The 240,595-nt window shown below is 37.3% G+C and overlaps 6 protein-coding genes across 8 annotated transcripts; 3 read left to right on the top strand and 3 right to left on the bottom strand.

Moving 5' to 3' along the window:
- Window positions 1–6,751: 6,751 nt before the first annotated feature.
- VPS26C (VPS26 endosomal protein sorting factor C) lies at window positions 6,752–23,188 on the top strand. Its single transcript, XM_032219563.1, is given in 14 exon segments — window positions 6,752–7,918; window positions 12,773–12,828; window positions 12,830–12,914; window positions 16,872–16,896; window positions 16,899–17,020; window positions 18,304–18,333; window positions 18,335–18,385; window positions 19,042–19,054; window positions 19,057–19,116; window positions 20,232–20,299; window positions 20,301–20,379; window positions 20,882–20,914; window positions 20,917–21,033; window positions 22,219–23,188. Coding segments are annotated over 14 exon segments (879 nt in total). The 5' UTR covers window positions 6,752–7,861; the 3' UTR covers window positions 22,302–23,188.
- On the bottom strand, window positions 22,935–28,504 carry LOC116510715 (E3 ubiquitin-protein ligase DZIP3-like; the record flags this gene model as incomplete). Its single annotated transcript, XM_032220365.1, has 4 exons — window positions 22,935–24,529; window positions 26,091–26,177; window positions 27,312–27,543; window positions 28,482–28,504. Coding segments are annotated over 4 exons (456 nt in total), but the record flags the coding sequence as incomplete, so codon positions are not given.
- A 674-nt stretch (window positions 28,505–29,178) lies between these two features.
- TTC3 (tetratricopeptide repeat domain 3) lies at window positions 29,179–88,691 on the bottom strand. Its single transcript, XM_032220364.1, is given in 51 exon segments — window positions 29,179–29,900; window positions 30,741–30,845; window positions 34,024–34,111; window positions 34,984–35,084; window positions 37,108–37,204; window positions 37,935–38,003; window positions 39,133–39,272; window positions 40,050–40,199; window positions 41,004–41,069; window positions 42,792–43,622; window positions 44,139–44,268; window positions 45,513–45,668; window positions 46,715–46,791; window positions 47,349–47,365; window positions 47,367–47,403; window positions 47,981–48,027; window positions 49,153–49,422; window positions 52,565–52,641; window positions 52,643–52,704; window positions 52,707–52,766; window positions 52,768–52,853; window positions 52,965–53,092; window positions 56,413–56,474; window positions 57,411–57,510; window positions 58,285–58,343; window positions 58,345–58,380; window positions 58,497–58,616; window positions 60,061–60,187; window positions 61,038–61,069; window positions 61,071–61,151; window positions 61,844–61,873; window positions 61,876–61,927; window positions 63,853–63,857; window positions 65,410–65,485; window positions 66,353–66,455; window positions 66,803–66,869; window positions 70,785–70,893; window positions 72,091–72,139; window positions 72,288–72,450; window positions 73,374–73,428; window positions 77,757–77,819; window positions 79,053–79,147; window positions 80,975–81,060; window positions 82,779–82,905; window positions 84,397–84,450; window positions 84,959–85,043; window positions 85,514–85,649; window positions 85,851–85,896; window positions 86,793–86,879; window positions 87,736–87,857; window positions 88,290–88,691. Coding segments are annotated over 48 exon segments (5,019 nt in total). The 5' UTR covers window positions 86,793–86,879; window positions 87,736–87,857; window positions 88,290–88,691; the 3' UTR covers window positions 29,179–29,693.
- A 14-nt stretch (window positions 88,692–88,705) lies between these two features.
- PIGP (phosphatidylinositol glycan anchor biosynthesis class P) lies at window positions 88,706–94,781 on the top strand. Its single transcript, XM_032219564.1, has 5 exons — window positions 88,706–90,396; window position 90,606; window positions 91,955–92,027; window positions 93,339–93,457; window positions 93,937–94,781. The coding sequence occupies exons 1-5, from the start codon at window positions 90,316–90,318 to the stop codon at window positions 94,017–94,019; spliced, it is 357 nt and encodes a 118-aa protein (XP_032075455.1). The 5' UTR covers window positions 88,706–90,315; the 3' UTR covers window positions 94,020–94,781.
- Window positions 94,782–97,902: 3,121 nt separating this feature from the next.
- HLCS (holocarboxylase synthetase) lies at window positions 97,903–181,524 on the top strand. 3 transcript variants are annotated; one of them, XM_032219483.1, is made up of 9 exons: window positions 97,912–99,609; window positions 107,673–107,825; window positions 109,739–109,901; window positions 112,082–113,040; window positions 114,665–114,844; window positions 121,499–121,770; window positions 177,504–177,571; window positions 178,500–178,658; window positions 181,503–181,524. In XM_032219483.1, exons 1-8 carry the CDS (start codon window positions 99,328–99,330, stop codon window positions 178,637–178,639), a joined length of 2,217 nt encoding a protein of 738 aa, XP_032075374.1. In that variant the 5' UTR covers window positions 97,912–99,327; the 3' UTR covers window positions 178,640–178,658; window positions 181,503–181,524. The 3 variants fall into 3 exon arrangements, 2 of the variants coding, with proteins under 2 accessions (XP_032075375.1, XP_032075374.1); XR_004255611.1 differs by lacking the exons at window positions 178,500–178,658; window positions 181,503–181,524 and adding an exon at window positions 174,733–174,821 and having other exon boundaries at window positions 97,905–99,609; window positions 177,504–177,570; XM_032219484.1 differs by lacking the exons at window positions 121,499–121,770; window positions 177,504–177,571; window positions 178,500–178,658; window positions 181,503–181,524 and adding an exon at window positions 116,936–117,061 and having other exon boundaries at window positions 97,903–99,609.
- Window positions 181,525–194,059: 12,535 nt separating this feature from the next.
- On the bottom strand, window positions 194,060–231,341 carry SIM2 (SIM bHLH transcription factor 2). Its single transcript, XM_032220468.1, has 11 exons — window positions 231,167–231,341; window positions 217,022–217,104; window positions 215,820–215,909; window positions 214,008–214,116; window positions 210,280–210,365; window positions 205,874–206,073; window positions 203,110–203,216; window positions 200,123–200,270; window positions 199,399–199,567; window positions 197,584–197,989; window positions 194,060–194,775 (listed from the first exon to the last, which is right to left on the bottom strand). Exons 1-11 carry the CDS (start codon window positions 231,339–231,341, stop codon window positions 194,060–194,062), a joined length of 2,289 nt encoding a protein of 762 aa, XP_032076359.1.
- Window positions 231,342–240,595: the final 9,254 nt, after the last annotated feature.

The following is a 240,595-nucleotide window of genomic DNA, read 5'->3' as shown; positions in this document are numbered from 1 at the left end:
TGCTTTTGCTTCTGTGCATTGCGCAGAACATTTTTTATTGTACTGTGCATGCGTGCAGAGTGCGCATTAAGCGTGTGTGGGGGCGCAGGCCACAAGCAAACCAGCAGTAGTGACTGATGAACCCATTCCTGGACCACCTCGTTTCAAGCTTGTATAGTTATGCATGCTAGAGTTTCACCAGATAACCTCAAGGAGTAGTATTCCATTCCATCAGCTGTGGATTTTTTGCAACAGCAAGCTGGCTGCCCAAATACTGTTGAAACAGCAGCTAAAAGAGGCAAAGCAGTCATACGAGATTATCCATTTACCAAGGAAACCAGATTTATACCATAATAATGCCTGATTTCATGAAGAGTTCAAGCATGAGTTCATTTAGGATATTATTGCTTGTTAAAAATACTATTTTATTATTAGTTGTGAACTATTTTGGGTAGCTCAGAACAAAATGTTTACTTAGATCATTCTGCAAGAAAATATATTAACAAAGACTATAGTATATGTCAATAAAAATTTACAAATGGTGAAGGAGACATAAAAAACTGGGCAAAACTGGTTTATCAATGTTTTTATTTTAAATATAAGTAAGTACAGAAAAAATCAGGAATAGATACATAGAATTTAAGGGGATCAATCACAATACTGCAATGGTTATAAACATTTGTTTGGATTGGTTACAACCTAAAATATTTACTATTGTTAAAAATATTCTAAATTGTCTACATTTATGTCCACAATAAACTATTTATTTAAATTATTTTGGATGGGTTCACATTCCTTCATGCATCATTCTAGTTGACAGTTAATAATATGCACATTGCCATTTGGTTGGCTATATGTGTGGTGCTAAATCATGGTTCATTTTTATAATGATTTTCTGAACAAGACCAATTAGCAAGGTACTATACATAGACCATAGTAAGCCTATAACAATAAACAAGTATTTCACTCAGTCTCTATTTTAAAATGTAATCATTCCTGTCTCAATATCACCTATGTTATTAAAATTTATGGTATATTTAACATGATCTTTTTCTGGCGATAGCTTATTTGCCTCCTGCCATATTTGAGTAATAAACTCAGCCAGAAGGTCACTTGAGAAGATCAGCTGTTTAGCTTTATTTTTATCAGTCATTATGATTCTCTCAAAAGTGACCAAAATTACTTCATTTCTATAACCATCTAACAAGAAGAGGAAGGCTGTAAATAACTTTCTTATATTACATAGCTTATATTACAAAGACACCTGTACATGTAAACATAAAATAAGAACCTCAGTAAAATCCAGCAATACAAAATGTTAAAATTGTAATGATGATATATTATGATCAAAAACAATTTATTAGGACCTTATTCATTCTTATTCAGACAATCCTATAGTTAATTTTATTTCATATTTAATTCGAAGCTCTTGCTGCATTTGGAAAGTTGGTTTAAAAAGCACAATTCATTACTGATAATCATTGAATTATTTAATCCAGATTTTGATACCATATCCCATAATTTATGACAGCTATGAAACATTTTAAAATCCAGGGGGGGGGGCACTGAAATTATGTGTCTGAATCCAGTCTAACTAGCTGGGATTACATAATACTATTAAGCCATAAAATACTGATTATAACCACTAGAGTTCAAAAACACACTAAAACAAAAGGAGACTGACTCAGCATCAGTATCAGCCTAAAAAGGAGAAGGGAGACTGAAGTAGCAAGTGTTGTGAGAACCCTGGCAAGGGAGCTCTCTTCAGCAATATGCAAAGGTGTCAGCCCTTTACAGTAGACCAGGCTAGGAAACCAAAATCATACATGCTATATGTTTTATTATAAGGTTACATAAACAGAATCTTGCAAGTCAGGATATGCTTTCCCCCTCCCTTCGTTTATCTTCGTGAGAACTAGGTGGGTCTTGTCTGAGATGCTTATTCAAGTTAGAGAACTTCTGCCCTGCGTGCAGCCCTCTTTGACCCTTGTATTGAATGTTGCTCTTCTTCCATTTCAAGGTTATTCCTTCCGCTCATTAGCTAAAAACATTATCACATTGTGGGAAGTTATCATCCAGCCCTCTCCCAGAAAAATGAAATATCCTAGGAATATTGAAAAGGCAGAATATTTCTCTGGATGTGAAAAGAAGCATGATTTAAAAGACAGAATGGTTGCTTGTAGCTTCTTGCCCACCCCCACTTTGTCAATAGGCCCATTAAGACTAGCCAGGCTAGCCCACTTTACATAATAAAGACCTTCTCCACTGCAGCTGTAGGGGAAGGGATATTACTCAACTCTCCACATGGCATCTGAGAATTCATCTATGGATTCAAACACCTAGAGAGTAGCCCCCTGCATGGCACCATGGGAGCCTGACAACCAATCAGAATACATTTTCTTACACAGGAACAGGAAACAGAGAGGTGGGACTAAACAGGGTATAAAAAGCCTAGCAAGCCCCTTCCTCAGCCCTTTCTTCTCCACCTACATCAAAGCATGTGATCACCTTTTCTGGTCAGGGCTCAAGCCATGTGGCCCTGTCCAACAATAAACCATCTTACCAAGCAGCCTCCATGTCTCCAGTGTCTTCTTCCCCACTTGGAACTGAACCCAGAAGGACATTTCTTTCAACAACATAAATATGCTATGAAGATTGTCAAGACCAAGAATATGTCAGCAAGAGCTGTTTCTTGAGTTAATTATCTATCAGGCAAGGATACAATTCTTCTTGAATGGTCACTATTTGAAATGTGGACATTTCCTATTGGCAGGATCTATGAAAATAACAGAGGTAAAGCCTTGTGATGGTCAGGGTTTAATTTCACCCTTTGAATTCTGAGGAAGTGAATAGGGTACTGGATAGCAGAAGCTCAATCATATGACCTGGCTCCTTCAGCAGATGGAGGAATTAAGGCTGAATCTAGGAAATTGTCAGTGTTCATAAATAATGCCACCCATCTTGAAAAGTACCACCTTTGAACGAAGTGCATGGGACAACTATTAGCCAATAACAGTTCGAGTTTATTCTGCTTTGGTGAGACCCTTCTTTAATTTATAATATATTTTATAATAGTTTTGTTTTATTAGTTTTCTTAATGGATTTTACAATTCAATTAATATTTTGTCTCATAAGTTTAAACTACTTCAGATTGGAAGATTAGGCCACATATCTGCATCCAATGTATTGTTCTGAACTTTAGACCAATATCTTATTAAATGATTTCAAAATCCTCAGTTTTAAACACTATAAGGAATATTAATCACATTTAATTCATTCTGACCAGTCAAATATAATCGTAGCTGAACTAAAGAGAAGGCTGTTTTCCCTACTCCTATTACAGAAGAGAGTTAAGTTGATGTGAGGATATGTTCTGCCCTACCAGTCATTTATAACAACAGAAAAATCTGTGGGCATTATGTTTATATGGTTAAAGGACTAAAACATAATATTCAGGCTATTGTGTCAAACAAAAGTCTAACTTTGAAGTTATCTCTTTCTTATGATTGCCACTAATGGGAGGCTTGAGTATAGTTTACCAGACTTGGACTGAAAAATCCAGGAGACTACTAGATGGCAGCAAATTTCTATGATCTTCCAAATTTTTGCAGCCCAAATTTATACCTTAAAAAGATACCTTGCAAAATCAAGGATGTAGCCTTTCTTCCCTGCTACCCTAACGCTATTGTTATTTATGACCTACTCATTGTATCCAGATGATGTATGAAACAGGAACAGAAAATCTCCCTCTAAATCTCCCTCATGGTTCCTCAGATTTTTAGTTCACCATAACAATGCTATCTAAAAATAAGAAAGTGACATACTATACATAGGATAAAGGTAGCTTAGAAAACTATCAAAGATGGCTGCTGTCCAAATATATTTCTTTAAAAAAAATAACACCAGATCTCATTTGCTCATCTATTCCCACTGTGGCAAACACTGTAATGCCTAATCTTTGGCTGACCTAGCAAGATCCTTTCTGTGATCTTATTATACATTTGTGTGGTTTATTATAGGGTCTGTAACTTAAGTCTTCTGAGTTTTAGCTGATAACTTCCTTTAGAGATGGTAGTATGCACTGATTGGACAGGAAATTGTTTTACAGCATTAGCAATTGTGTGTGTGTGTATATATATATATATATAATGTTTGTATGTATGTGTGTGTGTGTGTGTGTGTGTGTGTGTGTGTGTTTCTGAGGTTTTCACGGGTGTTAGTATGTAGTTTTTGGTTATTCGGGTTTTCTCCCGCGTAAAATTGGAAGTGTCTTGGCAACATTTCGATGAAGTCTCATTCGTCATCTTCACCTGTCCAACACATACTTCATTTATAATGGACAAAAATACAAACAAATAGAAGGAGCACCCATGGGATCACCCCTCTCACCTGTCATTGCCACCCTCTACATGGAAAACTTTGAAACCCAAGCTCTAGAAAAATCTGATCACAAACCCAAACTCTGGCTCAGATATGTAGACGACACTTTCATAATCTGGCCACATGGGAAAGAACAACTGGACAACTTCCTTACATACCTCAACAGCCTACACCCCAAAATACAGTTCACCATGGAAACAGAAGTAAACAACCAACTCCCCTTCCTGGATGTCTTAGTCTACAAGAAATCTAATGGCTCCCTAGGACACACCATCTACCAGAAGAAAACACACACTAATCACTATCTGCACGCACTCTCACACCACCACCCAGCCCAGATCAACTCCGTAGCCAAGACACTCATCTCCAGAACAAAACACTTAGCTGATGACAACACCTAAAAACCGAACTACACACTCTGACTAATGTACTGACATTCAATGGATTCCAAAGAAATAAGATTACCAACCTAATCCAAAAGAAACCCCCTAAAATCCAGGACAGAGAACAAGAAAACGGAAAAGCCCTCCTCCCATACATAAAAGGCACCACAGACAGAATCAGCAAAATCCTCCACAAACACAACATCAAGACAGCATTCTGCACAAACCAAAAAATATCCACCATCCTAAGAAACCCCAAAGACAAAATTGAGTTAGAAAATCAAGCAGTGTATGAAATCCCATGCACCACCTGCCCCACCACATACATCGGATAAACCAACAGAAGAATAAGTGCATGCATTGAAGAACACAAGAACACAATCAGAAAAGAGGAACCAACTTCTTCCCTGGTCCAACACCTTAAAGCCACAGGACATAAAATTGACTTTAAAAAGACCAGAACTATTGCCAAAGCTGAACATTTTAACAACAGAATAATCAGAGAAGCCATCAAGATAGAAAAAACGTCCACACAGCATGAACAAATGAGATGATACCTCCCGCCTACCAGCCATTTGAAACCCGCCTTTATTGACAAACGAGTCCCTAACATGAGGAATGACACCAGACCCACACTGACAAGAGCCACACAGGATGTCACCACCAAACATCCATGCAGAAAGCAGACTAAAACCCACACTGATGATGAGGCACGACCAAGGACCAGAAGCCAGACCACAACTGCATCATTAGCCACTTTAAACTCCTCCAATCCTTACATGAAACACAAACCCCAACCAATCAGAACACACCTCCACCCAATCAGAACACAGCCAAGCTCCCACCCATCAGCTCAAACCCCCACTGGCAGTTAAAAGGAAGAAACAGCCAAGATCTCACATTGCTCCTGGAAGCACGAAGCCGAGCAAACAAGCCTGAAGATGACGAATGAGACTTCGTCGAGACGTCGCCAAGACACTTCCAATTTTACGCGGGAGAAAACCTGAATAACCAAAGACCTACATGTATGTATGATGTATGTATGTATGTATGTATGTATGTATGTAGTGTCACAACCCCTGGTATGCCCAAATATGGGAGGAAGTCTACTGCTTCCATTCTGTCTATCGGCTTGTCACAAGAGACCATCCAGACAGAAACCCAATATTTTTATTGTTGCCTTTGTTACATTTGTGTTGTATTGTGCTGATAAATAAATATGCCTAAAATGTAATACAGCACAGGTTCTAATCCCAGTAAGGGTATGGCTAGCTGATGAGAGCTAAATAGCTTGAAATAGATCTATACTAGTCTCCCTTTATTTCTTTATCAGCACAAATACAACACACACACACACACACACACACATATATGTACACACACACACACACACTCTTATATGTAAAAGCTGGATTGGTAAGGCGCTGTCATCCTTATATTTACTAAACTCAAGATTAATTACTATGTTTCAAGAACATACTAAATATATATTGTCTAATGAGTATGTATTATTCTAATCTTCTCTTAACACATTTGGAATTCAGGTATGTCATTTTTTTCAATACATAAACTGGTGTCATTTTAGAACATTCATTTAATTTAAAGCAGCCATCTCATCCCACTGAACTGTCCAACATGTCTTCTAATTTATATTCGATATTGCTAGAATATATTCTATCGCTGTTAAAAAGTTACACAGGTAGTCCTCGACATGACTACAATTGAGCCCAAAATTTCTGTTGCTAAATGAGACATCTGTTAATGATTTTGTCCCGTTTTATGACCTTTCTTACAATTGTTAAGTGAATCACTGCAGTTATTAAGCTAGTGACATGGTGGTTAAGTGAATCTGACTTCTCCATTGACTTCACCTGTTGAGATTACCAATGGTGATTACATAACCCCAGGACACTGCCACCATCATAAATATGAGTCAGCTGCCAAACATATGAATTTTGATCACGTGACCATGGGGATACTGCAACAGTTGCAAGTATGAAAAACGGTCATAAATCACTTTTTCAGTCCTGTTATAACTTTGGTCACTAAACAACATAACTCGAGAACTACCTGTATACATGCTGCTAGCAGCGGATTAGGAATAATGCACAAAGAACAGCAAAAGCCTAAAATTCAATTCGGTCAATCATCCAGAAAAGGTCTTTTCAGAAACTTACAATAAAATATAGGAATTAATCCAATCAGATTTCTGGAAAGAACAAAACGCAAAGGGATATTCTCAAATCCTTTAAAAGCATTTTAAAACAAATGTTTCCTTTAGGTTCCTTCCTGCATGAAGTAGCACACGTCGCAAAGGTTGCTTCTAGGTAACTCCGTATAAGGCTGCATCTATAGCTTCTTACAGGGCAACCCTGCCCACGATTACTGACGAAGAAATCTATTTTCAATAGACCCGCTTTTAAATATATTCTACGGTATTGTTATTTTGATAGCCACTGTTAGAATCCAAATGATGATGACCGTAGCACAGGTTTCCGGTTTGTTTTTAATTAAAAAAATAAGTACAGTTTTTAGCAGACAAAATCCTACATCAGCCGCCACTCACATATCGAAAAGTAAACGAAACGCTGGCATTCAGTGGGCGTAACCACCACCTACATCGCGCATGCGGGTCACATCGGGTAGGTTTAACTTCCTTTTCAATGCATGCTGGGAAATAGGGTTCCCTTGCCAAAGGGGTTTTCGGGGCGAAAATAGCAGCCTTGATTTCTTTCCCGCTGGCCTCCTTGCGTTCCCCATTTAGACTCTCCTGTTGCAATTCCAGGGGAGATAAGAGCGCCCGCGCACAAAATCCTCCACCTCTTCTTCTGGTTTGCTGCTAGGTAACCGAAACCCAGGCGGAGCGGAGGCGAGAGCTGAGCCTGAAAAAGAATGGCGCCTTAAGAACAACGGCATTGAGTCAGATGTGACAGTCGGTGCGCCCCGCCCTGTGACAGGGTGGAGTCAGCGGCGGCGAAAGGATCGGAGAAAACGGACTCCAGCCGTACAATCTTCTCCTATTTCCTTCCCCCCAAAAAGAATTGGCTGGAGTCACGTGGAAAGGGGCCGGTTGGGAAGGCACATGATCCGAGTGGCCCCAGAGGTTGGGAGTCGTCGCGATGGGTACCGCGCTGGACATCAAGATCAAGCGAGCTAACAAGGTGTACCACTGCGGGGTGAGCATTGTCTGCAGGTGCTGCTACACAAATCTGGCGATGTGGAGACGCTGGGATGTTAGGGAAGCTTTTGTTTGGGCGGAAAAGAGCGCTGCAACCTGGTTGCGATCTTCCTCGGGATTCACTCATTGCACTTCCGAAGACTTCGGCGCGTAAGAGTTTAAGGTGTTTTTTCAGCTCTCGTCCCCCCCACCCAGTCGGGGTTTTTTATACACACGCACACACGCAGGTCTTGGCGTATTCAGGTCTTTTCCCGCGTAAGATTGAGAGTATCTATATATCGTTTCGAAACGTCGCAAAGATAAACGTTTCGAAACGACGCCAAGACCTGCATACCTCTACCTGTGAAAATCTACGAAAACATATATGTGTGTGTTTGTGGAGCCGTGGGATCTGGGCGTCAGCATCTGGAACAGCGGATGAGATCGCGGTCGGTCGGATGATTCTGGAATCCTCCTGGGAGAGGGAGAGGAATGAAAAGAATGCCCGCCCTGACCAAACGGACACGTTCATGAGGGGAAAACAAAAAAAGAGAAGTCTTCCAGACATCTTGTGTGCAGGATTTTTTTCTGGACGTTTAGTTCCGTATGTAACCTCGCTACGTTCTAAAGGAGACTTTATACCACACCGCTTTGCCACCTGAATATCTGTTTCGTAAGAATTAGGTTATTCACATTTTTTAAAACTAGTAGTATTCTGGTATAGTTACAAAGTTGGGGATACCCTAACATTTTATAGGCTCTCTGTTTTCTACAGAGTCAGTGTTTGAATTTATGAAGTGCAGCAATGGCTTTGGAAGACAGGAGAACAACTCCTGTGTTCAAAGGGGGAAAACAGTACTTAGGAGTATTGGAGTTGAAGGCTTTGTTCCTGGTAATGTCAATGGTTCAAGATTTAGAAGATTAGAGTTGGAGCCCATTGTGTAAATCAGCGTTTCTCAACCTTGGCAACTTGAAACACTAAACTTTCAGAGCCCAGGATTCCTCAGTGAATAATCCCCACGAATCTTAGAAGTTGCCAAGATTGAGAAACACTGGCATTGAGTCTTGGTAAAAAGTAGCTATGTTTGCCTCTGTGCCAAGATGGAGTTGTGAAGGTTCGGACTACTCATACCCCCTGCAAATAAGAAAAAGACATAGTTGGGGAGATTGCTAATAATAATTGGGAGGGTCTAAAAAACTTTGGATTTTTTTTAAAAAAATCATGTTTTTAAAAAAAAATGCCATAAAAAGAAGGGTTCCTTTATCTTGTTCAAATATTTCTATTAACTTATAGCAAGAAGACATTTTACTTAGTGCACGAAGCACTATTTTCCCTGTTTAAAGGGCAAAATAGGGTGGTACTATTCTGCAATGCAAGGGGAAAATGCTTTCCTACCCTCAGCAGTCATTGGGCTTCTACCAAAGGAAGGAGGAGGATTCAGTGCCTGCTTTGTTTGGGATTTTTCTGTTGCTGAACTAGGGATTGGTGAATCTGCTTTTGACAAAGCTGAAAGAAAATAAACTGATTATTAACTGTTTATTAGATCTTGAACTTAATTTTTCCAAGCTTATCCAAACAATAAAATTGATACTTAGATTCTTAGAATCTTTAAGTTTGTAATTCCATTTATTAGAAAAAAATAAACATTTTAAATAAATAATTATTATGGTTTAAATAAATTATACTTTTATATTTAATAAATTCATTAACCATGATAATTGTGTGAGTAAATCAAATGCATGTTGCATTTGCATTCTTAAAATAATGTAACAAGATTACTACATGTAGTATAAAAGATGAATACTGCATATAGTTCAGCATCTTTGAAAATATATTTCCTCCCCAATAAAGCAATAAAGAAAATTCTCTTAAGGATACCTCTTTAGTGCCTCTAACTATTGAATCCCAGACTTTGTGGGCTGGCAAAAGAACCTAAAATTTCAATTCAAAATATTTCCTTGATAATTATTTACAGTACTATATTAATTTTTATATTAATTTATATTTTATATGTGAATAATATAGGAGCAGAACCTCAGAGTAAATTATTTATTGGGTTTTTATAGTTCTTTTACATTGAAATGCTATGCATGGTTTGTTAATATATAAACTATAGATTTGATCCAGTATATGGATTTGAATTTCATAGTTAATTCTCAGAACTATTCACTTCATTGCATTTGCATTCTAAAGTTTGCTGAAAATGTTGAATCATTTATGTTTGAATCATTTATATTAAGCACAACTATAATCTCTTATTAATTTGTTTTCAGGTATGCACTCGGTGTATTTTATAATCTATGTGATATTTTTCAAAAATTGTATTTGTTCTTGGCCAATAGTAAGGCATTGTCCTCACACAAATGTACACACATGTTCATGTCAGTGGCCAATACACTTTTAATTTCACAGGCGTTCTTTTAATATTTATTCATATGTACAATGAACAACCAAATGGACATCTTTGTAGTCTTGTTCAAATTTGAATGAGTCATTAAACATTCAATTATTCCCTTACATGCTTTCTTTCTATCACACATTGATCACTTTTACCTTGTTCAGGATTCATGCAAATCCTTCTATCATCAAGAATATTCATGTTATTGTATATTTTACTTTTCTGATCGAGAATTGTACAGTCAATTTTCTCAAATTCATATAGATCTCATTGCCACAGTTCCTGTAGCATAAAACCATATTGCATTTCTTAGATGATGTCCCCTCAGATATCTTTTCAATCCAAATATCACCAAACACTTGGATATGCCTGCTTTAACTAATTCTCTAGCAATTTTGCCATTCATGCATTTTACCTTTTTTAAAATAGGGAAATAAGAATGACATTCTTCCAAACATTAAGCTCATAAATGTTCATAAGCAAACCATTCTATATTTGATCATTTTCTAGTTATTCCATCTCTGTCTACAGTTTGCCATTTTCACAATATCTATTACTTCTTATTCAGAATCTATTTTCTTAGATACTTATAGCATTTATAGCATTCATTTCAACTCTTTTGATTTATTATTGTTTCCATACAAATTTTTCAATATTTTTTCATATTCATTATGTTAGTTCTACAGAAGGTTTCTTGTTTAAATTTTTTTCGCTCTCTTCCAAACAATTTTATTGTTTCGTTGTGGTTTTATTGTTTCGTTTCACTGTGGTTTTTAACTTTTCTCTTTTTATACTATATCATTTTTAAACAAAGATTCAGTTTTAATGCTCCCAGACAATCATCTTTCCTCTATTTAGAACTTTCATAAACCTTGTGGCCTCCACTAACTTTCTACATTTTTCATCATAAAGAATCAAACAGCCATACTTTTCTGTTCAGTCCTTTGTCTTCTATACACATAGATAAACTTAATTGATTAACATAGGAAGTCCTCAACTTATGACCACAATTGAGCCCAAAATTTCTGTTAAGTGAGGACATTTGTTAAGTAAGCTTTGCCTGATTTTACGGCCTTTCTGCCACAGTTGTTAAGTGAATCACTGCAGTTGATAAATTAATAATCCAGTTGTTAAGTGAATCTGGCTTCTCCATTGACTTTGCTTGCCAGAAGGTAGCAAAAGAGGATCACATGACCATGGACAGGATAGTGGTCATAAATATGAACCAGTTGCCAAGCATCTGGATTTTGATTACATGATCATGGGATGCTGCAAAGATCATGACTGAAAAACGGTCATGTCACTTTTTTCAGTGCTATTGTAATTTTGAATGGTCACTAAATGAATTGTTGTAAGTCGAGAACTATCTGTACCCCACCTTTGAACATACTTAATACTCCTTCCTCCTCCCATTTTCCCCTCAATAGCCCTGTGAGGTAGATTGCAGAGAGTGACTGACCCAAAGTCACCCAACTTGCTTTCATGCATAAGGCAGGACTTGAATTCATTATCCCCTGGATTCTAACCTGGTGTCTTAACTTTAAGACCAAACTACTATTTTAAAGACTTCTAAGTAAATGCATCAAATAATACAATTCTTATTCATTCTGAGGACTCCACACAACTCAATTCCTATTATCACCATACCTTGAATTATAATAAGCAATTGTCAACATCATATGAATTCCTATTTTAATATATATCCATAGCAATATAATTGGCACCAATCATACTGTCTTATATAATTTTATTCCTTTCATGCATAATTAAATCTGTCCTTTTACTCACATGCATGACCTCTTTATTACATATATTCTTGTGCTGCATAAGAATGATGTGACTAAATTCTATTGCATTCTCAGCCAATATCCCTCAACATTGTTATTGTGGTGAAAAATAGAGTGTACATTATGTATTCCCCCTTGAGTTTTTGAATAAAAAGGTGAAATATCCTCACTAATCAAATCCCAACATACATACATTTTTTCATTTTATTTGTTTATTTGTGCTCTTTACCACTTATCCTCTTGCATTCCAAGTTGCAATCTTACATATATTATTGTTCTCAACAAATGGATTAATATTAATCTACTATGTCATGCAAGAGGTTTCTGCATAAAAGTACTCTGATACAGTAAAGGAAGAGTAAACTACATGATCAGATTTAGATAGAGTCATGCCACAGGCAAAATTCTCTACTAATTGTAAAAATACAATGTTGGTAAGCTTTAGCACATTTTGGCCACTATTCTATGCAAACTAAGATATCTAAACTGAAGACTACCTTTGCAAGCCAACTTAATATTACGTACTTCCAACTAATCAGAAGGTCCATGCAGTATATTGACATATTAAGTGTACTGGTACTTCCTTGAGAATTATTGTATTGATATACTTAAATTATCATAATATATAAATGTAAGTAGTAGTATCAAAACTGATCTATATGATGTTCTCAATTTTTCCCCAATTAGGAAGTTCTCACTGGAGTGGTGGTCATAACAAGTAAAGATTCAATCCAGCATCAGGAATCTCATTAACAATGGAGGATCTGTAAATCTGCAGCTCAGTGCTAAAAGTGTTGGTGTGTTTGAAGCATTCTGCAATTCTGTTAAGGTACAAACAATAAAAAACATGCATTATGGAGACTTTTCTATCAGAGTATATGAGAAGAATATAAATATAGGGAGGCTGTTCTTATTAGATCAGTCCAGTCATGGTGACTGATGGACCCACAAGGGTTCCAGAGGATCTGGAGAGTGTTCCATAGGATCTACAGCAATGTCCATGACGGCCTTTAGTTGCTGTTTAGAACAAGAGGCCAGCTGTTGCCTTATATTGGATTGCACCATGCAGTCTCTCATTCCAATGGATCTCATCGTTCCCTGTGGTTTACGGAGATGCCAAAGGAGATGAAACGGGAGAGGAGACATCTAGAGTACTTCTGGATATCAACAAAGGACGAACTCAATCAAGCTAGATGAGAGTTGCTATAAGGATCCACTTTGTGGTGGTAATGAAATCACAATACTTTTGCTGTTATTGCGCCATAGCCTTTTTCTTGGTGACCTGAGCCCATTCAAATTTGTCCCCGGTTAGACTCCAGCGTTGGTGCAAGTTCTGGTGGAGATGCCTGGGAACGGTTTTGAGTCCAAGGGTCCTTACAACTGTGAGTTCAGCCATCTTGCTCTTCCTTGTTGACCATGGCTCCTTGGGAATAGGCCTTGCAGCATTTTTTTTGTCAAAAGTTTTTTTTTTTAACATACATATAATCCAAAGTATACCTTTACATCTTAACAAACATTTTTTGGGTATTCAATAATATATCAATTCCTTTTGCCATTAAGCCTCTTCAATTTTTATTTGCTCTTCTGCTTTCCATACACCATGTTATAGTCTATTTCATCTTCAGTTCTCCTCTTCTCCTCCCTGCCTTCTTCTTCCCTCTACCCTCTCTTTCTTCTCTACTTCCCTTGCTCTCTCCTTCTCCTCTCTTTCCACACCTTCCCTCTCTCCTGCTCCTGCAGTATTGAATTCATTCTTGAATGAGAGGTTGTTCCTTCATCTCTTACAGAGTGTTGGTTCATCTTCCCGCCCCCTTCCTCAAAAAGCCATTACTGGATCCCACCATACTGCACAATGTAGAGAAGCTGGCTGCCCAGCAGTTTCCACAGATTATTGGAACCCTTTCAGTCAGGATTCAAGCTCACACTTAATTATATTGGTTGTGCAATTGGATTATTCTGTCAGGAGTAAGATGGAGATAGTACATCCATTCTGGATGTCACTGATCTCTTGATGGCTTTCAGTACCATTGATCATGGTATTTTCCTGGATTGGCATTGGGGATTGGGAAAGGATTACACTAATTGTTCTGGTTCACTTCCTTCCTATGGGGCCAATAGCAGTCAGTCGTGGCCTGCCAACTGCCAGCAGGCTCGGACAGTGAGGAGGTTGGGAAGGAACTGGGCCAGCCGTGGAGTCTGGAGAAGGCTCTGATGGGTGTTCTGCTTTGGGAGACAGAGATGGGGCCAGGGTCATCCAACATTTATCAGCCGCTTTTGGAGTCTGAGATAAGAAGGGGGAAGAAGGACAGCTGAAGCCTCTTCCAGATGTGCGTATGCGCAGAGCTGCCAGGAGAAGGGAACAACTAAGGAACAGGGGTTGACTCAGAAGAAAAGGTGCAAGTGGATGCTGAATCCACTTGCACCGTTGATCTCTGGCAGGCCCGGGATAGGGGCTGTTCCTCTGTCCTGGTCCTATTAGACCTCTCAACGGTTTTCGATACCATCAACCATGGTATCCTACTGCGACGACTCGAGGGGTTGGGAGTGGGGGGCACCGTTTTACGGTGGTTATCCCCCTACCTGTTGGATCGATTGCAGTTTGTGTTGACTGGAGGGCAGAGATAGACCCCGAGGCACGTCACTTGTGGGGTGCCCCAGCGGTCGGTTCTCTCACCCCTCCTGTTCAACATATATATGAAACCACTGGGTGAGATCATCTGTGATTTTGGGGTACAGTATCATCAATTTTTTTTTTTTAAATATGCTGATGATACCCAACTTTTCATCTCTATCCCAACCACCCAAACGATGCCCTCGACGTGATGTCCTGATGCCTGAAGGCTGTGTGGATCTGGATGGGGAGGAACAGGCTCAAGCTCAATCCCTCCAAGACGAGTGGCTGTGGTTTCCATCATCCCATTTGTGCAGCTTGTTCCATCTTTGATGATAGGGGGAGAAATTTAGCCCCCTCAGAGAGGGCCCGCAATATGGGCGTCCTCCTGGATACGCGGCTTATGTTTAGAAGAACACCTGACAGCCGTGACCAGGGTGGCCTTTTATCAGGTTCACCTGGTACATCAGTTGCGCCCCTTTCTGGATCGGGATGCTCTGCACAGTCACTCATCCCCTCGTCCTTTTTCGCCTGGACTACTGTAATGCTCTCTACATGGGGCTGCCCTTGAAGAGCAGCCAGAAGCTTCAACTGGTCCAGAATGCGGCTGCACGGGTTGTCATGGGGGCACCAGGTACTCCCATGTTACACCCCTTTTAGGTGTCTTGCACTGGTTGCCGGTTGTCTTCCGGGTGTGATTCAAGGTACTAATTATGACCTTTAAAAGCGCTCCATGGCTTAGGCCCAGGGTACCTGCGAGACTACCTACTGCCACCGGTAGCCTCCCATCGTCCAGTGCGATCCCACAGAGTTGGCCTCCTCAGGGTCCTTGGGAGAAGGGCGGCATATAAATTGAATAAACATAAACTATACCAACAAACTCCCTACTTTTAAACCATTGTCCATTTCTTGAGGTTCTGTACTATACTTTCACCACAAAAGATAATGTTTAATTCCTAAAAATAGTGTTACGCCTACTATGTACAGTAGCTGTTTAATGTCTTTTTATTTTCTTTTAATGTATTTAAACATTTATTAGACTTCCATAGGTAAGATTTAAGTGTTGAAGTAGTTAAAGAGATACTTTTTCATTTTATATGATAGTCTTGATCTGACTAGTCATAATCTTGAAGTGGATGGGTGGACAGTTTTTTTAATTAGATATTGAGAGTGTTGAGCATTGAGCATGTCTTAATTTTCAGTTAGATTATGCAGGTTATTTCAGATGTAACAAGGCTTTTATTATTTTTACTATTTTGAAAGCAGTTCTAATACAAATGAAAAAGATTACATGAAATGCATGTGTGGTGTTTTTAAATTTTATTTATTTATTTTTTTGGGTAAACATTTTTTATTTTATAACATAAAAATTCCAATTTCAGTTGAACAGTGTGTTGTGTGGGTACAAGTAATTTAGAAAATAATAATCAAAATGTTTACAGCAATAGTAGTTACATTAACATTGATTCTATAGTGACAGTAATACTTGCTTAACCATTTTAACAAATCTCTTATAACATTAGGTCCTTTTCTTACATTTCCACATTTCTAACTTCTGTTTTTATTAGCCAACCATTGATAAAAAGAGTCCCATGTCGAAAATATTCAGTTTCTTCTTTTTCCTTAATTATCATGGTTAATCTATCCATTTCTTCACTTTCTAATATTTTTAAATTACATTTTCATCTGTCGGGATTTCTTCACTTTTCCTGTGTTTTTTAATTTATATGCTGTCTAACTGAGCAGTGTGCATATGTATGTATATATGTGTGTACACATACATAACACTTACATACATATACCCACAAACCATTTGGAGAGCTTTATAGACACAGGAGGCTCTCTGCTATCTATTCATGTCTCTGATGTATGAAAGGGAGGCAATGTTAACCAGAGCAAGTGGAAACAGAAAACTTCTGTGCATTCAGAAGAGCAGAGAATGCTTGTGCTGAGTTTAATGTAATGTGTAGACGTTGTCTAGAATTGTTTGCAATTGAGTGTACGCTATATTTCTGCAACTTCAAAGAGTGAACCTGAATGGACAGGATTGCGGCTCTATTTCTTATGATACATTTAAAAATGTGCATTTTCAGAAATTCGTAAGCTTTTTGTTTGCAACAAAAAATAAAGGACAATTAACAATTAAGTCTTTCTAATTTTTTATTCTTTTTGCAGCCTATCCAACTGATTAATAGTACGGTAGAATGGTAAAATCTGGAAAACTGCCTAGTGGTAAAACAGAAATTCCTTTTGAATTCCCACTGCAAGTAAAAGGAAGCAAAATTCTTTATGAAACTTACCATGGAGTTTTTGTCAATATCCAGGTGAGAACAGATGACAGTCTACAAAAACCTTACTCTTTATAGTGGATTGTACCAATTGCTTTAATTTTTTAAGATTAAGCGAAGGAAATTCCATTAAAGACGTTGTCTGATAGCATGAATTTCTTCTTTTATTCAGTTTAAAGAATCCCATAAGAGCTATAAAAAACTGCACCTTAACGTATTTTCTTCATATTTCCATTATTTAAAATGAAGCAAACTATAGATCCTAGCAAATCAGAAAAATATTGAAGAGGAGATTCTTCATAGAAATGTACAGACTTTTACATTGTCGGATTTTTAAAAAAAATGAGATTCATCTTACGTAACATAAGCTCAGATCACTATAAGCTCAGATCACCTCACCACCGTCCAGACCTTCCGCACAGCCCTTAAGACCTGGCTAGCCCGTCAGGGCCTGGGGACAAAGATAACTGTCCCCACCCGAATGATGAATGAATGTTGCTTACTATTTTACTTCTATGTATTGTTGTGTCTATTGTCTGTATACCCCCCCCCCCTGATTTTATGTAAGCCGCCCTGAGTCCCCTCAGGGAAAAGGGCGGCCTATAAGCATTAATAATACAAATACAAATACAATACTATAAATAAGTTTCTTTCTGTAAGCTGCAGTATAGCATAACAGAAGTGATCTGGCGTGTGGTTTTAATTCAGAATTGATATGGCTCAGTGTCTAATCTCTTTTATTGGTTAAACATGGGAGTTTAACTAACAAAACTCATTGGGATTTATGATGGAGGCTTCCTTTGAGCTAATGATGTACTGCAGAAATTTTTGTCTCAAACTATTTGCTTCCCTTCCTTTAGCAAATTATTCAAATCTATACAAGATATTAACATACCTAGTCTTATGAAAAACACTAGGCTTATTCTTCTTTTTTGGCAATGCTTTTTATTTCTAATCTTGAATAACATGGCTTTATTATTACTATAGTTTTAGGGAGATGACCATTGGATTTAGCCCAGTAGCAAAAAATGATGAAATCCTTATTTGCTTTGTGTTTTTAATTCCCTGCTTTGATTTGATTTGATTTTCAGCAGTGTGTCCAAAATATTTTTGAACTGGAAGATTTTTAGAATATATCTTTCTTTAAACTAAAAACATTTTGAAATGATGCCGTTCTAGGTAGAATTTCCATAGTAGATAAAAATTATAGTAACTATAAATAAAATACCAATTTACAAAATTAGAAATAATAGTAATAAATACTTATTTTTTAATTTCATGAGCAGAATAATACCTTTTTGTTTTGCATATTTGTATAGTATACTCTTCGATGTGATATGCGACGTTCTCGTCCTGGCCAAGGATTTGACAAAATCTTGTGAATTTATAGTCCATTCACCAGTAAGTTTGCTTTTAGGAAGAGAACTTGTGAATATATTCATTAGTTGTAGTTGGATTATATCGAGGTCCTGGATTAGAAGCAGGAAGATCTGAGTTGTCCACACTCAGCCAGAAAATGATGGAATAACTTTGGCCAAACATACTATCAGCCTATTCCACCACCAGGACTTTTGTTCTTATGAAAATAGGAGGAGGGAGTGGCATATATGTCACTTGGAGCTCCTGAATGAAAGCAGAACATAAATCTGATAAATAAAACAAGAATAGGAATTTGACCTTAATAATGAGTTCACTGTATAATATACTGTATGTATTTGCAGTTGCTGCTATAAGTGCCCTAAAATACTAGACTGGCCTTGGCTATAATATGAGTTTGCTCTTCATGATCATTAGATGGAATAGAAAATTTTCAAATGTTACTTTTTAGCTTAATTAGAGCATGCTTCAAATTATGGGATTAGAGCATGCTTCAAATCACGGGATGTTTGATTACCTTAATTGATCTTACCAAATTAATTTTCTTCCCAAGACTATTCTAGTAGTGATTTATTCTAGCTCTTCTAACACTTAAAAGTACATGATTTCAAATATTACTTTCTCAAAGTAATAAATGACTACTAGATTTATTTCTGAACTTTCTTTTCATTCTTTTATAGCCTCAGAAAGGTAACCAACTCCAAGCCCTGTAGATTTTACTATTACTCCTGAAACATTACAGAATTGTGAAAGAGGTAAGAACCATTTTAGAAAGCAGTTTGTGGAATGGTTAAGGCAACAGACTGGACACTTATGAGTTCTAGTTGCACCCTAGGCACAAAGGCAGCTGGGTGGTATTAGGTTAGTCACTTTTTTCTCAGTCCTAGGAAGGAGCCATGGCAAACCATTTCCAAAACCTTGTCAAGAAATGGCAGGGGGCTTGTCTAGACAATTGCAAAGAATCCACACTAACTTGAAGCACAAAAAGAAAAAGAAATGGTTTTAAAAAAGTTGAAGCTCCCAGAACAGTAGAAGAATAGGAGCACATGGATGAGGAAAGAAAATATTTCTATTAAAGGATGTATCTAAGAAATTCCTTCCGTTTACTTTTCAAAATGATTTTGGTGGCCGGAGGGGGGAGGGGGAGAAAAAATAGGTTCTTTCTCTGTGGGTGAAAAATCAGTTAAGCAAAACTAGATTTGAGAGAGCCAGCACTTTATAAAAGCCATCACTGCTTGGGGAGAAAATCCCAAAGGAGTTCCTTTTCAAAGGGTTCCCGATAGCTTGAAATGGATCTGGCTTTGGGAGGCAGGGCTTTGCTCATATCCTTTATATGTCATTGAGATTCCTGGAGAAGATATTGGGAGGTGTCTCTTAATTTTCAGTGATGAATGTGACCCTTTCTTTATTAAGGCTTATATAGGTGACTATTCTCAGTATTTTGCATCTTATGATAATTAATTTAAGTTTCGCTGATTTCAGTAGGCATGCTGTGAAGATGACTAAGTATAGATCCAACCATTCTTTATGAAGTGCATAGTTTTCTGTATATTATAGTTCAATTAACTGTACCTACAGATTTAACATCTGAGGAGTTAACTGCAGGTTACACTAAATATATGTTTAGAAAATCACCTGTTACTTACATATATTTCACTTCTATTTTGAAGAAAAGATACTGAATGGGATAAGGAGAGGTGATGAAAGAGTAAAACGTAATTTCTTCTCTCTTCCGCTATGAGCTAATGAGAATAAGAGGCAAAGAGCCATGCTATAAAATGAACATAATATGTGACAAGAACATTTTACAACTAGTATATAAATTCCCCCCCCCCCCACTCACTCACTCCCTCTCTTTGCTTTTAGAGAGCATTGCTTCCAAAATTTCTCATAAGAGGCCATCTCAATTCAACAAACTGCATCATAACACAACCTCTAAACAGGGGAACTGATAGTGGTGAACTCTGATGCTGCTGTTAAAAGCATTGAACTCCAGCTAGTACGAGTGGAAACCTGTGGTATGTCTTTATGTCTGCCGGTGCATAAATTGGTGTTGGAGAACAGAATTGGAAGTGTATTCTTGAGTTGTGACTGTGAAATGCTTCTGTCATTCCAGATATGATAGAGGGACAGTTAGGCCCTCATCCACATCCAAATGTTTCCTGTTGTGATAATGGTATTGGTGAATTTATTTGGCAGTTAACAATCTCATATACAAATAAATAAAACTTTGATGTAATTTTATTAATTCCAAAGTGAAACCATCTTTAGAAGTTTGAAATAAATGTTCCAGATCTGTGTAATACTAAATTAACTTCATTAATTTTTAATACAGTTCATATTTGAAGTTCCTCTTGCAGCTCTGAAGTGATTGGAACGGCTCCTCAAAGACATCCAACCTACATGAGTGACTCAGACATCTTGATGATGAATGGTTAATTATTAAACCTGCCTGCATTTGAATGTATTATTTAGTAAGTTGGGGGCTCTGAATGCCACTTGTCTCTCATTTTTGCAAAGGCTGTGCTGAAGGTTATGCTAGAGATGCCACTGAGATCAGAACATTCAGATTGCTGATGGCGACGTCTGCAGAAATCTTCCTATTCCAATCTACATGGTCTTTCCAAGATTATTTACATGTCCTACACTGGAAACTACAAACTTCAAAGTTGGTAAGAACGCATTTTAAACTGTTAAGACATACAAACAGTGGTGTTGCCCAATGCTTTATTTCCATTATGGTCACCCACACTTAGAACAAAAAACTATTGGTAGGATATCAGCTGTACAAACCTGTATCACGTTTTCCTTTACTTGACTTTTCCATTGAAATAGGTGTGATTTTGTTAACTTCTTTTTTTATAGTAGCGCTGGTTAACCATTTGGTTGTATTGTATCATCTTTTCTTGACAGCCTTTCCTTGGAAGAGTCATGATCATAATTACAGATTTTTGTAAAGACCTGAGATTGTTTGATACATTTTGTATACCACTGAATTCAGTTCATCTCCTAATAGTTAACCATAGATTAGAGTTTGCAGCAAATACCCATTCAGCAGAACTCAGAATCCAGAAGTAAAGAATCAGTAATCACAGAAACTATATAACTTTTTAAAGCCATTTTGCCCTCCCTAGGCTCCAGAGGCTTTATAGGAGCCTGGGGAGGGCGAAAACAGCCTTTCCACCCCCTCCAGAGGCTTCAGCAGCTTTCCTGAAGCCTCCAGAGGGCAAAAAACTGGCCCTATGGGCAAACCGGACATTCAGGAACGTTGCTCATTGGACTGTTTTTAGTTCTCCGGAGCCTTCAGGGAAGCCTCCGGAAGGCCCCTTAAGGCTGTGGAGGGCTTAAATCGACCCTATGAGCCAACCAGAAGTCCGTTCCTGAATTTCCAGTTTGCCCATAGGGCCGGATTTTGGGGCTCCAGAGGCTTCAGGAAAGCTTCTGAAGCCTCTGAAGGGCCTCCGGGAAGGCGGGGAAGGCTGTTTTCACCCTCCCCAGGCTCCTATAAAGGCTCTGGAGCCTGGGGAGGATGAAAAAAGCATGCTAAAAATGTGTTGCGCCTGTCATGCATGCATGCGTGCTGGGGGGGTCGCGTATTGCACATGACCCCCTGCGCTCCCCCCACATGCAAGCCAAAAAAGGTTTGCCATCGCTGTATTAAACATGAGTTTAGTTTAAGCAAAAGGAAAAGCTTGGATTGCTAGGTATATTTTAAAATATTTTTGAACAGTACTGATTTAATGTGTACTGCTTTACACTTTGCTATACTAACAACTTTATTTATATGTGCTACAGGTATCCCAGATGGTAGATCTAATAATCTGTGCTAATTCCAGAATATTTTCTTTTTTTCACAGAATTTGAAGTTAACATCGTTGTTCTCTTGCATGATGATCACTTAATCACAGAGAACTTTCCACTGAAACTTTGCAGAATGTGATTAGGTTTGCTTTACAATTATTATCAGACTAGATGCCTCCCATTTGTGGGGCATCAAAACAATTGGCATTGCAGGCACTAAGTAATATAGCTATGATTGAGCAGAATTTTAAGTTACAATAACAATGTTCTGACCCAATAAGTCAGTGTTTAATAAGCACTGATTCACATTTGTCTGTAATGCCATTGCAATGCAAGTGTTAATCTAAGTTAAAATGGGGCCTACATGGCCTACACTTCTGTCTATTCTTATTTGTTTATGAGAGTTCTGTGAGTAAGAAATTTAGACAGAGAAGAAGAGTTGCTTATAGCAATGTTTTGACCAAAATTATTTTGTATATATGTCTTAGCCTATTATACTAAAAAAATTCTACCTTAATTTTGGAAACTTTTGTATGTCCTATGAGATGTCCCTACAGTCATGAGAGATTAGAAATGCACTTATCAAAATATTTGACTGACATACTAAAACTATTCAAAACAAGTTGAATTTAGACATTCCTGTTTCCTCTGCTAGCATCTAAAGACTTAATTATCGTAGCTTAATTGGTAAAAATGTTGGTCTGACCTTAATAACTGATTGGAGGATTAGTCATAAGGAATAGTTATGATTCAGTGCTGGCATCTTGTTACCAGATTGATGTTACAAGGCAAAAATAATTTGAGGCAACATAGAGGAAAGAGCATGGTAAAGGCGGTAGAGGTAAATGAGAAGGTAAAATTATTGCACTTTTCCTACCATTGGAAGATGTTGAACTATATATTGAATACATTTCACTTTGATGTAGCATCAGCTTGGCAATACTGATAGAAAGTAAACTTTATCTAACACCTGATATATCTGATTGTTGATGTCAATAAATCATTCATATGTCCATCCAATGAGTACAATTAACTGTGATTCATTGATTTGCATAAAATACCTTAGAGTGTATTTTGTTCTTCATAAATACCCACTAGGATGTCTTAATTTAAGTGAGCCCGTTTTGCTATGCTTGCTGGTGCCCAGGCTTGGTATGTGTGGTTGTGCTTTGCTATTTGATTTTGTGAATCCAGCTAATGTGATCTATAATATAAAATAAGCCTTATGGTTTCAGGCATTGAAAGCATGTGTAACCAAATTATCATCAGTGAAGCTGATCATATGAACAAGCAAAAACAGACTAAAAAAACATTATTAGTTTATTTAAAAATGAGAAAAGAAGGAACTACAGGTAATCCTCGACTTATTTCCTTTAGTGAATATTTGAAGTTACAACACAACTGAAAAAAGTGACGTGGCCATTTTTCACACAACTTTTGCAGCATCCCATGAGCAAAATCCAGATACTTTTCAGTATCTATGAGTTTGTGTCTTGGAGTCATGTGATCACTTTTTGTGACCTTCTGACAAGCAAAGTTAATGGGAAGTCAGGTTCACTTCACTGTTTTACACAATTTTACACTGAAGTGACAAGAAAGGTCATAAAATGGGAAAATAAATTTAACAAGCATGTTGCTTACCAAAAGAAATTTTGGAGTCGTGTTACCTCTCTTGCACACTCACACATCGCATTAAATAATGACTTTAAATCATGGTGTATTGATTACATCCTAAACAATTTGTGAATTAAGATTACTTTCTAAAGAGGAGGTTATCTGTGAAAATCTAAAAGAATCGGGCTCCAAATGTACTGAATAGCATTGCTCACTAATAACTAATTGAAGGTATAAAGACTAAAGTCTTATAAACTAACAAGTAAAACTAAACAAATCTGTACTTGACAATTTTATTATGTTCTTTATTAAAGAGACAATATCTATTAGATATATTTTGTTAACTTTTTGAACTGCTCTACTGTAATATAGTAAAAATAGCTAATACAGATATATAAATTACATATTTCTGCCAAAAGTACAGACACAGATTAACAACAGGATATATATAATGTTGCACCATGTATCTTGACTCATTGGAAATGGCGGAACTAGCTAAATGTATATATTTTCCTCAAGCTACAGAGAGGTAATTTAAAATACAATATACTGGAAATAACTGGAACAGAATTAATATATAATTTTATTATCATGATTTTAAATAATCTAAATATCATTCTTGCTAATCTGTATATTGCATTATTTTAAGTTTTTTTGGTTTCGTCCAGGAAGCTCAGGATAATCTTCTCGCAAAAGTATGTGACGCCGACATGTTGGACATGTACTGTGCTCCTTAATCCATGGCCCAATACACTATATAAGACATAAAAAGATTGTACAAATATCTGATTAAAAATATAGGGCTATGAAATATGGGAAGAATCTGCTCTTAAAAAATAAAGTAAAATTGAACAAAATATTTTAAACCTCCAAAATTAATGTCTGCACCCCTGCAATCATATGAAAAAAAATTGGTGCTTAGCAGTCCACAAAGGTGCCTTAACTCCCCCCCCCCCCCCCAAATCTCTGCCTGCCCTTTTGGCTGCCCTGGACCGCAGAAATTCATGGCCAGTGTTGGAACTGAAATAGATCCCCAGGGCCTTCAGCAGTCTCAGCTAGTTGCCAACCACCCAGTCTTTACCTTAGGCCCAGCACCACTGCCACCTCATGCCCCGTGACTTGGCCAGCCATACCAGCAACACAATGCCATGCCTCAGCTGTTCCTACTCCCTCCAGGCTCTACTGTGTTCTGCATGCTGCTTTGCTGCCTTCCTCTCACTGCTGATGAAATGGGCCTGGCCTGAGCCTGTGCAAGGAAGCTACTAACCATGCCAGGATTTCTTCCTGAGGTAATTTGTGTCACCCTCCAAATAATGCACTGTTCTCACAATGCTTCAGAAGGTTTCTGAGGCCTGAAATCTTGCGAGAAGGCTGCACCACCATTCTCCAAATCATATACATCATTTTAGTGATTCTTTTTTGAGATTATGTTCAAAAAGTTTCCGGCACCAAGTACGTGTTTCACAGTTGCAATTTCTTGGTTTAAACCTCTGAATTCTCACCCTGTGGGCTGCTTTTTCTGCCACTTCCAAACAGACTGCTATTCCTCCTGTCTAATATGAAAAAAGCAATCCTTTCTTAAAGTGCCATCCCTGAACTGGTCATTTTAAATTACTATCATCCAGTCTCCAACATCCCAGTTTTAGGGAAGTTGAAGGATATCACTGACAGGGCTCTGGAAGAGAAGAAAACCTTGTACTTCCTTGAGGAATGTCAAGAATTACCAGTTTAAGAAACATTCTGCAGGTGAGGCTTTCAAAAAGAAATATTCTACTTTACTGGGCATTGTGGGATCTCAAGGAAAGTGGAGGATATTGTATTTTAGAGTCCACAAAGAAATGGTACAGAAAATTCACATTATTTAAGCATCTTTCTGCTCATAGTTTTTGGTGCTGATATGTGAAAGGCAACATATCCTATCCTATCCTAAGGAAAAGCAATACTGTAGCTATCTAAAAGTACAACTGCAATAATACATAATGCTATGGAAGCATTATATTTCCATACAATTATGGTATACCCATTTTTGAAATTGAAAAACTCATTTCTTAAGTGAGGTAGATCACATTAAACATACTAAAATATTTTTATGCTATACGTATCAGCCTGAGCAGTGAAAGACTGGTTCTGGAAACCAAGATGATTTCAACTTCCACAATATAATTTGTGTTTTTGCTCCCTAAGAGCAAGTTCCCTAAGTATATATTGCAAAGATTATGATTATATTAAAAATTGATGCAACACAGTAGCAATTATCTAGTCATTTACAAAGTTGCAAGGAACAAATAAAAATCTATGCTGATAATTCACTTACCAGTTTGTGAAATCTATGTCCACAATCCAGAACATGCAACAGATTTGAATTTAGCTCTTCATGACATATTACACATGGATCATTATCCTATAGAAAAATGCATTTGTCACTTCAAAACTACTTCAAAAATTATTGATTTGCTGTGCATTAACAGAAAATAAATACAGGCTCTCAAAAAAATTCCAAAAAGTAATTGCCATATCTAATATTTTACATGCATAAAAATCTCCATGATCTGCTGTTAAAGTGGCAGACTTAAGTCAGTGTGTGATCTCCTGAAAGCAGTTGATTCAGCAAGTCTGAACCAAATGGGCGGTTTGACTCAATTACCTTTTAAACAGAAATTTAGCAGCATCAAAATAAAAATGCATCATTCTAATCCATGAGGCTTTCCAAAATTTATTTACTTAAGTCTAGAATAAACGTTATAACCCAGTGTCAATAGATTAGAAAAAATATTGCATCCAGAGTTCTATAAGTGAATTCTGCTCATTAAAGAGCATAGGAAAAGACACGGGTTCAGAGAACCAATGAAGATTATGTACTTTACAATTATATGGCTCCCCCATTCCAATTCCTATAAAGTTATCTTTCATGCAACATATTATTTTTCTAATAACTATTTCATTTGTGGAAAAAATAGTGCTATATCATTATTGTTCAGTTATTCATTAAAATTTATATGAGATGACGAAGGTGGGATCATATGTGTCATTAGTATGGAATTGCAATGCTCCCACAAGAGACCCAAGTCCAGCCCCCCCTCCTTGAATTCCATTGACTATCTATCTAGCACCAATTTGCCTTGACCATTAGATCACATTCTTGTGTATGGATAGCATGTAAAAAATAGAAGTGCTTAGAACTAAACTTCTGTTCCTGGTTATTTCCACTTGACAAAACCTTTGAGAAAATTTTAATTCCAGTCTTTAATAAGATTTTGGAACCTCCCATGTCATATTGGTATGGAACAGTGTTCACTTTTACTCAATTCAACTTTGAAAAAAAATCTGAATTTTGAAAATTGATTAATTTAGCTCATTCTCTGATTTCTATATTAGACACTGCCTACATTTTGAAAACTATTCTAAGACCTTGAAAAATAAAAAGTTTATGTTTAAAAATTTTAAAGGGCTTTGGAAAGAATATATATGACATTTCTAAAATAACACCAATTATCTAAGTGATTTATCAAAACAATAGTTTTCATAGAAAACCTACAATGGCATCATTTGATTTTTTCCACTTTGATTTTGAAGTTTCACCAATATTTTTCCATGGCATCTGATTTGATTGAGGTGGAAGTCTAGTTTTATTTTTCTTTTCATTAGCAGCTTTAGATTTTGGTTTATTTTGTATCAATGTGTTTAATACTTTTTGAGTATGACTTCCATTTTCTCCTGAAGTACAAGAGGATAACTTTTCATTTTTTCCAGAAGAGGAAAGAACCTTTAAAAACATAATGGAGAAGTATTAGTAACATATTTTTAATTTATACTTTATTTTTGCATGTTTAGGCAGTTGACAAATATGCTGTATGAATTAAAAATAAATGATTATTTGAAGCAAAACCAAAAAGCAAACAAAAGAGAACATATCAGTAATAAGCATTCCAAAATAGCACCAAGATAAAAAATGTCTAAGCAAAAACAAAATCCCTCTGATAACACATACTGAATGCCAAATAAAAATGAAACATGAAAAACCTATACAGGTAGTCCTCAAGTTACAACAGTTCACTTAGTGACCAAAGTTATAGCAGATTTGAAAAAACTGACATGACCATTTTTCACACTTATGACTTGCAGTATCCTCATGGTCACATGAACAAAATTCAGATGCTTGGCAACTGACTCATTTATCACGATTGCAGTGTCTTGGGGTCATGTGATCACCTGTGACCTTTTTGACAAGTAAGTTAATGGGAAGCCAGGATTCACTTGACAACCATATTACTAACCTTAACACTTCAATGTTTCACTTAACTATGGCAAGAAAAGTTGCAAATGGGGCAAAATCAAAGACGTTTACTTAACAACAGAGATGGTGGCTCAGTTGTGGTGGTTAAGTCTATGACTACCTGTATAACTTGCTTGGGAAGCTATTCAGAGTCTTTTGAAGCTACAACAGAAAAAGACTTATTGTTTCACTTCTCTTTTGATATGATGCGACTTAACTACAGGGACTCGCCATACATATTCAGAATGAATGATAACCGACACAACCTAAATTTTTTCCCCACCTTAGGTAGAACATGAATGAGTCAATTTAGATTTTCTTTTGTGAATTTATCAATAGCAATTACAGTAGCATATATACCATAGTGTATCATATGTATTGTATGGGGGTTTCTTGATAGCTACCATAAACATTTTCTGGAAATTACCTTTTTTTGTGTTTGGATGATCCAAGAATAAATTCAGTTACCCTGTTTTAGGTACTCATCTGTGGCTCAACTTGTTTCGGTTTTTGACATGCCTTCTTTATAAAATTTTCTACATCTGAACTGCAGGAGAGAAGAAACACAGGTATTCAGATATTTTGCGGAAGATAAATACTGTACAAATATTTTAGAAAACCTGATTATCTACAAACTGAATTGCATTCTATGCCCCGGCCCCATTAGTATTCTCAAGAAAATATATATAATAGAATATTTAAAATAGCCACTTACTATTTCTTTACCTTAAAGCATTCCTAGAAACATTGAAACTTAAGAACATCCACAGGTCTTTAGATAAAACAAAGACTCCACTCTGAATTTAAGTGTTTAACTCATCCCATGAATACTTAGTTCCCACTCCTGTTTCCGAAGAATTGTGCAACAGGGTCACATATAACTGAACCCCAGGCAAGGACTCTAGATAATAATGATTTACTATACTGTTACTATTTTAAAAATATCCTAAGAATAGAATCTTAAGAAAAAATAGAAATGTAATAAGCAGCATGGTACAAAAAGCACTGTCCAGAGATGCGTTGCTCCCGGTTCGGCCCAGATCAGGCGAACTGGTAGTAGCGGCAGCGAGTGGCTCCGCCCATCCACCCCGGACACTTCTGGCATGTGCAGAAGCGTCGCCCATGCAAGCGAACTGGTAGTAAAAAAAACAGAAAACCCACCACTGGCACATTTAATTTTTGCCCATACTGAACCACAGTTCAAAACCCCCACAAATTTCAGGCAGTTAAAAATTGCTTAAGATAATGACAAGAAGAACCATTTCAAATTTTCTCTTAACTTTAAAATCATATTAGGACAAGCAAAAATAGTAACTATTTCTAAAAATTTGTGCCGGAGTACATTTAAATTATAATTGTACAATTCTAACTAGATTTTACACATGCACACAACATGATTTTTAACTACAGTGCGAGCTATCCCTTTTTTTCTACTGTAGATTAACCTTGTGTGGTATGGAAATATAATTCTAAGTTGGTCAATGATATTTTCAGATAGCTTTCTGAGGATTGGCTTGTTTAGAATTGTAGCAGAGTCCAATTCTGCCAGCTTCTTGCTCGTTCCTCTAAAATGCTATGCCAGTGGATGGATATTCTGAAGACGTCTTCCCTGAATTTCCTAGTGATTGAGGCAAGCATACTTTATCAGAAGTGAGCTTGTCTGCATTCAGCAGGCAAGTTCTCCAATGTCTTTATCTGAAGGAGCCTCTTGATTTTTATTGCCAGTGTGAGTTTTAGCTTTGGAAGATAAGGAGTAATTGTCATTAACATGTGAAAATGAGCAGACTGCGGAGCGGCAGCTGAACACATTATGATGGCTGGATCATTAATAGGAGACTTCTCAAGAGTTGCCTAAAGAGAAAAAATAGCACAAAGATCAGATATGATGAGAAAAAAGTATTCCAAGCATTCTAAAACTGTTTCTGCCACAACAAATAGCTTGAGATTGAAGTTTGTATTTATTTATAATTTAAAAACTGCTCAGACTATCAACCACTATCTACTCTGCATATGATTCAACACAGAAGAATATTAGCAGAATGGGGGCTGAGATTTTCTATCCAAATATTGTAACCTATCAGTCTTTATTGTTCATTGTTGAACAATGAATCTTATACTATCAAAGCCTTATTTTAATTTCAATCTCTGGGCATTCAAATGGTGTTTTATGACAGCAATTTAGACAAAAAGCTGAAGAATTCTCACAAATAAAGGTAAATATACCATGTCCCAGGATAATGATGCAGAATCCAATCTAAGTTGGTACAACGATCAATGACTTATAGCCAGCCACCATCACCCTAATTAACAACTAAAGCCACACAACAAGGACACCACATAATATTACACATAAATATTAGAGAGAGAGAAGTTTCCTGAGGATGGGCTCCAGCAAGAAAGCTTGGAAGACCAAAACTCTGGTCCTGGTGACTGACTCAGATTGGATCCTTAAGAATTATTGGTTTATGCCTCAGCCTTCCATTGTTCAAAACAGCTGGTAATGCCAGATACCTGTTTCTTGTTATTGTATATATTCCCACAGGAAAAAGAACTCTAGAGGTCCCAGTACATGAGGAAACTTCTCTGAAAAAATCTGAGTAGGTTACAGAACTGTAAACCTTCAAATGTGCAACTGTGATAATGCAGTGATCTGTTCATTTTGTATATAAAAATACTCATAAAATAACTTACTAGTGACAAACCAGTAGGTGGCTGAAGATCTCCAGTTTCTACTGGGGTGATACGATTTAGGAGATCACCGTTTTTTACTACATAAATCCTCTCTTCAAACTGACTCTGTGGAAAAGAGATATCTTTAATATTCTTAGATCAGAATTTTCTATCAAGAGTAGACTTACTTAGCTGAAAGCCCAAAATAAAATCTATCAGTAAAAACTATATAATGAACTCCTGACTCTTAGGCTAATTTCATAACACCTGGTTCCTAAATGATGTCATGACACATGCAAGACTCTTTTTATTAGTTAAAAAAGAGAGAAATTAATATCCCACAAAGTAAAGCACTAATCTCAACTGTTATTTATTATTATGATTAGGTTGCACAGTCTGCGAGATGTTTAGGACCTGAGGCAGATATTGATGTTTCATGGTGTCAGAGGTATTTGTTCCAGGATGTAAACTATTCTACTAAGTGTGTGTGTGTGTGTGTTTTATTTGTGCTGATAAATAAATAAAGGAGAGAGAGAAGTTAAAACACAAATAAAACACAAATATAACAAAGACAACAGTAAAAATATTGGGTTTCTGTCGTGATGGACTTTGTGACGAGCCGATTGACAGAGAATGGAAGCAGTTAGCTTCCTCCCATAATTGGGACATACCAGGGGTTGTGACTTTAAAATATATATATATAGCCAGCCCAGCACCGAGCGAGGAGGACGAGGAGAACAGCGGTGAGTCCTTGTGCTAGCCGGCCGGCCAGGCAGGGAGCAGGTCGGGCGGGGGGGGTGGGCTAGCTCCATCCAAGCTGCTTCTTGTCGCTGCCGCGCTCTGCCGCCTCGCCTCCCCGCCTCCTCCGACGAACAACCCTGTTGCCCCGGCCTGCAGCCAGCCCAGCACCGAGCGGGGGGGGAGGAGGAGGAGGAGGAGAAGAGCGGTGAATTTTTGTGCCGGCCGGCCGGCTGGCCAGGCAGGAAACAGGTCGGGTGGAGGGTGGGTGGGCTGGCTCCGTCCAAGCTGCTTCTCGCCGCCATCGCACTCCACCGCCTTGCTCCCCCCCGCCTCCTCCGACGAACAATCATCCGCTTTCTTCAGCTAAGACGGTGCCGGGACACCCAAGCTGCTGTCGGCAGTGGCGGGGACCATCTGAGCGGCCACCCCCCCGCCCGACCTGCTCCCCACCTGGCCAGCCGGCTGGCACAAGGACTCACTGCTCTTCTCCTCCTCCTCCTCCTCCCCGCTCGGTGCTGGGCTGGCTGCAGGCCAGGGGAGCGAGAATGTCGGCACTTGGCGGCTCCCGCGATGCAAAGTGCCAGGCAGGGCACTTTGCATTGCGGGAGCCACCAAGTCCCTGGTCTGCAGCAAAGGCGCCAAGCCGCCCAGTAGAAAATGCCGGGCAGAGAAGAAATTGCTGCTGAAGAAACAGCGGCTGGCGGCCCAGAGCAACCTCTCCAGAATCACCCTCGATGGAAACTGCTAGATTGCGCAGTCGCTCAAGTGCCCTTGCACAGGCATGATTCGCTGCTCCCAGATCAGGAGGCGGGAGAATCAGTGCCTCCTTTGCATACAAAATTGTTTGCTTTTTAACCCTGTCTTAACTTTTAAAAGGCGAAAAATTCCTTATGCAAAGGAGGCAGCGAGTTCTCTGGCTTCCTCCCATAGTTAACACTGAGCAGACACCAAGCCACTGTGACTTGGAATTTGGTAGCAACTACCCTGGCTTTAATTATTTTTAAAAAATTCTTTAAAATTCTTTTCTTTCCCTCAGGAGACTGGTGAGGCCCCGCCTCCCCTGCCTCTAGTGACTGCACGTCCCTGAGCCACACATATTATACTAACAACTCTGGCCAGAATACAACACAAGTAAACCCCTCCCCCCAAAAAAAACCCAAACCAAAAATGAAATTGACAAAAACACCACTGCATCCCAAGGCATCACTATCCCATGCATTTGTGCACTATGAAGCTGTACTATAGCATTATCCCATTTCAATACTTGTGAAAAAGCCACCTCGTCAGGCCTCCTGGAAGGCAAGGAGAGTGGGAGCCTGCCAGATCACTGAAGAAGGGTTTCTACAAGCAGAGGCAGGTACAGTGCATGCTTCCTAGACCCCACTAGATGACAACATTTAAGAGAGGGGACATGGAGCAAACCCACTCTATCTGACTTGGGACAGGCAGATACCCTCAGGGAGAGGAAGTCTTATAAGTAGCCTGGCCCTGTACTCTCTAAGCTTTAAAAGTGATAACCAGAAATTTAAATTGTACTTAGAAAAAAACTGGATGCCATTGCACCTTGTACAGCAGTGGTATAATTTGGGCAAAATATGGAACACCCATAACTGTGGCATTACTGCTACATTCTGGATGGTCTTCACTGGAAATCTGATGTAGAGTGCGATATAATAAACTGACCAAACATGAATGACTATGAGTCAGCCTCCTAATCCAGGAATGCACACAAATATCATACAAGATAGGTCTGTGCAACACTCCCTTGCTCCAGCCATGGCTGCTCCGTCTCCTCAAGCTGTGAATCCACAAAGACCTCAAAATTGTGTACCAGCTCTATCTGGGTTACTGCAGCCCTGGCACGACATTCTATCACAGCCAAGAAGAGGGAAAATCCAGAGTTACTCTTGTCTTGTATGGGTTGAGCTGAAGCCAATTTCTCCCCATCCAAATGCTTATTCCCTTCAGGAACTGAGTCAGTACTTGGCTAGCATCACTTGGTTGGTCAGGGGTGGAGATACACAACTGAATATCATCAGCATAAAGATATTGCACCACATGACAGCAAAAGACTACATCCAGCTGTCTCATGTAGATGAAACCACAGCATTATGAAAATGTATTGTTCAAACAGATAAAATAAGCATTGCAGTATTAAGTAATTTTTGCAAGGAGTAAGTTTACACATATCAGGTATGTCTGGACAGGTATCTGCATTACTCCTTCCTTTGTAAGCAGGATGACAAATAGAGAAGCCAAAACGGATAGCTTCCAGTTATATCTGAAACAAGTTTATTCGTTTTTAGAAAACTCTTGATATTAAATCATGGTTCTCAGCACGTATAATAGGCTACTTCCTTGAAGCCATTGTTTCAGTCTTTGAAGAGGATGCTATGATTGTGATTCCTGGTTTATTTTCCCATTTGTGTAAATGAAGGGGTGAAGAAACTACAGAGATATACAGAGCTTGTTTATATCTCTATTTTCTTATTTCAGATATGACTGCTCAACTATGGCACTACCAAAACACAATAATGAATAAAAAGTATCACAAGAGACTTACCTCTATTTTTTTCTTTTCTTCTCCAATATTGGAAATAAATGACTCCCAAGAATCAATCTGTAATTTTGACTGAGGTGTTGCAGAATGACTGAAAATGGTATAATTTAATTTATGTAGTTAATCTGATATTAATTCATTTATAAATTCATTTATAATCCTGATTTTTCATAATTAAAAATGATTCTAACCATGAAATGACAATTTGGTAATTCAAGCTATATAAGTACTGCTTAAAATATTGAAATTAGATTTTTCCCCCTGCATCCATTCCCAAATCATGTTTATGGGGTTGAAACATAAAAAGTAGATGCTGAAATTATTTGAAAAGCAAGACTTTTTGAAAGAAAACGAGTATCAAGGCTTTGTACTGTTACGTTTAAAACAAAATAACAGAGCATGGCCTAAGCAGAAAAATGGAAAATGTTGAATTACTTGGATTAAGCGAAGAAAAAGCAATACAATCCCTTTTGTCCTTTCAAGCATCAAAATGAGTTGTAACAGCTGTTGGATTTCAGAAAAAAATGGCCAATACAATTTGCTAACAAGTATTTTATCAATATTTTATCAATAATAAGTTCAATGAAGCAAATAATAATATGGATACATGGTTCACATGACACATTTTTTTCTATGTTGCAACTGTAACATGAAATTTTAGTAAGAGATATGATTTGTTAGGATTACAATCTAATGAATTAGAATTAGAATCTAATGCCAAAAGCTAATGGTGAGCTAAGTCATTGATGGCAGAGTTTCATCCCTTTTGAGACCATGGATTATGCTAGTAAAAATCAAATTTCTAATCAAGAAGCAAGACTGAATAGTAGAAAATCAGTTGCATTCAGATTAAAATGCTTTTTCACCATGGACACAATTTCAAAAACCTTGATTTATATTGCCATTCAGTATCCTTTCACAATAACCACATATGCAACAGAATATCTATATTGTAAACAATACCTGGTCATGAATTTTAGATATTTAAGATTGGCTTTGGCATTTGTTGATTTTCTGCTTAGTTTATAGAATTCTTTCTCTTTCCAGTTTTCAAGTACTGACACCTGAAATAATATTAATGTAAATCTAAGCACCAAGTTAGAGAAAATAGTCTATCACATTAATTTTATAGAAAATAACTACCGTATATACTCAAGTATAAGCCGAGTTTTTCAGCCCACTTTTTGGGCTGAAAAAAGCCGCCTCGGCTTATACTCGAGTCAGTGAAAAATTTGCCCGAAATGGAGGAGAAAAAAGGGGCGGGGCCATGTCGCTGGGTGATGCTCGTGAATGGCCCAGCGCCCCTGTGAGTTTCCCCTCCCTCTGTGTCAGTTTGCCGCGCAGCGCGCACCGCACCATCCCCCCTCCTCACGTTCTAATGTAATGCAGGGCTGTCTTACGATTCCCCTTCCTCCCCCTCCTGCCGCTCTGCAACGATGTCCCACCTCCTCCTTGTTATGGCAAGCAGCCACATAGCGATGTTCCACCTCCTCTGGTACAGTGATCCAATGATAGGAATCACTGTGCCGTGTGTCATAGGAGGCGGGACATCGCTCCCGCGGCTGCACGGGACATCATTACCGGTAGCTGCTGCATTTCCCACCCTAGGCTTATACTCGAGTCAATAACTTTTCCAGTTTTTTGTGGTAAAATTAGGTGCCTCGGCTTATTTCGGGTCGGCCTATACTCGAGTATATACGGTAATCACCAACACTTATGACGCTACTCTTTTTCATTACTGCACATTGTAATCTTAAAAATATAACAGTATAAATATATTTGAAAAATCAAGGTAGCAACAAACTAAAAACTAGAAGTTTACACTAAAGCTGTATGTGTGCTCTGAAACTTACTCTAAATTGTAACATTTTGACCCAAATGAAGGAAGAATGGACAGTTTGCCTCTTGCAATAGCCTTTAAGCATGTTGAATTTTGACTACCAAATTTCAGCAGAAAAACAGCTAGCTATATTTTAGATGGATGATTACAGTCATTTTCCATTGTAAAAATTGGAATGGTAGTTATTTGCTCCTCCTCCCCTTAAAGTACCAAAAATATTTTTAAATGGTCTTGAAAACAGGCCAATTTATTACATTTAATTAGTATTTATCAGTGAGAATGGTAGATGTTGATTTGCCCATATGTAATTATCAATTCTCTATTATTTCCCTCTTGAGTCAGTGTTGAGGGTTGCAGGAAGCCAGTTGGACCTCCATGCACTGCATCAAATAATATATTACAGTAATTTAGAGAGGCAGGAAGAAAAGCCATAACTTTAAACCTCAACATTTTGTGAATTATTGTAAGTTTATTACAGAGACTTAATAAAATGTTTGTATCTGGCAGCTATTCTAACTCTGAAAAGGAGGAGAACTTCATGAGGAGGAGTAAGAATGCATGAGCAATGAGGAAAAAAAGGTGTTTTTTCACTGAAAATGAGAGGAGAACTCTGAACTGGGGGAGGTTGCCCACAAAAAAGAAAAGGTACCAGGACTCACAAAAAGTCTAAAATGGAGAAAGTACTTGATGATGAAAAAATTGAGATGGAGGACACCTCTTCCTGCCACAGAAGTTCAGCAGAAAGAAGGGAAAGATACATAGGATCCTTCCAAATGTATGAGAGGGGGAATAGAAAATGGAAGGGAGAGTTGTGAGATTAAAATGGGGAACCAGTAGCTCCTGGCCAAAGATGCCATTATGCAAAGATATAACAATTACTCGGCTTTAAGACCAACTAGTACTGGGACAACTATCCATTCATTTGGAAGGATAAGAGGAAGAAGCCACAAATTAAAACCCAAAGACTACAAAATCATTTACATTTTTTCACTGTCAATGGACAACCAACTCATATAGGGCTTCCTTTTTATCTACAATAAAGTTTTCAGCTGGTCCAAGCTGCTTCTGCCAAGTTTGGCCAAGATACTAAATAAAGCCATGAAAAATCATGAGATATGTGATTTGCTAATAAATCCTAGTGGGTAGAGCCTGACAACAGTATTACATCACAAACATGATAAAATATTAAGATAATAAAACAGTTTGTAGGAATCAGCAATATGTTCAAATAGCACCATATATTTTACCTCAGCTGCTATTGCTCTTTTAACACATTCTTGCTGATAATCCTGGGTCTTCTTTATAGCTTCCTCCATTTTGATTTTTTCACATTCAAACCTATTGCTGTAAAGTAAAGTGAAAAACGATTAACATATGCTCAGATGTCTATGTGCCTGAATATCTGCAAAACAAAAATCAATTCCGCATACAATCTATACACCGGTAAAACTCTTGCATCAGTAAGCATTAACTAGCAAAACTGAATCACGGTAATTTTTTTTAAAATCAAAGTACGTCAAATGGACCCACTAACAAACCAGTTCCCATGACTCCCATGAAATTGAAAATTAGCAAATTTTATAAAACACTTTATGACATAAAAATTATAAAAATCATTTTATGGCATAATATAAAATGTCATAAAACATTTTCTGTGCTCATCTCCTAATGTTTGGCTGTGCTATACAATTCAACATCAGCTACAAGGCAGATGCAGAAGAGAGGAGGTTTCAACAGGGCTCTCCCAAGAGTTGTGAGGGGAGGGGAAACAGCATAAGGCGATATTATATGTGGAAAGAAGAATGACCCAATGGGTTCCAGGTTGCCTAGTTACTTATAAGTAGCAACAAATAATTTTAGCTTAATTAAACACAGCAAATATGTTCAGCTTGATTTATAAAGTGCCTTTTTCACTGTTAATTTTGGACAAGATTACAGTTTCTTCACTGTGGGTTTAACAATTGTGTTTTCCAGAAATTAATCCCTGAGTATTTAACAGACAGAATACATTTACCAAACCCATGAAACGATTTATGAAATATCGAGTTAAAGATTAAAGCAAATTTATGCCTACCTGATCTCTAGAAATTCATCCAAATACGCTTTGTACTGTTTATCCTTCTCATCAATAATTTTCATATATCTGTTTTATTACAGAGATGTTTACAAACAAGCAATATCATGTATATAAATATTGAATACAATATTTCTTAACTATATTACAATATTCAGGATTTTTCCCTTTCAGCCAACATTCAACATTAGATAACCATATTAAGCCATATAAGAAAATACACAGATCAGAACTGAATCATACAGAGAATAATATTCAACAATATGAATTGTGTATGTTGACTAGCATTTTTCAGAGACAAATCAGTATACCTAAAAGAAAATCATTCAGCCTATTTTTGACAACATCATTAACTATGTCGGTATATACTAACATTATTAGTTTTATTAATGCAACTCGTCCAATTGTTCTATAGATTGAGTTGGAGGTAGAATTACTAGCACAACTAACTTTTCTAGGATAAAAATATGAAGAAACAAGGAGCTTTTTGCAACTTTTCATTATTTTGTATGATAGAATATTGAAAATGTCTTAATATTTATTCAGCTAGAATACTATACCATTAAAGTGATTTGAGAATCAATTTTACTATAATGGTTAACCTGCTTGCAGAAAAACCAGGAGACTGTGAGTTCTAGACCTCCCTTATGCATAAAAATTTGCTGGAGGACTTTGGGCCAATCACTCACCTCTCAAGGTTATTGTTGTGGGAAAAGGACGCACCAGAAGAATTAGATACGTTTGTGCCTTGAGTTGAGCAAAAACATATCTATGCATGTGTGTTTGTTCATGTTGTTCAAGGAGAACTTACAATATATCCTCAGCCATCATAGGCAGCTGAAGTCATGTGATCATGATTTATGAAATTCCCTGCCACCTTCCCACAAGCAAAGTCAATGGGGAAGCTGGCAGGCAGTTTCAGTCCAGAGAAGACTTCATTTTATGATCCAAGTGGTCCTCCCTTTAACAATAGTAACTAGTGGAATTGCCCTCACTAAATGATGTGGTCATGTGGTGTTCTGTTTTATGATCACATCACTTAGCAATGGCAATTCTAGCTGCAATTGCCATTATAACCCAAGGACCACCTATATTCCGAAACAAACTATTTACAAAATATGTAAATCTAAAGTCTATTGTAATCCTAACTCTAACTTCTCACCACCTGAACATATTTTCATTTTCAGAATAAACTTACGTTTCATTGGTTTCTATCAGCTTTCTGACTTTATGTTTTCCTGTTTTTATTCCTTCTTGTTTTTCTTTTTTTTCTTGTTGCCATTTTTTAAAGTTCACTTCTGCATCTTGATGAAACCAATCCAATTCTCTCTTGCTGAGCTGTAAAACAAAAAATATTTAAACCCTCCCATGGAACATAATAGAATGCTTTCTTAAAACAAAATATCCAAGTTTGAATTTTAAAAAACAGTGTTTAGGAATTATTTGGATTAAAAAGAAAACCAGTGATATGTAAAATTATTATTGTACATCTGAAATACTCTCTCTCCCCCTCCCCCGTCTCAGCAAAGTGACTGTTTTTAGTCACTTTGCTGCATAACAAAAGAAATAACAACTCTTTAAGTATCCGATTTTCAGGATAATAGAAACTTTAACTACAGTAGTAACAGCAATAGCACTTGTATACCACTTCACAATGCTTTAGAGCCCTGTTTAAACTGTTTACAGAGTCCGCATATTGCCCCCAATAATCTAATATTATATTAATCTACTGACCTCAGAAGGATGGAAGAATGAGTCAATCTTGAGCCAGTGAGAATCAAACTGCTAGTAGCAGGCAATCAACAGAAGTAGCCTGCAGTACTGCATTCTAACCACTGCACCACCACAGCTCATTATAGTACACAGCTTAAGCAACTTTTTTTTCTTTTAAGATGTACATTAATAATTTAGTGTAACAATCTTCCATGTTGCAGTGAAAAAGGCTTTAAAACAATATTATTTCAAATACAGTTTGAATTATAATGGCAAAGTTTTTTTCAGCAAAAAAATTAAAAAAGGCACAAAATACAGCTGGCCATATAACTGTACAAATAATAGTGGCAACCATGATGGTTCCCTTTATATGTATAATTGCTAATGATGAAAAATAATTACCTTGTTTCCTTCAATAAGTAGTGATAACTCTTCCTCTAAAATACTGGTCTCTTTGGAACTTCGACGTTTAAGTTGTTCATACTTTTCAATTGCTTCTTTAAGTTGTTTTTGTAGTACATGATATTCTTTCTCCATACGTAACATATCTCCCTGCAACATATGTTACATCCTATATTCCTGCAATGCTTTAATCAGTTTGCATAACCATAAAAACACCAATAACTAATCTAAAATTATTATTGTGCCATAGATAAAAATTACTACAATCCTGGCACTCTAGTTTCTGAACTCTACAGGAGGATGTCAGTTCCCTGCATACAGAACTCCTGAAATGGAGGTTGAATGACAGTATCATAATCTAAGCTTCATTTCTCCACCCTTCCGAAGGAATTCAGCATCCCTTGGCAATTAGCTCTTTCAGCCACCCTTTAGAGACAATCCTTTCTGCTGACTCCATTAACTTTTTAGGGAAGCCAGAAGAGAAAATTGCAAATGTTAACACATGATCGCAGAGCACTGGGCAACCTGGCTGTGCCAACAGGTTGCCAAGCACCCAGATTGTGATTATATGACTCCAATAGCAATAGCACTTAGACTTATATAGACTTATATACAGTGCTTTCAGTCCTCTCTAAGCAGTTTACAGAGTCAACATATTGCCCCCAACAATCTGGGTCCTCATTTTACCAACCTCAGAAGGATGGAAGGCTGAGTCAACCTTGAGCCTGGTGAGATTCCAACTGCCAAATTGTAGGCAGCCAGCAGTCAGCAGAAGTAGCCTGTAGTACTGCATTCTAATCACTGTTCCACCATAACTCAATGTTTTACAAAAGCCAGTAATGTTTTCTGAGGTCATCACGACTTCAAATGGTTGTTAAACAATTGGTCAAAAGACAAGGATTACCAATAACCTCAATCTTGCTGGACACACTATATATCTGATAGTTTACTTACTTGTTGGCTTTCATAAGGATGAAGAGGTAAAGTATTAACTCCAGCATCTGTTTGTTCTTGATCCACCTATAAAGGCCCAAAAATACATTCAACAGAATGTTTGTGTACATATGTGTGTGTGTATGAGTATATACATACATACATACATACATACATATATACATACACATATTCAGAACTAAGTATGACACACAACATAAAGATAAGCAACTACATGACAAAGAGAATAGTTCTAATATTTACAAAGAAAAATAAGCTATTAAAGGAGTTGACAAATTACTGAAATATAATAACCCAGAAAGATGTCATTTGGTTTTTCAAGTAGTCCTCATTCTGAAAAGTAGAAAACAATGGAAAAAATGCACCATCACCAAATATTGGAGATATTAGAAAGATACTGGAAGGGATGGGCTGAGTTGGTACGTCCTGACTGATTTCAAATGTGCTCGCCATGGCTAAGGTACTTAAGGAAAATCAGGTGCAGGACTGGTTGTGGGAGCACAGAGTCCATGTGGTAAAGGGGCAGGAAAAAGAGGAAAAGCAATGTAAGCTTTTCCTATTCATCCTGGAACAACTCCTGATTTTTCCTGAGTCACACATAAGAAATTCCAAGCCACTGAGAACTGTCAGACTGACCTTCCTAGTTGCAGCTGTTGTTCTAAGCACAAAATATGTTTACATATTTCAGTAGTAGCTCCGACCCTTTGGAACGATCTCCCCGTGGAGATTCGTACCCTCACCACCGTCCAAACCTTCCGCACAGCCCTCAAGACCTGGCTATCCCACCAGGCCTGGGGATAAAAGTCACAATCCGTCCCCACCCGAATGATGAATGGTGTGTACTATTTTTTATTTATGTATTGTTTTATGTTTTATTGTCTTGTACTCCCCTCCCTATATATTGTAAGCCGCCCTGAGTCCCCTCAGGGAAAAGGGCGGCCTATAAATAATAATAAAACTAAAAACTAAACTAAATTATTGCTTTTGGTGCACTTTGATTATAATACTGAGCAGAAGAGATGTCAAAAGAACCCTAAGGTATCAAAGAAACTTGTATTTTATTCTACTTTGACAATGACCAGAAACACCAGATCTTTGGACTATGAAGGTACAGGGCTGTAGTTAGGGTTCTTTTTATGCTTCCTTCTGGACTAAGAATAAAGATTCTTCCTAGAAGAATGTTGAAGTGGAAGATGGGGTGGGCAGCATTTTAGCATATGGAATGAGAATGGAAACTTTCATTTGAGTTGAAGCCAATGTTCTCTGTGGAAAATGCATACCAACAGAGGAGCAAACGAAATATGGCTGAGACAAATCATCTTTTTCTTTTTGGAATCTCCTTGTATTCTGGCCTACCACCACCAAGATCTGACTCATCACTTCCGAAGAGCATTTGAAGCAGAATCACACAGTTTGTGTATACCAAAATGCAAAAAAAAATTCCAATACTTGAGCTGCACTTGATTTTTCAGTAATTAAGCATATGCAATTAGCCAATACATATGAGATGCATCAAAATCAAATCAATGTCTATCAGTATACTGTGCAAACTGATCCTTACAGATTCTGTTTTGTCTGAAACCCAAACATTCCATGTGTTGTTTGTCACACTATAACCATTCTAGAAGGGTTTGGTAAAATTTTGGCAAAATGAAGGAATGCTTCCAGTTTGAAACTAAGTATATTTTACCACTGTAGTACTGTACAGTATACACATTAAGTGGTCAAATCTAAAAAGGAAGAAAGTATTAGTTAATGAATATGCACAACATAATGTATTTTTCTCACCTGTATAGCAATCATCCTTGAACGGGGATTGTTTCTTGCTAGATATTTATTCTCTGTTTTTATTTTAGTAACAGAACTGCATTCAGCATCATTACAACCATGGTCCTCAGTCTGGTCAAGATTTTTTGTGCAAGTGTGAATGTCTGATTTCACTGTTATACAAGGACTGCTCTGAAATGTATGTACTTGATCAGCTGTGGTAAAGTTATCAACATTACACTTGTTATGTGTTGCTTCTGAATCAGCATCAAGATAAGTGTTACAATCTATATATATATAATTGGTTTCTTCAGAAATATCTGGCATAAATGGCACTGGAGATAGTCTCTCATTTACATATTCTGAATCAATTTCATTCATAAATATTGTATGATTGTCAGATACGGCTGGTGCAGTGTCAGTTTGACTAGAAAAGGAATATGAGGAAGCAAAAGGACTATAGGACTGGCTAATAGTCACATATTCTAAATTATCTGTAGATGTTGAAATATAAGGCTTATTAATAAAAGAGACAGGCTTAAATTCCTTAGCAGTTGGATTTAAACTGGAAATGCTATGGAAATTGTTTTCGTGGCAGTACGGGCTCTCTGAATAATTATTTTCATCCATTTCAATTACTTCTGTATTTTCCTGCAGCATAATTGCATGTTTCATCAATCCAATAAGATCATCCACCATAACAAAACGTAGAGATCCCAGAAGAAAAGATTTTAGACCACCGGCATTCTCCACTATCTTACGAGTGTCTGTGGGGAAATCTTCATATTCCCCAACTAATAGTGGATTATCAATTTCCATGGGACCATGTTCTTCCAAGATTTGAGAAAATAACTGTGAAAGTAATCAAAATATAATTTTAATACAAAAAAAAGCATTATAATCTGTTTATATGCAATTTGATTGCTCAAAAGTGTTTAGAACAACTGACATTTAGTAAGAAATGGGGAAATTCTCTCATTCTTATATTTCAAAGAAGCTGCATTCAGAAATATAGCAAATTATTCAAATAGATGGAGGCCAAAAAAAGTATTTGATTTGGAATGATGCAGCCATAAAGTCAACTGTTTGTTACTGATTTACCTTTTAAGTGCTTGTTGTTACAGGAGTAACACAGTGTGGAAATCTTAAGAATTCCAATTTGAAATATAAAAATATCTACAAATTAGAAAATAGACTTTATGTTATTTTGTATTAAACACTAACAGGGCTTTCCAAATATCACATGTTGCGGGAGAAGTTGGACAGTTTTTCTTGATACTGTAGCATTGTCTGAATGCATCCTGAAATACCCACACATTTGAAAGGAAGTGTTATAAATGAATGGCTCAAATCAAGTATTAAACAAACATGCAGAGATTTCAAGGAAGTAGTCATCTGGGACTGCCCCACTTCCCTTTCCATGTTGCTAGTAGAAACTTGGTCAAAAGAGAACTGTAAACAAAATGCAATGTTTGAAGCCATTACAATGCAACTTGTTCTATAAAGGCAATTTGCACCTTAAGGCAATTAGCAAACTTTGTATTAAATCCTGGTATGGGGAGCATCAGATACTTTCATATATAGGTGCCAAGCTACAACAGGTAAACATACCGTATTTTTGGCGTATAAGACGCTCTGAAGTATAAGACGCGCCTAGCTTTGGGGGAGGAAAACAAGGGAAAAAAATCTCCTCTGCTTCCCAGCAATTTGCCTCCTTGCAACAAACAGCAAACGTACAGATGGTATGCACTGTTTGTGGTGTTACATTTCAGACTATACTTGTACAGATGCTGTTAAAATTGATGTGTTTTTCTGGAAGTATAGTTATTCTCTGCTATTTAAATGAAGATACATAGCACTGGGTCTCTTCAGTTCAAGCATTTATTTGTTAGGTTTTCTAGAACAATAATAAAGCAGTCTTTAAAAAATAGTGTGAACATTCTATAGGTATTTATAGTTATTGACTTACCTTCTTGCAGCAAACTGCAAACTGCCTGATTAGCACAAGAAAAAAATATCTGCCTCTGCCTCCAAGCAATTTGCCTTATGCAGCATTCATGTAGCAAAATGCAAGTTTCACTTTCAATGAGCATGAGCCTCCTGGTCATCAGCTGTTTCAGGTGCAGGGATTGTCATAGTCTATTGCCGCCTCCGCAAGCCCCATTTTCCCCATTTGCTGCAAGGAGGTAAATTGCTGGAAGGCAGAGGCCAAGGGTGGGGGCCGGTGAGTGGCTGGGGCTACATTCAGTGTATAAGACACACTCAAATTTTCACCCTCTTTAGGGGGTGGGGGGGGGGAGGTGTGTCTTATAGTCTGAAAATACGGTAGTTGGGAGAAATACTTTACTGGCAATTTTAAAAAAAGTTCCAGCAAAAATAAGTTAATATAAACAGTAACTGGATTGACATAAAGGAAAATGAAATAAAGAACCATCTCACAAAGGGAGCATACAAGAAATAGAATGTTCCAAAGGATTCCAATAATGAATTATCTTAAAAGCTAAATTTGATCAACCATTGCTTTGCTTTAAAAAAAGAAAGTAAGGCACATTTGAAACAGATCCTTGGGAGGTTTCAATAAAAGTTTAGAAAGGAACGTCTTTTCATAAATTCTTCATAAATTTAGCAAAAATACAAATGGTTTAACTTGAAACAATTAACAATTATAATTCAATTGAACGCTTTCTCCAATCATTTGTTTAATAAGTAGCACTCAACTAAAAAGTGAAAATAAGAACATACTCATATAAGCTTTCACAAGTTGGATCTGGGTAATTGTCCAAAATTCTCTGATAACTGTTGTTAGAAGAAGCAGTATTATACAACGCTTCAAACATCATAACTTGTTCTTGAAGATCATCTGGGATTCTAAAAGGCTCATGTGGATTCATAAAACTTCTGTTGAGAAAAAAAACCATATAAAAAATAATGTACTGTAAACTATGGTGTGTCTAAATAGTTTAAATTGTTCGATCAGACCAGTACATTGAGAATTCTCAGTATGACAAAATGAAAATAGGCCAATAGTTTAGTATACTAGTTGCAAACTATGGTAATCCTAATTCCAATGTAGTTACATTATGAGCACTAACTAGAAAAGACACATGCACCTTTCCATTTCAATGGTGGAATGAAACCTTTTTAGCAGGTTCTTTTACAAACTTACTAGAACAGAGAATAATCAGGATTTTTTCACAATATTTGTGTGGGATATTGATGGGAGTTGAGTCTTATATATTCTAAGGACTTTCCTCAAGGTACAAGGAGAATTAAAAAATAATGATTTGATTGTATTTTCTGGTGCCTATCCAACAGTGAAGAACTGTTTGATCCAGCATAAATTTCCCTTAGCAAATAGAAAAGGAAGCAATATTTTGTTGATCCCCTCCCTCAAATCGAAGAGCTTTTCAGTGTCAAAGGGAAACACCTGCACATAAAATGGGATCATTTTGAGCCAAAAATGTATGTCTTACATTGGGTAGGGCACTGTATGTTTAAATATATATATAAAAATTCCCACACAATTTTTTTTTTTCTGAATCTAATTAAGGTTAGATTTTTTTTTTTTGAAAAATGCATAGGAGAGACATGATAGCAGTGTTCCAATATCTAAGGGGTTGCCACAAGGAAGAGGGAGTCAAACTATTCTCCAAGGCAACCGAGGGTAGAACAAGAAGCAATGGATGGAAACTAATCAAGGAGAGAAGCAACTTAGAACTGAGGAGAAATTTCCTGACAGTTAGAACAATTAATCAGTGGAACAGCTTGCCTCCAGAAGTTGTAAATGCTCCAACACTGGAAGTCTTTAAGAAGATGTTGGATAGCCATTTGTCTGGAATGGTATAGGATTTCCTGCCTAGGCAGGGGGTTGGACTAGAAGACCTCCACGGTCCCTTCCAACTCTGCTATTGTATTGTATTGTATTTTCATGCACCACAACTTACAACGTATTTTCTTCAGAAAATATATTGTCTTCTTCTTGAGCTACTGTACCAACTCCACCAGAGACAACTAAAATAGCCTAAATTAAGAACAGAAAAACTTGTTTAAAAATAAAAATCAGGCAACCGTAATCAAAATTGACTAGGCCTACTTGTATACTGCAAATACCTTTGAATACATGAGTAACAAATAGTATTTTATATCTGCAGAATTGATCAAAACTATTTATTTCTCAAAACTAAATATACATTTTAAGAAAAATGCCATTTGTTGTTCCTTCTGCACTGAATTTGGACATTATTTACAACTGCAGCCAACTTCAGTGGAACTTGGAACCCAAAAAGACTAAAATATTAATGATTGCTGTGGGGACTACTTTTAGCTAACTCTCCAGCTAACTATCTTGATGATTATTGATGACTATTAGGACAAGAATTTTGCTTCAAAATGCATTGAGCACCCAATTCAACAAATTTTGAAGCTGTCAAGTACTATTTCACATTGTTTTTGAAACACAAAATAAAACAAAACATAGAAAAATGGTCTCCAACCACTAAGCAGAAAGAAATGTAAAGAAAGCAAAGCAGATGATATTTGTTAGATTTAATATTGTGGATGTATTTTAAAACTATTTACCTTGGATTCTTTTGATTTTTTTCCGGTTTTTGTTTTTAACTTTGATAGCATTATTCTAGAAGAAAAAAGAAATTTAATGTTTAGCATTTACATGTCACACCAAAACATTATACAGAAAAAAACTGCTCTTTTTTCAGGCTAATAATTATATTTTTTTAAATTGGAACTGTTGGGAACATTATGTGCTTTGATTATTGATTATTGAACAATAATGAAAAAACCCAGTGATCACTGATGTCAAAACATTACAATTACATATGCGAAATAAAACAGACCCCGTATACTGGCTGTTTATTAATTGTGTAAATAAGAAAAAAAAGCCTTGAATATATAGATGAACTGTGCTGAATTTGGCCAAAGATCCAGCTGCCAGCATTCTGTTCCCAGAATAACCCATCAAATGCTCTTTGACCCTCATAATGTAAACACAAGTACATACTTCCTTTCTAATTTATTACATCTAAGACAAAACTGACAAAAGTTATTTGGGATTAGCTGTAAAATAATATATGCGACACCAAATCTAAAATTAATAGGAAGTTTAACATTGTCTATTTCTTCTAAACTTCTTAGAATTATTAATTCATTCACATTTTAATTGCAACTGAGATAAACAGAAAAAACAAACTCACTGAAGTAGTTTCAGTATATTCCTTCCTTAACACAATAAAAGGATTATCTATTGAAAAAATAAATTTTATTTATTGTAAGAAAATATACAAAAAGCACAAAATATTATAAAGTATTATTTCAAAAAATACTATATTCCAGGACTCACTCCACTCAGATAGCACTTTTGCTTTTATAGTCAGAATTAAAGAGTTATTGTTGTGAATTAAAGTCAAACAATAATTTCAATACAATATGCAAAATAGGCTTAAAGTTGGGATTCTCCACGCCTATGGCTACAGAAATCAATAAACCAGCAAACCTGCCATTATATACACAACAAACATACAACTAAATCATAGTCAAAGGAATACTGTATTTTTTGGAGCATAAGATGCACTGGAGTATAAGATGCACCAAGATTTTGAAGAGGTAAATTTTTTAAAAAAGTTTTTGCACTCTGCAGACATCTCAAACCCTCTGCACGCCTCATTTTTTGTGAAAAATGGGGCATGCAGAATTTGAGAGGCCTGCAAAGTGCTCCTGGGAGCTGGGGGCAAAAACAAGCAAAAAAAGACCTGTTTTTTGCTTGTTTTTGCCTTTTCCAGCCCCCAGGAGTACTTTGCAGGCCTCCCAAACCCTCTGCACGTCCATTTTGTGAAGGAGACGGGGTTTTGGGAGGCCAAAAATGATGTATTCAGCGTATAAGATGCATCCAGATTTTCACCCTCTTTTGGGGGGAAAAAGATGTGTCTTATACTCTGAAAATACGGTAATCAAAATAAACTTCCATTCCCATCAAACATATGCTGAGTTTATATACCCAACATTACCTATGCATTGCTACATTTTTCCTAATCTCTATATTTACATCATAATCTACCCCTCACCCAAAATATTACTATTTCTAATGTTATGTGGGAAAATCTTGAGAGGAAAAGCCACAGCCTAGGCAATGGTCTGATAAATGAAATGTGAAGTCAAAAGAAGGGCACTGAACCTTTTTCAGAAGAGACCTTCCCTCATGTTTGGGAGAGTAAAAGTGAGCGAAAGGAGAGTGTGGGTGCTTCCTGTCTAGCCTGACATTACCTTAAAAACCAGCTATTCCATTCTGCCAAGTTATTTCTGGGGATTTCTTTCAAATTGGTGACTAATATTTCATAAGAGTACTTTTTATGCATCCTTGCACACTTACCCAGGTTATCAAAATAGTCATCTAAACATTGATGAAGAAATGGGAAACACTTTCTATTTTCTTCTAATAACCATATTAAGCAGCGAAGTTCCATAAGTGACAACTTCTCTAAGCATGTTATTATTTCATGTACATCTTCAGATAAGCAAGTGAATGTTCTGCTGAGTTTAATACCATATTTCTCATTCCAGAGGACTGCTACTGATTTAAAATCAATCAATAGAATGTAAGTGAAATATTCTGAGAAAAAAAATTCAGTAGCTTTTAAACCTGAAAAATAATAATAAAATAATAATAATAATAGCATAGTAGTACTAATAAGGTTCATGTGAAGATTATAATTTATCATCTGGTTTACATCTCTCTCTCTCTCTCTCCCTCCCTCCCTCCCTCTGTTAATTATGCTGGAGATACTGTACATGCAGTACTATACAAAGTAAATAAAATAACTTTAATTTACATATAGTTTCTGGAAACATTCTGGTTTTAAATTAGTCATAATAAAAATGGCATAGATTTAAGGGAGAGAGGAAAATCACTAGAGTAAAACAAATGTGACAATTTCCATCTAATTCCTCTAGCTCCTGATCCTGCATTGCCATAAACAATTAAAAATCTATACAGAAAACTATTCTTAAATCTGTTGAAATCATGCCACTCTAAATAGCATATTATAACAAATTAGAAAGAATTTCTGACAAGAAACTTAAAATAAAAATTGGCAGCCAAGATAGATTCTAGTCCCTCAAAAGATTTAATGGGTCTTGTTGTATTCGGGTCTTTTCCCGTGTAAGATTGAGATTGTCTTGGCACTCTTTCAGCGAGGTCTCACTCGCCATCTTCAGGCTGGGTTTTGGGCCAGCTCCGATCACACTTTAAGCCCAAACCCCAGCCTGAAGATGGCGAGTGAGACCTCGCTGAAACGGTGCCAAGACAATCTCAAACTTACACAGGAAAAGACCCGAATACAAGACCAGCATACCTACACCTGTAAAAATCATACACACAGACACACACACACAGGGGCAAAAAAGTATTTAGTCAGCCACCAATTGTGCAAGTTCTCCCACTTACAAAGATGAGAAAGGCCTGTAATTGACATCATAGGTAGGCCTCAACTATGAGAGACAAAATGAGAAAACAAATCCAGACAATAACATTGTCTGATTTGGAAAGAATTTTTTGCAAATTATGGTGGAAAATAAGTATTTGGTCACCTACAAACAAGCAGGATTTCTGGCTCTCACAGACCTGCAACTTCTTCTTTAAGAGGCTCCTCTGTCCTCCACTCATTACCTGTATTAATGGCACCTGTCCACAACCTCAAACAGTCACACTCCAAACTCCACTATGGTGAAGACCAAAGAGCTGTCGAAGGACACCAGAAACCAAATTGTAGACCTGTGCCAGGCTGGAAGACTGAATCTGCAATAGGCAAGTAGCTTGGTGTGAAGAAATCAACTGTGGGAGCAATAATTAGAAAATGGAAGACATACAAGACCAGTGATAATCTCCCTCGATCTGGGCTCAACACAAGATCTCACCCTGTGGGGTCAAAATGATCACAAGAACGGTGAGCAAAAATCCCAGAACCACACGGAGGGACCTAGTGAAGGACCTGCAGAGAGCTGGGACCAATGTAACAAAGGCTACCATCAGTAACACATTACGCCACCAGGGACTCAGATCCTGCAGTGCCAGACATGTCCCCCCTGCTTAAGCCAGTACATGTCCGGGCCCGTCTGAAGTTTGCTAGAGAGCATTTGGATGATCCAGAAGAGGATTGGGAGAATGTCATATGGGGCAGATGAAACCAAAGTAGAACTGTTTGGTAGAAACACAACTCGTCGTGTTTGGAGGAGAGAGAATGCTGAGTTGTATCCAAAGAACACCATACCTACTGTGAAGCACGGGGGTGGCAACATCATGCTTTGGGGCTGTTTCTCTGCAAAGGGACCAGGACGACTGATCCGTGTACAGGAAAGAATGAATGGGCCATGTATCGTGAGATTTTGAATGCAAACCTCCTTCCATCAGCAAGGGCATTGAAGATGAAACATGGCTGGGTCTTTCAGCAGGACAATGATCCCAAACACACTGCCTGGGCAACGAAGGAGTGGTTTCGTAAGAAGCATTTCAAGGTCTTGGAGCGGCCTAGCCAGTCTCCAGATCTCAACCCCATAGTAAACCTTTGGAGGGAGTTGAAAGTCCGTGTTGCCCAGCGACAGCCCCAAAACATCACTGCTCTAGAGGAGATCTGCATGGAGGAATGGGCCACGTTTGACCTCTGTCATTGCCAACAAAGGATATATACAAAGTATTGAGATGAACTTTGATATTGACCAAATACTTATTTTCCACCGTAATTTGCAAAAAAAATTCTTTCCAAATCAGACAATGTGATTGTCTGGATTTGTTTTCTCAGTTTGTCTCTCATAGTTGAGGTCTACCTATGATGTCAATTACAGGCCTCTCTCATCTTTTTAAGTGGGAGAACTTGCACAATTGGTGCCTGACTAAATACTTTTTTGCCCCACTGTATGTGTATGTGTGTGTGTGTGTATGTATGTACACCCTAACTTACTACAATATTAGGCCTATGAAAGCTTTTAAGAGTCACTTCACAAAGCAGATTAGTAGAAATGAAGCTCCTTTCTTTGAAGCACTCCAGCAGTTGCACCCTTGCAAGGCCCATTTGGCTGCTCTGAAAGCTGTGCAGGATTATCTCTACATGCCTGTGTGTACATTAGGCACTTTGTTTTGCTGGCAATCCCAGTGCACAGCACTAGCAGGCTGCCCACTGAGGGAATACCTTTTCAAGATTCGCCTTTTCCTTTTATATTTAAATACAGGCAGTCTTACAACCAAAACTGAGCCCAAAATTTCTGTTGCTAAGCGGTACAGTTGTTAAGTAACTTTGCCCCATTTTATGAACTTGCCACAGTTGTCAAGCGAATCACTGTAGCTGTTAGTAACACAGTTGTTAAAAGAATGTGGCTTTCCCATTGACTTTGCTTGCCAGATCACGTGACCCCAGAACACTGTAACCATCATAAATAAGAATCAGTTGCCAAGCATCCGAATTTTGATCTTGTGACATGGGGATACTGTACAAAAGTGTGAAAAGCAGTCATAAGTCACTTTTTTCAGTGCCATTGTTACTTTGAAGGTCACTAACCAAATGGTTGTAAGTGGGGGACTACCTGTAATAATCTTAACTTTCATTAAGAACAAAGCATAAGGGAATTTGCAGGTCAGAATGAATAAGAATAGTTCCAAGTTTACAATAACTAAAAAAAGTCTCTTAAGATAACACAAACCTCATTCATAAATTCCACGAGCTACAGTACTTTTAGTCCTAGAGTGAAACAATAAAGGATTTATTACAGGATTATAGAAAACATGACCATACCATTATTATCAAGATGTTTCATCCAGTCATGTAGCTTAGGATCCACTTCTTCAAATGCACTTACAACTGTACAAAAATCTTGTCTTCACTCTATCATTTTTAGCAATTAAAAAGCTTATGACTGGTGTCCATTATTTCAGCCGGATGATAGACGACTTGTTGAAAAGAGTGCATAATCCTCTTCACTAAGTACCCACCATGAAAAGCAATTCAATCAGAAGTTTGAAGGCATCATGTACACCATCTTGTATGGTCATTTTATACCGTCCAATAAGTTGTAGATTGTATCCTCAACAAAAAAATATTCTTCGGAATATTTTCTAAGATAAAGCAAATACTGTGATGGACAAACTTTCGTGATATAAACAAAGCATCAATGTATAGATATATATTCAGATACCTTTAAAGCTATCATCTTTTGCCACAATGTTACTTCTGTGAAATACGTCAAGATTTCTGAAGGACACTGCTTCTTTTATAAATTTCCTTCTTAGTTTTTTTCTCCTCTTTACTTGTAACTTCCTAAAACTGATACAAAGCAATTAAGACTGAGCCTTACATTTAACAATATAAGCATATGTCACACTGAAAGTCAAAACCATTAATGCTTAAAATACATAAATTATATTGCCCAATTGCTGTTTGAGGAAAACAAAGAGGAACTAACCAAAGAGCTATGTGAGCGCAACAGGCATATGGACAGCTCTCAGTGAAGATGAAATTCAGAAGCACTTTGACAAGTAGGTGACATAATCTTTAAATATTAAAATGTGTCATAATTTATTAATTAAATTGTACATGAACTTTAGCAACCAGGATAATTGTCTGTAGCCTAATACAGGCTAATATGGACATTTAAGATTTACACAATTAATATATGCTTCATGAAATGACACATAAAATTCCAAAAGAACCAATTATAATGGCATCATTCCCACAAAGCTCTATTACATTCAACAAAATTAAGCATTTTAACTTTCCAGAGGCTGGTGAGAGGAGCTTCTGGCTGTGAATGGGGGAGACTGAGAGTAGTACAGAGGACAAAGTTAGCGGCCTGCATGAATCATATAACTATAAACCAAAAATAGCAATAATACATTCAGGGTTAGTGCCTTGAGATTGTGATTTTATTTTATTTCAAAATGACCTTAATTTTTGTCAGGCTTAGTTCAGTGTACTACTTGTTTTGCAGCTTTCTTTCACAATACTCTTTTTAAATTTGGATATTGTCCTCTCTGTAAACAAATTACTAGTCTACATGGACAGAATTACCTATGTAGAATCTTTAATCTGTGCTTTCCGAACAGGAAATTAGGTGCCCAATTCAACCCATCCATTCTATGAGCTGCCATGCTATCAGCCCCCCCTACCACAAAGATCCTGCAGGAAAAGGGCAGTATGGACAACCATGGAATCTGGCAAGGTGAGAGCTGTGAACTATAAACACAAAGGTTTTGCTGTGTCCCAGCATAACAGATACAGAGCCCTTGCTGACCTTAATATGAACACTAAAGTGACAGGTCAAAGTAGTTGTGATAATCATAACTCAAATAACTTACTTTGGAAAGGGGAAAGTGTAAATCAGGTATTATACATCAGTCACACAAGAAGAGCAAGGTATCCAAAAAGAGAAGCCACCTTCTGGTTGATGATTCAATTGTAAGGGATATAAATTTAGGAAAGGATACGGAGGTTCTGAAAGAGGTCAGGTATCTGCCAGATGCTACTGGCAGCAGAGACAAGAGGCGTATTCTTAAGATAGTCAAGAATGCCAGTAAGGACTGTGCTGATGCTATTATACATCTTGGCACAAATGATCTGTCCCAAAAAGATGTACTTTCTGTGCAGAATGATTTCCAGAGTGTGGGGTATGAACTTAGTAGTATAGGTTGTAGGCTTATATTTTCGGAGGTTTCACCAGTATATAAGAGACGAAAGGGAAAGGCCAGCATGTAGCGGATTTTAATGTGTGGCTAAAGGAGTGGTGTAAAAGGGAAGGCTTTGGTTTTATTAGTCATAATGTCTGCAGCTGGTCAATGAAAAACTGTACAAAAGAGATGGTTTGCACCCATCCAAGAAAGGGGCGGAGTTACTTGGCATTAAATTCACAGATTTTCTGGATAAACTGAACAGTGGGGACAGATAATTAATGGATACAGAACATTTCTGCCCCCAGCAATCTAAAATTCATAGGGTTATCAGTGCATGTAACATAGATATTTGTGCAAGTAAGATTATCAATCTTGCTGTCAAGCAAAACCAAGCATTTAATAGTGAGCACTATACCATGTGCACTAATCAGACAGGTGGCAAGGAAAGTAGGGGCAGTCAGGCACAACACAGGTTATGTAGACAGTAAAACCAGGGTTAATCAAAATGGACTCAAATGTTTATACACCAATGCACAGAGTATGAGGGTGAACAGGGTGAATTTGAAATTCAAGTAAATGAGGGCAGATATGATATTGTTGCCATTACGGAAACTTGGGGAATTGAAACACACAAATAGAACATACAGTTGGAGGAATTTAAATTATTTAAAAGAAATAGACCAAATAAAAGAGAACGTGGAGTTGCATTATATATAAGAAAATACTACATCTCTACAGAATAGAGCACAACAATGATGAAAATTATCTTGAATGCATTTGGGTGAATATTAAAGGGGGGAAATGACATTGCAATAGGTCTATACTATGGTCACCAAACCAAACAGAAGAAATAGATGAAGTTTTTGCTAGTCAGTTAACTAAGGTATCAACTGGGAGACAAACTGTGCACTAAGTGGAAGATTCCAACAGGTGCCTAGCAACACCTAGTAGACAACTTTGTTTCCCAAAAAGTAGAGAAGGGAACAAGGGGATCAGCCACATTGGACTTAATTCTCACTAACAGAGATGAATGATAGGTGTTGAAGCTACAGGAACCTTGGGGGGGGGGGGGAGTGATCATGCAATATTGAAATTATTCAGCATTATGCAAGCACAAGCAATTGAACGAAGTCAAACTAGAGTCTTGGATCTTAAGAGAGCTCATTTCAAATAAACTTAAAAGAGAGAGCTTGGAAAGGATTCCATGGATGAGAATCCTCAAGGGGAAAACAACTCAAGAAGCTTGGGAAATTTTGAAAATGAGGTTATAAAAGCCCAGTCTATCACAATACCAATGAAGAAGAAAAATAACAGCTCACAAAAGAAACCAGCATAGCTGCATAAAGAACTCTCTGACAAATTGAAAGACAAAAAGACAAGTACAAAAAGTGAAAAGAGGGGCAAATAACTAAGGCAGGATATCAGCAAATAGCCTGAGTCTGTAAAAACCTAAGGAAGCTAAGGCTCACAATGAACAAAGGCTTGTGACAAAAGTAAAAAATACCAAAAAAAGCTTCCTGTGACCTCCAAGGTCCCTTCCAACTCTGTTATTCTAAATTCTAAAACATGGTTCTACATTCTATGTAAATAATCATTAATAGAAGCCACAAATTTGTATGACTACTGATTGTATTTACAGTACTGTGGGCCATTCACAACCAATATTCTTTTCCAAGTGTAAATCTAATTAAAATTAAAATGTTGATAAATGCTGATTTGTACGGGGCTTAGAAACTTTTGAATATTATTACTCATTAGCTCAAAGTGACTTAGAGAAGTCCTATTAACCTTCATACGTAATTCAAGGCTGGGAGGATAAGAAATCAAAGTATTCACAGTTACCACGGGCAAACTATCAGCAATATCTTTGTATATCCCATTTTAAGAAATAGCATTTTAATGACATTGCTAGTTCATCTCTTCTTACTGGAAATATATTGTTAAAAAATTATTAACTGGAGAGTTTTGGAAACTTACCTCGAGCATTTCTGTTTTAGAACAGGCCTTGGAGGATTCTTGGTTATTATTTTATGTTCAAACTAGGGAAGCAAAAAATACCAGCTTCAAATATTCCTTTTCTTATTATGTTATTGTGGTTTTTAAAATAAAGGAGATGCTACTATGCTATTAAATTAATTCATATTAGTATGCTTTACTAGGACCACAAGCATTATTGGTAAAATAATTAAATATTATTTTATTCAATGTTACAATATAGCTATTCAGCAGATTCTTTTCATTTCAATGTTATCAGTGTTCTGCACTTCATCCATCATTTTTCTAGACTATCAAAATTAGCTGAAAATATTGTTATAAAGGTAGTTTTCATTAATGATGGTCATATTATCAATGGTTCGCATCAGAGTTTTTTGTCAATCCCTGCAGTTGGGGGAAAAAAAACCTACCAAGCTTGTTATCCATTGTAAGAGGTTTTGCATATCAACATTTTTGATAAGTGGTTTTGTTTAGAGGAGGACATTTGAAGTGGGCTTTTATGTGTGCATCCACAAAAGGTGGATAGGCATCTGCATGTGCAAGAACTACCCTTTTCAGAAATTCATCTACTGGAAGGGCATGATGCAGACAAAACCCACCTGTATAATTTTCAGCAACAACCTAATTTTTTTAACTATTCTTCCCAGCTAGTCTGAGGTTTAATAACACAGACTGCTACTCTTTGAATTGCATTTAAGTGATATGGGGCAAACTGCATGCATATGTATTTCTCTTCTTTATTGTTTGTCCATTCAGCATGAATTTCCCAACTGCCTTGGATGTTAACAGGAAGGAAGAAACTTTCTGCTTTAGAGAAATCAGGAGAACTCTGAAATCTACATTCTTGGATCCTTTCATTCATAACTGGCACAGCAAGCACAAATGACTAAATCAAAATTCTTGTCCGCAGCAAAATAATATCTCAACATTTTGATTCCACTGAAAGATTTCTTTAAAAAAAAACACCTATCAATACTTACTTCACATTTGACAATACCAGAAGAACTGAAGACAGTGATTTTAGAAATAAGGCCGCTACAATCTGGAGTGAAACACGTCTCTTGAAGAATATCCTGTGGACGTTAGGAGAAAATGTATCTGTGGACAGGATTTCATTGCAAGATTTGTGGAATTAACATATTACTTTTGAATTTACACTGAATATAACCGTTGTATAAATGATACATAGCTATGCCATTATTTATTATTTTGTTCTATTTCCTTTCAAATATTAATTTATACATTATTACTGCTGAATATTTACTGTAATGAATGGATCCATGTTTTTTATTATCATCCTTAGCAATTTGAATTCAAAGATTCATAACTGACTGAGTTCATTCAGGGTAGTTAAAATTTATTAGGTTATTTTGCAAACTGCAAACAAAATTCAATAAGGGAAGAATGCACAAGAAATAACTCCTTTTCATATAATGCTACATATATTGTAGTGGTTCAGTCTAGAAAGTGGGAGACTGGGAATGCTAGTTCCATCTTAGACACAAAGCCAACTGGGTGACCTTGGGCCTATCACTCTTTCTCAGCCCAAGAAAAGAGGCAATGGCAACCATTTCCAAAAAACTTTGCCGAGAAAACTGCAGGGACTTGTCCAAGGGGTCTCCAAGAATCAGACATGGCTGAATAAGAAAAAAAGATTCCCTTACATTCTTTGAATGATCTGAAGCTTATATAAACCTGAAGCTATAAATTTCCCTTATTATGGATGAAAACATCTTGATAACAAATAACGATCATACAGATGCATATCAAGCAAGCCTAACTTATGAAATTCAATTCTATTAAAAAAAACTAAGCACATTCACAAAGAAGAGAATTTCAAGAAGTTACCTTATCATTTTATCACAATATCTTGTAGCTTTTACTTTTTTCCAGCAGCTTAAATGAAATTCTACTATACCACTGTTTACAGCAGGCAATACGTATAAAACCCTGAAATTTGGAGAAAAATATTAACCCTGCAAAAATATGAAGCACAAATAAATAGTACTAGAAAAGTAATATGTTTTCCAAAAATGTCTACAACATAATTAAAATATAATACTTACCTTGAAAACTGGGTCATTAAAATATATTTTGACTTTATGTGCTTGGCATTGCTGATAACGACATACTGCATTTGGTTTTGGGGAAAACTTGCATTCTGTAATACAATCTTCCAATATAACCTAGACCCCCAAAAAATCAAAGTTGTATACTGTCACTTGTTCCATGGAGATTATGTATTGCTAAACACTGCTAACCTTAAGAACAATTTCGAAAGATGACATTTAAGGCAAAAGAACATCTGTGTACATCACACAAATATATAACTGTTAAATACACAGTACAATAAAACATCACATTAAGTGAGAGACTGAATATTTTAATTTCAATTTTTAATATAGAGATCTTTCTTCACCAATTAGAAAATCATTGTCTGAATTTGTCTACTACTATAGTAATTGTACAGTCAGTTAAGATTGACTCAAGGCTTTCAGCTTTATTAAAACAATGCAAGCTGCCTTCTGTACTACAACAGTAGCATGGATATTTTAAGCATTTTCTCAGTTAATTTATCAATTCAATCAGGTTAAAGACATTTAAAGCATCATTTTTTAATTGACAACATAACCATCCTGTTCTTCAGCTAACAAATGCTGATTTATTATGCATAGGAAATCTTTTACAATGTGTAGGAATTCCCTCTGAGCCCAATTTAAACTGCTGATTTCTGATCAGAATGCTAATAGATAACAACGACAAGACAGAACTACTCATTTGACACAGACTTATTCAGTAAAAAGGATAGACTCTGCCAGCCTATGAAGAACATTATGAAGTATGATTAAAGGATAAGATTGATAGAACTATGGTCAGGGAGTATCTATTGCCCTCAAAAAGTCTTGAATCTTCAGAGCCAGAGGCACTGCCTTATATAGTATTTGTTTAGTTTAAAAAAAATTATTGAGGACTTTAACAATACTAAAAGATAATACACTCTGAATTCAGGGAAAAAAAGAAAATAGAAATAAAAAAAAAACAGCCAGTTTGATCTAGTGGTTAGGGTACCTGGCTAGAAAATGAGAGAGTGTGAGTTCTAGTCCCACTTTAGCCATGAAAGCCAGCTGGGTGATCTTGGGCCAGTCACTCTCTCTCAGCCCAACTCACCTCAAAGGGTTGTTATTATGGGGAAAATTTGAGAAGGAAGGAGTATTTGATAAGTTCACTGCATTGAATTGTTTATGAAAACAATAAAGGTGGGATATACATAGCAATAGTACTTTGCAATAGCACTTAGACTTATATACCGCTTCATAGTACATTACAGCCCTGTCTAAGCAGTTTACAGAGACAGCATATTGCCCCCAACAATCTGGATCCTCATTTTACCCACCTAGGAAGGATGGAAGGCTGAGTCAAACCTTGAGCTGATAAGATTTGAACTGCCGAACTGCAGCTAGCAGTCAGCTGAAGTAGCCTAACTACTCTAACCACTGCACCACCTCGGCTCTTAGAATTCTGTTCATTTGCAATTGTCATAATGAGAAATATATTCCAGAAAGGCACCATGTCAGATTGCTTATAGAAATAAAAGTACAATAAAATGTACAAAAAAACATTGTGACTTACTTGTAATGCTTCTGACCTTGTCTCTTTTATTATTACTGACGTCGTAGGCCATGTCAGTACTCCAGGTACAATCTTAAGATTAACCATAGTTTTTGACTTCATGAATTGGTCTAGAGCTTCAGAAAATCTACATGCACATGAAAAGACTCATAGTTTATACAATTCCAAAAAAATGTAGGCTGTGTTCACATAACCTCCTAGTTAAAGTTTTAATTGACTGGATTGTGATTTAGTGTGTAATATACATCAGAAAAAAGTATTCATAAAGTAATTAAAAGGAGGAACATTATGGCAAATAGATTCCACTATCTAAACATATTTTTCCAGTTCTTTTATAGGACAGGCTTCTGGAATGTATAACTGTTACAGTGCATATAGAAAGTCTGCACACCCATTAAAATGCCAGGGTTTGGGGTATGCATACTATGCAACCACATTTATAGGTTTTTACTACCCAAGAGATTTCTGCTTCTTTTTCAGTTGAATTCTACTGGCTTATGTACTGTGTTAAAGGTAGAAAAAATTCTGAAGTGGTTTATTTTTCTATATCCACTGTACTGTTAAGATGCCCTGCACTTTAGTTAATCCTTTTTGCAGTGACAAGAGACAATGGATTAATTCTCCTGTTCCCAGGTTTTATTAGATGTCAGAAGATAGCACATCCTTCCTTAGAGAGAAAAGCAGCAAAGCAATGAGGAATAAAATATAGCAGGTCAAATCAATAGCGAAACCTGATTCAGACTTGTTTTTTGTCAGGAAATTCCAAATACTCTCCATTCCCTTTTTATTTTTATGTATACAGTGAACTGACTCCTTCTAGAGGCAAAGAGACAGAAAACAATGGGAGGAGAAAGGAGGTGCCTTGAATGGGCTATGAATTTGTCAAATAAAATAAATAGAAAAGCCCAAATGCTAATTAATCAGTCTGTATATGAATAAGTTCCAACCAATTATACCATTATCATGGTACTACTCACCGATTTTGTCTCAAATATACTTTTCCAATTCCATAATTGTGCCAAGCAGTTGAATCTCACTTTCTGATATTGCTCAATTATTTTATCAAAATGATATTTGGCTTTGCTTAGTTCCTGTGGAAGAAATGAAAAAGATCAAAAGCACTGTGCAAACATTCAGATATACAAATGCCATTTACAGTACAATTAATAAGTACAGATTGCAGGAGGCATATAGTTTGTTGTTTTCATTCTACTAATTAACACCAATTGATAAATTCTGCTTTTGAAAGTACTTATCTTAGCAGAAGAAATGCTATGATAAATAATAACAATAATAATAATATTGTGAGAGCAGTTCTATTATGTGTAGATTCCTCTGATGCACATTATTATCTAGGAGACAATAATAGAGTTTGAAAACTTTCAAACATCTTTCCATTATAGAAACCCGAACAATTAAGAAGAAACTGATTAAGATCATATTGTATGAACAACTATTATTAATAAAATAATGGAACACTTCTTTCACAAATGTTCAACTACTCAGCTACTTTAAATGATATCATAATAAATATAAGTATTAGTCAAATTTCATGCTAAGAATTATTGTCTTCCTTTCTCCTTTTTTCCCTAAGCAATATTTCAGTTTTGATTTAAAAAAAAAATAGCTGTAGAAAATCTGATGTAAGAAAGAGTCTGAAAAAAGCAAAGAGCTGACCTGAAAAGCTTTACTCAAACTAATATCATGCCCATTTAAAGCATCTTACATTCACACTTTTATGTTAGGTAGTAGTTGTAAAAAACATCATAGCTTGGAGCCTTACCTCAGGCTGTCCTATTCCTAGGAGAGCGCACTGGCATATCCATACATGATCACAACATAATCAACGAGAGCAAGGTTCAGGACACTGCAATTATTTAAAAAAATACTAGAAGATGTGCACATGTTTATTGTTACCATATTCTGGCAGAAATACAAGTTTGATCATAAACAATACTGAAGCATAATACAACTCTTTGCCTTTTGCTACTCTTTCATCCGTTCCTTTCTCCTGTAGCTTAGAACGGGATAAAAACTTGGCCATTATGAACAAATGTTTAGAACACCTTGAAGTAGCAATTAACACATCTGATATGAATTAATGGTGTCAAATGGATGTCTTGAAAAATATCTTAGTTATACTATTGAAAAGTGTGAAAGTATGGAGTCCTTGGTGCTCTCTGAGCATAATTGTTTTCTTGTGGATATCTCATTATGATTAGATAATATCTTTAATGCTAGAGGAGAGCAGGATTTGCTCTCCGTTTATATACAGTAACTTACCCTGTCACTGTTGATGTGGATGCTGAATGGTTCAGAAAAAACAGAACTACAATCTTCTATTGAAACGCTATTCACCAAAATGATTATTCTCATTCAGTTCATGTTTTTTTATCTGTACGTAATTTCCAACTGTGGCCAGGTATTTGTTAAGATATTAATTATCCTGCGTGTTACTACCTCATTCTTAAAAGTATCTAGACTTTCTGAAAACTTATTCTTTTAAATTATTTTGTCTTAATTTAAATACTAAAAATATCACTGAAATGGTTTTATTTCATCTGTAGAAAAAATACAAATTCTGGAAGAATGTATATATTAAATTAGTTGTCTTCCAAAGAATAGAACTTGTAATATCTCAAGACTTCCATCATATGGAAAAAAATATTAAGGCTGGTGAAGCAGCAACAAATGGCTCCAAGTTAGGGAGCCATTACATACTGACCTCCAATACATAAAGGGTTTTGCAAATATACATTAATTAATCCATTAATTTGGAAGCTTAGGAGAAAGAAGCCCATAGTTAAAATATAGCCATATATAAACTCTCTGACTTTTATGTATTGCAGTGGGCAATCGACTGCTAAGTTTGTGGCTATGTGCAAGTTAATGTTGCTGCATCTGCCTTTGACTTTATCTTAGTCATAATAGGGACCCATGAAGTAAATTCAGAGCTAAGTGTCTGGAGATTTAAAGCTAAATGATAGTATGCACTCTCACATTCAATTAAGAATTAGTTACTTGTTCTTACAATTTTTAGTCTATGGATTGACTACCTAATTTACAGAAAAAAATTAAACTCTTTGAGAACTATAGGAACTAGCTGTTATGCAGTTTCATTTTGTAGATAGTATCTATTCATAAAAGCACATAAATGCATTACATTTCTTTCGCAAAAGGTCAAAACAAGCAAATCCACGCATTCTGCTAAATATATCTAAATATATTCATTGTCAACTACCAGGAAGGAACGAATTCAAACAGTTGAGAGGTATCACATACAGATACTAATTATCATTAAGGAGCCACACGGGTGAGTGAAACACATTCAAACCATTTTTGAATTAAAATTACCTGCTTTCATCCAAATTGTCTACAAAGTTCTAGAGAAACAATAATTTGTTCCAAGCCTTTCTCATCCAGAACATTTTGAACTGTGTATGTTTTACATATTCTTCCTATAGATAATTTGTTCATGGACATAATTTTTTTTACCAATATCTAATTATATTTTTCTGGCATCAACATATTTAATATAGGAAACCATAAGCTTCTTTATAAATATAGTTTTAATAATAGCATTTTGGGAAAAATATACATAGCGTATTTCATTAAGGAAATAAACATTACTATAAGAAGATTATAAAATAATTTATGTTACCTGTAATTGAGATGGATCTACCATATTTAAGATAATGCAAATGATTGTTCAGCACTGTGAAAGCACTGATCTATTAAAGATGTGGATCCATTTTCCTATCTGTCTTCAACATTCTAATGAAGGTATTATACCTCTCCTACAAAATCCAAAAACAAGGATAGTTGTTTTTTTTTATATCAAAAAATACTTTGTAGTCTGATTAAGAAAAATCCTCTAGAAACTTAAACTATATCCTAGACAAGCAATAACACTTCAGCAGAATTTCAACCGCATTAGATTACTGCATGAAACAATAAGAATAGAAATTATAGTCTAATAATATAAACAGGTTCTGACATTGACCACTCCTACCCCAAATGTGATGACGCCAGTGCCATCGCACATACAACACCCTTATCTACTGACTGTCCCAAATTTTGAGGGGGGGGGTGTCACCAAAATCTCAAAAAACTAATCAAATTTCTACATTGTGGATCATCCCAGGAAAATTATTTATTTATTTAATTTTAATTTACGTTTTTTGTTGCTTTAATGTTAGACATTCACAATATAAATAGTCCCACTCCTATTGCATGGCATACACAAAGAAACTCCAATTATTCTTGAGTTAAGACCTACATTTTTTCTCGCAAATACGAGCAGATTCATTGAATGGTTTTATTTTTTCATCATGAATCAATTTCTGTTCTTTTATGTTTGAAAAGATTACTTGCTATATATCTTACAGGTCTACAAGGACTTTCTATCCAAATTTATTGCAGGCTAATATAAAGGCTGTTAGAATAAAATAGATGTAAGTGAAGTTGTCATTAAGCTACATGCCCACATGGACCACTTTGCTCAATGATCACAATCATCCCAGTTTTCCCAGTTGCAGTCATTTAGCAAAGTGGTCAGGTAGGCATCTAGCTTAATGACTTCATTCAAGATTCTGGTCCTAAGTTCAGGACTACCTGTATTTACCTACATCTATTTTATATTCTAATAGCCTTTATATTAAAAGAACCTGCTTTGTTTCTGAAGACTGAAGAAAATTTTCATCTCTACCCCACAATGCATGGAGGAAAGAGGAAATCCTTCAGCAGGTAGCAGCAGCTTTCAAACTTCCTTGCCACATTCACCATTAACTTTCTGGGGAAGTCGACAGAAAAGAATGCAAATAGCGATGGCATAATCGTGGGAGGCTTGACAACTAGTCGTAAGTGCAAGACCCCAGATCACGATCACATGACCATGGGTAATGTTTTATGATGGCCAGAAGCTCTTTCTGAGTTAGACTTCAGTAATTAAACAACTGGTTCCTAAATCAAAGACTACCTTTAAAACCTTAGGTAGTAAAGCTGACATTAGATGTTTTCTGACTTTTAAAAAAAGATGAAATCCCCTTTTTCTATAGAATATTTCTAAAGACTAGCTGGTCCAGAGAAACACACTGATCTATACTGAGCTTTACCTGAAATGAAATAGTTTTATTTATTTAATTTCTATATCAAAAAATTAGCAACCAAAATTTCCTAATATAAACATTAGCATTTTAATGATGGTCAAGATTATTGTACAACTCTATGCATATATTTCAGCAATTTAATAATCATATATTCTATCCAGCAACTTTTCCATAATCAGTAAATTCATATGCTTGCTATATTTCCCATATTTAAAAAATAATGTATTATTTATTATTTTACCTGTTGCACATTTCCACATTGTAAGTTATGTTTCTCTACAACTTTTTTAGAATCAGTTTTCAAATTCACTTGTTCTCTGCAATTAAAACAATTTAAGAATAATATCCTGGTTAAGAATCTTTCTCATCTCTGAAAAATGTATTTTTACAGACTATTGCATATTTCTCTCTTGGGATTTGAAAGAGATAGAAGTGATGTTGATGAAAAAGAATGCTGAAATAAATTTCTTAAAATTAAAGTATCTGAATATCAAACAAGAGATTTGGGAAATATATTAACGATATATGAAATATGGAATATTAATTCCTTAATTTACAGTTAAAGAATAATAAAACTTTTTTCTTAACTGACAACGTAATAACTACTGAGAAACTCTAAAAATAATTTATTTATTTTAGAATGTGAAGAAAGAAAAATCGTGGATCAGTCAATTAGTACTAACAATGAAATAAGGTCTTAAGGACACACTAAAATTACATTTAATTCTTCAGTGAATCATTTCACCTTGCTTACTTCAAGCATACTGTGGAGAAGCCAGGCATTATCTTTATTTCTTAAAGAAAAACTCTTAGGTGTACAGGTAAATTGGGTATATTGTGTTAATTCTAGATATAACATGTCACAGTATTTGATTCTGCAATGTACAATATTTGTGTTTTATTAAAAGATGCAAGGAAGAAGTTTTTACTTGAGGACAATTGCATTTTGTACGGAAGTTTGAAAATGCACTTCACAAATATAAACATATATGCAATTCTCTAAAGTAATTAACATTAAAAGATAACATTAATTTAATATTAATGTAGGACATTTCTACATGTGAACTTTCATTCCCTTTATTTGAATAACATTTACAAGTTTGTAGCTTGGCTTCATTTTTTTAAAAAAAAATAAGCTAGTTTAATAAACAAATATAAATAAAAGTTCTATGTGCCATTAGAGCAATGTTGCTGCATTGCTTTGACTACATAATACAAAAAGAACATTTACTTCAGCTTTCAGAATCATCCATTTGGCTTCTTTGCTTTTTTGGATTTCACTTACTTCTGTTAATAAATAAGGGAAAGAAATGCATATTGTTACTTATTTTAAAGGAATTACATAAAGATCACCTTTGCAACTATTATTCCCAAGAATATAAGCAGCAATATGGAAATAAGTGTGCAAAGAAACTAAGTACATAGAATCATCTAATCACATGGACAATTAGAAATCTTAATGCTTAGAAACATGAATATAATTGGTTTAAAGACACAGTATTTAACAGTGATCATATGCATTTTAGACCTACAATCTTATACCAACTGTTTTAAAATCTTTCAATTTCACTAGTTATTTATACTAGAAGTCTCTCAATCTAAGTACATACGACTTTAAAAATGTATTAACTTACCTGCTGGAAAAACTGATAAATGATCTATGTTTTCTCTACCAACTCTAGTTTTTATACTTCCAACCATCTGGCAATAAAAAAAAATGTTATTTTTTATTTATGTACCAAACACATCCAGACTAAAAGAATTTAATTCTAAGCATGAAACATTTTAATGCAAGTCGGGCCTTAATTTACAACAGTTCATTTAGTGACCATTCAAAGTGACAATGCCACTAAAAAAGGTGACTTATAACTGTTTTTCACATGACCATTATAGCATCCCTATGGTCAAAGGATCAAAATTCAGATGCATGGCAACTGACTCATATTTATGAAGATTGCAGTGTCCCAGGGTCATGTGATCATCTTTTGCAACTTTCTTACAAGCAAAGTCAATGGGGAAGCCAGATTCACTTAACAACCATATTACTAACGTAACAACTGAAGTAGTGCACTTAAGAACTGGCAAGAAAGGTCATAAAATGGAGCAAAATTCACAATATTGTGAATTTATTTACCAACTGAAATTTTGTGGTCAATTGTAATCGTAAGTCAAGGATACCTGTATTTTTATTTATTTATGGAAGACATCTTTCAGAGTTAAAATGATCCATTGATCTGCATTTTAAGCTTCCTAGATAAGTTAAAGTAATAAAAGTCTTCCTCTTATTAATAGGTACTGCCCCTAGGATAAAAATACAGTATTACTGCCTCCTTTATCTGGATGTAAAGGAAAGGGCAGCAAATGAGAATTGTTGGATATGCTGTTATGGATTCGGTTTTATTTGAAGAATAGTCAGGAAAAGTTTTTCTCAGAATCAGAGATCATAAATGTAGTATATCTGTACCATCTCTGTGTTTGGGATTCCAAAAAAAAAGATGCATGCTGATGGAAGACAAGTTTTGACATGCTACAATGAAGAACAGAAGTCACATTCCCAGTCATAGAAAGAAAATACTGAATATTTTGCAAAAAATGTCCAGAGTTTAGCAGTCCTTAGCCAACCAAATAGCAATCTGATTCTCAGGGGGAACATTCCTTCACATGAAGTCACTGGTGGTTATTGTTTTAAAATTCTAATGTGCTTCCACACACCCCTTTAAACTGAGGCAAAATTGGTATGGCTCTGCTACGAAATTTGTCTTCAGGTAGAGGAGGGGAAAGGAGTACAGGCAGAGACATTTAATGGCAGTTTTGGAAGATAAAAGCCCCTATGGCACCCATCCCCTACAGCCAGGTCACACATTCCCGAGGCACCTTTGATCCACTGGCAAATTCAAAATAAAGATACAAAGAAACCACTGAAACCTTTTTTCCATTTGTCTTCTATTTTTGGCATTTATACTTAAGACTGAAAATGATGAAGAGCACCTCACTGGCTCCATCAAGAAAGAGAATTTCCCCTCAAGATAAGGGGGGAAATCACAATTCCACATCAGACCCTCTCATAATAACTTTACACCTAAGGAGGCATCTACACATCTAAGGGCAATCCTCCTTCCTCACATATCCTCAGGGCAACATCTTAATATACACATCCTCATGATCAAAAGCCCAGGACAGGAGCACCTCAATCTGCACATCTAAAGACCGCTGGAAGTTCATTGAGGCTTTTTTATTGTGCTTTACTCTCTGTGGAAATAATCTACCAAAACACAACTCATTGTTTATTTCTATTTTTTCTGACATCATCAAAATAAGTCCACAGATGAAGAAGGAAGGACTCATGAGTGCAGATAATAAAAACAGTGGAGTTAAATAAACAAATTCTAAGGTACTATAATAGTGAAAAACAAAAGAGAGAAGAGATTATAAAAGTGAAGAAGAATACTTGAGATAATTGAAATAGAAAACAAGCTAGTGCCTGCTCTAAACAAATAAAGTGGAAGGAATAACAGATAATCTCACTGATACTTGATTCCTATTTTCCAAGCAAATGTAAAAAGTAATTCACCCTTGATGCTACAAGGATAAAGATTCATGCTTGTTATAACTGGTAAACATGGAAGGGTTTTAGAATTTTCTCTCTAAAAAGGTTCATTAATGGAGAATGCTGCTATGATGTAGAATCACATGAGATATTTTAGTTTCTGGATATTAAAGTTCATATAGGGTAAATGTAACCTTAGTCATCTGGCCCCAGTAATACAGGAACTTTAATTCTTTACTAGTACAGTGGGACATGGGAAAGCTGGAAAGCTCATCCAAACTAATAAATATTAAGCTCATAAGAATTTAATATTCTAAGAGTATCTAAAGTTTGAGTGTTAAGAGGTATGAGGAAAAACAAAATATATTCATGAGACCTGCAAAAGTCATATTCTCACAAGGGTAAAGTCTTGGAAAGTAGTACAAAGTTCTAGGAGATTGATGGTTACCAACTCTAAAATCCTTTTTTACTGCAATGATGATAAGAAATAAATACAATACAAGAACAGAAGCTTGAGAAAACAGATGAAGTTTGAAGTTTAATAACATTTGTATGCCGCCCAATCCCGTAGGACTCCGGGCGGCTTACAATACAACATAAATCAAAAAGAAAAGAAGAGAGGAAAAGATAGATTTAAAAAACATAGATTTAAAACACACCATGCACATAAGTGGGGCTGGACCGTATTTGGGGTCAACAGCCCCAGGCGTGCCAGGTTTTAGTGGCTTTACAGAAGGCCGAGAGAGTGGTAAGGGTCCGGATCTCTGCGGGTAGATCATTCCACAGGGCCAGGGCAGCTACAGAGAAAGATCTCCCCCAGATGTTCATATGGCCTAGCAGTTACAGCCTCAATAATACTATATAGGCTTTTCCACTGAATTCTATATTTTACAAGTTGGCTAAAAATGCCTTCCTTCTAGGAGCCATTTGTCGGTAGGATGAAATCCAGTTGAACACTAATTGATGAGATAAGGGCTGAAGATACTGACAAAATTTATCTGTACAAATATTCAATTATCATTTTATCTTTCACCAATCTGTCGGCAGGCCTGGGGGTGATGAGTTCCCTCCCCTCTCGACATGTATGGTTGTGCGACTGTTGCCTACTTTTATTATTTGTATTTTGTCTTTTATGTTCCCCCTTTTTTTCCCCTTTGAATTGTTCGCCGCCCTGAGTCCTCCCGGAGAAGGGCGGCATACAAATAATAAATACCAATACCAATACCAATACCAATCTGGTAAAGAAGAAAACACCTCTTTAATGAGGTAGTGACATACACATCTTTCCTATGGCACCAACAAATTATGATTCATAATAATCTCATAAATTATTTAAATATGGAACTTTCTAGACAAATAAGTTATGTTTATTGAACAACTGTTGACTACAGCTATATATGATGCCCATTTAATAGTGAAGTATCTAACAGCATAAATAGGGATTAGAGTAAAGAATGAGATCCTGCTACAATAAATGCATACCAAGTCCTACAGCTAAAAAAGTTGAGAATTTGGGACAACTGTGTACAGAATTAGCCAATATAATATAAGTAGAATCACTATGGCTGCATCAGACTTGACTATAGTTATATATGATTCCCATTTAGTAGTGAAGTATCTAATAGCATAAAATAGGGATTAGAGTAAAGAATGAGATCCTGCTACAGTAGATGCTGCATATTTCTCTGTGCAATATAGTCCTCTGACACATTTACAATTGGATGTTCTCCATAATCAGCTGAGTTAAACATATTTGTTCACAATCTTGTAGTCTGTAATGCCCTTCCAGCTTCCTTATTTTTGAAAGATAAAAATGAAATAAATTCCCCAGAATATTTGCCTAGCATAGTTCCTTAAGTTTCATTTGTAACACAAGGTTTTCAAGATTCTGTTATTTCACCATAGTGCAACAAATAGCATTCCTGAAATCCCTGCAACACCTCTATTTTTACCTTGCGAACATCAGTCTTGCAGTCTGTCTAAGTTTCTCTGTTTCGTTTTATATTTGACAAATTCGAGGTGGATTTTTTTTCCTATTTATTTCATTAATACATTGATTTATAACTTACATTTGTTTGCTTCTGCTGGCTAGGATGGTGATGAGAATCACATAGTTTTTTGTTTTCGTTGTGAGATTTTTTTGATTCTTGATTACCAACTGACACATACTCTGAAGAACTAATGGAATTAATCAAGCACAAATACATAACTAAACATAAATTTCAAAGATTGTTAAGGCAATTATTATTTTAATAATCTATAAATATACAATAGTATCATGAGGTATGTTACCAACCAGCAATATAATATAACCAATCTTTGTTAATAAAATAAATAATATTCAAACAGAGGAGTAAGTGATTCTCTTGGGTTGACTGAGTTCATGTTAATAAAATCTTTGATAAATATTTATTAAAATGGGGTGCACTGAGAAATTTTAAAACATGCAAATATTGATAGAAACATAAAAAGGATGTATTGTATATGGAGTATGCAACTAAAGAAAAAATGTAAATATATATTCATTCTGCTGACTTTGTTATACAGAAATGAGAATTGGGTAAACCCAGAGAGGGTAAAGAATGACATTATGAAATAAATACCAGTATAAGGAACTACTGATTATTATTTATATCCATCTTTATTATTTTTTATAAATAACTCAAGATGATGAGCACACACATTACTCCTTCCTCCTCCTATTTCTCCCACAAAAACCCTGGAAAATGGGTTGAGCTGAGTGTTTGGCCCAAGATTACCCAGCTAGTTTTCGTAGTTAAGATGGAACTAGAACTCACAGCCTCCTGCTTTCTAGCCTGGTGCCTTAACCATTAGGCCAAACTATCTCTCTTATAGAGAGAGAATGTTTTAGAGTTAAATTACAGAAGAAATATGTAAAGAGTAGGTGAATGGATCAAAAGGAAAAGATAGAAGGAAAAAAATCATGGCAGGGTGATGTTCAGGACATCTTCCAAAAAACAGAGTTAAAAAACAAAGGCAATTTATCAATTGGTTTATAGACCTAGTGGAAGCAAGGATGGTCCTCAAGAATAGAAAAGTATGGATATAGTAAATGGTGTGGGTGTAATATTAGATTCCCTTTCTCTTATCTCTTCCCTTTAATTACTTTTGTCCATTACTTATTTCTTTTTGACCATTGGTAAATATTGCTTACCCAAAGGGGATAAAATATATAAAGAATATATGTGTACACTTATAGGTTAAGTATGGGTATTAACACAAAAATTGGTCTGATAAAAAATTAATAATTTTATTTATTAAATTTGCCACCCATCTTGTTTTAAACAATTTGTTTCAAACAGTTATTATTAGGTTCTCATTTACTTAGAAATGTGAATTTTGAATTAAACTTACTTTTTCTGCAACAGTTGTTTCTTTAGTCTGTATTTATTTTGCTTTATACCTAAATGCAATAAAAAAATCTGAGTAACTCGTATCATACAGAATACACAATTTTAACTTTTATTTCACTAATTTTATTTTCATTCAATATTTATTTTATAAATTGAATTAATAATAAAAAGAAATACTTTAAACAAAGATATGGTTACCTCTAGCGTCTTCCATTTGGTTTTTAAGCTTCTCATGTTGCTCAATAAGACCCTTCACTCCTTCAGGATTCTCTCTGCACAGGATCTGACCTCTCTCATTGGCTTCTAATGCCTTCCTATGCTCACCCAAGAATGATAAAGCATCACAAAATCGATAATGTCCCTACAAAAAGTGGAAAAGTTTTAATGTCATTTTAAAATAAAAGGGTGTCAAATATTAACATTTCTTAATTTGCTAGTTACTTCATACTGCAACCCAATCCTATGTCACTGAGAGGAAAAAGAAATATGTTCAATATTATACACAGACATAAACTTGCACTAGACTGATGATTAAATGTTAACACTATTTCATTTACTCAGTTGCTATTCTAATAAAAATATTCAAGCATGTAAATGAAGGATTTGGGAGTATACCAAATGAAAAGTTATAGTTATATCGATCTTAGAGTGAGCTACAGAATACATACCGTTTCCCCGAAAATAAACCTCCCCAGATAATAAGCCCAATCGGGCTTTTGAGAGCATGCACTAAAATAAACCCCACCCTCAAAATAATCCCTCCCTGAAAATATTGCAACACACCAGCAGCCATGAGGTGACCATACTGGCCGCCTCCTGTACCTCAAAAATAATAAGACTTCCCCAAAAATAAGGCTAAAATCGGGAGTCAAAAGAAAATAAGACCCTGTCTTATTTTCAGGGAAACACAGTATCTACTATGGCATTTTATCATCTTTGCATTGGGGCAATTGGATTATTCAAGAATCTATAATAATCTCCAAATTATAATTGCTTTCTATGCTTCTTTCTTGGGGCCCCTCATTTAAAAAATCTGCAGATAAACAACCAACTGTTTTAATGATACTATTAATGATATCATCATTAATCATCAGGAGACATAATAATTCAGTATATTTTATTTTGCATGTCCTCATACTGCTAGAAATGGATTGCTCTCAGAACCCATAACTTCCAGAATTGACAGGATTAAATACAATGGAAACATCATTACTAAATTATTTTCATGTACAATCTCAAACTTGAATCATAACAAAACAAATTTATAGGATAAGTACAACTAACCTTAGGCCAAGAGGGCTTCAAAATAATTGCTCTCTTTCCATCACACAAGGCTTTTCTAAAACAAAAATATATTTGGCACAAACAATTTAGTAAAATGTTTTCATTCAAATTGAAAATATTTTCAAATGACAAAATTTTAATAAACCTGAGAAAAAATTGTCATTTATAAAGTTACATTTTGAGAGCTTTCAGGAAAAGCCATCTTCATGACTATAATAGTTTTCTGTTCTTCTGGAATATTCTAACTTCACTAAGACAGAAGATGGCTCTGCCTTCTCAAACCAACCTTGGAAGAATTAAAAGGCTTCATTCTTCTCATAGCGTAATAGTTTTTGAAGGGAAAAGATACTTAAGTTTCACTTTTTTCTTTTATTGTGAATATCAGTTCTGCTTGTATTTTTCAGAACATATCAAAACACAAATAAATTAATGGAAAACCAAATTAATTTCAATTAAAATTTTATTTGTAATGCAGTTTTCTATGTAATGCATTAGAGAATTAGGGCACAAAAACTAATTTAAGAATATTTTACATAACATGCAATTAAGAATATTCTAAACTCTAACACTGCCTTCCACACCAAAGCTGACCTAATATGATCATAATAGAAACCTGTCAATTGCAGTCGCAAGAATGATGTTTGTTAAGTGAAATGATCACGTGGTCGCTTCATTTAACAGTCCCCAACCTTGCTCACCCTGATAAGATACAGTAATCTTTATTGTCATTTTTTTCCTGTGGGCACTTTGGCACACATTAAAAATGAAATTCTGTTGACTGCTCTCAAAAGAGTACACATACATAACACACATATAGATATGCTATAATACATACATATGTATATATCTACACCCTAATGTATAAATATATATAAATACTAGCTGGATACCCATGCTTTGCAATGAAACTATATGATCGGGCAATGCAGGAGAAATCAGGTTCACTCCGGTTCATTCCGTTGGTTCAGTGGTGGTCAGCGATTGAAACACATGTCGGTGATTGAAACACATAAGGAAATATACCTCCTGGAGTCCAGAAGCAGTTCCATGGGTGGAAGGCGTAGACATTTTGGTGAGGTACCAGTGTTTAGTACTGTAAGGAACCCCAAACCGCTCCTGACTGTAGTGGAACATCTGCCCGTTTGAACTGAGGTAACGGAATGTGAGGTAACTGGCAGTTGGAACAGAGTTATTTTCAGGTGGGGAGGAGGAATAGAATTCCTTAGCACCAGAGCATGTTAATTACTGCATTAAAAATACTATCTGATGGTCATTTTGAAACATCCTTTCTTAGTGAGCACCTAGAAGCCAAGAGGAACATATGTAACAAATTTAAAGTTTGTAGGCTTTATGGTTCTGGAGATTTCGTGATGTGTGAATGATATTTGGCTTTTATATATATAGATTAATCACTATCCATCTTGAATACATAGCAGAAAGAGGAAGCTTGTGAGTTCACAAGGTTGATGCTGTATGGCAAAAAAACTGGCTGAATCTGGATGTTCTGCTTTGGATACTATAAAGCTTCCCCCCAGAGTTGTAACAAGGAAAACAAGGTTGTGAAGAGGATGTGTAGCATCCCAGACAATTCTGCGGACTGTCATTAAATGACCATGCAGGTCATTAAGCAGAGCAAAAGATTCCTCAGGGTGGGGAAAGTCCTGGGAGGCCAACCAGGCCGAGGTCTGCCTGCCCTCAGTCTCCCAAGGCCTCTCCCATCCCGAGACTCTGATTCCCATCCCTTGGGATCCCCCAAAAGCCCACTTTCTACTCACTTTCCCCCACCACCTATTGTTCACTTACATTTCAAAGATCTCAAGAGCTTTGGACTTTGTGTTGTGTGAGGGCAGGACACTCCACCCCATAGGGTCCCTGGGCCTTGTGGCTGTCCTGGATGCAGCTGCTATTTTCAGTGTGGCTGCAGGAAATTGTGCTGTTCCAATGCAGCCACATGGCCCAGGGACAAAGCTATGCAGACTGTGTTAGGAAAGCAGAGTGGGTTACATTGTCTCTGATATACATGGCTGCATCCCAGAAGTGGCCATTTTGACACAGTCATAAGGAATTGACTACTCTGAAAATGGTGGGCGCTTCTGAGATGCAGCCAAATGGCCCAGGGATACTGCGGGACAGAGTAGACTATCCTCCTTCCCCAACATGTAGTCTGGCACTCTGGAGATCTTCAAAAAGGTAAGTGTGAGATGTGTAATGGGTGGTAATTACAAACGTAGGGGACTCAGATGCTTGGGAAACAGGCTTAAGGCAGTGTGGGGAGTGAAGCTGGCCCAAGGACTGTGGGGACTCAGTGGGATGGGATGGTGGGATAACTGGGAGAGTCACTGAAGATTCTAAGTCGTAAAGATGAATGTTGTAACTTTCACCATCACTAAGTGACTGATTATAAGTAGAGGACTATCGGTACCTTCCTTTGAGAAGGTTATATGTTCCTGTTCATTCTCAATTTTTCAAAATTTTCCTTAGTCATCCAGATAGAAAAAGAAGCAATGTTCACCAGAAAAATATAGAAAAATAGCACAATCCTCCAGAACACCAATACAATTTCACATCAATAAAATTTACATGCTTTTTCCCCAAGTTGCCTTTGCTAATAGACATGTTTAATTTTGCAGTGTCTGATGAATGAGCACACTGGGGTCTGCAAAACATTTTAATTATCAAATTTCATGAAATATTGCAGCTTGAGTGCAAAACTGTGATTTCAAATAAGAAACAAGGTTTTCCAACATTTTGACTTTGAAACAAAGTTTTATTTACAGCGATAAGCAAGGGTGTGAAAAGATATAACTAGCAAAAGCTTTTTTGGCTTTGCTATATCTGTTGGAAATGTGTCTTGGATTTCCCTAGCTATCATTTAGTTGTTAGGCAAATCAGTTTCATCCTGCTGAGAACTGGATTTTGACAGAGTCTGACACAATATGATTAACACGCACTCATTGTTCTAGTACTGGTAGGTACTCTTTGTACCTAATTGCTGATATACTGTGTTCTGAATAATGGTAACTACAGTGTCCATGCTGTTTGTTCTGAGACAAATGTTTTTTGACAAAAACTTGCCAATAACCCCTTTACTTTGCCTGAAAGTTTTTTACTTTGATTGGATAAGGAAAGAAGAAATAGGGCAAGTAACTTAAACTGTCACCTAGATTTTTTCTTTTCTCTACTCTGCCAAGACTCAGATAAAGTGGCTTGGCTTTTATTCCCCTTCATTGAAGGCTGAAGGTTATAACATTCCATTTTGCCTTTCTCATAAAAGAAAGAGTTGGCTCCCTCAGCCAGATTTTTCAAGAATCAAAGGAGTTTGCAGCTTTTTAATCTACTTCCTTATCTTCCTTTCTGTCTGTCAATCCTATTTAAATCCCTACTTTTCCAGAAAGTTCCCAGCCACAGCAATTCAATTATGGAGGATGGTGTATAATTGACAGGGAGGCAGGGCTATACAAGGTCACCTTTAGATAAACTCACCAGCAGAAAACCTACTGTTTTGCTAAAGCAGTGTTGAAATTGGCCAACCATCCAAATATCTTTCTATTTTATATTTTTGTATATGTTTTTCAGCACTTCTTTCAAAATAGTAAATTCAACTAGTTCTGTAGTTTTGAATTCTAGTTATTGATATTTACTTTTTTGTCTCATTTATTGATAGACTAAAAAAGATAAATGCAACTTTTTTAAAAAGCAATAAACGATAATAATTATATTTATAAAGGCTTATTTATTGTTTTACACAATGGTCTCAATGAAGATTGACTATATTAATGGGATATTATTTTTTAAAGTGAATGCTGTCCTTTTTCACTGATAAACCCACGACATAAACCCTGAACATCTCTAAAATGTGAATTCTAGAATTAAACCTTTTTTAAAAGAGAACTATGGAGAAGAACATTTGTAGCTCAGGATTGAAATAAGGAGTCCTTGGTGATCTCTGAGCTTGGTTGTTTTCTTTCAGATGTTTTATTGCCCAAAGTAGATAACATCAATTGTGCACAGCTGTACTGCTGAGGTCTGGAGGAAAACAGCCAAGGTCTCAGAGCACCAAGGATTTTCATAGTCAGAGGGAACTTTCACAGATTACAAATGTAACTTATTATCTACAAAACATTCTTATTACATTTTTAAAAAAGTGACTTTTCTCTCCCTACTTCAAAATAGTTGTTAAATAATCTATGGTCTGAGTGCACTTTTCTCTATGCGCTGATTTAAACCACAGGCACAGAATATGTTGAATTACTCTGTAAAATAATGTAATTTTTGCAAATGAACAAACTGAACGTTTCTTTGCTATTACAATCATGGCAACATGATTTAAGAATATGTTCAAACCAGCAAATCTCTCAGTTGCAAGGGGGAAACCATACTTACCGATACTGTCCAATTCGGAGAAAACAGAGAGCTCGATTGCCATAAAGAAAGTGATTTTCAGGCCTTAAAAAAGGTTAGATAAAATTTAGCTTGTAAGCCATAAAGAAAAACATAAACAATTAGCCATAAATTATTTCAAATGAAATTTTAAGGTATCAAAATTTAATGTGTAAATTGAGTTTGAAGAAATACTCATCTTTTTTTAAAAAAAAAAAACATTATCTACAGAACAAATTTTATGAGAATTGACTCTAGACAGAATGCAAGTGGCATGGCTTTTAGTACTAGTCAACATGTGGCTAAATAGCAGAATTACAGCAGTTTGTATAAACTGATCTTGCTAACAACAGTGCATATATTGCTCATTCCTCAACAATTAATTCTTAATGGACAATCTACTTTTATGCTTTCTCTCCTGAGAAGACTGTTGAAATGAAAACGAAGGTGAATCAATATGAATATTGCATGTTTTTCTTTCCTTACAAACAGAGATGAGGGCTTAGGGTCAGGCTAGTTCCATTATGAAGTTAAGCCTAGAGAACATAATCATTTATGGGATCAGGATTACAAATATAAAGCAACTTTTGAAGGGCATGTCTTAACTTAGCAGTAAAGATTTATCAAAGCATGTTATGCATGCAGGCTCTAAAACTTTAACTCCCTTTAATTGTTAGCAAGCTGCTGGAAACAATGTGTTATTAATGGCACCATTCTCAATTTATCCTGGTTATCCATCTTGGACTGACTTGGAACTTCTGGGGATCCCCACTGTGTGTCTTTGTCAGTAGTCTGGTGCAAAACCTGAATATCTTATCCATCTACAGTGTGATGTACTTATCTCAGAATCCATCCACTGAATCATGGACACATATGTTTCAGTTAATTGAAGTAGCTGTCTATGTGTGTGCACGATCAAGTGAATTATGGCTATCAAGTGAAAAGACTGCATAAGTAATTCTTAATCCAGATGTAATCAGAAAACCAGTAATGTTATTCACTATCTGAAATGTTTAGAAATCCTTTGTGGGTTCTTAATAGTCCGAATAAATACTGGTCTCAACTAATATGGCCACAGCAATTATTTGAAAAGATGCTACTGACCGTAAGAGTTAAGAATTAGCCATCTGAAAGCAAGAATATACCTTTCATGTGAATGTCCTTATATTAGAAAGTTTTACAAATTAAAATGCTATATTCCTCCCTTTCTCCTTTATTACACTACTCTAATTACATTCTCCCAAACTTAATTTTTGGACATTAGCATGCTTTTGTATAGTAACATAATTTATCCCTTACCATAGTTCTATAGCTTTTGTATAGAAAGTGACTGCACTATCAAATTTATCCTTAGCAAATGCTTCATTTCCTCTTTTTTTCATATTCTCACTGTTCTGTAATAAAATATTACAAAATAAAATTAACAAGAAATAGAAATTATTTTCAAATTGCAATATACAAGATTTGGTCTGTAAAATCTCTATGAACAATGATGCTGTTATTAAATTATTTTAAGATTTTTGGCCTATGCAATGTAGAGCATTAGAAACATATCCGTAATAATCAAATAGCAACAACAAATAATAAATAATCATCTAGTAAATCATTTCAAAATTATGAGCATTCTCATTCTAATTTAAACATTAGTTTGCATGAAGTCATTTATTCTAGCAGTGATCAAGATACACAATGTAAAAAGACGGTACACTTTACTGAAATGAATGGAAAGAACCAAAGCCCACACTCTATGATTACATCAAATCTTATGCATAACGGTATCTAGCTTTGTTGTTTTTGAAATGTCTGTTTACATTCCATAATCATGTAAGGATTATGAGTCAGTGAAAGTGAGTTGGGCATCCACATACATTTTGTTAAAGAAACAAGAAAGTAAATAATGCAGAGATAATATATTTTATATACTAGCTGTACCCGGCCACGCGTTGCTGTGGCCCAGTCTGGGTGTAGTGGGATGGTAGGTGGTGCTGCTGTTAGTCAGGACTCGGGGCTGCTGGGCCGGGCGAGGCTGGTTGGGGGAGGCGGCGCCGGGGCTGTGGCCTCGTGGAAGTTGTTGGGCATCTCCTCGGAGGAGCTGCACTCGGGGTCCCCCAAGTTGGTTGGCCGGGAGAGTGAGACATCCAGGATCTCGGAGGAGGAGAAGTCCTCAGTGTGCCGCCTCACGGGGCACCCAGGGGCAGCCCCAGCCCCGCTGCACCTCAGGCTGACACTGCTGCCGCCACCCCATCAGAGCCGCCTTGGCGAGGCGTAGGGGCTTAGCTGTGAGGAGGGAGGGGTAGAGAGCATGCGCGAACGGCCGGCTGGCTGAGGGAGACGCTCCGCCTCTGCCTCCTCTGGAGCTCCGCTGGGCTGGCGGAGGTAGGCCAGCTTAAGGGCCAGGGGGAAGCGGCCGAGGGATGGCGCCCCGCTGCAGACAGCAAAAGCCCGGCGGAGGGAGGGGGAGAGGACGGGAGGGGGAGGCGAAGGGCTTTGGCTTCCCCTTGGAGGAAATGGCCAAAGTCATCAGAGGAGGTGCAGAAAGGGGAAAGGGCTCGGCCGCAGCCCAGCCACACATATAAAGGGACCGTCAGGACGAAGCTGGAGATGAGGCCGAACTAAATGAACACTATGGTAAATGACACAGCTCAATTCCTAGCAATGTCACACGAAATAAATCAAAATGCAAATAAATCAAAATCTATGAAATTCAATATAACAATTGCAATCGGAAACATTGAAATGGAATCATGAAATATTTAGTATCGCATGTGTTGCTTTTACGTCCACCAGATGGCACTGGAACATTGAAATGGAATCATGAAATATTTAGTATAGCGTGTGTTGCTTTTACATCCACCAGATGGCGCTGGTTTTCAAAAAAGCATGTTTTTATCTGTCACAGGTGTGATATCTATATACATATACGTATATAAAAGCATTCACGTATTTGAATGCAACGTTGTGTCAAATGTCAAGACAATCGGTGAATAACTTTCGGAGATTAGCGATTTTGAACAAACAACCATTACATTTTGATAGATAGATAGATAGATAGATAGAGCACAAAGACCAGAATCAAACCACCCAGAACCCCTCTCTGATGGAAATGGGCAAGTTAGAAGGGATGGGTGGATGGATGGATGGATGGAAGGAAGGATAGATGCATTTCCTTATTAAATTAGTCTTCAATTTTTGTGATATGTAATTTTTTTTAAAAAACTCACCATCATACAGTTGTCACAATAATAAGATTCAAAGGCTTCTACTAAATTGTAGTCCTCCAAAGTAACTTTACTTATATAATACTTATCTGTAATAAGAAATAAAATGCTCAATTAAGATAACTGCATTGATTGTTTGCTGCTAAGAGGTATAGTACTGAAATATATACAATCTCCTTTTAAGGACAAATGGCCTTAAGTTCTTCTTTATTTAAAATGAGTTAATAGGAAAGCTAAAGCCAGCATTCCTAAAGGCAGCAAATGGTGCTGTATTAATAACAATGGGAGACTAAAAGGCTTTCAGAGCTATGGGATGGAATGGAATAGAGTAGTAATGTCCAGAGGCCATACATCTACAAGTTTCACAGGGGGTAACACCACATGGGAGGTCCTGAGTTACGCATATGCTCCACTATTTAATCACACAAAGCTAATAAAGCTTTTGGGGCCCAGGATGTTCACAGCAATCCAGCACAACAGCAATTGCCCAATGGCAGAATTCCAGCTCATGTTCTGAAACACTCAACTGTTTTTCAGCTATGGTGCTTGCAGTATGGACAAACACTAATATTAGATGCTTTTTGCCCTTTGTGATTGGGCACTCCGCTTTTTCTCTGTCAAGATGTAATAAAAACAATTCAAGCAAATAGATGATTACATTAAGGTGAATCCCACTTACAGTATATCTTGAATAAAATACTCATAGAATTAAAAAAAAACATTCTATTTTCCAATAATGAATAAGAAAGCTTGCACAAGGTAACACTGGTTCCGAACTCTTATTCTACTCTATATTACTTAATAAAACATCCTGATGTATCTACATTGCTCAAAGGGAGCATTTCAATCCCTGGCAATGGAATTCTGCAGAAGAAAAGTGAGGCATTCTTTACAAATAATTCATACATGATGTAAAAAAATCCCGTTAAAAGTTGTTTTTTAAATTTTTTATTTATTAAATTTGCCGCCCATCTTGCTGCTATGAGGTAAAATGTAACAAAAGTTTACTCTGCCTGGTGGATCACCATGCATTAGATATGTTTTTGTTTGCTAATCCTCTATATAAAATAATTTGAAATAATTATAGATTCCAGCATCTATTTTATATATCTATAACCAAAATTTAACCATCCAATATATTTTTTATTTCATCTTTTAAAATTGTTTCAATTGAAAAAAGAGTAGAAATATTAAAGAGTTTATATCACTAATGATAATTGCAACTTCATTAGGCAAAACTAAGACTGGATCCAAATGCTAATGCTTGGGCAATACAGTGTTAATTTTTTAGCGTTTAACTAAAGAAAGATAAGAACTTGTTTTCCCCACTAACATTTTCATTATTACTTCTTAATCTGTGGTAACATGCAGTAGCATGTTATGTTTGTTTGATTGTAATGAGGTAGACACTAAATGAATCAGTACAAGAAGTAAGAGGATATGGAGTTAGATCCAGAAGTCTCTTGACAAGTGGGTGACAGAAATGGTATTTTCTCAGTATTTCCAAAGTTTCTCCTCAAGGTCAATTGCATAATGAGATATGATGCAGCATAGAGAGCTTAAGAGAAAATGGTATTTCCTTAGTCCTCTCTCAGGGGAAACTTTTGAAATGACTGACATCTATCAAAGACAGTAAGAGCCTTTCCTGTAATGGAACTCTGAATGAAAGCTGTAATATATAAGACAAGATTTACATTAACAACTAGCTTTTTATTTCACCTTAAGACTACAAAAATCCTCTTTCCTTTATAGAAAAAAAATGCTTCCTAAACTGATTATAGGAAGTTTAAATCATTTGTATACTTACATGCAGAAAAGAACAGTTTGAGGATAGACCAACAACAATAATCTGCAAGTTTCCTTAATTTCTGTAAAATGCCAATGTGATCTGCATATTTCATCCACTCTAAAACTTCAGAAGTTCTAAGTATTCCCTATTACAATTAAGGAAAATATCAGTATTATTTTAATTATCTTCGTAATTATATTCAGTATAATTAAATTTGAGCACATTTCACAAATGTGTTCCTTACTAACCTTGTCGTTACAGAAAGGAAAACACAATTCACATTTAACATATTAAACTAAGAAAATAGGCATTAAACTACTGTTTTAGAAAATCATTATTAGTTTATTGATTGAATCAATATAAGCAACATATTAAAATAATACAATACTACAACCTAACTAAATTATAGTTGCCACCATACATAAAACTAGCAAACCACAGAAATTAGCATATCCTATGCAACCACTTTTGCAAATCATTAATAGCAATATATTATCTAATACACTTTTACTAAAATATCAAAGGAATTCCTTCAGTAATACACTGCAGTAGACTTAGCAAAATCTTAAACAATACTTCCTGCACCAAGTAAGAATGGGCAACCTGCATTCCCCAAATCTAAATGTTTAATTACATTTTATTTATATCCTGCCTTTATTATTTTTTACAATTAACTCAGGCAGCAAATAAATCCAAGATATCTTCCTCCTCCTATTATCCTTACAAAACAACCCTGTGAAGTAGGTTAGACAGAGAGAAGTGACTAGCCCAAGGTCACCCAGTTGCCTTTCATGGCTAAGGCACAACTTAAATTCATGCTCTTTGTTTTCTAGCCTGGTGCCTTAACCATTAGACCAAACTGGTTCTCTTTAACATCTGTGGCAAAATGTAGTGATACAAGTTAATTTATATGATTATTTATATAATATTTAATTTATTCACATACAACTTAATAAGCTAATTAAATAATTAATAAGCAAAAACATTGATTTGCATGTAACTTTTAGCATGTATAAAAACTTAAAATAGCTGAAGTGAAGCACACAAAATAAGTGAGATTTGTTCAATGAATAATAACTGGGTAAGGATGTCAACCTGAGGAACTGCTTCTGATTATTATGAACAAGTAATAACAAAGGACATCAAAAGAAAGCTGCAAAAATGATACTAAAGATACTTTTCACAAGAAGCCTGGTTTCAACAAAAATTCCTCTGTGGCTTATGCAAGGTCTACTGAAATGAACAGGACGTTCTTGGACATTTATTGATAAGGAATCAGGAACATGAAGTCTCTGAGAGACTGACTCTTTGTAAGCAAAAGTGAAAGTCAGTTCACTATGTACAGTAAATGATTATACATGAGTACAGCATCTATGTCAGAAGTACAATACAACCTATAAATTTATAAGAACTATTAAGTGTTAAACTCTCTCTCTATTACGCATATGCATTATAAGTAAGCATGTGTACAAAACACTGGATTTATTTCTATCAAATTCATTATGACAGATAACGTATATGATTACTTTGGACTTTTATATTTGACATATGTATTTTAAATCATGACCAAGTCCCTTATGGGGAACAAAAAAGATACAAAGAGTTTATCTGAATAAATAGTTCAAACCAAACATACCTTCTCTAAATCAGTTTCAGTTGTCAATATTCCATTGATGAAAAGTTGATCATCCTGGAAGTAAGAGAAGAAAAAGCTTGTCAGCAAGAGCAATCATACACTTTCTTTCGGTTATAATGCCTCATTTATGTTACAGAGAGCAAGAATGCACAGTACTTAAGCTTGCAGAGCATAGATAGCTCCAGTGATACATGTTTTTGCATACCATAAACTCAGATATATAAATACAACTCTCCACTTTTATTTTTTTGGCTCAATAATTTTTTCAAACTTTCAATTTTTCAAAATAAAGCCATTGGAATATATTTTACAAACCTAAGACTTTCAAATATGCAAAGTCTAGAATAATCATATGATTTATTACAAGGTTAGAGCAATCATATGAGTTTTTTTTTAACTTCAACTAAACTTGGAAGTCTAAGAAAGACACTAATAACGGATAATTTTCTGAAACACACTGTTCTTTAAGAAATATGCAGCCACTTTATGTCATTCCTGTATAATGTAGATTAATGTAGCATTAAGATTTTGGACAGCTGAAAAAAATTAAAACAATACTTACAGCAAATTTTTTTACTATATCAGTAACATCTTCTAAAATCTCAATTTGAGAGCGTTTCTCCAAATTTAGCTCCTCAAATTGGCAACTGTTAAATGTAGAAAAAAGATGTTTAAAATCAATTAGGCATTATATTTATGAACTCTATCCGCTGGAAATATGTATTTTTTTTTAAAAAAAGGACATTACAACATATCGGATTTGCTCTATATTTGTATTTATGTCTGAAACCACAGGTATTCCTCATTCATTCAATAAGTCAAATACCTGCAATCAATCAGTGGAGGCAATCCACAGCATACCTGCTATGAAAGGATTGTATTCTGCGACTTAATGCATAATATCTTTAGAATTCGTGCTTCAAGCCACTGCCTGAAGTTGGTTTTTTACACAATACTCTTGGTCAATGTCACTCTGAATAACTGCTCCAATATATTTCTTGTTCATAATCTGTTAACTGTTTTTCATAAGATTTTTGTTAAACATATATATAGGTTTTCTGTGTTTAAACTTTTAAAAAACAATGGACAGACAGAATGCAAATAAATATTTGTTTACCTGGGATCATGGCATTTCTTAGTAGGATCACGATGAGGTATAAATAAAAGTGGTCTAAATGTGCATATTTTAATTATGTCACAGTATTTCTGCAGCTGAGAAATAGGTTTGCTGCACCACATTTGGCAGATATCACCTATGGCACAAAATTGGGGGAAAACGGGGCCGGGGGCAGAGAAAGACAAAATCAAAAACAAAGATCTGGTAATCCCTCCAAGCCCAGGGATCTAACTAGTGGGTGTCACATATTTGTCTTTGTACAGAAGATAACAAGGACTATTAAACAGAACCCAGATAAGAAACTATACAACAAAAAAAGCATTATCAGTTTAAATACCTTGTTCATGTTTCTTTGGAGAATATTCATGAAATGTTCCACGCATCTACAAACAAAGACATTATAAGTACCACTCTAAAAGTGTGAAGCAAAATGAAAAACAGCCCTGAGTTTTAAGCAATAGTGTTAATTCAAAAGTGGATGTTGAATGCTCTTCAACCAATACAAAACAAATAATAAAACTGTTCTCTCTTTGTAAACCATCTCCCTACCCACTTGGGTATCAAGGCAGACTAACAAAGGATCAGTATCCTGAAAGCTGATTTAATATTGCATAAGCCAGCAAATCTTTTGATTCTTTCTGGAGAAAGTTTTTTAAATGACCTTCTTCCTGGAAACAGGAAAAGAATAAACTCCCCTTCTCCAAAACTTTTGGTAAACACTAATAAGAAAATGCTGTATATAAAACACTTTCTGAAGTAAGCTATACGGCCTAGTGCTAGTCTTCCAATTAAGTCCTAATAAACCTTGCTTAGGTTTGGATCAAGACAAGTTCAGTTATATGCTGCCATATATGGTTTCTGAGAACCATTACCAATAGTCTAGTGTTCAAAATTACTAATATATTTAAATTCCTGGTTGCACAATTCACACCTGTGATGCCAAACTTCTATCAGAATATCTGTGCAGAATTCAAATAAAAGACATAACTGAATACACTATGCAATAGCATGACATATACCACTTCACACTGCTTCACAGCTCTCTTTAAGCAAATTTACAGTCAGCATATTGCCCCCAACAATCCTCATTTTATCGACCTCGGAAGGATGGAAGGCTGAGTCAACCTTGAGCCTGGTGAGAACTCAACTGCCCAATAGTCGGCTGTCAGCAGAATTAGCCTGCAATACTGCATCTAACCACTGTGCCACCACGGCTCTTAATAGAATTCTTCAACCAATAGTACATTCACACAGGTGTTATTTTTCATTAATTACTTACCAATTTCACAACATGGCCTGATGTAAGGACTATAAAGTGAGATGTACCTGATCTCTTCAAAAGTAGGATTTTCCCATACTGCGTGACCTTTAAAATGTAACAAAATGTTTAGAAAAATTGATTTAACAAAAATGCTAATTACCCATGTTTTAATGACTTTTAGTTAAAAGAAAAACAATTTGTTAAAAACAAAATTGAAAACATTGTTTTAGTAACTTATACAATAAAAAAATAAAATTAAAACAATTTAATTACTACATTAATTTTCGATCATCAGATATTTATCCAATCTGTACTTTCCTTGTACCAGTATATGACATACAAAAAATCCTATTGGTTAGGTTGTTGCAAAAATTGACAATTTTATGAAGGGAAATGAAGGGAAGAACCATCCTGCTGGATCAGGACAAGGACCATTTTATTTCAGTGTTTTGCTTCTCACAGTGGCCAGATGCTATGTAGTACTTGGGTACAAGAAACAATTTACATTCTCTCTTTCCACCATTGTTCTCTCCAATTAATATTTGGAAACTTGCTTCCTTCAACCTAAAAGTAAGTGAAATTGCAAGCATTTGAATATATAGTCTATGAATAGCAATAGCAGTTAGACTTATATACCGCTTCATAGGGCTTTCAGCCCTCTAAGCAGTTTACAGAGTCAGCATATTGCCCCCACAGTCTGGATCCTCATTTTACCCACCTCGGAAGGATGGAAGGCTGAGTCAACCTTGAGCCAGTGAGATTTGAACCGCCGAACTGCAGATAACAGTCAGCTGAAGTGGCTGCAGTACTGCTCTCTAACCACTGCGCCACCTCGGCTCTTAATATATATTTTGGCACCATTTTTACACTTGACCAATTCATTGACCCATAAATTGATCTCATCTATGAGCAAGTTAAAAAGCACTAGCCCTTACACACAATCTTGCTGGATTCCTCTTACCGCAATCCTCTTATTCCTTGAATCATAATTGAGGCCACTCAGAACACTGTCAGGTCATCGAGGGGAATCTGGGAGTCCAAAAAGGCAGCGGAAGCTGATCCAGCAGAAGACTTGTGCAGTTGCTAGAGATAATATCAGCGGAAAATAATGCCAGAGAGGAGAAGGAAGTGGCTGCCCTTACAAAATACGGAGCCTTCCCACGTCTTAGATGAGCTGCATCAGGGCATTCATCCGTACAGATTTACAGATTGGGCTATCTGGCAAAAACTGCAGTCCAACGCATTAGAAAAACGCCCAGGCTGCCTACATCGATCCCGAGCCAGAATTTGTGCACCAAATAAGTACATAAGGAAACACTGTTTAATGTACTGCCTGAAGGCGGGTCGCGGGGAAAGAGAACCCCACGAGACTCGTGGAGGCCCAGGAGCTCAGCCACAGAGAAGGCTGAACGACCGCGAAGTTTAATCAAAGTTGCCCGCGACCGCATCAATGCACGGAGCTTTTCTCTCACCGGGACTAAAGGCAAGTTTTATGAGACTCCCCGCTGCTCTTACCTTCACGCCGCCTTTTCTTTCCCCGAAAGGAACAATCACCACCTCACCACGTCACCACCATCCAACACGCTTCCGCCTTAGTCTGCCTCCTCATTGGTCCCTCACTGCATAGACCCTGGCTTTCAAAATAGGATGATAAACCATGCGCTTTCCGGACTGCGAACGTGACTTCCGGTACTTTACATCTTCCGCCATAGAGGAAAGCGGCGTTTTCAATAGAAAGGTGTATGTGGACAAGTCCGGTCATCTTGTAGTTCGCATACAGGAGATGAGGAAATTGTTACTTTTTTTAACTTAATCGGATGACTTGCGAAAAGTTCTCCAAATCGGATTTCTCCAATTCAAACCCTTCCATATATCTTGTTTGGACAGTTTTGGTATGGACGGTGGACCTACGCTTTGTTTGTAATTCTTATATTAACGGTGATGCAGTGATAATTTTACTTTTCTGTTATATAAATGTTCTAGTTAAAAATACGGCGATACGGAATTTTTTTAATAAAAAAATAACGAAATACAATACATTTTGGACACGTTCCATTATCAATTATCATGGAATATCCTATGTTATGATTATTGCAATAGTAGCATTGATAGTGGAGACAACGGTAGAAAAATGCAGAAAGCTGAGGTTAGCAAGCAGCGTACTGGAGCAGTTGAAAGGAAAAACACTTGAGTTTCCAATTGCTGTCATTTTGGGCATGAAACATTGGCAGGGAGGGGAACAGTTACAAAATGACTTTCAGAAGCTTGTAAACTTGACAAATGTGGTTAAATAGCAATGCTTTTGAACTAGGGATTGAATTTTAAATTCTGCTACATTACACATAAGGAGGTGTCTTAGTCTATAAGAATAATCTTGAAGAGCCAATATATACAAATAAACCAAATACAATACAATAATTTCAAGCTTTTGAGAAAATAAAAAATTTCAAAATAGCAGTGTGAGACTTCCAGCATAGGGTTTATTTCTTGTAAATGAATACAGATAATATCATTTGACCATAGTTCCCTATCTCTCTCTAACTTGATGCCTTGCAGATGTTTTGGAGATGTGACACAGCCTTCCATTCTTCTGACGGTTGAAATGAGGAACCAGATTGTTGAGAACAATATGGTTGCATTTGTAAACAGCTCAGAGAGTGCTGTAAAGCAATGTGGAGCCGTATATAAGTGCTATTGCTATTATAACAGCACCTCTACGAAGAAGTCGTCCATAGTTTGAAAGATTCAGTTAAATGTAATGGGGCTTTGGAAGAGTTTAACACAGTAATGAATCTTTTGCAAGATTGTCTATGAGGGCTTTGATGTTTGTTTTGGAAATCTTTATTCTAACCTTTATTGTTAACTATCATGACATTTACAGCTGGATTGTTTGTGTTTTGTTTTTAAAGATTTTACGACTTAGAATAAGCACAACATTGGCATTTTAAAACCTAGGAAAACTTTTCTCTCTCCACTCACCATCACAGTTCTCTGTTATTGGATATGATTAAAATTAAAGGTAATCTTAGAATAAAAGATAGAAAGGACTTTGTATTCATTCTCTGATGGCCAGTTACTTCAGTAAGAGCAATTTATTGCAGTGTGTCATCTGTGGCCTTATTTGATGTAAAAAAAACCCTCATAGAGTTCAGACCGTTATTTTAATTCAACAAATAACTTGTAGCCACAAGAGATTAAAACTGTAGTTTGCCAGAAAAAAAAACATTAGAGTAGCTAATCTATTGGAAATTGAAAATAGTAAATTACTTATGATTATTTATTATAAATTACTGAATTTGCAGCCAGTTGTCTTGCATGCAGCTAGACACAAAGCTAATTTCCAAATAGTTGATGGAGGGTGCTTGAAATTTGAAATGTTTATACCTAATTAAAGGGGATTAGTATCCATGTTGTATTTTTTGAATACCATAATTTCATTTTTGGCCACATAGAAGTGAAATTATTGATAACCATAGTTAGGTTAACTTAAGCTAATTGTTTTCCTTTTTCCCTTTTCTTTTTAATAAAATAAAGGCTCAGCATGGTTGAAAATCACCAGCCCCCATTGCCTGAAAGAGCTATATATGGTTTTGTTCTTTACTTGGGCTCCCATTTGCCTTTAGTAAGGTAACCACTAAACCTAATAGTTTGAATGTGATGATACAATATACAATATATCAAATTATATCACAAGCAAGATGTAGTATATGTATGTTGGCTGTTTCATTTCATTGTTGTCTTTTTAAATTGTCTATGCTGCAATTGCAAGGTTTCTAAAGTTTCAGAGAATTAAAGTGCAATGTTGCATGTGATACCCATACTGAAAATAAGAGTCATAGTCTGAAGGTGCTGCCACATGAGAGTAAATTATGTTGAATTAATTGCTGGATTAAAGATAAGAGAAGATCTCAATGGTCAAATGGCATGTTAGATGGCGGACAGAATATCTTATATGTATTTGTGTTTATTTAAAAGAAATTGATTACAGATAGTACATGCTTAATGTCTATTCATTAAGCAACTGTTCAGTTACCACAGCACTGAATGAAGGGACTTATACCCAGTCCTTGAAATTTAAAATACTGTAATTCAGCTGTGGTCACATGAACAACATTTGGGCCCACTTTACACTACTCCTTTGATGATGATCTTTTGGCCATCTGCCTATCTGCAGCTGCACCCACTTTACCATCTGCCACTACTGTAGAGGCCTTGTTTCACACTGATACAGCTGAGGCTTCTCTCTTGCCACACACAGGATCTTTTTCACATGCTAGGCATGTTTCATGAAGGCTCTGGGCAGGTCATGAATAGAGGCCCTGGACGATAAGAGAAATCTTTGCTAAAGTCTTGGCTGCACAGGCCCAAGAAAAGGCAGCATGAAAGAAGGTCCTGCCAATGCAGTAGTAGTGAAGTGGGTAGGCTGGCAACCAAAAGGGGAGGAGATAGGCAGGTGGAAGGAGTTCAAGTGGAAGTAGAGGAGGCAGTCCCTAACCTTGCTAAAGCTTGGGCTGGGAGGAATCAAGTATACACAATATTTAGAGAAATTAACTATATTAACAATAATACTGACATAAATATTGGCATAAAAATTAACCACTACCATTTTAAAACTTCTTCATGTATCCTGTGCATCCCCAGAAGCAAGATATTAGAAAGAGAGTAGCAATAATATTTTAAATCAGAAAGCCCTGAAGCAATAAAATTACACACTTTCCTCCTATATAATTCTAGGCAAAGATTTAGGCATACCTGGTCAAATTGCACGTTTGATGTATACCTAAATTAACTCCAAAATTGACTCAGCTTTTATATGGTAGACACTTAGACTGAATTCTTTCTGCAAAGTTGGATGCATACATACATATTATTTATCTTCATGTAATTGTAGATATGAACATGAAACAGCTATTTTCTGATGCACATCCATACAAAATATCCAACAATGACCAGAAATGCCCTAGATCAGAGATAAAATTAAATCAGCTGTTTTATTATGGCTGATAAACATGCTACTGAGAAGTTGCTAACTTACCTCCCTCAAACCAATTATGAATATGATTATTAAAATGAATCTTACATTATATGCTTGCCTTCTTTGTGGATATAATTCACCATTGTACTTAATTTTTTTTTGCTTTTTGTCTGCGTGCTGTATCTATATATATGGATATATGTAGTTCTGTATATTGTGTGGGCCTACATACCTGAATCCTGGCTGTTCTCGTTGGGCTTAACATACTGGCCTCAAAAGTAAGTTCTTTATAACTTTCATTAAAGGTTTTCCTATGAATTATTTTACAAATACTATGTATATTTTAACAATGGAGGTAATCCTCAACTTATAACAATTCATTTAGTGACCATTCGAAGTTACAATGCCACTAAAAAAAGTGACATGACTATTTTTTACATTTATGACATTGCGCTAGCCTCTGGTTACATGATCAAAATTCAGACACTTGGCAACTGATTGATATTTATGACAGTTGCAGTATCCTGGGGTGATGTGATCACCTTTTGTGACCTCCTGAATCAATGGGAAAAGCTAGATTTACTTAACAACTGTGTTAACTTAACAATTGCAATGATTCATTTAACAACTTTTAACAAGAAGGTCATAAAATGGGGCAAAACTCACTTAACAACTATCTCATTTAGCAACAGAAATTTTGGGCACAAATGTGATCATAAGTCAAGGATACCTGTATAACCTTGAAAAAGAATATCTCTGCTGATTCAGAAGAATCATCCATATAATTTACCATAATATTTCCAGTTGAATGTAAAGGTACTTGCCCCACTCCCATTCCCCCTCTTCATTATGTGTGTGGCTCCTGATTCAGGACTTATGTGAGATTTAAGGACATATATGATGTTGAACAGGCAAATCCGTGACCCTGAAAAGGAGAAAGATAACAAAAACTAGACTGTTGTCTATGATATAAAAAATAGCATATGGTCACAAATAATGCCAGGACATTGGTATTTAAAACAAGATTGATGTGGAGTCCTCCGTGTTCTCTGTGCTTGGTTGTTCACTTGCAGATGTTTTATTACATGACTAGGTAATAACCATGCATACAGAGCACCAGGAACTTCACTGTTCAACCCTGAGCTACATATATTTTCTTCTATCGGGACTGGCGATTGTAGAGGCAGATCATAGTAAGATTACCCCTTAAGTTTTATCTGACATAAAACTTGGATCTCCAGTTCTAGAACTCATAATATCATTTGTTATTTTCTTTATATTTATATATAACAATCCAAATATATATAATCTGTAACCTTGTGTTGTAGGGGCTCTTTTGCAGTCCTTTGATGGAAAGAATCTCTGTCCATTCAAAGTGTACTACTTGTATAGTTCTAACTAAATTTCATACTTTATCAGAATTTGAATTAAAGAGCCCTAGGATTTGAGACTTTTTTTCAAACTCATTCCCTTATCATGTTGCTAATACTCTTCTTTTCTACTATCTACGATATGTTGATAGTTGTTTTGTTGCATTTTCTCATATGTATGCACTAAAGCACTATTCAAGTGTTGTTTCTACTTCCTAGATTCTGGGCTGCTGCATTGCCTGTGTATCTTTTAGTTGCTGTGGGAATAGGCTATGTACTCCTCTTTGGTATTAACATGATCAGTACAGCTCCACTGAATTCTACAGAAACTATTACAGGTAAGCACAAAAACTACAAAAATATACCTAGAACTGTTTGCAATGTACCCATAACATTTATTGTGAGATGAGCATGCTAATCTCTCAAGTAGGTGGGTTTTTTGCTTTATATTGCATTTTTTGCATCATTACAGGTGGTTGTTGTGGGGAAAATAGGAGGTTGAAGATGTGTTAAATACATTTGCTGTCTCAGCATTTGTAAAAACAATAAAAGAGATATATAGAATGAATGAATGGCTTTTCAGAATAAAGTTTCCAAGGTGATAATGTACTGACTGTAATGGCAAATACAGACAGTAATGAACGTTATAAATGCAGGCACTGGTCAAAATTTAATTTTTCATCACCACTGTAATTGCAAATGGTTGGTGTCAGAGACAGTCTCTAACATATTTTTGCAATAAATAATTCTTGCATTTTTACTACATTTCATCTCATTAAACAAAAATGTATTTTTGATTTTAAAAAATCTTTTACAGATCATTATGCAAAAAATCAAAAACAGAAAATACCACAAGAAGAAGCAATTCCTGCATTAAGAGATATCCTATTAATGAAGTAAATAAATTTTTTTTTCTTAATAGCAAAGAGAATTAATCTAGAAGCTCATGTCAGAAAGTATGAAAGACAATATAGAAATATTGACAATAGGGTGCCTAAACACTTGACTTCAGACTGCTTACATAATTAGCCCTAAAATATAACTGTAATAGTTAAACAGCATTTTAAGGATTAGGTGGAGCCTCTTGGGGCATTGTATTTCCAAAACTTTATTCATTCATCCTAGTCTATGTTGCTTTTTTCTTATACATTGCAGATAAAGTTTTCATTTGTTCTCTCCTACAGCTGATAACTGTATTCTAAATTATTTGAGAAAAGTAATTACCCCTGTGAAGTTCTGTTGACAAATCCTGTTATGTATTTCTCTCTTTATGTCAATATAGGTAGTATATTACATGACAGTGAATTGAGCCACTTCTCAGTTGTGTTCTGTTTTGTATATTAACTGGACTATGTATTATTTAAGGATATGTTCCAAGAGCTAATACATAAAACTACCAAATGTGGTGGCTGTTTCTTTTAACAAGGTATACCATGTAAAATTATGATCATGTTTATAAAGCAGCTTAGATAAGTGCATAATAGAAAAGTTATGCTGGATCTGGCCCAGAATCATTACCCTTAGACATTTAGATGTGATTTTTCTTCCATGTGCATAGAAACATTAGCAGCTAAAGTAAACAAGATTCAGATTTTTAAATTTATAGATACTGAATGTATTCCAATGTGAAGTAATACTATAAATAATTTCAATTGAAATGCAGACCTAAGTCTTGAATGCAATTATTTCATAACTAGTCATAATATTTATATGCATGCTACATATAAATATTTTCCTTACTCGCTGTATACATTTATTCGAGTTTTATTCTTCAGCATGGTTAAATAAATTCTGGCATGTCACAAGAAATTGTAGATCATTGCAGTGAATTGGTATATAACTTTAAGCAAAAAGTTTGGAACACTGATTCTTATTTCCTTTTAGCTTTGTATATTGGTATATAATAATAGACAGCATAATTCTGTTTACAATTCTGTGTGGGTCTACACAGATGAATTATATTCCTAGATAAATGGTTCTAGAATTACAATCTTAACACCTAAGGGAACATAAAAGAGATGAGAGAAAAAATGGAGTTATAATACCCTACCCAAGGTAAGAAAAGGTAAAGGTTACCATAGCACATATGTGCTAGTCATTCCCAATTCTAGTGGCAGTGCTCATCTCCATTTCAAAGCTGAAAAGCCAGCGTATCCAAAGATGTCTCTGTAGTCATGTGGCCGGCATGACTAAATGCCAAAAGTGCACAGAATGCTGTTACCTTCCCACCAAAGTGGTCCCTATTTTTCTACTTGCATTTTACATGCTTTTGAACTGCTAGGTTGGCAGAAGTTGGGACAAGTAACAGGAGCTCACTCTGTTACATGGCGCTAGTGGATTCGAACCACCAAACTACCAATCTTTCTGATCGACAACTCAGCATCTTAGCCAATGAGCCACCATGTCCCTTACCCGACCCAAAGTTGCGTAGGGTAAGGTCGATATTACCCTACCAAAGTTGACTGCAAAAATAGGTCATTTAGCTACAAGAGCAAAAATACTTAGAATGTAATAGTTAAACTGGTTTTTCTATCCTAAACATGTAGTCTAGAATCAGAGTTGGAATGCAGCTTTGGGGTTATCTAATCCAGTCCTTTAGTCAGTGCAGGTTCCAATAGACCTTTTGACAGATCACTCAGTCTTTGTCTAAAAAATCTTTAAAAAAGGAAAACTCACTTTTTAACTGGACAGATGTTCCACTGATTCAATTCAATCACAAACCTCCTCCTGATGTTTTGCCTGAACCTTCTCTGTTGTACTTTTATCTCATTTCTACTAGGGCAATAGAAATAAATCTTTCCTCTGGGAGATATCTGTGTGATAACTCTTTAAGATTATTTTTCTATTTATGAATATATACTATTTGAAGAGTGCTATCATTTTTCCCTTTGTATTTTCTGTAGGCTAATACTGTATTCCCAGATCTTTTAATCACAGGCCTTAGTTTCTAGACTCTTCACCATCTTGGTAACCATCTTCAATTTTTTTCCAATTTGTCAGTGTTCATTCTAATGTCTAAATCCTTTCACAGTATTCCAAATGGGTTCTGACCAAGGTAGAATAGGGGGACAAATTTGATATAAGGTTAAAAAGACATATGTACTGATTTAACATAAGGAATTTGGATATAAATTGCAAACAATGACTTGGGAGAAAAGGCTTAGAAATTTTGTTAATTAATCCTTATTTTGAATATGTTATAAGGTGTATGTTATTGGATATATGAAAGTTGATAAGTTGATAACAAAAAATAACTAAGTTTTATAATTAGTAAGTAGTAATTTAGTAACTTTTAGATTATGTTAAATAAATAATTGATAATGGCAATAAGGTACACATATGTGTTGGTTTGATGAGAAGAAAATGGATATAAACAGTATAGGATCTTCTGTTAACCAATATTAATTATAACAACTAATAATGGAATGATAAGGGATACAGTTAATTATATATATATATATATATATATATATATATATATATATATATATATATATATATATATATATATGTTGTATTGTGCTGATAAATAAATAAGCAGTGAACTTCCTCCCATATTTAGGCATACCAGGGGTTGTGACTATATATATACATTCATACATACATACATACATACATACATATATATACACACACACACACACACACACACACACACACACACACACATATATATATATATATATATATATATATATATATATATATATAATTATACATCATTATACATACACACACACACACCACACACACACCACACTCTACCATAACAAAAGGTATCTGGACACACAAATTGTAACAGTGACTTGGGGGAAAAAGGCTTAGGAACTTTGTCAACTCATCTTTTTTAGAATATGTTACAAAGGCTTAAGGTTATTGGATGATTTTGTAATAACTAATGAAATGCCATCAGGTGGTTGTGTTTTTAACTATGGATTATTTTAGGCAAAAGGACACTAAAACAACTTCAGTCAAATGAGAACTATGCTATGTTGATAGTAAGATTCATTAAGAATCTTTGACATCTGATATGAATATAAGTAATGACTGTGGAAGAGATGCACGAAAGCTAATTGTAACCAATTGACACACTTTCTACAAGATGTAATGTAAGATGATGATTGTTTTGTGTTGTCTGCTTAATAAAAATAAAAAATTCTTGCAAAAAAAGATTCAAATTTGTTGTTTTAAAGGAGAAAATAGCCATAAGAAATGTTTAAGATATCTTTTCCACCAATATAATCACAATTATTTCTTCTGGAAAAGTTATAAATTAGCAGGAATGAAATATATTTTGATTATAAGTGGTTTTCTTCTTGATTTTTAATTCATGTTAAAAGCTGTGGCTTATTTCCAATGCATTTTCTTCATTGAAAAAGTCTATTGTTGGCAACTTGTTGTGAAGCTATTTCTCAACAAAAGCACATTTTGATAACTTATTCTGTCAAAAACCTGCCTCTGGATCCATTTTTTGCAGCCTTCCATCTATGCTGAAAAACCAGCTTCAGTAGGGGACCTTCACTTTTCTTGTCTTTATTTATATATCATTAAAACTTGTATTTTTCTGTTTATATCATAATGTATGAATTAAGGTACCTAAAATCTGCTAACTTAATGCATAAAACATCCAGGGCCCACTACTTATGTGGAATTAAAATTTCCACAATGTTCATATCAGTTTTGCTCACAAAATTGTGATTGTTGCAGCATCCCCATGATATCTGATCATGATTTCTAATGCTCCTTGCCACCTTCCCACAAGCAAAGTCAATGGGGAAGCTAATGGGAAGTTGGAAGTTCCTCTCGCTCTTGCTATTGTTTTTGCACGTCTGTGGTCATTTTTCTGTTTATCTGTTTAGGTAAGTAAATATTAACTTTTATTGAAGTTCATTGCAACAATTTTCTATTTATGAAATATACTCAGATGACCATGGAACCATTCAGCATCATGTAAGAAAAATATGGTCAGCCTAAACATTAATATTCATTCTGGTCACATCAGATTACACTACCTTTCTTTTAAAGAATGAGCCAATGGGTCATAGGGTTGACTAGTTCTATAGATAGTTGCAAAGGTGAGGCCAAAAGCAAAGTCTTTCTTACCAATACTCAGAACTTTAATTTCAGATGATTGTGATAAGCCCTTTATTGGCATAAATGTAAAGTAATGCTATATCTTTATGACAATCTTAAACATGAAAATGCCTTCCAGATGAAAACAGCATTAACTGAATATTTTGCTTTTGCAACAGGGTGTGAGTGGAAAAAAATCTATAACATTTATTTTAAAAAGTTAACAGTGGTACTCAGCTGAGTTGGTTTTTGCTATTCTGTGGATAAATGAGAAATCTGCTCGGAAAGAAACAGGAAAGGAACTTCTGGTATCACACTAGCAAATGATGATAATGTGCAGAATAACACATTACATTCCCTCTGATATGGTTTGGTTCTTTGGCATTTGCATAGATTATGTTTCATGTCCTGAAAACCAACTGCCAATTTTTATTTAAAACTTTAAATAACTTTAACTTCACAAATTGAATAAATATAAACAAGTTTTGTCTGTTTGGGGGCTTGTAACGTTCATTGCTTTTGAGAGTATAGTATTCTTACAATACATAAAGTGTTCCCCCTGGAAGAATGTTTGGCTGCATTTTTATTTATTTACGTTTCTATGCGTCCATCTCCTCTACAAGATAACTCCGGGCGGCATTAATTCTCGGTCCCTCAGGTTTGCGCCTTCTAAATCAAAATAGCCAGTTATATACACTGCAACACAAGGCTCGCTCGTTGACAAAGGTGAAAGGAATCTTAATATGTACCAATAAGGTTAAGGCAGAGACAGTAAAACGAAAGAGAAACTGGGAAAGTGCTAGCAAGGAAATCGCCGTCTCTAAGTACTCCTACCCACCTCCCTTTCGAAACGGGAGACTTTCCCCCCCCTGCGGAGCACACCCACCAAACGCAGCAAAAAAAAAATCGAGCCCGGAGGAACCTCTCGGCTGACCCAAGCAGAGTGGGAGGAATGCGATTTCTGACCAATCAGCACCGCCTTAGTCTTCGCGTGAGGAAGAGCAAGAGAACCAATGGGGAAGCGGTGGCGCGGCTCCACCGCCGTTCTTCACTTGGCCGAGAAGTTGCCGGTGCAGGAATGGGAATCCGGCCGTGAGCGGCCTTTCGCAGTCGGCGGCGGCTCACCCCTCGCGTCATGCTCATCACGCTGTGCTACTTATACCTGTGGGCGCGCTGGAGGCCTTGTTCCGCTGGGCTCATCCGGCGCACAGTGCGCCGGCTGTACCGAACCAGGTGTTCGTTTACGTTCTGCTCTTCCTCCGGCTGCGGCTCCTGCTCCAGCTTCGGGTGTACTCGCTTCACGTTGCACCAGCAGGTCCCCCACCTTCCGCTTTGCAAACAGGAGGTGCCCGGCCTCTCCGACGAGGTCGTTTACCTCAGGGTGGGCGACAAGGTTTTCTTCACTGGCGAGACTCAGGTGTGATATGCAATGGCAGAGAGCCGGCCAGGGAGGGCTGGGGCTGGGCCTATCGTACGTTGCGTGGAAAGGGAGGTTGTGGGTGTGGATATGCGAGGGTGAGGGAAGTATTGTTGCCTCACGCCTGCATTTATTAGAGAGGCTGAAAACTTTCACTCGTGGGAATAGCTGTTCCTTGGACAGGTCCGAGGTAAGCAGGAGATACCAGATGAAGCTGAATGTGTGGCACGAGCCACTGATACTTTATTAACTGTTCAATGTATGGTTTCAGCTTGCCTGTTTTCTTGCTTTAAAAATTTCCCAAGACAGCTTGCACCTGGATGTACCGGTGTCATAATTTAGGAGCACTTGCTATTAAACAAGTGAAGAGGTATCAGAATTTAAAATGTAACAGTAAGTGCCAATATGTATTTTTTAGAGTAATGATGTGGAATGGCTTTCCTTTACAATCCTTGGCTATTGAAAACATCAATTTTTTTTACAGATTGCATGATAACAATGTTCTCTATTCCCATTGGTATATGTACCTAATAACTATGTAGTCATAAATATGCTTGTGTACATGTGTGTTTTATGTATCTGTTAGTGTAGAATGTCTATGTTAAATGTGTAATGTGTGAACTTCCCATGATATTTCTGATAGAGTAAAAAGTTAGTCTTCTAACCTGATAAACCAGAAATGTTGATCTCCAATTCCCATAATTAGCATCCCACGTTTTATTGCTAGTGGAATGTGGAAAGAAGTACAATGTGTGTGGGAAGAGTACAATAGGTATTGAACAGAACACTGAGTTAGTATTCCAAATATATTTTCCTTATCATGGGAAAATATTTTGCATCATGAATATTCATAAATAATGCATAGCAAACAAAAACAATCAAAGACATTACAATTATATCATGTCCCTACTCTTCCCAGAAGATGCAATAATTCTGGTTTGGCATATCCTAGGAACTTGTAGGTAATAATGATGTTGTTTTCACAAGATCAACGTATAAATGTATGTACAAGTATACATTTAAAATACATAAATTGGAATGTTATTAATCACAATTATAGACGTATTTGTTATTTCCAAAAATTCATGCATTGAATTACAACTTGGTTTTGTATTTACCACTTTCTCCCAAAATTTAAATCCAGAGATCTCATGCTTGATAGAAACTGCAACTTCCTTAACAATGGTAAATTGCAGAAAAGATAGAAGGTTTTCAAAGGTTATAGTTCACGTCTATATTTGGTCAACTATAATATATATACAAATATAAAAATTGGTTGAGATTATTCATATTACATAGCAGTATACTAGATGTAACAGTGGTGACAGTAATATTGTGAAAAGTAGCTCAATAAAGCAATAAAATATTGTGATTCAATGTACTAATAATAATGTAGCTAAAAGCCAAGAATAAATTGTAGAGTTACCAGAGTATTAGATTAATTCTAATAAATTGTGTAAGTTTGAAGAGTTCAGGGATATATTAAGGTTACCTGTTCTGTCCAAAACCTCTACAATATATACGGATGCAGACTTAGCTGTCTGCCACAACTAACGAGGGAGATAAGCAACCCCGTGGCTGGGACCCCAGAAAGCTATCTCTATGAAACATGGCTTGAACTCACAAAATTCTCCCAATCATTCTCTACGGCTGGATCAGTAAATTATTGTTTCCTGAAAAATTCCCCTCCCGTCGCTCCACCTATAAGCTCTCAGGGAGGGGCCAATCAGTAGCCGCCTGTTCCTATTTCCTTCTGTGACCCTTTTTCCAAAGCTGCTCCCTCCTCGCAGCCCTACGTATACATACATCAGGGACAGCCTCCCTCTGTTCTTCTTCACTGTTCCCTGACTCAGACACCACCTGGTGGCCAACAGGCCTTTCTAGTCCCTGCTGTGACTCTGAACACCCCCCAGAGTCTTCCTCAGCCTCTAGAGCAGTCCCATAGTGTTCATCGCTGTTAGATTCCACCAACAATTCAGCCGGCGACTGTTCGGCCACAACACTATCCCTCACCGCAGGGCCCTTCCCCCGGATCTGACGCTCAGGGTGTGGCCTAGATGGGAATTGATCATGGAAGGCCTGCACCAAAGGAGGTGCGTGCACAGAGGTTGCATCCTCCCAGGTAAAATCCTCCGGCCCATATCCCTTCCATTCAATCAGGTATTGGAACCGTCTTTCAGCCATCGGGAATCCCGGATACTGGCAACTTCGTACTTGGGCGGCTCCTCATCGACACAAGGTTCTGCCTGGGGATGATCTGGTTGGCAAAGAAGAGAAGCCGGCCGTTCAGGAACAAGGAGAGATCGATGAAAGACCAGATAGATTCACATTGAATGTGGCAATGTCAGGTGATAGGCGACTGGATTGATGACTGCTTCAACAGGAAACGTGCCAAGGTAATGATGGTCTAACTTCTTGATCGGCCAGTCTGACGGAAGGTGTCTAGTGGACAGCCACACTTGATCCCCCACAGTCAATGCTGGCGTTGCATGCCGAGACTTGTCTGTGACTCTCTTATAGTACTCCTTGGCTTTATCTAGATATTGTCGCACCAGCTTAGCTGCGGGGACCGGTGAATTGATTGGTGTGAGGGGAAAGAACCGAGGATGATACCTTACATTGGCCAAAAAGGGTGTCATTTCCGTGGATGTGTGCTGTGAGGTATTGAACGCAAACTCCGCCACTGCCAGGTAATCCACCCAATCATTTTGCTGCTGATTCACAAAACACCTCAGGTACTGCTCCAAGATCCTGCTCACTTTCTCCATTCCTCCGTCGGTTTCTGGATGGTGCGCCGAGGACAAGCAGATTTTTACATCCAAGGCATTCATCGGCCCTTTCCAAAACTGGGCTGTAAATTGTGCTCCCCTGTCCAACATGACCCTGTCAGGCCGTACAGCCTGAAAACATGTTGGATAAACGTGGGTGGCGCGGCCTGTCGGTAATCCCCGACACGTGATAAAATGTGCCATCTTCGTCAGTATGTCTACCACTACAAACACCGTGGTAAATTCAGAAGACGGAGGCAATTCCGTCAAGAAGTCCATAGAAATGGCCTCCCAGGGTCTCTTCAGTGTTGGCAATGGCTGGAGCAGCCCTGGAGGGGGGGGGGAAGGCTCCCATCGCTGACTTGACCTACCAACACCATACACAAGACATGACATAATATTGTACATCATGCCGTAATCAGGGCCACCAGAAAGTACGGGAGACCAGGTTCAAGGTCTTGAAGAGGCCAAAGTGCCCCACCGCAGGATTATCATGGCACTGGGATAGAATAAGTCCCTGAAGTGGCCCCACTGGCACGTAGAGTCTGTCTCGATACCACAAGAGTTAATCGGTGAATGCCCATGGGGAGGCAGGCCCCATCTCTGCCTTCCATTTTTCCACCCAATCATCATGCCACTGGGCTTTCCGTATCTGAGGCCCTACGTCCACAGGCTCATGAACCACGGAGAAGGACTCTACAGGCAAAACTGTCTGGGGTGGAATCTGGTCTTTGGTACAAGAATACTTGGATTTCCGCAAGAGTGCATCTGCCCTTTGGTTGCGCGCACTGGGGATGTATGTCATGCGGAAATTAAACCGTGCAAAGAAGAGGGACCACCGAATCTGGTGCTGGTTCAATTTTCCTGCGGTCTTGCAAAATTCCAAATTTCTATGGTCCATCTGGACTTCAATTTGATGTCTGGCCCCCTCTAAATGATGCCTCCATGCCTCAAACGCCACCTTAATGGCTAGTAACTCCTTCTCCCAAATGGTATAATTGTGCTCAGAAGAATTGAGTTTCCGCAAATAAGTGCAAGGGAAGAGGGTACTGCTGGAGGGGTGACCCTGAAGTAATACCGCTCCAACAGTGATATTTGATATATCCGCCTCCACTACAAATGGACAGTGTGGGTCAGGATGCTTCAAGACGGACTCTTTCATGAAGGCCTGCTTCAAGGCCTGGAACGCTTGTTGCTCAGGGGCACTCCAGTGAAACAGAACTTTCTTCTGAAGGAGCTGTATGAGGGGTGCAGTCAGGAAAGCAAAGCCGGGGATAAAGGTCCGATAATAGTTGGCAAACCTGAGGAGTCACTGGACATCCTTCGTTCTCCGAGGAGGTTGCCAATTATGCAGACTCTACCTTGCCCGGCTCCATCGCAATGCCTTCAGGAGAGATACGATGCCCCAGGAACTCGATGGTGGACTACCAAAACTGGCACCTCCAGTTTTGCATACAAGCGCTTCTCACAGAGCCATTGTAGGACCAGGCGTAGGTGCTGCCGATGACTCTCCCAGGAGGATGAGTAAATTAGAATGTCATCTAGATAAATAACAACAAACTGGTCGAAAAGGTCCCAGAAGATGTCATTCATAAAATGTTGGAAGACTGCAGGGGCATTGGTCAGCCCAAAAGGCATGACTGTATACACAAAATGCCTGTACCTGGTGCCGAATGCTGTCTTCCATTCATCCCTGGGCCGGATCTGGACAACATTATAGGCTCCACGCAGATCCAATTTTGTGAAAACTATAGCCTCTCTGAGCCGCTCCAACAGTTTAGGAATAAGGGGCAGAGGATATCAATTGTGCACCGTGATAGAATTAAGTTTACGGTAGTCACAACATAGTCTCAAATCTCCGGTCTTCTTTTTGATGAACAAGACTGGGGCAAACAGTGGCAAAGACGAGAGTCAGATAAAACCCCTAGCTAGGTTTTTGTCCAAAAAGTCCCAAATCCGACATCGAATACAAATGACCCACAGGAAGCGGTGCGTCCGGAATCAAATTGATGGGGCAATCATATGGACGGTGCAGTGGCAATTGGTCTACTTCTTGTTCACTGAACATGTCTGCAAAATCTGCTATGTCGGAAGGTGAGGACATCCCAGGTGGACTCAGCAACTGGCCTGCACAAACTTGACAGGTGTGGTCCACACATTGCAAGACTGGAAAAGTGACAAGGTTCTGGGACCAGTAGATCTGTGGCTCATGCGCCCGCAGCCAAGACCACAGGGAAATGCAGGCCAGAGGTAATGTATAACTGGATAGCTTCCTCATGAGCCCTGATGACCAGGCGCAAGGGTTGCGTGGTGGCCTTGATAGGCCCAGACAGAAGCACCTAGCCATCAATGGTCTCCACAAGCATAGGAGGATCTATCGGACACAGGGACTGCATACTTGGTCGCAAACACCTCGTCCATGAAGTTTGTTGTAGCCCTGGAGTCAACCAGAGCATGTGCCGGAATTCCCTGCAGACTACTGGGCAGGACTATTCATGATGCCAGAAGCAGGTGTTGGGGAGGCCCGCAAGTCACTGTCTCTGAGCGTGGCTCTGAATTGGTATGCGCCCAACCCAAGGTCTCCCTTAGATCGGGCTTGGGGTGTTTCCCGACAAAATGTTCTAGGGCTGGAGGGTAGGTCCAGTAACTGATGCCCCTTGACTCTTCTTGGGGGAAAAGGCTGCCATGTGCCCAGATTCCCCACAATAAAAACACAACCCCCCTGAGCGCCATCTGTTTTTCACCGTTATCAACAAGCGGGGTTTGGCTGCACTTAATTCCATGGGCCCCACCCATGGAGTTGGAATCTCATGTATAGCTGGAACTACCCTGTTCTCCTGGGATGTGCGGCGACTTTCCCGCATCTGCAACCGAGCATCAATTCGGAGACACAGATGAACCAGTGTGTTGACATTTGGTGGCCTATCCACACACACCAGCTCATTCTGCAATTCTTCCAACAACCCATTCTAAAATGTGTCCACGAGGGCTGCCTCATTCCAAGCCGAATCCTGGCTAAGTAGCCTAAACTTACTGATGTATTTCTGCAAGGAACGTCGGCCCTGCTTCAGAGTCTTCAGACATCAGGTAGTCTCCGTCTTAATGGGGTCCTCATACATTAACTTGAGGTCACAGGAACCCCTGAAGTCATCCAGCAAAAGGCTAGCCTGGACCAGTAGTGAGGTAGCACAACGAGATACAGACCCGGAGAAATGGCTAATCATAAACCTCACTTTATCTCAGTCAATGGGGAAATCCTCTGCTCACAAGCTGATAAATGGCTGGCATTGTCCCCAAAAAGCCGGAAGCATGGCTTGGTTGCCATCCAATTTATCAGGCACTGCAACTGGGCATTTCCTCCAAGGCGGTGGTGGAGCAGTGTGAACTTGGAGTTGAGCCACTTGGGCAGCCAGCATAGCTACCTGTTGCATGAGCTGCGCATTCTCTGCACGAAGCTGCTCCATTTTAAATTATATTTAAATCTGTTTTAGAGGGCAGGAAACAAACTGTTCTGTCCCAAGCCTCAGACTTGACTGTCTGCCACAACTAAGGAGACGCAGACGCAGACTTGGCTGTCTGCCACAACTAAGGAGGGAGATAAGCAACCCCTTGGCTGGGAGTCCAGAAAGCTCTCTATGAAACAAAGTTTGAACTCACAAAATTCTCCCAATCTTTCTCTACGGCTGGATCAGTAAATTGTTGTTTCCTGCAAAATTCCCCTCCCGTTGCCCCACCTATAAGCTCTCCGGGAGGGGCCAATCAGTAGCCGCCTGTTCCTATTTCCTTCTGTGACTCTTTTTCCAAAGCTGCTCCCTCCTCCTCACAGCCCTACACATATGTGCCTCAGGGACAGCTTCCCTCTGTTCTTTCTCACTGCTCCCTGATTCAGATGTCACCTGTTGGCCAACAGGCCTCTTTAGTCCCTGCTGTGACTCCGAACACCCCCCAGAGTCTTCCTCAGCCTCCAGGGCAGTCCCATAGTGTTCATCGCTGTCAGATTCCACCAACAGTTCAGCCGGCCGCTGTTGGGCCACAACATTACCATCTTTAATACATTTAGATTGAGAAAAGGATTAAAACAAAATCTAGAGGATTAGAAATTCCTGTTCCTACTTTAAATGTGTCTTTTTTTCTGCCCCAATTTTTTTTTTTCATCTTCATGTTTTTCTTGCTCGTGTGATTTATTTTCCATCTTAGGTTATATCGTTGGCTTAATGTTTGTATCACATGGTTGCAAAATCACTGCACTCACTTAATTCTTAAAGCAAAGCTATTGATGAATGGTTTAACCAAGTTTTGTTTGTTTGTTGCCACTTTGTCTCTGACTCTAACACTGATTAGGGCTGAAAGGGAGTGACCAACCTAAGGTCCCTCTAGTGGCATTCATGTTAATGGAGACCTAGAAATTGGATCTTCCCATACTTAGTCCAGTCAGCAGTCATCTCTTCCCCAAAAGACTAAATAATTTATGTTCCCACAAAGGTACTATTTTATTTTAATTATTTCAAAAGCAGCAAAAGTCTTAATATTTCAAATTTGAATTTTTTTAAAAAATAAGTTAAATTCTTATCCAAATTTTTGCTGTTCACTTTATGTATTTTAAATTCCTTAGGATAATTAATTATTTGCTTTATTATAGGATGAAGAATCACTCATTAGATAGCTTTTCCTGAACTGTTGCTCAGAAGTTCTTTTTTAGCTTTAAATTGTCATTTGATAAAATTAGAAGAATAAGAAATCGGAGACTTGTATGTTTTTAAGGACATGTTTGATAAGCATCTGTGAAACAGATAATGTTCAGAAGTAAATCACACTGTAGTTCATTAGGTTTTACTCCCTAGTTAGTAGATACACTTTTATTTGCAACCAAGTCTTTATTTCTAAGTAAACAGGAATTATTTAAAATTAGAAATATTTTAGAGAAATAGTGGTAAAGGAAATGAAAGGGTTGCTACAAAGATGTGTAATCTACCCCAAACTATATTGGTAGTATTAATATTGAACTATTTCACACTGTTATTTGGCAGTGGCAAAACAGAAAACATCTATCTGGTATACTTAAATATTGACCATTCAGAATGGGTTTGATTTTAACATTTTCCTTGCATATGAAATCTATTCTTGATTAAAATTGATTCTCATCTTTCTAAGGTCAGCATTTAAACTGCTATAAAAGATGTCTTCCTGAATAGATACTTCAGGAATAGGACAAGATCCAGATTTTGTAAAGTATAATACACGTTGCATTTTTCTAAAATTATATAGTTGATTTAAGCCACCTTTTTTTCTTTTCAGTCCCTTGATGATTTAAACAAATGGACATTATTTATTGTATCACATTTTAATTATTTGGAACAAGTAGTTGAAGATGAACATATTACATTTGTAACTGAAGGTATTTTCATTCAAACAAGTAGTTCACAAGCTATAACTTGCTCAGCAAATAAGGTACGTTTTCTTTAAAATACTTTTGCTAATAAGTTTTTAAACTACTGTATTTTTCACTCCATACGATGCTCCAGACCATAAGCTTTTGGGGAGGAAAAAAAAGAAAACAAAAAAAATGTTTTGTTTCAACTACAAAAATCATGCACGGCTTTGTCTACACCTTTTATGACTTATCTTCGATTGCCTCTTGTAATATGGTGTTATACAGAATAAGAGCTGGAAGGGACCTTGGAGATCTTCTAGTCCAACCCCCTGCTCAGGCAGGAAATGCTATATTGTTTCACTCAAAAGTTCTTGAAGCTACGGAAGAAATTTCCCGTAGGTGAGATTGTCCCTACAATGGATTTTTTCTTATGGACCAGGGTCTATTCTGTTACTGCTGCCACCGCTCACCACCACTGCTCTCTGCTTATCTTTTTTTTTTTTTAAATATATTTTATTCATTTTTCACATTCCATTTGCAATCACTTATATACAGGGTATTTACTATAAGAAAAGAAAAAAAAGAAAAAGGGAATAAAACGAACAAATAAAAAGGAAACACAACTCATCATTCACAACCCCACCTAACCCTTCCATCCTCCATACACCCCATCTACCCCCTCCAACTTTCCTTTCTCCCTCTAACACTCCCCTCCTACTTCCCTTTCCCCACAAACCTTTCTCCCCTTACTCCCCAGACACCCTCCTTACATTCCCCTTACTCCTTCCTTACTCCTCCCTCTTCTTTCCCTCTACCTCCCTCCTTGGTGTATGCCTTTATTCGAGTGTTGTTTGATCTGATAAAAGTAAAAGGAACCAAGGGAAAAAAAAAATTAAAAGAAAGAAAAAACCACCGTATATAAATACATTCTTATTCTTATTAAGACTATTTTAACACCCCCCCACCCCACCCCACAAATCCCCATCCCCAATCCTCCCGACTTCCCAGGGCCCACACCTGGCACTACCTTCTGTCTAAAATATCTTGTATACATATGGATTAAAAAGTAAAAGTAATATGTCAAAAGAAAGAAAAACAGAAAAAAAAAGAAGAGAGAAAAAAAAAAGAGAAAAGAAAAAAGAAGAAAAAAAGAAAAAGAAACCACTCTTTGTGTTGATCTCAGCCCCCCATCTTTATCTATGCTTAAATAGTATAAATCATTCTATCTATATTTTATTCTCGTCTACTGCTCTCTGCTTATCACCACCACCTATCAGCAATTGGATCAGCCTCCAGGAATACTGCCGATCAGCTGTTCCAGGCGGCAGGGATCGCCATCATCTGGAATAGCTGATTGGTGGTATTCCAGGTGGTTGATCTAACCGCCAATAGGCAGCAGCGCCAATAGGCTGTTCACCGCCACTGTCTGTCACTGCCGCCACACTAATTCCTTCCGCCGCGGCCCGGTCTGTGATGCAATATTCACTCCATAAGATGCACAGACATTTCCACTGAAATGGAAGGGGGGGGGAGTGCGTAATTTGGTAATTTGAAGTACTGACTTTTGTTTTTTATAGCCAGTTCCTTAAATGGAAGGTAATGTGTCTAAATTATAACTATTCCCCAGTTCAAAAATATCCAGGATCTCCATAAAAACTTTATAATAGCTTTTTGCATAGCTTTTATATAAGATGAGTTAAGCCTCCATTATAAATTTAAAGGTCTGTTAATTCCTAATCCCATATTTCCTTCTTTGTTCTTTATTTTTTAATTTATCATGATCAATATTAATTTGAATTTATTATTCTTCCCATTGGTTTTTCATTAACCATGGATATATAGAACATGACTTGGTAGATGTATTTATCTCTTTTAACTTAATTTAGAAACTACATTAATGGTAGGAATATTAACTTAATTTTACAATGCATTTCAATATTCTAACTGTACATGCTTTAATGTCAAAATTATTCTGTGAATCTTTCTTCAGATTGTGAAATGGTCAGATTTTTGTTCTCCTTTGGCCTTTAAAACTGGAAAGCCTTACATATTATTTGCTGAAGCCAGCATAGATAATTTTAGTAGCCTTGGGATAGCATTCTTGGAAAACAGACTCCAAATGGATAATGGAATGGTGCCTCAAAAAATTGTCTGTAAGTACACCCATTTGCCTATCTTCAACAAAAGTATATATTTAAATGGCATATAAACTATTCTCAAATTCAAAGCTTCATCATTCTTTGCAAATTCATCTTTGATGCCTGTCAATTAGAAGTCCATCTGATGGTATCCTCTTCTCACCCTCACCCTCCCCTCCAGAAATTTGCAATAGGCATGGAAAGTATAGAAAAAAGACCATTTGTGTAACACTGAATTCATTATGACTAATATTTATCATATGTATGTGGTTATGCATTTAAGACTTAGTCTTGACTGCTATTGCTCTGGAATATGTGACCACCTTCAGCAGAATTTGCCTGTGACATGATTCTTCATCATCCCAGGGGGAACATACCAACCAAATAATGGGATTAACTTTTGATTTGGAATTTGAATTTTTTAGCTATATCATAATATATATTAGGTTGTGGAGTGCTTCTTAAACAAAAAGCACTGCTTAATAAAAAGTGTCTTTGCCAGTTGCTGGTCCAGAAGGTCTCCTCCTGCCAAATTTATGAAGCACACTTAAATGATGCCTAATTCCAGGATCAAATATGCTTACTTTCCATGCTCCTTTTGACTTGTACAATGATTGAAGGCAGCGTAACATAGGTTGACGTTTTTCTTTACTGTTTCTTCCTTGAGTTGCAGTATACCCACTTTAGTATGGGTGGGTGTTTGCTCATTTCTCCCGAGTTATTATCCCCTGTGAACAGACTTGAGTGGGGATAATTGTACCTGATCTTTCAATTTATAGATTATTAATGGAGGGGAGTATGTTAACTGAGTGAAGATACAGCACCACAGTCTCCTCGTTGAACTAGGAAAGAAACTCTGCCTCCAAATAAGGTCATTCCATACCTGATGCAGGGCCATATTTTCTACAGTGCCAGTTGATAATACTGCTTGATGCGGAGCAGGCATATGAATGAAATCCAGTCTTTTCCCAGTTGTTCAACTCTTGAATAATAAAATCTGGCCTAGAAACCCCTTTTTCTGTCTCCACCCTTCTGATTACTTCTTTGCTTCATCTACTCGTGTTTTTTTTAAGGGTGGGATATTTACAATTGTCAAACTTGAAATGATTTGTCCTTAATTTGTTGAGTTCACAAAATATATTAAGTCAAAACCAAACAAATCAGGTAATGTGATGGTATGGTTCAAGTTTTGGATTTGAGCCTGGGAAGATTCAGATTCAAATCTGTCCACAGTTATAATGTTTTGGGCTAGTTGCTCTCTCTTAGCCAACCTATCTTATAGGATTGTTATGGGAAAAATGGAGAAAGGAGTGCTAAATACATCTTCAGCTCCCAGAGGAAAGACAAGATATAACACGACAAGAGCCGAGGTGGCGCAGTGGTTAAATGCAGCACTGCAGGCTATTTCAGCTGACTGCAGTTCTGCAGTTCGGCTGTTCAAATCTCACCGGCTCAGGGTTGACTCAGCCTTCCATCCTTCCGAGGTGGGTAAAATGAGGACCTGGATTGTTGTTGGGGGGCAATATGCTGACTCTGTAAACCGCTTAGAGAGGGCTGAAAGCCCTATGAAGCGGTATATAAGTCTAACTGCTATTGCTATATAAAATAATCAATTAAACATAATTATGGGACAAAAAGCAGTATATAACCCCAGTCTATTTGTAAATAAATAACATAATTTTATGAAACATTTTATCTAAGCCTAGAGTGCAGATAAAACAATTGATCAGGAATATAAAATTTCAGAGAACTCCAGAACGTTCCATCTCTCTTAGGACCATACTAAACATCTCTCTAAATCATCTTTTTCTGGAAGCACCAGTGATTTCCAGAAATAAATCATCCACCCCAGATAACTCCTGGTCTACCCTGAACAACTTCAATTTCAGATAAATTTAGGAATATATCTGCTGAATAGGAGAGTTCAGAGTTTTAGTATGTCCCATTCATAAATTGAGGGATGTGATACATTCATATCTCTGCATAATTCAAAGGAGAAAAAAATTAACTAAATTAAACATTTGCAGAAATGTAATGTTAAGTTACATTACAAGCATGCAAGAAGTAAAATGCACTCAGGTCTACACAATGTATTTTAAGATTGGATTATCAGTTGAAATTTATATTGAAGGCAGAATTATTTCGTGCTGCTATGTTTGTATGTTTTGTTTAACAACTTACTTAACATGTATTAGCTGTGAACCTGAAGAAATCGGCCTTGAAAGAATTAAAACTGGCTCCAGGTACCAAAGAGGAGGAGAAGTCTGGTCATATACAGACTAGTGAACTGCCACAAGACTCACTTTTTGAAAATATTGATAAATCTCAGGTGGAAACTGCTGAATTTACAGGAAGTGGTGATCAAGAAATGCACCAAGAGAAATGCAGACTGCAGAAAACAAATGGATATCATGAGGAATCTGAGCAATTATCTGAAAAGGAAGGAGATGCTTCAGAACATCATCACCTACATCTTTCAAGCTGCCATGAATGTTTGGAACTGGAGAACAGTACAATTGAGTCAGTTAAATTTGCCTCAGCAGAAAACATCCCAGAACTTCCGGATGATTATAGTGGCAGTGTAGAAGAAGTTAGTGGTGACTATATAACAGGAAATATGCAAAGAGTAAACTTGACTGGAAAGCCTCCTAATATTTTAATTTATCTTGGGTCTGATTCTAAAAAAATAAAATTTGAAGAAATAAAATCAATCATCATGGATTGTGTTGATATTAATGCTTACACCATCTACCAGTTGTTAGAGAAACAAGTTCTGACTGTTCCTTGGGTTGACAATGCATTGCTTCTGATCATTGCTGAATCAGAACCCATTTCAGATGCTGTGTCTAAACAATTTCTAGCTTTCATGTCAAAAGGTGGGAAGATTTTGGGACTTTCTGCCTCTTTCACATTTGGTGGTGTAAAACTAAAGAGTAAGAATGAAATAATGGACACTATACGAACAGTAGTTTTTTCAAAAGATAACAATGAAATTAAATTAAATGCTCTTGCTAGTGGAAAAATTTTTGAAGTGGACATTTCAGAAAAACTTAATCCCATAAAGCCACTTGGTTATTTTGATGGTCCAGATAAAGATATGATGATTGTTCATTTATCATATGGAAATAATGGAGGAGAAGCAATTCTTTCTCAGGTACAGTATAAACAAGTTCTATTTTGTTTGTTATTTTTCAGATATTTCTTAAATAATGCTGTTTGCAGAATGGTGGTAAATGGTAGGCACAACGTTGGGTAACAGCCTATGCAAGCTAGTGTTAAATATTAGAAATTTGGTGAACAATGGTTTGTATTCAAAGTACCTTTCCATAAATCAAAAGCACTTCATTGTTTCAAAATAAATGAGAAACATGTCACTGACCTGTTTGGCTGTGGGTCTTTGTATATCTTGTTATTCTGAAGAGTCCCTTAATTCATGGTGGTAATTTGGAAGTTGAAATAGATTATAATGAGAGGAGAGATTGAAAAGCCTTATCATGTATGTATATATGTATGGAGGGACGGAGAGAGTGAGAGAGAGAGTTCTTTGGAAATTTAAAGTAATTTTAAGGTAAGTGGAAGTCTGTTATAGTGTGTCATTCCCATTTATTATTCTTTCATGGTAGGATTGTATGCTGAATTTTCAGCTGATAAAAAGATGGTATTTCAGTAGCATGATTTAGGTAGTGAATTTTATATAGAGATGGCCTACACTATCCCCATTTTCATGTGACATAATTGATAGAGATCAAACCTCAATATATATTAAAAGGTTTCCATCGATCTATAACTTGAGCCTTATTTTTATCTTGGCCCAAAATTGCGGATAGACTTTGGTACTTTTGTAAAGTATTTTGTTTAATTTTTAGTTTAAATTATACAATGCAGCAAAGAAATCAGTGTGAGGCACATGATGAACAACTTGCTCTGAATAAGGCCAACTGCTGCTAGGAATCCATTTAGAGCCCTACAACTGGGAACACCTAGCTAGTTAAATATATTATTCCAATCATTAACCAGTATGAAAGAAATCTTTATGCAAAATCTTCATCTGGGAAGACAAAAAGGAACAAATGCAGATGACTACTTTGGGAAGAAGACAGCACCATAGGCTCTGGAACCTAACTCCATAATTCTTACAGACAGTTTCTCATTATTTGTAATTTTGTTCTTCCTTGTTTTTCACTAGAATGGAACCTCACAAATAATTAGGACCACTGTAATGTTTTAAGTGGATTCTAGTTAAATTGAGGCAACAGTGTTATTTTTTTTAAACAAAAAACAGTGATGCTATTACTTTTCATAAGATTATTGCTGTTGCTTTTTATATTCCCTCAATGTTCAGATGCAATTCAATTAATAATGTTTTATTAATAGTTTTATTTAGTTATCTTATATACTTGTGGATAAACTGAGAATTTTAGGTGCCAAAATATACTCAAAACATTAGATTAGATTTATCCACTAATATATAAGTTAATACTTTTTAAAGTACCATTATATTCCATATATATTCCTATATAAACCCATCCATAGATAAGACAACTCTGAAATTTTTAATAAAAATATCATAAAAAATTACAGCTAGCTGATCTACAAATGGGGTAATATGTGAGTATATACAATACATTTAATACTTAGTTATTTAATAATTGAAGTGTCACAAAACAAGAAATTGATTTCAAAATAATTCTAAGATATTTGACCAAATAGATAATTATTGATCATAGTTTTATAAAAGTGTTTTCAATAAAAAATATTTTTCTGCCTTGCCTTTATAGGCACATTTGGAAGTGAATATCAAAAGTTTATGTCGACCTAAGGATGACTTCAATCTGCTCAAAATAAGCAACACCAAAAGATATGATGTACTTGTTGAAATCCTGAAGCTATTGGGGTTGAGCTGTGAATTAAGTACTATTCCTTCTTTAACACCCCTCTATCTACTTTCATTTGATAAGGTAGGTTTTAGTTTAAATAAATAAGAACACCAGCAGGGCCCTGCTGGACTGGACCATTGGCCCACCTACTCCAAAGTCTTTTCTCATAATAGCCAACCATCTGCTGAGACACTAGTGTCTCAGCAGATAGCCTTCAAAGTCATCATCAAAGCTAACAGTTGTTGATCCCTAATCATTTCCATGATTTGGTCCAATCCTTGTCCAGACAGCTTCACATCTTGTGGTAGCAAATTCCAAAATTTAATTTGCACGGGGGGAAGCCATTTTATCTTTTCTTACTCTTCCAGTGTTCAATGTCATTTACCCCTGGTTCTATTATTGTGGAAAGGGGAAAATAACTTCTCCTTATCCACTTTATCCACACCATTCACAATTTTGTGTGCCTCAATCATCTCCTTTCTCATTTGTCTCTTCTAAACCAAAAAGCCCCAAATGTCACAACCTTTCTTATAGGGAAACTGCTCCACCCCAGAAGTTGCTATCTTCTGAACTTTCTCTAGCTCCATTGTATCCTTTTTGCAGTAGAGCTTAGAACTGTGTGCAATATTGCAGATACATTTACACCATTGATTTAATATAAGGGCATTATATTATTGGCATTCTTATTTTTAATACCATTATTAAAATTTTTATTATCCTTGATATGTTATTGGCTTTTCTTTCTTTTTTTTCAGTGGATATATACTATGGCAACACTTTCATTGAATTGTTTCCCATTTTCCAAGATAACTTTCTTCATTAGCTTCTATGAGTAGTTGAGATTTTTGGCACCAATGTGCTTTACTTTACCTTTGTTCACATCTGCCATTTTAACCTCCATTCTCCTAATGTGCAGAGATCCCTTTGGAGCTCTTCACAGTTCTTTGTTCTTCTTACCAGTAAGGCTGCCTGAAGCTGCCCAGACCAGAAAACTAGAAAGTGCTAAAAAGAGGAGTTAAGTGTGAGATTTTTAAAAGATTTGTCTGTGTGAGTTTTCTGAAATGTTTTTCTGACTGCAGCTACCTACTGGGCCACCTGTTCCCTAGCAGCCAGCATGTGGAATCAGCCCCTGAGAGGGATGAAAAATTGAACTTAAAATAGGAGCCCCCATGCCTAATGGCACACAGCCTAAAAAGACAAAAAATAGAATTGATCTCCAAACTATATTTAAACTATCAGACAAACCACGGATTAGATTTAAATAGCTTTTATGTGTCTCCTGATATCCTAACTCTCAATTCTATATAACAAAATGAACAAAAACATAGTTGTATGCATATCTGTTTTGCTTCTTTCAATAATCACTCCTTACAACAAAATTATTTATACTATTCATTACTTTTCAATCTGCACCTGTGTATTTTAACAATTACTCCATCCATTTCCCCATCTTTTGTAAACATAGTTAATAAAGATTTGTTTGAAAGAACTATATTGCAGAATACATTTATGAGCTATAGAAGCCATTGTTAATAAGAAGAATTTATTTTTGGAAATTATGAATAAGCAATTTTGTGACACAAATTCCCGAACTATATCATTAAATTGACTTTACATCAGCTGAAACAGATTTTAATCTGTAAAAACATATGCCTGAGTATTTTTGAAAGATGCAGCATTACTTGACTATCCATTTTAAAAAATATTTTATTAGTTTTACATATTTTATGTTATTGTTAAGAAATTTATAATATATATGATTGGAATTTAAGCAGTTCATACACATTCAAAAAGTTATTGTGTTTGTTGAAAACAATTACCACAAGATGGCACTTCTGAGCTGCTTTACAATATAATTCTATGTTGTATATGTATGTTTAAAATAACTAATCTCTGCAATTAGATTTAGTTTTAATATTATTATTATTTAAAAAATAGTATTTAATCAGTCATTGCATTTACAGTTTTGAAAGTTGTAAGTAGCTCAAAATTTTTAGAAAATATTTAAATTAAACAACACTACACGCTATGTTACATAGTCTTAGGGACTTTTCATAATAAATAAAAAGGGTTCTGTAATTAAATGATTGAATCTACAAGAACCTGGAGTTCTAAACTTTTACTCTGAAAAGCCATCTGGGTGTTCACACTTAGTCCTACCTTTTGCTTTAGACTGGTGGTTTGCAGTTTCTATTGCCATCATCTGTCTTCTGGAGGCACCTCACCTAGTGTCCTTCCATAAACCTGGTGTTTGAGAAAGAGATTTCATATCCTTTGCTGCCTATTTGTTATTAAAAAATGAATGAAATGAAATATTTAATAAATGGCACTACACTGCCATGTAATAAAGGCATGTTACTACAAGATTATCATGGAGAGATAAACCAGTATCACCAGAGATTAACAAAATCACAATTTATTCATAAAATTATATGGGAATGAAACTGGAAAGTTTTAGAGCAGATTAGGTCTATATATGTTTTTGAAATAATGTAAAGATGTAGCTTCTAAGGATGGTACCTTATCTTGAGAATCATAATTTGCTCCTGATATTTTTTTAAGATGAGATTAGGATGTTTTTTCCTTGATCTCTGGAAAGTAGATCAGTTGACTGCAAGGTATAAGTATGGCACTGAGCTACTGTAGAGGTTATAGATTATGTTTGACTGAAGCTACTGATTGCTTCCACTTCTGGAAGTGATCTTCTCCAGCTTTGCTCAAGATGGATCTGTTCATTGAAAAAACAAAAATAACAGGATTTTTTAAAAAATATTTTATTATTTTATTTCTTTTCACCAAATTTTCAGACATTGGGATAAATTTCATCAGGAAAAGTGATTAAAAAACAAATGAAAAGAAAGTTGATTAATGTTTAAATTAGTTCTGTATGGAACATGTAAACATGTAATTTGACTGCAAGATGTTGTTAACTGTAGATATGACAATAGGTTGCTTTAAAGTCTCCCAAACTGAGATAGGAAGAATAAAGTTACTTATTTGCCACGTTTTTTAAAACATAACATCCAGTGAAACTTGCCAATAAGAAAAAAACCTAAGTTGTCAGAGCAGATCAAGTGTTTATAACTATTGCCATGCCCCCCAAAAAATCTGAAAGTGAAATACAAAGTAGGAAGAATAGATCAAAGAATGGTTTATACAGGTTTTCAAATTGTGGTTGTTTTGGTACTGTTGATTTAATGGACCATGGAAGGAAGATCTATCTGTTATCCTTGAATACTAATAAATACAAAAATGCATCATTTAAGAGCCATGGTGTTGCAGTGGTTAGAATGCAGTATTGCAGGCTAATTCTGATGACTGCCAGCAGTTGAATTCTCACTGTCTCAAGGTTGACTCAGCCTTCCATCCTTCCAAGGTCGGTAAAATAAGTCCTGGATTATTGGGAGCAACCTGCTGACTCTTTAAACTTCTTAGAGAGGGTCATAAAGTACTTATGAAGTGGTATATAAGTCTAAGTGCTATTGCTACCATATTTATACTGATTTATACCATTTCTGCCCTGAGCTATTATATAAATGATATATGGATAATCCTCACTTAATGATCCTGATTGGGATCAGCAACTTTATTGCTAAGCAATATGGTCACTAAGCAAAAATACCATGTGACTGCTATGCTTACTGACAGCAGTTCCAGCAATCCTACTTGCTATTACTGAGTAACTTCCATGCAGTAGTTATGCAAGGAGCCACTGAAAAACCAAGCTATGGAAAAAGCTACGGGACTGCTTCCACTTCAACCCCTCTTTACCCATCTCTGCCCCATCTTTGCTAGTTTTGCTATCCATTCACCCACTGCTGCCAGCTCAGTGGTGGGTTTTAATACATTTTACTACCAGTTTGCGTGCACTTGCGCACACAAGCGACACTTCTGCACCTGCGCAGAAGCATCCAGGCAGGTGAATGGAGCTACCTGCCACTGCCATTACCAGTTCGCCCAATCTGGGACAAACCAGCAGAAACCCACCTCTGTGCCAGTTGCTCCTGCTGCCGAGCCTTGCATGCCACTACCTTGCCCTTTGCACAGCATGCTATTACCATACCAGAGGTGCCTTTCACATGCTAGCTGAATTCTTTTGCAAAAGAAGGCCCTAACTTGCACGTAAGAGAAGACTCTGCCCCAGCTGCCCTAGTATGAAAGCAGGCAGTTTGGAAGAAGGCCCCAGCTAGTGTAGTAACCTTAACCCTCACCATTATTACACCAGCTAAGGCCTTCTTCCAAACTGCCTGCTTTCATAATGGTAATGGCAATGGCAGGCAGGGCTGGGTAATAGAGTCAGCTGGTGGTAGCAAGTAGCCAGGCTGCCTGAATTCAGGTGGGCTTAAATTTTGTGAACATGACTATGGGAGCAATGCAAGAGCATTGCAACTTTGAGGAGTTGTGTGTTCCTTTCTTCAGCAATGTCATAACTTCAAATAGTTGCTGAACAAATGGGCATTAAACAAGGACTGCCTGTAAACTGAAATAAATAATTTCAACAGACATAAATTTAAGTGTCTTGCCCAGAATATTTTGAAATCAATTAAGTTATCTGTTTTGTTGCTAAGATGTCCAGGTGAAACTTTCTCATATTGTTCTTAAGGTCTCCTAAATGCGAGATCCATTCCATCAGAGTTTACTATATTGTGCAATGCTATTTAGTTTGGCTGAAATGGTTATGGTAATCTTGAACTTATAGAGTGGAATTCTGCAATCTTTGTAACTAAAAGTCAGCTGAAACTGTTAACTGCTAAAATCCAAAATCAAAGTTTCTTTTCAAACATAAGACATAGGCATAGTGCTATTTTATTTTGATTACCCGAGGACAATATAAAATACTGAAAATAAGTTAATAGCAGTTACAGTTTGTTCCAGTAAATCAAATGGAACATATTTCAGTAGGTTTTAAGCATTTCTGTGAAAATGCAACATGTGAAATACTATCATAATACAGTATTTCTATTTCATATTGTGTGTTTTCGGCTTATGACAATGTTTAGCCTTTGCCCTAACCACTTTCTTAAAATAAACTATTTGTTGGTGAGAGCAGCTGCTGAAGAGATTGTTTCCAGATTGCTTTCATAGCACTAACTGACAGAAAGTAAACTAGAGTGTCCCTTAGAAAACCTGAGGATTGCAAATTCACCTGTAACATAGTTGCCCTATATTTCTATCACATGCACATGCCATGTCTTTCATGTTTGAAAAGATGTTTTTAATAAGAGCATAAAACTGAAATAAAACCTAGAAGCAGTTGCAGTTTGACTGTGATAAATGTTGAATGATTTTTCTCTCTTAAAAGTCTAAATATTTTAGAAAAGGTTGGGAATCTCTTAGCCATAGATGTTGCTGAAATGTAGGCTCAGCTTCCCACAATAAATATCCAATAATAAGAAATATTAAGATTTGTAAAAGTAGTAAAATTTGGAAGGACACAGGCTCCTCATCCCTGCTAAGACAGAGTGGGGACAAGTTGAAGTATTATATTTGAGATATAGATATTTATTAAAATCATTGTCCTCTGTGTTGGCTTCTGTTTGTATTAATTTTTATTTTAATTGTGACTTTAATAATAGTGTATCATAAGTGGCAGTGGCAGTAAAATAATATCCATAGTTTGTTATATGTGATAAATAATATACTTATAAATGACATTTACAGCTACCATACCATACCTTAATCACAAACCATGGTCAAAGCATCCATTCCATCCGCCAAATTTTGCAATATAAAATCTCATAAGCTTTTATGCGATCTTGACCATCAATTCGATTGGCGACCACCCGAAGGAGGGCCTTCTCTGTGGCTGCTCCGGCCCTTTGGAACGAACTCCCCGCAGAGATCTGGACCCTCACCTCCCTTTAGGCTTTCCGTAAAGCCGTTAAAACCTGGCTGTTCCAGCAGGCCTGGGGTTGATGAGTTCCCTTCCCCGCTCGAACTGTGTGACTGTTGATTGTTTTTAAATTTTCTCTGTATCCTGTTTGTTGTTTGCCTTGTTTGCATTACCCCCCTCCCCTGGGTTTGTTAGCCGCCCTGAGTCCCTCCGGGAATAGGGCGGCATATAAATGAAATAAACCTATAACCTAATTTTTATTTATTTAATTATATAGAATTTATTTATATAGAATTTAAATGGCTGCCCACTCACTTTCAGAAACTGTAGATGCTTATATTTTAATTTATTTATAAAATTTTAGAACCACCCATTTTTGAGGTACTCAAAGACAGTTATACTCCAGACTTTTTGAATTTAAATCAACATAATAGCAAGATTTTATTTGGAGGTAATATTGGAATACCTTTCAAAACATAAGATGAAGGACAGTGTTAATTTTAATAACATAATTTTTGTCTCCACAAATTAATAATTATTAATTCACCTAAAACATGCAAATCAATATTTTCTCAAACATTTATCATATTTATTTCCATATACAGTATTTACACATATTTTTGATAATATAAAATTCTAAGTAATTAATATCAGTAGAAATTACAAAACCCATTTTAATAATTGGATTATATATTTAAGCCCAGAGGAAGTAAATGGGACATCCTGATTAATCAGGTGGGCCAAATGCTTTCCAAAATGCATTCATATAAAATTAAGCGGAGACATCAAATACTTATTAAGAAGTTATTGTGGATTCACGTCTTTCTAGAGAACAGAAATGAAGTCTTAGTTTTGATATGTGTATTTTATATTGTCTTATAATTTTATTTTATATCAAACAGATTCTCCACAATACTTTTTTAGAATGGCTCAGAAGAAATACAATCACAGAAGGATTAATCACATCCAGCAAGATGTCTCTTAAGTTTGTATCATCTTGCACTGAAAATATGGAAATAACACCTTTGCTCATTCCAGTAGTTACTGATACAGAAGCATTCTCATCTGAAAATTTTAGTTTTGAGAGATATAAACAAAACCTTGGTTCCAGAATCTTGGGGAAAATAGTCTTGTTTTCTGAAGTTACATCAACTACAATGAATCTTCTTGATGGGTAAGAAATTGCAGTAACATTAATTTCACTAAAATTTTGACTGAATTGATCCCTTATCTCTTATATTGTTTTTTAAAATATGTAACATATCAGCCATGTTTTTTCTTTACTGTTTGTATTATACTAGGTTTCTTTGACTTTTTATTAGTATGATTGGATATATTTTTGATTGGTCAAATACAATTAAAATGCTGTAATTATGAATGTGCATTATACAGTTTTCAGGATAAACCATTCCACAATGCAGTCCAACTGATGGACAAGTGAACATTGCGAATATTGCTGTTTTAATATCAAATTTCAGTTTTCTCATACTGTATGTTTGTGTGATTATATTAAAATCATATTAAAGCATATATTTAATTATTTGTTATGCTGAAAGCTGTCCTGAAGTGCATAAGATAATTAGAACACATTTATTTGATTGCTTGGAAATGAAGATCAGAGATTTACTAATTATGCCACCATAGTTTATGGCTGATTATCATCTTGCATTTTGTGTATGGATGAGAGCACAGTTGAATGTTAAATTCAAAGTTGAATTCTCTTAACTCCCTCTATGTCTATAGAAATAACCCATTTATTATTTTGTTTGATATTTGATACAATGGTAAAGATTTTTTTCTACAGATTCTCTAAATCAGTGTTTTTCAACCACTGTGCCGCGGCACACTAGTGTGCCGTGACATAGTGTAAGGTGTGCCGTGGGAAAATTACTTTATATATAGTCAATATAGGCACAGAGTTAATTTTTTTAAACATTTTCTAATGGTGGTGTGCCTCGTGATTTTTTTCATGAAAAAAGTGTGCCTTTGCACAAAAAGGTTGAAAAACACTGCTCTAAATGACCAAGTTAAATAACAAATGCAACATTTTCTTAAATAAAAAATGTCAGTTACTCATAAAGGGGTGGCTGAGGTATGATTAAGATTTTAAAAAGTGCTCATATCATCCATAATTTCAAACTGAAGATTGGCATCTATAAAGTTTTTAAAATGTGGGGGAAAGTCCTAGAAAATAATTAAGGGCTCTAACTCTTAAATACCTGAGGACTAGTTTATAGGGCAGCAGCATCCATAGGAAAATCAGGAAGTCAAATGATGATTGCAGCAGCATGATCAAAGATACGCATGTGTATGCACATACACACAATATGTACATATGATAGCAGCACTTCAACCTAGGTGCTGGGACCCCCATTTTATCTTATTTAGCCCCTCCCCTATGTTGCTGAAAAAAGTTGCGGTGGCATAGTGGTTAGAATGCAGTATTGCAACCTATCTTTGCATTCCATTGCCAGGCGTTTGATCCTGACTGGCTCAAGGTTGACTCAGTCTTTCATACTTCTGAGATCAGTAAAATGAGGATCCAGCTTGTTTAGGGCAATGTGTTGACTCTGTAAACCACTTAGAGAGGTCTGTAAAGCACTGTGAAGTGGTATATAAGTCTAAGTGCTAATGCTAAAAGAGTAATTGAACATAGCACCACAAGAACTGAAGGAAATGGCTTGACAAAACTATTTAGACAATCTGGAGCAGAGCATTACAAATGAAAAATGCAGCAACAAGAAACAGGAAAGTAAATCTATCAAAATCTCTTATAAACCTATTATGCAACCCAAGGTTTTTTTTTTATGTTGTCTAGCTTCATAATGAAATGTCTGCAAAAAGACAACCAAGCACCCCGCAATTCAATCCTGAATTACAAATATTCTCTTCCATTGATATACAGATTTTTACTGTAATGCTGAGATGCAATAGAAGGCTTGATTATTTAATTATCTGCAGCAGAAAAGGCAAGATGCATCAAAACATTGCTGGAATTATTGGTTATTAATAAGTAGGGTGAACAACTGTTTATTTAACTTTTATTGCTAAATGGGTTAATTTTATATATTTACATAAAGCTATCATTCTGTAAAATAGTAACTTTATGGATGCAAGCAACAGTCTTAATATTGATAAAAATATAGAAATTTGTGAAATAATTTTAAAGAGGGTATGTTTGGCTACCTTATTACTTATTTCTACCTATTAAATTGTTTTTATTCAAAATATACTTGGTTAAAATATGTAAGGATAATAATGAATTGGTTGGTAGGTTTCACAGACTCATTGTTTTATATTTATACTATTTTGTTCCTAAGGAATTATTTGCTAAGAAAAAAAAAATTTCTGATTTTTAAAATACATTGCTTTATTATCATGGGAGACTAGAACTTAAAGAAAATAATATACTTTTCAATTTGTTTAAACTAGTTCAAAAGTAACTGATTACTTTATAATCATTAATTAAATTTATCCTAGTCAACTAGTTGAGTCGCTAGCTATGAAACATTCTTGAATGGTATATTCATTTGAATTATCATGATTGTGACATGTTCATATATTTGCATTTTATTTATAGGTTATTAACTTTATTTTGTAGTTGTTGAAGTGGTTTAAACATTACTGTTAAAGTATCTTGCTGCTTTGTGCCCTTGATTTTGACTGTTGGATTTTATTTGTTTGTTTTCTTTGAACATCAGGACACCTGGATCTTTGAAAGCACTATCAACTTTTAAACATAGTTTATTTATTCTGTCAAGGGGATTACACTTTGCCTTTTCACTTTTAACCCTAAGCGGCTAAGCATTACACCCAAACACTAAACTATAGTTAACTTTAAGTACTATAGAAGAAAAATAGGTCAGTTTTCAAAACTTGTGAAAAATTGTTTTACTTAAAATTAAATATAATATGTTCTAGCAAGCTCTAATTAATCTAAAACAGAAAGAAAAGCTTCTAAATTTATGCTCCTCATAGTAAATCCAAATTTAAAGAGCCAGAGTGTATATGAACCCAAGGCTTGCAGTACTATTAGTATAAACTATAAATATAAACTATCCTTATAATTGTTAATCATATGAAATGAGATTTTTGAAATCATACTAGCATATATCACAATTTTATTTCAGTGTGGTTTAAAAAATTAAGGTACGCTGCCTTTAATATTTTAAATGACTTATAAACCTTTAAAAAAAACAATACTTTTAAATATGATTATTCTCTAATTAAGTTGTAAGCAATTATGACGAAAACATATTTTTAAAGTTTAAGTTTATGTCACTTAATAACTAATGAACTTATGTAAATTAATAAACATTGTAATAAAATTTTACTTGAGATTGACATAGATATTTAATATTAAATTACCTATATTATAGCTATGGATGATAAGCCTCCAAATCCTTTTACAAGCTGAACATAAATCCTTCCATCCCAGTCCTCTAACATTATATATCTTTCAAAATTAAGACTTAGCAAAAGTGGGCTGGAACTAATTTAATGGCTGAGTGATCTCACAGTAGAGAAACAGCCAGAGTGTAATAGGGTTCTTTGTCTATATTTCCACCCTAGCTGGTAACTTGCCAGTCAAAAGTCAAACCAGAGAAACAGGTGGGAGCTATTAGACCTGTCATAAAGTTTGAAAAATTGATTCTGGAGTCTAAATGATTAGATTGAACTTGACAGTGTTGTCCTAAAGATTCTAAGAAAAATTCTATAGTTTAATTTGGAGTCCCTTGATTATTCATTAGTTCTCCAGATGGCCTGTTTTGATGTATCACATATTATTATACAAGCTCTATTATTGTTGGCATATATTTACATGTACAACTAACAAGTAAACTAAGTAGCACATCTAGTCCCTGTAAATTAAGGAGTACAGAATTAATTAAATTGTAGAATAGAGATTTATTTAAATATTAAATAACTTAACTTTATGACTTTTACTTTGGAATACTTTAAATTCATTGAGGTTATCATTGTGGAATAATCCCTTCAAAGTTGTCATAGTCGTGACTGTTGAGGATATTGAAAGCACAATTTCTATAATTTACAAGAAATAAGATTTTTTAGATAGCTTCCATAACTTCTATAGTTCTCTTCATGGTCTCTAAGCATATAATTAGAATAGTACAACACTTGGAAGTTTAGAAATAATTTAAGGAATAAATCAAGTGCTAAGATGAATGGCTTGAAAGAAAATCTGTTTAAATCAGTGAAATTAATTGCTATTAAAGTAAAGATGAAAGAAGCACAATTTCATTTACTAAATAAAAAATTGTGATTTCATACTTGCCCACAATAGGGAATCCTGTAAAATGCACTTGCTTGTATCAAAAACAAGTCATTACACTGACTGGGAATATTTTTTAAAACATGACTTGCAATATAATATGAATTTGTGGATGGCCAAGAGATCTGCCTGTGCAAGGAACCTTATTCCTGACAGCTCAATTAAAAACAAACCCACTGAAAATATTATAGTACATTTCATATCACAATTGTTTTTAAAGTATCTGAACAAAATAGTTAATAATATAATTGTTATCGAGCAGTAGATGTTTTGAAGAAGACTGCATTTAAAGTTTCATAAACTATCAAGAACTGATTCTTGATTATTTGCATCCTGATATTTCTTTGCCTAAAATAAAAAGGGAAATTATGTTTTTGACCTCTCTATAAACAGAACTTTGAATAGATCCAAAGTTGTGCAGTAGGAAACATACTTATGCAATAAATATTCTTACCCCTGCACAATTTTAAAATCCCCCTCAAAAAGATCTTTTGCTGTCAGCTTTGTAGTGATGTGGCAGTAGAGATACAATATGAACTCATGAGGAACAGATAAGAATTAAAATTATCAATTTCTTTTTTCCGAAGTCTCTTTTTACTGCAATCCCTTGCATCTCGTTCTTGATATCCAAGGATGTTTTAAAACAGGTGTGTCAAACTCAATTTCATTGAGGGCCATATCAGGGCTGTGGTTGACCTCAGGGGACTGAGTGGGCATGGCCAACCAGGTGGGTGTACCAGTTTGACACCACTCCGCAAACTGCTAGCATGTTTCCTCTTCACATTGGGTAGATTGGTCCTATGCTACACTGGCCTGATCTTTCCTCTTTTCAATGGGTAAACCAGGACGGCCCCATGGGGCCAGCGCTGACCACATCACAGGCCTTGAGTTTGACACCCCTGTTTTAAAACATTCAGGAGGAGATGGTAGTATTAAAAAATAAGTTGTGTTAGCAACCTTCTGCATAGGTATATAGAGGCATGGTAGCGCAATGATTAGAATTAGAATGATTAGGCTACTTCTTCTGACTGCTGGCTACCAGCAGTTTGACAGTTCAATTCTGATTGGATCATGGTTAACTCAGCCTTCCATCCTTCCGAGGTCAGTAAAATGAGGACCTAGACTGTTGGGGGCAAAATGCTGACTCTGTAAACCAATTAGAAATGCTGTAAAACACTGTGAAGTGGTATATAAGTCTAAATGCTATTGCTATATGTAGTCCCAAGGATATCAGAAAAATTGTTAGTATAAATATTAGAGAATAGAGAAACTGAATAATCTCTGATCTTGATCTTTCCAGAACCATCTAAATCTTGGCTTGATAAATCTGTTTATAAATTTACAGCATGTACTCGTGTAGTTCAAGTAGATGGAATCAGATAATCCATGCCCTTTTCAAATTTTATCCTGCTTTATTATAATTTTTACTATAGGCCAATGGCAGCAACCTAATATTCTCTATTTCCGAGGTGCTTTTTCAAAAGGAAAAATGAAGTCCAGTTGCCTTTTGAAAAACATCCTTTGGCACAACCATACCCTGGAGGACAGACTCTCTATAGACATCTAATATTCTCTAGATATTTTGAATGGTAAATAGTCCAAAATCCACCTTTAAAAACTATTGCTTTAAACATCATTTAAAAACCTACTGTTTAAGAACACAAGAAAGTTTTGTTAAAAGCTGGCAAATAAGGGGAGGGGTCAGGAAAAAGTGCATGAACACACATTTTGGATTTAATTCAAAAGGCCAAGTTTGGATATTGAACCAAGTCCAAAATTGGACTAAATAGGACTAAATCATTACATCTGCAATGGGCCTCAGCCTGGAATTTTATCCTACAACTTGTAGCTAATCACCCTTTGCATGACAATTTTTCTTTGGAAAAGAGACAAACATTCAACACATGATTACATTAGATTTAGTCATAATATCAATAAGTATCCCTGAGGCCCAGCTCTGCAAATGGCAGCATCTAACAAACCACAAAAGTTTCTGGCGTGGTCAATTTAATATGTTGCATAAACAGTCTGTTTTTACCAGTTAGGCAAATCAGATTAGTTTCTTTGTTTATATCAGTGGTAGTCAACCTGGTCCCTACCACCCATTAGTGGGTGTTCCAGCTTTCATGGTGAGTGGTAGGGGTTTTGTCCGATATTGAACCACTTTCCTTTTTTAAATTTCATTGACTTTTAAAAAAAGTTCATAGCATTATTTAAAAACATTTTCATTAGGTTTTCATAAAATCACCATTACTGTGGAACTGGTGGGCGGTTACAAAATTTTACTACTAATAGAGATACAAAAATGGGCAGTAGGTATAAAAAGGTTGACTACCTCCAGTTTATATTGTTACTCTTAAAATGCAACAATATCCAGTTAATATAATTAGCTAAATGTTCCATGATCAGAACCATTTGCTAACTGCAATTGGAGTATGGAATAAGATTGAAATTATGATGCTTAACAAGATAAACCATATTAATGCTTAATGTAACATTTCTCAAATGTTAGGCAAAACTCTGTGTCAGCCTCTGTTTTGCTGCTTGCTTTCGGCTGCCATTGAAACGGGGAGGGGGGGCATTGTTTGTGGGTGGGGAAGTGTCAGCACTGGAGAGACTGAATAAAGGGAGGTGTTCTCATCATCTACTACGCATGCTGCAGATAAAGGATTTGCCGCCCAGACCAACTGTCCGGCATACCAGCATGATGATGTTTTTTGAAGATGTCTCCTACATGACACCTGTGGAATGTACTGATTGGACTATGGACTAAGGTTACCAGGGGGAGGGGGTTGGGTCACGTATTGATATCTATGATTATGCACGCTTTTGCCTCAGACCTCGCTTTGCTTAGCTACTATCTACTTATGACCAGTAAAAGTACTCTTAATTCTGAAAAATGGAGTTGGGGGGTTTCTTTCTTGGTTACTGAGTGAAGTAACCTTGACATTCTGGCCTTCTTGCTCCACCCTGGTTCCTATTATCACAAGTATTGCTTTAGACAGTATCTTTTTCTACTCACTTTTATTTAAGCATTTTACAATATAAATTTAAAGAAAAAAGATAGTAAAGAAAAGGAAAACTGATAATAAATAGAAAATAAATGAAAGAATAAGAAAAAAATATAAAGAAGTGACTTCTGATGTTCTTAACAGCAATAATAAATGCATTTATATTTTATCCTCTCTCTCTAAGGTTACATCATAATTTCCTTCTTTCCATAATCTACCTTTTCCAATCATCAAATCCAAAAACCACAAATTCATTTTTTTGTACTGATAGAGGAGACTATTCGTAGCTCAGGATTCAAATGAGGGGCCCTTGCAGAAGTGGGTTGCTCCCGGTTCAATCCGGATTGGGCGAACTGGTAGTAGAAGCGGCGGAAGGCTCTGCACACTGGCCCGGAAGCTTCTGCGCATGCAGGAGCGCGTGCGGGAGCATTCCCGGACCAGTAGTAAAAAAATTGGCAACCTACCACTAGGCCCTTGGTAGTCTTGAAGCTTGGTTGTTTCCTTGCAAATATTTCTTTATCAAAACTGGGTAACATCGTCCTTTTTTCAACAAAATGTCCTTAAGGGATTTCCAGTCACTAATAAGTACAGTAGAAATAGAAATGAAAAAAGTGGGATGAAAAACATTGCTGCATACTAGGTACTCAGAGTTTTTTAAAAAAATATTAGAAATAACAAGTGAATACTTTTTTTGTTGCCAGTTCTATTATAAAGATCATATATGCAGCAAAAGATGAACAAATATAATGTTGTATTCATAGTCTGATAGGGATTCAGGCAGCAGTTGGGTAATACTGGCACCAGTATATTCTTTACTTGTCTGAGAATAGGCAACTAGCCCAACGATTAAGAGAGGAAGTATTAGAAATAAAGTGAAATATGCCCTCACAGATAGATTGCATTCTAAAATGGAAATAATTCTGTTAGAATTTCTACAGCCTAACCTATTTACCTTTTAATAAATCATGTTGGAAAAGACCTGGTGAAAATCTTGGCCTTGAATAAAGTTAGTTGCAGAGAGGCTGAAAGAGAATTTCCCAAGAATTGGAAGAAAGTTTGGGGCTGTTTTGTATCTGGAAAAGTACATTGTCTACTAGCATTCTGGCTATGTTGTAGCCTAGATTTTTCTTATTGTAATACAGGCAATAAATGTGTTTTGAAGTCCACCTGTGCAAGGGAGACTTTATGTGGTTTGGGAGAGTACATGGATTGTACTCTATATTTTGATTTGAAGACGAGATTTACATTGCATTCTGTTATTTATTGAGTAGTGTTACAGTGCATTTTAATTTTTATGTACGTAATTTGGTTACTAGATTTAGGAAGTGTAATTGTGTTTCATTATAATGTATATATCAAATTTGATTAGATTTTAAAATATTTATTTTAAATATGGTCTCTCTCTCTATTTTTATCTTTAATATCATTTGTTGAATACTTTTTTTCTATCCTGGAAAAAATGAAATAAAACTTACCCTGTAATTTTTTAAAAACAATGTTACTAAAAATCCTGAAGACATTAAGCAAATTATTTAATGAGGGATTTAGGATACAAGAAAAATGATTGATGGTTAATGGTCACCTGTTTGTTACATTTTCTGCGATGTATGTTATGCTCCAGGAATGCATTTTGATAGGAATACTGTAAATCTAAATTAATTAGACTATAACTATTCTTGGATTACTATTCTTGGAGTAATAATAATTGTTTTGCTTTTTTAAAGAATTAAGATAAATGATTATGTGCCAGTTTTTAAGAAAGGAAATTATATAGATGATCATATTTATATGAACATAGTCAACTCACAGTTGAAATTATGTACACTTAGAACAGGAATGTAGAATTGTTGGTGACTGAAGAACTAATTAGTATTTGAGATACACTTCATTGTGTGAGACAATAATGCAAAGTGAGAGGGAGGAAAGAATAACTATTTAAATATACAGTCAAAATGTTTAGAAGGAAGTAGTAATTTCAATAGGCTGAGTCAATAGTATTTGCTCCAGCAATAACTTAGCCCAGTGGTGGCGAAACTTTTTTGACTCGGGTGCCAAAATTGGGGGGAGCACAGGGGGGGTTGTGTGCAGGCATACTACACCCATAATGCAATACGCGACCCCCAGCATGCATGTGCACATGACCAGTGCTTGCCCGCATTTTGTTCATGCTTTTTTTGCCCTCCCCAGGCTCCAGAGTCTTTATAGGAGCCTGGGGAGGGCGGAAACAAAGTGCCCCCCTCGAGGCCCTCCAGAGGCTTCAGGAGCTTCCCTGAAGCCTCCGGAGCGCAAAAAACCAGGCCTACGGGCAAACCGGAAGTTCGGGAACTGACTTCCGGTTGTTTGTAGGGCCAGTTTTAGTCCTCCCTTCAGGAGGCTTCCCTGAAGGCTCTGGAGGACAAAAAAACGACCCTACGAGCAAACCAAAGTCACCTCCGGTTTGTCCATAGGGCCGTTTTTACTCCTCTGGAGCATTCAGGGACCTTCAGGAGTCTTCCGTTCCCAAACTTTCAGTTTGCCTGTAGAAACGTTTTTTTGCACTCCTGAGACTTCAGGGAAGCTCTTCAGGGTGGAGGAGGCTGTTTTCACCCTCCCCAGGCTTCTCTAAAGCCTCTGGAGCCTGGGGAGGATGAAAATGGCCTCAAAAAAAGGCTGAAGTCAGCTGGCCAGCCCACGCATGCGCGCTGGCCAGCTCACAGGGCAGCAACTCATTCCCCTGACAAATGGCTCCACGTGCCATGCGTGCCATAGGTTTGCCATCCCAGGCTTAGCCCTTTGCTTAAATTAACATCAGATTTTTAATCTAAATAAATTATTGTTATAAGGGAAAATCTAACCAAAAATAATAGGAAAATATTGATCAACTTAAAATGTTCATTAAAAAAACCTGATATTTCATGTAAATACATTATTTTCTAGAAAATGTATCAATTTGTACATTATTTCAGAAGTGAGCCGTATTAGGAAAGATCTCAAAAGGTGTTTATTTTGTGATAAATAGCTTAGTTGGCAAAATAAGGAATAGAACATATGTGGACTCCCTCATGTGTATGTTACAGAAACATCTCAGTATGAAGGAGGAGCATCAGTCTTAACTTTCTCCTCTTCTTTGTTCAAGTATTATGGAATTATTTCCATCTTTTTAAAACCCTTATTTTTAGGATTCAGGGCAACTTCATGTAATCAGTGCCCAATAACTAATTGCCATATTCTCTCTCTTATGTTTTTATTTAGAAAGATTGGTAGGAGACTGTAGAATTTATTCAAATAGCAGAAAGAATACGGAAAGATTTTAAGAATTTTCAGATTGTGTAAAGTCTAATTCTGTTTTTTGTTCAGCAGGAGTAGAAACAAATTCTTACTAATTGAATAAACCTTATTACAATTTAAGGATAAGCTAAAAATAAACATTGCATTGTTTAATTATAATTTTTATCATTTATCACTTGTTTTTAATCGTGTAAATTATTTTATTATAATCTTTATAAGACTTCCAAAGTTATTAAATTAACCCTATAGAACAGAGTTGTCAAACTCAAGGCCCAGCGGGGTGCTTAGATCTGGCCCGCAGTTGCCTTTGCCAGTGAAATTGGACATTGCGAGGGCCATATGCGGCCCTGCTCCATTTTCACTGGCAGAGGGTTGCAGGAGGCCATCACAGCCAAAAACGGAGCTCGGGAGCCTGTTTTCTCTGGCTGAGTACTCAGGTCACAACAGGCGCCCTTGATATGGCCACACTCCCCAAGATCAAGCACAATCCTGAAGCGGCCCTCAATGAAATTGAGTTTGACACCTCTACTCTAGAACACCAAATATGATAGAATTCAGAATAATTGATATATCCATTCAATAAATTAATGCTTGATGATAATGTTTGAAAAATGCCAGTTTAGTGGGAAGTTAGAAACTGGGAGACATTGTGTTCTAATCCCACTTTAGTTACAAAGCCAACTGGGTGGCTTTATTGATTTATTCAGTTTGTAAAGCCTTGGATCAGTTGCTCTCTTGCAGCCCTAGAGCAAGGCAATGGTAAACAAGTTCAAAATATGTTGCCAAACAAACAGCATGAGATTCGTGACTGATTTGAAGGTATACATACTGTAATCCAATAAAAGTTAGCTTGATGATCGACTTTAAATTTTGGTTCTGACAAACGTTCTGGCAAACTTTCTTTTACATCATGCAAAACCCTTGGTGAGGTATTAATTTTACTGCACTTATTTCTCCCAACTTACTCCATCTTAAAATAACTGTCATTATGTTTTCCAGTAACATCAGGAGTGAGTAATTACCGTATTTTTCAGAGTATAAGATGCACCTTTTTTCTTCAAAAAAAGGTTGAAAATCTGGGTACATCTTATACACCAAATACAGAATTTTTTGCCTCCTGAAGCCCCGCCCCTTCACCAAAATGGCTGTGCATACCCTTATGGAGGCTTTCAGAGAGCTCCTGGGGGCTGGGGAGGGCAGAAATGAGCAAAAAATGGGTTTTTTGCTCCCCCAGCCCCCAGCAGCACTCTATAAGCCTCCATAAGGTTATGCATGCAATTTGTTTGACAAAAAACGAGCCTGTTTTCACGAAAAATTAACCATTTTGTTTTTGTTTTTGCCCCCACCCCACCCCCAGGAGCACTCTGCAAAGCCCCCCCAAGGCTATTCATGCCTTTTTTTTTTTACTAAAAAAATGGGCCTGTTTTCGTGAAAAACAGGCTGTTTTGGGGAGATTTGCAGAGTGCAAAAACTTTTTTTCCTTCTGGAAAGGTCTTTAACTGATTGATGAATCAGAATTACATTGATCAAGTGCTGTGCCAGCAGAAACACCTACCTATCTACTGTATTTCTCTCTATCTCTATTTCTCTCTCTCTCTCTGTCCCTCTACCTACCTACCTACACACATACACTCTCTATCTCTTTACTACCTACCTACCTAACTACTCTCTCTCTCTCCCTACCTACCTATTGTATTTCTCTCTCTTTTTCTCCCTCTCTATCCCTCCATCTCCCTTCCTACTTTTTTTTAATTTGCCTCTTCAAAACCTTGGTGCATCTTATACTCCGAAAAATAAGGTAATACCACAGGACTGTGAGTTTTAGTCTTATTTTAGGCATAAAAGCCAGCTAAGTGACTTTCAACCAGTCACTCAAACTCAGTCCAACCCACCTCAAGGGTTGTGGGGGGAAATAGGAAGAGGAAGAAGTATTAGTTATGTTTTCCATTTTGAGTTATTTATTAAAATAATAAATGAATGATATAAATAAATAAACAAAAAACAAAGTATACATAATTATTCTTAAGTCTATTTTATTAGTCAGTTAGTTTTTTAATATGGTCAGTGATCAGAATTCACTTATAGAATGTAGAGATTAAATCCTTTAAAATAAAATAAAATGATTTATTTCATTCCTTTATTAAATTATGTTAGGTAAATTTCCAGGTGAATGTCCAGGTGTGTGTGTGTGTGTGTGTGTGCGTGTGTGTGTTTTCTGAGGTTTTCGCAGGTGTTAGTATGTAGGTCTTTGGTTATTCGGGGTTTTTTTGCTCCTGGAAGCCCGAAGCCGAGCAAACAAACCTGAAGATGATGAATGAGACTTCGTCGAAACGTCACCAAGACACTTCCAATTTTACGCGGGAGAAATATATATATTGTTTGTGAAGAATTTTGCTGATTTTATGTGTGGTGCCTTTGATGTAAGGGAGGAGGGCGATGGCGTTGTCCTGTTCATCAAAGGCACCACAGATAAAATCAGCAAAATTTTCCATAAACACAATAACAAGACAGCTTTCGGCACTGACCAAAAAATAGCCAACATCTTAAGAAACCCCAAAGACAAGATCCAGCTAGAAAACCAAGGAGTCTATTAAATACCACGCAAAATCTGCCCAGCCACATACATTGGACAAACTAATAGGAGAATAAATGCACGCATTGCAGAACACAAGAACGCAGTCAGAAAAGAAGAAAAAACTTCCTCCCTTTTCCAGCACCTTAAAGCAACAGGACATGAAATTGATTTTGAAGGAACCAAATTACACTCCAAAACTGAACACTTCAACAAGGGAATAATTATGGAAGCCATCGAAATAGAAAAACACCCCACAACATGAATAAACGTGATTATACCTCCCGCCTACCAGACATCTGGAAACTAGCCCTAGTCAACAAACAAGTCCCAGCCATGAAAACTGACACCAGACCCAGAACAACATAGGATGCCACCACCAATCACTCTCACCTGGTTCAAACCCAACCCAACCCAACCCATATACGAAATGCAATCACCATCCAGAAACCAAACCACGGCGGCGGCATCACCAACTGCTGCACCCCCCTCCGACCCCCACACAAAGCAAACTGACACATGCCATGAACACATGGCCAGACCACAAACTCAGAGCCAAAGCCCGGGATGTTACATCACAGCCATCTGCTCAGGACATTACATTACATCACAGAACTTGGGAGGTTACAACGCGAAGGCTCAGGATGTTACAATACAGCCAACCTCTCAGGATTTTGCAGCACAGGACTCAGGATATCACGACACTAGAGCTCAGGATGTCATCACACAGCCCATTACCCAGGTCGTTACAACACAAAAGACTAATGGGCACACAGCTACTACCTCAGCCACACAGGATGTTACGAAACAGCTGACTAATTTGCATACATCAACTCCATCAACTAATCAAGATGTAACAACACAGCCAACCAAACACTTACAACAACAAAGCCAGCACTCCACACACACACACCAATATTTATAGAAAGACGGCAGCTTCGATCATGCTTTGCTCGCACAAGCACGAAGCTGAAGGCACCAGCCTGAAGATGGCAAGTGGGACCTCATCGAAACGTCGCCAAGATACTCTCAATCTTACATGGGAAAAGACCCGAATATGCTAAGACGTGCATACCTGTACCCGGGAAAATCTATATTCATATAGCCAAATCCACTCATCACGAAATCTCCAGAACTGTAAAGCCTACAAACTTGAAATTTGGCACTCATGTTCTTCTTGACTTCTAGGTGCTTGCTAAGAAAGGATTTTTTGAAATGACCATCAGATCATTAGTATTTCTTATACAGTATTGGATGGATGGATGGATGGATGGATTAACTTGCTCTTATGCTAAGAAATTAGACATTCTACTCTCTTTCCCCACCTGAAAAACACTCTGACACTAAGGAGAGACTGAGAGAGAAAAGGTAATAGGATAGAAGAGGATTCTGTTGGGCAAGCCTGAGGGAGAGAAGGGGATAGGAGAGGATCAATGGGTCAAGCTTATGGGAAAGAAGGGGATAAGATATGAGAGGCCTCTGTGGGGCCAGCCTTAGGGAAAGAAGGGGAGAGGAGAGGATCAATGGGGCCAACCTGAGGTAGAGAAGGGGAGAGGAGAAAATTCTGTGGCGCAAGCCTGTGGGAGAGAAGGGGATAATGTATCCAGGACTTTTTCCCCCTTTGCTAAACTGCATCCGGATTTTTCTCAATAGAGAATCCATGCATGGGTTAACACTCCGTTCTCTGATTGGACTGAGTCTGATTAATAATTAATTAACAATCTTTATAACCTGCCCCTGTGAGTGACTCCACCCAGCTTTTGACTCAGTCCACTCTCGACAGTCATGTTATCCAGTGTCTCCTATACTTGGACTTTAGTTGAAATCTCACAAATCATGGAGCTGCTGAGGTAGCAGCACGTCGAGAATAGCTGCGAGGGTGGGCAATTGGTACTTCCCCTCACAACAGCGATTTAAGCCTTGAGGCTGCAGAAAAAGGCGCGAGTGGCCATTTTGAACTCCTTTGAGCTCCGGAAGGCCTCACAGACAGCAGAAAAAGGCACAAGTGGCCATTTTGAACTGCTTTAAGCTCCGGAAGGCCTCACAGACAGCAGGAAAAGGCGTGAGTGGCCATTTTGAACTGCCTGGGGCACAAAAATCAGCGTGGCTGCCATTTTGATTGCCCCAGTCATCTGTAACACAAAGATAATGGATAGCAGCGTGGCGCACCCTCTCCCTGAACTGAATAGGGGGATCCAAGAGGCAGGCCCTGGTTTGCTCTCCCTAGCGAGGGGGCCCGATCCTCCTACCTTACTTTCCACTTTTCAGGGATGTAGTGCCACCACATCCCATGATAAGAGCTCTAAGTCTACCAGCAAGAGCTCCAAATCAAAAAAGACCACTAGGTCTGCTGGCAAAGAGACTACTCCCTAGACCAAGACTGTCCTCCCTCACCACTCTACTACCTCCAGGGAGGATTGCGCCTTCCTAGGCAGCGCCCGCTCGGGTCATATCTCCCCATTGCAGTTGGAGGCTGGCCCCGGACCATTTAGCCCAATCCTGCCTATTAATACGGCTGGGCTGTGGGGGCAAGCTATAGAGACTCCAAGCCTCCTAGAGCCACGCCCACCTGCAGGCGTGTAGAGGCCACCTTCACGCTCACTGCAGCAGGACTCCACCCCAAGTATCCAGTACCTACTATGCCTCCTGATTATCAGACTATCATAGCGGAGGCCATCAAACGGGGCATTGTGGCTTGACTGCAGGAACGTGCCCAAACAATCCCTCTACTGGCCCCTTCTGCACCTACCCAAAGGGAAATGGCCTCGGGACTGGGGGAAGACCAATCTCCTTGTCATTCCCATAGCAGTCACTCCCCTGCCTCTGAGGAAGGGGAGATCAGGGAGGCTGATCTATCGGAGGAGGAATATGCAACCCCTGACAACCCTGTCGCTGCAGGGCTTTTTCCATTGGCCCTATTCAAGCCATTGTTGACCAAGGCTAAGACTGCAGCCGAGATGGAGGGACAGATGGAGGTTCCCTCAGTCCCTGGGCCAGCCAAGTCAGCCAGTGCATGGTTTACAGAACATAAATTGGAGGCAGATACCATACCTGCCCCCCAGCTATTTGTGGACATTGTACAGAGACAGTGGGCTACACCTATATCCGGCCCAGCTCCCTTCAGTGCTGATAGATGTTTTTACAATGTTGCAGACGGGCTTGACAAGTTACTGCTATGGCCAACAGTGGATGCTCTGATATCGGCCCTCTATTCCAATACTACGCTGCCCTGCTCCCAAGAAGAGGTCCTCAAGCCGAAGGATAGGAAGGTGGACCAGACCCTCCAGCATGGTCTCCAGCGGCAGCCTGAGCAGTCCGGGCCTCTGCAGCAGCATCTTTTTTCTCATGTTCTAGCCTTTGTTGGCTACAGCAACTACAGGAAAGGATCCCAGCCAGTGATTTCAGAGCTCACCAAGACCTTAATAAGATTGTGGTTGCAGTTCAATTTTCTGCCGATGCCACCCTGAGTGCCACAAGGTTCGCTTCACGAGCCATGGCATCCTCCATGGCTTCATGCAGACTCCTGTGGTTACGCCAGTGGCAGACTGACTTGAGGCACAAATGGTGCCTGACATCCGAGCCATACAAAGAGGGGGGGTTCTCTTTGGGGATTCCCTCACACCGTTATTAATAGAAGGAAAAGATAAGTGTAAGGTTTTACCTAAAAATTACAAGAAAGGGTCTTACCACCCTGGCCCCTACCCCAGGAGACAACCCTTTATGCAGCAGGAATACGGGGGTTCCTTCCGAAATCCAGATTATAACTCCCCCAGTTTCAGATTGCAAGGGGGATTTGGCCAATGCCACAGCAGCAACCCTACCAACAGCAGAGGGACAATCAGGCCAAACGGCCCTTTCAAGGTGGGGGGAACCAATATTACCGTAAACCATGATCAGCCTCAGGATTGGTTCCCCATTGGTAGAGGTTGCTGCATTTTACAGATCAGTGGGATTCCAGTACTTCTGACTGTTAGGTCAGATCCACAGTTAGGGCAGGTTTAGCCCTTGAGTTCCTCTCCTCTCCCCCGAGTTTTTTCATTCCCCAGTTTCAAATAAGAGGCAGCGGCAGCTCTTGATAAGCTCAGCCATTCAGCACCTTTTGGATATCGAGGCCATCCAAAAGATGCCAGACGACCAACGTCATCTGGGTTTCTATTCTGTTCGTTATCCCCAAGTCCGGGGGGGGGGGCTGGAGGGCTATTTTGGATTTAAAGCAGCTCAATAAATACTTGAAATACTGAAGATTTAGAATGCACCCATTGCAATCAATATTGGAAAGGGTCAGACAAGGGGATTATCTTACGTCTATTGACCTAACAGAGGCGTACTTGCATGTACCTATCCTCCAAGGTCACCGGCAATTTCTGCACTTTTGCTATGACAACTGTCATTACAGGGCCTTGCCCTTTGGTCTCTCTTTAGCCCTCTAAGCCTTTACAAAGATTTTAGCCACCCTGACAGCACATCTGAGGACCGTACCCATTCAGATACTGTGTTATCTCAATGACATTTTGTTAATATCACATTCTGTGGACAGGGCCAGGTTCGATCTAGATATCCACTATTCAGGCGCTCCAATCACATGGATTTTCCATTAATAGAGACAAGAATCACTTTACTCCCACCACTTGGATCATGCACCTGGGGGCTTGGATTGACACGAGGGTGGGACAGGTTTTTCTCTCTGAGGAGAGGCGGGACAGTCTACATCACCTGGTAGCCCAGGTAGAGAGGGAGAGTAGGGTATCACTGGCCACTCTATCTAAGCTGCTGGGGAAGATGGTATCAACCATTTCTATTGTACTCTGGGCTAGGCTACACATCAAGGACATGCAATGGTTCCTCCTGCCCTTCCAAAATAAGCAGAAAACCACTTCCCTAGCTAGAGTAACCTTGCCAAGGGAGGTTATTCATTCCTTGCATTGGTGGAAGTCCCCTGCAGTTACTAAAGGGTGCCACTTTAGGGTGGAAGATAGACTCACAATCACCACACATGCAAGTCTCCGTGGTTGGGGCATCTACCTGGACACGCATATAGCACAGGGCCAGTGGACCACAGAGGAAGCTGCCCAAAGTATTAACCTGCTGGAGCTCAGGGCCATACCCCTCACCCTCCAACACTGCCCACTTCATCAGGGGGCAGCATGTCCTATTTTTGACCGATAATATAACAGTCAAAGCACATGCGAACTGGTACGGGGGCACCAATCAAGGCAGCTAAAGAGGGAGGCATGCAAACTGGGTCGCTGGGTGGAGATAACCTCCTTCCCATCTCAGCTAAGCACATTTCTGGGGTTGAAAATATTAGAGCTGATTGGTTCAGTCAGTCCACACTTGACCAGGCAGAATGGAGACTGCGCCCTTCTCTCTTCCAGGAGATCACACACCACTTCAGGGTTCCGGTCATGGACCTGTTCACCTCTCCAGCCAATTCACAGCTAGCCAGGTACTTTAGGAGGTTCCCCATGGCAGGCGCAGAGGGGATGGATGCCCTTTGTTGGCCCTGGCCTCGGGGGCTTTTGTACGCTTTTCCACTGCTCTCGCTGTTAACCAGGGACATGCGCAAGATCATCTTGTCCAAAGCAGAGGTCATCATTGCCCCGCATTGGCCACGGCGGCCATGGTTTGCAGGCCTTTAGACATTGTCTGTGGAGAGACCCTGGAGGATCTCATCGGACAAGGTGTCTCAGTCAGGGGTCACTGGAGGACCCGGACCCTCAGTGGCTCCAGTTGACCGCCTGGCGATTGAGTGGGACAATCTAAGACTGGACAGGTTTTCAGCCAGGGTCATCAACATTATACAGGCATCCAGACGGCCTTCCACGGACTGTATTTATAATGCAACCTGGCGGGTTTTCTGTGCCTGGTGCTCTGATAAGGACATAACAACTACCTCTTTGTCAGTTCCCCAAGTCCTGGAGTTTCTCCAGGATGGTTTGGACAAGGGGTTGTCACCCAATACACTTAGGAGGCAGGTTGCGACCCTGACTATCCTATTGTCTTGGGGAGAGGGTCAATCACTTATCACATCACCCAGTGATCTGGAGGTTTTTGAAGGGGGCTACCAACCTCAAACCACCACGTGGGATTTGTCAAAGGTTCTCACAGCCCTCACTAAGTCACCATTCGAACTACTCCGAACGATTCCACTCCAATTTCTCACCCTGAAAGTCTCATTCCTGGTTGTCATCACCTCCACCAGGTGGATATCCGAAATTCAGGCCCTATCCGTTAGAGAGGACTTGTGTACCTTTCATGAGGACAGAGTGGTGCCCAGGCTGGACCCCTCATTTTGGCCCAATGTTAGCATGTGGTTCCATCGGGCACAAGAGATTGTATTGCCGAATTTCTGTCCGTCCCTGACCAGGCCATTGGAGAAACAGTGGCACAAGCTCAATGTCCAGCATGCCCTTAAAATCTATATTCACCGGACATCGGAGTTTCGGAAAACCGAAAGTATCTTTGTTTCCTTCCAGTCCACCTCCCTGGGACAGAAGGTATCAGTCACTACCATAGGCAGGTGGGTTAGGACGTGCATCGCCATTGCCTACTCCTCTAATCAGGAGCCGGTCCCTCAGGGGGTCACTGCCCACTCAACCAGGAGCTCTGCCACCTCTGCAGCGTGGAATACACAGGCTTCCCTGGGGTAGATCTGCAGGGTGGCTGCATGGGTATCACTCTCGTCCTTTATCAACAATTATAAACTAGACAAATTTTACTCGGATGCAGCCTTTGGCCGTAGAGTTCTACAAGTGGTACATTCTGACAGGTAGAACAAACTAGTCTCCTCCCTCCTGACGAGACCAAGCTTGGCTATGTCCCATGCATGGATGCTATCTCCACCTCTATTGAGAAAGGGCGTTAGTACCTACCTGATATGCCTCTTCTAATAGAGTGGAGATAGCATCCAGCCCCACCCTGTAGGGAGACTGGTCCGTTTTACCAAGCGGGGAGGTTACCCTGTCGGTATGTGTATATAGTTCTATTTGCTTCTCTTGTTTGACACTACATTGATAATTACTAAAGTTGAAGTTTGGATAACACGCTGAGTCTGTGTGTCTTTTCTTCGCCGAAAGCTGGGTGGAGTTACTCACAGGGGCGGGTTATAAAGGTTGTTAGTTAATTATTAATCAGACTCACTCCAATCAGAGAACAGACAATGTTAACCCATGCATGCTATCTTCACTCTATTAGAAGAGGCGTATCAGGTAGATACCAACGCCCTTTTTCCCCTTTGCTAAACCAGGCAGGGGCAGAGCCAGCCCATGGGCTGCGAGTTTGAAACCCCTGGGCTAGATGTAATTTGATATCTGAGGAAGCTCACCATTAATTGCTTCTGGGGTGGCTATGATGAAATTATCCCAAGTTTCTTGAAATTTCCTGAGAGAATTTTCTTGAACTCTATGTGTTGTTCGTTCCAATGCACTGCAGTTGCATTGCAGGTTTTGGGCCATTCCCCACTTAAAGAACTTTGCCTTAGTTCTGGCATGACCTGTCTTGCTTCTATTCAGGTTCCATGTTTTTTGGGACAACTGCATTCCTGGAAGTAGTTTAGTTGAACCTATGTGATCTGTTTGGTTATGGTTATTAAAGGATGCCCATTTTAATTGCTATACTTCATCTAAATCATAAGACTGGTATGTTATTCCAAATTGGTTTCCTAGAGTTAAGCATGATGTGAGACTAATGTTTTATGTATCAGTAGATCTTTAGGAATTGATGGCGTTTTTATTTTATCCCACTCTCAATCTGTCTGTTCAAAATTATCAGTTTTTCTCCACATCAAAGAGAATCATAATCATTTTTATATAAACAGCATTCAGAATATATCTGTTATTATTTCAGATATATTTCATAGGGACAAATCCATTCTGATCAGGATGTATCAAACTAGCTAAAAGGCCATTCAGCCTCTGAGTATTTAACTATGACAAGCTTATGATTTACATTCAGTAAAACGATATGCTGTACAACTCTGAAGAAATTGGGTCAATGCATATGTTGTGGTCATGTGAGCCCTCATGTAATGACTCACATGGATCTCACTTAATGACAACATTGGGGACTGCCAAGATTGCAATGTAATCATGTGATGTCATGCTTTAGAACTCCATTGCTTAGTGATGGAAATGTTGGTCCCAATTGCTCTTGTAACCTTGCAGACTCTTAATTCTGAGATATCAAAATTCAATTAGTGAATTAAAAAAAATATATTGGGAGGGAAGAAATTCATACAGATGAAATAACCTGTAATCAAAACTTTTAAAAGAATGTAATTTATAGAATAAAGATTGGTAACTCTTGAGTATGATAGGTACAGTTTTTATTGAAAATATAGAAATATAAAAAAGAATCTTTAAATTTGGAACAGATTACTATCAGTTATCTTTATAACAAACAATATAAATTTGCGTTTTTACAGAAAAAGGCGGCTGGAAAATAGACTGACTTTAAAAGATATCCTTGCTAATAAGTTACAGGCAAGATAGATGATGTACTAAGTTTTCAAAGTGACATTGGAGTAAGCTGAGTAAAGACAACACCTAATTGATGTGAATGCATTCTGAGACTTCTGATGTTTGCTTTCAGATTTAACTGGTCAAGAAGCCTTACATTTCTCATTTAGAAGTCAGTGAATATAGTTTCAAGGTTACAGTGGGGTAGAAATAAGGATCTTGTAAGATGGTTGTCAGTATTTATTTCAGATATTCAATAGACCTTCATATTTAGGGCATATCATTTTTATGCCACTTCTGATTTATACAGAAGTGCGTTGCTTTGGTTTAGAAAATGTATTTATGAATGTATGGGAATGCAAATGTACACATGTCTGTAATTAATTAAAGCATGTGCATCTCCTTCTATGATTCTATTGTTGCTGCACAAAATTCACAATTCTTAGAATAGCAATATTTTAAATCATGTCAAGAACATAGAGGTATGCAAAATTACATATTGAGTGCAATCTGTCAGATTTCCTTCATTGTTTGGACTGGAAACAGTTAATCCAATAAATAAAAATTCAATAATTCTCTTTAATAGCATTTGTTAGAAGGAAGCTAATGATGTCAACAATGAGAATTTCAGAGAGTATTCTGCTTTCAAGTGAGAAACATATATATAAGTAATTTGGGCAACAAAAGTCTTGTTCATTTCTTCCCACTTGTATAGAAGACTGGAAAAATTCTTCTTTTGTGAAGTCAAACCAGTTTACATGTGTGATGATGTTTTTTCCTGTGATGATGTTTTTTCCTGTTATCAGTAGAAAAAAACTCTGATTAAGAATCACTTTGTGTTGCATAGAACTTAGTTTTGGAAGTCTACCATGTACCATGATTGGTACATTCTAGAAGAGCAAGACATTTTAACCTTAACTTTGACTGATCTCTGACATGTATAGTCAGCTGGGTGTGTGGAGGGTGTCTGTGTATCTGCCATTGATTGTTGCATAATTAGAGAAAATAGACCTTACTTAGTTTGCAGGAGTCAACAAAGAGATAAGAGCACAAATTAGGGTAAGTCCATCAAATACTTGGCATTATAGTATGGTGATACTGACAGATGAAGTACAATAAACTTTTTTTTAAAGAAATCTGATTTTTCCGGAAAGGAAGCTATGATTCATTTTTCCCCCTTATATATTTTGCCATCTAAGAATTTCTGCCATTTTAGGGGAAGATGATACACCTCTTCCAAATCTCTTACCAATAGGCATAATGTCAGATATGTGCTAGTTTTCAAACCATATTTAATTTTCAATTTCCTCTTGACCTGGAGTAGCTAACATACTATCCTCCGAATAAGTATAACCTAGTGGTATCATGGAAAAAAGAATACTTTTATTTTTGTATATTCATTTATTGGTTTCCAACCAGAGGAAGAGGACTGTGGGAGAAAACAATAACATTTCATGGATTCTGAAAAATCAGGATTAAAATAAAAATCTCAGCAATTGAGCAATTTCTTTTGATCATCCATCTGCAATATATATTGGTTAAATTTGTTTTGGAGTGGTGTAGATTATGAAAGTATAATATTCTAGTTATAGAAGAGCACATTTGAAGAGTCTTGGAATATTTCAAATCTGATTATGTGGAAATTAAGCATTTATTTATGAAAATCAATTTATTATGACACTTTTACCACATCTTAGTGCACTTGGCAGTGTGCTGTAGGTATGAAGGAAATGAAGGAAGGAAAATGGGTTACTTGCTAAAGTTCAGGGCATGTAATCATTGTTTGTTGTTATATAAAATCACAATCAAAATTGACAAAGCTGCTATTAAATACTATTTCCTGTGCTAAAAAGAGTCAGCATAAGCTTAAAAAAACCTGCAGCAGTAGATTTGCACATAGACCTTAATTGGCACAATTGACCTTCTGTGCTGTATTTACATTTGCTTTCAAATTGTAAGCAGATGTTTGAAAAACTTTCATTAATAGGTTACAAACATCTGTTTCACCCATAATATTGCCCACAAAGCAGCTGTAATTATATAGACATTTCATTTTTTTAATCAGCCTTAGATATTTTCAGAATTTTTAAAAAGAATCTTGTTAGCATTTTTACATAATATGTATCATTTCTCTAAATACAGTTAATGAACTTTCAGCTGTTTTGCACCAGATTCATTTTGCATGTAGCAGAATTAAAGTAATCATAATTTATTAGGTCAGCAGTAATTTCATATTGCCAATGTACATATTTTAGAACATACTATTTTAAAAGAAAATTAAACAATTTTACATTATCCATTGCAGACTTTTTGTGCTATCCTGTACGTTTATGTGTATGAGGTGTTGATGGTGCTCTCTGAACTTGCACATTTTCTTTCAGACATTTCATTACCCAAACTAGGTAACATCATCACTGATAGTAAGTAGTGTGATTTGCTATCAGTTTATATTCTAGTGCCTTGTCCTGTCAGTGTTGATGGGGGGAGAGTTAATTTCTGTAGTAATTCATATGAAGTTCATATAAAATGTGTGTGTGTGTGTGTGTGTGTGTGTGTGTGTTGCATTTGTGCTGATAAATAAACAAAAGCAACAGTAAAAATAATGGCTTTCTGTCTGGATGGTCTCTTTTGATGAGCCGATAGACAGAGAAAGGAAGCAGTATGCTTCCTCCCATATTTGGGCATACCAGGGGTTGTGACACTATACATATATATATATACATATACACATACACACACACACACACACACACATATATATATATGCATATATACATACACACATACACACACACACATATACATACATACATATAGGCTGAAACTGCATGATGCTTGAACCTGTATCTATAGTAGATAATTTTATATTTATATATTGGGTAATATATTTATACAATCAATAATGGAGCATTGAACAAATCAGCCCAGAGTTCTAACACAAATGATCAGGCTTAAATTATTCTATTTCTGTCATATTATGTGAAGACCTAGCTCTCTGGAAATTACTTTAAAGCTGGGTTGGATGGAAAGAAAGAATAGGACAATGACCAGTGCCTGGACTCAGTTATGATGGTGATGAGAACATCACTGGGAGACTGTTAGGGTTAAATTGTCATGGAGAAGATCTGTATGTAGTCACTTAAAATTAAGAATGACTTGATGGAACATATTTTTTAAAAGTAAGATTTATTTCCAATGGATTTCATTCTGCAGAAAAGGATTTGATTCTTGCACAGTATTCTATCCATGTAACCCATCTATAAAGGATTGTATATTATGAGAAGTATCCATTTCTATCTTTCCATCATCTCCCAGATTTCTAAATCAAATTTAGACATGTTTTAATATTGCTGAAAAGAAGAGCAGTGGCCAAAATGCCTTTCTTCCCATCCTCAAAATTAAAGATCCTGGACTTCCGGGGGAGGGGCTCGCCGTCGTCGGCAGCTCAACTGAGCTGCCCCCAGAGTTCTGGTTCGTATATCTACTTAACATCTATAGATATCTCTTTTTTCAGGCAAGAAAAAAGCAGGGAGGGACCCAGGCGGCTAGATCCTTCTTTGTAGTTTGCAGTTTGTTTTTTTGGCTGTAAACGGAGAAGGAGGATCGCCTTAAGCTGAGTCATTTACTCCGGCCAGATCTTCTCAGCTGTTTTTTTTTTTCAGCTCAAGGCGAGGAAACCCCCCCCCAGGACATTCTTTTGAAACTAAGCCATTGAAAATAAATACGAGCAGAGACCAAACCTGTGAACTTTTCTTTATTTTTTTTTCTATCAAAATACCAGCTTCAATGTTATAAAAAACTCCTTTGTTTAATTGTTTTTAAAATGGCGACTTTTTAGTTTCCGCATTTGCTATAACGATATATCTCCAACTTCCTGGCACAGAATCAAAGGAATAATTTCTCATAATTTAATTAGCCCCCTTGAAGATCTTTTCTTATCAACCTCTAAAAATTTACTGAAATTATATTATCTGAAATCAACGCGAGCAGAGACTTTGTTTGCTTCCTTTCTATAATGGCACCAAAATCAAAGTTGGCGAGACGTTCTCTTAGCAATACATCTCAGGCATTTGCTACAAAGTCGCAGCCCTTACCTTCTACGCCCCCTACTGGAGATTTGTTAACGAAAGAATTTCTTTTCGAGACTCTTAAAGAATTTAGAGAGGAGATGAAGCAACTTATTACAGACTTATGTGATAAGCTTGATACCAAGATTGCTCAAACAAAGGAGGATATGGTAGGACTTGTAACTGTTTTGACAGATTATGTTGCTGGAATGGAAGATAAGTTGGAACTCCTGGAGGAAGCCAACACCAACCTGACATCTAAAATTGAAGTGCTGCAACAGAAAGTTGAAAACGCAGAAAAACAACTTGTTATGACAAATTACAAAAAGATGGAGCTTGCATTAAGAGTTAGGGGATTGCGTGAAAACGAACAGGAGAATTTGAAACAGATTTTTTCAGAGGCTTTCAGTCGTTTGGTGGAAGTCCGGGACTCAACTTTGATTGGCAGATCCAAAAAATTTACCGTCATAATTCGTGGGTGGCGAAACAGAGACAGCTTCCGAGAGATGTAGTTATATATTTTGCTACAAGAGAATCCAGAAATGCGATATTACAAGAGTTTTATAATACCAGGCTGCGAATTGACGGACAGGACTTGATTGTTTTCAAGGAAATACCACCCCAAATGTTAAGAGCTAGGAGAGACTATGCCTTTTTAGTTAAAGAACTCAGAAATCGTCAAATACAGTATAGATGGGATGCGCCATTTGGTATTATAATTACATTCGGTGAGCAAAAATATCGTCTCAACTCTGTATGGGAAGCCCGAGATTTTTATTATAAGACCCTAAAGGCGGGACATCCTGTACCACCTGGACCCGGAGAAAGACAAAGAGAAGGACAAGAGAAACAACAAAACACACAATCACAAGACAGGAAGTATTGCTTTCCCCTCCCGGAAGAGCAGAAGACCAGAGAACAAGGACCTAGCCGTGCTCCCAGCCGAATGGAAAATAAGGTGGATCGCAGCAACATCTATGATTATCAGCCATTGATTAAGGAGATATCTACGAAACCATTATAAAAGAGAAAGTAAACATCTTGCTATATCAAACAGCTCAAAAACGATATAACTTCTCTGTAAAAAATTATACTAAATTAACTGATCCAAAATATTTGCTTAACTTTGAACTAGGTCAATATTTTGTGACTTTTGTTTTGCATAAAATGGTATAGTTGTATATCGATGAAAAGACATTAAGGCTGAAAGAACTGATGCTGATCTCTTTGGAAGATATATTGTATGGGATCTAAAAAGACTTGATGGATAATTTTGAATTTTTATATTAATTACTGATGACTTATTTTCCAGGGTGAGGAGGGTGGAGATCGTGGTGATTTTTCTGGATCGCGGCTCAGTTCGGATGGAGTTGGGAGGTGTGGTGTAGACGGCAGGGTAGTAGAGGTCGAATGAGAGCTTATTTTGAGATGGAAACCTTATTGATGTTTGTAAAAATTGTTATCTGAATATACTGTTTGGAAGTTTACATCCAGGGAGTTTGCAGGAGATCTAGGCGGAGCATATATGAGAGGAGCACGGATGAATATAAAACATATGTATGTGTATGTATATGTGTGTGTATATATATATATATATATATATATATATATATATATATATATATATATATATATATACATACATACATACATACATACATACATACATACATACATACATATATATATGTGTGTGTATGTGTATATATATGGATATGGATACGGACAGAGGCAGGGACGAGAAGAGCTGGAAGAGGAAATTGAGAGAAGAATTCGAGATGTGTTTAAATTGTGTCATAGAGGAAGGAGGCATAAAAGGGACAAATTAAGGGTTTGGAAACAGACAGATATTTAGATAAAGAGATAAGGCCTCTAGCTAGAGAAGAATTCTACTTGGTTAACTTACTTGGTTTTAACATAGTCTGAAAACCTGCAAGTAATTAATTAATTGAGATTAGGACTGTTTAACTTTTTGTAGTGATAAGAAGCTGAGCTCAAAGCAGAGAGTTTATTGACTTTTTTTCTTTCTTATTCTTCTTTTCTTTTACTCTTTTTTTTTCTTTTAACTTTTAACTTACTTGGTTCTAATATACTCCAGACTGTGTTTGATAAAAAGTTATACCGGGTATGGAATCTGGGAAGTCGGAAGGGGGGAAGGGAGGGGGGATCAGAGGGGGGAGGGGGGAGGGGGGAAATATAGTTTATGTCAATTTTTAAAACAATAAGAAAGCACTTGTATACTGTTGCTTTTTTTTTCTTTTAATTTTAGTATAAAATAAGAAGCCAAATACATTGATGAATAGTAGAAATACACCGAAGTGAGGAGTAGAGGGAAAGAAGAGGGAGGGGCAGAGAGGGAGTGAGAGGGGAATGGAAGGAGGGTGAGATGGAAGGGAGGGGGAGAAAGGAATGTTAGAGGGGGAGGGGAAGTAGAAGAGGGGAATGTTGAAGGGGAGAAAGGAAAGTTGGAGGGGGGAGAAAGAAAGGGTGTATGGAGGGTTGAAGCGTTATGTTGGTTTTGTACTTTGGAATATAAGAAGAGTTATGTTTATTGCTTAATGTTATATGGCCTCAATCTTGCACAGTATATATGTGATTATATAAAATGAAAATGAAAATGAATAAAAATATTTTAAAACGAAAAAAATTAAAGATCCTGCTTCTATCAACAGAAGAAAAACTGACTGGATACAATTCAGTCTGCACTTATGAGGCCACATGAGGCCTGGGAACTAGGGTGAATCAGTGAGATACTGTTTTACATCATGACTCCAGTATAGTTTTGGACTTAAGACTGCCCAATTAGGAATCAACACTTTATCAACTTTGAGCTGGAAAACTGAGCAGGGAGAGACCTGGTTGGTACTTGAATATCCATACTGTTGCCAAGAAAAGTGCATATATGGCTCAGCTCAGAAGATAATTGTCCTTTATGCTTAAGTTTATACTATATAAATGGCTTAGAAAGATATGGCAAATTGATTTTCTGAACAACATAACGTATTTGTGACTTAGCATAAGTTGTTCTTCCAACATTTCTCCCAGGAATCAATATTTAATCATTGCTTATTCACTTATCTATATTCCATCTCAGTGAACTACTTCTCTTTCTCCATCCCTTCTAATCTTTATATGCACACATGTCACTTTCTCCCCATCTGCACTCTAGAAGGAGCTGTTGTTGAAGAACATCCACAAGCTTGTTTGGTTCATTTTTGTTTTAGCTGTCCACAGTTACTGTTGTCAGATAGTTATATAAATTGGCTGAAATAAATCTTGATGAGCAACTACCTTGCTTTCTGCAGTGCTTCCCATCTTAGAACTAGAATTCTTTATTGGCCAAATGTGATTGGACACACAAGGAATTTGTCTTTGGTGCATTTCTTTTCCATCCCTAGTCTCTTCTTGTCCATCTCTGGTTATTTCAGGTGGGGGAGTCTTTGGACAAATTAGTATCCATGTCATAATTTTGTTCATTATTGACTGAAAGGTCTATCCCTGGTAACCCTGTAATATGTTATTCTTGCTATTCATAATGCCACAAACTGGTCCATGAGACGGTGTGTGTGCTAAGGCTTTACATATTATTTGATGAAAGATTTGATGTATACCCAAAGACACATCCACAATTCCCAAGAAAATCCCAAATGTGATTAGATAAAATCTTTAAAACATTTTGCATTGCTTTTTTCTTTTGGGGAGGGTTGGGAGGGGGGGTATAACTATTTGTTTTAAAATATATATTTATTTAACTAATTATTGTTCATAGAATTTTAATAGGCTGTGTAACAGAGGTAGCAGTCATCATAGCTTGACCAAATATCCATGATTGTAGATAACTTGCAGACTTGTCTGAAATTGTACTTTAGTTAGGAAAACACTTCCATCAATGTAAAAAAAAATCCACCCATTTCTGTCATTTTGATCTTTATTGATCTTTTTAATATCTAGTTACTTTCACATGTTATAGTTTTGCTGGGAAGTAGAAAAGTCTTTAAAAACGTAGCTTTTTGTTTGGACAATTAATTTTTTTTATTGTTATGTATCTCCAGCGGTTAACAGTAGGTAAAGAGGGTGCTTTTAGTATCATACTTAACATTTTTTTTCTCCTTCACATCTATAGAAAATGGACTGCACAGATTTTGCATTATAAAATTGCTAGAATTTAATCATACATTAAAATAATACAAATGGGTAGTTCATATATTATTTTAATTAATGAATGCAACTTAAAATGAATGGAAATAAGAATAAAAGTTAAATTCTTGGCTGCATCCATAAAAGTGTAAATTCAAGTATATGTGCTGTATTTGGGCAAAATGGGTAATTACATAAATTTGATTAATAAATGAATAGAATTTTTTTATTTTAAAAAGCCTGGCAACAGAAATACTTAGCTTGCATAAATGAAATTATACTGACAGAAAATTGCTTCTCTTTTTTACACAGTTTATATTGTACTACTTAATGTTACTGTAGTTTATGTTTGAAAGAATGGCTTAAATGTTTACTTTTGAACAAAATTTGTATATTGAGCTAGTTTGAAGATGCACTAACAGCAGTAAGAATTCTACTGTTCGTGCAAGCTGAGATGTGCTCTTAGAGTAATTAACACCTCTTGAATAAGATAATGTTTAGGTCTTTGGCCTTTTAATGCAGTTCAACTATTGCTCTCTTTTACCTAAATTGAAACAAAAAAAATTAGCTTGTTACAGCCAATGCTAAGGATGCCCTGAATTAGTAAGGGAGTAAGTTCTTTGGGGATTGCATCAGAAGCCAGGCAAGATTCTCAGCTTGAGAATTGCCTGCCTAATTTAGGAATTTAGATCCTAGGTGTATAATTATTATTATTATTATTATTATTATTATTATTATTATTATTATTTTAAAAAAACAACAACTACCAAACAGCCAAAGAAGCTGACAAAATTTCGCATTTACTATATATGGATGATTTGAAACTCTATGGAAAGTCAGAAATAGAAATCCAATCATTGATAAACACAGTCCGAGTATTCAGCACCGATATTTCAATGCAGTTTGGCATGGAAAAATGTGCCAGTGTATCCATAAAAAGGGGCAAAATCACTGCATGTGAGGGAATTGAAATGCCCAATGGCCAACTAATTAAATGCAAGTAAAATGAAGCCTACAAATACTTAGGCATTCTGCAGTTGGATAACATCAAGAATGGAGAAGTAAAAACTATTGTCAGGCGAGAGTACACCAACAGAGTTAGGAAAATTTTGAAATCTAAATTGAATGGTGGAAATACAATCAAGGCCATAAATACCTGGGCAATACCAGTTATAAGATACACAGCTGGTATAGTTAACTGGACACAAGCTGATTTGGACATTTTGGACCGAAAAACCAGGAAACTAATGACAATGCACTACAGTTTACATCCACGTGGTGATACTGATAGACTATACCTGCCCCGAAAATCAGGTGGCAGAGGATTATTACAAGTGAAGCAAACAGTTGAAGAAGAAAAACATGCACTGGCTGATTATTTAAAATAAAGTCAAGAACATCTATTAATCGAAGTAAAGAACAAAAAACCACTGAAAGCCCAACAGACGAAACAAGAATACAGAAAAGATATGATAAAATCAAGAATGGAGAGTTGGCAGAACAAAGCACTGCATGGCCAATTTCTGGAAAAAATAAAAGATAAAGTGGACAGTGAACAAACTTGGTTATGGTTAACAACAGGTACATTAAAGAAAGAAACAGAGTCACTAATCCTGGTTACACAAGAACAAGCTATCCGCACAAATGCCATTAAGGCCAAAATCGAAAAATCCTCTGATGATGCCAAATGCAGACTTTGCAAAGAAGCTGATGAAACTGTTGATCACATACTCAGCTGCTGTAAAAAAATTGCGCAGACTGATTATAAATTGCGGCACAATTCAGTAGCCCAAATGATCCATTGGAATTTGTGCAAAAATTATAATATTAAAACAGCAACAAACTGGTGGGAACATCAGCCTGAAAAATCACCGAAAATCAGATGGTCAAGATCTTGTGGGATTTTCGCATATAAAGAGACAAAATACTGGTGCATCAGACATCACACTGGTTGAGAAAAACAAGGTCACAATCATAGACATTGCAATACCAGGTGATAGCAGGGTCGCCGAGAAGGAACATGAAAAAAATCGCAAAATACCAGGACTTAAAAATCGAAATTCAACGACTATGGTACAAACCAGCAGTGGTAATTCCAGTGGTAGTTGGCACACTGGGTGCTATTCCAAAAGCACTGGAATTACATTTAAAACAGTTAAAAATTGACAAAATCACCATCAGTCAAATGCAAAAAGCCGCACTGCTTGGATCTGCACGCATATTACGAAAATACGTTACGATGTCCTAGGCCCCTGGGTGAGGCCCGACTAGTAACCAATGTCAAATCCGGCGAAACAACTGGCCGCTGTGATACAATTTTAAAATAATAATAATAATAATAATAATAAGTAGTAGTAGTAGTAGTAGTAGTAGTAGTAGTAGTAGTAGTAGTAGTAGTAATTGAGAAGCGAGCTGAAAATTGGAAAAACAAAGCTATGCCTAACCAATACTTGAAAAATATTGAAGGCAAAGCTGACCAAAAGCTAACTTGGAACTGGTTAAGATCAGGAGCACTGAAAAAAGAAACAGAAGGCTTTATTTTGGCAGTTCAAGAACAAGCCTTAGCCACAAACCACATGAAGGCAAAAATTCAACATTTTACCACCAACAGCAAATGTCACCTCTATAATGAGAAAGACGAGACCATCGACCTTGTGGGATTTCAGAATTCAGACTGACAGGCACTTGGCCTACACCACACCTGACATAACAATAGTTGAAAAGAAAAAAGTTTGATTCATTGACATTGCAGTACCTGGTGATGCGCGAATTGAAGATAAGCAGCAAAAAAAAAATCACAAAGTACTGGGACTTGCAAATTGAAATTGAGCGACTGGAAAAAGAAATCACGTGTTGTCCCAATTGTAATTGGAGCCCTTGGAGCAATATCTAAAGGGCTACCTCGCTATTTGGAGATTTTAAATTTATCGGACTTGAACATTCTGATTCTACAAAAAACTACCCTACTTGGAACAACTTATATCCTCCGACGTTACCTTAACAGTTCCTAGGTCCTTGGTTAGGACTCGAGCTGTTGAGCTACCAACCAGCTGCAAAGGCTGTGAATCTCACTAAAGATTAACCAATAATAATAATAATCAATGTGTCTACCTCTGCACAATCATAACCCAAAGACTTTTCATAAACCTGCCTTAACAGCTTCTGAGCTGCTGTCTGTCACAAAGGAAACAGTTGAAACAGTTGTGTGAAACATGGACCCACATAATCTGCTGTCTGTCATGATCAAGAATCAAGGGTGTGACAGAATAATTTCCAATATTTATCAATATACTAACAATTATTGTTTCTTCATATGGGAACAAAAATGTTGCAAAAAACACTTTCAACCATACTATGCTTTAATTTTAAATTCTAGGAACAAAGCACCACATTCTACTCTAATCCATTTTTCTAGTCCATCAAAAAAGGAAAAGAAGACTAATGCATGTTAATGACTACCAATGTTGGGGGGAGAAATTTTGCTTATTTGAATGACTGCTGACATGACTGCTGACATTTAAACTGAACAGCGGGGACAGAGAATTAATTGATACAGAACATTTCTGTCCCCAGCAATCTAAAATTCATAGGGTTATCAGTGCATGTAACATAGATGTTTGTGCGGGTAAGATTATCACTCCTGCTGTCAAGCAAAATCAAGCATTTAATAGTGAGTGCCATACCTTGTGCATGAATCATACAGGTGGCAAGAAAATAGGGGCAGTCAGGCATAACACAGGTTATGTAGACAGTAAACACGGGGTCAATCAAAATGGACTCAAATGTCTATACACCAATGCACAGAAGTATGAGGAATAAACAGGGTGAATTAGACATTCAAGTAAATGAGGGCAGATACGATGTTGCCATTACAGAAACTTGGTGGGATCAAACCCACAAATGGAACATACAGCTGGAAGGATTTAAATTATTTAAAAGAAATAGACCAAATAAAAGAGGAGGTGGAGTTGCTTTATATATAAGAAATAACTACATCTCTACAGAAATAGAGCACAACAATGATGAGAACTATCAAATGCATTTGGGGCAATATTAAAGGTTGTGGGGGGAATTACATTGCCATAGGTTTATACTCCAGGTCACCCAACCAAGCAGAGGAAGTAGATGAACTTTTTGCTAGTCAGCTAACTAAGGTATGTAGGAAGCACACCACAATAGTAATGAGGGATTTTAACTACCCTGACATCAATTGGGAAACAAACTCTACACCAAGTGGAAGATCCAACAGGTTCCTAACGAACCTAGCAGACAACTTTGTTTCCCAAAAAGTAGAGAAGGGAACAAGGGGATTGGCCATATTGGACTTAATTCTCACTAACAGAGAGGAAGTGATAGAAGGTGTTGAAGCCACAGGAACCGTGGGGGCAAGTGACCATGCAGTATTGGAATTCAACATTATGCAAAAACAAGTAGTAGAACAAAGTCAAACTAGAGTCTTGGACTTTAAGAGAGCTAATGTCAATAAACTTAGAGAGAGCTTGGGAAGAATTCCATGGGTGAGAATCCTCAAGGGGAAAACAACTCAAGAAGCTTGGGAAATTTTGAAAAATGAGATTACAAAAGCCCAGTCTCGCACAATACCAATGAAGAAGAAAAATAACAGCTCCCAAAAGAAACCAGCATGGCTGCATAAAGAACTCTCTGACAAATTGAAAGACAAAAAATATAAGTATAAAAAGTGGAAAGAGGAGGACATAACTAAGGCAGAATATCAGCAAATAGCCCGAGCCTGTAAAGATGAAGTGAGGAAAGCTAAGGCTCACAATGAAGAAAGGCTTGCGACAAAAGTAAAAAATAACAAAAAAAGCTTCTTCCAACATGTTAAAAACTAGAAAAAAGTTAAGGAAACAATTGCTCCACTGCTGGGAGAAAGTGACAAGAAGGTGACAAGCAACAGGAAGAAAGCAGAACTATTTAACTCATTTGTTGCATCTGTCTTTATACAAAGGGATAAAACAGTCCAACCTATCAAAAACAGTACCACAAAAATCAGATTAGGAACACAAGTTGAAATAGGGAAGAAAATGGTAAGTGAGCACTTGTCTACCCTAGACGAGTTCAAATCACCAGGACTGGATGGATTAGCTCTTTTTCAGTCCCCTGGCAGTTCTGGCAGATAAGATCTCAGAACCACTGAACTATATCTTTCAGAGATCCTGGAGCACTGGGGAACTGCCAGAGGACTGGAAAAGAGCTGATGCGGTTCCCATCTTCAAAAAAGGGGAAAAAAATAGATCTGGGAAACTACAGACCTATCAGCCTGATCTCAATATCAGGAAAGATTCTGGGAAAGATAATCAAGCAACGGATTAGTAAACACCTAGAAGTAGACAAATTAATACCCAAAAGCCAACATGGGTTTGTCAAAAACAGATCATGCTAGACTAATCTTATTGCATTCTTTGACAAAGTGACAAAATTAGTGGACCAGAAGAATGCCGTTGATATAGTTTACTTGGATTTCAGTAAGGCATTTGATAAGGTAGACCATAACCTACTACTAGATAAAGTAGAAAAATGTGGGTTAGACAGCATCACCATCAGATGGATTCGTAACTGGCTGACCAACCGCACTCAACGTGTAGTCCTCAATGGAACTGCATCTACATGGAGGGAGGTATGCAGTGGAGTACCCCAAGCTCTGTTTTAGGTCCAGTACTCTTCAACATCTTCATCAATGATTTGGATGAAGGAATAAATGGGGAACTCATCAAATTTGCAGATGACACCAAGCTGGCAGGAACAGCCAATACTCCAGAAGATAGGCTTAAGATACAGAAGGATCTCGACAAACTTGAACATTGGGCAATATCTAATAAAATGAAATTCAATGGTAAAAAGAGTAAGGTTCTACATTTAGACAAGAAAAACTAAATGCACGGGTACAGTATAGGTAGTACCTTGCTCAATAGTAGTAACTGTGAGAGGGATCTTGGAGTCCTAGTGGACAACCATTTAAATATGAGCCAGCAGTGTGCAGCAGCTGCCAAAAAAGCCAACACAGTTCTAGGCTACATAAACAGAAGGATAGAATCAAGATCACATGAAGTGTTAATATCACTTTATAATGCCTTGGTAAGGCCACACTTGGAATACTGCGTTCAGTTTTGGTCACCACGATGTAGAAAAGATGTGGAGATTCTAGAAAGAGTGCAGAGATGATTAGGGGACTGGAGCAACAAAGATGATTAGGGGACTGGAGATTAAAGCATATGAAGAATGGTTGCAGGAACTGGGTATGTCTAGTTTAATGAAAAGAAGGATTAGAGGAGACATGATAACAGTGTTCCAATATCTCAGGGGTTACCACAAAGAAGAGGGAGTCAAACTATTCTCCAAGGCACCTGAGTGTAGAACAAGAAGCAATGGGTGGAAACTAATCAAGAAGAGAAGCAACTTAGAACTGAGGAGAAATTTCATGACAGTTAGAAAAATTAATCAGTGGAACAGCTTGCCTCCAGAAGTTGTGTATGCCCCAACATACACAAGTCTTTAAGAAGATGTTGGATAGCCATTTGTCTGAAATGGTATAAGGTTTCCTGCCTAGGCAGGGGGTTGGACTAGAAGACTTCCAAGGTCCCTTCCAACTCTGCTATTGTATTGTATGAGATGGGTTGCATTTCACAGGTATTGAGAAATATATGTTTGGTCAAAGCACTGTGTTTGATTAGAAGATTTTTAATCTGAATCCAGTGGAACCTCAGATGAACCTCCAGTGTCTTATAGTTCAAAAAATACAGTACATTCTGCCTTTTGTTTTGGAGCATTTTTTAATTAAAATATAACATTTTTGGATTGTGGTAGATTTTCCTTTTTGAGAGTATGTATAGATTAGTGGTTATTTAACTAGATCCTGGATTCATTACAAAAACAAAAAAATGATTCAATGTGTCCAGATATGCCCAGATGACTCCAGAATACCCAGGTTAAGAACCACTGTATTGCCCTTTTCATAAAAAGACTACAATATTGAGTGTAGCTTATCTCAAAATATCAGTTTACTGAAAGGCAAAACAGCCCTCCAGGATGTTGTTTAAATGTGTAATGAGATTTCTGTGAGGCCCAAATGCATTCTTTCAAATAGGCTGCTACAGACTCGTGCTTTGCATCGTTCCAATATGCAATTTTTCTTTTTCTTTTTTTTTACTAAAATAATATTTCTGAGAGCCAGAGACCCTGTTGCCTACTTATTGCTGAAGAAACTTTTAGTTTTATGAGTTTAATAACTGTCCATTAAAAACTCACTGATCAATGAAAACATGATACTTAGCCAGTCAGTTGCATATTTGTTTGACCTTAATTCCACCATTCCACCTTTAATTACTTACCTAACCTAACTCATGATAACTAACATACATAATATTCCTTCTGTTTCATGTTTTCCTCACAACAACCCCATAAGATGGGTTGGGGAGATGGAGAGAGTGATTGGCCCAAAGTCACCAGCTGGCTTTCATGCCTAAAGTGAGGCTAAAACTCACAGTTTCCCAGTTTCTAGGCCACCAACTTCACTCTTTACTAGTCTAATTTCATGCAAAATGCATATGCATATATGTATTTGTATCTTAATTCACACAACCCAGTTTCTTTTATTTAGTTTTAAGTTTAGCATAATCTATATATCCAACATTTTGGCTTGCATGAACCTAAGTGAAGAGGCCATATATAAAATATATAATATAGTTAAATTATATTAATACATGTTAAAAGTTTGCAAGCTTGTGGGGGCCACATTGCTACCTGTTCAGAGTTGGACATACTTGATCTACATACTAACAATATTTCAGATTATTGGGTAGTATAAGATTTTGTGCTCACGTGATTGGAATTATTATATATAGAATCATTTATGCTTTCATACTGTTATTGTGCAAAATTTGTGTAAAATTGCAGTTGCTACATTTGTAAACTTTTTCTAACTATAAAAGACATCTCAGACAATATACTTTTTAATATAAATAAAGGTGAAATTTATAAAAAATGCACAAATATAGAATAATTTTGTACGCTTTCAGCAATGAACATAGATATTCATTCAAAGAAAAATTGGTTGTTTCTTAAGCTTGTTTAATAATTAAAGATATAAGATATTTTTGTAAATTATGCTTATTCTTACTGCTGCAAATGAGATTTACTCTTATCAGATTTACAGATAGGCTCTTTATTGATCACTTCTTTTTTATGATGAAGGTCAGCAGTAATGTACTTTAAAACTTTACTTTTTGATCCTTTTAAAAATATAGCATTGATTGGTTTAATCCTTGCTAATATGGGATTTAAATTGGTGTGTGTGTGTGTGTGTGTGAATTAATTTATGATCTAACTACTAAATGCATTTATAGAAATAAACAGAGTAGGCAATTGAATTTGCACTAAGAATAGTAGCAAATGGATGAATTACTAAAAAAATAATAATATAAGAGTTTTTCATTTATAAATGAATGCAGGTTTTATATAGCTTGTCCTCATAACAATTACAAATTTAAATTAGTTTTTATTAATCAAGAAATAATACAAATAATTATAAGAAGAGTAAGACTGTAAAATATGGATAAAAACATATTTCCCTCTGAGTTTTATTTCAAGACAAAAAATATTATGCTTTAAGTGAAATTTGACAATTTGCATTTCATTTTTGAAAAAAAAAATGGATCTCTACTATGATTATAGAATTTGTATGGCTTCCTAAATTTAATTCAGTTATTCTTCCATGGCTTGTATCCAAAATCATCGTAAAACTATATTTCTGTTCACAGAATTTAGGATTAAAGGTTCACTTGCTCATTCATCTCCATTATACACTGTTCCCTAGTATTCTTTGCATCTAGACAGCCAGGACTGGCTTTTTGTTTGGAGAGGGGCAGGGAGGGCTGTGGGCAAAGAAAAAGAAAAATCTGCACACCTGATTCTGCAAACACAGTTCAACTTACTTCATCAAAATCAAATCAAGTGATATCAATTGAGAAGAGCGATGTTTTGCAGGAAAACCAGGGGTAAATGTAAAGTTGGAAAATGTGCACTAAAATAATTCACTTTAAAAACTCTGCTTAGGATGAAGTTTTGCATAAATACTGAAACTGGAAAGTTTCATAAAAAGCTTTATCAACACATAGTTTTTCATTTCTTGTCTGTTCATGGAAGGCAGTACAAGAACATTTAACTTATAGGTTATGGTGACCCTTTCCTTAGCCACTCTGAATGTAGCATCATTCTCTAATTGGCTTACTTTGGCATTGAATTATTGATATTCTCTTATTGAAAATTAAGTGCAAACTCTGCTCCATTCAAGAAGTTATGCAAATGTAATATGACTGTACAGCATTTCTACTTCAAAAAAATAGGTGCTTCAGAGCAGGCCTAGGCATGCATGTAGCATCTTGTCAGCCATATAAGGTAGGCCAAATCAAAAAACTAATATCAAAACTACTTTTATTGGAACAGCTATAGTGACAGCATCTTGTAAGTCTGAATGTTCTTTACCTTTCTCTTACTTTATCTTCATTTGAATCCAGGAGGGGGTTTGTCTGAAACTTTTTCTTAGATTGGTTTCTTAGAAAGGACTCAGGCCCCACTTACCTGATTATTGCGTAGAGGCTTTTTCTTCTGTCTTTTCAGGGCCTCTCCTTATGCTGTCTACATCATCCATGAGCAACTTCTTAAACCAAATACACATTTTCTGGGATTACACTAAAGTTGTGATGAAAATTTTTCTTAAGAAGTATATTTATACTTAAGAAAAAATTTCAAAAATCAAGTCCGGTTCTGTAGGATCAACTTATGACCATAACACCCACATTCCAGGCTCTATTGTGGTTGTAGGTCAAGGATTACCTGTAAATAGAACATATTTAATTATTGTAAAGGTAATCCTTGATTTACAACTACAATGGAGCCCAGAATGTGGGTCATAGGTTGTTATGATCATAAGTTGACACTACATGACTGGACTTGATTTTACAATCATTTTACAACAGTCAAACAATGAGTCATAAGTCTGTCTATGATACATCTGTTCATTCATATGAAATATTTGGAGTGGAGATTTTGGTAGAAAACTCTCCCCAGCTTTTGGCAGGCACCTTAGATACAGCTACTCCGTCATATGCTTCTGTTTTAATCACTTCAGCAATAAGGAAGAGCCTTTTTTAATTGATTTTAGTAACATTTTTCAAGTTATTTTCATTTTTATTCCATATGATAATTTTTTTCTACAACAATCAATTTATGAAAATATAAAGTTGGTTTTAACCAGCTAATTAAAATCTCAGGCAAATCACATTGTTTTTAATTGGTATGTAGATTGACTTGTTCCAATCATATAGTATTAATCTCGCAATTTGCTGGCATGGATTAGAATCTTCATTGATTCTTACTCTTATTATATTATTATTATAATGTTATGCTGCCTACATTACATTTTAATAACTCAAGATGGCTGTTACTAATATTTTTGTAGCTACTAATAGCAATAACACTTAGACATATAGAACTCCATAGTGTTTTACACCACTCTCTAAGCTGGGGATGGTGAACCTATGGCACACATGCCACTGGTGGCACGCGGAGTCATATCTGCCGGCATGTGAGCCATCAGCTCCGGCGCACAGATTTTCAGCCTTCCAGAGGGCCGGGGTGGCTGTTTTCGCCCTCCCCAGGCTTCAGGAAAACCTCCGGAACCTGAGGAGGGCAAAAACAGCTTCCCCCGGATGAAACACCAACCTCAGCTCGGAGGCGAGCATGTGGGGGAGAGAGCGTGGGGAGGAGTTTGTGCACGCATGCGCATGTTGGGTGCACTTTGCATTATTGGTGCCGGCACGTGCACACGCTATAGTGCGTGTGCACTCAACATTTTCAGCACCCAACAACAAAAAGGTTAGTCATCACTGCTCTAAGCAGTTTACAAAGACACCTTATTACAACAATCTGAGTCCTCATTTCCCATTATAATTTTCCCATTTTTATATTTTTGCCCTTTTTTGTGTAATATAACTGTGAAACAGTAAATCACATGAAATATAACAATAATAATAATAATAATAATAATAATAATAATAATAATAATAATGTTGATCACATACTCAGCTGCTGTAAAAAAATCACGCAGACTGATTATAAATTGCGGCACAATTCAGTAGCACAAATGATCCATTGGAATCTGTGCAAAAATTATAATATTAAAACAGCAACAAACTGGTGGGAACATCAGCCTGAAAAAGTCACCGAAAATCAGATGGTCAAGATCTTGTGGGATTTCCGTATACAAACCGACAAAATACTGGCGCATAATACACCAGACATCACACTGGTTGAGAAAAACAAGGTCACAATCATAGACATCGCAATACCAGGGGATAGCAGGGTCGCCGAGAAGGAACATGAAAAAAATCGCAAGATACCAGGACTTAAAAATCGAAATTCAACGACTATGGCACAAACCAGCAGTGGTAATTCCAGTGGTAATTGGCACACTGGGTGCTATTCCAAAAGCACTGGAATTACATTTAAAACAGTTAAAATTGACAAAATCACCATCAGTCAAATGCAAAAAGCCGCACTGCTTGGATCTGCACGCATATTAAGAAAATACGTTACGACGTCCTAGGCCCCTGGGTGGGGCCCGACTAGTAACCAATGCCAAATCCGGCGAAACAACTGGCCGCTGTGATACAATTGTACAACAACAACAACAACAATAATAATAATAATAATAATAATAATAATAATAAATGATGAACTAACTCAAAAACAAAAAGAATTGAAGGATAAGATCATGGAGCATTTTCTGCTTAATGAGGAAAGGCAACATTTACCATCCCTAAAAACTGTGCCTAAGAAAATTTTGGCCCCTATCATGAAAATGGTTAATGCAGTGTTTTCAACAATTGAATCGGGATCCATCTTGGAAACGAACCAGTTAATGTACAGTGCAGCTGTAATAGTCACTAATGAACTAGGCATTAAAATCAAAGAACCTAGTCACACAACAGAAAAAGCATCAAAGCCAAAGTGGAAAATCCGATTAGAACAAAAAGTCAAAAAATTAAGGGCAGATGCTAGTAACTTAAAGAACATGCATGAGCAACCGCTTAAAAACAACAAAATCGACTTCCGGTTTGAGATTTCTTGCTGACGGGAGCTGGTCATTTCGGCTCCAGAATCTTGGACACGTTTAACTGTCAGATGAGCCATCTATCAGTCATCTGACAGTTTGATTAGGTGAGCTTTTTTTGCCGGGCATTGTGCCAGCCAAAGCCTTGCAGATTGCTTCTGGGAGGGGGGGGTGACCAGCCGATGGCAGAATTGTCTCCGTGCCAGGAATTCCAAAGCAAGACTCAAATCCTCAGAACAAAAGTTGATTTATTGATTTCAAGACGAGCGGACCCCATACATGTGGATTTTTAATTGTTTGTATCATTTCTTAGCTTCAGTTTTTTGTTTTTATAAGAATTCCTTCTGATATCTTGCTTTCTAAAGAGATATCCAAAATGACGCCGAGCAGCTTCGTAACACTGCTTGAGCTTGTGAATTTCTATGGAGTTTAAAACCTCAAAGGGAAGGAGTGATTTAATACTAAATTAATCAGTAACAGCTGCACAAACTAGCACAGACTTATTAATTGGTTGAAGAAGATTAAGACCTGGAATGGCTTCTAAACAGAACCCCCCACCTGGGCTGCAAAGGTTCGTCTGTCCCTGGCACGAAACTACAGTCTCCATTTTCTCCCCCCACAGGCGAGCTACTGACTAAAGAATTCTTTCAGAATGAGCTGGCCAAGGCATTTGAAAACTTTGCAGTTACGATGGAAATAAAACTTAAGGAAAACTTTAAGGAAGAGATATTGGTTGCGCATAAAGATCTGTCTGATAAATTTGAGACTCGGGTTCGAAAGATCAGGGATGATATGGTGGGGGTTGTTAATTTGTTAACAGAATATGTCTCGGAAATTGAAGACAGAAGATTTTAATGATGCCAAAACTAATATGATCTCAAAAATAGACGTGATGCAACAAAAAGTTGGAAATGCTGAAAAAGAAATTATTATGCTACAATATAGACAAATGGAGTTTGCTTTAAGAATAAGAGGTTTGTGTGAAAACAGTCAGGAGGATTTGAAACAGACTCTCTCAGAAGCCTTTGATAATCTGTTGGGAAGGCCAGGAGGAAATTATGATTGGCAAATTGATAAGGTTTATCGTCCTAACTTCTGGCTGGCGAAACAGAAGCAGCTCCCAAGGGACATTGTGGTTTACTTTACTACAAGAGACATGAGTAATATGATATTGCAAGAGTCCTATAAAACTAAACTTCAAATTGGGGGCCAGGAAGTGATTGTTCTGAAAGAGCTTACACCTCAAATGTTAAGATCCAGGAAAGACTGGTTTTTTAGTTGAAGAGCTTAGAAATTGTCAGCTACAGTTCAGATGGGAGGTACCAGTTGGACTTTCATTCATCTTTGAGGGGCAAAGATACTGTCTTAAATCAGTAGGGGAAGCTTGGGACTTTTACCATAATATCTTGAAGGCTGGACATCCTGCCCCACCTGGATCCAGAGAAAGAGAACGAGAAGAACAAGATAGACAGCAAACTACACAACTAGCAACAAGGATGGATCATCTCTCTTCCTCAGAAGTTCAAGGCGCCAAAGAACAAAGTCAAAACCGTGTGATTACCAGATGAATGGATCAACAATTAAAAAAAACAAAAACAATCAACTAATTACCAATGATTTTTTTTCCTAGAGTGATGAAGATAAAGATATGTGCCAGATTTTCATCAGTTCATAACCCAGTTGGGATGGAGTTGGGATGGGTGATGTAATCAAGAAGGGGATGGGAGACTGAATGAAAATTTATTTAGACATGAGAAATATATTAATGAATGTAAAAATTGTTAGGAGAATACTTTGTTTTTGATATGACTAATGATACATTCATGGACTGAATGTACAGCTGTAGAGATTAATTTGACTTTGCACTTAATAACTTTAGTTAGATTGTCGGTGGTGCAATAATGGAAGAAGGAAGACTTGCCTATAATTCAAGAAAGGTCACTGAAAGTCATAAATTTAGCCGAGATGGCTAAAATACCTGCATATCTTAAGCACCAATTAAACGAGAGATATAAATGAGACTGGGCAAAATGGATTGATTATATACAAAATAAATATGGATAAACGAGATGGGGAAAAACGGACTGATTATACTCAAAATAAACACGAGACTAAGAAATTCCAGATAGCTTATGATTAACACCAGGACTGATATAAATTGTTTGAAGTTAGTTTAGCAAGGAGGAGCTAAGCTCAATGTAAAGAAGTTATCAAATTTTTTTTTTGTTTTGTTTTGTTTTTGTTACTCTTTTTTCCAATATATTTTAGACTGTTTTTGTTAAAGATTTACACCATGTATGGGTTCTGGGAAGCCGGGGGAGGGAAGGCTCGGGGAGGTTGGGGGGGAGGGTAGGAAGGAGGTTTTACGAGGTGTGTTAGACTTTAACGTAATATGATTGCACATGTATACTGTTCTCTCTTATTTTTTCTTTATAACTATGATATGTTAAGTATACTGTTATGGAAGTATAAATACTATCAACATAGATTGGAGTTTGCTCAGAAGCAGAAATACACCAATGAGAGGAAGAGTGGGAAATAGAGGGGAGATGGGAAGAGGGGGTGGGGAGAGAGTGAGGAGGGAAGATGAAGAGGATAAGGAGGAGTGGAAAGAAAGATGGGAAGAGAGGGATAGGAGAGAGGGTGAGGGGGGAGGATGAGGAGGATGAGGATAGGGAGGAGTGGAATGTAGGGAGGGGAGAGGGGAAGGGGAAGTAGAGAGGGAAGGGATGTTGGAGGGAAGATAGGAAGTAGGAGAGAGGTAGAAGAGGGAGGTGTATGGAGAGCAGAAGAGCTAATAAGATGACAAGAGGAACAGATGTCATCATTATTTGTTACTATATGATACTGGCTATGTATAGTATACATGTGATTGTATGTTGTGAAAATGGAAATTAAAAAATATCTTTTTTAAAAAAATCATAGATCAGCTAATCAGAAGATATAGATTGGATACAAGAAACATCAATGAAGCTGTAGAGATTGTAAAACAGCAGATAACAGCAACAGCTAGAAAAATTGAAAGATATGAGGCACGAATCATCCAATATAAACAAAATCAGCAATTTCGATCAGACCAACGGCGTTTTTATCAAAGTCTTAATGTGAATGGTGACACCAAAAGTGAAAAACCAGAAAAGCAGGCCACAGTTGAATTCTGGAAAGAATTGTGGGAAAATGCAAAGGACTACAATAAGGAAGCAAAGTGAATACATGACTTTGAGAAAAGCATTGGCAAAAAACAAATTCAAGTATTAGAAATAACAACTGAGATGGTCAAAAATTGAGTAAAAAGGGTAAAGATTTGGACATCACCTGGAAAGGACCAATTACATGGCTTCTGGCTCAAATATCTGACCAGTTTACATGGAATATTGGCCAGGCAATTGAATGAAATTTTATAAAAGGGCCAAATTGATGAATGGTTGACAACTGGAAAAACATACTTGATTCAGAAAGATGCAACTAAAGGAACAACACCTGAAAACTACAGACCAATAACATGCTTGCCAACAACCTTCAAATTACTCACAGGCATTATTGCAGATAACATGATGGATTATTTGGAAACAAACAACATCTTGCCAGTAGAGCAAAAAGGCAACAAAAGAAGGAGCAGGGGCACAAAAGATCAGCTTCTAATTGATAAAATGATATTAGAAAATTGTAAGAACAGAAAAACGAACTTGAATATGGTCTGGATTGATTACAAAAAGGCATTGACTCACTGCCACATAGTTGGATCATAAAATGCTTAGAAACAACTGGCATTAGCAAAAATATTACATCCTTTACTGAAAAGACGATGAAACAATGGAGAACTGAATTGGCAGTAGGGAATGAGATCTACGGAATTTTTTTTTTTAAATATAATTTTTATTAAACATTATTACCTTTAAAAAACAGAAAGAAAAATACAACAGCATAAGAAAGACAAATCATACATAAAGTAAATATACAGCCTTTTGTATCGGCATTCATTAGTTATACATTTTTTTTAAGCGTAAAACATACAGATACAAATACCGTTTTAAACATACAACCCCCCCTCCCCCCCACGGTGACAGTCATTCACAGCCCAACTTTTTCTTTCCTTCCTCATTGTTAGGTCTCTAAGCCACATCTTCTCATTGCAAAGTTCAGGGATCTATTACAGTACCCATGTTAACTTTCCCCATTTTAAGTCCCTGCTGTTCTCCTTGTCGCCCACATATACCATAGGTTCCAGCTAAGATAATGTTCCGTTTCTCCTTTGTCCCTCAGCCAACCCGTCATTCTGTCCATTTCTGCACATTCATAGATCTTTTTAATTATAGCATCTTCCGGAATGGTTAATATCAAGCGAGGAATTTTCCAGGGTGATTCACTTTCACCTCTTCTCTTCATCATCGCAATGATCCCACTATCAGTCATCTTTTAAAAAATGAAATTAGGCTACCAAACAGCCAAAGAAGCTGAAAAAATTTTGCATTTACTATATATGGATGATTTGAAACTCTATGGAAAGTCAGAAATAGAAATCCAATCATTGACAAACACAGTCCGAGAATTCAGCACCGATATTTCAATGCAGTTTGGCATGGAAAAATGCACCACTGTATCCATAAAAAGGGGCAAACACTGCATGTGAGGGAATTGAAATGCCCAATGGCCAACTAATTAAATGCAACAAAATGAAGCCTACAAATACTTAGGCATTCTGCAGTTGGATAACATCAAGCATGGAGAAGTAAAAACTATTGTCAGGCGAGAGTACACCAACAGCGTTAGGAAAATTTTGAAATCTAAATTGAATGGTGGAAATACAATCAAGGCCATAAATACCTGGGCAATACCAGTTATAAGATACACAGCTGGTATAGTTAACTGGACACAAGCTGATTGGACATTTTGGACCGAAAAACCAGGAAACTAATGACAATGCACTACAGTTTACATCCACGTGGTGATACTGATAGACTGTACCTGCCCCGAAAATCAGGTGGCAGAGGATTATTACAAGTGAAGCAAACAGTTGAAGAAGAAAAACATGCACTGGCTGATTATTTCAAAGAAAATCAAGAACATCTATTAATTGAAGTAAAGAACAAAAAACCACTGAAGGCCCAACAGACAAAACAAGATACAGAAAAGATGTTGATAAAATCAAGAATGGAGAGTTGGCAGAACAAAGCACTGCATGGCCAATTTCTGGAAAAAATAAAAGATAAAGTGGACAGTGAACAAACTTGGTTATGGTTAACAACAGGTACATTAAAGAAAGAAACAGAGTCACTAATCCTGGCTGCGCAAGAACAAGCTATCCGCACAAATGCCATTAAGGCCAAAATCGAAAAATCCTCTGATGATGCCAAATGCAGACTTTGCAAAGAAGCTGATGAAACTGTTGATCACATACTCAGCTGCTGTAAAAAAATTGCGCAGACTGATTATAAATTGCGGCACAATTCAATAGCACAAATGATTCATTGGAATTTGTGCAAAAATTAGAATATTAAAACAGCAACAAACTGTGGGAACATCAGCCTGAAAAGTCACCGAAAATCAGATGGTCAAGATCTTGTGGGATTTCCGTATACAAACGGATAAAATACTGGCGCATAATACACCAGACATCACACTGGTTGAGAAAAACAAGGTCACAATCATAGACATCGCAATACCAGGTGATAGCAGGGTCGCCGAGAAGGAACATGAAAAAATCGCAAAATACCAGGACTTAAAAATCGAAATTCAACGACTATGGCACAAACCAGCAGTGGTAATTCCAGTGGTAATTGGCACACTGGGTGCTATTCCAAAAGCACTGGAATTACATTTAAAACAGTTAAAAATTGACAAAATCACCATCAGTGAAATGCAAAAAGCCGCACTGCTTGGATCTGCAACCATATTACGAAAATACGTTACCATGTCCTAGGCCCCTGGGTGGGGTCCGACTAGTAACCAATGCCAAATCCGGCGAAACAACTGGCCGCTGTGATACAATTGTATAATAATAATAATAATACCATGCTTTATGCAAATGTGTAGGTTTGGGGTTGAAAATGCGGTAGCAGTGCAATGTTCATAATGTACACATTTTATTGTAGTCTAATTTCTTAATTAACTTTGAAAATAACTTTTATACACACACACACACACTGAATCTAATTTCTGTTTGTTTGTTTGTTTATTCATTGATCAGGCTTATATTGCAGCTTCATTTGCAAACTGACTCAAAGTTTCAAATATATCAGTCCAGTAAACTAGGAAACAATTCCAACTACTGTACTCCAAGAAATAATTATACCTAAATAACTTTTATTTACTGCAGCGAATTATACAATTTATTAGTATATATACTTTTATTTCAAGTTCCTGTCTACTCTTTTTGTTACAGTTTCCACATCAATATTTTTCTATCAAACATAAGTAAACCGATACTCTAAAACCTTGCACTTCAGAATCCAATAGTGTGCCTTTTGTAATGTTCAGAATTTTAATGCATTTTAGTACTAATTCAGCACGGCCTATGTACTCCTCAGGGAAGGTCTTTAAAAATAGGATTAACTTCTAGAGAATGCATTAACAATGCCATAGAAATAGGCAAAGCTCTAACTTGCCTAATAGATTGTGCCATGATTCAAATCCTCCTAACATCCCCTCCCTTTTTTATTGACAGCTTTTCATTGAACGTCTAGAAGCATTCGTGTGTTTAAGAGTTAGATGATTTGCATAAACCTAGGCTGATCTCATATTCACTTTCTGAAATTAATTCAACACTGATTTACATGTTAACCCACAACGGATTGATTTTAGAAAGGTCAGAGCAGTCTCAGAAAATGAAAAAAACTCCATTTAAAACAACTCATTTCAGCTCTCAGAACAACATATAGCTTCTTTTTCATCATGGCACTTATCCAGCTATAGAAGACTTGTTCCTCCCACGGAATATATCAAACAACATTGTTTGATGTGAGCCACAGAAAGTTGAACTAATTAAATTTAGCTTCATTAATCAATTGCAGTTTGCAAATTGCTATATTTGGAAAGCCTGCAAGATAATAGACTCTTTTGGACCATAAGTCTTAATAGCCAAACAATTCTTCAGGGGCAATATAAGCAGAGGTTCACAAAAATTCAATTTTGTGGTTTTTCTATTATTTAGATACATAGTTGCTAATACAGAAAATAGTTATTTCCTACAAGTACACAATATGCTCCAAGTGGATATTGATTCATTAAATATTCTTTTCAGATATAGAACAGTTAACAATGATGGGGAGGAGGTCACGAATAACAATATTGCTGCAAATGTGTAGTAATTTAATAAAATAAAACAATAGAACTAATCCATTCTATTTGTATGTATGCTTAAAAATAAATGTTTATTCAGGGAAACTGAGCAAATTGGAGGAGGAAAATAAATTGGATATGTTTGCCATCTTGAGTTATTTCTAAAAATAATAAAGGTGGGATACAAATAAATCAATGTTTTAAATACTTAATTTACAAATTAATCATATCCAAGGAACTTACATGGATAGTTATTTGTGTTTCTTCGCTAGTGAATATACATTGTTTTTTGTGTGTATATATTCATAGTTATTTTTACAAAACAATAACCTAGCATATTCTTGAGCATGGATTTTCACACATGTCTCATACCTATTTCCAACTACCATATAATGGAAATGTTTATTGTTCATAAAGTATCTGGAGGTATTTACCTGTTAGACTAGTCACTATTGAAAACAAAATGCTGAATTAAATTGCAGTACTTTTCCTTTGATCGCATGTCCATTTTAATACTTCATAAAGTATATTGATTATGCATAATCACTTTTTAATTATTTATTGCAAATAAGTATTAATGGAATATAATATTGGTGCTTATAAAAAAGTTTGGAATGATTGGCATGAAATTTAATTGAGAAGATATCAAATGAAGGCTGTCATTCTTTAAAAGTGATAAGTAAGGCTTGAATCTATAAAAAAACTAGTATTTTGACTTTGTAAAACTGAAGAAAATACCATTCTTATCTATTTGTATCAGAAAGAAAAAAATAGTTAATTGCACTGTATGAGAGCATGTTATCATCCTGAGGTTGACCATCTATAGCAGTGATGGCCAACTTTTTTGTTGTTGGGTGCTGAAAATGTGAGAGAGCTCACACAATAGTGTGCGCCCGTGCTGGCACCCATAATGCAAAGTGTGCCCCTCATGCACATGCATGCACAAACCCCTCCCCAAGCTCTCCCCACATACACACATGCGCCTCCAAGATGAGCTTCATATTTCCTCCAGGGGACTGGGGGAGGCTGTTTCCGCCCTCCCCAGGCTCCAGGAAAGCCTCTGGCGCCTGGGGAGGGCGAAAAATGGGTCCAACAGACCTACAGAAGTTCGGATCTGTTTCCGGCTTCCAGAGGTCCTCCAGATGGCCAGGGAAGCTGTTTTCGCCCTACCCAGGCTCTCTCACATTTTCGGCACCCAACAACAAAAAAGTTGGCCATCACTGCTATAGATGGTCAACCTCAGGTTGATAACATGCTCTCAGGCTTATACTTTTCAGATATTGTTCTATGTACAATCCTTGTTTTATTGATTGCGTGTAATATTCTAATTTTCTGAGATTGTGGATTTGGGGTTTTTATGAGCTGCCATACTGAATATGTAATAGATATAAGGTTGTGTCCAAAAAGAAAAATGATAAGTAAACACAAACAGCTAACTTAGTGTGATACATTAGAATTTTACTAAGAAGATTGTAAAATAAAATCAATTCTCCCTGACACTACTTCAAATTAAGAGTTTACATGGCCATAAAAAGACATTAATGTAAAATAAAAGCAAGAGATATGATGGCAGAAGAATACACTTATCAATGGTTTGCTTACGTACAGTTATTAGACAGATTCACAGAAAGGAACTTTGGTTTTGAACAGGGTAAGACTGAAGTAGAACTGTGAATAAACGATGAAATGTTACTGCTAAAATAAATAAATTTCTATTGAAATTTGACTCAGAAGAACAAGCGAAAGAATGTATGGTAAAGTGGGCTAAAATTGGTAGCAGTATACAAATGGAACAGAGGGAGAATATATGAATGAATGATTGAAATTTACATTATAATTCTAAAGATAATTTCTATAGAAAGATGCATTGTTTGTATATGTCATCAGAGAAACTATCTAGAATGTATAAAGTTATAAATTTATATTAGAAATGTTATACAAGAGAGGAAATTTATTATGCTTGGTAGAGATGCAGAAAAGCTAGAAAATATTGGACTCAATTATATATACTACAACTAGACACAATAACAGTTTTTCTCAAACGCCATCACTCTGCTAAACAAATAATTCCCTCAACACTGTCAAACTATTTACTAAGTCTGCATTACTATTACTATAAATCTTCTCATTGTTCCTATCACCCATCTCCTCTCACTTATGACTGTATGACTATAACTTTGTTGCTTGTATCCTTACGATTTATATTGATTGTTTCCTAGTATGATTTGATTGCTTATTTGTACCCTATGACTATCATTAAGTATTGTACCTTATGATTCGTGATGAATCATGATGTATCTTTTCTTTTATGTTCACTGAGAGCTTATACAACCAAAGACTTGTGTGTCCAATCACACTTGGCCAATAAAGAATTTGTTCTATTCTATTCTATAAAAGAAAAGATTTAAATATTAATATTTAATTGAAACCAGAAGGTTTTCTTTTAGCACTGATTTATAAACATTGGGAAAAAGTCACGGAACTTTATTTTTATACTTGACAATGTACCAATTACTAATGCAAATTCAGTCTTAGTAGTATGCAGCTTTCAGCTCTTCTGCTTATGCAATATCATCTTTTTGCTTTCTCATTGTTCAGAGCGCTACAAATTTGGCTCACAAGGAAACTTTCCTGGGTCTACAGATAGTGAAGTAAAAGGCAGCATATTTCTGGTCTCAACAATTGTCCAAGACCAAGGGTTATTGGAAACTATATATCCTATCCCTCAGGAAGGTATCCTGAAAAAAGGAAGAGCATTTGACTTCTTACAATATCAGAGAAAGAACAGCTTCAAAGAAAATATTTCACTCTCCTTGCCTTCTAAAGACAATTGCCCTCAGAGTGCCAGGTTATTCTGTCCAAATATATTAATCAAAGAAGAGTCACCAATCCCACTTCAGTCCAGCACATTAGTAGGGAAGATCAGTCTAATCCCACAAAAATATAACGAAGAAGTCTTGTCTTTTCTCTACATTCCTTCCTTGAATAATTGTCTTTGTGGTTTTTAAGTTCCTTTTCTATTTATTGCTGGGAGTAAATAAACAATAAATGAGATAATTATGTGGCACATATATAATAAATGGCAGGCTTTTAAAAAGAAGTGAAAGCAGCTTTTAATTTTGCCTTAAAAAGATCAAGTGGAACGTATTCATCATTGTCTTTTTTATGTTTATAAATTACAGTTAGAGGGGACTAACATGGCCAACATCAAAAGTATGATTTATTACCTGCTCCTGTTAGTCTAACTCACTATGCAACCATTTCATTCTACTGCTTGTATTGCTCAGGTCACTGCTTTAAAACTACAGTATTTATGATTCAGAAACTAAATAAAATCAGAATTGATTCTTCATGAAAACATTGTAATAAAATGTTTCAGTAAAATTAGATTTTTATCTAATTTTATAAGTTTGTAACTCATTTATACTGGATATTATTGGCAAAAAATGATATAGAATAACTCAATCCTACCTCTTTTGTTTGGTTCTATCTCTATAGTCCCCAGCCTGCATTATCTAATCCCAATGAAGAAAATTAAGTCAATGTAAAACTATACTGTTTTTTTACAGAGAGGTCACGAATAGTCTGTCTTCCCTTGGTAGCCACCAGTATTCCTATTACACTTCATTTATATAGTTGAAGGACTCAGGAGAACCAGCTGGGCTCCCTGTCTGTGCTCATCAAGTGTTAATTTCTGAAAGAGGTATTGCTGTCATGAACAAGTGCTGAAGGTACTCTGGTGGTCCTGCCAAACAACAAGAGCTCTTAATTAGTGCCAATGTTCAATCAGGCTGCTTAACCTGCCACAGAGCTGAGAAGGTCATGTTCCTTCCTTCAGCACTGCCAACAGAAAATACCCAAGAATAGCCCCCAAGTGTTTCTTTTACTTTAAAAATAAGTTGCTAAAGTAACACTTTTTTTTTAGGATGATGCACAAAGAATAATACATGTTTTGGAAAACAAATTCCTACTGTAAATTTTTCAGAGGAATGTTTTTTCTACTTCGTTATCATTGTAAGTGCATTTTTTTCTCAGCTACTTCTGATTTAATTTTGAATATTTAAGTGAACAAATATATGTTAGTTGCTGAGCATTATTTTGCTCCTGTTTGTAGACAATTATAGAATTAAAACAGTAAATATTTTTTCTGAGAAATTATTTGTATCTTTACAAATTAATGTATTTTATCATATCATATGAAGGGGGGGTTAGGTTGTAAAAGTTAATAACCTCATAGGAATAAGCTTTTCCCATAATGAATTTAGAACTGTGGCACACTAGTATTATTTACTTTGAGGGCAAAAATTCTCTTTCCACTTTCCTAAAATTACCATTTATCTATAGGTATTTGTACAGGAAAACTAAATTTTATGGTAAAAACTTTCTTTCAACAGAGATTTAATAAATTTAATTTTAAGGAGTTTGAGGTTTAACCAGCAACTAAGGGGGAAATGTTAATGTGTGTGAGAGGGAGTGTTTTTTTCTTTTTTATAAAATGAAAGGACTGAACCAAGAGCATTTATGTTCTTTTTAAATTCATAGAGAAGAAATATTTGGGTACATATTATTTGTGGCTTATTTTCCTGAGAGAGAGAGGGAGAGAGGGAGAGGGAAAGAGAGAGACTAGAAATATCCAATACAGTATATACAATTTAAGTATTTTAATTAAAATATCATTACTACGAGATGAAAATCAGATATTTAATTAATAAATACATTCAGTCAAAGTTTATATATATGATTCCTGTAAGGAATTACTGTTTTGATACCTTCACAGACATAATACCATGTTAAACCTAGAATAGATGATTGCTTAATTCAATTGTTTAATTGCTCAATTCAGTTAAAAACTAGTTTTGGAAATAATAGTCGATGGTAGATAATCTCAATAAGCATATCAGGATAGCCAAGAGTCTGTTTAACACCAGAACATTTTGCAATTGCTTAGAAAAATTATTCCAATTAATATTTGCACTGGCGTAAGAAAACATTGCAATACTACTTCTATAGCTCAGTTATTCAGTCCTTTTATAGTTATGTAAAAAACAGAGGCATGCTGAAGACACATTCAAAATCATTTTGAGCATGTGCTATATGCTTTACCTGTCTTTTATCTAGTCTGTTATCATAAAACATCACTCTTTAGACCTGTTACATATAAAACATCACTCTTTAGACCTGTTAGTTATAAAACATCACCTTTTTCTAAATTTTCTAAAACTCAGAGATTATTTGTGTACCATTCTAGTTTATTATTGAGTGCCAGTTGGGTGTAATGGTTAAGACAACAAAAAGACGGTGAGTTCTAGTCTGTTGTAAGGTCCTGCCTCAGCTATCTTCTCAGGAAAGCATGATTCTTGAAACAATGGGCATTTCAAAATGACCTTTTACTGAGAGAAAGTGATTGCAGAGAAGTCAGGTGGAGTCTGAAATTCGTGCGCGAAATGTTAGGCTAATTTTTTCGTTCAACCTTCACCCCAATACCCCATGTCCAGTGATGGCTAAAGGGATGCCGCAAAGGAATTTTTAGAACTCCAAGGTGGGGTAATGATAATAGGTCTTCCGCAGGCACCGCCACCTTGGTAAGAGGCTGGAACCGGCTGAGAGGGAGATTCTGTCCAGATGGTCCATTCCCCTTCCCTAATTCCCAAGCAGTTACAGCCAAAGCAGAAGCATGCAAAGCATTCAACCCACAAAGCCTCCCCTCCTTCCCCTTCAGAATGGCAGTATTCTGACAGGGACCTAACATCTGCCTTAGGAACAAAGTCAGCTGAGTGACCTTAGATCAGTTACTTTCTTTCAGCCTTAGGAACGAGGTAATGGCAAACAATCTTGCCAATCTTGCCAAGAAAACTGCAGGCCCAATATTATAAGACACAACTGAACAGAAGGAAAAAGATAGTTTATTGTATGCATCTCTTGCGTTAAATTGTATACATTTTTGTGTGAAAATGGGGTTTTCAGTTTTTCATAATTTAAGTCTCCCTGGTATATCTAGCAACAGTTTTTTTCTATTAAATAAATTTTATTTTCTCTCCAGTTTAAAGATTAAAGTATATTATGAAAGCTTAGTATTACTCAGATACTATCATATTACTTAAAAGAATATTTTCATAAGCATATTTGCTTAAATTAATATTGATTCATTTGTGTCTGAATTCACGTTAGAATTCATTGATTCATTTTGTGGCCTGAATTCACATTAGCTTCTACCTATCTGTCAAAGGAAAGCTGGAGGGCTATTCCTAAATAGAGAGCAGAAGCCCAAAATTAAGCAGTATTCTCTAGTATTCTCAGAAGGTGTAGATTTATTCACTACAATTAAACCATAATTATTTTTCAAGGGACTGTCTCTTTTCACCTGCTTTATGGCAGCCTGCTGGTTTTCTGAAATTGCTGCTGTTCAAGTGTATAGCAATGAGATTTCTTAAGTAGAAATTGTTTGTTTGAAATTGCCAGTTGTCACTCAAAGAAAGCAGTGATGCATATTAGAATGAATGGTTCAAAATTAAATGGAGGAAGTATGGTACATGTGTACTATATCGTAATGATATTTTGTCTGTCATATTTTCATTTGAATGTTTTATGTGATACTTTTGACCTAAAGTTCAAGCACTATAAAAACCTGTGTTTCTTTTTTAAAAAATCCATACAGCATACAAACAATAATTCACTTTTTAACATTGTATTTTGTAGATTGATGTACAAGACGCCACAGAAAATGGGTCTTATAGCAATTTCAGTTCAACAAATTCAGGGAAAGGGTAAGTTGATACAACTGCAATTCAAGGGGAAAAATGGTATTAGGCAATACTATTCATAAAGGTATTATGTAATAGTAACCACATTCATACTAATTATGGCCATGCAATTGGGTAATTATTCTGTCTATATGGAAATCTATCCTCACTTTTTGTATAATAACAAAACAATCATCTGTAATATTGTAACATCAGCTGTAATATTGAGTAATTAAGATATGCCCACATTGTCAGTAGGAATTGAATTTCTACTCATGGGGAGATTACAGTTAAAATAATCAGATCTGATGAATAAAACCATCATAAATTAATAGAGAAAATCTTTAAGCTTGTGGTTATAGGTTTTTTACAACCTTTAATTAAGTTGTATTTTTTCATAATCATCCTTGTATGCAAAACTACTATGATAAAAACTACATACAGAATTGGTAACGTATCAAACATTTGACTTTTCTCTAGCTAACTCCTAAAATATCAGAACAAGTTACTAAACTTTAATTTTCATTAAATGATGTTTTCAAGCCATGACTTGGAATCCTATATTGTAAATGAAATCCTTAGGATGATATATACAACCCTCTGTTTTGAATTAATACTGTTCATGATATCAACAAACTTTTTTCTGGACATACAGAGATCTCCTTTAATCCATGTGTGAAGATATAGTTCAGCATTTTATTTTTGCCTTAAATGTAAAACAAAGTCACCAGTATAAACTTTCCATAGATCAAAATAGTAAACCTTTGAATACTTTTATAAATCTTAGACAGATTTCTTTGTAATCTTTGCAGGTTACTTTTTAAAACTTTTGGTTTGGTTTTTGCTTCCTTACTTCACCAGATTTTCTTAATCTTCTGATTAAATATTTTCCATTTGGTAAACGTTACTTGTGTGTATACAATATTTAATCTATGATTCCTTTTTTTTTAAGGACGAGGTGGAAATACCTGGTTGAGTCCTGTGGGAGCTGCTCTATCACATTGCATGTTATCATTCCTTGAGTTCAAAATTGGGCCAAAGGATTCCATTTATTCAACATTTGGTGTCTCTAGCAATTGTGGAAGCTGTTAGATCCATACCTGGGTATCAGGTATTGTATTTTTTGTTTCTTTTTCATTATAGTTCTTTGAAATGAAGTATATGATATTTCCTAAGCCTCAATTTATAGCAAGAATTCTGGATGGGACTGAGAAATCATCTTGCCCAATTATCTGGAAAGAGTTCACCTGGTTCGCTCTAAGGAAATGGACAGAGTCTGTGGACTGTGATCTCTGGTACCTGTGTTTTTGGTCTATGTCCCTATATACCCCTTTACCACTATTAATTATTAACATATATATAATAACCTCTTGAGGTTATTACCTAGTGCCTAGAAAGTGTGATGGTCCAGATATGAACAAACAGGTTGCAGCTCAGCCTTGGTAAGGTTCAATAGCTCTGAGATCTTTGGTTCCCTGGATCCAGTGCTTTTTTTCCTTTTAAATTTGTTCATTACCTTAACATACCCGCAAAGTTGTTGCATAATCTAAGAGCTCTCCTGGATTTAGAGTTTGAAGAATAGGTAACAGCCAAAGCCAAGTCGTCCTTTGCATAGATTCATTTTGTGCACCAGTTGCACCCGCTCATGGGCTCTGTCTAAGTCACTTCCCACTTGGATTGCGCTACATGGGCTTCCCTTAAAGAACATTTGGAACCTTCAATTGGTACAAAATGTAGTGACATGTTCAGTGGTGTGTCAGTGTTCACTCATCTAAGACCACTGTTAATGCCTTTAGCTTCCAGTAAGTTTCTGGATGTATTTAATTTATTAAATATGCATTGTAACAAATTTGCTATCTAGAATTACTATAATCAAAATGGATATGTGGTTTGATTGAACCTTTGAGCACACTTTATTTTGGTCATAAAACTGACAAGAAGAAAAAACTAAATATGAGAATGCTTGAGAAGTTTATTGAAGAAACTTCAGTGCCCACTTGTTCCATTTTAAAATGATTTTTTTACATAACTTGTTTAATGTTGACAATGTTATGCTGAGTTCTAAAGAAAGAGGCTATCATATTTCTCCAGAGAAAAATCAGATTATTAGTGTCTCTTATACTTCAATCTTCTTTAATACTCCCCTATTCTTTTGAATGTAAGCAATCTCATTATTGGCAAACTTATTTTATGGTGGCACAGCGGTTAGAGTGCGTACTGCAGGCTACTTCTGCGCATCACCGGCTGCCAGCAGTTTGCAGTTGAATCTCACCAGGCTCAAGGTGACTCAGCCTTCCATCCTTCCAAGGTGGACCCAGATTGTTGTGAGCAATATGCTGACTCTGTAAACTGCTTAGAGACTGCTGTAAAGCACTGTGAAGCGGTATATAAGTCTAAATGCTATTGCTATTATTGGATTAGTTGATGCAAACTTACATTACCATCTTTTATATATATATAGTCCAATTAGGTTAAGCAGAATGGGCATGCTGCAGATCCTGTCAGCAAAGAATGTTGGCTGGTGGAGAGCAGAAGACGAGCTATTTCTGCAGTGGCTCCATTCTATGGAATATCCTCCCTTCAGACATCAGATTTAGTTTCAAGTATAATAGTGTTCTGTGATTTAGAAGGTTAATGTAAAAGTCTGTTTGAAGAGAGAGAAAGATTAATACCTTTCAGCAGTTTCCTGACTCTTTTGAGTGGGTGGATGACTTGGAATTTTAAGAACACACTGCTGTTTCTCAAGCAAAATGATTAAATCCATTATGACTAGGGTTGCATGGATTAGGGTTACAAAATGAGTTGCTGGGAGGTATCTGTTCCCCTTTATTCTCCTTTCTGAACAAGGTTCCCTACCATCATTTATTCTTCTTTTTTTCTGGGCAGGGTACATTTGAACAAAGTATTGGCTTCAATGTCCTTCCTTTCTCCCTTTCTATTTTCTTGAGGGAAATTGGAGAGATCCATTTGGAATCCAGAGACATTCTTGGAATTAAAAATGTTTACAGCAAGCTATCTTTTCCTGCCTGTCCGCTTTTCTATCTTTCTGCAAAAAAATGTAAAAAGGTCATTTGGGGGAGAAAATAATCTTTGAAACTATATTGAGTGCTATTTGAGGACATTTCTTTACAGGAGTGTCTCAAATTTCTGTCTTGCTATACTACATATTTCTAAATTTGCAATAGCTGTAGTTAAATGTGATACACAGAGAAATATATTTATGTAGTCTCTTACTTTTAGACTATTAATACCCTTGCTTGTTTTGCAACCACAATCCCTTCCAGCAACTTGGTCATTGAGTGAACATTGACAGAGACTGTGAAGATTGCTAAATGCTGTTGGTTCATTCCTGTATATTGTCTTGTATCTGACCCATTTTTGTCCCTTTCTTTTACCCTTGAAGGGTAGAGAGATTGCTTAAATAAATTATCTTTTCCTTAGCTGTTCTTCTCCACAACCTAATGTTTGTTTAAACCACAAGTTGGTGTTTTTGACCTTGATTAGAATCCTCCACCTGGCTGTGATGCTGCCTGAAACTGACTAAAACTTGATCAATTTCACACTAAAGGTTTTTGTTTTTGTTGCCAGGCACTTTAAAATTTGTTCATAAATAGTGCATTGGTGAGAAAATGATTTTTTTTATTACCATAGTATTTGTGAATAGTCACTTATCAGGGTAGTCACTAAATGAAGAGTGGGTATGTTTTACCTATAGAATTTTGACTCCATAAAATAGCAAAATAAAAAATGCATCAAATTGTAGTCAAGCATATTTGGAAGCATATCAGGTAAAATGCCTGGGTGTTTTGATTGCCCTTGTTTTCTTCAAAAACTTTTACGAAGCAATTAATTTGCATATGATTTCCTCCTTTTTAAGAGGTGTAAGCTGTGAATAATGGATAAGCCATCTTGTAACTTCAAAGATATTTACCAATATGCACATTTCATTTTGTAGGAAATAGATCTTCGGTTGAAATGGCCAAATGATATATACTACAGTGACCTTATGAAACTTGGTGGTGTTTTAGTAAATTCCACATTAACAGGAGATACGTTCCATATACTTATTGGGAAGAATATCAAAATTTCCATTATTGGTGTTTATAATATAACCTATTTTTGACATATAGTAGAAAATTGAACAACATTATGATAATCCCCTATAACTATAATGAATATGTGTCCCGCAATATTTCTATCCCAACACATAATTGCAAGAGAATTTATTTATCTGATTGTTTTGTGCCAAAGTCCTGTGGGATAAAGCCAATAAAATGTTTCTCAACCTCAGAAAAGCTCTAACTTAACACCATGTATCAGGTTTTTGCTATTCTAGTTCACCAGTTTTTTTTTCAGCAAGTCTTGTATTATGACCAGTTCCTTGTTTTAAGGTGGGGAATATATTGTTAACAATTAGCACTGTAGTCTTCTTTTGTGAGTAATTAATTAAGTAAAATAATTTATATGGTTATGTTGTTTGTCTTTAAAAAAAGAAATGGGTTTCAAATTATCTGATCTTATGTCATCTTACATCATTAGAAAGAGTAATATCTTAAAAACTCTGTAAAAGGATTTTTATATCTGTCTAAATGATTTGAAATGAAATGTATTACCATAATAAATAAATAATTTTACAGATATACATGACATTTTATATACTTTTTTTTCCAATGACTTATTCCTCCTCAGGATTTGTATTAATGTTAATAATAGCAACCCAACTGTATGTATCAATGATCTCATTGTGGAGTACAATAAGAAAATGAATACAACTTTAGAGCCATTAATGCTGACTCCCTGATTGCAAGAAGTGTAACATGTACTGGAAAATCTGATCAACATCTTTCAGGAGAAGGGACCAAATGGAATTCTTCCCATCTACTATAATACTGGGTGCATAGGTGATTAAATTTATTATTCTCAATTAACTATAAGTCTTCTTAAGCCAATAGTGACTGACCAGGTTACGTTTTATTATTTATCATAGTTTGCTTAGTAGGTTATGTATAGACATATTTAATTAAAAATTGTGTTTAGCACATATAATTCAAAATATATTAGAATGTCAAAATTTGATTCATAAAGTCCTAATTTTTGGCTACTACATCAAAACCTAAAAACAGACTAGAAATTATAAATTAGCATTGAAAAACTCTAGAAAAATATATCTATTCTCTACTCTACTCTGGAGTAGGAAATTCTCATGCTATTATTCATTCTGATTATTATTTTCTTCTGTTCAATCTTGTTTTATTCTTGGAGATGGTCTGGTCAAGTCCCTGAAGTTTTCTTGGCAAACTTTTTCAGAAGTTGTTTGCCACTGCCCCTTCCTTAGGGCTGAGAAAAAGTAACGTTGTAAAGTTTGATACTTTAACCATCATCCCAACTGCTCTCCATTATTATGATAAGCAATTAATGAATTCCATATGAATCTTACATAGAATCCCTATGTATTTGTTAATAATTATTTTCCCAAAGTATATATTTAATACATAATACCGGTAAGTTCCTTGGAACAGTGACTTATCATGCTTATATGGATATTTGTTGATCAATGAATGAAATACATTGTTATATGTAGATGTTTACACAAAGTGAAGGTACTAATGATACTTTGCAGAGAGGGATTCATTATTAATGGAATAGTCAAATGGAAATTTCATATATGTTGTATTAATCAAATAATTTGTTTTCCGTTTCAGTGGTAAACAAGTCCGACTCGGAAATGATGAGGACCATTGTATGGATCGTTGGGATAGATGATTCTGGGTTCCTTCAGGTTTATGAGGAAGGCAAAGATGTTATCACTGTGCACCCAGATGGCAATTCTTTTGATATGCTAAAAAATCTTATAATTCCTAAACAATAGTTTTTCAGTATGGTAAAACATTAATTTAGCAGACTGTTTTGTATTCAGCACTTATTATGAGTGCTGAGCTAGAGGCAGTATCAACATTTTTCTTCTTTTTGAAGCAGGAAAATAACAATAGTACTGTATGTATCAAGCAAAAGAAATAACTATTTGTTTGTAAGGTTCTCTTCTTAGTAAGCTGAGATGGTATTTGGAAGCTTTTCCTGTTTCTCTTCTTTTCTTTCAGAATTGTGTACAAATGTGAAAAAAAACATTGCAATAAGTATTAAAATCAATAATAACTCATTTTTGACATGGATCATTTGGAATTTTACAAAAGAAACTGTTATGTGATGATGTATATTCTCCAAACTTCTGCTTATAGTAACTGTTAAGACTAATCATCATGCAATTTGTATTCTTTGTATTTTTGACAAGGAAAAGTTTTTCAGCAAATATTAAAATAATGCATCAACTGATTTTAATTAAGGAGTAGATGGGCTATATTACTTTTCGAACTTAAATAAATGATCAAAAGTGAATACTAGCTTTCCGAAAGGGATTTGTCTAGGTTATATTGGAGCTAAGCTTTCCACAGTTTTTTGTACATTCAAGTTTTAAAGCTAAACATTAGAGATAGAATTCCACTAATTAACAGAACTTTACAGGTCCTTTTTGTTTTCAATATTTTCTGGCTTCTTTTCTTTAGGTCAGCTTAGAGTAAAACTAGTCTGGGCAAATAGGATTAATTTATTATATTTTTAAGACTCTCTTTAGACACAGTGGTTAACAGAACCAATAGTGCAACAGAATTTGCTGTAGCTTACTTTCAGGGACGTGCAGGCAGGGGAGGCAGGGGAGGCCGGGGCCTCACCAGTGTCATGAGGAAAAGAAAGAAAAATAAAAGGAAAAAGGCTAAGGTAGTTGCTGTCAGACTCCAGAGTCACAATGGATGACTCTGAGTCTGCTTAGTGCTAACTGCAGGGGGAGGCGAGAGAACTACGGGCCTCCTTTGCATAAGGAATTTTTCGCCTTTTAACCCTTGCTCAGAGTTAAACAAGGGTTAAAAGGCGAAAAATTCCTTATGCAAAGGAGGCACATGGTTCTCTGCCTCCTGATCCGAGACGCAAGACGCCTGGCCTGTCGGACACAGTGGTGGGGTCGGAGGAGGCGGGGGGGGCGAGGCGGCAGAGCGCGGCAGCGGAAGGGACGTTCTCGCCGCTGTGTCCCGCAGGCGTCTCACGTTAATGTCCGCCATAAACGCGAGACACCTGGCCTGTCGGACACAGCGGCGGGGACATTGCTTCTTGCCGCTGCCGCGCTCTTGCCTCACCAACCATAATCCTCACCACACCTCACTGCTTACTTTGTATCATTTCTCATTCATCCTTTATTCAGTAAGGTTCTGCTGATCTACTTGATGCTATTTTCATATCCAAATAAGATGGTTCGGTGATAGTTTCATCCTCAAAGATACTTTTCAAAATCTCAATGCATAATGTACTTTAACGGATTGATTTTGGTTTTGTAATTTACACAAACACCCATCTAAATTTTAAAACAATTCAACTTACTAGGAATTGAGTTAGCATGTCCTCCTTATTAACACTGTAGGCTTAAAAATACTCTCCTTTTGTCAGAAAGTTCTGCCCCAACATGCAGACTTAAGCAGAATTGTCTAAGATTCACTTTACAAAGAATCTAAAAATATGTTTATTGGCTTCATTATGAGTCCAAGAAGGCCTAAAGCAAGCAAGTATGCTAATCTGTAATGAAAGTGGTATCTTGCATTTTGGAGACTAGATAATTTGTCTATTTATTATTGGATATTAAATTGTCCATTCATTGAAGATGAAAATTTTAACCTTTGGTACTTAATGCTTTCCATACTGATATTGACAATTCTTTAAACTTCATTTTGCTTAATGTGTTTCTATCTAACATTTTTTAAAAGAATAAAATAATTGCATTAATTTATGTGACTTTTTAAATCCCCGATTTAAATTATGTGAAGTAATTATTTGTATACCTGTCTGGTACTAACTTTTTTTAAAAAGAAGTCTATTTACCTACTCTATGGAGACAAATCCCAAGGAGGTCTCCAAATATCCTCATCCCCTGTGGTCAACTTGCTCCAGAGGTAGGGTCAGTATTTTTTATGCTGGGAAGGAATAGCTCATCCCCAGTTGCTGCCTGTCTTGTCCTCCAGAGCCTGCATCCCTGAAAGCTCCATCAGCATCCATGCAACCCAGTATGCCTTATATGAGAGTTTGCTCTTGCACAGGGTCTACAGAGATTCTCAATCATCCAGGTCATGGTTGTCCCAAAGCTGCTTTTCAAAAGGCAACTGGACTTTCTTGTGCTTTTTCCTTGAAAATATTTTGCTTCTGTCTAAGAAGCTTCTTCAATTCTGAGTGGACTGAAGTTGGATGAGAAACAAAACATTTTTTAAGGAAAATCAAGAAAGGGAGCATAACAAACCATTATGGCCCAGGACTTGCTTGAAAAGCCAAATCTACAAATGTCCTTCCTTTTCCCAGACTAATCCCACCACCCCAGAATTGATGATTTAATAATGAAATTGGTAATGGCAGTTAATCACAGTCTGTTAGAGGACTCATAGCCTCTGAGGACTAATAACAGAGGACTAATAGCCATATCTTCCATTTTCAAATCATTAGCCATCTGTTCTGAAGAGAAAATTAGATCCATGTGTTCTCCTACCATATTTGAGTCAGATACTAAATGAAACAAGAACATCATTGCCATGTGGGCCATAAATTTCCAAATCATGAAGATTAAAATTTCCCAACATCATTAATCGGAGAGAATCCAAATGACCTATGATGATATACAGTGGTTCGGGAGAGGGAATGCTGGGCAATAAAAAAAGCAAAATACCAGAGGATCTGTGTCTTGTCCCTGCCACCCCAGTTTCAGGTATAGAGACTTCTCTCCAACTATTTGTGAAGCAGGATGTCCAGTAATAACCAGCATCTGACATGAGGTTTATTATCACTCTCCCACTCCTGGCCTTTAAGTCATTGCTGTTGTAGGATCCCAAATACTGTTGGGCAGATTTTCATTATGAGTCATTCAACCATCTCTGGCCACTTGGTCTCAGTGATATGTGTCATGACTATCCATTACTCACAATCAAGTCATAAAAGCATGGTTTTATTACAGATAGACCTACGCTTTATCATCAAGTTCAGGGTTCAGTTCCCATATTCGCTTCATGCATGATTTACCTTAATCCACAATTCAATATTGCTCGTCCTCCCTCTTTTCAAAACAGTGCTCTCCTTAAGGCTTCTCCAAATTCCCATTAGATTCACAGTTGCATTCATTTACCTGAGACTTTTCAGTCTATTCCATTTTGTCCTACAGGTAGTCCTTGACTTTTGACCACAATTGGAACTGAATTTTCAGTTGTGAGTCATTGCAGCCGTAAAGTCTCCTCATGGCAAATGGGCAGGAAACAAATGTAATGTTGAATTTAAAAAATAATAATAAATTGAGGCGCCCATGTGAGCACTTCACTCAACAAGTGCAATCCTGGAAGTCCCTGGCTGTTGTGGTCATTAAGTGATCATAGAAGAGGGTTGCATGAGAATTCTTGACTTGCAACAATTCATTTAGCAACTGTTTGACGTTACAACAGCACTGAAAAGAATGACATGACCAGTCCTTGCACTTCCAACTGTTGTAGCATTCCCCATGGTCATATGATCAAAATTTGGGTGCTTGGCAACTGGCATATATTTATAATGGTTGCAGCATCCTGAGTTCATGTGATCATCATTTGCGACCTTGGAGGAAAGTCAGATTTGCTTAATAATCATGTAATTCAATTAAAAGCTGCAGTGATTCACTTAACAACCATGGCAAAAAGGTCATAAAATTCACTTAACAAGTTGGAACCTTAATTTATTTGCAGTTAACTATTTCTGTTGAAATTCTCTACAGTTTTCTTTTTAGAGGTTTGTTCCAAACTGAATGTTTGCTGTACTGCTTCCTTTAGATGCACAACACATTTTCATTTCCTTTAACCATATCAGTGAGGGAACAGTATATCAATGTTATATGGCCCAATTTTTAAATAGTATACATCGTCCAGTTTTTTTCCACTTTCATGCAGCGCAGTTATTTCCAGGACAATGACATGAATGGTGTCGGTGCTTTCTGAACTTTATATGAATTAAATATGCCTATACACTATCATAGTTATAGTTTCGTTCTCTCTTATTCTCTTTTTTTCACAGTTATGTTTAATTAGTTTGGGACATATCCCACTACTAGTAATTCGCTCTCATCAATAAGAATAGATCGCAGAATCACAGAATTGGGAAGGTGGAAGAGACGACAAAGCCAATCTAGTTAAACCGCCGTTATTGGTACTAAAAGCAAAGAACCATCTTTAAGAGCTGGCTTTCCTGCCTCGTTTTTAAAACCTGAAAAAACCACCTCTATAGGTCAACTGTTTCACTGCTAGACATTTTTAATTTTTAGTGACAAAAAGAAACATTAAATGGCTTGAGGGTTATTAATAAGCATGCCTAAAACAAAAATAACTAGCTTATTCTGTTGACAATATTTTATTTAACTTCTTAATCTTACATAATAAATAAGCATAAGAAATATACAGTTTAATGGAGTAAATATTCTTCAACAATCATAAACTTTTATTTATTTTTTTCCTTTACATCCTGAATGCTAAGTAATTGGGGTTTTTTTTCATTACATATAAAAGCAACTCTATAATTCCAGAACAGAATTGTGTTGCTTGTAATTTTGAACTAGTAGAAGAATTGTAAAATATTCCAACCTAATATACAGATCCAGATAGATGACAACAGTGTGGAAGTAGCTTATTATTGCCTCCTTCAATTATAGTTTACTTTCCAATCTAGCCTACAATCTTGGGATTTACATCTGTATCCTAAAGCATATTTGTGTTTTACTTGATTAAAATACACTATTAATTAGGACTGTGAAAGGATTGTTGAATCCATTTTATTACAAGATTTACACATCTGTATGATGCTTTAGATCTGTGAAGGCGAACCTATGATATGGGTGTCACAGGTGGCACATGGAGCCATATCTGCCAGCACATGAGCCGTCAGCTCCAGCGTAAACCAGCCAGCTGATTTTTGGCCTTCTGGAGGGCTGAGGAAGGCTGTTTTCGCCCTCACCAGGCTTCAGAAAAGCCTCCAGAGCCTGGGTAGGACGAAAAGCAGGCCCAACAGGCCTATCGGAAGTTCAGAAACTATCCATTTCCAGCTTCCAGAGGGCCTCCAGAGGAAGGTGTTTTCATTATGGGTACTGGCACACACACACGCACGCAATTGCGTTCGCACTTGCATTTTTGGCACCCAACAACAAAAACGTTAGCCATCACTGCTTTAGATCAATTAGTGGCACAGTCAGGAAAATAGTCAGTCCAGTGCATTCAGATTCCATTAAGTAGAAAAAATATATCCCTATCCTTATTATCTGACATGAGGAAAATAAATGGATATTAAAAAACTAAAAATCAGAAATGAAATTTATATGGATGTTATAAGTGAAGAAGCATGGCAAGTTTCATAGCTCTTGAAACATAGCATAGGCTTCAGAACTATAGACCTAAACCCGCTTTTTATAAGGGATATGGCTTTTTAATTTTCACAACAAAATTTATATGAAAGTTAGAATTTAAATTTACCAAATATCGAAGTTGCTGCAAAGGTTTTCAAACTTTGCTTCTATATCAGTTCACATTATAAATATTTGTAACATTTTTGTTTTGAGATCAAATATAATAAAAGCAATACAAATGGAATATTGAGGAATAACTGCAAATAGACTCATGGGATCTTGTGCAACAAGGAAAATGCTGGAAAGGAATGATGAAGCCCCTTCTTGTATTCATCAGAATTCAACAGAACTATTGATTGAGAGCAGAAAATATTAAAATCCAGTCATCATTCCCTCTCTCAATTATCCATCCACCACCCATCCATCTTGTGTAAGCCACTGAAATACAGTAGTTGCTACCGCTTCTTTCTTCTGTGGATGACAGGTGGGGCACAGAAAAGATCCTTTCTGAAACACTTTATATTACTCACAAGACTTTGCGACTGGACAAGAGAAAGTAGTTTGATCACAAGATTCACCCTGGTTTAAGGTAGAGTTGTCAGTATTTTCTCTCCTCCTTTCCTACCAAGGTGTTTTAAAAAGCAAGAATCAAAAAACTTGTTTTAAACAGCTTCTTGACACACAGCAAGTTTCTGGCATGGCATATTGGAGACGCAAATTAATAGAAAATTCATTAATTGGGGATCAAACAAGCTAAAAATGAGCCTGAAATGCCAAGACATTTTTATATGACTGGGGCCATGTGATTGTTAGGAGAGCAAGTGTAACTATGTCATGGTGCACTAGCAATAGCACTTAGACTTATATACTGCTTCACATGCTTTACAGCCCTCTCTAAGCAGTTTACAAAGTCAGCATATTGACCCCAACAATCTGGATCCTCATTTTACCAATCTGGGATGGAAGGCTGAGTCAACCTTGAGCCTGATGAGATTCTATCTGCCAAGCTGCTGCCAGCTGGTGATCAGCAGAAGTAGCCTGCAGTACTGCACTCTAACCACTGTACCACCACGGCTCATCATCATGTACATGTGTGATGCAATTTAATTTCTGTGACAATATCACCATGGCTAAAATCAACATAATCTGCTGGGAAATTCACAATTTGTCCTAAATTAGTGCACAGCGCTAGAATCTATAAAGCTTACTAAACAGAGGCTTCTTAAGAAACATGAAAGTGGTTTTTGTATCAATATGATTCAGACATACTTAGGTTTTCCTATTCCATTTTCCATACTTTTTTACCCAAATTATACCATATGGGTTATAAATAACGAGTAAAAGTCTATTTAAGGTCTCTCTCACTTTATAAATATGCAGTATAAACTTCATTCTTGTACAGATGTAGCAATTCCATGTTTTTTATTATTGAAAGTTTATAAGCTGACACTAGTCAAATTCTGAAGGCAGAATTCTCTATTTAAATTCCAAGTATGAACATACCACACTATAGTAAGTATATAACTGAGCATTTTTCCTGAATATAATTTTTCATTAGATTAGATTAATTTGCTATAGAATATGCAGAAGCATGACAGAATATCCCTCTCTATATTCACTTTAAAAAGATCGCATAGAGCAATAGGATTACTTGAACCATAGTGGACCATGTATTACAATTACAATATGATGGTTCCTGATACTTTCCTTTACTGCAAGACAGTGTGCACAAAGGCATTTTAGAAAAAAAGGTAAAATATTACTATACAGTTATCTATTAGATTTATTTTTATGAGGCAGTTAACAACCAGAGTTGCAATAGGAAACACATTTTAATATAACAAAATAAAAATGCATGTTTTAGCATAAATACACTTTTCAAGAACATTACCTAAATTAATATAGAAATAGGCACTGGTTTAAAAGATAGTAAATTATATTTGATAATACAGTCTTGTAATGTTAATACTACTGGATTTACCAACCAGTGCTTTTTTCAGCAATATTGACTTCAGGAAAAGCATAATAATTTGCAGCTTGTTATTTTAACTGGTTAATAGGGGAAAAATCATTTCACTCAACATTATTGCAATATATAAATGTAACTGATGAGTTTAAATTGCCTGAGTAACCTGAGTAAATTAATTAACATATTTCCAACTTAGTAGTTTGGAAAATGGTGCAGTTGGGATTTTGGTGCAGTAGCAAACAATTATTCTGATATTACTAACACAGGCAACATCTTAAAACTCTGGACATGATTTCTTAAAAAGTTTCATGAAAATCAGGCTTCTGCTTCAAAATCAAATGAAAACCTAGGTTGGGGTGGACAAGGCCATTCCTTACATTTTTATCATAACATTGATTTTGCAAGTAGTCAACCTGACTAACACTGTTAATGACACTGTTGATTTTGAATACTAAACCTATAACAATAAGCTAACCATCTAATTTCCAATGTACACGTTTTCTACTTTAAATGAACATTTCAGAAACCATCTGAATTTGGGCTGATTTCATGTATGTCATTTGGGGATGATTTATGCATATGTCTGTTTTCCTCTTTTAATAATAAGAGATATATCTCTGCTGGTTACTCAGATTTTCTAGTCACACACTCCAAAAATATGCTAATTGTTATCTTCCAACAGAAATTTCCAGCATGATGAGAAGATCCAAACTGCACACACAAAATGCACATAGTAATTTAAAACCATGAAGTTTGTTTGGCCTCTTTAACACTGAAAGCAATGCCTTTTTCCAAATACAAAGAATGTTACCTAATTCTTTCTAAAAGCATTCACTTTTTTAGATTTGAAAGATCAAAATTGCAAAGGAAAGGAACAAGGCCCAAAAAATTAATACTTGCTCACAAAAGGAAAATCCAATGTTCCATATTTCAAACTTGAAATGAAAAAACAATTTGACCACTAATAATGAAGGATGGGCCCCAGTAAAACGGTTTTGTGAATTCCTAGAACAGTCTTCACCATTTTGGAACCATGAACTTCAGCTTTATCCCTATTTGAAATTTGAAGCTCCCTACTTTGACACTGTAAAAATAAAAGTGCATTCTCAATGATTTGATAGGATAATACTGAGAACAAAAATTCCTTTAACACAATCTTCCTTCTCCACAGTGGCAAATGTTTCTAACATCAAAAAGCAAATAAAGTGTATTTCAGGAAAAGTGGTTTAAAAAAATGTCTATTATGTTTATTTGATGTATAACAAGGTGCAATCAGTGAGGTTGTTTTGTTTATTGCACAAGATAACAAGACTTCACAGAAATAACCTTATAATGATTCTGGCTGCACTTAGAGCATTCACAATACTGCTTTTTGTTTGAAAACTGACTTGTTTTAGGGAGGCAAAAATAAGTCAATTAAAATTAAATTGTACAGGTAGTTCTCAACTTACAACAGTTCATTTAGTGACTGTTCAAAGTTACAACAGCACTGAAGAAAGGGACCTGACTGTTTTTCACACTTACAACCATCACAGTATCCCCATGGTTACGTGATCAAAATTCAGACATTTGACAAGTAACGCATATTTATGACAGATGCAGCATCCCAGCGTCATGTGATCACCTTTTGTGACTTCTGACAAGCAAAATCAATGGGAAAGCAAGATTCACTTAACAACCATGTTACTAACTTAATGACTGCAGTGATTCACTTCACTGTGGCAGAAAAGGTGTAAAATGGGGCTAACTCACATAAAAAATGTCTCACTTAACAAGAGAAATTTTGGGCTCAACTATGGTCATAAGTCAATGACTACCTGTATTGTTATATGTCAGTATATATTATACACACATACAGGTATGTATCTATTGGGGATTTTTTTGTTATGTTATTAAAATAGGAAAATGTATTTCAATAGTTACATCCAGCTAATAGTAGCATATTCCAGTAATTGCATGCAGATGATTTCTTATCCACACAATAATTTCTATTATCCGCAATCAGCAATAGGAGGAGGAACACATTAGTATTGTCTCCTTTGAGCGTATGCTGGAGTGCCCCCAAACAGGGATGTGAAGAGAACTTACTGTGAATACTAACAACATAAATACGTATCTGTATGTGTTCAGACTCTGTTGTTATCCAGATTCAGTATTATAGGTTAAAAAAATCAATGTAATATGTATTCTACTAAAAATCCAAACTAAATTCTACAGGCCTGAGAAGTGTTAGATTATCATTAGTTCCTTCTGTGAATGCATTTTATCATCGCTTAACAATAACAAGTGCCACAATGTGCTGGATTAAACACACATACACACACACACACGCACACACACCCTCTGGAAAAGGATTACTGCTGAAATGAATCGAAATCTCATTATCAAAGCAAAATGAACAGAATACAGCTTCTCTACTTCCTTTGATCAGAATTAAAAGAAAAGTTGGATCCATTCTTTTATCTATAAGTTGCACTTGAAATAGAAAAACTCTTCTCGGTTTTCAGAGATTCTTTAAAAAGGTTCATATCATACTTTACTACAGTGTGAAAGTCATCAACTCTTTGGTAAATATTTCAAACAGTAAGCATGGAGTTTTTCATTGTTCAAAGATGCATAGTTGTCATGCAGGATGGCAATTCTTGAGTGCCTTGATAAAATGTATTAAAGTCAGAGGCATTAAAATGAATGATTTGTAAACATCAATGTTCCCAGGATATTGAATAAAGATTATTTGGAAAAAAAACCTGCCATAAATAATTGTATCCATTTGGCAGCTATGTTAACATATTAAAATTGTAGAATTGAAGTTGATAAGAAAACCATCTTTGTACTGATACTTGTAAAATCTAAGGGATAAACTCTAAGAATAATAAAAATTATTGGTTACATGGCTTCTTGATGGCAGAGTCAACCTGCAGAGATTAAGTAGTAATAAAACAACACTGAAGTTTTCTGTTTCCTGACTGTAAATGTGTTACTTTACATGGCTAACCTACAAGTTGTCCCCACTGACCTTCAACTTTCCTTACTGGCTACAGCCATGCATATACATGCTCTCTGGAAACTATCCCAATTTATTTTAATTTAATAACAGGCTCAATTATTGTTACCTTCCACTAGCTATTATTACAGAAGTTCCAATATAATGAGGAAGTGTGGATTCTTTGTGAGTTTCGGGGGAAGAAGCTGATGAGGGGCTTTGGTTTTTGTAAAACATATTTACATCCTCAGAATTGTGTCCATAATTTTCTGTTATGTGGCCTGTCGCCATGCATGAAGATGTGCCATGTTTGGCTAAAACTCGGTGATAGTTCAGAAAGACAAGCGGAACTTGTCCTGCCTGTCTTACATCCACTGTATGGTCAGTTTCAGGGTCACCATCAAGCTTTGCAACCATTCTGTCCTCAGATTCCAGTTCACTTAAATTTGCAGCAAGATGAGCAATATTTTCATATTTTGGTTCTTTCATATAAATTCTTCTTGCTTGTTCATATACGGTTGGAACTGGGACAAAGTGACTTAACTGTCCAATTGATTTACTTTGGAAAGATTCTGATTTTGATAAAAATGTATTGGAGAAGGAGTTTGAAAAGGCCTTTTCACTAGTGCTGTTTTTTTCTTGCAAGTCTCTGTTAAAAACTACTTTATTCTCTTCTTTAATGAGATTGTGTGCTGGACATGTTCTATTTTCTGTTTTGTTCTGTTTTATAATGCCAGAATCATAGATTTCTTCTTTGTATTTGCTATTGGGTATTAAGCTGGCACAACTTGTAAAACCTTCAGAGATTGTTTCATGGTTGTATCGTCTATGTGGTAGTGGCACTTAGAGGGAAAAAAGAAATGCATTAGATGGACTAGATTCAAAAGATGAAGACAAAATAAAAATCACAATTTCTACATCTGAATATAAATCATTGAATTGAATTGAATTGAATTGAATTGAATAAATTTATAGGCCGCCCAATCCCGAAGGGCTCCGGGCGGGTTACAGAAAACAAACTTCAAAAAATAAAAAAATAAAAACAGAGGAAATAGTTTAAAAACCACATCATACATCCACTCTGGTCGGGGCTGGACCTCAGTCATGAGGTCAACAGCCCCAGGCCTGCCGGAAAAGCCAGGTTTTGATAGCCTTTCGGAAGGCCATGAGAGTGGGTAGGGTCCGGATCTCTGGGGGTAGTTCATTCCATAGGGTCAGAGCAGCTACAGAGAAGGCCCTCCCCCGGGGAGCCGCCAGCCGACATTGTCTGGCTGACGGCACCTGGAGAAGGCCCACCCTGTGCGATCTTATCAGCCGTTGGGAGGTATGCGGCAGAAGACGGTCTCGTCCTAGGCCATGTAGGGCTTTAAAGGTAATAACCAGCACCTTGAATCGCGTTCGGAGACCGATAGGAAGCCAGTGCAGCTCGCGGAGGATAGGTGTAACGTGGGTGTATCTTGGTACACCCAGTATCGCTCGCACGGCTGCATTCTGAACTAATTGTAATCTCCAAACACTTTTCAGGGGCAGCCCCATGTAGAGCGCATTACAGTAGTCAAGTCTTGAGGTGATGAGGGTGTGAGTGATCGTTTGAAGTGCCTCCCGATCCAAATATGGGCGCAACTGATGCACCAGACGAACCTGGGCAAAGGCACCCCTGGTCACAGCCGACAGGTGATGTTCTAATGTCAGCTGCAGATCCAGGAGGACTCCCAAGTTGCAGACCCTCTCTGAGGGGTGTAAATTTTCACCCCCCAGGCTTAGGGATGGAGTATCTGGGCTGTCCTTGGGGGGCAGCTTCCACAGCCACTCGGTCTTGTCAGGATTGAGTGCAAGTTTGTTCATTCCCATCCAGACCCTGACAGCTTCCAGGCACTGGAACATCACTTCCACCGCTACGCTGAGCTGGCACGGGGTGGAGAGATACAGCTGTGTATTATCTGCATATTGATGGTATTTGATCCCGTGCCGACGAATGATCTCACCCAGTGGCTTCATGTAGATATTGAATAGGAGGGGGGAAAAGACCGAGCCCTGCGACACCCCGTATTTAAGGGGCCTAGGGGTCGACCTTTGCCCTCCAACCAACACCGACTGCGACCTGTCGGAGAGGTAAGAGGAGAACCAGCGTAAGACGGTGCCTCCCACTCCCATCTCTTCCAGCTGTCGCAGAAGGATACCATGGTCGATGGTATCGAAGGCCACTGAGAGGTCAAGGAGCACTAGGATAGAGGAATGTCCTCTATCCCTGGCCCGCCAGAGATCATCGGTCAGCGCAACCAAAGCGGTTTTGGTGCAGTATCCAGGCCTGAAATCAGACTGAAAGGAGTCTAGATAATCTGCTTCATCCAAGGTCAGTCGGAGTTGAAGGGCCACCACCTTCTCAACAACCTTCCCCAAAAAAGGGAGGTTGGAGACCGGACAGTAGTTCCTAAGAATAGCTGGGTCCAGGCTTCTTGAGGAGGGGTCTTACCACCGCTTCCTTCAGAGGTTGCAGGAAAGATCCTTCCTGCAAAGAAGTGTTCGTGATCATCTGGAGCCAGCCTCGTGTTACCTCCCTGCTGGTCAAGACCAGCCAGGAGGGACACGGGTCCAGTAAGCAGGTGGAGGCACTCATCGTTCCCATGGCCTTGTCCACTTCCTCAGGGGTGACAAGCTGGAACTCATTCCAGGAAATCTGATCAAGACCGTGTACAAGTGGGTACACTTGTCATTAGTTTTAGAATAAAAAAGTTTTTAGAATAAAAAGCTGCTGGCATTTATATTAAAAGAAATGAATAAGCAGCTACACTACACTCAGGTGCACTCAGGTACACTCAAGAGGAAAAGGAACACTGCTCCATACCAAATTGTAAGATGAAGTTGAAGCAGCTTCTCAGAGTGAAATTATTAATAAAGTGAACCTGAATTGTACTCACAATTGTAATTCATATCAAATATGTCAAATTTAAAAGATGAAAATATTTTGTTTATACTCCTCTGCTGTGTTTTTTTCTATTTTGTAGGAAACTGCAAAATAAACGTCTCCAGTTTTATTTGCATTTAAATTATATTAATTTTAAGAATTCTTTTCTTTCATGAAATCTTCAACTTTGACAGTTAATATTGTGAGGATATGGTATTCTAATGCCTTCACTACAATATATAATTATCAGGAAGCCCTCTTCATAGAATGAGAAGTTCAGATCTATGGGTGAATTCTATAAAAAATAAATGCAATCTATGGGGTTTTTTGTTAAACTTTTATGTTAGGTTTATATTGGCTGTACTGTACTGTACTGTACTGTAATAGATATAGAAAAATATACCATTATTACAAATGTGGATGCCAATATCCAGGTGCAAAATACAGAAATTGGTGCAACAAAATTTGCCAATGACTTAAAGGATTCTTAAATCTAGGGTTTTTGTCTCTCAGACTCTAGATTTAATATGACCACCACTGACTTCCAGGAGTTCAATCACAACTATATAATGAGAATAACTATAAATCCTATAAAGAAATACTGTATATAAGGATCTGATAATTTAATCTAAAGTTGGTTAAGTTATCAAATCTTTTATCCAAATGTTCTCTATGACACGTTATTAGAATTTTAAAATGGTTTAAAATCTAAACATTATTCTTAAATTGCCTGAATAATACCCACCTTCATAATTTTGTAAGAGATTATGGCGTACATTACATGCTGACTGATCAGGACTTTTACATGGTGATTGACTCCCTGGTACAAGAGAATTGGCGTAGTGCCACTGGCACTCTCCACTTGTCTGCAATGAACTTAGGAAGAACCGTGCTACTTCGCAAGGTGCTCCTTGAGGCTGGCCAAATTTAGAAGGCAGCATTTGTTTTTTGCTACTAAATACATGAGAGTCTACAGGAAAGTGGCCATAATGATATGAGAAAGGTAAGCTGTATGATGGAGTGTATAAAAGTTCACTGTTTTCTGAATGAAAGGCTTGTTCTTGGATGGTGGCAGAGTTTGCTATGGAGCTGGATCTCCAGCTTCCAACTTGGCCACATTCCAGCTTCTCTGTCTGGAAGGAACCATATTGCTGAAAACGAAAAGAAAAGAAAATGTTTAATAGTGGACTCTGAAATCTATCAATATTGCAGAGTACCAGAATGCATGCAGCCAAGTAATCACCTTGAAACACTGAGACACTAAATGAAACAGGCTTAACAAGACTTTATTTCTAAAGAGAGGAACCTTTATCAAGCTTTTCTGGGTCTCCTTTCATTGCCTCTGAAAACCCTGCTCTTTAATCCTAGATGTTCAAAACAAGCTATGATAATTAGTACAGGTAGGTAGTCCTTGATCTATGACCACAATTGCAGATTTTTTTTAAAAAAAAAATCAGTAAGGATGCTATCTAAACTGTTTTGTCAAATAGCATTTGAATCATTTAGATTTTAAACTTTTTATCTTAGGATAAAAAAATGAGGGCTAAAAAAACCTTACATGATTTGAAACAGACCAGAGAATAATAAACATCAGTTCGGTTAGGCCATTTTTTCTGACTATTTTTAATGCACAGTAGTGCAATCTTCATAGCATCATCAACTAAGGCAGTGTTTCTCAACGTTGGCGACTTTAAGTCCTGTGGACTTCAACTCCCAGAATTCCCTAGCTAGCTATGCTGGCTGGGGGATTTTGGGAGTTGAAGTCCACAGGATTTAAAGTCACCAAGGTTGAGAAAAACTGAACTAAGATATTATGAGAAATTGTGCTGATGGCACCAGAAATGATGGTGTCTAAAAATCAGCATTTGATGAGGTGTCTAAAAATCAGCATTTGATGAGGTGTGCAGTAAATGAAGAAATGAGGAAATATTTAACCCTGGCTAGTGCCAATGTCCAAAAGAAAAATACAATAATTATCACAAGAGTACATGTTATTGATATAATATGCCACTGTGATATTAAAAATTATACATAACAGAGTAATAACAAAGATCAATAGAGTAATGACACTACAGCAGTTCTTACTCTTGTCCCTGAATATTTATGGATCAGTATGTCCACTTGTAGATTATAAAAGCTGCAAATATTTACAATTTGAATAGCAGAGAAATTCTAGTGACTATTCCTAAAGCACTAATTGCAAAGCTAGTATACCCACACCTCCTTTAATAACCGTGTGCTATTCCAGAAATCAGGTGGTGAAGTGAAATGGTCTTTACGTGAACTTGTGAGAAAGAAAGACACTGCACCTTTTCCAGTCTCATACAGCTACGTCTGTGTTATTTTTATTCTGATACGCATTTTGCCTGACTCACAAAATTTGGTTGTAGATGGATGCATCGGTCAAAAAGTGATTTTTTTTATTATTGCTTTAACCATTATATTCGTAAATGGTCACTAACTGATGTAGTCGCTAAACAAGGAGTGGCTCTATTGCATCAAGGCTGTCATGCTATATAATATATGAACAGTTTTGTCCAAAGGGAAAGGAAAAAAATACCTGCTGTGGATAAGGAGTTGTTCTGAGTTTCATCTTCATTTTATTACTCCTTGGTTTTGTTGCTTTTCTTGTTTCTTGTGAGGTAGACATCAAATTTCTGCATGAAAATTGTGATTTAGAAACGGCAATTTGGTCCAGTGACAATGGAAGTTCCTTATATTCTATATCTCTGCAAGACAACATTATAGCAACAGGTTGATTACAATTTATTTCTCATCTAGTTTTGCCAAGAACCCATCCATATAAACACAATTTTAAATGTTTTATTCAAAAACCATGTATTAAAATGAAATTCCATACAAAAGGAATGTAATAGATTGCCTTGAAATTTGAAACTTTTTTATTTGCTTTGCTGTGTTACTAAAACAAAAAAAATCATGAGATACTTGGAGTGTTGTATATTAATAAGACATTGAGGATGCACAAAATCCTTCCACCTATTAAAAAAAAGTGAAGATGTATCTAAAGGAAAAGGGAGGTGGGAACAAGATAGGGAGGGAAGGAAGGAAGGTCAACCCTACAGTGAATGAAATGACACATGTTAGTTCATAAAGTGAACTAATGTGATAATAGAACCAAAAATGGTTTATTATCATTCCCATATATTGTCCCATGACAATATAATGTATTTTTAATTATCAACCCTTTAGCAAATGAAAACAAGATGAAAAGGAGCTATAGTTATACATTTGTCAGTATCTAATTACAAGAAATGACAACTTACGTTAGGACATAATTGACACTCACTATGCAGTGAGGTCTTGATGAGCGGCTATTATGTACAATAGTGGCATAGCTCTGGACCCAAACCCAGCCACCATTTTTTGACAGCAACCGATAATACTTGGTTGTGACTTGTCCTTTCACCAACACTATGAAAACATTAAAGAGGTGTAATTATATTTATGTTCTGCCTGGTCCAAAGCCTCTTGGCTTTTGTAAAATTACAGAAATTGTAACTTTTCAAGTAAGATTGTTCTTGTTTTTTAAGAAGAGAATTGAATGTACATAGGAGAACTGTTTCAAGTAAGAAAAGGAACATAATATTCTATTTTAGTTTTTACATATGAATATTTCCTTTGCCCAAATCTTCTAACACAAAATCCACTGTGTAATTAATATAATAATTCTATATATGTTTACTCTTAAGTCACATGCCGTATGATTACTTTAGGTTACCTTGATAACTTCTTTTATAGCTTATTTTCTATATGTATAAAACACAGTTTCAGCCAATATTTTGGTCATCACAGAACTTACTATTAACATTCCACATATATTATTGACCTAAAATATGAAGTCATAGCAAAGGAAAAAAAAATGGATTACATATCCTCATAATGCTCATATAACAAAAACAGAAATGTTGTGTTTGGAATTTTTTGACATAAAATATATTGAGGGGAGAAAAACCTGAAATAATACATTTGTGGCTGCAGAAAATTTAAGTTTAACACATTTTATTATCTTCTCACCCTCATTCCCATTTGTCGGATGCAACATAATTAAATTCATAGTAATCTTCCAGGAATCCACATCCTTCTCAAAAAGAGTAGTTTTGTTATGATCTAAGTTTTTCATTAAAAATAAGTTGACCAGATGAGAAATCTCAAGTATATTTTTCTAGAAAAAATCTTCCTTTGTATGCTGACCAACATTTTTGAAATCTTTAAATTAACTGGTCAGACTTTGTTAATCCTTGACATAGATACATGTAAGTCAGTGATGAAATCCAAAAATTTTCCCTACCAGTTCTGTGGGTGTGGCTTGGTGGTCATGTGACCAGGTGGGCATGGCCAACTTGTAAAATGTGGTGAAACTCACTTAGTAACGCTCTTGCTTAACAACCAAAATTTTGGGCTCAATTGTGGTCATAGGTTCTTTCTTTCTGTTTCTTTATCTTTCTCTCTTTCCTTCTTTTTTCTTTCTTTCCTCTCTCCTTTCCTCTCTCTTTTCTCTTTCTCGATTCCTTTCACTTTCTTTCTTTCTTTCTTTCTTTCTTTACTCTCTTCTCTTCTTTCTTTCTCTCTTTTTCTTTCTTTCCTTCTTTCTCTTTCTTGATTCCTTTCTCTTTCTTTCTTTTCTCTTCCCTTCTTTCTTTCTCTCTTTTTCTTTCTTTCCTTCTTTCTCTTTCGTTTCCCCCCCCCTCTCTCACACACACACATCTGGGCACAAAGACGGAGCCCTTCCCAGGGAGTTCCCCTGCGCAGACGCGCCTGGCAGCAGCAGTGGCAGTAGCAGCAGAGGTTGCCTGAGCTCTCCACCGCGCCAGGGAGTTCTCCTGCACAAATGTGTGTGGCAGTGGCAGCAGCAGCGGCAGAGCACACCCTGCCCTTCGGGGGCCTGTTTCCCCAGCTGGATCAACCGAAGCGGCACCAATGGATGGTGGGATGTTCTTTCTTTCAGTGGCGGGAGAAGGAAGAAAGTGCTCTGGGACGGCAGGTGCTGCACATGTGCAGCACCCCTGGAACATCCGCCTGGCACCTACCCTCCTGGAGTGCCACCGCCACTGCCCCTCTCAGCCCCAGATCAGCGACTGCGTCTTCACCAAGGGTCGCTCACCCACTGACTGGCTGGGCCAGGCTGGATGCTGACCTCAGAAGGCAAGCAGGCGTGGGGGAAGGCCTCATGGAAGGCAGGCAAGCGTGGCAGGACTGCAGGGAAAGGAGTAGGCTGCTAGCTCCCTTCCCTGTGGCCGGACGGCCCCAACATGCTTGCCTACCTTCCACGCAGCCTTCTGGTTACCTGCCTTTGCAAGGTGGCCACAGGAACACTGGGAAGGCCGCGTGGAAGGCAAGCAAGCGTGGCAGGGCTGTGGGCCACAGGAAAGGCAATAGGGGAGACAGGCTGGGATGGTAGAAAGCAGGGACTAGGCTGGGCAGGGCGGGATGAATGAGGGGCAACCAGGGGACCAGTTTGAGGATGTGGCCAACCAGTGGTCCCTACCGGTTCGGCAACCCAGGCCCAATGTTCGCTACTGGTTCTCCTGAACTGGTCCAAACCAGGATTTCACCCCTGATGTAAGTCTTTTCAAAAAATCTTTATATTCCTTTGTTTTGAGAAGAAAAAGAACAGGAGTTTGATGGTTCTCCCCTCCATTATAAGGGTGGAGCAGTGAAGAAGCTATCAGCACTGTATCTTATAAGGAGTCTAACTCTGTGGTCCAGAATATGATGAAAAAATTCTCTTGGAGAATTCCAATATGTTGGACAGTGTTGTATGGACGTTTCTTCACTGCCATTGCTTCTATTCAAAAGACTACTAAATTTATTAATATGTTCCATCAACCCACTTTTCTTAATTAACTCCAGTTCCTAATATACCATGAGATTATTAAATGGACTGTTCTTATGAGACAGGCTACTTCAACTGTTTTCTTTAGATTTTAATTCAACAGGCATGTGACCCACTGCTTGAGAATTCTTAGTAATTCCTATTAATCCTTCTCTCTCCAAAAACAGACTGTTTTAAGCTAATAAGATATCATTGCTTCACATCATTGATTGTTAAAGATTGTGCTCAGAACATAACATCTCATGTACAAATTGAGAATATAAGAGGGTAGAAATCAGAGGCAGAATTGGTAGCAATTATGTATTTCACATGTAATTTTTTTGAATGGCATGTATGAAAATATCCATGACATATACATTCAACTGAAAACCCATCTACATCAACATTGTACATTATTATTTGCTTCCTATTACTTACAAAGGTGGTGAGCATATCGTAAATGAAACACATCACATCCATGCACATGGTGGTAAAGAGTTTTCTCTATCAAATCTTGAGGCTCATATCCAGTTAATTCAGTGACTCTAAAAGAGAAAATATATCCAAGAAGCATTACAGGTAGTCCTCAACCTATGACCATAACTGAACCCAAAACTTTCATTGTTAAGTGAAACATTTGTTAAATGGATTTTGCCCCACTTTATGACTTTTCTTGCCAGAGTTATTAAATGAATCACTGCAGTTGGTAAATTAATAACCCAGTGGTTAAGTGAATCTGGCTTCCCCATCGACTTTGCTGGTCAGAAGATCGCAAAAGGTGATCACATGACTCAGACATTGCAAACATCATAAATATGAGTTAATTGCCAAACATTTGCATTTTGAACTACCTGTACTTTTGCAAACAAGTTATCATTTGTTCCAGATATCTAGAAACTGAAGTAGAGGTAGTCCTCACTGACCGTAATTGGGACTGGCAACTCCATCCATTTGCCTTCTATCAAGTTGCTCAACTAACAGGTCTTAGATTCAGAAATCGTGCTAAACCTATGTTTAACATTAATCTGGCTGATTAATGCATAAAATAGGGGAATGGAATGAAGTGAAAGGGAACGATCAATCAGGAACAAGCTCTGTCTAACAACCCCTCCCCCCCAAAAAACAATAAAAATATATAGCAACATCAATTCTTTGTTGATAACAGCAAGCCTGTAATGCATTCAGTAATGTTAGAATCAGCAACATATATTGTAGCTGCAGAACATGTATCTTTTTCCTAGCTCAAATCAACCCAGATCTAGTAACTTTTCAAACGTGCTAAAATAGTACCTAAAAGGAGCTGTTATGGATTCCTCCACTGTTTCTGAAACTAAAGAAGAGAATCTAGACTAATTCTGACCTGGAATTCAAGAGGCAATAGGCTGTCAGCCACATAGAAGCAATGAATGTGATTCAGTGCAGCTGGCCACTGATCCCAACAGTAGCAAGTCAGAGCCAGACATTAGAAGACCATCTAGGTCTACATCACATGCCAGCTCAAGGGGGCCAAGCAGCAAAGGTCACCATGGCTTCTTGAGAATGGCGTTAACTTTTCTAATTGAGCACAGCCAGGAATTCTATTTAAGAGCATACTCCAGATCTCCTCCCCTTGTTGGAACAATTTCCCTGTCTCTAGATCTGTTGCCCTGCTGCAGATACCTTATAATCTGTTGCCCTGCTGCAGATACCTTATAATCCTTGTTCTATGATGGGAATTTCAGCTTGATATTTAGATTGGCTCTTATGGATCTCTCTGAAGTTTGATCCTATCTTGAACAATTGCCTCATCGGTCATCTGCCCATACTCTTCTGGTTCAACTTGTCTTGCATGGACAGGAGTTCATGTAAGAGAGGACGTGTGTTTTGGAAATCACTGATTGGGCAATATGTGGGTAGCTAGCAGTCGGTGCTGTCTTGCAACAGACATCAAAATCACCATGGAGAGCAATGCCTAGTGACTGAAGTGGAAGAGTGTTTTCACAGCAGCCTAAAACAGCCAATAAAGGCTGGACAGATCATAATCCTGACTACATAATCAACTGCATTATAAATAAAATATGCTAAATTATGTTCATGATAAAATTGTTTTGGGAGAAGACAAAATGCTACTTTAAAACTAGAACAGCTAAAGATGATTTAAAGCTCCTGAGTTGTGGGCTGAAGATGAAGACATCATAAAGACATGAAATATAAAAAATAGTTGCATTAGCATATTCATGCATTAAGTAGTTGGATGGGAGATAGAATTCTGCATGTGATATGAAATATTTTTTTAAATGCCTAAGTCAGCTAACAAGACTCTCACTCAAGATGGCAATAGAGTCACAGCTCTAAAATGAGCTGATTTTTTATTCATTTTAGTTTTTATATTTTTATTTAGTTTATTACTGGTAGTATTGTTATTTATATAATACTATATATAGATTTAGTAAGAATCAAGAACTTTTAGTATTTTTCTTCATTTTTCTTAATTCTTTATCTCCATTTTACTTTTAGTTTTTTTTTAATAATTTTAATATTCTAAATTATTATTTTAGTAATCAGAAATAAGATTTTCTGGATGCACAGAACGTTGTACACAATTTCAAATACTGAGGATGCAAAATAATAAAACAATATGACATTGCATATTTAATAGTTTGCAGACAATTTTGGCAAATATTTGTGGCAAATTCATTTTAGCTTTTCAAATGTTTTAACTTTTAACAATTGGTTCTCTCAAAATCTAAAGCTCCCTTCCATACCGTTATGAGTGAACTGTCCGTCATTATTTCTAAATTATGTTAATGTGGGAGCAATTCAAAACAATGTGCAGTGAATTTAAATGTATAGTGAACTCAAGTAAACTCAGGATAGATATACTGTTAACTGTGCTTTTACACCTATAAAAGTGAAGACATTCAGTTTCTCTTATGTTAGCTGCTAAAAAGCAGTCATGGGTATTAAATGGGTAACTCATTTTCCTATCAAGAAACCTTAAATGTTTCCTATCAATAAACAATTATTATTAAAACAATTTGATTTAGTAAGTAAATGTTAGTATGTAAGTAAATCAATCAATCCAAGCGGAACATTACTTCTTCAATTTTGTATACATTGTATTGTTTCTTTATATTGTTTAACTTTTATGTTTTAAACTGTCTTTTGGAAGTTAAGATGATGCAAAATTAGAGTAGTCATGTTTCAAAAACTTTCTACTTACCTGGAATCTAGAAAGATAAGCTTTAAGTCCAGACTTGCTCTGAACATAAACATATTACTATGAAGTTTGATCTCAGTAATTGCGCTTGGAGGTAGTGATTGACCTACAGCAACCAATCCCACAATTTGGTAACAGGTGTCATACAAAGATATATCCAGCATATACTGCCGTATCTTCAAATAGCCACTGCAATGGATCACCTAGTATGGACAAAAATAACATTTGTAAAGAGAGAAAAAATAGCTAGCTTCTTGATGACACTGAATCAAAATCCAGTGTTTTTCTCTTTATTATGTTGATTTTTGCTGTCCAGTTTGTTAAAATGTCTGCTGCAAAAAACTATTAATTTTTAGGCAATGTTGAATAAATATATTGCATGATATTAAATTAACATTAATGTTAAATTAATTTATAATTATTAAATTGGAATATAAATTGGTATTAATTTAACAATAAACTGTGAAAACCCTAACTCAATATAGTTGCATTTAGTTACTGCATGTTGACTTTTAAAATTCCAATTTGTTGTTATTTTAACCGTTCAGTTGTGTCTGACTCTTGGTGACTTTCTAGGCAAATGCTCTCCTTGTCAAGCAGCTTCCTTCAGTTATTGGATTTTCATCTCTGTGTCAGATTTGATGTTATCAAGCCAGCATGTTCTTTGCTTGCCCCTTCTTCTTGTTCCACTAACCATTCCTAGCATCATTGCCTTCTCCAATGAATTTGGATGCATGACGTGGCCAAAGTAAATCAGACATAGACTTATGATTTTAGCTTCTAGTGATGTGTATGGTTTTTTTATTTAGCACCTCTCTGTTAATTACTCTGGCTGTCCATGGTATACACAATAACTTACGGCAACACAATAACTTACACCAGCATACCAAACCATCAATTCTTCTTCGATCAGCCATTCTTAGGGTCCAACTCTCAAATCCATACATCATTATAGGGAAGACTATTTACTCTAACTAGCCTGCTTTTTGTACTTGTATCAATATCTTTGCTTTTCCAGATCTTATTCAGACTAACTATTGCAGTGCAGCTTAAGGTTATCCTGTGTTTTATTTTAGGAGTAGAACTACCATTGTGAACAATTTTTGATCCGAGGAAGATAAATTCTCAAACTAATTCAGTTTTCTCCATGTTGATTTTAAACATCTCATGTCCACCTGCAGCTGTTGTTATTATCTTTGTTTTCCTAATATTAAGACTCCAGTCCTACATGTTCACTTTCATTGTTGATTTTCCAGATCATTTTTCCAGGTCTTCCTTCTTTACAGCCAATAGTGTTGCATCATCTGCATACCTCAAATTATTTATGGTTCTTCCCCCAATCTTCACTCCAACATCAGGCAGTTCCAGATCTAATTTCCGCATGATCACCTCTCCATACAGGTTGAACAAAAATGGTGATAAAATACATCCCTGTCTAACTCCTTTACTGATCCTGAACCAATCTGTGCACCAGAAAGTACTCTCACTGTCACCTACAGTGATCAGATAAGCCTGATCAGGTGGATTGGGACACCAAGATCATACAAAGCCACCCTTAGCCTATTGTGTCTACGCAGTCAAAAGCTTTTTAATAATTGATAAAACACATATATAGATCCTTTTGATATTCAAATTCCAATTTATTTTATTGCTAATAAAGACAGATGTATGTTCAGTGTTTCTGAATATTATATTACTTAGTACGTGTTCTAATACAAAATGGAGAGGCATATGCAAACTTATTGAAGCTTTTGTATAAAAAGTAATACATTATCAAGATGTTTCATAATGTATACTGTGAAAACATATCTGTGAAAATATATACAGACCCCTCACATCCTGGACATAAATTGTTTCAACTTCAACCCTCAAAACAACGCTATAGAGCATTGCACATCACAACAACTAGACACAAGGACAGCTTCACACACACCCATGCCATCATGCTGCTAAACAACTAATTCCCACAACATTGTCAAAATATTTACTATTATTCTTCCCATCCTTCCTATTACCTATCTCCTTTCTACTTATACTTATAACCTTCTTGCTTGTATCTTTACAATTTATATTGTTTTATTTAGTTTCCTAGTATAATTTTGATTGCTTATTTAGTATCCTTTGACTATCACTAAGTGTTGTATCTTATGATTCTTAATGGATGTATTTTTTACGTATGCAATCACACTTGGCCAATACAGAATTCTATTCTATTCTAGTAAGATATTAAGAACAGTAGATAAAGATTTATGCAATATTAAAGGACATGGAAATTTTATGATAATTTTATTACATCATCATAACTCAAAAATAAACTTCATGGCCTTCATTATTTATAACTAAGAATACAGGATATAAGAAAAATGTGCTTCAAAGTACAGGGTTTGAAGACAAAGACAAAAATTATTCAATAGGTGTAACAGAAATATGATATTTTCCATGATTGAACTGGAAAAACTATTTTCCTTAATAGAACGTTTAATAGAATTGTGCCATATGTCAAAATATTAACACTTGCTTAGGAATCCAAGTAAATGAACTTAGTAACATTGCAGAGAACATCTAAATTCAATAAATGGAGGAAGAATAATAGCAATGGTGTTAGTGTCCATTACCTGCCCAATCAATGAGAAAATGCAAATAATGCTTTCCAAAAACAACTGACATTCTTTCAAACAGCAAAGAGGAATGAAATGATAGTGATGATGGGCTTTATCCTGGTGTTCCAACATCCAAGTGTTCCTGGTTATCCTACTGAAAACTTTCACCAACAGGGATGGAGGGAGGCACAAAAGGATCAACTAACCTGGACTTGATAATAATCAGTTGGAAAAATGTGGGGCTTATTCTGTCAAGTTGCCCTTGTGAAAAATAAGAGCTAGCAATCATTTCTGGAGAGCAAGGACACATCCTATCATTTCTGGAGAGCAAGGACACATCCTATTGCCCTATACTTCCCCATTACCTTCCCTTAATGCCATCATTAGGCAGGTATTCCTCTTTCCACTTTCTAAGCAGTGTTGGTTCAGGCAATGCTGCCTGGTTTGGCTGCTGTGAGCACTTTCTTCCAGGCCAATCCTTGCAATTTGACTACTTTGCAAAGGCAGGATAACCACACTTTCCCAGCTTTTCCTGAATGATAGTCTACTGCTATAGAAGGTTTTTCCCATTAGCATGATATGAATAATATTTCCTTGATAGGAAAAATGCTTTGAATTCTAGCAGGAATGTTGGGGGGTGTTGTGTTATTACAATTTTCTTTCTCTGGGAGTTATTTATATTTCTACCCGTTTCCAGTCAAGGGAAGAAAGAAGGAAGCCTAGCAAGAAAGTAGGTTGTTTAGGAAAAGAAAACAAATCTAAATGTTTCTGCTACATTTTGAATTTGGAATATTTTGCATGCCAGAGAAACAACTGTACTTATGAGAAAGACTTCCTATAATAGTAGCTGTAGGAAAGATGTATGAAAACTGTTTATGTTGAAGCTTGTTGCTATGTCTTCATATGTCACCATTTTGCTTTAACTTTATATCTAAGCATTTGTATACATTTGTGTAGGGTAGTAAGAAAGACTGTCACATTTATAGCTAAAGCCATTTAAATAACAGCTTCCTATTTATATCAGATTTGCTAAGGGGATAATATGACCTGATTACTTCATCAATACTTTTATATTATATTTTTATTTATTAGTCTAAACAATAAACTAAAGTATCTGAATATCTATCTATCTATCTATCCAGAAAAATCCACTAACTGAAAGGAAAGAAACTGCCAATGGGACAATATGGTAACACACAATTTGGCCTAACTACCTTGCAAGCCAGTATCCAAATCTGAAAGGGTTTTCTTAAATCAATTTAGAGCCAAGCCAGCATGAGCACAGGAGAGGAGCAGCTTAAGTGTGGATATGCCCTTATAGAGGAATCAGCCAGAATACTGGAGAAAAATAGCCATGTCATGCTGGAATTCTTGGTCCTAATGGAAATTAGATCTTAAGTGCAATTGAATGCTTTTCTCAGCTTAAGTGTTGATAGGTAGAATTCTATGGCAGAACAAATCAGAAAAAAAAGAGTAACTGGAGATCTTGTGAAGATGTTAAAAACAGATAATTACCAACAAAGGAGGTATAGTAAGTACCAAAACCGAACAATTCCAATTAGAAATAGATCAAACAAAGAAATCAAGAAAGAGTACAGAGAGAATTTCTGATTGCAGAAATATTTTACCTCATTTCTTAAATCCCCCAACTATAATCAGAATGAGGGAGAATTTCACAGTGGATTTTGTTTCACAGTATCACTACCCAAAATTGTTTTAACTCAGCCTCCCCTGGCCCACTATTTTTTATTGATGTAGATGAATGTATGAAATTAAATATTCTGAGGACAATGGGAAACTGTGCTTTACCTTATAACCATTACTTGTTAATCCTGCATTTCGCTTGGCCAAGACACACTTCATTCGTAGGAAAAAAGATCTCTCTAGTTCATATTCTGGAAATAAAATATAAAGAATTAAAATACAAACATTTAAGTTTCTTAAGTTTCTCCCTTGGCCACTTCCCATGTATTTGAAAATATTTTCTTACCATTCTTATATATATTTAAATTTTTTAATTAATAATGAAAATCATTAATAAAATAACTTTATTTTACTTTAAAGATACTTTAACATTTTAAATTCTAATATTTCAACAAAAGTAAATGCTATTAAATTTAATTATTGGCCTTATAATGTTAAAAAAATCACTTGGGATTTATGATTTTTAGTAATGTGTGTATATGCATGAAAGTAAATATTTCAGGAAATACACTTCCAAATTAAATATTCTTGGTACAGATGTAGAAAGTATCACATTCCATGAGGATTAATAACTACATGTTCTTTGTTATCTGGATAATTTACAGTACAATCCTATGAAGATTTGCTTAAAAATAGTTCCAATGCTTTCAATTGATGCTTGTAACTACATACAAGATTTCAGTTATACCTTACCTTTATCTTGGGATACAATGCTGATATAATTATTGAATAAATATGAACGCAGAGATACATTTTGGTAGCTTAACTTGAAATCAAATCCAATACATCCTATATTCTGCAGCTGTACAATTGAAGGCTATCCCAAATCCCTCCTGTTGCATATTCAATATGCAAATACCAGCTGCGACCTGATTGGTTGGTCGTTTTGACAGTTGAATCGCTTGTCACCTGTGTTATAATAAAGATCTGTCTTGCACATGGCTCCTGCGTGTCAATTCCCTCACAACAACAACCCACATGTTTACAATACTGGCGACGAAGGTGGGATTGATATGCGATTCCCGCAGAGCCTAACAACATCAGCCAACGTGAACGCAGGAAAAAAAAAAAATTCTTTCCTACATTGAGGGCCTGTCAGGGCCGCCGCTATGGCCAGCAAGCGACATCAACAGCAGCCTCCGGTTGTAGCCAACCTCAGTAAGCTCCAGGCGCGGCCTCCATCCGTCCGAGGGACGGGCTTCCTACGCTTAACCTCGACTGGAGCCGCCGCCGCTACTCAGGGACGAGCTATGGACCGTGATGGCTAAACTGCGCCAGCTGTGCCTGCCTGCCTGCCTGCCACCAGCTGTTCCTACGGCATGCCTGCCACCAGCTGTTCCTACGGCACTCCAACCGCCTCGTTCCAACCGCTGCGTTCAACAACAGCCTCGTTCTCCAAGCTGCCACCTAGCACCACCGGCTACGCTCTCTCAGCCTGTCTAAAGCCTCTCCAACACTAGCACACTCACAACATACACCAGACTGTCCTCTACACCATGAGCCTCCTTCCGCTGCAAAGGCCACCGCTTGCCTCCCTAAAACCAACGAGAGCCTTCCTACAACACAACGAGAGCCTCCCTGCTGCAAAGATTCCAAAGGACCTGTTTTTTTTTCCTGGTTCTAAAATTTAGCTACGAAGGACTCACCACCATCTTGAAACAGCAGAACTGGGGGGAAGGAGAGAGATTGAATATGCAAATACCAGCTGCGACGTGATTGGCTGGTCATTTGGTCTTTAGAACTGGGGGGAAGGAGTGTTGCATACCTCCCTTCCCAACTTTAGATATTGTGTACAAAAATAGGCTATTTCACTGTGATTGTTTGATTCATAGCATTTCTCCTCAAAATAAGACCCCATGTTCACAATTCAAGCATTAAGAGAAAGAAATTAGTTCAAAATATTTGTGTTCTGTACATTAGTTGTGCAAGTCTTCCAGGACCATTCGAAGCTCTACTGAATATGTCAATGGAGAAAAGTTTGAAAATACATCCATGCAGGAGTAGCTATACATAAAAAATAGACAAAGTGTATTGTGTCTATCATCTTGATTTTTTACCGTATCCTGGGGATAACCTCATGTACTCATGTAAAAAGTAGTCCTTTCATTCGGCTCCCATGTTGCCTACTCAGAATGAGCAAGCAGCAATGCACAATTATATGATTAAAAATAGAAATGATTTAATAAGACATGCAAAGGAAAATACCAATGGCATCAGAAAAAAGATCATGGCAATATAATGCTATAATCTCCCATATATCCATTTAACTTCAGAAGTGAAGTAATATCTCATGGAGGGAACTTTAGCTAGGTATAAGAGAAGTGCCTACATCTGTTAAAAATCACCCTCTTCAAACAGACCGTCCCTTTTGGCAATATCTCTCTGTGTATTTGTGTATGTTATATGCTGGAATTTTAAAGTTTAAAATGTTTTCAATGTAATTTGTTTTATATTTCAATAGTTATTTTAATTAAACATTGTACACTGTCAAGGAACAGGGTAAAATAAAATAAAATTATCTATAGATTACATAGTTCTAAAATAACAATATCTCCCCAGATATATTTCATTGTATTTATTTTGTACAATGACAATAAAGACTATACTATATATCATGCTATTGATTTAACAGGATAGTTTCTGCAAGATATAATCATAGATAATACTTTTGCCTTTCCTTCCTTCTTGATAGACATATATACAGTACATTGGCCATAAGGCCCAGTTATAAGTTAGGAGTGTTCCAGTCTTCTTATTTAAACTTCATGCGATACTCAGATATAAAGTTAGAATAACAGCAGATATATTTCTATCCATACCACTTTTTGTCAACTTGATTCAAATCTACAAATCAAATTGAAGGTTTGTGTTTTATCTGAAGACTATATAATCCAGGAAAGAAATTCAAATATCTATTTTTTTAAAGGAATTACTTGTTTTTATCAAACAATTCTAAAATGAAATCTCAATCTCTCTCTCTCTCTCTCCTCCCTCTCTCTCTCTCTCTCTCTATATATATATATATATATATATATATATATATATATATATATATATATATATATATATAGATATATATTCTGTTCTGTTATATTTCATGGTATATAAAAAAGAGGCATGGCTATTTTTTATAATGAATTGTATTTATTCACTCAGATTGCACATGACTATTAAACAAGATTCTATATACACTTCTGTGAAATTACATTTGTGCCTTTAAGGACCATACACTCATCCCTGAGATGATGGGATGAAATCAATCTTTCTTGCTCTCTTCCATCTTTTATGTGTTATGTGTTTTCATACATTTTTTCTGTGGCCCTTTTGTAATTCTATCCTGTAAATAATTGTTCTACAGAACAGAGTCTTTATTATTGGATTGCATATTGTAGTTTATAATCTTAAAATTGCACTTAAATATTCAAGTAAATTTGGATACAAACTTACAAACAATATCAGTTTTAGGCAAAATTATCAAATTTTGGCAGAAGAAGGGTGCTATTACAGTATAGAACAGGGGTAGTCAACCTTTTTATACCTACTGCCCACTTTTGTATCTCTGTTAGTAGTAAAATTTTCTAACTGCCCACCGGTTCCACAGTAATGGTGATTTATAAAGTAGGGAAGTAACTTTATTTTATAAAATTTATAAAGCAGAGTTACAGCAAACCCCTACCGCCCACCATGGAAGCTGGAACGCCCACTAATGGGCAGTAGGGACCGAGTTGGCTACCACTAGTATAGACCTTGGCTATTTTAGCATAAAAGCACAAAAGCTCAGCTTCATATTTTATCATCTTTTTATTTAAACATTTAAGTAATTCATAAAATACCTTGTAAAAGATGGGGATGAAGTGGTTGGTGAGCTGTTAAAATGGCTGTCATTTCATCATGATCTGAGGGATGTATATATTCATAAATGCTATTGCCAGTTAGTTCTACCTGCCACAAAAACAGATAACAAAAACAGAATTACTTAAAGTTATCTTTTAATATGATACTTCAGAAATCCATATAAATTACATGTATGATTTACATATAATTTACTACATCTTTTCTAATGTGAGTTGTTACTTAAAACAAAAGCAACTGTTGACCAAAAACTATATTGCCTACTTAATTCTAATTATGGCAGTTCTAAAGTTCTAACTAATTCACGAAAGATGGTCTGAAGATTATGGTATATATCTACATTGATAATATCTTTTTTAATGTTAAGAATCTCTACAGTCATTTTTCATACAGCTATTATTTTTATTTCCCATTCTTCACAAGGGAAATTAGTTTAAAAAGCATATCAGCTTTTTTTACACTTCTTTATAGCTAATTAGCAGGATGTGACATTTCAAATTAGCTATACTCATTCAATTCTGGATATAAGACATGGCTTGAAAATTGTGTACACTCTGCACAGTTTCACTAAGATTGGTATTTCTACTAGAAAACTTGCAGCCAAAGATTCAAAAAACAGCTCAATAAGATACTTTTATTGCCAATAATGCAAAAATAGCAAAAAATCCTAGACTCAAATGTTATATATAAATGCAATGGTTCTCCAAGTATTCATTTGCAACTTCCTCCATCCATTCTGGTTTAGAAAAACAGTGTCCATCCAATTGTTGTTAATGAATTACATCTGCCAGTTGTTACAACTAATTATGCTAGTTGGCATAGTTGTGAATCACACCTGATAGACATTGTTCACCTCTAAATCCAGCCAATCTTCATTATCTTACATTTAGTTTTGATTTATTAATGCTAAAGAACATAAAAGTTGTTTGCAAGTCTCCCAGCAATAGATATAAGTTACAAAAAACTATGAAGTAATTTCTCTATACTAGTGACTATGCCATCTTCACAAGACATATTGAACCACCTCAACAACATTCTGCAATTCCAAATCTAGGTATATCCAGATTAGGAGGATACTTGTTACCTTGTTATTTTAACCTTAAAATTTGTATGAAGATAGTTGCACTGATGCGATCTCTTTATTTCCAGAACAGAAATACAATGCTAGTGTGATCTACTAAAATGAGATTGCTCCAGCTACCATATTTATATCATTTATCTCACTAAAGGAGATTCTGAACCCATTTAGACAGGATTTTGGTTGGGTTGCATTTTTGAATTGTGAGCTATAAAATGGGGAGGAGAGCCATTTTGTTCTACAATGACATAAAGACAGAAGAAGCCTGTAGAACTTTTGCTTACTAACATATTTTATTAAAAGGCAGCTCATTTCATCAGATGCATATTTCCTAACCTTGGCAATTTTTTGGCTGAGGAGCTGAAGTCCACGCATCTTAAAATTGCCACGGCTGATAAACATTGGTCTAGACTGATGCAGGATTTAAATTGGGATGGGGATGTGAGAACTATGGGAAAGTTTGGTTGTATAGATGCAGGTTACATGAGAGACAAATTACAAGCACCTTATCAGTTAACAATGGATACCCCATTTTAACCAGAGCTGTTCTTAAGTTCTTTTTTCAGCTGGTGGCTGATAGCTGAACAATTTTGCTTGTTTAGGGAAAAAAACGCCTAAAATCAAGCAAGGCAGGATACTGTATATTTCTGGCAAGATAATATTAGATGACTTTCCAACATCAGCATTCAATAGAGGGACAGAAACTTATTCCTACCTGGGATAAACCTAGATGAACAGAAGCTGTTTCTGAGATATACATTATTTTGCCATCAGACGCTACCACAAAAACAAACCCATCCAGAGTCTGTAAAAGAAAAAGAAATAGAGCAAACACTTACCACTTACAATTACAATCAAGTTCCTTGTGAGAAGTTTTTAATTTTCCACTACAGAAGAACATATATTAAAAAAAATTACTGATATAGGCCTGATGAAGTCTATTATGCACTCATTATTTAAAAATCACATTTAAATCATTCTGTTTTTAGGTATGATAATGTTGCATAGGCAGCAATTAAATGTATCAAGATGATAAAGTTTAAAATGTTTTTTCACACAAGTTCTATTATGGTATTCTCAAGAGATAAAAATCCCAATTCATTGGCTGGAAGAATTTTTCATAGTTACAAATGTTATTTTAGCTTGAGGGAATTTTTATGTTCTTCTGACTTTATTTTTTAAATTAAAGTCTTTATAAATGGGGGATTCTTTGAAAAATGGAGTCTTGGAAAATTGGGCATAAAATTAAAATACCTAGAAGTTTTTTTATTAAAGTATGAATTATAATTTCCAAAAATATAACATGGAAATTATTTAAACATTAAAATTATAAATATGGCTATAAAATACTCTTTTGACCTATTTCAAAATGCTTGTTTGAGGCCTCCCAAATATAATTTTAAAATAACCAGTATAAATAAGGTAATTTTCTAGTTTAAAATACCAAGTCTAACAAATTCAAATAAAATCAACTTTAAAAATTTAAACTGCTTTAAAACACTAAAGTAATATTCCATCATATTCCATTCCAAACCCAAAAATGGGTATTTGGAAGCAGTCTTAGAGGAAGGTAATCCAGTGGCATAACATTTGCTTGGAATGCTGAAGGTTTTAGATTCAATTCTTGAAAGTACAAATTAAAATTTTATCTTATCAAACCATTACTCTATTCTGACTGACAGTGTTGTTCCACATTCTCAAGCAAATATTTTGTACCTTTATTGAGATGTGTATTTCTTAAATATTTTTAAAGACTAAAAAATGTTGCTTGAAAAATAGTGAAATTACCAGTTCAGTGGCAGAAAACTTGCCATGCTCCTTTTTCCATTGCAATGCATCAGATGCCAAATATGGGAAAAACCCATTTAAGCCTTTAGAAGCCATTGTTTACCAGAGAAGACATCCCAAAGATTTTACCTGAAGTAAATGTGAACCTAGCTCCTTTGCAATGTTATCGAAGGGGCCTAATCTGTTTGGCTGGCCCCAGGCATCTCCCAAACCTGGAAAAAAAATCAAGAAGCTTCAATCATAGGTGACAATATTTCAAGTCATGGCTAAAAACCAATTTGCCTCAACAGAGAACGTGTGTAAAAAAGAGAATGATGGGATTTGCTAGGTGAGAGAGTCCCCTCTATTGTGCCTAATCTGGCTAGGTGGCCTTTTCTTCTAGAACATTAAATCTGTGATTCCTGTTGTTCAGTTGCTAAATTGTGTCCGACTTTTTGCATCCCCATAGACTATAGCACCCCAGTCCCCTCATGACCTCCATTGTCTCCTGAAGTTTGCCAAAATTCATGTTCATTGCATGGATGACACTATCTAACCACCCCATCTCCTGTCACCCCCTTCTCCTTTTACCTTTACATGTTCCTCGGAATTCAATTGTTATTTAAAGGATAATTTCACATAACACACACAAGTCTCCCTCAAATTGGCCAACAAAACCTGACTAAATGCACTTTCAAAAGAGGTGGGTTTTTTAAAAAATCTTCTCAGAATTTCCAGATATCTACAAAAAGGAAAACTACCACAGGCCTCGTTAACTCTGGGGTATAGGAAAAGCAACAGCAGTCAAAATGATCTACTCTCTTTGCTCAAATTGTGATTGCTTCGGTAGATTTATTGTATTCCTTCTACAAGTTTCTCTTTTTGTCCTTATAAACTGCAACTTCAGACAAAAACAGGACAATCACAACAGTTGATGCCTCAATGTAAAGATTTTTCACCTATTCTGCCTTTTTCCCTTCACAATATTCTCTGCTACCATATGCCACCCCTCCCCTAAACCTCCTATCACAGTTTTCCATGAAAGTACAAATGCCACTAGTTTATTTATTTATTTATTGGAATTTGTCAAACAAAAACGAGAACAAGAATAAGACGATAGGTACTTTTAGTGCACTTATGCACACCCCCTCTACTGACCACTTAAGTAATTCACTTGATTCTGGGAACAACCTTACAGAACAATCACATTCTTAATAAACAATCTGCCAAAACCTCTAACACTCAGTAATTCATGGTGGGTTTTTTTTGAAGCCTAATTGTTCTGGCCATTAGAAATACCACACCTAGCCATCATCTGGATAGCATAAATCCCACTCTCTTCCCTAAACAAAGCACTTGCCACATATATTGTCTGAAGAATCTAGACCATTAATTCATTCTGGTTTCTTAAATTGTGACCTATATTCTGAAATTATGTCCTTACATATAAGAAACAAAATGGGTGGATTCGTTCAAAGCACTGCAGTTCCATAGCATTCCTAAAACAATTTTCCTTTTACTTCGGTATTTTCATCTGGAAGACATATTCAGATTCTATCTCCACCCTTGGAAAACATTCAGAAGTAAGCTTCCTTTTGTGAACTGAAAGACACCAGAAATCAGCCTCCCACCTTCTTTTATTGAAGCATGTGGGAACTCGAGCTGCCTACTATAGACATCATCTAGCCCCCAAACAGCAGGAATTTGCCACACCAAATCTTGAAGGCAAAGGGGGCCAAACTGTCACATTGTACATGTTTGGGAGCTTTGTGAATTGAAAAGAGACTTTCATAATTTATTTACTGACCAAACTTGACAGTGACAATCTGTTCCCAGTGGGGGTCTTTTGTTCAGTTTTGATTTGGACATAGTACTAGCATGACATAAGGCAAAGCATTTGCAATCATTGATCCCTTTCTGCTGCCATCTAGCATTTATCTGTATTATTGCAACCAGATTTTATAAGCATGGCTAAATGCATTTTATACATAAGCTAATTTTTCTATTTGTTCCCTTTCCCACCTGACTACTAAAAGCATTGCTGTCATTTGGGACAGTTGCACAGTTGCTTGATTTGAGCAGTAACCCAAGTTATTATATTTTTTGTTATTTTCAATTCTTTGTATTCTGCCTATGATATTCCTTTCCTCTGATGTCCTGCTTCTGCAACAGAATTGCTCTTCAGTGCCATTCTATTAAGCTATGTACAAGACATCTTTTTTTTCGATTGTCCGCCAATCTAATTTGATTCTCATAATTCAGCTAGTGTTGCTTCATTCTTATTGTTATATTTGAAACATGAAATACTGCACATCACCAAACTGTTAGCATGCTGGAAAAAAAATCTTCTGGAGCCAGGTTTAGCATCTGGTTCAATGAAGCAGAACCAGTAGGCAACTCACCCAGCTGGTAGTGTGATTGTGGCCCACAATCACAAGAGTTAAATTACAATAGTGCAATTCTACCCACAACATGGAAAACAATTTATAATCTCATTTTCTAGGTTCACAACCTCAACGCAATATTCACCTTTAACTAATATCAGCCATTTCATAATGGAGTAACAACATTCTTCTTTTTGCCCACCCCTTTACCATGATGCTGCCCCAGGCTTAATCATCTCCACCTAACCAGCTTGGACTATTGAACTTTTGTTCCTTGAACTTTTGTTTCTGCTAGGTAATTGCTTCAGAGCAATGCTGAGGTAATTTGTGGGTTCCATTCTTATTTATTTATTTCGTTTTTATTTAAATTTTTAAAAAATCCCTTTTAATTTTATCTATTTTAACCAGAATTCTTGGAACCGGATTTTTGAGTTTAATTGCACACTCTTGATTGCAAACTGCCCACAGACTGGTGATTAGGGAGTTCATATTCATAAGCTGCTCGGAAAGAAACAAAGGGAATATATGACCTGGTCCATTCTGCCAGAAGAGGGGGCGGTTGTGGTGTATGTCAGGGAAATCCACACGGGGCCGCGATATAAAACAGCCGAAGGAGATTCCCGTAGCAGTGAGGAGGAAGCGCGCTCGCGGGGCCCTCAACTGCAGTCTTGCGCCGGCTCCCCCCGCATCTCCCGGCATGCAAAGCGCTCCATCGCTCTCCTGCCATTCCCAGGCCAAAGCGGGGAAGCTCCAGGAGAGCCCTCCTTTCCTTCTCCGTCCTCAGTCCGCCATGCGCGTTCCCTTAAATCACGGAAAGCCCAATGGCGAGGCATTTCCCCTGAGGGTTTGGGTTAGCTCCTGTTGCGGTCGGGGTCTTCCTTTTCCCCCAAGGGGATTCCCTACACGTGCGCTTCAGCAGAGTCTGGGCTGGCAGGCCGCGCCCAACTCCACTGCTAAAATGGCTTTGAAGTCCTAACCCAACGAGGACTCCCCACCCGCTTCTGCGGAGGTGCAACCCTGTGTTAAATCATTAGAAGAAATAAATGGGCTTCAAATGGTTGCTTTGAGAGGAGCGGGCGTCTAAACGTTCAGCTGTTGCAGTCGTTAATCTTCTACATGACTTTAACAAGTTTGCGGGTTGCGGCTTTGCTAATTTTGTTTGGAAAATGCTAATCCAGACGGAGAAGATCAAGCGGCTTGCCTAAACCGTCCCGTCTTTAGAACAGAGGAACTAAGCCTTTGTTCCCTGGATTTGCAGGGCTGCATGGCAGGCACCCGCGGTCTGGAGATGGGGCTGCGCGGGCGCCTCCTAATGAAACAAGCTCATGCAGAACATGAACTCTGGGCGTCTCTCTCCCTCTCTCTCTCCCCCCCTTTTAGTAACATGGGAGCCGTCTACAAAGCAGCGTGGGAGTGAGGAGGGGAAAGAAGACGACCTTGCTTTTAAAAACACATCGAACTACTTTTTCCTGCAAAACTATAGATACGAAGATATATTTTAAGTCTGAAACGAGATACACCGGCATCAGAGCAAGTTTGATAAAATGAAACAAGTATGTCTCTATCGAGTCGATTTCGGACCGAACGTCCAAATAACGGAAACAGGAGATAAATCCGGCCTGGATAAGGAGAGCTCCACTTTGATTAATTAACGAACTAAATTTTTCAATAATGGTGGCCGGGGGAGGGGTTGACTTCACTATCTAAGGAAGTTTCCCCTTGAGCAACTTCAGCTAATATTCATTAATATAGCCAAAATCTATACATTTCTTGAATAACGGTAACCTGGCTTTGCATATGCCAGTTCAGATTTTTTTCCCTACGAGTTTTAAGAAAAAACGGGATCGATTTGTATGAGATGCAAATCCATATTTGTGTTTCTTAAGAAAAAGAACGCAGTTTGACTTGTGGCTCCTCTTTTTGGTTCAAGGTTTTCTCCTGATGAATCTGAAGCCTTATTCCTTCTCTTGGTGTCTTTCTCTATTGAAAATACTGTCTCATTCCGGAAAGAGAAATATTTCAAAATATTACAAACCCATGATTTATATCTTGCTTCGCTATTGCATTAAATCAAAAATCAGCTGTTCAAACGTAAGCTGAAGCTCCTTCATTATCAAGAACAATTCAGACAATGAAATGGATTGTTTAAAGATAGGCAATTGCTCCGATAAAATTGTGTCTGCTGACAAATTTGCTCTTTGAGCTAAGCGGCAGAATGTATTAGAAGGCTCGCTTTGATATTATTTTGCAGTAATTGTAGCGGGATTTTAAGAGTTGCAAGACTCATTAAGTCTGGATGAAATCTAAAACTGAAATCCTTTAGCCACATTCACTGTTGTAATCCCACCAGTGAAGCCAAGTGCCTGCAGCTCAAGAGAGCCTGGGCCCCAAAACAATAGATTTAATTGATGGAATCAGCGGCTTAAAAGCAACTTTATCCACCGGTCCTCTGCAGAGTGAGCCTGTGGAGCTTTCTCCTAAGCCGTTCAGTTTAGATTTTTTGTCATTGGGCGCATTTGAATTATTTCTTTACATTGCCAATTGGGCTAACAACATATTACTCGAAATAAGAATGATTATGATTTAATAAGTATATTGCCAAGTTCGCTTAAGATCACCACCAAGAGGTCCCTCTCCAGAACCCCTTCTTTCTATCAGAATTTATATAACTTGAATTGTAGTTGAATTCCATTTTTTAAAATGTATTTCTGTATTTCTCTCTCTTCGAATTCCCTAGTTTACATAACTTTAGGTAAAATATATTTAGGCAGCATCTCGAGTGGAGATTTTTGTCCCAGATAAACATTACAGAGGGAAATTGTGAGAGTTCCTTACATTTTTTCACAGAGAGTGGAAAACAACAACAATACCTCGCACAAGCTGTCCTAAACCACAGAATCAAAGCGGTTTGCAGATTTAGCGCGTCCGAGCACTTTCAATGTCGCGGTTGGCATTTAGTCGCAGAAAAGGTACGTGAGGAAGGTGCTTCGCTACGCCTCGATCTCCAATCTGGGCAGAATCTCTGCCGGTTGCTGGCGGGGACCCCGTGACGGGGAAGGACCCTTAAAACTCTTCCATTCGAAAAGTATTCTACCAGGCAGAAAACAAAGCGATTTCCCTTGGCATTAGCTTTTTATGTTCAGGTCTCATACAAAAGAGGATTTCATTATAAAATTCCCTTTTTATGGTGAATAAAGAATAAAAGTCTAGAAATTTCTCTACGGCCTGGCCTTATCGTCGCTGCCAAAATAGATGCAACTACTTCAACAAAATAACTTCTTCCCATTACATGGTAATCTGAATTATTATTTTTCCTTCCTTTCCTCCTTGTATAAGTCTTACTACCTCATTGTCTCCACTCCTGGCGTATTAGGAGCGCCTAATAAATAGTACTGAATGCCTGTTATAAAAGAATGAGTCGGGTTTCTGTCAACGGCAATTCAGTGACTCCATGAAAATCACTACAGCTGGCAATTTTGAAAGGAAAACTACTGAATAAAAGTGCAAGTAAGAAAACCGGGACGGGGCTATGGTCTGGAAACACATTACTATCTGCTTACCACTTGAAATGGTTGCAGATTCCTGGGCCTTAAACTCATCGGAACCAAAGAAGTTTAAACCGCGAAGCTTTCAAGAGGCATTTTAAATCATTTCCGCAGAGTTCCTCCTAATACCCGAGTATTGTAGTCTGAACGGCAGATAATCGAGGCGAGAATATACACCCTTCACCAACCTGAAGCCAGTTTTAATCCAATCATCTCTCCCTTTAATGCTAATGCAGCGCCGGTCTTCTTTGGAAGAGACAGTCCGTTTTGGGGCAATGGGCTGCGAGGGACTCCTCCGAAGGGCTATTCTTGGGAGCCTCTCAGTTCCGCCTGGCTGTTAAAAACCAGCGGCAGCTCAGCGATCCTTACTGAATTCCACTCTCTCTACTGAGCGGGAGGCGGGGGGAGAACAGGAGCAGCCAAAGTCAGGTCGGAGAGCTCCCGGGAATTGTGGGGTCACAAGAACAGGCCCTCCGCAGCCAGACGAACGGCGCGCAGTCCAGGAGGTCCATTCAACCATTCCAATCGCCATTTCTGAACCTGTGTTCTTGGGAAGCTTTGAGGAGAATTGGGTTCAACTCCATTATAACGTCCCAGCCCAAACCTAGGACGCCCGGGACTTGGGTCTCTTGGAGAATGAGCCTATCCCAAATCAGCCTGTCTCAGAAAATCTCAGAAATAGGAAGGTTCCTCCTCTGAAACCTTAAACAGTGGCACAAAACCAGTGGGAAAAATCTCCCTCTGCTCTGCTGCCTAGTATATAGGCAGATGGAAGGTAGCCACCTAAAGAGAAGAAAGTGTTATGACAAAAGGGCCCAGAACATGAGCCCTGGGAATAATGTAGTGCTTAGGATGGAGCTCCTTCAAGGACTGAATTATCCAGGGGGAAATGTAAGAGCCCCTCCCACGCCTTTTTCCTAGAATGCTCAAATGCTAAGCATCTTTTCTACATTTATTAAAATGAAGCTTTCCCCTTCTCTCTTCTTCCTTCTAGACACTAGCTAGCACTTAACATCTAAGAGAAAATAAGTCAGTTTAGATCGTTCGATTTTAATGCAAGCCACAAGAGATGGCCCAGTAACAGGATGGTGATGTTTTGCATATGTTCAAAAGCATTCTTTACAATACTCTCAAGCTGAGTGTTTAGGTAAATTAAGGCTAAAATCCTATAGATATTATATAAATTTGGCTATAAACCAGAAATACAAAAACCAAATACAAAGAACATGCTTCTAAATAGAATTGCACATCCTCAAGATGCACAAATTAACAACACTCATCTCCCATGGCAGAAATAACTATTCTTTAATATTAATCCATATTTATTATAAAAGGTGCACTTTCCACAGGCAAGTCCAAAAGATTGGTAAGTAATTGATAATTAATAATTACTTTCATATATTTATATTATCAGCACAATTTTATGTATCTTATTCAAAAGATAAGAAAGATTTACTGGGATAAATTGCATACAACTATGTTTAAAGGATTGCAATTTTAAGGGATTTTTAAACAAGTCCAATAAGAATTTAATGGGAGTAATTCCTTACATATGATTTGAGTTTCCTAATTTAATCCCACCTCAAAATAATGATTTTTTAAAATGAATTACATAATTAATAACATAATATGATCAAAACCTTAATGGTAAAATCCAGGCCCTGCTTAATTTAGCAGTTATCAATGTACATAATAATGTACATAATGTAGTCAAATATTGAAATGCCATTATGGCATTCAATTGGAGTGCCATTATGATAAAAAGAAAACTCTCTAAACAGAATTGGTTGGTTCTAAAACAGTGTTTCTCATTCTCAACCTTGGCAACTTTAAGATTTGTGTATGACAACTGGCAGTGGAATTCTGAGCATTAAGTCCATATACCTTTAAGTTGCAGAGGATGTAGGAATGCTTGCATGATTTAAAATCTCTTTCTCAATAAAATTTAGATCCGTCTTAACTGAGCCATAGAGCTCACTCATGTTCCAGTATTTCAGTCCTGAGATCTCTGAAAGTAATTTGCACTACTTCATGTGCATTACACATTTGATCAATACTTGATAAATAATTCCAATAAAACAAAATGCATTTATATTCCAGCTTTTCTCAAAGGAAAGAAATCATAGTTCCTCTCACGCTTTATCTTCCCAACAATATTGTGAGGTACTTTGGGGGAAGCCAGAGGCAGAATGAACCTCATAACTTTCTCCCTGCTGCCTGTCACCTTCTTCCCATTAGTGGACCTGTCTTTCCTTGACTTTCCTCTTGTTCGGTTCAATATTGTAAACAATATTCCTTACAATATAGAAATAAGGTGGGGTGGTTTGACTTTTTTTTTCTTCTATTTTTGGCATTAGTTGCCAGCCTTAGCTCTTTCTGGATCTTAGCTTTCCTGACTCCCTCTTTGCAGGTTCAGACTATTATTTTGTTTTAGTTTATGTGCCTATCTTTCTGCATTTTTATATTCAATCTTTTTGTCCCTTAACCGAAATAAATTCTCCATGTGTGCATCTCTCTCTGTGTGTGTGTGTGTGTGTGTGTGTGTGTGTGTGTGTAGCATCTGTGTATATGTGTGTAAGAGAGGAAGGGGCAACAGAGAGGGAGAGGAAAAGCCCACTGAATCTAATTGGCTTACTCAAATGCACCAGATTTGTTTTCTGTTAAACACATTAAATTTATTCTTTGTTTATCATTGATACCATTAAGCTGCTACTTTGGAAGCTAAGAGAGATTCCTAAGGAAGGTTTCCTATTTCTCCAGATTCTTTCATCCATTAGGCAGCAGAAGTATTGGGCGTGCAAGTGTGTTCCATGTCATTCATTAAGCAGCTTGCCTCTTTTGGTTTAATAATTAGGAAGGGGGTTATTTTAAAAGTTCATTTTCAGTGCTCCACTGAGTCACAATTTAACTCCAATGTCAACAACCTTCAGGGACGAAGAAGTTGAGTTCTATATTATTTCTTTTTCTCTTTTTTCTGGTTGTTTAGTGGTGGAAAATAAGATTATCAGCCAAGGAGAACAAGAGAAATCAAGGAGGGAGGGAAAGGGCAGGGAAGAGTGGAAGGGTCCCACTAATAAATAATATATATCAAACCACTGCAACAGATGGTATAGAGCCTAGAGCTGTGCTGGTCACTGCTTCCTTCCTGCACTAATTCATAATTCTCAAAAGTCACCACAAAATGTAGAAGCTCAAGGAGAGAAGAAGGTCAGCTAACAGACTTAGCCTTGATATTACATCCCTAAGGATTAGTTCTTTCAAATAGAAGAGAGCCTTCTTTGATTTCATCAGAGGCAGCCAACAGGCAATTCTACCTGAGGACTTGGGCGTGCTTTGGGGCCACTAGCTCTATTGCCTGCTAAATTTTGGTGTCAACACAGGAACTGTTTGTCCTGTAGATCCGATTCTCAAATGGGTACAACTGAAAAGTTAGGATTTATACCATTTGTATTCTAGAGCTAAGCTCACAAAACCTTTTGCTGATAAAGGTTGCTATGGAAGAAAGGTTGATGAAGTTCAACTGGGAAGGTTTTCTTTGTGGTTTTGTCTAGATTCTAGGGCTACAGCTGTAGCAACCACCTGTTTCATGATAGATCAAGTTCTCGCAAGGAAAAGGCTGAGTTTGACTGATCAGGAGAAACCCAGACGTTTTTCCAAGCAGCAAAACAGAAAAGGAATTGTTTGAGTTGTGGCAGTTACACAAAGGGAAAATGCTAGCATCTTGAAAACACAGAGAGGAAAGGGGGAAACTCCACACCCTCCATTAAGAAGCCTGATGTAATCAGGGTCCCATTTCTTGTGCCTTTTAAAATTTAAATAATGTATTTTTTGCTTAAGAGTGGCAAAACCAACTTTATTAAGTTAGCAGCTGTTCATTCCAGAATTTACCATAAAAATTTTGTTTGCATCTCCTAGTGGGAGAATTAAGAGGAAATCACTCCTGGAGTACCTAGTCCAGATTCTTATATTTCTGGATTTTGAGTTTTCTGTGTAGTCAGAGATACTTGGAAGAATTACTGGGAAATGTGCTTATTTGTATTTATTTTGTTTGAACGAATGTATAAGATGTAACTCTAAGGGAAACTTAAAGCAAAGAGTACTGTAGCAAAGACTCTTTCGGGTTAAAGTGCCTACAAATCACCCCAATTGTCTACAGTCACCAAAAGTTTTTCTCCTTCTGATATTGAAAATGAAATGCACAAGAGTTCACACAGCCAGACATCATAATTTATGTTTTAAGAGAGAGGGGGAGGGAGGGGGGAGGGAGGGAGGGAGGGAGGGAGAGAGGGAGAGGGAGAGGGAGGGAGAGAGAGAGAGAGAGAGAGAGAGATGTTCACCTGCAAAATTTTAAAAATTGGTGGGAGTTGATTTCTATGGCAAACCCTTTCCCTCTTTCACATTAAGCCAGTAAAATCAGAGGATTAGCAACAGACGGATAGTGGAATCAGCTGATCTAAAATCAGATCTGAAACATTTCATTTGGAAGGTTGACTTTAAGGAGGAGTTTGGTATTAATTCGCCACAAGGAAAGCTGTACCTTCCCCCAGAGTATGATCTGACCTGAGGGCAGGCAGCGGGATTTGTGGTAAAATCCTGGACCATCCAAAATTAATCCTATCTGGTACAATGGTCTGAGATCCTTCCGAGCCTTTTAGCCACGATGCTGATATACGGTAACAGCAATAAGGGCGGGCTTTCTTTCAGCACCACGGTACCTGCTTAATGTTATAAAATGCTCCAGATCGACGTTTGGAGAATTCTGGTTGTTGGCTGTGGATGCAGGGGTGTGAAGTCCATAGATCTTAAAGTTGTTGAGGTTGAGAAATACTGCTCTAAGTGACTAATGAAAATTTTAGCAGCATCCCAAAGTCTTAGTGGGAAATCCACCCTGAACTTTCTCACTCCAATGTAAGACTGCGGAAATTGTTTCCTACTCCATATATGAACTGGCTTGGTTTTATTTAATCAACTGGTTAATATTAAGCAGCATTTTCCTTTCCCCCTTTTCTTAGGAAAGGTGCCACAGATTACAAAGGGAGACCTGGCTCTTATAGCACTGGTTGCTACCGTTTTCTGACTTAAAGAATCCAGAAGCATATTTTAAGAAGGCAAAAAGCTCAGATGATTTGGGTCATTTAAGCATTTAAATTTAACATTTGTAGGTCCATTTGCCTGGGGATAAGATCTAATTATTTTTCAATGCAATTCACTTCTGAGTAGAAAGATTGAGGCTTGTATTTACTCCACCTTTTTAAAATTATAAGGTTGGAAGAAGAGTGGATCTTTATTACATATAAATGAACATTTAGTTGGGAGTAATGCCATTTCAATTAAATGATATTTGCAATGAAGATTGCCCACATTATACTCTGAATGGATTGCATTTGTACTGTGCACTGTAACAAGACAAGAATTTGATGGATTTTATAGTCATGGTTGCCCATAAATAGATGCAAAGAACTGCAATGTAACACACACACACACACACACACACACACACGGGGTTTCATATCAACACAATGGAAACTAGAATGCTAGTGTCAATTTTTTTTTTCCATTAAGAGGGGTTAGTTATCATTTCTTCCACTTTGGAGTTGTTTTATTCTGTTTAGAGAAGGGATAAGAGAAATATAAGAAAAAGGTGATTTTAATGCGAGATTTCTAATGTATTTTATATACGCAACTGGAGAGTGCCAGTTTGATGTATTGGTTAAGGCATCGGGTTAAAAACTGGGAGACCCTCACGTCTAGTCCCAGCTTAGGTACACAGCCAGCTGAGCGACCTTGGGCCAATGTTATAGTTGCAACTATAGCAGCCCTTTCGTCTAAATTCTAAAACGTCTTTAAAAAGCTCCCTTTTCCACAATGGGGGACAAAGCATTTTAGAGAATTGCTGGACAAGGCGACTCAGATAAATCCAACCACTTCCTGCATTCAAAGCACTTGCTGTAATAGTGGCGAAGAAGGCGGTGGTGGATAATCAGCCCCCTGACCGCGATGGACTGCAGGTTGGTATCTCGCAAGGGGAGGAAAGGAGAGGGAGGGGAGAAGAGTATAGAAAACTAAGGCTGCTCAGGGAGAGAGGAAGCTCTAGTCTAGTCTAACTTGTTTTACCAGTGGGAAGGTACCGGCCAAATTCTCTTAAACAGGAGGAAAACGAAGTAATAGGGGTCCCCGGTTTGCGGAGGTTGCTTTGAGGAGAGATCCGGAGCCCTGAGGCGGGTGTGGGAATGCCCTTCACTTCTGCCCATTCAAGCCGCCAAGTGTCCCGCCAAGTCCCGGGCTTTGGTTTGCCAATCCAGCGGAAAGAGTGGCTGAAAGCAGCTGCCTAGAAAAACGACCCTCGCTTCCTGGAAAAAAAAAAACCGCGCTGGACTTTGAATGTAATAGGAGTAGAGTTGTCCTACTTTCAAATACTTTTATGCTTAAATTAATATCCCGCTTGTGATTTACAGCGTCGCCGACCATTTCTATGGCAATATATCAGCAATGGATATATATATATATATCCATTTATATATTCAGCAGTTGGCTTTTGATACGGATCTTGCGGCCGGAGTTTTAGCAAATCTAGCTCCTTTGCCGACTACGCACGGGAGTGCACCTACAACTGTGCGTTCACTTAAAAGTTAGCTCTTATTTAAGTCCTCACATTTGTAAATTTCTTGAGAATAAAGGAAACAATCATGCTTTTTCCAGTAGATTTTCACTTTGGCCCTCGGATTATTTACATACAAATTCATACATATTAAAAGCCAACTTCAGTAAATAGAATTCAAACCAATCGTGCCATCATTAAATTAGACTATTCCAAATGTAGCTACCTTTGGATCTAAACTACGGAGGCGATTTGGTTTCAAGGGAAAGTAATCAAATAATTTATGTAGGCATTTAGATCCTCGGTATTTTTTACTTAGCAGCAATGTGCCACTCTTTATATTTGCCTGTTCTATGCTCAATATGGTTAAAACGCACTATTTGGAGGATATGAGGCTGCAATTTATTCCAGTGCAATGCAGAATAAATCTAGTTCAATTTTAGGCCCGAGTAAAACTGTGAAGAATCGAACTGTTCCTTTGTCTGCTTCCTTGCCCTGCTCAGCTCTATGCGTCCTCGAAAAGGGAAGCTTAATAGAATGGATTTGCATTTCGAGGACCTCAAGCGATATTATTCAGGCAGGATATATACTAGCAAAATATTAGGTAGATAATCATATTTTAAAATGTAGCTAGCTGTCAGGAACTTTTGTGAACATAGACTCGATCATTTGGGGAGTTTTCATTTCCTGCCCCCCTTTTTCCTCCCTCTTGAGACTGGCGCACATTTTACTTAGTGCGGGAGGGAGGGAATGAAGTTGAGCCCTAAGATCTATTGCAAGGATTAGCCTTTCTTTCTTCGGACACTTTACACACCTCCAGGACTTTCTTCTCCACCTGGCTAAATCTACGTCAACCCTTTACCACCCCTTTTCCCTACTTATATTCACGGGAAGGCAGAGGAAATACACTGCATATTCCAAGGGAGATATTTTGTTGCTTCTGGTTACCTATACTTCAAAGGACACGGTTGGTTCTAATCTTCCACCACACCTACACAACGGGCCTAAGAGTGATTTCAGCAAGGGGACTTTCATAATCTTATCCGTATCTGTTTTCTTTTTCAAAAAGATTGTGTGATTCTTTATTACCCGATCTAACTATTGTGGAAACGCGTTTTGTGGTCTTGAAGCCCCGCAAGATTTCTCCGATTTTGAAACGGCCACGGCAGTGTTAAATGCATCAGTAAATCAGTGTATCCACTGCTGGCTACCTTCTCCCTCTAGAAGAGAGGATAGCTTATCTTCTCCATCCGTTAAAGGCGACGTTACCTGCCTTTACCTGCCTCTGAAACTCTCTTCCAAAAATAACTGGAGACATTTGGATGTTGCCATCCTCGTGGCCTATTAAGGTCAAAGAAACCGCGAGGAAGCAACGGCAAATCAGAACTTTTTGTCTCAACTTAACAAATTTAGGCACCCCCTGTTCTCTCTGAGAGGTTTGACCCGGTCGGGCTGTTGACAGGATCGGTCGATCTTCCGAACTGTTAAGAAACTGAATTCTGACACCCTTCGTCCACTGGCATCCGCCCTTAGGAATGATTGGCCGGACAAGCAGAGTAAAAGAAGTCCCGAGTCTGAGCCCGACAGGACCACTTGGCCCAGGTGGCAAAGGGACCATCTGTGGGGACGGGAGCGTCTGGTTAGCCTGCCCCTCTCAAGTAGGGTGTGGGTGTGGGGAGCATGCCACTTCCCTGCCCGCGTCCCCCACGGGCAGGTCAACCAGCTTCATTCCGGAGACGGGGCGGGGGCTCCCTGGAGGGCGACTTACCTTCCGGGAAGACCGCTCTCATTTTCAGGTAGCTTGTGGTGAGGCGGATGACGGAGGCCTTGTCCAGCTGGGAGGTGATGGCCGACGGCAGGGGCAGCAGCTTGGCCAGCTCGTAGAATTCGCCGTTCTCCTTTTCTCGCCGCGTCTTGGCGGCGTTCTTAGACTTCTCCTTCATGGCAGCTCCGGCAGGGCGACGGCCGGGGCGTCACTGGCATAATAAAGCCCCGGGCGGAGGCGGCGAAGGAGAGACTGGAGGGCTGACAGGCATGTGACTTGACTCGGGACCGCCGAGAGCCAGTCAGCCAGCCAACGAGCGAGCGAGCAATTGAGGGAGGGAGGGAGGGCAGGTCCGGCTCCACAGTCCGGACAAGCAACGGTGATGCTGGCTTGGCTTGCGGGTCTCTTAACCACGAAGCAGCTGCTGTGAATTCGACTGTCCGCGCAGTGGGTCTCGCCCTTCGTCTCTCTCCCTGCCTACTCTTGTCCACAACCTTTGGATGTCGCCGGGAAAAGGCAATAGGGGAGTCGCCCTGGAGACTCTTCTCTCTCTCCCTCCTCCGTGTTCAAATCTGAATCCGGAACCAGATCTGAAGCCAAACTGAACAATCGAAACACAGAAGGTCAAATCCCCTGCGAAGCCCCCCAACCACTCCGCCCCCTCCCCACCAGCCTCAAATAGAGGAGCTCCTCTGATTCGACTATTGGCAGCTGGCTGTGCTCCGGCTCCCCTCCTTGCACAAGTGGAGACTTGCTGGGTTATTTTGGACTTTTTCGGGCCAAACTAATTTACGCCTCACCAGCTCCCGCGACGGGCGAATCCGAAACTCTCGAGGGAGCCGGTTTTCCGAAGGCCGCGGCTTCTTCGCTCCCACGGGAGATACTGAACGTTTCCTTCCCCTGGGGATCCGAGGCAACTCCGGGGCCCACCGAGGAGCGCTTCTACTCAGCCGCCCAACTCAAGGGAGGAGGGATACAGCACCCAAATCCGCTCCTCCCTTCCCGTCCCACCTGGCTGGCTTGGTCTCCGGGCCTGGCGGTCGAAGGGACGGTTCGAGCGATTCCCCGCCAGAACAGCTCCTCCTCCGCTACTGGCTGGGCTGGCTGGCAAAGGCGCTCCCAAGTGGTTGGCTCTCCGGCTCATTCCCCGCGGCAGGTTGGAAGAGGCGGGAGGGGAACACGCCTCGCGTGACGTGAGTCTCCGTCAAAGACAGCAGCCGTAGCAGGAGCCTCGCCGCTGCCGCTGCCTTCACCCGCTGACCAAAGCTCCAGCCGGAGAAGGGGAAGGGGTGGGAGTAGAGTGAAAGAGTAGGGAGGGGCTCCTGGGTCCTTCTCAGTTGTGTGTGTGTGTCTGTGTGTGTGTTCTGCCCAACTTCCCGGAGAGCCAAACTGGCAGTTTCTGAGACAGCCCTGGGACGCGACACCCCCGCCTCCCCCAGCTTTTTGGTCGCCCTTCTTTCATTTCAAGTGCCTTTCCCAAGAAGAGCTCTATTGGCTTCACGAGCTCTTCTGGCGCGGCCTGAACTGGCCTGGAGAGGGATTTGCTGAGAGGAGGCCGGAGCTTCGGAAGTCAAGCCCTTGCCTCGGTTTTCAAGGGAAGGCGGGATTTGGACCCAAGAGAGACACATGCCATGGAGGCAGGGGGGCGTTAGGGGACAAACGTCCCACATTGCAAGGAAAGGCGGATGACCTCAGAAGCCCTTTCGGCCCCAGGCAGGCAGACCCCCGCTTTTCGTGAAACCAACGAGGGAGGCTTCCAGCAGAAGGCAGGCTCAAGCCAATGTTTCCTTTCCTATAGAATTCTACCACCATCACAAAAATAAAATAAGGGTTCGCTTCATTCGAAATATGGGTCCGATCCAATATGTAAAGCAATTGAGTGGGATTTCTCTAGTGTTAAGTAAATGTGCTTGACACACACGCATACAATTTAGTGCCGTTTGTTTTGGGGTAAGGCCACTCTGGGAGGCATTTCTCCAGCAGCCTGGGGACTTTTCCCTCTCAGAAAGCGCCCCTGGAGTGAACTGAATTGCTGTACCCGGCCCCTCTTTTCACACCTTCCGAATTACACAGGGCAATCTTCAGGAAAATGCCATTTAAGTCTGATGATTTTGCTTTCTTATGACTCCGAATTTTTTTAGGATGAGGCTGCCAAATCTCCTATTCGCAGCTCTGAGCGCATCAGAAAGGAAGGCCGAAGCTGCCTCTTTTGTTGGATTCATCTCTCCGTGTCGTTTCACTTTATTGGGGCCGGGTGGGTTGGAGGGTAGTTTATAATTTTTCTACTTGAGGGGAGATGTTGGCAATATCAGCAGTTAAGGTGTCCGTCGCCGTCGTCGTCCCCTCGCCTCTGCAGAAAGAGAAGCAGATCCCAAGAGGCAGCAGGTGGGTCCAACCGTGGGGAGGGCGGAGAATGGGGAGCTTATTTCATTTGAAAATGACCGCCTCCCCCTAAGTGCTTAACCAACATTTGGGATTGGACCCTTCCCCCCTGAAGTCCTGAGGGCTAAAGCGGAGAATCCCAAAGGGGGGCTCCAAAGTGACGGAAAGGAGAAGAGAGGCCGTTACCTCCAGCCTTTTCCAGGGGTTGGGCGGGGGTCGCAGCTGCCAAAAGGCTGAACGTGGCAAAGCCTGACTCGGCAGGCAGCGCCCGAACTGCCGCCGACTGAGGCCTGTTGCACCCACTCTCTCCCCACCGCCCCACTCCTTAAGTCGGAGAGAGTATTCCGCCTCTCCCTATCCCCGCAGCTCCGGGGAAGAGGAAGGCCGACGGAAAGCCACCTTCCCCTTTTCACTGCACGGGAGATGGGCTGGGAACGGGGCAATCCCGGAGCATCTCTGGCGCTGCGATCTGGAGGTCGATATGAAAGGGAGGAAATGTAGCCACTCGGGCGGCGGATCAACCAGTAGATTATACCTAGGCAGGGAAAGACAAGGGAAGTCCTTCCCGTCCTTAGCTAAGCAGATTCCCTTCCGCCAGGTCCTTCGTGGTTCCTCCAGCTCAGCATGGAAGGCTTTCGCCCGTTTCCCAGCTCAGAGCAGCGCCACTCTTAGAAAACCAGTCCCGCAGAAGCCGCGAAAGGACCGCCCGGCCCGATCCCACCAAGTTATTTGCTCATTCAAGAGAGTTTAATTCCTAGGGATTCTGCGCGGTTAATTCCGAGGGAAGGAGCCCTGATCCGAAGGTCTTTCCTGCACCTGGGCTTTCCGCCCTAAGCAGCGGATCCAGCAAGAGGGCAGAACTATTTCCTTGCTTGTGAGTTAGCGGGGGAGATCGGAGGAGCTTTCTCTGCCTGAAATGTGCCTGTAATTGCAGAAGGGAAGCCCACTTTCCGGTTTGCCTCGGTCTCCAGGCCTGGTTTAAACCTGGCCTATGGCAGAGTGAGCACAAACCTCCGATCTTGCACTACCTGGTGTCCCTTGGGCTCGCCTCAGTTCCACAGATTCGCCTACGTTGGCTGCGGAATGGCGATGCAAACCATTTAAGTGCATCAGCTTCGATACATTTGGGGTCGTCTATTATTCTTGGTTGGCCTGAAAACCTGGCATTATCTGGAGAAGGATGTTAACTGCAGAGTTTATATTCGGAATTAAGTAGCGTGCCCCCACTCCGGATTCCATCCCCTCAACCCGCCACTGTTGGTGCAGTTGCATTTTCTGGGCCAAGGGCCGCCCGTCCCTCAAACCTCCGCCTTTGTGGAGGAAGCGCTGGCAGATCATTTCAGTTGAAAGCCGGAGAACAAAAACGGATCAAGTCCTGCTCTGTGTCGCCTAAATAAATTTCCCTGGAAGTCCTGTCCCCCCACCCCCCACCCAAGTGAGGCTGACTTCCAAAAAGCGCGACTTGATGACCCTTGAAACGCCTCTCTTGGATGTCGCTAATCTCCCGCTGAAACTCCCGAGGAACCAAATGTCTTCAGTTCTTCTCGGCTGTTTCCCTAACCAGCCTGGGTTGCTGCAGTAGACCTTCAGTCTGCAGTGAGGGGAGTAAGGACTAACACCTCCTCGAGGCTACAATAGAGTGGAACATTCCTTTTCTAAGCCCTCCAAAGAGAGACCAATTGGTCTCTCTTTCGTCCTCCCGCCCCCGCCACAATAGACGGGCACATTATGCGGTGTGAAAGGCTTGCATTGCAGTCTTCGCAGTGCATTGATAACATTTGGAGTTGCCTGAGTCAAGAGTTGCAGGTTCCATTCTGTGGGTCTCTCCGAGAACAGCCCCTTTGTTTGAATCGCGTTGCAATTGGATCGATTAGGCTGACTGATCTCCACTCATTTTAATGGTTAGCTGGGAGTTTTCCTTGCTGTAGCTTTTATCCGTTTCCTAATGGCTGCAATATCTCATCCATCGGGACCACTTGGAGCGGGAGCCAGAGGGCTACTTTGCGAGGGGCCATTAAGGAAGCGGTGGCTCAGTGGCTAAGACGCTGAGCTTGTCGGTCAGAAAGCTCGGCGGTTCAAATTCGAATCCCTAGCGTCGCATAACGAGTGAGCTCCCGTTACTTGTCCCAGCTTCTGCCAAGCTAACAGTTTGAAAGCATGTACAAAATGCAAGTAGAAAAATAGGGACCACCCTGGTGGGAAGGTAACAGCGTTCTGTGCGACTTCGGTTCTGAGTCGTGCGGGCCACATGACCACGGAGACCTCTTCGGACAGCGCTGGCTCTTCGGCTTTGGGAGATGAGCACGCTTCCCCCTAGAGCCGGGAACGACTAGCACATATGTAGGAGGGGAACCTTTACCTTTATTAAGTTCATAAGGAGCGCCAAACTACCTAAACGTAGATTCTCAGTTTCAGTCCACCCCAGCAGCCTTTGGAGAAAACACTCCAGAATTTGAGTGATTCTCCTCACTGGAGTCCGCCGGCTGAGTGAGAGAACCTCCGAGTCTGGCGAGTGGTTGGTCAATGTCATAGGAATCTAATGGAGTCTTCTGGGTCAGAACCCGATCTAAATAAAGCTCGATCATTTTGGAGCAGAAGAAGATGGGAAGAAGCTTTGGGCTGTTTGTGTTTCGTGGGGGAGGAGGAAGCTCGATCGAAACCGGGTTTGTTCCCTTCCTCCCGGCGGGTTGGTAGCTGAGATTCCTCGAAATGGCTTCCCACGTTCTCTTTTCCTGGCAAACCTTGAACTTTCTAACAGACAAAGCAGGACGACAAAGGCTTCTCTTTCTTGTTTAAGTCTCTGCAGGCACAACCGGATCCACAAAATATTTCTTCAAAGTTATGGGGAAGTAAAGCAGGCAAGAAGAGTCACACTTGGATATGAAATTGGGTGCTTATGTTTGATCTGCTTTTTCTCCAGTTTTCTACAAATCTGACATTAAGATGATTTTGGTCAAAAGTCCTCAGACTTCTTCGTAAATAAAGCTGACTTCTCTTTAGCCGTTTTTGTTTCTATGTAAGTATTTTTATACATAGTACTGTATTAAAAACCCTTTCAGAAACATCTTTTGGAAAAAGGCAAAAGAAGCACTTCTACTTCCAAATTTAGAAAGTTAAGAAATTCACTGGAATCTAAGGGCTACGATAATCCGGAGTAATTTAAGATACCAAGTAACGGGTCTGAATCCAAGTCAGAGACTATAAAGTAGTTTAAAAGGGATTTACAGCTCTGTAAATCTGAGTTACTCTGAAAGAAACCTTAATCGAACAAGGGTGTATAAAGAGATAGAGAGGTAGGCAGAAGAAACATCTGGATCTAGGTTTTGCTATGTCCTTCCCTTCCCCTAATCTCTTATCTTTCCTGGAGATTAGTACCCTATTCCAAACAGAATTATCAGTAAATCTCCAGTTAGCTTGGAAAAACTCACTTCTATGCAGCAGCAAAGGATTTCGTTTAAAATCCAGAGTGGAACGGGAGAAAGTAAATTGGTTTCTTGTCAAAGATTGTTAAGTTCATGTTGGTTGCTTTCATCAAGCCAGAGTGCTATGAATCAAACTGCCTTCATGCCGACCTAGTAACTGGATGGAGAACAGATTATTGCCAGATTCTGGCTGAGATCGCTGGACCAATTATTCTACAAAAAGAAAGAAAAGTCCATTTGATATTCACCCGGATCTATGAAACAATTTTAGGACCTTTTCCAAAAAGGACTTTTCTTACCCTGGTATATTTTCCCATTTGCTGTAGTCAGCAGCTTCTATAAAAGCCAAACTGCACTTTGATTCACATCCAGGACGCTTCTGGCTTCTGGCTACCCGAGTAAACTACTGGATCACAACAATGTGTGGCCTCCTTGGATAGAAACAGCCTAAAGGGAAATAGATGAGACAGAGGGATGTCCCAGTTTATTAAAAACTGTGGCTTGTTTAACAAATTAGACGTTCAATTAATATAAGCAGCAATGATATGGACTGCGCGCGCGTGCATGGGTTTGTGTATAGCACTTCGCACATTATTGGAAGATATTGGAACTCTTTCTCCTCTAACCAGATTCGGAACTCCCAACTTTCCTGAAAGTTGATAAGTCAAAAAGTTGAGAAATATAAATCGAGGGGACTCCCAATGTCACTAAGTGGATGGCTTTATAGGCTGCCTGGAATACACCTTGGGCTGCAGATAAATATGGTGTAGGATCCGAAAGAACTTAAGCAATATCTTAACCGCACCTTCAACCCCAATGGTCGTGTTTGCTCAAAAGCAATTCTTCCTATATGCAGCGTCCTTCCTGCCCGCCTTTCTGGCTATTTCTTCCCTATTAAATCTTCCAAAATGGGTGACTATGTTAGTTAAGAACCTAACAATTGCTAAGCAATGAAGCATTTTCTATGGGAAAATGCCGTCGCCCGTCCACGCTATCACATCCATGCTGCACCCGCCGTCAAGTTCTTGCCGCGCTCCGAGCCCTCCGAGCCCTTCAGGTTTCCAGAGCCGTCGAGCTCGGAGCACGCCAGAGCCTTTGTCCCGGGCCACTCCGGCGTAGCGGAGGGATGGCGGCTTTAATCTCGTCGGTATACGCCGCGGCGAGATGGCTGCTCCGCTGCAAATCGATCTGCGGCTTTCCGCTCTTGCTTTGTGGGTGCCAGTTGCAGAATCCGCCTTGGGACAAAGTTTGCCTGGAACGGTAAAAGTCGTTTGTTCTGGCGAGTGAAGAAAAAAGAGGAAAAAAGGAAAAGCGAGGCCTACATAGGATTTATTACTGGCAAGTCATTTTTTCGTGTCTGTTTTTCGGACTCACGATCTTAAATTCTAGTTTAGGTCTTAAACTCTGATTTCTCAAAGAACGAGAGAATAAAAATCGCTGAAATACCCCGCTCCCCTTGTGGCAGGATAATATATCATCTACAAATCAGTTCAACTTGAGGTTTATTATTAGAGCAGAAGAGAAAGGCCTGTCCTTGGGCTTCTTTGGGCACTCACAGGGCCACCCTTTTCAGGGTCCATAGGTTTTTTGGGGGAAGGGGGGGCTTTAGTCTTACTCAACTGTTCACTTGGCTCCTAACCTGGTCCTCTTTCCTTGCAGAAAAGAATCCTGCCAACTTTACTGACTCACAGATTAGGGCCCAAACCTATGTTTGCTTATGTCCTGCTCAGGTGACTTCAGAGTGCAGACAGGATGCTTGGCCAGAAACAGATCCCGATTCAGGGATGTAGTTCTCCAGAAGTAAGGGAGGGGGAGGGAGCGGGGAGGGAGGAGGGAGGGAGGGGTAGGGGTAGGAGGGAGGATGGAAAGGAGAGAGAGAGAGAGAGAGAGAGAGGAGAGAGAGAGAGAGAGAGAGAGAGAGAGAGAGAGAGAGAGAGAGAGAGAGAGAGATGTCACGTTGAAATGTTTTATCTGCAGTTTATCTGCAATCTACTTGGATGCCCATCCCTGAAGACAGGGAAACTGACATTTAAGGCAACAACAACAACAACAACAACAACAGGATGCTATGATTGGGCCATTCTCTAGTAATAAACTAGTTTGAACATGTGCAAATCATTCTAAGAGGATCTCCCCACAGACATTCTAAGATCTGTTCCCGGAAAGGAAGACCAATGAAAGACAGGCGGAAGTTGCCTTAGTGTGCATGGCGGGGAGGGGGGCTGGAGAGACTGAACCTTCTTGCCTTGAACAAATGATTAATAGGAACTTTTCATACTGGACCAAACAGAACCTGTCACTTAGCCCAGAATAATCCAGTAAGGAGGAAAATCTTTACAATACAACCTATACTACTAAGAAAGTATGGCCTCTGTCTAGCAAAGGCTTTCTGGATCCCACTAATATCAAATAATTTTCCTGCCTTTGATTAAATATGGTTATTAAATGTTTTATTTACATTTCCCATTAATAGATAAGGAGGTTAAGGAGTCCCTGAACATTTTGCTCTGCTAGTTGTTGCCAACTACAAGGGGCCGTGCTCATCACTGTTTCTTCCTATGAATATCAATGGCTTAAAAATCCTTTATTAAAAGAAATTGCACCATTCTAATTATTTCAGTTGTGTCTTGGGTTTCATAACATCAAGATATCTTTCCAGGCGGTTTTTGATGTTATGGCATCATGGCTTCAGTTGTGATGTGCATTCTAGGGACAAATCAGTCATACACTATTCCTAGATACTTTCTTTTATTCAGCTCCTTTTCTTTAACAATCATCCAACATTTCTTACTATCTAGCATATTCAGTTTGCAATGGACATTCTTTTTTTTTTATCATGCTTTCCTTCCTAGGTGGTCTTGTCCTTATCTATTGCAAACTTTCCAAATTTCCCAAGACAGTTAATTCTGCTATTTTGTCAGCGAATCAGGACTTATTTTAGTCACAGAAGTCTATCACTGCTACTATATCTACTATATATAGGAATAAATCAGCAATATTTATTTCTAATATACTTATTTATAAATATGTATAATTTCTTTTTTTAATATTTTTTTATTTTCAAACAAACACAAACACACAAAACATATAACATAAAAACCTCTTCAACTGCATACAGTGTGTCAATTGGTTACAAGGTCTTTCTATAGTCATCACTTGAGCTTTATTAAAAATCACATATTGTCAATCAAATATCTTTGTATACATTATTATTATACTTCATTTGTTTGATTATCACTATTGTTTCTCCATTTTGAACAAGGTATTCTAAATATGTATCCATTTATATTATAATGATTCATTATATCATCTTCAATATATCCAATAATAAAGATTTTTATATCCTATTCTGTCATTCTATTATTTTAGCATTGATAACATTCTCTAATAATTTTCAATTCCATGTTTTTTCCATTATTAGTATCATTAATCTAATATACATGTATACAAATTGTTATAATTGTTAAACAATTGTTAAGCATAGCTATTATTACATCCTTTTTATATGAAACATATTAAATTTGAAGTAAATTTATATTATAGCATTTCATTACATCATCCTGAAATCATCCAATGATATTACATCTTTATATTCTATTATATATAGAATTATTTATCTCTTATAAAA

Source organism: Thamnophis elegans, chromosome 6 (genome assembly GCF_009769535.1).
Source record: "Thamnophis elegans isolate rThaEle1 chromosome 6, rThaEle1.pri, whole genome shotgun sequence".
NCBI lineage: Eukaryota > Metazoa > Chordata > Lepidosauria > Squamata > Colubridae > Thamnophis > Thamnophis elegans.
Note: the sequence above shows the minus strand (reverse complement) of the source record. Positions and strands in the feature narration are given on the sequence as shown.

Excerpts from the sequence above, each read along its gene's own strand:
- PIGP (XM_032219564.1), top strand. The coding sequence starts at position 90,316 with ATGGTTGAAAATCACCAGCCCCCATTGCCTGAAAGAGCTATATATGGT. Across the intron at positions 92,028-93,338 it reads TTAACATACTGGCCTCAAAA|ATTCTGGGCTGCTGCATTGC; the intron begins GTAAGTTCTTTA and ends TCTACTTCCTAG. Across the intron at positions 93,458-93,936 it reads TTCTACAGAAACTATTACAG|ATCATTATGCAAAAAATCAA; the intron begins GTAAGCACAAAA and ends AATCTTTTACAG.
- HLCS (XM_032219483.1), top strand. The coding sequence starts at position 99,328 with ATGCTCATCACGCTGTGCTACTTATACCTGTGGGCGCGCTGGAGGCCT. Across the intron at positions 109,902-112,081 it reads GGTGCCTCAAAAAATTGTCT|CTGTGAACCTGAAGAAATCG; the intron begins GTAAGTACACCC and ends AACATGTATTAG. Across the intron at positions 177,572-178,499 it reads TCAACAAATTCAGGGAAAGG|GACGAGGTGGAAATACCTGG; the intron begins GTAAGTTGATAC and ends TTTTTTTTTAAG.
- SIM2 (XM_032220468.1), bottom strand. The coding sequence starts at position 231,341 with ATGAAGGAGAAGTCTAAGAACGCCGCCAAGACGCGGCGAGAAAAGGAG. Across the intron at positions 215,910-217,021 it reads TAGGTTCACATTTACTTCAG|ACTCTGGATGGGTTTGTTTT; the intron begins GTAAAATCTTTG and ends TTTCTTTTACAG. Across the intron at positions 200,271-203,109 it reads ACGATATGCTCACCACCTTT|TGTTGGTGAAAGGACAAGTC; the intron begins GTAAGTAATAGG and ends ATGTTTTCATAG.